The sequence below is a fragment of the Populus trichocarpa genome, chromosome 19 (genome assembly GCF_000002775.5).
Source record: "Populus trichocarpa isolate Nisqually-1 chromosome 19, P.trichocarpa_v4.1, whole genome shotgun sequence".
NCBI classification, from domain to species: Eukaryota; Viridiplantae; Streptophyta; class Magnoliopsida; order Malpighiales; family Salicaceae; genus Populus; species Populus trichocarpa.
The window spans coordinates 14,594,934-14,855,071 of NC_037303.2; the positions used below are offsets into that span (position 1 = coordinate 14,594,934).

A 260,138-nucleotide genomic window follows, 5' to 3' on the forward strand; every position below is an offset into this window, starting at 1 on the left:
TACTTTTCAGATTACTGAATTGTATCCCTCTTTTCCTCAGACACGCCAAAATCTGCAGCCTAATATATAGAACTAGGTTGTTTCTGTGGTCCCTCCAGTTTACTAGCATTAATGTTCTCGGCTAGATATCAGCTTGTACTAACATTACATGCTATCGCACTGAAAATTATACAATAAAAGCATATAGTTCAAAGAGAAAATCTGCTACATTTGCATTTCAGCCATTAGTTCAGACCTGACATTGACACTATGCATCATGAAACTTGCTGTTCAGTCAACTGGTAACGTCACTGTCTAATTGGAAAACACCACCAGGAGACTATTCTAGTGAAAAGGAACAAACATAAAGTGATAAAATCAGCTAAAAACGCGTTGATTAGTTAGTAGTAGACTTATTTGTGGTAACTGAGCTATCTGCTATTGCTTGGACCCCTGAAAGGGGTAGAAAGAAAGAGGACTAGTCAGTTAGCTATGTAATAATGCTGCTGGTAATACAAGGTTGGGCAGTGACATTCTCTGATGATGGATGTGAAAGAAAGAACGAGAATTCAAACAGCCCATATCACGATTTCTGCAACCAACATGGTGTCTAGCATCTTCTCATCATTCACACTCTTTCTTTTTCTTAGTTCTTGGATGTGCTCGGCCAGGGATAACATGACATCATCCACTCCACTCAGGGATGAAATGGGACATACTCTTGTTTCTTCTGGAGAAAGATTTGAACTTGGATTCTTTACTCCATATGGGAGAAATGATGGCAAGAAATACCTAGGCATCCGGTACAGATACAGCCCTCAAACTGTTGTGTGGGTTGCTAACCGTGAAAATCCACTTGATAATTCCAGGGGAGTTTTTTCCCTCGAACAAGATGGAAACCTCCAGGTGATGGATGGAAATAGAACATCTTACTGGTCCGCAAGGATAGAATCAACATCATCTTCATTTTCTTTCACTCGGAGGTTGAAGCTCATGGATTCCGGGAACTTAGTCTTGATCCAAGAAGCTGCAAATGGTTCAGCGATATTGTGGCAAAGCTTTGATTATCCAACTGACACATTTCTTCCTGGAATGAAGATGGACAAGAACTTTATGTTGACTTCTTGGAAGAGTTCCATTGACCCAGCATCAGGAGACTTCAAATTTCAGCTGGATGAAAGAGAAAACCAGTACATCATCATGAAGAACGGATCGATTCCGTACTGGAAAAGTGGAGTTTCAGGAAGTTCTGTAAGATCCGACGAAAGGCTCTGGCTTGTTTCTAACCTGCTCATGAATTCCAGCAGGAAACCAAGCAGACCTCTTGGGAACACAACAACGACAAATGGAAGTCCTTATAATAAAATAAATTCAACAGCTGTGAATTATAACAATGCAAGACTGGTGATGAATTTCGATGGGCAGATAAAGTTTTTCCTCTGGAGAAATGTGACTTGGACTTTGAACTGGTGGGAACCAAGTGATCGATGCAGTTTATTTGATGCTTGTGGGACTTTTAGTAGTTGCAATAGTCTAAATAGGATTCCTTGCAAGTGTTTGCCAGGATTTCAGCCCAAGTCTCCCGATAATTGGAAATTAGGAAACTTTTCAGAGGGGTGTGAAAGAATGTCACCTTTGTGCAGCAAGGATGTGGTTCAGAACTTCTTGGAGTTAAAATCGATGGAAGCAGGAAAGCCTGATGTTGACTATGACTACTCAGATGAAAATGAATGTATGAACGAGTGCCTTAGCAAATGCTACTGCCAAGCATATTCTTATCAGAAGGCTGAAAAGGGGGATAATAATTTTACATGCTGGATTTGGTTTAAGGATCTCATCAACGTTCAGGAGCAGTATGAGGGGGGTCGTGACCTCAATGTCCGTGTGCCACTTTCAGTTATAGGTACTTAATCCTATCAATACGGTGACTTGGTATCTGCATAGCTGATTTATCTCTTAGAATTTTGATACCTGGCTATTTTAGTTTTGAAAAGTAAACACACGTTTGTGACTCTAGTTTATCATCTGATGCGGCGCTTTATTGCAATGGTTCTTGTACAGTAAGTTTAATTGTTTTAGCACTCCAAAAATTTCAACTTATTCCTGCATAATCTTTTGTAAGTTAGCATTTGCAGAATCAGTCTTGCAGATTGAGTTTGCCACAGGTTAACAAAAATGGTTGTGCTGGTGTTGTCTATTGGTCTATTTCAGGACAAAGCTAGAATCTCATCAGGTTCTTACTTGTTCTGCCAGACTAGAATCAGATTTAGCTGTGACAAACTCAAAACTATCTAGCAGATTGCTAAGCTAGTAGCTAGAAATGGTTATAGTTTATAAAAGTTTTGCTCAGTTTTCAAATACAAAGATTCAGAAGTAAGGAAATTCAATTTTAATTGCATGAACTATGACATGTAAACATTCCATTCTTTCAGCATCGGTGAAAAGAAAATGTCAGATTTGCGGCACTACCATAATCCCCTACCCGCTAAGCACTGGACCAAACTGTGGCGATAAAATGTACTTCAGCTTCCACTGTGATGATTCCAGTGGCCAGCTTAGCTTTGAGATACCTGGTGGTGCCTACTATAGTGTAACTGGCATTGATGAAGAGTTGCAAAAGTTTTCAATACATGTTGAAGATGCAGATTGTAAAGCTATCGAGTCGATGGGAAACTATACGCAGCGCAACCAGTCCTGGCCATTTCATGTAATTGGAAGATGCGACGCTAACCGTAGTAATATTTTATTAGGTTCTTCATTTGAAGATACAGGATTTGCTGAAGTTGAAATCCGGTGGGCTAAACCATCTGAACCACTCTGTAACTCACTCGATGAATGCAATGACTGGCCACATTCAACCTGCAGTTCTGCAACAGATGGGACGAAGAGGTGCCTTTGCAATAAATCCTTTTGGTGGGATCCCAAAACGGTCAATTGCATTTCAGGTATATTGACAATAACATTTTAAGTGATCTATATCTAGATTTCCTTGTAAGCAAACAATTCAGACAATGCTGCTAGGACACTAAAATTCGCTACTTCTGACAAGTAATAATGGCTTGTTTGTTAGTCTTTCCATAAATTTGTGCAACTATATAATTGATTAAAGAATATAGTTAACCTGCTGCCTCAATGATAATAGCTTATAGCAGTAATTTCTCTGATTAACATGCAGCATCTACAAAGAAAAGGAGGTCATTATATCTAGTTTTACTTGGAGTTATTGCAGCTTCTGTAATCATCCTATGTGCTTCCTTCTTTCTGTATCATTTGCGAAGATCAACGAAGGTTACTGGTCGAGGTACTCAATATGCCAACAGTTTAATCTTTATTCTTTTGATAAAATAAGAATATTTTTCAATGAAAACTCAGCAAGTGATTAACTCTTGAAATTGCCTTCAACTCAGAAAACAGAGAAAACAATCAGGGGAATGTAGCATTTCACTTGAATGACACAGAGAGACGACCCCGGGATTTGATATATGCTGACCATTTCACTGTAGATGATAAGAAAGGCATAGATGTACCATTTTTTGACATGGAATGCATACTAGCTGCTACAGATAACTTCTCGGGTGCAAACAAGCTAGGACAGGGGGGTTTTGGGCCTGTTTACAAGGTAAATGACCATGCTGTTTCCTACAGTACTGGAGTTTATTCTGACATGCTGTGTATTGATTTTTGTTCAGGGAAAGTTACCTGGAGGCCAAGAAATAGCTATAAAAAGACTTTCTTATGGTTCAGGGCAAGGCTTGGAGGAATTCAAGAATGAAATTACATTGATCGTCAAACTTCAACATCGTAATCTTGTTAGACTTTTGGGATACTGTGCAGAAGGATGTGAGAAAATGTTACTCTATGAATACATGCCAAACAAAAGCTTGGATGTCTTCATATTTGGTTAGCCTCTCTAAACTTAACTACTAAACATTTTTCTATGCTGATGGGAAACAAATAATTTAAGATGATTGCTAACTTTATGCTCTCAATGGAAATTGAAACCATACAAGATCGGACGCTGTGCATGTTATTAAATTGGGAACTGCGCTTTAACATTATCATGGGAATCGCTCGAGGACTGCTTTATCTTCACCGCGATTCAAGGCTGAAGATCATTCACAGAGACTTGAAAACAAGCAATGTCCTCTTAGATGAGGAGATGAACCCCAAAATTTCTGATTTCGGCTTGGCAAGGATCTTAAGAGGCAAACAAACAGAGGCAAATACACAGAGAGTTGTTGGGACTTAGTAAGTTCTATTATGCAGATTGCTTTTCTAACCATGGGATACATCAAATATTGATTATATTGATTACATTTCTGTCTCAGCTAACTTGATACAAACTCACCTGTCATGCAGCGGCTACATGGCACCGGAGTATGCAATGGATGGGGATTTCTCAACGAAGTCTGATGTCTTTAGCTTCGGTGTGGTTGTACTTGAAATTCTCAGTGGAAAAAGAAATGCGGCATTTTACAAGTCTGATCAAAATTTTAGCCTCTCAGCTTATGTAAGCAATGGAAATTTTCAAAGCCACAGCCTCCTTTTCTTTCTCTACCATTTAATAATTTTGATTTTTAAACTTTGTCACAGGCCTGGAGGTTGTGGAAAGAGGAAAAGGTACTGGATTTGATGGACCGAGCATTATGCGAAACTTGTGACGCAAATGAATTTGTGAGGTGTGTGAATGTTGGCCTCTTATGTGTGCAAGAACATCAATGGGATCGTCCCACCATGTCAAACGTAGTTTTCATGCTTGGAAGTGACACTGCATCTCTACCAACTCCTAAGAAACCAGCATTTGCAGCAAGCAGATCCCTCTTCAACACAGCTTCTTCTTCTAGCAATGCAGATTCATACGTCGATTTAACAAATACGTTAGAGCAAGGAAGATAATTGGGGGAAGGGGTTAGAAAATGTTGTTCTACCTCTATGTCAATCTAGCAGGGTTTGCCGCACTTTCCAATATAAATCTGCTGTTTTTGTCTATCTTGTCCCATTAACTCAGAGCCATTCGTTTTAAAAGTTTGTCACTCATTCTGATCAAATAATTTGTATTGAGATTACATAAAAGCCAGAATAATGTTTTGTATGTCTACTTGACAGTAACAGCATGAAAGTGTGACAATGGAAGCAGCTATGTTGTGCAGGACATGCCGTGGAACCAACATTCTGATGCACATACAAGACTTAAGGCGTAGCCATACATGTCAGGCTAGTTCTGCCCTCATTGACATACACATTATGAAAGTGTTTTAACAAGCCCTAATCAAATACAATATAGTGGAAAATAACGAAAAAAAAATCAATAAAAAAAATATATTTTTAAAAAAGTTTTTATAATTTTTTGAACAGGCACAGTGCTGAAGGCTGAGGAAATTAATCCCCCATTTGTTTTTGTGGTGGTAAAGTGTTTTTTTTCTGTTTTTTTTTCGCTTTAAATTTTTTCTTAATGTTTTTAGATTGTTTTGATACGTTGGTGTCAAAAATAATTTTTTTAAAAAAATATTATATCAATATTTTATATAAAAATGTAATTTGTCTAAAAAAATTCAGGATGACATCTTTTTGAAATATTGAGACAACAATATATTGAATCGATCCGAGTCGATCTGGATTAACTTGTCAAATTCACAATCATGGTCATGAGACCATGATAACCTTATAGAAAGCAAACCGAAATAAATTATGAAGTCTAATTCCCCCATCAATCTAATGTTGAAAGATGAGATTGAAAAAAATAAATTAATTAAAAAAGATATAAAAAAAACTTGAGTCAACGCAAGTTAACTTGCTACACTCACAACCTAGGTAATGAGACCGGGATAACTCCACTAAAAGCTAATTAAAACAAATTATGAAACTCAATTTCCAATCAACTCAATGTTGTAAGATGAAATTGAAAAAAAAATCAATTAAAAAATTATATAAATAAACGACTCAATTCAACCCGAGTTAACACACAAACTCGTGACCCGGGTTAACACGCCAAACGCATGACTCAGGTTATGACACTGGGATAACTTCATTAAAAGCAAACAAAAAACCTAAGTCAATCCAAGTTATCATTCCAAACTCACAACCCGGGTTATAAGGCTTGTATAACCATATAAAAAGACAATAAAAATAAATTTTGAATCATAATTCCTAATCAATCTAATAATAAAGGATGAAATTAAAAAAAAAATTTAAAAACTAAAAAAATTATCTGATTCAACCCGGATTAGCTCGTTAAACCCATGACTTAAGTCATGAGATCGAGATAACCTCATAGAAAGCAAACCAAAACAAATCATGAAATCTAATTCTCAATGAATAAAATATTGATTGATGAAATTGAAAAAAAAAATAATCTAAAAAAGAAAGGAAGAAAACCTAAGTCAACCAAATTAATTTACCAAACCTATATCTCATATCATGAGATTGGGATACCCTATAAAAAGTAAATAAAACAAATAATAAAGCTTAATTTGCAACAAAATAAATATTGAATGATCAAATTAAAATTGAAGAAATTAAAAAAAAAGTTAACCAAAAAAAAAAACAATCAACTAGGTTAACTCATGAAATATGCGCTCTACATTATGAAATTGAGATAACATCATAAAAAACAAATCAAAACAAATCAAAAGGTTTAATTTTCAACGAATTAAATATTAAATAATAAAATTTAAATTAAAAAATATAGAAAAAACAAAACACTATTGAAATAAATAGTGTTTTGTTAAGTGGTGCACAATCAAAGCACCACCTCTTCTAGTATTTTGTTAATTTATCTGTATATTAAATCTTGTTAAAAGAGGTAACAATGAGTGAACTACGCAAGATAAAAATCAAAGCATATTGATAATGGTCTTTAGGTCATTGCTAGATTATTCTTCACACTATGCTGTAGATCGGATCAATTTTTTCTAGACATAAAATAATATCTTGTGTTGTTAATGTCATTTAAGCATAATGATGTGACATTGTTAACTTGACAAGTTCAAAGATAACTAGAATAACTTATAAAAAATATAGTTTGACTAAAAACATTAAGACGATATTTTACAAAAATATTAAAATAACAACATATTAAATCAACTCGGGTTAACATGTCAAATGAATTATCGAGGTCATGAGACCCTAATAACCCTATAGAAAGCAAATCAAAAAAATTACTAAACCAGATTCTCAATCAACTCAATGTTGAATGATGAAATTGAAAAAAAATCAACTAAAAAAAATGAGCCAAGTCAACCTGGGTAAACTTGAATCATGAGACTAGGATAACCCTATAGAAAACAAATTATAAAGCTCAATTCTAAATCAACTTAATGTTGAAGGATGAAATTTGTTTTTTTAAAAAAAGATAAAATACCACTCGAGTTAACTGACCAAACCTGTGACCCAGGTTATGAGACTAAGATAACCTTATAGAAATTAAACCGAAACAAATCATGAAACATAAATTCCAATCAACCCCATATTGAAGAATGAAATTGAAAAAGTTTCAACTAAAAAAAAACTAAGTTAATTGGCCTAACCTACAAATCAGGTCATAAAACCATGATAATCCAATAAAAAAAAAAATATAAAGTTTAATTTTCAATCAACATAATGTTGAATGAAGGATTAAATTGATTTAAAAAAACAAAAAAAAATAACTCAAGTCAACCCGGGTTAACCTGTCAAACTCAGGTCAAGAGATCAAAATAGCTTTATAGAAATAAAATAAAAAACAATTATAAAGTTTAATTTTCAATAAACCTAATGTTTAAGGATTAAATTAAAAAACATTAATTTAAAAAAAAAAATTCAAATCAATCTGGCTAACTCACAAAATTAATGACTCAGGTTATGAGACTATAATTATAAAAATATAATGTTTTTATGTCAGGCAAGCTTGTTGTTACAAGAGTGGTATCTAAATTTCCTATTATGAATTGTGATGGTGCCCAGTAACTGTCCCATAATCATTACCATAATTTAAAAAACTTTTAAAATTAAGATATAAAGATATAATTTAAGAAAACAATTTTCTATTTTTTTAAATAAAAAAATATTTTAAAAAATAATAACTACCACACTTTTAAATATTTTTAAATAAATTCTCATGTAAGGACAAATAAAGGGATAATTAAGCAAATCATTGACATCCAAGGACATAATTAACTTTGTGAAAACGAGATTCAATTAAACATTTTGTAAAAATATAAAGACTAACAGAGTCGGAAGCATGAGAAAAAATAGTCATATAAGAACAAACGCAACAAAAACGCGATGATCTCTCCTAAGTTGTTGAAAAGCTTATTTCTTTACATATACCAAACTAATATAAAAGCAATATTAAAACTCCTCTTTAAAACCATATAAAATTATAGTTGTAAAATTCAGATTAATCTAACGGGTTGATTTAAGACCTGATTAACTTGGAATCTGACTAATCTGAATTAAAAAAAAATAGTAAATTTGTTGATATTTTTGGAAAAAAATCCATCAAAACAATTTTGTTTTCATCCTTTTTAAAAGAAAATTGGAGGATGACCCGGATCAATCTTATTGACTTGTAACTTGGATTTTGCCCAAGATAAACTCGGGTCAAGCTTACTGGTATTAGGGGAAAAAACCAACAAGAACAAAAGAAGAAATGCCTGAGGCAAACTAAAAGGTTACATAATAAAGAGAATATCCAATAGGCTGAGCCCAGCCCATGTGATAGAATGCCACATTGTCTCACAAAGAAGGTGTCCATCTTGCAATTATTCATGCCTCTCAGTACAGTCTGAGGCCTTAGGGAATCCAAACTCGAAAATATAAAATAAGGGTTTAGTAGTTCAAAATGTTTACCCCTGTTACATGTGTCTTGCCGAGTTAGGCCATTAATTGGGATGCGAAGTGGTCAGTGTTGAAGAAGTAGGTGGTGGCCTGAGCAGTGGCAGGTGTCTCCATGGGTTTGTTCTGTCACTACAACATTATCCAGTTTTACTGACGGATTAATTCCGTCGGTGACAGCAATGAAATCTGTCGGTGAAAACAATACCGACGGATTCACCGACGGAAGTGATCCGTCGGTAAACCAGTCGTCGGTAAATCCCATTTCCGTCGCTAATTCTGTCGCAAATAAAAAAAACCATCCACCGACGGAAACACCGACGGTAATACAGACGGATACGCGCGCCAAAAAAAATTCCTCGCGGGAACATTACCGACGGCCAATCCGTCGGTAATTGTAAGGGTAATTACCGACGGCATCACCGACAGGTTTTCCGTCGGTAATTATGGCATGGCTTGTAATTTTGTTGCAACTCTCTGTGTAATACTGATGGAGATTATCCGTCGGTGAGGCCGTCGGACGTTAATCACCGACGGATAATATCCGTCGGTGATGCCGTCGGTAAAGATGGCATGGATGGTAATTGTTCGGCAACTCTCTATTAAATACCGACGGATATGATCCGTCGGTAGGTATTTGAAATATATAAAAAAAATAATTTATTAATTGTAAAAAACATTAATAAACAAATAAAAATGCATTAAACATTAAAAATGTAAAAGTAATAATATTCATTACAAATTTAATGTGTTTAAAAAACAAAATTAAACTAGAATAGCGGCGGAGCTGGAGGAGGAGGCGGAGGAGGAGGAGGCTGGTTGTTCCCGGGACCAAACGGCCAAAAAGAAGCTGCACAAGTATCGTCACCCATCTTTGATCTCATCTCCATGACTATTTGACGGAGCTCATCATAATTCGTCGAGAGTTGTTGATATTGTTGTTTCAACGATGAACTCCTCAGACTGGGTGTTCGATATTGATGGAGAGCTTCCAACAGTTGAGACACTACGAGTCGAACGCAAGTTGTCAGCCGTAGTGTTGGAGAGCCCGTAGACCCTGTTTTTATCGGGTCCACCAGACGATCCCGTCTCCATCCACAAATCTGGATCGAAATCTGGATGGGTCGACAGATTGTCCCCATATCTCTCCCTCAACCGGCTATTATAGGTCTCCTGAAAATTCCATCGGTAAAAAAATCATCAAATGCAATTCAAGATGCAATTCAAGAAAATAATAACTTACAAAATAAAATGAATGAACGAACATACCACGAAGTGCTGAGCACGGTTGTCCACGAACTGCTGCACCCCTTTTTGACGGTCTTGACTCCGCACATGCGTCTCTAGAAACAGCTCCATTGGACTCGGTTCACGTCCAAGAGACGCAGCCTGTAAGGAAAAAATAGGTTGAAAGTTAAATATATTATAAGTCTCCATGGGGTTGTTCTGTGAACAATATTGTTCATAGAACAGTTAGAATATTGATAGTATGACAGATTAATAAGAAGAAAAAGAGAATGATTGGATTTTGTAAAAGAATATTTAAAAATTATCTTAATTTAAAAACTTCAACTACTGTATAAGGATTAAAACCTAATTTTATATTAAGTCATAACTAAGTTTGAAACCTACACAACACCATAGTAAAAAGAAAACTCTAAGAGCCATCTCTATGCAGAAATTTAAACCTGTTGATGAGACCCAACTCTTTTGAACTTACTACTGCATCCCCTCAAATGATTTTATATAATAGAATGTACTTAGATAAAGAAATGAGAGCTTTTAGTGCTGCATTATCATCTCCCCGGCGTTCTCAGTGCCCATGTCTATGTGCCACGAGCTGCACAACTGCATCTGCCGTTCAAGTTCCTCTTTTAAGGCATTCAACTCTCTGTCGCGCTCCAGCATTTTCTGTGCATGTTCCTCTTTCAAGGCACGAATCTCTTTTGGATGATGCTCACCTAAGGCAATCAGCTTCTGCAAAAAGTGCGTTGACGAAATTAATGGATATCATAAGAGACAAGATGTAAGCCTTCTATTGAGGAGTGAATATTATTCATCTACATCTGCTTTCAAAGAGATCATGTACGCAAATTTTCTAATTAAAGTTTATATTTGTAAGCATGAGAGTCATAAAGTTTACTCATCAATAATGTATACTAATATAATTTACTATGAAAAGGTTCCCAGATTTAAACCAAATGGAATCGTAACAGCATTTCACGGTGTGGCACAAGAGACATATAAATATTTATATACTCGTCCCAAGTTTTGTGAAAAGATCAGTTTATAGACTATAGTGTATGAAGAGAAAATCCCACCTTCCCTATTTCAAGTATAGAATCACTTTGACTCTTTTCCACGATCTTCAGGTTGATATTTTCTTCTCTAGTTTCCTTCAGATCCATTCTCAGCTGAAATGCTTGTCCATCAAGGTGGAATTTGCTTTTCTTAAGTTCTTCCGTCTCTGCCTTCAGTTTTTCCACCTCTTCCTGCAAATTAGATAGGAAAAGAAATGAATATGAGCTATGTATGAGGGAAAGAAAAGGAAAGAAAATCACCACAAAGGAGTACTAGAGAGGGGTAATATTTGGCTGGCTACTCGCCTTCTTTCTCTCACGGTAATCTTTGTTGATCTCCGGTGTGCTTTTCTTCCGCTTATGACCAGAGCCTGCGTGTTTGAACGTGTACGCATGAGCTGCTTTGGGGCAGACATGAATGAATACTACTACAGTTAACTTTTTTCCTTCCTTTTCAATTGTATTCCTGATTTAATCTCTAACTTAGGTTATCTGTATAAATTGTTTTCCTATAAAAATGGTCCACTAACCTTGTTTTTAGTATCTGTTTGACTTGGAATTAGAATTGAAAAAATAGCTAATACACCAATTACAATGATATTATAATTAGCCTAGGTCACCAATATAAATCAAAACGGTCATACAACAAATACATCATACTAGTACTAAAAACATGTTTTACGAGAGAGAAATATAATATTTTGACAGCACATAATATTGTGGACCATTCATAATTTACAGCAGAAAAAATTGCAATTTAACATTGGATGCACACTAATCATTTATGGTTTTGATTTTTCAAAGAATCAATGAAAGAGGAAGTGAAGTGTTATCATTTTTCAAAAGTCATAATTATTTGTGATAAATAATTATTGAAAAGAGGTTTATAATATTTGATTATGTGTTTTTATATACTAATCTTGATTATACTTTTATGAAATAAATAATTCAAAAAATTATTTCTAACATTATATAATCTGGTTGAAGTTATATTCACCTATTGAGTTTTATTTCATAAGTGTATCTACGCTCCCTACAAATCCAACATCAATCATCCACCCATTGCTGCAAAATCAAACGGGCTTCCTCCCTTTTTCATCCGGACTTGGATCGATGAATTATCTAATTGAATTAAGCGGATTAGGCAATTCAAAGACTTTGTTTGGGTTTGAAGAGCTAGTCAAAAGGCAACAAATGGGTTTCGCATGAAACCCAGGCATAATATAGAACATAGCTTGAGCTGAAACAGTGAGAGAAATCAAAGATTATTCAACAGATCGGATGCTTAAAACATTTCCTTATCATATATTCATCCATCTAACTAGATCTAACCATGCATCTATATATGTATTTAGCGGGAAAAAAAAAAACATGAGAACATATATCATTCAACTCCAAGAGATTTTAAGTAGGTGAAGTCTCAAAATCATGAAAGATGAAATGGTTATTTTTATTTTATTATCTTATAATATAGTCTCGAAATTATGAAAGATTAAATGGTTTATAAAATGAAAACTACTAGATATAACCACAATTATTTGACTTACAGGTGATTCTCGGATCTTGAAGATCCTGAACCGAACTGGAATCCTCCTTCACTAAATTCCCTGCCATCTTCGAACCTCCTGGAGATATACAATTTCAGTGCTTTTTGCTTTTTTTGGAGAGGGAGGGAGAGGCTACAGTTGATAAAGAATCCCATTTGGGCAAGGCCATGAAACAGCCAATCAAGGGATCAATTCTAAAGTAAATCGTTCGATATCGAAGGATTCAATAAATTAGTGCTTCATGAAGTAGCTGCACTCCTAAGTCCTACCCCTATATAGTTTAATAATTCCTAATATTAATTATCCCTATACTTCTTCTAACTTTCTATTCCCACTCGAAAAGGAAAACATTTAGAAAAACGTGCTAAATATAACATGAATTATGTCTTGCACATGATAAATTATTTATGAGTAAATTGAAGTGTTCTCAATCCATTAATTATAACATGCTGATAAATTAACATAGATATATAGTTAATTGACAAATCATAAGTATTTAAAACTTAAAAATTAAAAACAATATATATTAAATAACTCAGGGCCATTTTACTACCAAACTTAAAACAAATCATAAGTATAAATACAATATTTTTAATTGAAAACATAAACATGTCTCCAATAGGACTTAAAAAGTCTCCTTCAAACCGCTCTCTTCTTGTTCCGGTAATAAAAGGTCCTTTTCTTATACCTCTTCCCTGGCCGCATCCGCATCAAATTAATTTTACAGCTGGTTGGCCAAGATTTTGGCTCATGGGAGTCGACCTGTAGACCACATTTGCCCATATTGAACACAAAGCCGTCAATGATGTTGTTTCGTTCAGTCCAGAATAGCCAGTATAACTTGTTTCATTTTAAAAAATAGAATAATCTAGAATAAACTTCATCTAGCTTTAAATTTTGATTCATTCCATAATGAGCCAAACTTGACAAAAAAAAAAAAAATAATAAGCGAATCATGTGTCATTTTGAACAACAAGTACTGTGGTATACTCGGCTCATCATTAATGATTTTTTTTTATATTATTAGATTTATTTTATTAAGATTTTTTTGATGATATTGACAATATTGTAATCAAGGCTTCAATGTGTATCTAGAATTTTATTTTTTTTTCTCTTTTTTCTCATTTTTTTTATTTAATATTTTTTTTAGATGTTGCTATTCTGAATAACAAGTTATAAATATTATATTTTTTTAATTGTAACATGCAAAAGTTATGATATTTTATCAAAATAAAAAAAGTAAATACAACTAAAAAGCCAGATGTGTTTTCTATGGAACCCCGTGTGGGCATACATTCTTAAGTATTTTTAGTGGATAATAGAGAAATTTAAATCTTAAATGGCCATAGGTAAAAAGATGAAATAGACATTAACTAGTTTATATACTCTATTATGATATTGGTAGAATAAAGATTTTGTTAATGTAATAAAAAAAAGTCAAAGTTATAGAAAATTATTTGGTATTATTATTAAAACCAACTCAACAAATTGATTTTGAAATCATTAGACGCAACTCTTTTTCTAGCATGATTTTTAAAAAAAATTAAATTTACCAATAAATTGATCAATTTAAAAATAAATTGATCAATTTAAAAATAACTTGATTAAATAATAATTAAAAAAAAGTGAAATGAATTATATGACAAAAAAATATTACCTTTAGGTAACCAATGGTAAGACTACGGATGGACCATTTTTTTAAATTGTGTGCGGGAGTTTATTAAACGTGATCCATTTTTAAATACATAGAAACATATAGAAGGTGTCTGTAATATTATTTACAGTAGCTCCAAGTATTTTGAAGGAACTTCCCAATAATGATAGCTCATCTCTCGAAACTCCTGTGCCTGCCCGTCTCATCTCAAACTATTTGGCCCAACATCTAGCAAAGTTGTTCTTCAATAACATATACAGACACAATTTTGTAGACCAATATTACTACAGAAGTCTTCGTTTACTAGGATTAAGAAACAAAGATAGAGTCAAACTAACATGCTGCAAGAGTTTATCATTTATATGGATTTTTGTTTCGTCATTTATACTTGATATTTTCTTACAAAAAAGATACGTTTGTAGATGTTTAGAGCTCTAAAGCGATCAGTTGACAATGCCAGAACATCCAAATCAAGAGGTGAATAATCTTCTGCAAACTGATTGTTTTTTTTTTAAATCAAAAAGCAACTGAATTTGACAAACCATCATGTATTTGAACCACAGCTTTACCCGCTTGTTTTTTAAACCTGTTTATTCCCCAAAAAAAAAAAAAAACCCAACCAACAGGTTCATCAATTGGCCCCTCTGAACCGCAATCATCATTAATTCCTAATCCCAGATGCTCACTGTGATCAAAACGGCAAGCACATTCAAACAGAGAGCCCATAATCTAATGGCAAGCTAAAAAATACCAGTAACAAAAACATGGCGGAAGTCCCCTGCAACCACATGTTAACTGTTGAACCCAAAATGGCCTTGAGTTATTTAATATATACTGTTTTTAATTTTTAAGTTTTGATAATGTAATAGTTTTTTTTTCCCTTCTGAATTGCAAGTTATTTTAATTTTAACTATATATCTATGTTAGTTCATAAGCATGTTATAATTAATGGATTGAGAACACTTAAATGTACTCATAAATAATTTCTTATGTTAATTCAAAGCATAATTCATGTTATATTTAGCACACTTTTTCTAAATGTTTTCCTGTTCGAGTGGTAAAATTCAATTTTGTCCTTACAAATTCATCAACATCTTTAATTTGCAAATATTACCCTTCAACTTTTCGAAAGGTTTTCGTGAAACTTCTAACCATTAATTAAATGACAAACTTGTTTTCATATATGAGAAATTGGGGGGGATCAGAGAAAAGTACGAAAAATAAAAAGGAAGTCAAGAGCAAGCTTTTTGTTATTTATTAAGGGGGAAATTAGAAAGTTATAAGAAGTATAGGGATAATATTAGGAATTATTAAACTATGTTGTGGGGGGTGGGAGTACAGCTGTAATTTACCCTCATCTATTGGTCTCGCTACTCTATGAAGCACTATATATGTGTGGACACCATTAATTTTACTTAAAAGTGGGTCCATGCAAATTTGTATTTGAAATCTTCCGATATCGAACGTTTTGAGCTAGTTCAATTACTTTCGAAGTCGATTGATCCCTTGATTAATCGTTTCATGGCCTTGCACAAATGGGATTATTTATCAAGGGGAGCCTCTCCCTCCCTCTCCAAAAAAAGAAAAAAACACGGAAATTATATATCTTCAAAGTTTGAAGATGGCAGGGAATTTGGGGAAGGAGGATTCCAGTTCGGTTCAGGATCTTCAAGATCCAAGTATCACCGGTAAGTCAAATAATTGTGGTTATTGTTAGCAGTTTTCATTTTATAAACCATTTAATATTTCATAATTTCGAGACTATATTATAAAATAATAAAATAAGAATACATTCAATCTTTCATGATTTTGAGACTTCACCTATTTAAAATCGCTTGGAGTTGAATGATATATGTTCTCATGTTTTTTGTTTTTGGCTAAATACATAGATGCATGGTTAGATCTAGTTGTTATGGATGAATATATAATAAGGAAATGTTTTAAGCATCCGATCTGTTGAATAATCTTTGATTTCTCTCACTGTTTCAGCTCAAGCTAAGTTCTTCTGGCCTGGGTTTCATGCGATTCTATTTTGTACTCTTTTAAAGGGTTTTTTTTTTTTTTTTAGATTTTCTTCTTTGTAAAAAAAGAAACAAAAGACTGTAGCATTTTTAATGTTATTTTCTTTTCTATGAAATACTGACTTTTATTGAACAAAAAACTATCGGATCCGACAAGAGAATGACTGAGCGGTGGAGAAGATAAAGTAGTACAAAAAATGTTAGAGCAGTTTTTGAAGTTAAAACTGTAACCCTTGTTAGCCATGAAGAAACCTTTGAATTTGGCACCCAACCTTTAATTAATGAAAAACTTTATTTGTACATCTTTTTTATGATATCTTTGGTTTCCTTTTACATAGTATAAAAGATGATGAAGGAAATAAATACTAGGATAATCATTCAAAAGAATTGAATACAATAATGCACACTTAATAAAGATTAATAAATATTTTAATTATAATTTAAATAAGAAATTCAAGAAGTTCATGGAAAAGCTACATAGGAGCTTTAACAATGACATTTAGCTCATTATAATCAGATTTTAACAAACCAAAATTTCTATAAAATTCATCCTAATATATATATATATAAAATTCATCCTAATATATAAAATTTATGATCTAACTTTATCCTTTTACATAGACTGAAAATGAAATCTATTACCTAATCTTTTTGATTGATACATGATTAACTTGCCCTTCCTCGCCAATACTTATAAATGGACAAGTATCAAACCATTTAAATACCCTTTAAAAGGTTTTCCCAAGTGTTTTATGTATCATTTATACCTTTCACAATATTATTTTCTTAATAAAGTTGAATAAAATACAAATAAAGTATATAGAAGAATTTTGCTAGTAACACTTTAATCTTGTTTTTTGATTAAACAAGAGCAAATCTAAGGTTGTTGGAGGTTGTTTAAGAGTGAGAATAAAATTAAAATCTTATATTGGATGTTCTTGGATATTTTGTTAAAGTGAGGGATATTTATAGAGCTAAAAAATCAAACTAGACATTAGACATATTTTTCAAAATATTTCTACCATTTGAAAAATCAAATAGACCATTGTTGAAATTGGTTAGACCATTTTAAAGTTACTAGAAAAGTTTTGAAAATTTTAGGAATCAACTAAATTGTTTTACAACAATGATCAAACTGTTTTGAGAAATGGCAAGTCATTTCTCTAAACCTTAGACCAATTTACGTGGGGTAATATTTATCTTGTTTTGTGTGTTTTGATCTTTTCTTGGTTTTCTTGTGTACTTTTAGATTTGTTTAGGTTTTGTAGGTGTAGAAACAAATTTATAAATAAATTAAATATTATTTGGCAAACTCTCAATACAAGATCTTGATCATCAAAGTCGAAAACCATTATTGCATAAAGTTTCTTGTTCTTGAACTTCATATGTCCATACCTTGCTTATTTGATGATTTCCTTGAAAGAATTTAATCTTCATAAAGCTTGTACAACATGCAAATGCAAGTAATGTGTGTTTTCATTTTCATTAAGTAAAGCTACTTACTCTAACTCTTATGGATGCCTTGACCTTGTATTTAATCATCATTTAACTCAAGCATTAATGCATGTTTTATATAAGCATATCACATATGCATTCAAATAAACATATGATTATTACATTATTTAAAAACATAATAATCCAAGTACGATATCGTAATCTTTAAACATGTAGGATAAAAGAAAAGTTAACTTTTGGGTTTAAGACAAATGATTTTTTTTTATTATAATACAAGTTATATTTTTAGCTTAAGACAAGTTAATTTTTAAATGTAAAATAAGTTATGTACAACTCCTTAGAAGTACTACTTAACTTAATTGGAAAATGACAAGGAACTTTTAGTGTAATCAAATGAACAAAACCTAAGAAATCATATGATCAAGTTAATGAAAATTCATGCAACTCGTTAATCATATCAATTTACACATGAATTCATATAAGCAAAAAATTCAATTCATGACAACATATTTATCTCCTCTCATTTAATATACTATATGCAATGATGATATAAATATAATGCAATAAAACATATATCAAGTATATTTTATCATTAAAAGACATCTAATGACAAAAGATCAACCAAATCATAATATTTTAAAAAAATTACCCCAAACATCTTATAGTTTGGTCGAAAGTGCACTTGCCTATCAAGTTTTAAAAAATTACACTTTGTAACCCAAACTTTGTTATGTGCTTCACAATTTATATCTTATACCTAGCATGCCTCAACAAAGTCAACAAAAATTATTTGATTATCTACAAGGTTATTTTTATTTTTCATTTAATGATTAAAAAACTCTTATATTAAATATTATAAATTTGTCATTGAATAAAAAACTCTGGTGATCTTCTTTCACCCATCTTTTCCCCGTAAACACCAAACCTAGCCATCACTTCCCTTTTTTTTTTATTCCTCACAACTAAACAAGTCCTTATAAGACCCATGTTATTATTTATCTTCCCCTAAATCCACCAACCACTATTGTTAATAATAATAACTCTGCAATATATAGTCAACAACCACAACCCACACATCCACTGACCACCATGCCGATCAACCATTATCATCAACAACCAATCTGATCTATAAAAGAACCATTTGATTTGTCAGTGATTGTCTCATTAAGAACTTGTCCTTATTATTTGCTTAAAATTATAAACAAAAGTTCAATAGTTATCAAGAACCACTCTCATCAAGAAACAAAAATCAACACCATTTTATCCCTTCTCAGTTCTTTCTTCAAAAACCCCCACTCATCCACTCTGAAAGTTTAAAAGTCATCACCATTTTTATTAATGGTGCTGAAATCTCATTTCCAATCCATAAACTAATAAATTCTTACTTAAAGCATATCTCATAGCCCATCTACCGAGGTTTGCTTCTCTTGATGGAACAACACTAACACTAAGAAATCAAAAACGATATTCGTTGCCATCACTGTTTCACTTTTAAATTATTATTATGACCTTAATAAGGCCATTGAAAAAGAAAATTTTCTTTTAAAATCCACCAGCACACCTTCACCTTCCTCAATAATAAATTCAAGTACTTCTTACCCCTGAAAAAAAAATCCAAATCCAAAACCAAATCCATCTTCTCACAAAAGAATTTGGGATGAAAACCCATTTGTTGCCTTGAATAGCTCTTCAAACCCGAACAAAGGCCTTGAATTGCCTAATCCCCTTGATTCAATTAGATAATACCTAGATCCAGGTCCGAATGAAAAAGGAGGAAGCCCGATTGATTTTGCAACAATTAATGGGTGGATGATGGTAAACTGATTGATATTGGATTTGTAGGGTGTAGATACACTTAGAGAGTATATTAATTTGAGATTAATAAATTCAACTTGGGGTTTATGGAGATTCAAAGAGATGATTGAAAACTTGAGGGTTCTTTCCGAGCTTAATTCAATTTGAGATTTTTTTTAGGGTTTTTGAATAGAAAAATCATGTTTGGTGAAGATTAAATTTTAATTTGTCTTTTGTTTGACTTTTAATGTATTACATATAAGGATAGCTTTGTCTCTTATTCAATTTAAAAATTTGTTTTGATAAAGAATGCAAAGTGTAATTTTTCAAAACTCGGTAGATAAGTGTAACTTCAACCAAACTATAAAATGTTAGGGGTAATTTTTCCAATTATATATTTCACAGAAGTATATTCAAGATTAGCATATGAAAACACATAATCAAATATCATATAGCTATTTTTATTAAGCACATATCACAAATAATTAAGAGGATAAGAATTTGGTACCATGACTCTTTGAAAAATGATACCACCTCATTTGCTCTTTCATTATTTCTCTTTTAATAGAGATCTTTCCAATCATCTTTGATATTTCTTTAAAGAAACCTGATTTGATTGCTTCATTTTAAAAACTTTATGCATATCTTAAATTCCTTGCATAAGATAACATTAGTAACACCAAGCAATATTTTTACGGTCACAAAATTCACTTATTCATGTAAAATAATTAGTCAAGTCAAAATATAACTTATCTATACCATTCTTCCAGCATATCAATACAAACATATAAAGTTATAAACTCAATCTTTTATGCTTGTTTGATAATTAAATCATCTATGTAAAGCATAAGCATAAACATATATTTAGATATTATTAATTATATATTTAGTTATCATTAAAACCATAAATGATTAGTGTGTATCTAGACTAACAAAATTCCGATTCAATTTCCTTATTGCTCCTCTAGCATCCAATGTTAAATTGCAATTTTTTCTTCAGTAAAATATGAAATGGAGTGTGGTCCACAATATTATATGCTGTCACAATATTATATTTCTCTCTAGTGAAACATGTTTTCAGTACTAGTACGATGTATTTGTTGCATGACCGTTTTGATTTATATTGGTGACCTAAGCTAATTATAATATCATTGTAATTGGTTTATTAGCTATTTTTTTTTAATTATAATTCCAAGTCAAACAGATACTAAAAACAAGGTTAGCGGACCATTTTTATATATAGGAAAACAATTTATACAGATAACCTAAGTTAGGGATTAAATCAGGAATACAATTGAAAAAGAAGGAAAGAAGTTGACTGTAATAGTATTCATGTATGCCTGCCCCCAAAGCAGCTCATGCATACACGTTCAAACACGCAGGCTCTGGTCATAAGCGGCGCCGAGGTTCTGTTCAACCATCATCATCTACAGCTGGGAAGAAACCCAAACCGGAGATCGACAGAGATTACCGTGAGAGAAAGAAGGTAAGTAGCCAGCCAAATATTACCCCTCTCTAGTACTCCTTTGTGGTGATTTTCTTTCCTTTACTTTCCCTCATACATAACTCTCATTCATTTCTTTTCCTATCTAATTTGCAGAAAGAGGTGGAAAAACTGAAGGCAGAGACGGAAGAACTTAAGAAAAGCAAATCCCACCTTGATGGACAAGCATTTGAGCTGAGAAGGGATCTGAAGGAAACTAGAGAAGAAAATACCAAACTGAAGATCGAGCTAGAGCGTCAAAGTGATTCTATACATAAACTAGAGAAGGTGGGATTTTCTCTTCATACACTATAAAATGATCTTTCCACAAAACTTAGGACGAGTATATATATGTCTCTTGTGCCACGCCGTGAAATGCTGTTACGATTCCATTTGGTTTAAATCTGGGAACCTTTTCATAGTAAATTATAGTAGTATACATTATTGAGTATACATTATTGATGAGTAAACTTTATGACTCTCATGCTTACAAACATAAACTTTAATTAGAAAATTTGGGTACATGATCTCTTTGAAAGCAGATGTAGATGAACAATACTCACTCCCCAATAGAAGGCCTACATCTTGTCTCTTATGATATCCATTAATTTCGTCAACGCACTTTTTGCAGAAGCTGATTGCCTCAGGTGAAAAGATTCATGCCTTAAAAGAGCAACATGCACAGGAGATTCTTGTCTTGAAAGCGGAACATGCACTGCTTAGGTGCGCGTGCATCTTATTGGACATAGACGTGGGAAAATTGCTTGAGAACGCCAGAGAGATGGTAATGCAGCACTAAAAGCTCTCATTTCTTTATTTAAGTACATTCTATCATATAAAATCACTTGAGGGGATGCAGTAGTAAGTTCAAAAGAGCTGGTTCTCATCAACAGGTTTAAATTTCTGCATAGAGATGGTTATTAGAGTTTTCTTTTTACTACGGTGTTGTGTAGGTTTCAAACTTGGTTATGACTTAATATAAAATTAGTTTTTAAGCCTTACACAGTAGTTGAAGTTTTAAAATTAAGATAAATTTTCAATATTTTGTTAAATAAAATCCTAGTATTCTCTGTCATACTATCAATATTCTAACTGTTCTATGAACAATATTGTTCACAGAACAACCCCATGGAGACACCTGCCACTGCTCAGGCCACCAGCTACTTGGGCAACTCTGACCACTTCGCATCCTAAATGGCCTAACTCGGCAAGACATGTAACAGGGGTAAACATTTTGAACTGCTAAACCCTTATTTTATATTTTCGAGTTTGGATTCCCTAAGGCCTCAAACTGTACTGAGAGGCATGAATAATTGAAAGATTATGTGGTATTTTATCGTATGGGCTGCGCTCAGCCTATTGGATATTCTCTTTATTACGTAACCTTATTTTATAGTGTTTGTTTTAATGGTTGTGGTTATGATTGTGAGTGAGGTTGGGTATTATTTAATTATGTATAAATCTCAATTATAAAAATTAATTTTTCTTGTTTTTTCTTGTTTTTTTTGGTGAGTCTCATACAAGGTAAAATCAAATTTTTTTTCTGAGTTTTGATTAATTGTTTTTTTTTAAATCAACAAATTAAAGATTAGGTTTTTATTGGATTAGGCCCTGGTCAATTTAAATTTTTAACATATTTAATTGAGTTTTTTTTTTTTTTTAACCCGGATAAGTTCAGATTCAAGTTGACCTAGGTTAATTTGGATTTCACAACTATAATTTATATGGTTTTAAAGAGGAGTTTTAATATTGCTTTTATTTTAGTTTGGTATATGTAAAGAAATAAGCTTTTCAACAACTTAGGAGAGATCATCGCGTTTTTATTGCATTTGTTCTTATATGACTATTCTTTCTCATGCTTACGACTCTGTTAGTCCTTATATTTGTACAGAATGCTTAATTGAATCTCGTTTTCAAAAAGTTAATTATGTTATATGCGCAATTATCCCTTCATTTTTCCTTAACATTACTATTTGAAAGTATACTAATGGTTATTTTTTAAAGTTATTTTTTATCTGAAAATATATTAAAATAATTTTTTTATTATTTTTTTTTAATTTATTTTTGATATCACCATGTTAAAATGATTTTAAAACACTAAAAAATTAATTTGAAGAAATGTTTTTAAAATTTTAACAAAAAAACAGGTTAAATTTCATTCCAAAACACCATTTTAATCAAAAGATCAGCAGTTTCAATTCTATTATCATATTTCTATAGTTGGATTAAAGTTTTTTTAATCATAAGTTATGGTTTGACAATCACAATAAAGGATGGCGTATAGAAGAGAATCTAGTAGGTTTTTTCTTCTACTTTTAATTTCTGATAAAAAAAAATGATTAAATTTCCAGTGCGCTTTATATGTTTTTTTTCCCCCTTAAGATTCGCAACTTCGAGTGTTTTCATGGAATGAATCATTTCCCATTTCATTTATATTCCTTCACATATGTTAGGTCTTGTGTTCAAGCCCTGACGTACTGTAAGGTCCCGACCTGTTAGCAAACTTGGACTATTCTCCTCCTCAAAAACTAACTTATAAGGTTCCGCTTGTGAACTCTTCAACAACTCATTTCACATAATAATAAGTTTAGGTAAGATATATATATATATATATGTCAAGTTTAAAATTATTATTAGGGCCAAAGCCGAATTTACTATAGAATAACGAGTTACGGGTCACAAACCGAGTCTTAAATCTTCATGCTCCTATTAAGACAAACCAGTAAAGACCTCCAAATATTTTTATTTTTTATTCTACGGTGAAGGGTATTTAAATATTTTTTCCTGCATATTTTTTGTATTGAATTGGTGTATTTAAAAAATTCAATACATTTCTGTAAATGTTAGTCAAAGTAAAAATAAAAAACTTCCTTGATTATAATAGCTACCGGATCACTTTTAAAAATCCTAAGTACCTGTTATACATAAAAATTAATTAAGAAGAAATGAAGTCTGCCAAAAGGAAAAATGAGCCGAAGTTACTTATATAATAAGTAACAGGTTGTTTTTATATATATATATATATATATATATATATATATATATATATATATATATATATATATATATTATTAATATGATTCTCTGAGTCAAATTTTATAAACTTTAAAATTAGCTATAATATAAATCTTTGATAATCATTATATTAGTAATTATAACGCTTCAATTTCATATCTCAAGAAACAACTTTTAATTTCAAACTCTTACTGCATGATGAGGTTGTTTTCATATTTGCTTGGATGAAAGATGGAAGCAGGCTCCCGTTTTGGGCTTAAGCAATTGAGATGCATTGCACCAAAAAAAAGAAAAAAGAAAAAAGAAAAAAGAAAAAAGAAAAGCAATTGAAAAGCTAACCAAATCAACAACATCAACAAAAACAGCAATTGCTTTGCAATTCGACCAAATTCATAAAATCTTCAAAAAACATTTATCAAGGAGATTGATAACCTTGTAGACTCGTAGATTGAGTGGATTTGTAACCAATAGGATAATAACTAGTGGGCTTTTAATCAATAAATTGATAATCGGTAGACTTGTAACTATAAACTTGTAATCAACAGACAGTAGTTTTCATAACCTAAAAATCCAAAAAGAACAAAAAATATATATGTTCTTCTACCAAGAATCTTCATTGCATGGTTGTACTAACAACTCCATGATTGTAATTCCTGTTTGCAATAAACTTCGTTGTTCTTGAATTTCAATCATCTTTTAATAACAAATGTCCAAGTTATTTGATTTATTCGGTGTTTAACTTTGCAATTCAAATTTTTCTTAGTTAAGACAAGCAAAAAAGAGCCAGCCACAGTACCCAACAACTATTTTTCACACAAAAAAACATATAAATTACTGAGTTTCTTGAATAAGGGTACGTACGGATAATAAAATGTTATTTGTTTAGATATCTTTATGTATATAATTTCTTATAAGTATTTCTATATTATTTTGTAAATATTTGATATTTGGTAATTGAATGCTGATTTATAAGATTTATATACGATCGTTTTTTTTATTTAATAAAATTTTGTATTAAAAGCGAATTCAAGCGTGCGTGCGTGTATATTATTTGTGTGTGTGTGTAAAACTAGTATCAGATTTCAATTTGGATGCCATAAAATTAAAACCTTAATATATATCAGAGATGGAAAAATTATGCAAATTGTCAATCCAATCAATTTACAAATCAATGTTTCTAACCATTGAGCTAGATATAATTAAAACTTGGCCTCTGGTTAGTGTAAGTGTTAAAGGAAAGCCAATCCAAGAAAATCAAACCAGTTCAGTAAACCAAGAAAATCAAGGCGAGGAATCTGCAGAATAAAGTTGCAGCCACTGTCAATTAATGTAGATTGATTTGTTTGTTATTTGTTTTAATACAAAAGCTCTGTTTTCATGCTGGTGGTTAGCGGTGAGAAAAAAATCAAAAAATCAATTAAACTAAGAAAATCAGAAAAAATAACCGAAAAAACTGAACCGTGAAAAAAAACCGATTAAAATTTTAGAAAAATTGACCATTCAGTTTGGTTTTGATTTTATAATCCTAAAACCAAAAAAACCGAACCGAACCGAACCCAAACTGAAAAAACAAAAAAAAAAGCCAAACAGGAAAAAAACCAAGTCAAACTGAAAAAACCGAGTCAAACCGGTTTTTGTCCTAAAAACCGAACTGAAACCGGTCGGTTTGAATCAATTTTTTTTAAAAAAAACCAAAACCAAATAAAAAATAATCACCCCTGTTGATGGTAGTGATGCTTATACTCACCTTTGGTCAAGTTAAGGCTGAATCCAAAGAAAGCATTTACAAATGCCATGCTTGTAGGAAGGAATGTAGGGCCGTTTGTAATTGTATTTTAATTGGATTTTTTAAAAAGAAAATGAATTTTTTATTTAAAATTATATTTTTTTTATGTTTTTAAATCGTTTTCAATATTAAAAAAAAATATTATTTTAATATATTAAAAAAAAATATTTCAAAAACTAATTAATATTACATATTCTCAAGTACCCTCAAATGCATTGCGGGGTGGGTGCGCTGCCTTGGGTTTCCATAATTAATAATATGGAAGACAAAATAGCTCTTTCAATAAGGTCAGCTCATGAAAGGAAGATTGAATGATATGCTTTTATATTATTTGCTCTTCAGCACAACACCATATCATTATGTACTAAAAACATGATGATGTGGTTAGTTTTCGATAATTAGTTTGATACGTCACTAATTTTTTTTTTTTTTTATTATTATTATTATTATACTTTAAAAATTTTATTTTATTTTTATTTTTTCTGATTTTATGAATATTGAGTTTCCCAATAAAGAAAGATGATACACATGTAGCTGGGGTTGGGTATTGTCTTAGCAATTACTAGTTTATAGGCAAAAAAATTTAAAAATAAAATATGGCAAAAAATTGTTCAAGATAATTATTTAATAATATTATTAAATCTTTTCTAATAAATCAACTTCGAAATCTCTAATCTGAGTAGTCAGTTACCTCTATGGACACCTTCTTTGTGAGACAATTTGGTATTTTATCATATGGGCTGGGCTCAGCCCATTGGACCTTCTCTTTATTAAGTAACCGTTTAGTTAGCCTCATGTAATTCTTCTTTTTCTTCTCGGTGGTGATATTTTCTTCTACTATCAGTCAGGTCACGCGTTACCAAAATTAATTATTTTCTTTATATGGTTTCAAAGAGTAGTTTTAATATTGCTCTTATATCAGTTTGGTATATGTAAAGAAACATTTCCCTTTTGATTTATATTCTTAGTTTACTGCACCGCATGGTTGATTTGATCGGGATTGCATTGCCAGTACGTAATTTGCATCCATTTTGTCCTCTTCTATTTGCCTGAAAGCTGGACATGCTATTATTCCATGTCAGGGTATTAAGATGCATGTAAAACGAGCTAGAAGTGCAGACATATGAGGGCCAAAGAAAGATGAAAAAACTGCTTCCACCGTCCATTCATGCATTGCCCCACCGGCCACTAATTCTTCAAATTAAAGTTCATCGTAAACCAATGGCCTACAAAAATTGACATCATTTGGCATTTTCCTCACAAGCCTTTGATATCTAATGATGGCTAGATTTTTATTTGATGTAGGGCTCATAGTCCACCATATCCAACTTCAGATGATATTTTTAGCTGCTGTGGATCATATACGGATGTGAAGCCTTTCTAGTCATTAATTGCAGAAATCTTTCTTTCAGGCTCACAAATAGATAATTGGGTTCTGTGTTTTGCTGCTTTTAATGTCAATCTCAGTTTCTCTATTGCCAATCGGTGCAGGTGAAGGGATTATAGTTCCAGGCAGATATGTCAGTGCAAATCAATCCATAATTTCTGCTAGTGGAACTTTTGCTCTAGGCTTCTTTAGTGCGGGAAATTCAACTCCAAGGTACTATCTTGGCATTTGGTATAACAAAATTCAGAAGAAATCTGTTGTCTGGGTTGCGAATAGAGAATCCCCTACTGATTCTCTAGGAACTTTCTCACTCGGGGTCGATGGAAATCTAGTGGTTTTGGATGCAGCAGGGAAAACTGTTTGGTCATCTAATGTAAAGATTGCTCATTCAGCTATAAATAGCATGATGGGTGTCCTAATGGATAGTGGAAACTTTTTATTGAGAAGTGGGGAAACCATCCTGTGGCAGAGCTTTGATCATCCGTCGGATACGTTCTTGCCTGGCATGAAAGTTGGCAATAATCGCAAAACTGGTCAAAGAAGGCAGCTTACATCTTGGATAGACGCTGAAGATCCACAACCAGGATTATTCTCTTTCGGCTTGGATACGACGGGACCTCTGCAGTTTTTCATATGGAAGGATCATGTTCCTTATAGCCGAACCAATGTCTACAGCAATTCTATGTCATTAACGAAGTTATCCCGATGGCTACCTTTTGCTTATTACATTACTGTGAAGTTAGAGGGTGATGATATTTATCTTTCTTACAGTATCTCAGATATCTCAGCTATATTAAGGATCACACTAGTCCCTAATGGGCGACTTGAGGCTCTGATATGGGAGGAGAAAAACAGTAAATGGTTTTCTATGTGGCAGTGGCCTAAAGTTTACTGTGATTTCTATGGTCATTGCAGTCCATTTAGTAGCTGTGACAAAAAAGGTTCTCCAGTTTATTGCAAATGTTTGACAGGTTTCCAGCCAAAAGTTCAGCAAGAGTGGCATATGACGAATTGGACCAGTGACACTTGGGTGAGGCAAAAGGCACTAACATGTGACAAGGGTGATGGGTTTTTGAAGATTGAAACTATCAAATTACCAGATCATTCGTATCTAGTGGAAAATATGAGTGCCAATGATTGTGAATCAAGGTGCCTACAAAATTGCTCCTGCACAGCTTATGCACTTGTCAATGCAAGTCAAGGAAACTCAGTTAACTGCCTGAGCTGGTATGGGGACTTGATGGATATTGTACATGACATTGAAGGGCAAATTCTTTACGTTCGTGTTCATGACAGAGAACTTGGTATGATCATATAATTTCAACTAGTTGTAACTTTCTCAACATCTGCATTGAGCCTAATGGATTAGGACTAATTGTCCCCTTTAGTGAATTTCAATAACAACTAATCTACCTTTACTTTTATATGCAGTTGAAAATGATGGAAGTAGTGATAACTTTTCCAGTAGACGCAAGCGCTCTATTATAATTCTAGTAGCGGTAATTTCTTTAGGGGTTCTTACTGTTCTATCTGGCTATTTCACCTGGAGAAAAAGATTTGGAAAACAAGGTGTCTTTCCATACCTTTCTTCATCAAAAAGATAATGATTATTGTTGGCTGTCCTGGTTTACTCTGTAGCTTAACATTAGTTGATACCTGACAGAGATAATTGAAGAGAGTTTTACTGGGACCAGCACCACTATTGGAGGAGAAGCTGGTAATGGTGACACGGAGCTGAACATATTTAGCTTGAACAGAATACAGGCTGCCACAAATGACTTCTCTGAAGATAATAAACTGGGAGAGGGTGGTTTTGGCACTGTTTATAAGGTTTTATTCCACTTTTAGGAAATGCTGCTTCCAACTTTTCAAATTTAGTTGATTTCAGTTACTTTCTCTTTTCAGATGATGTGATTGGTTTTATTGAGCATTTGCTCTGTAGGGAGATTTGGCAATTCAAGAAGTTGCAATAAAAAGGCTTTCTAAGAAATCTGGACAAGGACTAGAAGAGTTCATGAATGAGTCAAAACTTATTTCTAAGCTCCAACACACTAATCTTGTGAGACTCTTAGGTTGCTGTGCTGAAGGGGAGGAGAGAATATTGGTGTACGAATACATGCGGAATCGAAGCCTGGATAAGTTTTTGTTTGGTAAACTTCGTTCTCTCCTTTGAACTCCTAAAATATGTAGCCATCCTTGTCTGAACATCGTCAATAGCTTGAACACTTACATTGCATTACATTAGGTTTGTTCTACCATAATCACATTTTCAGCTAATGATTTCTTCTATCAGATCCTTCTGAAAAGGCAAACCTTAATTGGAGCAAACGTTTTCGAATCATCGAGGGCATTGCTCAAGGTCTCCTTTACCTTCACAAGTACTCTAGATTGAAAGTGATCCACAGGGACCTAAAGGCAAGTAACATATTACTGGATGATGTAATGAATCCTAAGATTTCAGATTTTGGATTGGCAAGGATGTTTGGATCTGACCAAACCGAAGCAGATACCAAACGGGTGGTTGGTACTTAGTAAGTTTAAATACTCCACATAAACTTCTATTGGCATCAACCTGATTCTACTGATATTCTAATTTTCTGCCATTACTAATTCATTTGCACTATTACTTCTGCAGTGGCTACATGTCACCCGAATATGCACAATATGGAAAATTCTCAGAAAAATCAGATGTCTTCAGCTTTGGAGTTTTGCTATTAGAGATTGTGACCGGTAAGAGAAATGCTGAATTTTTTCGCAACGATCTTCCTCAAACCCTTCAAGGATGGGTAAGTTGAAAAAATAAAAGAAAAAAGAAACCTTTCCTTCTGTGTTATCTCCATATAATAGTTGATTACTAGTAAAACAAGACATAATGTATTTAAAATGCTTCTCAGGCATGGGAATTGTGGAATGAAGCTAGAGGACTAGACCTTATCGATCCATCGATAAAGGACTCATTTGAAAGTCCTGACAGAATTTTCAGGTGCATCCATGTAGGGCTTTTGTGTGTTCAGGAATCTCCAGCTGATAGACCTACGATGCCATTAGTGGTTCAGATGTTGAGCAATGACAATGCATCACTTCCTTCTCCAAAAGAACCTGCATTCTCTAGTCTTAGTCGTCAGAGATCTAGCAATTTTGTTGCCTTTCACAACACATCAACTATATATTCTAACAACGAATTGACAATTAGCCTGCCTGAGGCTCGATAAGACTTTCCAGGTTCTTCAGTTCACTTGACATGTATATACATGAAATTCATCAATATTTCAATTATCAAAATTTACTGGCTCATAGTGAGCTTCAAACCACTATCAGAAAATTGGAAAACGCTGACAGGATATTCTTTTGATGTCTAGGAAAACATTTTGTTAGTATCTGACCTGTCAATGGAATTGTCGAAGGAAATATGTTGTTGGCAAGTTTCTCGTCAGGGATTTACATTCCATCAGCATTTCTGCCGACAACTTCCAACTCCGATAGAAATGCGGATGAAATATCCACTCCAAAAAAATAAGTTTGTTCTGCCGCAACCCCATGTCCATCAATGATTTTGTCAACGTTTCATAATTTTTTTAAATTGTTTAGTTGTTATAATTCCAAATTCATCCTAAAATCATAATAACAACAACAAAAATGCAATCACAACAAAAATGCATCTCCATAACAGAAATTTTATAATACAAGTTCCTCCATTCATCTAAATATTTCATACACAAATATTTTTTAAACAAAAAAGTAGAAGTTGAGGGAGAGGAAAGTATCGTGAACTAGAAGGTCCAAAGAGAGGGAGTCAAATGTAAAGCCATATATGCATTTAATTTTTCCCAATATCTCTTATTTTCTTGTTCAAGTTGTGCTCTTATTTTTTTTTTCTGTCTAGTGATTGTGCTTCCAATTGTTCCTAAACCATTTTTTGGACCCGCTCGATCAATATTTGGTGATTTCTGACGTGGGTTGAAATGTGGTATGCCTACTATTGAAACACAATGGCCCGCCCTCATTTCTTAGAACGTTGCCATAAACATACTATAAATCCAATTCATATCAGGCTCATTAGTTGCCCTAACCTCCGACCATAATTTAAGATATTAAAGAGGATGGATGGAAGTGTTTTCATAAAATTTTACAATTATGTCAGCATTATTTTTATCCTAAAAAAAAAAGTTAAAATTCTAAATTCATATTAATGATGCAAATAAATATTATTAAGAAAATGATAACTGTAAAAAAAAAAGTTACAATGAACACTTTTGTTCTTTTATTGACAAACTTTTTCTTTCATTTCCCTCTATTTCCCTTTATTATATGAATTTCTTTATATAACTCAATTGGAGTCGGTTCGCATCCAAGCTGTTTTTTTTGCAAATTAAATAGTTTATTTTAACAGTTTCATAAATAAAAAATTAATTAAAACTTAAAAAATAAAAATATATATAATAATGAGTTCTTACTAAGCGCTTTGTATGGTTCACAAATAAAAGCGTTCCTCCAATATGCTAGCTATGCTAGCTGAACAAACCATGAGTTTATTTGTTTTTATTTTGAATCTTAGATCATAAGCATTTTTTAAAACCTTATAATGCCACAAAATCTTGAAACAATGCCCAATTACGCTCCATGAAATACCCCAGTTCACAATTTTTTTACATTGCTACGTCTTTAAAGTCAACTTTATTGCTTGTTTATGGGCATCATATCAAAAATCATGTAACTTGGTACATAAATTTGTTAAACAAAAATAAGGTAAGGAAATAAAAGAATATAAGTTAACAATAATATAATTTTTTTTATTAATAACTACCTAGTAGCACCGTGGTTTTCCTATACTTTCTTGACCAACACCTCATTGCTATTGTCCCAACAAAAAACTTCTTTATATTAAATTCATACATTAATTACTTTTCAAAATTTAAATAATTATTAACTTAAATTTGAAATTATTTATCTAACGTTAAACTTTTTCCCACCAAGCTTATACCTCAGTCATTCATTTAGAATGCTCATGAAGCTGACACCATTGAAATAATAGTTCTTCGAACAATGATTTCATCATAGACGAGATCGAATAAACAACTTCAATATTGGTAAACCTAAAAATCAATTCATTAAAGCCATTTCAATTTAATGTAAATCTTAAAAAAATCTAATACAAATAAATAACTTTAATATTTAGAAAAAGAACATTAATTACATAGGTCACCATTCTATAATAATTATGCCTGATACTAAGTCTCTAGTAGAAGAGATTCCAACTCCGTTGTCTGTATTGATCGAGGCTTGATTATTAACATCTACGGTATGTGTTTTTTCATGATCGACACCTAAATTACTAACATGATTATCAACATTGCTACTTTATGAAGTAGTAATGTTTTTGTTGAACTTGAATCTATTTTTTCTTTGATATATAATACCTGAAAAAAACAATTAACACGATAAGTAGAAAGCTTCCTTCAACCTAAAATTCTCATTATTCAAATCAATGTTGGGTAAAAAAAAAAAATACAGAAAAACAATCACCCTCTAAATAGCCATTCCAACAAGCAATTAAAATTCCTCACTAAGAAGTTTCTAGCTGTATAAACTATGAACCTCAACTTACCAACCAATTTTTTTTATTCAAATTTAACAATTGAACTAAAATGTTCATTGTTTTTAAAAATCTAACATTTTCACAACAAAACCACAATCATTGGTCGGTGCTCATTCATTATTCCAATTCTCTCACATAATGCTTATAACAATATCATGCTATATAATAACAAATTCAATTAATATAATAAATTAAAAATTAATCCTCTCAAGATCATACTTGTAACAAAATCATGTAATATAAATTTCCCACACATCTTTTACAAACTAATAATCAAGATTTTCATTATGATGATAATTCTAAAAATCAACTTCATAACAATCTTTCCGACCAAATTAATAAATGATTCTTATTCACTATTCCAAAGCCATATTTCAATCATTTAATTTTCCTAAAACAATCTCAAGCAATTCAAAAATTAATCCAAAATTCTATGATCAGGTCAAATAAACACCACAATCATATAATTTCCAAATCTAATAATCTTGGTACACATCCAAGTCATGAAGACATTACACAATATCACAGCAGGATCCAAACACAATTATAAATCATCACACAATTCCCATTATTTTAAAATCAAGCTAGAGCATTCTCTGGGATACCAATTAATTTTACCATTTTAAATCAGAACACAATCTTACAAAACCGAGTTCTCATCTCTCTCAATATTATTCCCAACTCTCAAGCTGACAACTCCAATCAAAATAATTCCGTCCAATCCAAATTACATTCAATGTAAAACCAATTTGCATCGTATCTCGCTATACTCCCTAGAAATTCTATCCTCCACTCATAAATTTCACTAACAATCCATCCCAATTAACAAACCTAAATTTTCAATTGCAATCAAGCCATTAAAATCCATATTTTCTACCTTAAAAATTCAGCCTTCTTCCCCATTTAAACACCAACATCATCCCCATTTAACTAGGTTCGACAGCACCTCATATCAATAGTCAATCCCTAAGCATCTCTCATTGCAACCCCTCCACACAAATCAACATAAAAGCTTTGCATTACACATTTTGAGGCTTTCAGCGTCAATTCATCCCTTTCATTTTAGATAAAAGCAACATTATAATTTATGTTCAAAAAATAAAAAGAAACAGTGGGTAGAGGGGTGGGGGCACAATGCTCCATCATGTCTTGATATTGACCTTAAAACACAAGCTTGCTTGGCATCATATATATATATATATATAAACCCTAACCTTATCCCTATGTCTATTGAGGAAAAAATCAAACCTGGGATGAGTAGAAGAAAGGTGGTGCTGGATTTGTGAGTGGGGAGGAGATAAACTTAGGCTACCTGGTACTGTGTCGGATTTAGGTAAATGAAGAAGAAAAGGAAGAAATGGGAGAAAAGAGAGGGACTGTTAGGTTTTATTCAATTTAAAATTATTGATGGAATTTCTGTAGACAATTCTATTTAAAATTTTACAAGTCATCAATGCCGACAGAATTGTCAATATAATTTATTTATTTATTTTTTTCTGTTCAGCATTTTCATAGAAAATCACTGGCATAAATTATCCATTGCAGTTTTCCTTAGAAACAGTGACAAAATATTTTCCATCACGGTTTCCCTCAGGAAACAGCAACGGAATATTTTTCGTCAGCATTTTCATTGGCTTTTTTCAATTTCCTGGTAGTGAACAATGTCCATTTTTATTTCTTGGTCATAATTCCCCACGAACCTATTCTTCTTTTATGCGTCTTCCATTTTTTATCCTCCATTAAAAGAAAGTCTTGAAATAACAATACTGGGGCTCAAAGGGTTCAGAATTAAAGTCTATAATATTGCCTTCCGCAACTACTGCAAGGAACGAAACATAAAATGGTAACTTTATTTCCAATTCATGTTTCAAATTGCTTTGCATTAGCTTTTCCCTACAAATTGTTATGGTCAACCTTAAAAAAAAATATAGTTACGCACAGTTTCATGTTTCTAGTGCCAAAATTGGTTCGATGTAGGTGCTAAGCATGAGTGCTGATGTGACCCATTCACAGCCAGGGGAAGACTCTAGCCCGTCGATTGCATCAGTACATATGTGTGGGCTTTTATTGAAATGTAATGGATATAATCTCGGTCGGAATTTAAGAAATTCAAAATAACCCAAGATCTTTAGCAATATAAAATTTGTTTTAATTTTTTCTGTTTCTAAAAATAATATAAATTGAAAAAATTGACACCTTTAATACATAAAATACCCTCCTTCAATATGGGCCATCCCATGTGTTCGGTCCATCTGGGAGGTGGTTAGCCAGCCGGGCTTTCAGCACTCTAATTGACCTTTGGATCGTGGATTCGTTCTATGCATAGGCCTTTGAGCCAAAATCTTGGCCCATTAGCTGTAAAATTAATTGATGTGGATGTGGCCAGTGAAGTGGTGACTATAGATAGTTATAATCGAACATGAAATAAAATAGAAAACATCTTTTTATTATTTGAACAAGAAGACAGGTGTTTGATGGAGCTTGTTTAAATCCTATAGCAGACATGCTTATGTTTTCAATTAAAAATATTGTATTTATGCTTATGATTTGTTTTCAGATTGGTAGGAAGTGGATGCCAGCAGTGGCCGAAGCCTTGAGTTATTTAATAGTTTTTTTTTTTTAATTTATAATTGCAAGTTAATTTAATTTTAATTATATAGCTTTTAGTTCTTAAGTATGTTATAAATGGATTGAGAACACTTAACACGGACGCTGGAAGTAAGTATGCCCTTATAAATTCATCAACATTCCACTTACATTCTTGTATTTTTAATTTTCAAATATTACCCTTCAACTTTTTTTACCTTACATAGTGGTGGTTAAGAAAGAGAAAGGAGTATAAGCAATAATAATAGTGGATTCACACTGATAATTAGTCTTTCAATTATTTTCAAAGAAGAGGAAGAGTATATAACAACAAATCAGAATGCCAAACTGATTTTGAGTTGAATAGTCAATGGTGAAAAACATAACTTCATAGAAAATGAAGAAGATGAAACATTTGTATTGATGACTTGTTATATGAACTAGAAAAAACATCAAAATTTATGGTACTTAAGACACTTGTTATACTAATTACATGAGTGAAGATAAATCAGTTTTTTTATTATTATTTAGATAAATCTTATCAAAATTTTATAAAGTTTGATGATGAGGAACACTTGCAATATAGGATTGTTCAAGTCAAGGTGAGTATTTATGTATGCTTGCCCCAAAGCTGCTCATGTATACACGTTCAAATTAACTCGCAGGCTCTGGTCACAAGCGGTGAGGTTCTGCTCAACCATCACCTAGTGGTGTGAAGAAAACCAAAAAGGAGATCGACAGAGATTACCGTGAGAGAAGGAAGGTCAGTAGACAGCTAAATGTTACCACTGATCTCTAGCACTACTTTGAGTTACTTTTCTTTCTTTTTCTTTCCCTTATACATAACTCATTCATTTCTATTTCTATCTAATTTGCAGCGAGAGATAAACGAGTTGAAGAAAGAGCTAGGATGGGATACTTAAGGAATCCAATTGGCGTTTTCTAGGACAAATAGATCAGATGAAAATGGAACTGAGGGAACGTGAAGAAGAAATTATCAGCTTGAGGATAAAGCTAGTCTAGCTAGATAGACACGATAATTCTCTACGTGAACTAGAAGAGGTGGGATTTTCTCTTCATCTTCTATGCACTGATCTTTCCACAAAACAACTACACTATATGTGTGTGTTCAGAAATCATAATCAAATTATCCGTCTAGTTAAGGCAGAATCTTGATATACATTCAAAACAAAACATTTATTGGGAAACATGACTCGTATCAATGAAAATGATGAAATTATGCATATTGTTATTATTCTTTTCATGCGGGAAGTAAATATCTCTATTTATTGACTCTCTGATTCAGGTAATATGAACTCAGGACTTGTCCATGTCTCTTGTGTCACACCCTCTGAATTGCTGTCTCGATTCCATTTGGTCTAAATTTGTGAACCTTTCATAGTAAATTATATTATTATACTCTATTGATGAGTAAATTTCATGACTCTCGTACTTGCATTTATAAACTTTAATTAGAAATCTACGTACATGATCTCTTTGAAAGCAGATGTAGATGATTAGTACACACTCCTCAAAAGAAGGCTAATTACATATTGTCTCATATAATATCCATTAATTTCGTCAACACACTTTTTGCATAAGCTGATTGCCTCAGGTGAGGAAAAGATGACTGCTTTAAAAGAGGAACATGCACTGGAGATTCATGCCTTAAATCAGAAACATAAACAGGAGATGCTGGAGTGCAACACATAGATGAATGCGATATTGGAGCAAAACAGAGAGATGAAAGCGATGCTGGAGCGCAACAGAGATATGAATGCCTTGGCCATAAATGTGGAATATGCAAAGGTAATGCAGCACTAAGAGCTCTTTTTTCTATATTTAAAATTAATATAAAATCATTTGAGGGGATGTAGTAGTAAGTGAGTATTTTGTATTGTATTAGTTTTACTGTTGTGGTTTTAAAAAATAAATTTCAAAAATTTATAATTAAAATTTTAAAAGAAATTTTCAAAAAGATCATGCAAAACTATAATATATATTGATAAATTAAACACTTTTTAAATTGTGATTGGAATAAAACACATCTCAACAAACCCAAGTTGAAAAAAAGGTTGTTCTCATGTTCTTGGATATGAAAATAGAGTTTTTATTACATTATAAGTTGTGCAAGTTTCAAACCTAATTAAACAATTATACTATAAAAAGATAATTTAATGACTTAATAAAACAAAATATTTTTAACACTTGAAGATTTTAAATTAAGATAATTTTTAAGCATTTATAAAATCCAATCACTCTCCTTTTCCTTTTATTAATCTGTCATATTATCAATATTCTAAGAAATTTTATGATCAATATTGTTCACATAACAACTCCATAGAGACACCTACCATTGCTCAAGACAACAATTACTCGGACTATATGTACTTCCCATCCTTCATGCCCAAACTCAGCATGACAAATGTAGTTGGACTATTTTTGTGAGACAATTTTATATTTTATCATATGGATCTTTTTTTTATTATGTAGCCGTTTACTTTGCCTCAGGTATTTCTTCTTTTCTTTTTATTGGTGTTTTTTGTTTTTCTAACTGTCAGTCAGGCCACGCTTGACCAAGATTAATTATTCTTTTATATGGTTTTAAAGAGTAGTTTTCGTATTAATTTTATATTATTTTGGGTTTAGTTTAAAGTTTAGAATTTAGGGTTCATGGTATTTTATGGGTTAGAGTTTTTTAGGATTTAAGGTATTTTAGGTTTGGAGTTTCTTAGGGGTTAGGGTTTAGAGATTAAGGCGGGGTATTTTAGGGGTTAGAGTTTTTTAGAATTTAGGTTATTTTATGGTTTGGTGTTTCTTAGGGGTTAGGGTTTAGAGATTAGGGCAGGGTATTTTAAGGGTTAGAGTTTTTTAGGGTTTATGGTATTTTAGGTGTTAGGGTTTAGGTTATTTTAGGTTTAGTGTTTAGGGTATTTTAGAGTTTAGGTTTTTTCGTTTAGGGTTTATGATTTAGAGCTTAGGGTATTTTATGGTTTATGGTCTTTTAGGGTTTATGGTATTTTAGGTGTTAGGGTTTAGGTTATTTTAGGGTTTAGGGTTTTTTAGGGCTTAGTTTTTTTATTTTAGGGTTTAGGTTATTTTAGGGTTTAGAGGTTTAGTTTTTTTTTATATATTTTAGGGTGGTGTTTTAGGGTTTAGGGTGTTTTTATTTTAGGGTTTAGGGTGTTTTAGGGTTTAGGGTGTTTTTCTTTTAGGGTTTAGGTTATTTTCGGGTTTAGGGGTTTTTTTATTCTTTTGGTCGGTTTCCGGGTTTATTTCGTTTTTTTTCGGGTTGTCAGGGTTCGGGTTTCGGGGTTTCTTCGGGTTTCGGTTTCTAGTTTTTTTCCTCTTTCCTCGGTTTAGGGTTTCTTCTTTTCGGGTTTCCTCTTTTTCTAGGGTGTTTTCGGGTTTAGGGTTCGTTTCTTTTCTGGTTTCGGCTTTTCAGGTTTCGGTTTTCGGTTCTTTTCGGGTTTCGTGTTTCTTTTTTTCTCTTTTCGAGGTTTCGGGTGTTTTATCGGGTTTTCGGGTTTTTGGTTCGTTTTTTCGGGTTTCCTGGGTTCTTTTCGGGTTTCGGGTCTCGTTTTTTTTCGCGGTTCTCGGGTTGTTTTTTGGTTTCGGGTTTTTTGGGTTCGAGTTCTTTTCGGGTTACGGTTTCCTTTTTTTTCTTCTTTTTGGGGTTTCGGTTCTTCGGGTTTCGGTTTCGGTTCTTTCGGGTATTCTGGTGTTTTTCGCGGGTTTTTTGGTTTGGTTTTGGTTTCGGGTTTCGGCTTTTTCGGGTTTCGGTCTTTCGGGTTTAGGGTTTAGTGTTATTTTAGGTTTAGGTTTCAGTTTTTTTGATATTAGGGTTGTAAGGTTTGTTACGGTTTAGGGGGTTTAGGTTGGTGGGGCTGGCGTTTTTTACTTTTCCCACCGGTTTTCGGGTGTTTTTCGGGTTTAGGGTTTCGGTTCTTTTCGGGTTTAGTTTTTTATGTAGGGTTGTAGGGTTGGATGTTCTTTTAAGGGTTCAGGGTTTCGGGTTTCGGGGTTTTTCCGGGGTTTAGGGTTATTACGGGTTTCGTTTTTTCGCGTTTCCGGGTTCGGTGTTTTTCGGGTTCGCGGGTTTCGTTTTTTTTCTTTTTTCGGGTTTCGGGTTCGTTTCTTTTTCGTTTTTCGGGGTTTCGGGTTTTTCGGGTTTCTTTTTTCTCTTTTTCGGGTTTCGGTGGTTTTTTCCGGGTTTCGGTTTTTTTCTTGTCCGGGTTTCGGGTTCGTTGTTATTCTCGTTTCGGGGTTTCGGGTTTTTTCGCGTTTCCGCGTTTCCGGTTTCGGGTTTCTGGTTTCAGGTTCTTTTCCGGGTTTCGTTTTTTTCGGGTTCGGCTTTTGTTTTTTTCGGGTTTCGGTTTTTCGGGTTTAGGTTTAGGGTTTAGGGTTTAGAGTTTCAGTTTAGGGTTTTTTAGGGTTTCGGTTCTTTTCGGGTTTCGGGTTTTTGATTTCGGGTTTAGGGTTTAGTTTTTTTATATTTTAGGGTTTAGGGTTTTTTAGGGTTTTGGTTATTTTAGGGTTTAGGGTTTTTTCGCGTTTAGGGTTTAATTTTTTTTACTTTTTAGAGTTTCGGGTTTAGGGTTTTTTAGGGTTTACGGTGTTTTTCGGGTTTACGGTTTAGGGTTTTTTAGGGTTTACGGTGTTTTTAGGGTTTAGGGTATTTTAGGGTTTAGGGTCTTTTAGGATTTACCGTTTAGGGTTTTTATATTTTTGGGTTTCGGTTATTTAGGGTTTAGGTTTCGGGTTTAGAGTTTCAGTTTAGGGTTTAGGGTTTAGGGTTTAGGGTTTTTTAGGGTTTAAGATTTTTGGTTTAGGGTTTAGGGTTTAGTTTTTTTATATTTTCGGGTTTAGGGTTTAAGGTGTTTTTCGGGTTTACGGTGTTTTTTGGGTTTTGGGTTTTTTAGGGTTTTATTTTTTTTATTTTTTAGGGTTTAGGGTTTCGTTTAGGGTTTTTTCGGGTTAAGGTTCGTTTAGGGTTTAGGGTTTTTTAGGGTTAGGGTTTTTTAGGGTTTCAGGTTTAGTTTTTTTTATATTTTACGGTTTAGGGTGTTTTTAGGGTTTAGGGTTTAGGTTCTTTTAGGGTTTAGTTTTTTTTAGGGTTTAGGGTTTATGTTATTTTTAGGGTTTAGAGTTTAGGGTTTTTTTTAGGGTTTAGGGTTTATGTTATTTTTGGGGTTTGGAGTTTAGGGTTTTTATATTTTAGGGTTTAGGGTTTATTGTTTTTTAGGGTTTAGGGTTTTTGGTTTAGGGTTTTTATATTTTAGGGTTTAGGGTTATTTTAAGGTTTAGGGTTTTTTAGGGTTTCGGGTTTATTTTTTTTTTTTTTTTCGGGTTTAGGGTTTAGTTTATTTTTTATTTTTTAGGGTTTAGGGTTTTTAGGGTTTAGGGTTTTTTTTTGTTTTTGGGTTTAGTTTATTTTTTATTTTTTAGGGTTTTGGGTTTTTTGGTTTTAGGTTTTTTTTTTTTTTCGGTTTACGGTTTTTCGGGTTTAGGGTTTCGTTGTTTTTCTATTTTGGGTTTCGGGTTTTTTACGGTTTCGGTTTTTTTTTTTTCGGGTTTCGGGTTTGTTGTTTTTTCTCTTTTCGGGTTTCGGGTTTTTTTTCGTTTCGGTTTAGGTTTCAGGGTTTGGTTTTTTCGGTTTCGGTTCTTTTAGGGTTTGTTTTTTTTAGGGTTTAGGGTTCTTGTTTTTAGGGTTTAGGTATTTTAGGGTTTTGTTTTTTAGGGTAGAGTTTCCTGTTTAGGGTTTTTTTTAGGGTTTAGGTTTTTTAGGGTTTAGGGTTTGTTTTTTTATCTTTTAGGGTTTAGGGTTTAGGTTATTTTAGGGTTTAGGGTTTCGGGTTTTAGGTTTTTTAGGGTTTAGGGTTTGGGTTTAGGGTTTAGGTTTAGGGTTTTTTCGGGTTTCGGGTTTTTTTCGGGTTTACGGGTTTCGGGTTTCGGGTTTTTTCGGGTTTCGGGTTTTTTCGGGTTTTGGTTATTTTCGGGTTTCGGGTTTTTTCGGGTTTCGGGTTTCCTTTTTTTTTTTTTTTCGGGTTTCGGGTTTTTTCGGGTTTCCGGGTTTTTCGGTTTCGGGTTTAGGTTCGTTTCGGGTTTTTTCGGGTTTCGGGGTGTTTTTAGGGTTTAGGGTTTAGGTTAGTTTAGGGTTTTTTAGGGTTTAGGGTTTTTTAGGGTTTAGGGTTTAGGTTAGTTAGGGTTTTTAGGGTTAGGGTTTTTTAGGGTTTAGGGTTTAGGGTTTTTTAGGGTTTAGGGTTTAGGGTTTAGGGTTTAAGGAGTTTTTAGGGTTTAGGGTTTTTTAGGGTTTAGGTTATTTTAGGGTTTAGGGTTTAAGGTTTTTTAGGGTTTTGATTAATTTAGGGTTTAGGGTTTAAGGTGTTTTTAGGATTTAGGGTTTAGTTTTTATATTTTAGGGTTTAGGGTTTAGTTTTTTTTAAGGTTTATGTTATTTTTAGGGTTTAGAGTATTTTATGGTTTAGTGTTTTTACTTTAGGGTTTAGGGTGTTTTAGGGTTTGGGTTAATTTAGGTGTTAGGGTTTAGGTTTTTTCAGGGTTTAGTGTATTTTAGGGGTTAAAATATTTTTAAGCTTTTTTAGGGTTTTATTTTAGGGTTTAGGTTATTTTAGGGTTTAGGGTTTACTTTTTTTTTTGTTTAGGGTTATTTTAGGATTTAAGGTTTAGAGTTTAGGATTTTTTAGGGTTTACGGTGTTTTAAGGTTTAGGGTATTTTAGGTGTTAGGGTTTAGGTTTTTTTAGAGTTTAAGGTTTTTTAGGGGTTAAAATATTTTTAGGGTTTTTTAGGATTTAGTTTTTTTTTGTTTTAGGGTTTTTTAGAGAAGGGTTTAGGGTTTTTTTAGGATTTAGAATTTATGATTTATGGTGTTTTAGGGTTTAGGGTTTTTTAGGGGTTAGAGTTTTTCAGGGTTTACGGTTTGAGGGTTAAAGTTTTTTAGGGTTTAAGGTATTTTAGGGGTTAGGGTTTAAGTTATTTTAGGGTTTAGGGTGTAGAATGTTTCAATGTTTAGGGGTTAGGGTTTAGATTATTTTAGGGTTTAGGGTTTTTTAGTTTATCATTTAAGGTTTATGGTTTTTTAGGGTTAGAGTTTTTTAGGGTTTAGGTTATTTTAAGAGTTATTTTATAGGGTTTAAGGTATTTTTGGGGTTAGGGTAGTTTAGAGCTTAAGGGTTTATGATATTTTATGGTCAAGGGTTTTAGAGTTTAGGATATTTTAGGTGTTAGGGTTTATTAATTTAGGTCCTAATTCATGTATTGAAAAGTGTCTTTCAGCTTTTAGGCTATGTATGTTGAAAATAGATTTAAAATTCATGAAACCAATCTTCATGTCAAATTATGTCACAAATGATCTTTTCAATAATAATATGCAATTTGGAGTAATCAAATCACGACCGCCAAATAATATCTCAAATGTAATTGACCTATGTCGATACATACACCGATACACGCATCAATCTTGCATGAATATACTTGTAAAAATGCCAAGCATTCTTCACGTACATTAACTTCAAATTTACTGCTCAAAAAACGAGCAGGAAATATGTGAGAAGTGGAAAACCAGGTGGTCTGAAGGGAATCAAACTCAAAAGAATATCGTGTCTTAGAAGATGGTAACATGAAACATTAATGTCCTCTTTGAGAAATTTGCCAGAAAGAATATCAGGAAGTACCATCAACCATGTCCACAATACTGCTGAAAATCCTAAGAGAACTATTATACAACATACCAAATTTTAAGAATTTTCAATTTGTCCTCAATAATCCTCCTCTCGACATACCAATTTTTATATTTGCATACACAAAACAACACATTGAAGAGTTGCTCCATCAGCTCTCATTCGCTTGATTCCAGAGCAAGAATTCAGAAATCAAAGGAAGAGACACAACATACATAATTCCCTACAGCCACACCAACAATGTAATCTATAAATAACAACATCAGAAGCATATTATCCATGTGACCTTTCATATTCAAGCAAGTTTGAAAAAATGCAATAAAGTTGAATGAATTTATCTGTCAAAACTTAATCATAAAGCTTTTATATAAATCATAAATGGCATAGACCTTTTCAATACATATTTTCACATGCAATAGAAAGACTATTAAACAGGATGAACAGATGATACACACCTCACACGAGTGATTAATTAGATGAGCAATACTTTCAGCCCTTGTGATTAATCAAATGCTATAAAGTTTGATCTAAACATACAAGTCCCAGCACACCCTACATCAACAAGGAAAAGAAGAGGTAAACTTTGATCTCAACAGCTTTGTAGAGGACTTCAACACAGTAAGCAGTCAAACTTTCACAAATAATCACATTAGTTTTAGGATGATAGTTTGTAGTTGTGCTAGATGACAAATACATGCATACAAAGAGTAAGGAAATGACAACATTCTCAACAGAAGCATACCATCAATGCATTGTATACAAAGCGCTCTCTCTTATCATCTATTAGAGATCTGACAAGTTCACCAATATATTAAATCACCTAAAAAATCATGTATATGTAGAAAATCAATTCCAAATATAAGTCAAAAAGAGAAATATCATATCATATCACATCAGCAAATCAATTTACCATATCCCTGGCCCTATGAGAATGGCAAATTGATGATTGTTAGACTCTTCATTCCTTAGGTTCTACGAATTTCTCAACGATTTTACTATCAAGAAAAGTATTTATTTATATATAAATAAAAAAAATACATGAAAAGAACCCAAAAACACATGAAAAAGAAGATGGGCAGAAGATTCAAAATTGATTTTGGATAAATAGCAGTGATAAAGCATTGTTTAGTTATGAAAAATTAAGGACAACTCTTCAAGAAAATAAGACAAGGCAGAAATCACTCCCAAACCCACCTGCCTATTCCAATCAAATAAGAATCCCACAATTCAAAGAAGCAGCATGAAATTTTTAGCTTAGCTGGGTTTTCTTCAAATAAAATCAGAAGTAAGACTTTAAAGTGAAATCGAAAAGCAAAAGGAAAAGAAACTGACCCCCACATTGAAGTGTTGCTCCATCAGCTCCCATTCCCTTTATTCCCAGAGCAGAAATTCAGAATTCAAAGGAAGAGACAAATGCCAACGAACATAATTTTCTACAGCCACACCAACAACAATACAACAATGCTGGTTTAAGAACAACGGCTATGATTGATAGTTTTACTAGTACGGGCTTGTTACAACAGCATTCAGTGAATACAAAAGAGATAAATCATCTTCATTATTAAAAATCCGATTCTTCTTGCTAAATTAGGACAACAATTGATTAGTTTTTGAAAATTGTATCCTCTAAGACAGGAAAACCAACATGCATGAATAAGACTTTGAAGATTTTGCAATTAATTGTAAAATATTCTAAGGAATCATGATTTTGCAATTAACAAAAACAGCAGCTCAATTTTGCATTTACGCTTAAAAATTCAAACACAAGCATTACAGCAAAAAAAAACCTATCAAGAAACAAAGTGATCTTACCACTTCCATCAAGTTTGAAATTTGATCTCTCTCCTTTGGTTCAATTGACCGTATTTATTGATCTGCTTGCATCTTTTAACGTGCATCAAGAGCACAAGGGAAAACGTTAATGGGGAATTTATTTGCCTGCCATGGATAGAGCTTTAAAACACAACAGAAACAGAAATTCCAGTCAGATTTTTTGAAAGAAAAGGAGAAACCAATTTCACAAATTTAAAACCAATTAAATAGAAAGTGAAATTAAAATCTTGCCAAGAAATAAAATCCAATCAATCAAAAAGTTTAAGAAGTAAATAAAAGAAAAACTCACCGTGAAATCTAAAAGATCCAAACTTTAACTCTGAAAATCCTCCAATCCCTTAATAAATTCAAGAAATCATACGTTACAGTGAACAGAAAATTAAAGAACACATCAAACAGAGAAACGAGACAAAGCTTACACGAAAATGTCTGTAGTATACTTAAAAAAATCAAAAAGTTAAAGACTAACCAAAATAAAAGCAAAATCCAGAAAGAAGAAGAATAAATTATATATTTATAGCGAGAGAGGAAGAGATGGGTACTATAGAGAACTTGAATGACATGAAGATTCTCTCTTTGATCGAAATTGAAATTCCATATGATTACAAGAAGAATCAAACCTTCTTACATAGAATTTGAACGGCTAAAAGTGTATTATTGCTTCTACTTCCTAGAGAGAGAGAGAGAGAGAGAGAGAGAGATTTTCATTTGAGATTGAAAAATGTTGAGATTTAGAGAGAGAGAGATGCTGGATTATTACGGAGAATTCAAAAAAAAAATGACCGTTGCATTAACTAAGAGACAGAGAACTTGGTTTTCTCTTGTGTTGATTGGTTTAGGTTTCTCAAACGACGCCGTCTTACCAGACTTGCTGTGTTTTTCTTCACTAATAAATTGAAGGTTACATCTTGTCGATGGAGGCACGTGGAGATGCTTTTTATGTATTTTTCTACCGAGATGGCTTTGAAACGTGCGGCCTAGATTTAACTTATTTTTATCCATAGTTTTTAAACATGATGCTGGGATACATCTGTAACAAGTTTAAGGTCATGGGTTGATATTATTAATCTAAGTTAATTTAATTTTTTTTATTTTATAAAAATGAAAATATTTTTAAAAAAATAATAGGTTTTTTTTTTAATTTTTTCTAGATTGATTAATTTGGATTCTTAAGTAAATTATATAGGATTAACTTTTTTTTATTTTTTTATTGAAACCCAACCCAATCTAATTAAATCTAAAATTATGGATTAAACTATTTGGTAAAGTGAGTTTCAAAACAGCAATTTTATCCCTATATTTGTTACAATTATTCAAATGGTTTATGTGTTAATAATTTGTTTGATAGCACACTCTATTTGTAAATAAATTTAATTGGGGCTATTGTCCAATTGCTATAATTGGTAAGATATTTACAACCACTTTTTATATGGAATCTTGTTCATGTGCTAATTACATAATTTATTCTCTCTTTTTTATTTATTTAATTGTGAGAAATTGACATATTTATTCTAAAATCTAAACCCTATTTTCTTTTATTAAACAATCGAAAACCCTTTTCAATCTTTATCAACTTGAGACACAAATTAAATCCATTCAATATTAGAAGAATATTTTCACTTTTATAAGTCTCTAAACCACAACTCAATTCACATAACATCATTCATCTCAACAAGTTAATCCAATTATAGTATTTTTTTTAAAAAAAATATTTGTCCAATTTGTACCAAATCACCGAAGCAATTGAATAACAATTAACTATTTATTTCAATTGAGCCAAATTTATAAATATATAATGTTGCTGAATAGATTATTAATGTTGGAATAATTTTGTAATGATTGAAATAGATACAGGAGCAAAGTAAGCTAATAACTTTAAAGAATAATATAAATTATGCCTTCAAGTTTTACCTAACAGTTTAACCTTCTGAATTAAAATGGTTCTTTGATATTATATTACAACCTTGATAATCAAATTATCATGAGTTCTTAATCAATAAAATATTGAATAATAAAATAAAAAAATAAAAAATAGATTTGATTTAACTCGGGTTAACCAACCAAATTTATGACTTAGATCATTAGACCAAGGTAATTTCATAGAAACTAAATTGAAATAAATTATGAAATCTAATTTTCAATCAACCCCATATTGAAAGATGAAATTAAAAAGAAAAAGAGGCCTAAAAAATTAATATGAATCAACTAGGTTAACCCATCAAATTCATGATCTGAGTCATGAAATCAGAATAACCTTATAAAAAAAAACCAAAATAAATTTTGAAGCATAATTCTCAATGAATTAAATTTTAAAAAATCAATTAAGAGAAAAAAAACTTAAGCTAACTAGGTTAACCCAACAAACTCGTGATCTAAATTATAATATTGAAATAACTTGATAAAAATAAAATCGAAATAAATTATGAAACTCAATCCCTATTAAATAAGTTTTAAATGATGAAATTGAAAATTAAAAAAAAAACAAAAGAAAGAAAAAAGATCATTGTTACAATGAACAATGATATGTGTTATATGTGAGGAGTGGAACAATGAATTTCCTCCTCAATTAGCGTTTGATAATTAGTTTACATGTCCACCCTGAGTTACAATTCGAATTAATTATTTTAATTTTTTTTTATAAAGTTATTCTAGTCTTAAAATCTGGATTGTAAGTTTTACAGGTAAGCCATGTTAACTTAGGTAATGTTTTTGTTTATTTTTTAAATATTTTTTTTCTCAACTTTATCCTGCAATATTGAATTAATTGATAATTGTGTTTCATAATTATTTTTTTTATCATGCTTTATATGAGATTATCATTTTGACTCAGGTTACGAGTTTTACAGGTTAACCATGTTGACTCAGATTTTTTTTCTTTTTTTCAATTAATGTTTTTCTTAACTTTATCTTTCAACATTAGATTAATTAAAATTTAGGTTTTAAAATTGTTTTTGTATTTTTTTCTATGGATTTACATTGGTCTCATGACTCAAGTAGCGAGTTTTACGAGTTACCCTTATTAACTCAAGTCTTTTTTGTTATTTTTTAATGAAATATTATTTTTTTAATTTCAGCTTTCAAAATTGAATTGATTGAAAATTAATATTTTATATTTTATATATTTTTATATTAAGTTATTTTGCTTTTCTAATTTTATTTTGATAAGTTAACTTGAGTTAATTGAATCATTTTATTTTTTATTTAATCTAAAATTGAGAAGTGCAATAGGATTTACTAGTATGTTTGTATACACGTAGCAGTTGCGTTTTGAAGAAACCATAAAAAATCGTGTTCGGTTAAAATGTTAATTAGCGTTTTTCAATCAAAAAATAGTATAAAAACATAGTTTCAGGAGAAACATTTGACTGTAACATGGACACTGGACAGGAAAGGCAAGGAAAGAATGGCGCAGGGAACCAAGTCATATTTCTAGCTGTCCAATAGATAATGAAGGTTCCCAAGGATTTACCAACATAGCCATGAGTAGTTTCTTGGAAGTCCAAATCAGAGAAGTTGTCTCGTATAATATCTACTTTAGTTTCTCTAAATATTCCAGAAATTGAAGTTTCCTTTCTGTCAACGTCCCCAAAGCGGTCTGCGAGGGACGGTAGCCGCACACGCCATGGACACAGCCTTTCTTCGTGCTTGGTTCTTTCTTAAAGAATGAATAAAAATTGCCTTGTGCTTCTGGTCTCATATTTTTATCTTTATTCCAATGAGATCATGTGTGAAGGGGGATGCTCCCAGTTTTCCTATTCACACAAGCCCAAGTTCCAAATATTGATTTTCTTGTTTAAAATGTGAGTGTAACCTTGTTTTGTTTAATACGACAATTAATGCGAGGAAACATTGGATTTGGAAAGATTAAGGTTATTTGTTCCATAGTTTTTAAATCCGCCAGTTGAATAAAAAAAACTAGAAAACTCATAATATAATTTTTAATCTAAATCAGGTTTTAAGTTAAATCAGAAAAGATATTAACTCGGTGAAATATAATTTTTTTGGTCAAATCTAAACAATCTAGTTAACCCAAATTTAAACCTAAGTTGGGTCATTAACAAGGAATTTTATAAAAAAAATTAAATGATTTAGTAACCTAAATTATTTTTTAATTAGTCTCCAAACCAAATGTTCTAACTATTTGGTCGTCGCTTTTTACGTAACTGGGTAAAAGCTCTTCTATATATTCAAACACCTCCATTCCTTTATTTTTTAAGAAAGAAGAACATTTCCATAGAATAACGAATAATACTTATGAATGGGTTTGCCTAATTGATCTATGAAAAGTAAAGGTAGAAACTTTTCAGAAAGTGATTTCAAGAAAATTCTTCAACAAGAACAATCAATTAAATTTCAGTCATCTCTCTTAATTTACTAGGAAAATACATAATACGAAGATTTGACATGAAACAACGTTTACGTTCAGTTTCCAGATGGAGACTTATTAGTCGGTCAAGAACGTGTGGACAGGTGTTGCAAATCTTTCCATTTCCTAGCTGTATTTTTTAGTTATTTTTTTTATTAATATAGGTATCCCGATCAGTTTACACGTACCTCGACTAATCCTATAGACCTTGAAGTTAACGATCATATAAATCTTCAGTATTTCTAATATTTGTGAGACTCGAACTAATGACATCTAGAGATCAAAGTTTTTTTTACATTATTAAACTTTACCTATGCTATCAAGTATTAAGTTAAATTAATCCAAAGTAAAAATTACTATCATTAAACTCATTTAACCCTGCAAAAACCTCGTTTAACTCTCTTCTAAAAAATATTTCTCACGTAAACCCACTACAAACCAAAACTAGACTTTTGCAGTGGCAACCCCACACAAACTGTAGAAAATAAACTGGCCGGCAATGTTAAAGAGACAAACTAAAACTGAGACAGGGTGCAAAATTTCCAAGGAAAGAGAAAACCGACTGTAGACTTTCTCTTATACTGTCAACAAAAACCTTAATAAATTCTAAATAGTAGTTTAGGTGGTGAATAAGATATATTTTTCTTCTCTTTTTAATTTTTTTAGAGTTTAAACTTTACGGTTCATGCTCGATAAAATTTATTCTAAAATATACCAAGCTAATGTAGGGATAAACCCGTAAGATTATTTGATAAAAAAAATTTAAGTTTAATTAAATTTGAGGTTAATAATCTGCTTAAATTTGTGTAAAGAAAAGATTTAATTTTAATAAATAAGCATTAATTTGAAAATTATTAATCTTTAAAGTTTAAAAATAAAAAAATACCCTTATGTAACAGTCCCTCCTCCTCCGGCCTAATAGGATCATTGGTCAAAAAACACACACATTGGTTCCACAAATCCATCTCAAATGACAACAATACCCTTCCGCTGACCATTTCTTTGGCTTTCCCTATGCGACAATGAGGAAGTCAAAACCAAAAGAACCACTGATGTGAACAGGCACAAGCTGTCCTAAATGACCAAAACACCCATGACGAACTTCTGCGAAACAGAGGCAGCGGCATCCTCTGTAAGGAATCAAAGCCGACCAATGCAAATAAAAACCTCACTGTCCCCTCGCTGGCACCCATCGTAAGACCATAACCCTTCAGTCCCTTCCTAGAAGATCCTCTACTTTCCTTCCTCCCCTATATAAATCCACCAATTCATGCATTTCAACTCATAAAATCACAAAAAAATCCAATCCTTACACTTATTTTCAAAAGGGTCTTGATCAAGAATGGCAGGAGCTGATAAAAGAGCAGATTTTGAAGACTTGTTGCCTGTAATGGCAAACAAGCTAGGTGGGGAAGGGTTGATAAACGAGCTGTGTAATGGGTTTCAGCTGTTGATGGATAAAGATAGAGGGGTTATTACCATGGAGAGTTTGAAAAAGAATGCAGCTTTCTTGGGTTTGCAAGATTTGAGTGAGGATGAGCTTGTTAGTATGGTTAAAGAAGGTGATCTTGACCGTGATGGGGCTTTAAATCAAATGGAGTTTTGTGTTTTGATGTTTAGACTGAGTCCTGAATTGATGCAAGAATCAAGATTTTGGCTTGAAGAAGCACTTGAAGAGGAGCTCAAGGGTTATGGATTTTGAGCCATGGCTAGCTGGCGATATCTATAATGATTTCTTTGCCATTGCAAAGATTAAGTTGTCTTGAAAATAAAAATAACATTGCCTTGATATGGTCCTGACTGCTTCTGTTTGATTTGTTTTCTTTCTTTTTCCTGAAAGAAATTTGTTTTCTTATTTATCGTTATTGATGTTCAAAATTGAAAAGAAATACACAGGATTATTTATTGTTATTGATGTTCATAGTCTTGTGCATTTATTGCTTGTTTCATTTTTTTTTAAATTTGTTTTACTAATAATGTTTACATTAATCAATATTAAATTAACAAAATCTATTACTCAGATTTGGAACTCTTTTGGGACAATATTATATTAAGTGGTCCCTAATCTAACACTAACAACTAATTGCTTGTATTTATTGACCATTCCACTTGTTCAGAAAATAAATAAAAAATAAAAAAGGGCCGTTACCCATACTCCCAAATACTAATAAAGAAGTAGACCAGGTGAGGGGTAATATTGTAAACGTGTCATCTGAGTCAACCTATATGACAATTCTCAATTGGGCTCTTATGGTATGGTTTTGTCCTCTGAGTTTCCAATTTACAATAAATCATCAATTACGTCTCTTTATCCAAATAAAAAAATGTCGTTCTTTCCTAAAGAATATAGAAGTTATAGAAAGAACTAGTTTATTGACAGTATTTTCATTGGGGGTGGAATCTAATTTTCTAGAATGTAAAAAAAATATCTGGATCTTTAAAAAAATTTCAATATTGTCATGAAACTTAATACAATTATTCAAATTTAAAAATTTTTGACCTTTTTATTTGCTTAGCCCGAGTTTTAAATTAAATTATATAAAAATTAGATTGATGTGAGTTTATTTACTAGACAGGTTCAAAGAGAAAAAATCAACTCAACCAATATTAAAAGATAAAATTAAATAAAAAATTTATATTAAAGAATGAAATTTAAAAAAATTATTATATAATAAAAAACACAAAAACTAATTTACTATTACTCTAATACTAAATGAAAAAATTTAATAAAAACTCAATATTAAAAGATAAAATTAAAAAAAACATAGAGCCAATTAAACAAATTCATACATATATCATTAAAAAAAAATCATGAATGATAAAATTAAATAAAAAAACTCATTTTATTAAAGAATAATAATAATAATAATAAACAAATATCCAATTATAAAAATCCACGATCCTAATACGTGGGCCAGAGTTAGGCCCCGCGCCTCTGCCGTTTTATTTTTTTACAAGTCATCTACCCCTGCTTTTAAAAGAAAAACAATAGATACGACAAGTCGTTTATCGTTTCTTAAATGTGAAGTATTTTGCTTCAACGGAGATTTGAACATGCAACCGCTACTCTCTCACGCGTTAATCACTAAGCTACAACACGCAGCTAGTAACAAAACGATTGAGCAAATATTTCAACCTGTTTCACTGTACCCCAGTTTTTTTATAATTAATTGAACATTTTAGATAGGATGGAGATCTAATTAATCAAAAGATAGAGTTTTAGGGACCCAATTTAGAATTAGCCTTTAGTTTGAGGGCTTATATGAGGTTAATGACCCCATTGATAAATGTTTCACTGCCAAAGATGACTTGAAAATGTAGAACTTTTCACTCAAGGAAACTTTTAGGATTGATCGGCTTATGATGTCTTCTGCAATTCTTAACAAGGGCACGAACAACTTTCAATAAGATTTCAATCATGATACGGGACACTGAATCTACCCAACTTAGATTCCCAGGTTTTATTGGCTGTCGGAACATGCCATATTATGCATGTGATTTTCATTAATCACCCTCCAGCACTCCATGTTCACCGAGCTATATTTTATTTTAAGGTAATAATCTGGGATTGTGATGCATGCAATGATCTATTACTTTGTGAAAAGTAGGGAAGATCTGATCTCTTGGGAAACTCAGAGGAAAGAGAGACCACAAGAGTGGCTGTTGCCATCCTTGAATTGATCATAGAAGCTTTAATACATGATCAATATGTGTTCATAATAAATAAATGATTCATTCCTTTGTCCCTTGTAAATGGCTTGAATCGACACACTGTTTTGTGTATGGCTGTATCTAGACAGACAGACAGACAAGGATTTACAGCATAACCAGGAATGGTCAAGCTGGCAGCAAGTTCTATCCTCCTTCCATCCCTCAATGTTGCTGCTGTTGTTTTTGTTGTTGGTTCTTGAGAAATCAATCAAAATTAAGGGGAACTGTCCTAAGTCTATACTTAGGGGTGGATTTTAATTTTTAATTGAGTGATTCTTCCTCCGATGTATACTTTCCATCTGTTTTTATCTATTCAAACTAATAAAAAAGTCACATGATTTGCTCATAATATATTTTGATATAAAAAATATATACCCCTCGTTATTTTTCTCAGTAAATTCTTATATGTAAAATTGTATCTATTACGTTTTCAATTTTTAGCTAGATCTTAAATATATTTTTTACCATAACATACTATTCAAATTAACAAATTCATGGCATGTTAACTATAAGTTTAATTTTAAAACCAAAAGATTCTCCTCTTAATAACATAGAAATACAAGACAAATACGTACATAATATTTTTTTTGTATGTTTTTTTAGTACATGACAAATAAATATGTTTAAAATAAACCGTAAATCCTACTAAATGCATGTCTCATGTTTTTAAGATATCATAGATGATTTTTTTCTACAAAATAAGATTATGATATGTCATTTAAATTAACTAAAACTTTTCGAGTGAATTGCACATGAATTACAAAGTTTACTTTTTATATGAACTACTATCTTTTGGATATCTTAAAAATGCAATTGATATAATTAAATATATAAAAACGTATTGAAAAAATCCTTAAAATACAAGAACAAATAAATTACTTATTATATTCGGAATAAGAAAAATTTTTACATCAAAATACATCATATGCATTTTATGCTTTTATATTAGTTTCGATGAAAAAACATACACTATCAGAATTTTATAATTTACCGACAGAATATTTCGTCAATAATTAAACACTAATTCTATTAGCATGATTTTTACTGACAGACTTACAAATGGTTACTGTTTGTTGAAAAAAATTTCCTCGGTGATTCATGTTATGTCTATAATTATGTTGGTAATATAATCACTGATAAATTTAAAAAAAAAAAATAGAGGCTAAAAAACATTTATACGCTTTATTTCGTTGGTATATTCCTCGATGAATATGACATATCACCGACAAAAAAGACCGTTTGTAATTTTATTTTTGATTATTTTAATATTACCGATAAAATTAAATCGTTGATGATTAAATAGTAGAAGCGACATTTCTAGTAATTCTTTTTGAACTCTCTAGAATATATTGACGGACTTAATTTGTCAGTAAGACCATCAATAATTTTAGTAAAATAGTTTTTTTTTAAATCTACTAAACAAAGTAGAAAATAATTAAAAGAAATTAAAATAAAATAAGAATCAAATATTTATTACATATTTAAAAATTTATCATTTCAAATACAATTCATCTAGAAGAGAAGAGCTTTATTGCTCCTTATTTGTGCAACTAAGATATTTGCAATATGCCTATTAAGATTCCAACATCACCACATTAGTTTAGATGCACTTCTAAATAAGATCTTTGAATCAAATATTATATAACTCAAATATATCTCAACAAGATGAACCTAAGCTCTAGATTTAGGAGGAAAATCAAAGCATTAAAAAAAAAGAAAAATACTAAAAGAGAGGTGAGGAAAAATATATAAAATCTAAAAGACTCATAGATTAAACTCTTTCTTCACCCCACCCCTTTTTTTATAGTGAATTTTAGAAGTTAAAAGGTTGAAGAATTAATAAGAATTAATTCTCACTATTATCAACCTTTAATTAGCCACAATAAATCAATAATTAAATCTAGAAAAATCAAGGGTTCTTTAAGTACAAAAACCAAGGATTCTTTGAGATTAATTTTTCATTCACCTATAATTTATTTAATTAAAATAAGTTTTCAACCGGTTCTTTAACATGGTATCAATTAGGAGTTCGAATCTTATTATCTATTTTAATTAATAAAAGTAACCGTAAATCTAAACAAGTTTTAAACCCAATAAATTTTCACTAAAAAAAATTATATTAAAAATTAATATAAATCAAATCTTAAAACAAAATAAAAATAATTCCAAATCATCAAACATTTCTTCTCCCTTTCCAAACCATACGATTCAATAATATTGCGGGCTCTCCCTGCTACTGTGTGCAGGCACTACATAGATATTGACAATGTTGACTTCCTGTAATTTGTACACTTATTATGTATTCCGTGGAATTCCTCAAAATGCAATTGTATTAAATACGATGAGAAATCATACCATCACAGTTTTTCTACGAGGTTGACGAGAAAGTTACTAAATTTTCCACTGAATAGATAATGGACGGGCCAGCGTTGTCAGATTCAAGAAATCAAAGATTAAAAAATAATTGTTTCCATTTTATGCATATTTAAATTTAGATACTTTAATTTCAGAGTTCATCTAAAAACTTTAAGAATATCTGAAGGTTTCATTAACATGGTGTTTTTGCACCAACTATGCACAAGACATGGCTACTGCGCGCTGCTGATATGTCTATTCAACATTATTAAGATTGAAATATTGTGATCCTTATTGCAAATTCACTGGTTGGTATAGTCAATTACCCATAGACGGTGACATAGAGTGGTTCTTGTTCTTGTTCTTTTAATTTTTTAAGTGATAATCTAAAAATTAATTTAGATCTTCAATTTGAAGTCAGAATATTCTCAAAGAAAGTCAAATTCTAACGCATAAAACGATGCCAACATAATTTGTAAGGATTAAACAGAAAAGAAATAAAGTTTGATTACAAAAATCAAATTACAAATTTTATTGTTCAAATTGATATATAGTTGAAGAGAAGTAGCTAAACCCGACAAATGACTTATCAGGCGACCGCATTAACTATGTGAGAAGAGATCTCCCATATTTATTGTGCAAAATGTCTTAGGCATTGGAGGCCACTTAGTTGCAAGGTCCAAAGAAATTTTTGCTCTTTCACAACAAACACTAAGAGGAAGCTTCCGAAAAGAGAGAGTACAATCAAAAGCACAAGTTTGTTGCTCGGTTTTGCCGCTTTTTGAAAGATTATTTTGTTTTTTATTTTAAAAATGTTTTTGAAAAATTTTTATTTTTTTATTTATTTCAAATTAATATTATTTTTAATATTTTTAGATTATTTTGATGTACTGTATCAAAAATAAATTTTAAAAAATAAAAAAATTATTTTAATATATTTTAAACTTTTAGATATTCAATCCGAGAAATAATTGTCCGAAAAGAGGGTATGTAATGACTGTCAAATCTATATTTTTAAAATTTGACAAAGAGTTAGGTAAAAATTTATAAATTAATCCATTAAATTATGTTTAAATAACATTATTAAAATATTCTTTTTATTGTTAATATATTTTTACATTTTAAAAAAAATTATATTAAACCGGTGGGAAGCTCGGGTTAATATACTAATTCGTTGGCAAATCAAGAGGCGTCTCGCGGCAAGAAGATGTTAAGAGCATTGGATTTTGTTTTCCTCTTCAACAGTAGGTTTAGCATTGGATTTTGTTTTCAAGCCACTGAAACCCCTCATGATGGATCCGTTTTCTTGCAATTAGAATTATGGACTAGTGTTTATGGGCTTTTAAGGCCAAATAGGCCGGCTGGGTTAGTGTTTGTGGGTCTCAATGCATACTGGGCTGAGCGTAAGTCAACCATTGGTAAATGTCAATACATTTGGGCTATGATTCTTGATACCTTGGGCTAATTTGTTTTGGGTTGTACTCTTGGGTTTAATGGGTTTTGGTCAGGTGTAAACATGTTAAAAAAATTGATGAAAAACATAATAAAAAAAATAATATATAAAATAACATCAAATTTATGTGAGTATATATTGTGGCGAAGTATTTAAAAAAAAAATCAATTTTTTCATATTTAATTATTGTAAAAAAAAAAATTGTCCTTCTGATGCTTTTTTTTACATAAAAAAAGAGAAAAAAAAACTATTTTAGCATTATAAAAAAAAAACTTCTCTTAGCATTAAAAAAAGGAGTTTTTATTTTGCATTGGAATCTAAATAAAATGTTCTTGTATTATTTTTTTTATTTTTTTTATTAAAAAAATATCACTTGCATTTTTATATTTAATAACAAGTTTATTAAATACAATAAGACTTGATCAAAATCAAAAGACCCATCAGAACTACATATCCAATAAACTAAAAAAAAAAAAAACCAACCCTAGTTTTCTAATTTTTTTTATTTACCTTTAATGCAAATGAGAACCTAGAAATAAAATTCATGCAAATGAGAACCTAGAAATAAAATTCGAGAATTCAAAACTAAAAATTAAAACTTTAATTTAGACTTTTTCTATAAGTTTCTTTGTTTAGAATCGATATAGGGAGTTTTGTTTTTATGAAAGACAAACCTCCTTCTTTAAAGGTTCGATATTATATTTTTACAAATGATCAAATTGACGTGTCTTCTATTTTTGGGGATCAATGTCAAATTTTCCTTAAATAATTAGAAATAAATTGGAAATAAACTAAAAAAATAGGGTAATTAAAAAGATAAATTTAGAAAAAAATACATAATAAAAAATTATTTTATAGGTTTAGGAAATATATTTTATTTCTCTTACATTATATTTTTTTAATATGTTTTAAGCTTATTTGAGCTTATTAAAAGTTATTTTATGGGTTTAACATGACTAAGAGACTTTGTGAATTAATTGCTAAAAATTAAAAAAATTCGCATTTTATGTTCCAGACTTTTATTGCTTGTTTCAAGTTTTTCACTAAGTTGGAGTTCTAGAATGGAAATGTTTGCTTCATCAAAGTTAAAGTACACATATCAAGTTTTCTAGAAAATCCATTATGAGCAAAAGTTCGAGTTCCCTCGGGGCTCTAAATGGAATCGTAAAATCAGGCCTGAATTCTATTTGCGGTAGGATTTGATGTTCGCACACTAAACATTTAAATGGACATATCTTGACTTTCAGGTATTAAAATTAGGCGGTTCAAAGATCTAAATTCATCTACACATCTAGAACTACAACATTTATGAAGGGCTCAAGAATATAAAAGATCATTTTCAATACAAAAACCCTGATGCAAGCTGGAGGGAGAGTTTTGTTTCCTAATCTGGTGGGAATTGATTATAATTGGGAATCCTATAATTAAAAAGAAATCTAAAAGGATTGGAGAGATTTTCTCTATAATATTTAATCTCTTAATTTTTATCCTTGATATCTTATCATTAAAGCTACCTTTTTTCATGTTAAATAGAAGGGAAAAAAAAATCAGATAGAGGGATCATTCCACTTCCTTCCTTCTTTCTATTTTCTTTTCGCAATTCCTTGAGGATGAACAACTAATTCTTTTGTTCAGTTCAAAGGGAATAGAATCCATCTCAATTATCGATTGTGAGAAGTAACATGTATCATTGTAATTCTTTCACATTCAAGTACTTATTCATTCTTGTTTTAAATTTATGCTACTGATTTCTGCTCATGCTAATTGAATTGGTTTGAGATGATAATATATATTTTCTAGTTTCTTTCAATTTGTAATTGTTATTAAGGACAAGAATAAGAAACAAATGAATTAATTGTTATTAGTTTAATTTATTAGGGAGGAATAGGTCAAGTAAAATTGTTCAAGCTTTTGAACTGTTGTTTGGAAAAAATTTACAATCTTTGATCCTACGACTATTACCGAGTGAATGAAAATTGTGTTTCAATATTAAACTCGCTTGATGATAAAGAATTGATTAGAAGTTTTATCTGATTAATTTTATTGTTAATTTTCTCGATTCCCCTTAACTTTAAAGGAAATCGAGTTTATTTGCTAGAATTGAAAGGATATTTATTTTACTTATATGATCAATCAATTTATAAGAGTGGATGTATAGTTCTTTGAACTGAGTTAACAAAATATGGATTTATCTTTTTATTTTTAGAATTTATTTTCTTTAATTTTTTATTCAAACCCTCGTCCTTTCTTAATTTGGTATCTTGTAAAAAGATTTAGCAAAGTCCTATTTGGGTTTGACCTAATTTTCATAATCATACTATAAAATCTCTCCTTTTTTTGTGATAATAAAGTTAGAATTAAATTTTAGAGATTTTCACAACATATAACATTAGTTTCTATCAATGCCTTAATTCCTTTTATGTTATAGAATTGTCAAGTGCTGCTTATCTTAATTTTTACTCCATCACAAACTCTAACATTGACGCTGAGTGTCGCACGTGTGCGGCGTCGCGGTGAAAACATCCACCCTCAAAATATCTTATCTTCTATCTCTCTGGCAAATATTAGGAGACAATGAATTCTTGTCTCTTATCAATGAAAAATTAGAATGGGAGTCGCCACCTAGTATTTTGGTCACTAGGAACCCTAATTAGTCTCAGAGATCGGGTACGAGAACTGGTTGCGTAAAGGGAAGGTATTAGCACCCCAAATACACCCTACCTAAGGTAAGCTGTATTGTTTTGTTGTCTGATAAAATCTAAGGTCTTGTCATGCTTTCTAGTTGTTGGTCCCTCTATGGTTTAAGAAAAGTTCTCATCGGTAAGGAGAACCTTATCTCATCGGGTAAAACCTAATTGTTCTGACGTCAACAAAAGAATTTAATATCCAGAATACGTCTTACGTATAAGGTTGTAACCCTAAATATTAAAAGAAAAAAACAAAATAATTTTTTTTGGAATTTTTGAAATATTGGCCTAGTTCTCGTGATTTTAATAAATTGGTTATTAAAGCCAAAATGCATGCTAATACATATTTTTTTGAAATTTTCTTTGTTGTATGAAAATACAATATGATGATTTTTATTATTATTTTTGAGAGACTTGGCCGTATGCATGAAAACAAAAAAAATATATTTTTTTAATGTTTCGATGAAAACCAGGTATTTTAATATTGGATTTGTATCTTTACAGTATAAAAATACAAATCAATATTAAGCAAAATTCAATAAAATTATACGCAGAAAAATCACAAACTTTTGAAAATATTTTTTAATTTTTTTTACTGGGCCGGACCCGACCCACTCATTTTGGGCTGGGCCAGACTTGTCCGGCCTAGTGAACAGTGGAGCACTCTCCACTGTTCATATGCTACGTGAACAGTGGAGACGATGCAGTGGAGAAGAAGAAGACGAAGAAGGAAAAGGGGAAAGCGAGGAAGGCTGACATGCTGACGCTCACAGTGATGCTAGTGGCGGTGGAGAGGAAGCCGACAATGGTTCACAGTGGTTATGACGGTGGCGGGCAGTGTTTGCTGCATCTTTTCTTTTTCTTCCCCGTGCAAAGACACCAACCTCTGTTTTTTTTTTTTGCCTTCCTCGTCTGTTTCTATTTGGTTCTTCTCCTTTTGGTCTCTGGTGGGGGTGGAGCTGCTGGTGGTTTTCAGACGATGTGGTGGAGGTTGATGGACGGTGGAGTTGCTGTGGGGGGCGACAGTGGCTCTTCTCCTCTCTATGCAGAGGTGTGAGCCTCTGTTTTTTTTTTTTTTTTTCTGTTGATTGATACTCCCTTCTCAGTGGCGGCGTTGTGGCAGCGGTGGAGAGGAAAACCAACGGTGGTTCTTCTTTTTCCTTCCTTCTTCCTCTGTAACTTTCTTTCCCCGTCTCTCCATTCTTTTCAAAAGATTTCCCACCTTCTGTTTTCTCCTTCTCCCTTTTTCTCTCTTTTCCTTTCTGTCCCCATCCTGTTTTCTCTTCTTCTCCTCTCTCGTTCCTCCCTGTCTCGTTCTTTTTCTCCCCCTTTTCCTTATGCCCCTGGTGTTCGGTTCTTCCTCTGGCTTTTATAGCCAGAGGACGCAAGTGTTCTTTTGGTAATAGTCGCATGCATCACGACGACGAGAAATATCAGCCGCAAGACGCGCCTCCTGATTGAAAACGGTTCCATTATCACTGCCAATGTCTCCTGCCTTTAATGCCACAGCTGTTATGTTTAAGAAGAGTGAATAGTGCTTTAATGGAACGACGCCGTTTGGATTTCTTCTGATTTATCATTGAAGTTTTTTGCAATTTTGTAATCAAACCCCTGGAAAAACTGTATCTGGATCCCTTAATTTTAGCGCTTTTCCTGGTTTGGTCTTTGGCTTCGGATTGTTTCAATTAAGTCCTTAATTGGCCATCAAACTTCAATACTTATGCAATTAAACCCATGATTTGAACAAATTAACTCTTAAAAGTTATAATTGGACCCAAAACTTTAATTTTTTCCAATAAAAGCCTAAATTGACTTAAAAATCAATTTTTTCTTACAATCCAACCCTCCATAAATTCCTTTAAACCTTAGATAAAATTTCATTTAGTCCATAAACATCTGATTTTGGACTTTTCTTCCTCAACTTGAATTTTCTTTGTCAACAGGGCTCTCATCAGTAAAAAATATAATGTCAAATTTCAATTCTTGTATTTTTGAACCTCCTCAACCAATTCCTAGCCATTTTATAGGCGTTCCAACATCCTTTTCACTCCTATTTTTTTCTTCCGAATATATTATTTGATATGTATTTTTGATATATTTTTATTTATTTATTTTTTTCATTTTTTTGTGGGGAAACCCAAAAATGGGTAACAACACTGAGCTTTGGGCTTTTTGGTAGTGAAAATTTCCTCTCATCTAACGAGGAAAAAAAAGCACGAGTTTTCTGAATCTACCTCTTTTATTTTCATATTTGTTATTTTAAGAGTCTAATTTTTATCTTAAGATATCATATTCATAAGGTTTCACGATTAATATTTCTTAATTGTTTTTCTAGCCACCACATTATTAAAAACTTTTTTTATTCCTTGTGTAGATTGTTTTCTAGTCTATAAAAAGTCATACATTTTGAAGCTTAGAATTCAAAACATATTTTTCGTTAAAAAATACAATGAAATTCAAATAAGAAGTTCCTCCCATATAATAAGAAAAAAAAAACTAATTTGGAGGGAAGATAGAGCTATTATTTTTTTTATTAGAAAAGTAAAATAATCAATTACTCTTGCTTATTTTATACATATAGGTTGTGTCATTTTCTTTTCAACAAATGAACCTAGAAATGTTTATATTTTTATGCATTAGTTAGTTGAATAATCTCCTAACTCCAGGAGTTTGATTCACTTTTCTTGGTTGAAGTTGTAATTTTTCTATAGTTTAGAGTTATAACCTTAGAGCTTGATAGCTATAGTTTCTTTCTTTATAGTTTAGGGCTGTAAAGCTTTAGGGATTAAGGAACCCTATCCATGTTATATGCTATGTCAGTTGATACCAAAATAGGCTAGCTTATTTGATGAACGAAGACAGTAGAAACCTACCCCACAATGTAGGAGTAAGGGTCATATCAGGCACTATGAAAGCTCAGGAAATAGCGTAAAGAACCATACCATAAAATTTTTATCAACAAGAGCATTTCATAGCAAAATTGATTGAGTGGATAGATCACTTACGATGAAGAGAAGAGAAGAGAAGAGAAACATGCTCGGAGATTTACCTCAAGGTAGGCATAACCTTAGACTTATTTTTGAAAATTCACCTAAACAACCACTTGTCTATATGAAGGGTGTTAATGAAGACAAACATGATAGTGGGTCGTAGAGCCTTGACAAACCAAGATAGACCACCACAACCCAAGAGATATAAATTCGTCATCATCATCAACGAGCAATAGAACCAAAAACCTTTTAAAGTTAGGATTTTGAGTTTCTTAAGTAAGAGTACTTACAATAGTTTGGATGAAGAATTATGACAAAAGAATAAATTAGAGAATGATCATACATTTTGAGAAAAATTGAGAATAAGTATTTTTGTAGAGACATAGTAGAGAATTTTATTCTCAAATATATGTAGAAGATGAGTTACTTTCTTATTTTTTTTACTTAAGAGACACCTAGCATCTTAGAGATTGATGAGTTTTCCATGTATAGGTTTTCTTCATCTACTTCTTTGTACGTGGAAAATATCATATTCTTAATGCATACATTTCTTATAACACCAGTATCAACCCATCACTATTCAGGATTGTATAATCAGGTTGACTTTGAAAACAACAAACATGTTTATTTCTAAAACTTTATCAGCCAGGTAATCAACTTTTATTAATATTGGCTTCAACAATCATTTCTTTTCTTGGGTTGCTTTGTTGGACATTATTTTGTTCACCATGATTTGTTTAATCAGCATCATTTCACTTATGAATTATACCATTAAAAATAGTATCGTGTGAATTATTTCTTCACTAAGTAAGTTTTTAGGAAAGATTGAAGAGGTCACAAACGATCCCGCTTAAAACTCAATCTCTTTAGATAGAACTTATTAGCATATTTATTCACCTCACTAACTTTTTGTATATATAAATAGTAACATATAGTTTAATAATGATGTATACATGAGCAAATTTGACCAGATAACTTTGATGTCATTTTTAGATTTAGAAATTTGGTGACTATGAACCTTTACATAACGACAACTTCAATCTTGAACTTTTTGTTAAAAGCATTTCAAAGTATCTTTGCACTCTTGATTGAATTATACACATCATATTGTGTATTTTTTAATATATATTCAAAATACAACTTTTTAAAGCACAAAATCATTGTTACACGTGTGTGGCATTGCAACGATCATCTTTCTGGATCAGGAATAATGTGAGTGGAAAGGATAAAAAATTCCTGTCTCTTATCAGTAGAAAGAGATTATGAGAGTCGCCATCTAGTATTTTAGTCACTAGGAACCCTAACTAGTCTCAGAGTTTGGGTACGAGGACTAGTTGCATAAATAAAAAATATTAGCAACCCTAATACGTCTTACCTGAGGTAAGCTGCATTGTTTATTTGTTTGATATAAACTTAGATATTGTTGTGTTTTCTAATCATTAGTCTATCTATGGTCGAAGAAAAGTCTTTCTCAGTAAGGAGATTCTTATTTTATCAGGTTAAAAATCTAATCATTCTAATGTCAATATAAAAATAAAACAAACTATATTTTCATTTAATATCAGAATATGTCTTACATATAAGTTCATAATTCCAAATACTAACAAAAAATAAAATTCTTTTTTTGGTATTTTTGAAATATAGGCCTAGTTCTTATGGCTTTAATAAACTGGTTATTAAATTTAAAAATGTATGCAAATGCATTTTTTTAATCTTTATATGGAAATATGATATGATATTTATATATATATATATATTTGAGAGACTTGGCCATATGCACACCTATAAAACATATTTTTTGTTTTTTATAAGTGAGAATTTCTAAAGTAATTTTTTGAATTTCTTGAAATTTCAGTGAAAAGCAGGTACTTTGATACCAGATTAGTATTTTACAATATAAGTCCATAACTTCGATATGAAGTACAAAAATTAAGGAAAACATGCGATGGGCCCACAAATAAATTCAAAATGACCCATGAAATTTTGTAGAACTTTCTGAGATTTTTTAAGGGCATGTTTGGCTAGATTTTAAGATAAAAGCAAATTTAAAACCAAAGGAAAGAGATAAGGGTGCGTCTGTCAAACACACCCTTAGCCTAAGGGCTGGGCTGGTTGGGTCTGTTGAAGGCCTAACAAAACCTCTTTTTTTTTTTTGGATATGGCTAGGCTGAAGGTCTAGTCCAATAACCGATTAACTGGCTACCATGCTCAACACAGTAACCAGTTAATTATAATTAGTTTGTTGCAGAACATGAAATTGCTCACATTCTGCATGCAAGCTAAAGGAAGCATAAGGGAGAAACAATACAGGAGGGGGAAAAAGATTACCTGGAATGGGGGCAGCGTGGTCATTGTCACTAACGATGGCTCATGATGGCGTTGCCCTGAGGTGGTGATTGGGATGAGGAAAAGTGGTTCAAACGTTGTTTCAAACTAATGGAGAGAGGAGGCTGCCGCCCGTTGTTCCAGCTTCACAACAAGTAAGCAAAATAATATAAAACTTGAAATAAAATAATTTGATAAACAAAAATATTTAAATTATACAAGATTAAAAATAAAAGTTTTTTGTTTATTTTAGTTCAAATTAAATATGCATTATGTTAAAAAAATTATATTTGAACAAGAAAGACAAAATGCATGATTATACCAATAAGCTTGCAAGTACCATATATAAACTAAACAAATATATAAACATGGTTTAAAAAAGCTTAATTCATAAGAAATATATCATGCAACAACTCAAAGAGATTCAAATAAATTTCATAAATTATAATTTTAGAAGATAAATTATAACTTTAAAACAAAGATAGATAACAACTTTCTAAAGTTAAATAAAAAAAAAAACCAAAAGCAAACTAAAAGGTTATAAATTAAAACATATAGTATTGAAATAAATATATATGTGAGAATATAGAAAATTAAAAAAAAGTTAAATTATAACTTAAATTTTAAAGATGCTAAAAACCCTTTAGCAATAATCTATATAATAATTATTATTTTTATTTTCACATGATAAACTAAACAAAGTCTAATATATAGATTAAAGACTTAAAATTGTAGATCAAAATTTGTAAATATATTTATTAGACTAGTGAGTAAAGATATTTATTTTATCATCACAAAGACATGCTAAATAAAAGATTTCCAACAAAAGCCTAGAATTTATATATGTTTTAAACTATAAGTATGTAAAAGCATAACTAAAGACAAACATGCTTTCAACACAAAAAATAATAATAATAGAACTCTAGCATGCATACTAAACACATATAATCAAACTTGCAATATATATAAGATCAAATTCCTAACATGCATACTAATAATAAAAATAACAATGCTTAAATTAAAATAAATAAGGATACTTACTTACTTGTTGAAGCACTTTAAAAGAATAAAAGTTTTGTTATTGTCAAAAATAAATTATTTATCCTTAACGCTTAATTGCTCCTCACTTGTGCAACTAGGATATTTGCAATATGACTTTTAAGATTCCAACAAAACAACCTTAATTTAAATACACTTCTAAATAAGATCTTTGCACTAAAGATTATGTAACTCAAATATATCTCAACAAGATGAACCTAAATTCTAGATTTGGGAGGAACTTCAAATGATAAAAAGGAGAAGAAAAATACTAAAAAAAAAGGTAAGGAAGAGTGTGTGAAATCTGAAAAATTCTTAAACTCTTATTCCACTCTCCTTTTATAGTGAATTTTAAAAGTTAAGAAATTAAAAAATTAATTCTCATTATTATCAACCTTTAATTAACCACCATAAATTAAGAATTAAATCTATAAAATCAAGGGTTTTTTAAGATTAATTTTTCATTCAACCATAATTTGTTTAATTAAAACAAATTTCCAGTAGGTTCTTTAACATAATATTAGAGACTTAATGACTAAACAATCATTTAAATTTCATCCCTTTTTAATTAATAAAAATAAACACAAAGCAGTATAATCCTATATAAATTTTAAGTTTTAAACCTCAATATTTTTTTGATTGAACAAATATGTTAAATCTTGGTAGGAGATTAAAAATTTCAAATCATCAATAATTTCTTCTCCCTTTCCAAATCATATGATACGACAAAAATGTTTTTAAGGGACTTAAAAACATTCAATAACCTTATATAAAACAATTCATTTAAGGTGAGATCATACATAACTTTTTGTTTAGCGAATTTGATACATATGGAGGCAGGATTCCTAGTGAAAGAGATTGGGATTCACCTGTAGAGAGGAAGTAAATCTTAAGAAGATTTCGTTTTTCATTGGGAATGAGAGCATCTATAATCACAATAAAATAAGAAGATTAATGAATTAAACCATTTGCAATAATTTCTTCTCCCTTTCCAAATCATATGATGCGACAATATTGTGGGCTCTCCTTGCTAGCTAGTGTGCAGGTCCTGTAGATATTGACAATTCAGTGGAAACTTTCTAAATTCAGGTAAAGCTTCATATAAAAAATATCAGCCACCTCATTTCCTTCGCTTCACCGGACACAGAAACTCGGTTTAAGGGACTTGAAAACATTCAATAAACTAATATAAAAAGCTTCACTAAGTTATAAAATTTTAAATTGAAATAGTTGTTTGATATAATAATGATATTATATTAAAGAGCTTTTATTTGAAATAATTTATTGGATAATAATATAAAAATATATATTTTCTTTTACGTCTATACCAAATTTTACTGCAAACATTTTAAGATTAAAAAATCATTATTTTCATTTTATGCTTATTTACCTCAAAATTTTAAGAAAATTTTGTTTTATAATTTTATTTGTATTTTTATTTTTATCACTTTTTTAATAAATAAATATTTTTTTTATACAAAAAGATATTTAAACTCAAGACTTTCTTTTGTAAAAATAGATAAATAGAGAACCTAATCGAAGTTTAACTCACTACTAGAAAATTGACAAATACAAACAAAAATATCAACCGAATTTTTCCATCGGTATATTGTGATGACCTTTACCAACATAATCGGCCCTCTTATCCCCCTTTTATTTCTCCTTTTTCCTTAAGTATTTTTTCTTGCATCAAACAGCAACACCCCCCCCCAATCTCAACACAATTCAACCTCTTACAACAATTCAGCCACCACAATACTCAATTTGTTAATATATGTGTTCTAATTCAATTTTTTTTTTTAGGATTCTCTTCTTTAAGTAAGTAAATCTATCTTTTTTTTATTTGAACTCAATTTTAAAATGTTATTTTTTTTTTTGCATATTTTTGTAATATATGTATTAATTTTTGTTGTGTTTACTTGTTTTATAGGTTTTTCTCATACAAATTTGTTGTATGGATTTATGATTTGTACATGCTAGGATTTGTTTTAGATTTTATAAAATTATATTTGTTTGTAAATTGATGAAATTTATGTCAAATTTTTTACTTTAGTGTTTTGTGATAAAATAAATAATGACTTATTTAACGAGTCCGTTTTATATTTTATCAATTTTATTGCTGAGTTGAATTTTTTGTTAAAGGTGTAGAAATTACCAACGAGAGTTTTTTTGACGGATTGTTTTTGTCCATGAGCCCGTCGATGAAGGACGTATCGACAGACTATGAGTGTAAATACCGATGGAAATGTCTGTCGGTAAAACTCTTAAATTTGATAGTGACTATAACTCATTATAGAATTTCATATTGCTCTTATTGTCCATGCTATTTTTTTATATTTCAAGAAATTTTGCTTTTGAAATCAAATTTTGTACATATATTGTTAAGTTAAATTAAGAAATATTTTTGTTTAGGTAGTCATTAATTGATAAATTCTTATACTTTTAGGAAAAAAAAATTGAAGTTAACAAAATAAGAAGGCATTTTATGTTAGTTTTTGTTTTTTTCACTGATATAACCTGAAGGATTTTATGGGCAAATTAATGAATTAAAGGATTTTTTTAGAAAGAATTTGATAGAGCCCATATATTTTTTAAATGAACGTGCCCATTTAAAACTGATGTCACAAAACGATATTATTGGAGCTTCAATCCTGCTCATCATGGTTCAGTGGTAGCCTTTATCGATAGTCTATGTTCTCCTTGTATTGGGAATGAGGGCAAATATATATCACAATTAGCTGTGAATATTAATGGGTGGAGCAATCAGCTGTCTATGTTTTTCATTAATTTGTATCGATAGTTTCTTTTTTTTTTTTTTTTAATTTTAGTTATTGTTCTTTTAATTTTTTCAGCTATAACTTAGAATTTTATTCCATAGTATTGATTTTCAATTTAAAGTCAGAATATTCTCAAACCCTTCATGTATGTGACATCATGCAAAGAAAAATAAATTCTAATGTATAAAACAGTGCCAACATAATTTGAAAGAAATAAAGTTCGATGATGAAATTCATATTACAAAAATTTATTGTTCCAATTGATAATTGAAAAGAAGTAGCTTAAACACTATGAGAAGAGATCTCCCAAACTTATTGTGCAAAATGCCATAGGCAGTGGAGGCCACTCAGCTGTAAGATCCAAATAAATTTTCTCCATTGTAGGCCGAGATTGGGGATTGGGATGCAAGCATGCAAGTGCAATTTTCATCACGTGGACAACGCCCTCTGCTGCTCCTTTTTTAGGAAGTGAGATGCGTTGGTCTAACACATCCTTCAATAGTGCATGTTGAGCAATCGGTGGCATCGACGATGATGACGAAGATCCTGGTGATAAGAGTGCTGAAATGAGATCGCCTGGGTGCCTTCCTGTCATCACCTCCATTGTTACCACTCCGAAGCTATAGACATCACATTTTTCAGTCACTTTCATTGTGTAAGCTAGCTCTGCCAAAAAAATTTGATTATGCTTAGTTTTTATCAAATAGTTGAACGAAAAGACATTAACTTGATGTTGAAATAAAGCTACGCACCTGGAGCAGTATATCCAAAAGTACCTGCAAATGAGGTCCAATTGGATGAGTCAGGCATCAACATTCTAGCTGTGCCAAAGTCAGAGACATGTGCCTCATATTCCAAATCCAGAAGGACATTATTGCTGGTAATGTCTCGATGAATGATCGGAGGAGAGCAAGAATGGTGTAGATAGGATAAAGCCCCAGCCATCCCTTTCACAACAATTAGCCTTTTCATCCAATCCAGCTCAATTGCTTGTTCCTCACTGGTTATAATCTTTCTCAAGCTTCCTCTTTCAACGAACTCATAAACCAGAAAAGAATGCTTTGCATGTGAGCAAAATCCATACATTTTCACAATATTTCGATGTCGAATATTTGCCAACACGCGAACTTCCTTTTCAAAAGCTTTAAAATCGGACAACTTTTCTGTTTGTGACCGGTGAAGTTTCTTCACAGCAACCACCTGTTCTGTTGGCATCACTGCTTTATAAACAGTTCCATATCCTCCTTCGCCAATGCAGTAGTTGGAGTTGAATTCCTCTGTAGCCTCAACGATATTCTCATACAACTTCTTCCCATCATGGCCCAATATCGTGAATATGTTTCGATCTTGTTCATTTTCTGGCTCAGCTTTTCTCTTCCTAGCTCTTTGGCGGAGAATTATGAATAAAGCTCCAATCACAACAAACACTAAAAGCAAGCTTCCTAAAAGAGGGAGTACAATCAAAATCACAAGTTTGTTGCTCTTTCTCTTAACAGTTGTTCTGCTTTTTGGAAGATTGCACGGCTTTAGACCACTGGCGTTGCCACATATACCCATATTATCCCTTAATGCCTCAAATGAAGCGTTGTGGAAGGCTTTGATATCGGGAATGGGGCCTTGTAGCTTATTGGATGATATATCCACAGCTGTTAAGCTTAACATGTCTTTGAAAGTGCTCGGAATCCGTCCAGAAAGCATGTTGTGAGAGACATTTAGAGTTTCCAACTTTTGCAGTTGCCCAAGTTGCCTCGGTATCTCTCGAGTCAGGAAATTGCAGCTAAGATCAAGATCTTGAAGAGAAAGTAGAAAGCCTATCTCACCTGGAATGCTTTCTCTAAATTTATTACCGCTGAGGTTCAGCAACAATAAATTTGAGCATTCCCCAAGTTGTTTTGGAATCAATCCACTCAGATTATTAGATGCTAAATTAAGGATTTGAAGATTGGAAAGCATCTTAATATCTAAGGGAATGGCACCTGAAAGATGGTTGTTGTTAAGAATAAGCTTGTACAACAAATTCAAACCCCCTAAATCTTTTGGGATGGCTCCTTTTAACTGATTTGATGACAGATCAATCAAGTGTAGTTGAGTAGCCTTCCCAAGCTCTGGTGGTATCTCACCAGAAACATTATTGTTTGAGATTTTAAGGCTTGTCATGCTACGACAATCTCCCCATTTTGAAGAAAGCTCACCATAAAAATTATTGTAACTCAAATCAATATAATCCAGATGTGGATAGACACCAAAAACCTCAGATATATTTCCTGTTAATTGATTCCAATCAAGTCTTACTCGGTGTAAACCAGTACAGTTTTTCAACCTTTTCGGGATTGGACCTGAGAAGTAGTTGTAGGCAGCAGTAAGGGTTTCCAATACTCCTCCATGGCATAACTCTTGTGGCAAATGACCCGTGAATTCGTTGATATCCAAAGACAAAACCTTCAAATGGGTGAGATTGTTCATCTCTAAGGGCAATGGGCCGTGAAGTTTGTTCCCAAGTAATCTCAAGTTCTCAAGCGATTTAAGTTGTCCTATTTCTGAAGGAAGACATCCAGATAAATTATTTTGACTTAGAACAAGTGAAGTGAGCATTGTCATGTTACCAACAGAAGAAGGGATGGGACCAGAGAGTTGGTTCTCCGAAACACTAAGAAAAAATAAATTTTTTAATTTTTCAATGGAATAAGAGATTTCACCGGTTAAAACATTACTTGACAAGTCAAGTTCATTGAGAGACTCTACCAACCCAATTTCTTGAGGAATGGAACCAGAGAGTTTGTTACTCCCAAGATAGAGCTTAGATAAGCTTGTCAAGTTTCCAATAGAAGAAGGGATGTGACCAGAGAGTTGGTTATTAGAAAGAACAAGGAAAAATAAATTTCTTAATTTTCCAATGGAATAAGGAATTCTACTGGTTAAAACATTACTTGACAAGCCAAGTTCATTGAGAGACTCCAGCAATCCAATTTCTTGAGGAATGGAACCAGAGAGTTTGTTATCCAAAAGATAGAGCTTAGATAGGTTTGTCAAGTTTCCAATAGAAGAAGGGATGGGACCAGAGAGGTGGTTCCTAAAAAGACTAAGGAAAGATAAATTTCTTAATTTTCCAATGGAATAAGGGATTTTACCGATTAAAACATTAATTGACAAATCAAGTTGATTGAGAGACTCTAGCAACCCAATTTCTTGAGGAATGGAACCAGAGAGTTTGTTACCCCAAAGATAGAGTATGGATAGGTTTGTTAAGTTTCCAACAGAGAAAGGGATCAAACCAGTGATATTATTTTGTTCTAGTGATACTTCAATGAGCATGGTCAAGTTTCCAATAGAAGAAGGGATAGGACCAGAGAGTTGGTTCTTAGAAAGACCAAGGAAAGATAAATTTCTTAATTTTCCAATGGAATAAGTGATTCTACCGGTTAAAACATTACTTGACAAGTCAAGTTCATTGAGAGACTCTAGCAACCCAATTTCTTGAGGAATGGAACCGGATAGTTTGTTACCCCAAAGATATAGCTTAGATAGGCTTGTCAAGTTTCCAATAGAAGAAGGGATGGGACCAGAGAGTTGGTTACTAGAAAGAACAAGGAAAGATAAATTTCTTAATTTTCCAATGGAATAAGGGATTCTACCGGTTAAAACATTATTTGACAAGTCAAGTTCATTGAGAAACTCTAGCAACTCAATTTCTTGAGGAATAGAACCAAAGAGTTTGTTACCCCAAAGATAGAATATGGATAGGTTTGTCAAGTTTCCAACAGAGAAAGGGATCAAGCCAGTGAGATTATTTTGAGCCAATGAAATAACGAAAAGAGACGTCAACTTTCCAATTTCATGTGGGATGGTTCCAGAAAGAGAATTGTTCGAAAGGTCAAGAACAAAAAGATTACGGAAGGACGAGAAGTTGAAATCATAAAGCGTACCTCTCAAGCCAAAGTCTGCAAGGCTCAAATTGGTGACGCTTCCAGAATTGTCACAAGTGATTCCAATCCAGTTAATGCATGGGCTCATGCCGACCCAGGAAGAAAGGAGAGATTGGCTTTGGTTGTCAAGACTGACTTTCCATTCGAGAAGAGCCTCAGCTTCTGTATTTTTACCAAATAGTGAAGTTGTGGAGGAAGTGTGTTCAGCTAAAGCAAAGAAAGAAGAAAAGTTGACTATGTGAGGGAGAAAAAACAGGATGGGTAGAAAGAACGAGAAGAATGGTTTGTTTAGTAAGGACGTCATGGTGTGTGTTTTCAAGAGATATAGGATATGATTTGCTATGGTAGATTAGGCTCTCCCATGGAGAGGTATTTATAGGTAGGAAAACATGATTATAATTTTTTTTTTTAAAAATCATTGAATATTACATCTCTTCTCTAATTAAATTGAAATTAACTAGGCAAGTGATAGTGCATAAAATTTAAATAAATAAATAAATTTATTACTATTTTCAAACAAGAACTACTTAGATATGTAATCTCTAAAATTTAATTGTATTTTTTTATATACAATATTTTCTCCTCTTGTATTTATCAATTTCTATAATAGAAGATCTTTTCCAATAGAAAGATATTAGGTGAAGTCTCAATATATGATTTAAATTATTCTCTAACACACCTTCTCAAATGAAAGCCCTTTGGGTTTTAAATTTGCACAACCTTGATACTATGTCAAATAATCATCTTAATCTAATAACTTAAGTTATTAGGTAAAGTCTCAAGATATGATTTATATTATTCAAAATAATATGCTTAAATGAATTTTTTTGTTCTAGAAAATATCCTCGTTTTCTAATTAATTTTTCCATCTTATCTTTTTTTCCCTCTAAATAAAATAAATTGAAAAGGACCATGAATGGAGAAAAGGATCAAATTACAAATAGATTTAAAATCGCAGGGATTAATTTAGTTATTTTCAAAGCTATTTGCAATAGGATTTAGAGTCTCTTAAGTAAGAGTATTTACAACAGTTTGGATGAAAAATTAGTCCAAAAAAATAAATTGGAGAATGATCATAAATTTAGAGAAAGATTGAGCACAAGTACAATTGTAGAGACTGAGAATTTTAGTCTTAAATAAATGGAGAAGATGAATAATTTCTCATTTTTTTACTTATTAAATAATTGAGGAACAGTGAATAAATGAAAAATTTTTTTCTGAATAATTATGGACAATTAACATATCCATAATATATATAACGATTCAAAATATTATTCTGATTTAAAAATTTAAAAACTATGATTACTCTCGTGCTTGACACGGTTGTCTAATTTCTGATAAAATTCCAACTCAACTTTCTTTCCCCTTTCCATATCATTGTTTGCGACATTAACTGGAAAGTCCTACGTTCACATGCATGCACACTGCCTTGTGTATACTATGAAGGGATAAAGGTCTCTACAATGTCAAGTCTTCTCACTTTTGCTTTTTCTTTAAATTCTCGTGCTTGACAAGTAGACAGAAAAATGAAATAGAAAAACTATTTCCAGCAGGAGATGAGATTGATAGAGAACGTTAATCACTATGAAAGTATCGAGGGATCATAGAGAAAATAGCTTCTTTATGACCAATTGAATATGAAAGTAAATAAAGGGTAATAAAAAGCAAAGAATTCTATGAAAGAAACTTTAATTTCGAAAGTTTTTTTTAAACAATTTGATCACTTCTAGATCTATATATTCAATGGGAGATATTGTAATTTATGTGAGACAAACTTGTGGGTGTATCACTTTAGTAACGTATTGGTTCGCACCAGCATCCGAGAACCAACTACCTGCAGAAACGAAACCAACTGTAAGATGAGCATAAAGCTGGTGGCTACTGTTGCGAAATTAAGCATATCGGGGTGTGGTATGGTCGAAGGAGAAGCAGAGCTGACACTTGATGATCTACTCAAAAGGCCGGTGAGGAGGCCACTGCCCAGAACCAGCAGACCGTCTAGTCTGCTGCTAGCCTGCAGGGGCAGAAGAATGAACACCACGAAAATCAAACTTGTGCTGGTTGTTATACCTACTGCTGTTGGGGCATTAGTAGCCACGTGAACAACCTCTGTTACGGCTGAAATCAGATCGGTGCCGATGCTGTGCAAGATGAGTAGAGGGTAAAAGAGATGGTGTGGGTAATAAAGGCGGATTTACAATCATGGCTAGAAGAGAAGACTTGTGCATAAACTCATGAGTAAAAAGATGGTTGTGAAGGTCAATATATGACAATGGGTTTGCCTTGGTTACAAGACTAGTGACCAAGTCTTTAAACTCACTGCGAAGACCATGAAATAAATAAAGGTTGAAATCTTCAAGAGAAAGAGGTCGGCTGACAACAACCAATTCATCAAACAATGACTTGGCGTGCTGCATGTATTTAGTAACCGAAGCATCTCCTTGCCGAAGATCTTGAAAAGAACCATGAAGTTGCATAATTCAAGAATTTGGCGAAGAAGCAAGCGTTTTCTCAAGAGTGCGCCAAACACAAAAAGAAGTCTAACAATCTACCACAAGATGCAGGACGTCCATGGAGAGAGAGGAGAGTAACAGACTTAAAATAAGCTGATCATGTTGCTTGCAACGAAGAAAAGAGGGGTTGATTGCCGAAGAAGAACCAATGTCATTAGAACTGTCAGAAACAAGAGAGGGAGGACACGACACTAAGCCATCGACAAAGTGAAAAACACCTTGACCAATAAGATATGGCTTCATTTGCATTCGCCAATAGAGATAGTTGGTAGTCATAAGCTTCAATGAGACCACTTGATGAGTGTTGGACAACATAATGATAGGATTTTTTGTCCCCATGATGTGAAGAGAGACGACAGAAAAATGGGAGAAGGAACCATGGTTCTGCTCTGCAGATTGGGGCTACTGCTGGTGGGAGAAAGAACCATCGGCAACAGCTGCTGAATGGCTGGCCGGCTGGGCTACGCCACCAGTGGTGGGGGAGAAGTCACGGCAGCAGCAGCAGAGTCCATCTAGGAGAGGGAGAGAAGAGTTCTAACGGCAGAAAGCTCTGATACCAAGTTGAGAAAATTGAGAGGCTTAACATATTGGTTAGCCAACCTTACACACACAGATATATATATATATATATATATATATATATATATATATATATATATATATATATATATATATATATCTGTGTGTGTGTGTGTGTGTGTGTGTGAGAGAGAGAGAGAGAGAGAGAGAGAGGCAATATACAATGGTGATAATGAAGATTACAACACAAGAGTATAACTATAATATTTCCTATATAGATTCATTCTATAATAGAACGAGAAGAATGGTTGTTTAGTAAGGACGTCATAGTGTGTTTTCAAGAGACATAGGATATGGTTTGCTCTGGTAGATTAGGCTCTTCCATAAAGAGGTATTTATAGGTAAGAAAACATGATTGAAATTTAAAAAAAAAATCATTGAATATTACATCTCTTCTCTAATTAAGTTGAAATTAACTAGGCTAGTGATAGTGCATAAAATTTAAATAAATAAATTTATTATCTTTTTCAATAAGAACTACTTAGATATGTACTCTCTAAAATTTAATTGTATTTTTTATATATACAATATTTTCTCCTCTTGTATTTACTAATTTCTATAATAGAAGGTCATTTCCAATAGAAAGCTATTAGGTGAAGTTCCAAGATATGATTTGTATTATTCTCTAACACACCCCCTCAAGTGAAAGTTTTTCGGGCTTGAAACTTACATAGACTCACAATACCTTGTGCTTGATTTTTTATCAAATAAATGAGGATGGTGAGATTCGAACTCATGACCGCTTAGTCATCAAGGCTCTGATACCATGTCAAATAACCATCTCAACCTAATAGCTTAAGTTATTAAGTGAAGTCCCAAGATATGATTTATATTATTCAAAATAATATGCTTGATTGAATGTTTTTTGTTCTAGAAAATATCCTCCTTTTCTCATTAATTTTTCCATCTCATCTTTTTTTTTTCCTTTTACTATTTCATATAAGGAAATAAAATAAATTGAAAAGGACCATGAAATGGAGAAAGGATCAAATTACAAATAGATTTAAAATCATAGGGATTGATTATTTATTTTCAAAGCTATTTCCAATACAATTTAGAGTCTCTTAAGTCAAGAGTATTTACAACAGTTTGGATGAAAAATTAGTACAAAAAAATAAATTGGAGAATGATCATAAATTTAGAGAAAGATTGAGAACATGTACAATTGTAGAGACACATTAAAGAATTTTAGTCTTAAATGAATGGAGAAGATGAATAATTTCTCATTTTTTTACTTATTAAATAAATGAGTAACAGTGAATAAATGAACTTTGTTTTTTTTTCTGAATAATTATGGACAATTAACATATCCATAATATATATAACGATTCAAAATATTATTCTGATTTAAAAATTTAAAACTATGATTGCTCTCGTGCTTGACACGGTTGTCTTCTTTCTGATAAAATTCCAACTCAACTTTTTTTCCCCTTTTCATATCATTGTTTGCGACATTAACTTGAAAGTCCTACGTTCACATGCATGCACACTGCCTTGTGTATACTATGGAGGTCTCTACAATGTCAAGTCGTCTCACTTTTGCTTTTTCTTCAAATTCTCGTGCTTGACAAGTATACAGAAAAATGAAATAGATAAACTATTTCCAACGGGAGATGAGGAGATGAGATTGATAAAGAACGTTAATCACTATGAAAGTATTGAGGGATGATAGAGAACATAGCTTCTTTATGACCAATTGAATATGAAAGTAAATAAAGGGTAATAAAAAGCAAAGAATTCTATGAAAGAAACTTTAATTTCAAAAGGTTTTTTTTTACAATTTGATCACTTCTATATTCAATGGGAGTTATTGTAATGTACGTGAGACAAACTTGTGGGTGGGTCACTTTAATAACGTGTTGGTTCGCATCATCATCCGAGAACCAACTATCTGCAAAAAGGAAACCAACTATAAGATGAGTAGAAGGCTGATGATTAATACTGATGTGAAACTGAGCATATTGGGGGTGGTATGACCAAAAAAGAAGCAGAGCTGACACTTGATGATCTGCTTAAAAAGCCGGTGAGGAGGTCATTGCCCAGAACTAGTAGACCGTCTGGTCTGCTGCCAGTCTGTAGGGGCAGAAAAATAAACACCATGTGAAAATCAAATCTATGCTGGTTGTTATACCTACTGTTGTTGGGGCATTAGTAGCCGCGTGAACAACCTAAAAAGCAATTAACAGAGATCTATATATTTCAAAAGTAAAAAAAGGGTAATAAAAAGCAAAGAATTCTATGAATGAAACTTTAATTTCGAAAGTTTTTTTAAACAGTTTGATCACTTCTAGATCTATATATTCAATAGGAGATAATGTAATTGATCGTGAGACACACTCGTGGGTGTATCACTTTGTAATTTCCAGTTCTTCAATAATTTCTTCCCCCTTTCCATATTTTCCACTGAAAAGATAATGGAGGGCACCTTTGACAAAGAATTTGAGAAGACTAGGAGTGTTTCTGATTGAGAATGTTTTTCACTGTAATTTTTATTTAAAAATATATTAAAATAATAGTTTTTAGTTTAAAAAAATTATTTTTGATGTTAGGATGTTAAAATGATACGAAAACACTAAAAAATATTAATTTAAAATTAAAAAATAAATTTTTTAAAAACATTTTTAAAATATAAAAATAATAGAGCTTAAGAATCACCGCACGTGACAACCACAGGATCAAGTCAAACAAGTATGGTACTTCAATGAGCCTGGTCAAGTTCCTATCAGTCCATTTTCTGAAGTTTAGTCGGATCTTGTACAGACTTAGATTGTTGTTCAGACTTCAAAGTGACTCAATGAGGGAAAGCTGGAGTTGATGCGAATATCCTATCTGCTGCGGTGGTAAAATTTAGGCTGCAGAGAACTAAAATTACTACTAAACGTACTTCAACAACGACTAGTTTCCAAGCCATTGGCACGAGGGTTATGTCTCAAATACTATGAGAATGTAGTTGTGATTAATTTTTTTATTAAAATATATTAAAATAATATTTTTTTATTTTTTAAAAATTATTTTTGAAATCAGCACATCAAAACGATCTAAAACATATAAAATATTAATTTTTAACAAAAAAAATTTAAATTTTTTGGAAACACGGGTTGGCCCGCGTTTCCAAACGGGCTTAATAGGATCTTCCCTTAACAATTTACCTAGCTAGTTCTTGCTTGAAGTTCTGTTGTGTGGTGTTTATTAAAAATAATTTTTATTTAAAAATATATTAAAATGAGTCTTGGATTTTTTATAAAAGTTATAGATCTACATCTTAGCTTTCCATAAAAAAAATAACTAGACCTCAATTCAAGGTCTACAACTTCAGATATAACCCAATTACGGAATGGTGTTCCTTTTGAACCAGCATCTCTTAGCCTTTTCTTTGTCTTTTCACTTTCAATAGTTAATCACATTAATTAATTCTTTGAATTGTGAAATATGTCTGTATTTAAAATTAGCATTTATCATAAATTAAAGTTATCTTATATTGTTGTTACCTATTTTTGGATCCCCACGCCAAAAAAAAAAGGAGGAAGAGAAAGGAGAGTGGAACAGAGGAGAAACAAACTAAGAGAGGGGAACAAGGGAGAATAGGAAAAAGAAAGAAAAGCTAAGAGAGAAAGAGAGAGATGAGAGTGAACGAAGAACAGATGAAAAAGACAAAAAGCAGAGAGAAGCACGACAGAAGGCAGGAGGAAGAAGAAGAAAATACAGAGAAACCGAAGCAGCGTCCTCCGCGTACCACCGCCAGTCTTCCTCTTCGCCACCACCAGCAACACCGTTAGCACCAACAACACCTCCACAAAGCCACTGCAAAGAGGCAAGAACACTGTTGACAGGGGAAACAAAAAACAGAGGAAGAAGACAACACACCAAAGCAAAGAAGAGAAGAAAGAGAACCAATGTTTGCCACCACAGTCGGCTGCCGCAACACCAACGCCACCATGAGCCACCAGCACCATGAACGACAACGCCTCCATTCCAGGTAATTCTCTTCCCCTTGTTTTTGTTTCCCATTTCATCTTCTTGCATGCAGAACGTGCACTGTGCACGTTTCTATAAGCAAGGAAAAATAATTACCCTGTTACTATACATAAGCACAGTAACCGGGTCATTGTATTTGGGCTGGTTACTGTGCACGGGCACAGTAACCAGTCCGAGATGGATTATCAGCCTAGTCCATGTGGCTGGGCTGAGTCCAGCCCAATAGGAGATAGTTTGTATTTTTTTTGGTTGATCTTGGCCCAGTTTCTTTTCTGAGCCGGGTCCGGCCAGTTCTAAAAAGAATAAAAATAAAGAATGAAATTTTCTTCCAAAATTATTTCAAAAAAATATCTGTGATTTTCCGCAGATTTTTCTACTGAATCTTGCTTAGTATTGGTTTGTATTTTTATACCGTAAAGATACAAATTCAGTATTAAAATACCTAGTTTCCGTCAAAACATTGAAAAAAAAATGTTTTTGTTTTCAAGCATACGACCAAGTATCTCAAAGAAAAAAAATCATATCATATTTTCATACAACAAAAATTTTAAAATATGTATTAACATGCATTTTGGCTTTAATAACCAGTTTATTAAAGTCACGAGAACTAGGCTAATATTTCAAAAATTCTATAAAAAAAAATTTCTTTTAGTATATGAGGTTACGACATTATACGTAAGACGTATTCTGGATATTAATTTTTTTTGTTGATGTTAGAACGGTTAGGTTTTACCCGATAAGATAAGGATCTCCTTACCGAGAAAGACTTTTCTTAAACCATAGACTGACCAACAACTAGAAAACACGACAAGACCTTAGATTTTATCAGACAATAAAACAATGCAACTTACCTTAGATAGGACGTATTTGGGGTGTTAATACCTTTTTTTTTACGCAACCAGTCTCCGTACCCGATCTCTAAGACCAGTTAGGGTTCCTAGTGACCAAATACTAGGTGACGACTTCCATTCCATTTTTCCACTAATAAAAGACAAGAATCTCTTGTTTCTCCATATTTTCCTAATAGATAGAATACACTATATGAGAGTGGATTTTTTTCGCTGCGATGTCGCACACATGCGACATATATTATCATACTCATTATTATAAAACATGCTTAATTACGTTATGGAATTTAATGATATTAGAAGTGCAATATGATGATATATAGCTTTAGTGAGAATGCACTTTTAAGTATTTATCACACCCCCCAAAACCAACTTAATACTCATCCTTAGTAATTAAAGCGTTAAAGAAGAAAAACAATTTGCAAAATAAAAAAAGCAAGGCATTCATCATTTAACTTGCTATTGATCCATTCAAATAAACAAACTCTCCTTAAATTTATATATCTGCTATATACTTTTTAATCAAGATATTAATAAACCTTCCTTTTGTGCTCAATATATCAAAACATAGCTATGGGGCTTTTCTTGAAAGAAAACAAAATTTTGTTCTAATGTTTTTCTAAGGTTAACTTCATTGGATTGAGATTATTATTATTATTATGAAAATATAACATAATGCATCATTAACCCATCTAACGAGCTTTAGGCTAATGAATCCCAAACCAATTGGTCTTAGGACATCAGGTGTTGAGACCCCCTTCGAGCTTAGTAACTCGGGTTGCAGATATTAATACGTAGATAGTGCAATGCTTGATTCCCTTAAGCTTTTCTCCTCAACACATGTAACAAGATTTGGGTCAATAGCTCCCAAGTCAGTTGACTTTAGGGTATTTGGTGTTAAGACACCCCTTCAGACTTAATTGCTTAGGTTAGGGAGGCTACGAAACCAAGCTTATCTATATTTTTATTTATTTATTTTATTATCATTTTTTTTGCTTTTTTTATTTTTTATTTTTTGAATTATATACTATCCATTTTTCCTTAGTTGTTACATTTAACAAAAGAATATAAATAATGTAATAATCCAATGTGCAACCCATAACGATATGTGTGTGTGAAAATGAGGGTTTATTAATACTTGCTAAAAAATATATGAGCAAAATTAAGTGATAACAGTACGAGAGTTTGTAAATTTGAATATTTCATAATGATGTGATCGAACCTAATATTACAAATAACCATACTTCAACAATGTCTAGTTTCCAAGCCATTGGCATGAGGGTTATGACTCCAATAAGACCTTCCCTTGACAAGGAAGAAATTTTACCTAGCTAGTTATTGCTTGAAGTTTTATTGGTAATGTGATGGGTGGATATTGTTTTTTAAAAGTAATTTTATTTAAAAATATATTAAAATAAAAAAAATTATATTTTTTAATTTTTGACAACACCAAAAAAAAAAAAGAATTAATTTAATTTTTTATGTCAAATATATTTTTAAAATACATCTAAACATAATTTTACAGCATCCAAAATCACTACCCTTCATTAACAAAGATTCTTTCCAATAAAGAAAAATTAATAGGCTCCAGAGGGAGAGAAAGAGCATTGAAAAGGAACTAAAAGATACTACTAAACAAAATTTGGGTGCGCCAGAAAATAGTTATAAAAGATAGAGCATGATCATGGCTCTACCCAGAATGTAAGGTTACCAAGAAAACAGTCACAAAATGGCTTAAACAGAACATCTCTTTTCCTATGATCAACGCCTAATTTTTCAGACAAGTGGATTGAATAACTTGAGAGATTTAAATAGGTTAAGAGTTTTGGTAAACGATTCTCAATGGATTATTATCTCAAATTATCTCTGACATTATCTCATCCCTCAGCTTCCTAAGTTCCCTCAAGACTCTTGCATTCTCCTTTCTTCGCTTTCTCTCTTTCTTCTAACCTTGCTTGCTTCTTTTCTTCAGCTTTCCTGCATGTTTTCTCTCCTCTACTATCATGATATTTTGCCCCGTGCTCACCACTCTTAGCTGACCTCCCCTTTGCTCTCCATCAGAAGAACTATCCTCAGAGGAACTAATCCTAAAAACATCCTCCAGAACCAGCTATGCTCAAGAAACAGATGCTAACATCTTGCAAGCAAAAATTACAACCCTGAACAACTAGATTTCCCAGAAATCCAGCCAACATTTACTAACCAAAAGCTAGGAAAATGGTTAGATGAGAGTAAAAAATGAAATTTACTAAATCAAGATTAATGGGCAGTGATTAGTACCTAATCAAGAAGGTTAATGAATAATTATCCATAATCAAATGGTTTCACATACATAAATTTGTTCCAATTTGACCAAGAAAATAAATAAAAACTCAAATTCAATCTTAATCACAACGTCAAAAATTAAATAATAAAAACTGGATTAAAAATAAATTCATAATTATTCAACAGACTCCATGAATCCAACAAAACAACCTTAATTGCTCCTTACTTATGCAATTAGGGTATTGGCAATATGCCTTTTAAGATTCCAACAAAACAACCTTAATTTAGATACACTTCTAAATAAGATCTTTGCACTAAAGATTATGTAACTCAAATATATCTCAACAAGATGAACTTAAACTCTAGATTTTGGGAGGAACTTCAAATGATAAAAAGGAGAAGAAGAATACTAAAAAAAAAGGTAAGGAAGAGTGTGTGAAATCTGAAAAATTCTTAGATTAAACTCTTCTTCCACTCTCCTTTTATAGTGAATTTTAAAAGTTAAGAAATTGAAGAATTAATTCTCACTATTATCAACCTTTAATTAACCACCATAAATCAAGAATTAAATCTATAAAAATCAAGGGTTTTTTCATATTAATTTTTCATTCAACCATAATTTGTTTAATTAAAACAAATTTCTAGTAGGTTTTTTGACATAATATTAGAGACTTGATGACTAAACAATCATGAGTTTAAATTTCATCCCTTTTTAATTAATACAAATAAACACAAAGAAGTATAAACCTATATAAATTTTAAGTTTTAAACCTTTTTTTTTATTATTGAACAAATATGTTAAATCTTGGTAGGAGATAAAAAATTTCAAATCATGAATAATTTATTCTCCCTTTCCAAATCATATGATACGACAAATATGTTTTTAAGGGACTTAAAAACATTCAATAACCTTATGTAAAACAATTCATGTAAGGTGAGATCATACATAACTTTTTCTTTAGCGAATTTGATACTTATGGAGGCAGCTAGTGAAAGAGATTGGGATTCACCCCTAGAGAGGAAGTAAATCTTAAGAAGATTTCGTTTTTCATTGGGAATGAGAGCATCTGTAATCACAATAAAATAAGAAGATTAATGAATTAAACCATTTGCAATAATTTCTTCTCCCTTTCCAAATCATATGATGCGACAATATTGTGGGCTCTCCTTGCTAGCTAGTGTGCAGGTCCTGTAGATATTGACACTTCAGTGTAAACTGTAATATCTCACATCGACGGGTGAGGACTTAAAGAATTGTCTTATATGAGCATGCTCACTTTGACTAGTCAAACGTGTTTTGAGGCCATGTGTGGCTGTCAAGAACAAATCCGTGAAGCCTGTAGACCAAAACGGACAATATCTTGCTAGTGGGGTGGGGTGTTATATTTGGTATCAAAACCCGGCTCACTGATTGTCCGATGGTGCCGACGGGTCGTCGGGCTCCTTAAGGGAGGTGAATTGTAATATCTTATATCGGCGGGTGAGGACTTGAATGAGAGCCTTATATGAGCAGGTTCACCTTGACTAGTCGGACGCGTTTTGAGACTATGTGTGACTGCCAAGAACAAATTTGTAAGGCTCGTGAGCAAAAACGGATAATATCTTACTAGTGGGGTGGGGTGTTATAGAAACTTTCTAAATTTTCCACTGAATTGATAATGGAGGGCCACGGGAACAGGTAAAGCAAGGTGCCGGAACCATCTTTTCTTTTCATTGTCTTTCAGGCTCTCCCTTGTCATAACAAAAAAAAATTCATATTATCCAAAAAAAAAAAAAAAAAAAATCAAGTTACGTTTTTACAGCCAAGCTAATATAAAATATCAGCCACCTCATTTCCTTCGCTTAAAACACCGGACACAGAAACTCAGTTTAAGGGACTTGAAAACATTCAATAAACTAATAAAAAAAGCTTCACCTAAGTTCTAAAATCTTAAATTGAAACAGTTGTTTGATATACTAGTGATATTATATTAAAGAGCTTTTATTTGAAATAGTGTATTAGATAATAATATAAAAATACATTTTTTCTCCTAACCACTTAAGTTTTTACGTCTATACCAAATTTTACTGCAAACATTTTAAGATTAAAAAATCATTATTTTCATTTTATGCTTATTTACCTCAAAATTTTAAGAAAATTTTGTTTTATACTTTTATTTGTATTTGTATTTTTATCACTTTTTTAATACAAAAAGATATTTGAACTCAAGACTTTCTTTTGTAAAAATAAATAAATAGAGAACCTACTTGAAGTTTAACTCACTACTAGTAAATTGATAAATACAAACAGAAATATCAACCGAATTTTTCTATTGGTATATTGCGATGACCTTTACCGACATAATCGGCCCTTTTATCCCCCTTTTATTTCTCCTTCTTTCTTATGCATTTTTTCTTGCATCGAACAACCACCCCTCCCCTCTAATCTCAACACAATTCAACTTCTCACAATAAATTCAGCCACCACAGTACTCAATTTGCTAATATATGTGTTCTAATTCAATTTGTTTTTAGGATTCTCTTTTTTAAGTAAGTAAATCTATCTTTTTTTTAGAAAGAATTTGATAGAGCCCATATATTTTTTAAATGAACGTGCCCATTTAAAACTGATGTCACAAAACGATATTATTGGAGCTTCAATCCTGCTCATCATGGTTCAGTGGTAGCCTTTATCGATAGTCTATGTTCTCCTTGTATTGGGAATGAGGGCAAATATATATCACAATTAGCTGTGAATATTAATGGGTGGAGCAATCAGCTGTCTATGTTTTTCATTAATTTGTATCGATAGTTTCTTTTTTTTTTTTTTTAATTTTAGTTATTGTTCTTTTAATTTTTTCAGCTATAACTTAGAATTTTATTCCATAGTATTGATTTTCAATTTAAAGTCAGAATATTCTCAAACCCTTCATGTATGTGACATCATGCAAAGAAAAATAAATTCTAATGTATAAAACAGTGCCAACATAATTTGAAAGAAATAAAGTTCGATGATGAAATTCATATTACAAAAATTTATTGTTCCAATTGATAATTGAAAAGAAGTAGCTTAAACACTATGAGAAGAGATCTCCCAAACTTATTGTGCAAAATGCCATAGGCAGTGGAGGCCACTCAGCTGTAAGATCCAAATAAATTTTCTCCATTGTAGGCCGAGATTGGGGATTGGGATGCAAGCATGCAAGTGCAATTTTCATCACGTGGACAACGCCCTCTGCTGCTCCTTTTTTAGGAAGTGAGATGCGTTGGTCTAACACATCCTTCAATAGTGCATGTTGAGCAATCGGTGGCATCGACGATGATGACGAAGATCCTGGTGATAAGAGTGCTGAAATGAGATCGCCTGGGTGCCTTCCTGTCATCACCTCCATTGTTACCACTCCGAAGCTATAGACATCACATTTTTCAGTCACTTTCATTGTGTAAGCTAGCTCTGCCAAAAAAATTTGATTATGCTTAGTTTTTATCAAATAGTTGAACGAAAAGACATTAACTTGATGTTGAAATAAAGCTACGCACCTGGAGCAGTATATCCAAAAGTACCTGCAAATGAGGTCCAATTGGATGAGTCAGGCATCAACATTCTAGCTGTGCCAAAGTCAGAGACATGTGCCTCATATTCCAAATCCAGAAGGACATTATTGCTGGTAATGTCTCGATGAATGATCGGAGGAGAGCAAGAATGGTGTAGATAGGATAAAGCCCCAGCCATCCCTTTCACAACAATTAGCCTTTTCATCCAATCCAGCTCAATTGCTTGTTCCTCACTGGTTATAATCTTTCTCAAGCTTCCTCTTTCAACGAACTCATAAACCAGAAAAGAATGCTTTGCATGTGAGCAAAATCCATACATTTTCACAATATTTCGATGTCGAATATTTGCCAACACGCGAACTTCCTTTTCAAAAGCTTTAAAATCGGACAACTTTTCTGTTTGTGACCGGTGAAGTTTCTTCACAGCAACCACCTGTTCTGTTGGCATCACTGCTTTATAAACAGTTCCATATCCTCCTTCGCCAATGCAGTAGTTGGAGTTGAATTCCTCTGTAGCCTCAACGATATTCTCATACAACTTCTTCCCATCATGGCCCAATATCGTGAATATGTTTCGATCTTGTTCATTTTCTGGCTCAGCTTTTCTCTTCCTAGCTCTTTGGCGGAGAATTATGAATAAAGCTCCAATCACAACAAACACTAAAAGCAAGCTTCCTAAAAGAGGGAGTACAATCAAAATCACAAGTTTGTTGCTCTTTCTCTTAACAGTTGTTCTGCTTTTTGGAAGATTGCACGGCTTTAGACCACTGGCGTTGCCACATATACCCATATTATCCCTTAATGCCTCAAATGAAGCGTTGTGGAAGGCTTTGATATCGGGAATGGGGCCTTGTAGCTTATTGGATGATATATCCACAGCTGTTAAGCTTAACATGTCTTTGAAAGTGCTCGGAATCCGTCCAGAAAGCATGTTGTGAGAGACATTTAGAGTTTCCAACTTTTGCAGTTGCCCAAGTTGCCTCGGTATCTCTCGAGTCAGGAAATTGCAGCTAAGATCAAGATCTTGAAGAGAAAGTAGAAAGCCTATCTCACCTGGAATGCTTTCTCTAAATTTATTACCGCTGAGGTTCAGCAACAATAAATTTGAGCATTCCCCAAGTTGTTTTGGAATCAATCCACTCAGATTATTAGATGCTAAATTAAGGATTTGAAGATTGGAAAGCATCTTAATATCTAAGGGAATGGCACCTGAAAGATGGTTGTTGTTAAGAATAAGCTTGTACAACAAATTCAAACCCCCTAAATCTTTTGGGATGGCTCCTTTTAACTGATTTGATGACAGATCAATCAAGTGTAGTTGAGTAGCCTTCCCAAGCTCTGGTGGTATCTCACCAGAAACATTATTGTTTGAGATTTTAAGGCTTGTCATGCTACGACAATCTCCCCATTTTGAAGAAAGCTCACCATAAAAATTATTGTAACTCAAATCAATATAATCCAGATGTGGATAGACACCAAAAACCTCAGATATATTTCCTGTTAATTGATTCCAATCAAGTCTTACTCGGTGTAAACCAGTACAGTTTTTCAACCTTTTCGGGATTGGACCTGAGAAGTAGTTGTAGGCAGCAGTAAGGGTTTCCAATACTCCTCCATGGCATAACTCTTGTGGCAAATGACCCGTGAATTCGTTGATATCCAAAGACAAAACCTTCAAATGGGTGAGATTGTTCATCTCTAAGGGCAATGGGCCGTGAAGTTTGTTCCCAAGTAATCTCAAGTTCTCAAGCGATTTAAGTTGTCCTATTTCTGAAGGAAGACATCCAGATAAATTATTTTGACTTAGAACAAGTGAAGTGAGCATTGTCATGTTACCAACAGAAGAAGGGATGGGACCAGAGAGTTGGTTCTCCGAAACACTAAGAAAAAATAAATTTTTTAATTTTTCAATGGAATAAGAGATTTCACCGGTTAAAACATTACTTGACAAGTCAAGTTCATTGAGAGACTCTACCAACCCAATTTCTTGAGGAATGGAACCAGAGAGTTTGTTACTCCCAAGATAGAGCTTAGATAAGCTTGTCAAGTTTCCAATAGAAGAAGGGATGTGACCAGAGAGTTGGTTATTAGAAAGAACAAGGAAAAATAAATTTCTTAATTTTCCAATGGAATAAGGAATTCTACTGGTTAAAACATTACTTGACAAGCCAAGTTCATTGAGAGACTCCAGCAATCCAATTTCTTGAGGAATGGAACCAGAGAGTTTGTTATCCAAAAGATAGAGCTTAGATAGGTTTGTCAAGTTTCCAATAGAAGAAGGGATGGGACCAGAGAGGTGGTTCCTAAAAAGACTAAGGAAAGATAAATTTCTTAATTTTCCAATGGAATAAGGGATTTTACCGATTAAAACATTAATTGACAAATCAAGTTGATTGAGAGACTCTAGCAACCCAATTTCTTGAGGAATGGAACCAGAGAGTTTGTTACCCCAAAGATAGAGTATGGATAGGTTTGTTAAGTTTCCAACAGAGAAAGGGATCAAACCAGTGATATTATTTTGTTCTAGTGATACTTCAATGAGCATGGTCAAGTTTCCAATAGAAGAAGGGATAGGACCAGAGAGTTGGTTCTTAGAAAGACCAAGGAAAGATAAATTTCTTAATTTTCCAATGGAATAAGTGATTCTACCGGTTAAAACATTACTTGACAAGTCAAGTTCATTGAGAGACTCTAGCAACCCAATTTCTTGAGGAATGGAACCGGATAGTTTGTTACCCCAAAGATATAGCTTAGATAGGCTTGTCAAGTTTCCAATAGAAGAAGGGATGGGACCAGAGAGTTGGTTACTAGAAAGAACAAGGAAAGATAAATTTCTTAATTTTCCAATGGAATAAGGGATTCTACCGGTTAAAACATTATTTGACAAGTCAAGTTCATTGAGAAACTCTAGCAACTCAATTTCTTGAGGAATAGAACCAAAGAGTTTGTTACCCCAAAGATAGAATATGGATAGGTTTGTCAAGTTTCCAACAGAGAAAGGGATCAAGCCAGTGAGATTATTTTGAGCCAATGAAATAACGAAAAGAGACGTCAACTTTCCAATTTCATGTGGGATGGTTCCAGAAAGAGAATTGTTCGAAAGGTCAAGAACAAAAAGATTACGGAAGGACGAGAAGTTGAAATCATAAAGCGTACCTCTCAAGCCAAAGTCTGCAAGGCTCAAATTGGTGACGCTTCCAGAATTGTCACAAGTGATTCCAATCCAGTTAATGCATGGGCTCATGCCGACCCAGGAAGAAAGGAGAGATTGGCTTTGGTTGTCAAGACTGACTTTCCATTCGAGAAGAGCCTCAGCTTCTGTATTTTTACCAAATAGTGAAGTTGTGGAGGAAGTGTGTTCAGCTAAAGCAAAGAAAGAAGAAAAGTTGACTATGTGAGGGAGAAAAAACAGGATGGGTAGAAAGAACGAGAAGAATGGTTTGTTTAGTAAGGACGTCATGGTGTGTGTTTTCAAGAGATATAGGATATGATTTGCTATGGTAGATTAGGCTCTCCCATGGAGAGGTATTTATAGGTAGGAAAACATGATTATAATTTTTTTTTTAAAAAATCATTGAATATTACATCTCTTCTCTAATTAAATTGAAATTAACTAGGCAAGTGATAGTGCATAAAATTTAAATAAATAAATAAATTTATTACTATTTTCAAACAAGAACTACTTAGATATGTAATCTCTAAAATTTAATTGTATTTTTTTATATACAATATTTTCTCCTCTTGTATTTATCAATTTCTATAATAGAAGATCTTTTCCAATAGAAAGATATTAGGTGAAGTCTCAATATATGATTTAAATTATTCTCTAACACACCTTCTCAAATGAAAGCCCTTTGGGTTTTAAATTTGCACAACCTTGATACTATGTCAAATAATCATCTTAATCTAATAACTTAAGTTATTAGGTAAAGTCTCAAGATATGATTTATATTATTCAAAATAATATGCTTAAATGAATTTTTTTGTTCTAGAAAATATCCTCGTTTTCTCATTAATTTTTCCATCTTATCTTTTTTTCCCTCTAAATAAAATAAATTGAAAAGGACCATGAATGGAGAAAAGGATCAAATTACAAATAGATTTAAAATCGCAGGGATTAATTTAGTTATTTTCAAAGCTATTTGCAATAGGATTTAGAGTCTCTTAAGTAAGAGTATTTACAACAGTTTGGATGAAAAATTAGTCCAAAAAAATAAATTGGAGAATGATCATAAATTTAGAGAAAGATTGAGCACAAGTACAATTGTAGAGACTGAGAATTTTAGTCTTAAATAAATGGAGAAGATGAATAATTTCTCATTTTTTTACTTATTAAATAATTGAGGAACAGTGAATAAATGAAAATTTTTTTTCTGAATAATTATGGACAATTAACATATCCATAATATATATAACGATTCAAAATATTATTCTGATTTAAAAATTTAAAAACTATGATTACTCTCGTGCTTGACACGGTTGTCTAATTTCTGATAAAATTCCAACTCAACTTTCTTTCCCCTTTCCATATCATTGTTTGCGACATTAACTGGAAAGTCCTACGTTCACATGCATGCACACTGCCTTGTGTATACTATGAAGGGATAAAGGTCTCTACAATGTCAAGTCTTCTCACTTTTTGCTTTTTCTTTAAATTCTCGTGCTTGACAAGTAGACAGAAAAATGAAATAGAAAAACTATTTCCAGCAGGAGATGAGATTGATAGAGAACGTTAATCACTATGAAAGTATCGAGGGATCATAGAGAAAATAGCTTCTTTATGACCAATTGAATATGAAAGTAAATAAAGGGTAATAAAAAGCAAAGAATTCTATGAAAGAAACTTTAATTTCGAAAGTTTTTTTAAACAATGTGATCACTTCTAGATCTATATATTCAATGGGAGATATTGTAATTGACGTGAGACACACTTGTGGGTGTATCACATTGTAATTTCCAGTTCTTCAATAATTTCTTCCCCCATTCCATATTTTCCACTGAAAAGATAATGGAAAAGTGTATGTGAGAGACTCACCAAATTTCCCACAAGATAATGGAGGGCGACCTTCGACAAAGAAATTGAGAATATCAGGCTGTGTTTGGAATTGTGGTTTTGACTGCTTTTTAAAGTATATTTTATTTAGAAATATATTAAAATAATATTTTTTTTATTTTTTAAAAATTATTTTTGATATCAACACATCAAAATAATCTGAAATATAAAAAAAATATTAATTTAAAATAAAAAAAATATTTTTAAAATATAAAAATAAACAGAGTTTAAGGATCACCACCATGGAAACGAGTCAAACAAGTATGGTCCTTCAATGAACCTGGTCAAGTTCCTATCAGTCCATTTTCTGAAGTTCTGTCGGATCTTGTACAGACTTAGATTGTTGTTCAGACTTCAGAGTGACTCAATGAGGGAAAGCTGGAGTTGATGCGAATATCCTATCTGCTGCGTTGGTAAAATCTAGGCTGCAGAGAACTAAAAGTAATCATACTTCAACAATGACTAGTTTCCAAGCCATTGGCATGAGGGTTATTACTACAGTAGGACGTTCCCTTAACCAGGGAGAAATTTTACCTAGCTAGTTCTTGCTTGAAGTTTTGTTGGTATTGTGGTAGACGGTGTTTTTTAAAAGTATTTTTTATTTAAAAATTATTATAAAATATACCTATATAGAAAATATTGTAGTCATATTCTTGTGTGGTAACTGTCGCACGTGTGCGGCGTCACGGCGAATATTCCACTTCAATCTAAATGTATCTATCTAGCAAATATGGGGAGATAAGAAATTCTTATCTTTTATCGGTGGAAAATGGAATGGGAGTCGCCACCTAATATTTTGGTCACTAGGAACCCTAACTGGTCTCAGAGATCAGGTACGGGGACTGATTGCGTAAAGGAAAGGTATTAGCACCCTAAATACGCCTTATCTAAGGTAAGCTGCATTGTTTGATTGTCTGATAAAAAGCTAAGGTGTTATTATATTTTTAATTATTGGTCTGTCTATGGTTCAAAAAAAAGTCCTCCTCAGTAAGGAGGTCCTTATCTTATCGGATAAAAACCTAGCCGTTCTAATGTCTATATAAAAACTATATTTTTAATATCAGGAATACGTTTTACGTATAAATTTGTAATCCCAGATACTAAAAGAAGACAAAATTTTTTTTAGAATTTTTGAAATATTGGCCTAGTTCTCATGGCTCTAACAAACTTGTTATTAAAGCCAAAGTGCATGCTAAAATCTTATTGAAATTTTTTTTCTTGTGTTTTATGTATAAAAACAAAATGATTTTTTTTTTTGTTTTGTTGTATAAAAATACGATGTGATGATTTTTCTTATCTTTGAGAGACTTGGCCGTATGCATGAAAAACAAAATATTTTTTTTGGTTTTATAAATTTTTTTGCAATTTTTTTGACAAAAACCAGATATTTTAATACTAGATTTGTATCTTTACGGTATAAAAATACAAACTAGTATTAAGCAATTTTGATAAAAATATGCAGGAAAATCAACCAATTTTTTTTTAAGGATTTTTCAGAATTTTTAACATTATATATATATATATATATATATATATATATATATATATATATATAATTATGTGGGCTGGGCCGGCCCAGCGAACTGAGCCGGACTCAGCCCAAAAGGGTTGGTAGATCTCGGCCCAATAGTTCTTTTTGCTTCTTTGGGTCTGGGCCGGACCTGGCCCAAACATAAAGGTTGGGCCAGAACCGGCCTGGCCTAGGAAAGTCAAAATAGGGAGGGGAATTATTTTCCCCTCCCATCCTCCTACATGTAGAACGAATATCGTTCTGCATGCAGGGGGAGGTGAAGCCAAAAATTAAATAAAAGCGAAAGGGAAAGAAGAGTTACCTGGCGTGGAGGAGGCGGTGCATTGCTGTTCTGGCTGCTTTGCTGGCAGTGCTACGGTGGAGGCCGGTGGAGGTGTCGTGGCTCACGGACGGCAGCTCCAAGCGCAGCGGTGCTGCTGTTTCAAGCGGCGGAGAGGTTACTGCTCTTCCCCTCTCTTTTAGTGTTTTGTTTTTTTCCTTCTTTGTACTCCCTACTCTCCTGTTTGTTTCTCTCTCAAACACTCCCCTGTTTCAAACTCGTCTTCTTTCCCCCCCCCTCTCTCTCTCTCTTTCTCTCTCTCTCTCGTCTGCTTTCCTTTTCTTTTCCTCCCGTTTATTTTCTTTTCTTCCCCCTCCTCCCCCTTTGTAACTGGTGTTGGGTGGTATTTATAGGGCAAAGGGAGCGGGGGCGTCCCTATCGCCACCCTATTGCTGCGCATGAGGAGTAAGGCTTTCCTGCCCTGCCACGACGCCGGGTGAGGTGACCAACGGGCGCGGTTTGCTGGGCACGTCTTTGCTGGTTTCTTATTATGAGGGGGCGTCAAGCTTTGGATGTTTGGCAGAGCACGCGGGGAGAGAGAGGCAGGAAGAAGTAAAGAAGAAAAAAACAAAAATTTATCTTCCCCTGTTGCACGTCCAGGGGAAGAAGGAGGAGGAACAATGTCGTTCAAAACGACACTGTTTTGTTCCTTCTTTCTTTTTTATTTGTGTGGGGACCAAAAAATGGGTTACAACAGTAACCTCCACCATTACTATTGTATATTGCCCTACACACACACACACACACACACATATATATAGAAAGGGTTGGCTAACCACTAGGTTAAGCTTCCTAATTATTCTCAACTTGGTATCAGAGTTTTCTGCCGTCAGAACTCTTCTCTTCCTCTCCTTTTTGCAGCCGACCTTCTCTCTTCCTCTCCTAAATGGACTCTACAGCCGCTGCAGCCGCCTTCTTCCTCACCACCGGTGGTGCAGCCCCGCCGACCAGCCCTCTACAAGCTACTGCCGGTGGTGTTCTTCCTCCACAACAGCAGCCTACCCTTGCTGAACAAGTCAATGACTCCTTATCGCAAGTTTTTTCCATTCCTCTACACATTATGGGCATATAAACTCCAGTTATCGTTCCTCTCTCAAACACCCACCAAGTTGTTTCGTTGAAACTTAAGAACACAAATTATCTTTATTGGCGAATACAGATGAAACCCTATCTCCTTGGTCAAGGTGTTTTTCACTTCGTTGATGGCTCAGTGTCATGTCCTCCATTTCATGTTTCTGACAGTTCTGCTGGTTCTTCCTCTACAATCAGCCCTTCTTTTCTTCGTTGGAAGCAACAGGATCAACTTATTTTGAGTGCATTACTCTCCTCTCTCTCCGTGGATGTGTTGCATCTTGTGGTAGATTGTTCTACCTCGCATTGTGTTTGGCGCACTCTTGAGAAAATGCTTGCATCTCCGTCTAATTCTCGCATCATGCAACTCCATGGCTCCTTTCCAGATCTTCGGCAAGGAGACTCATCGGTTAGTATATACATGCAGCAAGTCAAACGTTATTTGACGAATTCTGTAACAACCCCAATAGTTAGATCAGTTTATCCATTTAACTTCCATATAAAGGGTAAATGGAGCTTAATTTTTTTTTGTTCACCAAAATTTCTAATGAAATTTTGACAGAGTCTCCCCTATATCGGGAGGTCTCAAGTTATCGACAATTTACCCTGCACACATTTATAATCACATCCCACCCATAATCACATCCATAATTGGTACAAATCAACCATTTAATTCATTCGAGAATATATTCAGGACAAATCTTCATACTCAATCTCCATCTCATATCACATGCATAAGTTAGTAATTAAGAGAACCATCCAAGCACTGAAATTTCATATATAAGCATAACACAGTTTAGCATTCTGAACATAAGCTAGTACATTATAATTTCCCAAGCATAGATACATTTAATATTCCAAAAACAAAATGATACAAGGAGTATACTATTCTATTCAGGTTACATGTTTACTGCATTACAAAATTACATGAATAATCCATAAGTTCCAAACTTATACAAAAAGGGATCAAGGAACCTAAATTCTACTCCTGGTGTGAATGGGAGAGACCTGCAAAACATAAATTTTCCATATAATTAAAAATAACTAAAATACAAACAATTCACGAAAGAAAAATTATACAGCATGTTGTAACCCATTTTTGGGTCCCAAAAAATAAATAAAAATAAAAAGCCAAATGAGATTAGAAAAATAATAAGAGGTGGGAGCGCTCAGAAAGAATCAGGAAAAATTGATTGAGGAGGTTCAGAAATGCAAGGAGTGAAATTTTACAGTATATATTTGACTGAGAAGAGCCCTGTTGGAAGAGAAAATTTAATTTGAAGAGAAAAGGGCCAAAATTGGATGTTTATGGACTCAATTGGATTTTATTGAAGGTTTATTTGAATTTATAGAGGTTTTGATTGCAAGGAAAATTGAGTTTTAAGTCAATTTAGGCTTTAATTGGAAGAAATTAAAGTTCTGGGGTCAAATTATAATTTTTGAGAGTTTATTAGGTCCAATCAGGGGCTTAATTGCATACATGTTGAGGTTTAATGACCAATTAGGGACTTATTTGACACGATCCAAAACCAAGGACCAAACCATAAGATGCACTAAAATAAAGGAATCCAATTACAATTCGGCTTGATTACAATATTAATTTTTTTGAAATTTTGAAACGGCGTCAAGCATTATTTGTTGTCTCCTTAAAAGAAAGCCATTTTCAGCATCAAAACAGGGATATGGTTTGCAGTAAATGGCTGAAATTATGGGGCATGTTTTATGGCTTGTCCCGGATACCATTATCACCGCAAGGCTTTCCTTGCCTATAAAAGGAGGACGGAGACGAAAAAAAAGAAGAGGGAGAAAGACAGAGGGGACGAAGGAAAAACACAGGGAGAGAGAGACGACCACAGCACCAACAGTCCCCTTCTCCCCGAGTCCAGCTTTTTTTTTCTTTTCGTTTTCCTTCTTCCCCTCAGCCGACCAAAGAACACACCAGCCCCTCTACCTTTCCATCTCTTTTTATCCCTTCATCTTCAAGTCTAAGCCAGCCACCAGCGGCTTCCCTGGTTTTTTTGAAGATTTCGGTCACAGAACCCCCAAGCCTCCAACAGCCTTTCCCTCTCATCAACAGCCCACCATTTTCCCCCACGCCACCACCCTCCTTCCTCAGCTCATCATCTTTCTCCCACACGCCGCGCTACCATTGAGGGAAACCGTTGTACATTGAGGAGGGCGAACAGCTGACAGAAGGAAACACCCGCGATCAAGAGAAGAAGAACCAAACAGAAGCAAAGGAGGAAGGAAAACAGAGGCGGGTGCATCTGCATAAAGGAGAAGAAATACTGCAGAAAAGCAGTTGCTGACAGTGAGCTTCTCAGCCACTGCCACCGTCAGAACCACCGGGAGACCTCGTCGGCTGCCTCTCCACCGCCACCAGCATCACAGGGAGTGTTCGCCATCGTCTTCAACATCGCTTCTGCCACCAGGTTTGTTTCTCCTTCTCGTCGCTGTGCATGCACCATTTCCTTGCATTTCACTGTTCAAGTGAAATATAATTCACTTGAACAGTGAAATGCTATTTCACTAGTTACTTACTGTGCATATGCACAGTAACCCGGTTACTGTGCTGGTGTACAGTAACCAGTCCATACTTGTTTTGGGCTGGACCCCAGCCCAGCCCATGCTGCTGGGCTGAGTCCAGCCCCTGTAGAAAGTAGGCCCATTTTATTTTGGGGCTGATTTTGGCCCATTTTCCTTTTGGGCCGGGTCTGCCCATTCAAAAAGTTTTCTTCAAAGATGTATTTAAAAAATCTGTGATTTTCTGCAAGTTTGTATTTTTGTACTATAAAGATATAAATCCGGTATGAAAATACCCGATTTTCGTCAAGACATCAGAAAAATAAAAATAAAAAATGTTTTGTTTTCATGCATACGGCCAATACCCTAACATTGTTTTTATGTTGTTTTATCTAAAAAACAAATATTTGAAGTTTCAAAAATGTGTTTTCGCATGGATTTCTTAAACACAACAAAAATCATTTTTCTTGCATTTCTGGATTTTACAACATGTTTGTAAAACTCCAAAGGGTATTGGCCAATATTCCAAAAAATATAAAAATCTTATTTTTGGGGAATTCATCTATTATTCACCACTAATGTTTGGATAAAGAAATCCCTAAAGGACGAATATCCAAAATATTATTGGGGATAATTTGTTATTATTCACCACTAATGTTTGGATAAATAAATCCCTAAAGGACAAATATCCAAAATATTATTGGGGATAATTTGTTATTATTCACCACTAATGTTTGGATAAAGAAATCCTTATAGGACGAATATCCAAAATATTATTGGGGATAATTTGTTATTATTCACTGTTAATATTTGGATAAAGAAACCCGGAGTGGTAAATATCCAAAATAATTTTCTAGGAATAATAAATCTACACACATCCTTGAAAGAAGCCTTGATTATAATCGAGGACATTTCAAATTTTTTTACTCCACGGTTTGCGAGCCGTGAGAGTACAAAACATTAAGACAAAAATAGGTTTTTAAAACACCCTAGATTTCGTTCATCCGAGCAGACTTATCCTAGGAAACAGATGGGATTAGAGAACATCAACACCATGACAGTTATAAGGCAAATCAAACACCAAGCAGCTTACCTTAGGTAGGGCGTACTAGGGGTGCTAAAACCTTCCCTTTACGCAACCAGTCCCTTGCCTTAGAATCTCTGAAAGACCAGTTAGGTTTCCTAGTGACCTTAATACTAGGTGGCGACTCCCTTTTTTTCACAACAGAAAGACCCCAACAATCAATCCCCGCTACGAGGACGGGTCGCCGCGACGTCGAGCTCTCGGGAGGGTGCGACAGGATGGCGACTCCACTGGGGAACCTAGGACTAGGCTTGGTATTTTGTTTGTGTTTTGCCATGTGTTGTTGTTTTCTTATATGAATGATACTTTGTTTAAAAGCTTTAGCATGCATCTTTACATTCTGTCATACATGATATAGTCATTCATCACTTTATGATTATTATCTTTTTTGAGGGCACACACATTAAACTTTAAGTTAGGTGGGGGACTAGCAGCTTGCCTTATGACTTGAGTCAAGGTTTAAGTTTGTGTAAACCCCAACTCTTTGCTGAGTGTTTAGACTGATAGTGATTGGTACATGTGCCATCCCACTATCTACTGAACCCCCATATTGCCTTTACGAGGGCGATCACTGGGACAACAAGAGACCCCTTTTTAGAGACCAAGTAGTAAACCTACCCTATGTCTCACGTAAAGGAACTAGAACCTATCCTTAGGGTGTATGATCCATAATGTCTTTTGCATCAAAACAAGTCTAACCTCCAGCATTTTGAATTGCAGGACTTGTGAACGAAATGGCCACCATTGCTAAATTTTCCATCATAGAATATGGGAAAAATTCTGAACTGTCACAATTGACTGAAGGAGACTGCCTTAGAAGCGATGCTAAGAAACTGTCACCAATCAAGAACTTGAATTGCATTATGAATGAGGTGAACAAGTTGACGACTCATTTTCAGAATGTGGATAAGGATGCATTTTTTAATAAATACGGACGTTTGATGGAAATTGCAAGGGTAGAAGTTTTAAGCCCAGCTGTGCGAGCCATAGTTCATTTTTGGGATCCAGACTACCGTTGTTTTTCTTTTGGAAGCATAGACTTATGTCCCACTATGGAGGAATATGGGATGTTGACTGAGTTTCCAAACAATCTGTATCAGATTTATTTGCCTTTGAGGTCTGACAAGATCATCCCCGAACTGTCAAAACTGCTCAGAATCTCCAACTTGGAAAAGTTTTTGGAAAAGAATGCTACCGGTCTGAAATGGAGGATGCTAGAAATTGAACTGGAAAAGAAGTCAGGATTAGAAAAAGAGAGATTAATTGCCTTGGGCATATTTGGCCTTGTGTTGTTCCCAAGTCAGACGGGCTTAGTGAGTTTGGAGGCCGCTGCTGCTTATGTAGAGTATGAGAATACACAAATCAATCCAGTGGCTGCTATTTTAGCTGAAACCATCTTGACGCTTAATCATTGTAGGAGGACCGGAAAAGGAGCAATGAGATGTTGCACGCAGTTGTTGTATATCTGGATGGTTAGCCATATCGAAACAAAAAAAACCTGTCTTCAATAATTTTTGGTGGTTCACCCAAAAACCCCTGAAGTTAGTAGAAGAAGAAGAATGGGGAGATCTAGACAACCAAGGTTGGGTTGACAAATTAGAAGGTTTGCCTAATAGTGATTTCAAGTGGAGAGCCCCATGGATAACGACGATGAAAGTCCTAATAAGTTGTGGACAAAGACGTTGGGTACCATTGGTAGGGATTACAGGTTATGTGAGTTATGCTCCTGCCCTGGTGGTAAGGCAACTTGGGGGCATGCAGTTTGTTCCAAGGACTATGGGAATTGCTCAATTCTTTGGTTTGTTCAAAGATCCCATTGCACAAGAAGTTTTGGAGATCATCAAACAAGATTGGAAGCATCTGGTTTTGGTTGAGATAGAAGGTTTAAAGGATCCAAGTGCAAGTGAAGGATATACAAGATGGAGAGATTTAGCAGCTTCAGCCATGCCTTGTGTAGGAGTCAAATCTTCCCAAACTGTAGAAGAGCCTATTAAGAGGAAAAGGGTCAATAATGAAGAGGAGTTGAGAAGACAAGTGGAAAAAAAACTTCAAACAGAGTTGAGCAAAAGCAGAAAAGACAAGGCAATGTTGGAAGAAATGATGCTAAACGAAGATAAAAGGAGAACATTTCTAGATGAGCAAATACAATCTAGAGACGCGCGAATAACAAAGCTTGAGTTAAAGCTGGGTGAGGAGAAGATTGCTAGGGAAAGGAGTGAGAAGGAGCTAAGTGGGATGAGTTTGGATTGGATGCAGAGTTGCTCTGAACTTGAAGCAATGGAGATTGACTTTAACGATTGCCAAGGAAGTGCAGAATATTTCCAAGAAAAATTTGCACAAGTCTAGTTCGAATTGATGGATAGGATTGGGAAGTATGAGGATTTGAGCAAGAAATATATGGAGTTGGAAAGCTGTTTAATGGTGACTACAAAAGAAAGTAAAAGGAAAGATTTTGAGGCTGTTGAAGCAGAATTAGCGGTTAAGAAGAATGAGATAAAAGTTATAAGGATAAAACTTGACAAGGAACGTGAAAAGGTGAAGTATTTGGACGAGAAGCTAGCAGCAATGGGAAAACACAAAGATCAAATCGACACCAACAACACTGCTTTGAACAGAACCAATATGTTGCTCATAGAAAAATGACCAAGACAGATGAGCAAATGGACGAAGCTGCTGCACATGCTCGAATTATTAGAATTAATGCGCGGAATGTGGGAGGGGACATCATTCGCTATCGCCGAAGCCTAGCTGAAACCGATGCCTTTCTAGGGAAGATTGAGAATCGTGGTTTTGCCTTCCTACCTTTGGCTAGAGAGTTTGTGGAGGAAAGGGATTAATAAATTTTGTATTTCCTTTTCTATTTATTAGTGTAATAAACTTATCAAGCATTAATGAAAAGGGCGTTGACCCATCTTCTTATGCAAAATCTGTCTCTTGGTGAATATGATTCAAGCAAACGACTTGAAAGGTAGTACTCCTAGCAATGTGACAAAAGAACCTATGTTTATAAGGTGGTGGCTATTATTCGTTCACAAGAAAGTTGCATCCATACCCAATATACAAATGCATTCTTATCACAATCATGCATTATATCATGCATTTTCTTATACATAAATACACGCATATGCAGACTGAGAAACATAGGTCCCCCTTCTAGAATCCACAACACTCGATTAGAAAAAAGGTTGGAAAATGAAGAAAGGTTACACCCAAAAGCTCAGTACCAGAGAAAGCTTGAAGGAGTTTGGAATGATGTTGCGCACCTAATCGGTTTGCTCAAGCAAATGTTTTGAGACAATTTTTCCTTTAATGAGATCATGTATTTTCAAAAGTTCATCTTGATGTTTTTACACATCACTTTCCATTTTCAAATCGGATTTTTTAAAACAAACATCTACACTTTACACTGAGAATGAATGGCCAAACTTAAGAATACAATCCATAGATTCGGGCAATGGAAAAAAATAAAAGAAAAATTGAAGATATGGATGACATGATTGCTAAACCTAGAGAAAGTGAGAATCATGTCCAAATATTGAAGGATTTGTCTTGAAAGAAGTATAAGGAATTAACCACGATATGTATTACATTGCTCGGTTTATATCCCAATTAACCACGACTTGTGACCCGATTTTTTCGTTTGTTAAGGAAGAAGAACCCTGGAATTTGGAATGAAAAGTGCGAAGAGGCTTTTGAGAAAATCAAGCAGTACTTGTTGAGTCCACCCCTGCTTGTTCCTCCTGTACCAGAAAGGCCATTGATATTGTACCTAACAGTAACAGAAACAACAATGGGATGTGTGCTTGGGCAACACGATGAAACCGGAAGGAAGGAAATGGCCATTTATTACCTGAGCAAGAAGTTCACGGAGTGTGAGTCTAGATATACGGTGATTGAGAAGCTGTGTTGCGCACTGACCTGGGCTGCAAAGAGATTACGTCAGTATATGTTGTATCACACTACATGGTTAATTTCCAAATTAGACCCATTGAGGTACATTTGTGAAAAACCCAATTTATCGAGCCGAATTGCAAGATGGCAAGTTCTATTGGCTGAGTATGATATAGTATATATGACAAGAAAAGCCGTAAAAGGGAGTATTATTGCCAATCGCCTGGCTGACCATGCTATGGAAGATTATGAATCATTAGACTTTGAATTTCCCGACGAAGATATGCTTGCAATCGAGGAAGAGAAATCAAATTGGTGGATTATGTACTTTGATGGTGCTGTAAATGTATGTGGTAACGGAGCGGGTGCGGTGATAATCTCTCCTGATAAGAAGCAGTATCCGGTTTCAGTTAAGCTATAGTTCAGGTGCACCAATAACACGGCGGAGTATGAAGCTTGCATTCTCGGTTTAGAGGCTGCATTGGAGCTAAACATCAGAAAGATAGATGTGTATGGAGACTCAATGCTGATCATTTGCCAAGTAAAAGGAGAATGACAAACCAAGGAAGAGAAGTTAAGGCCTTACCAAGAATACCTGTCTAAATTGGCTGGAGAATTTGAGGAAATAGAGTTCACCCATCTAGGAAGGGAAGGAAACCAGTTTGCAGATGCTTTGGCTACACTAGCATCTATGGCCAAAATAGACTTTGGGCACAAGGTACAACCAGTACACATCAATATCAGAAATAACCCAGCTCATTGTTGCTCAGTCGAAAGAGAAGTGGATGGAAACCCTTGGTACTATGATGTCAAGAGTTTCATCCAAAACCAGGCATATCCCATGGGGGCATCCAAAATCGACAAGAAGACCTTGAGGAGGTTGGCAATGGATTTTTATCTTGATGGGGAGATTTTGTATAAGAAATCATCTGACGGGACTTTGTTGAGATGTTTGGATGAATTTGAGGCAAATAGTGCGTTACGAGAAGTCCATGAAGGGATTTGCTCAACCCATGCTAATGGACACGTGATGGCTAGGAAGATACAAAGAGCCGGTTACTTCTGGATGACATTAGAAAAGGATTGCATCGACTATGTCCGAAAATGTCATAAATGCCAAGTATACAGTGACAAAATCAACGCCCCTCCAACTCCTCTATTTAACTTGACATCTCCGTGGCCCTTCGCGATGTGGGGAATTGATGTGATCGGACCTGTAAACCCAAAAGCCAGCAATGGTCACAGGTTTATTCTTGTGGCTATCGACTACTTTACAAAATGGGTAGAAGCCGGATCATTTGCTCATGTGACGCAAAAAGTAGTGAAGAAATTTATTGAGAGAGATTTGATTTGTCGATATGGTCCACCAGAAAAGATTATCACTGATAATGCCCAGAATTTCAATGGCAAGATGATAATAGAACTTTGCGCTAAATGGAAAATCAAGCATTCCAACTCTTCGCCGTATAGACCAAAGATGAATGGTGCGGTAGAAGCTGCTAACAAGAATGTCAAAAAGATTATTCAGAAGATGGTAGTCACCTATAAGGATTGGCATGAGATGTTGCCATTTGCCCTTCATGCGTATCGCACTGTAGTCCGAACCTCAACAGGAGCCACCCCGTACACGTTGGTATATGGAATGGAGGCGGTTATGCCTTTAGAAGTGGAAATCCCCTCATTGAGAGTACTGGTAGACTCTGGGCTGGAAGAGGTAGAATGGGTAAAAGTTAGATATGAACAGCTGAATCTGATCAGTGAAAAGAGGATAGCCGCAATCTGTCATCATCAACTTTACCAAGGAAGGATGGCCAAATCATACGACAAAAAGGTTCGACCTCGAGGATTCCACGAAGGAGATCTTGTACTGAAGAAAATATTGCCGTTACCAGGGGAAGATCAGAGTAAATGGGCGCCGAACTATGAGGGCCCTTACGTGGTGAAGAAAGCATTCTCGGGAGGAGCTTTGCTGTTGTCTAGAATGGACGGAGAAGATCTAGTTAGGCCAGTGAATTCTGACTCTGTAAGGAAATATTACGCTTGATGTATTCCGTAATCTCCCAATCAATAAAATAAAGTTTGGCCATGAATTTTCTCTGTAAAAAACCCTTTCTTCATAAAAAGCATGATCTCATAGCATTTGAAATCTTTTACTTAAACAAACTCTTTTTTTTTTTACGCATAACCAAGGAGTTGACTCCATCAATTGGAGAACCAAATCAAATCTAAACTTGACATTTTTATGCACACCACACTGGGGGCAAGAAGTGTACGAAGTGCACATAGGGCTTCATAGTGAACCAAAGCCCAAAGGGGTATACCATAAAACTTCTAAAAAGCATCTTTTATGAGAATTGCCAATTGCATTGAAAGTTTCAGTTTTCATGAACAAAACCAAATCTTTTGAGTTTTCCTTTTGAGATAATAATAAAGCGCAATACTCAATGGAGCAAGAAAGGGCCCCATAAGAAACCAGAGATCTCTTCATTAAGAGGATATGGTATATTTCGGTTCATGAGAAAAGGTTGAAACAAGAGCTCGAAGAAGTTTACGATGAAAGGGGGACCTATGTTTCCAAGATAGGTAACAAAAACATACATGCATATTGACCATAATGCATTGCTTTCAACATGTGTCAGATCGGTGTTTCATCACCATTTCTCAGGTAGTGCGTTTTCTAACCCTACCTCATTTTGAGCGTGCCTTTGAGCCCTCACTTCTTAGGTAGTGCGTTTTCTAACCCTACCTCATTCCAAGTGTGCCTTTGAGCCACCACCATTCAGGTAGTGTGTTTTCTAACCCTACCTCCTTTTGAGCGCGCCTTAGAGCCCTCACTTCTTAGGTAGTGTGTTTTCTAACCCTACCTCCTTTCAAGTGCGCCTTTGAGCCATTGTCAATATTTTTCTGGGTAGGTCACCCATTACAATGCGACCAATTCTCTATGTTTTTTTTGGGTGGGTCACCCATTACAATGAGACCATTCTTCCACCTGGGTAGGTCACCCATTACAATGAGACCGTTCTTTTCTTTATCTTGGGTAGGTCACCCATTTACAAATGAGACCGCTCTTTCCTTTATCTTGGGTAGGTCACCCATTACAATGAGACCGCTCTTTCCTTTTCCACTTGGGTAGGTCACCCATCATAATGAGACCATCATTTTTTTCTGGGTAGGTCACCCATTAGAATGAGACCATTCTCCATCTTTTTTTACTTGGGTAGGTCACCCATAATAATGAGGCCATTCTTCCCCCTGGGTAGGTCACCCATAAGAATGAGACCACTCTTTCCTTTTCCACTTGGGTAGGTCACCCATCACAATGAGACCATCATTTTTTTTTCTCTGGGTAGGTCACCCATTAGAATGAGACCATTCTCCATTTTTTTTTTACTTGGGTAGGTCACCCATAATAATGAGGCCATTCTTCCCCCTGGGTAGGTCACCCATAAGAATGAGACCACTCTTTCCTTTTCCACTTGGGTAGGTCACCCATCACAATGAGACCATTATTTTGTTTCTGGGTAGGTCACCCATTAGAATGAGACCATTCTCCATCTTTTTTTTACTTGGGTAGGTCACCCATAATAATGAGGCCATTCTTCCCCCTGGGTAGGTCACCCATAAGAATGAGACCACTCTTTCCTTTTCCACTCGGGTAGGTCACCCATCACAATGAGACCATCATTTTGTTTCTGGGTAGGTCACCCATTAGAATGAGACCATTCTCCATATTTTTTTACTTGGGTAGGTCACCCATAATAATGAGGCCATTCTTCCCCTTTGGGTAGGTCACCCATAAGAATGAGACCACTCTTTCCTTTTCCACTCGGGTAGGTCACCCATCACAATGAGACCATCATTTGTTTCTGGGTAGGTCACCCATTAGAATGAGACCATTCTCCATATTTTTTTACTTGGGTAGGTCACCCATAATAAGGAGGCCATTCTTCCCCTTTGGGTAGGTCACCCATAAGAATGAGACCACTCTTTCCTTTTCCACTCGGGTAGGTCACCCATCACAATGAGACCATCATTTTTTTCTGGGTAGGTCACCCATTAGAATGAGACCATTCTCCATTTTTTTTTACTTGGGTAGGTCACCCATAATAATGAGGCCATTCTTCCCCTTTGGGTAGGTCACCCATAAGAATGAGACCACTCTTCCCCTTCTCCACTCGGGTAGGTCACCCATCATAATGAGACCACACACATTTTTTTGTTTTGGTTGTGGTTAAAGGAGATCGCTAGATGGGATCTCAGGTTAACCCAACCCCACAGAGTTTAGTTTTGAATCACTGGATGGGATTCCAAAGTGAGTAAGCTACAAATATAGGTTTTGGCTAAGGAGGTCGCCAGAAGGGATCTCAGGTTAACCCAACCGTAATACCGATTTTAGCTTTGGCTAAGGGAAATCGCCAGATGGGATTTCAGTTTGGACAAACTACAAATATGACTTTTTAGAGACCGCCAGAAGGGATCTCGGATGGAATTCCATGTTGATCAAACTGAAGTGAGAATTCAAAGGAGATGGCCAGAAGGGATCTCAAGATGACTAAATTTTGATCATAGTTTTTGGGGGCTAAGGAGGATTGCTGTAAAAGACAAGTTTCAGATCAATCAAACTTCGACCAGATCAGTTTCGGGAGTTCCGTTTTGGGTTTATCTTTATAAAACTTACTGCGCAAAACCCTTGCTCCGTAAGCATTATAAAGAGGGGGCATCTGTTGTAACCCATTTTTGGGTCCCAAAAAATAAATAAAAATAAAAAGCCAAATGAGATTAGAAAAATAATAAGAGGTGGGAGCGCTCAGAAAGAATCAGGAAAAATTGATTGAGGAGGTTCAGAAATGCAAGGAGTGAAATTTTACAGTATATATTTGACTGAGAAGAGCCCTGTTGGAAGAGAAAATTTAATTTGAAGAGAAAAGGGCCAAAATTGGATGTTTATGGACTCAATTGGATTTTATTGAAGGTTTATTTGAATTTATAGAGGTTTTGATTGCAAGGAAAATTGAGTTTTAAGTCAATTTAGGCTTTAATTGGAAGAAATTAAAGTTCTGGGGTCAAATTATAATTTTTGAGAGTTTATTAGGTCCAATCAGGGGCTTAATTGCATACATGTTGAGGTTTAATGACCAATTAGGGACTTATTTGACACGATCCAAAACCAAGGACCAAACCATAAGATGCACTAAAATAAAGGAATCCAATTACAATTCGGCTTGATTACAATATTAATTTTTTTGAAATTTTGAAACGGCGTCAAGCATTATTTGTTGTCTCCTTAAAAGAAAGCCATTTTCAGCATCAAAACAGGGATATGGTTTGCAGTAAATGGCTGAAATTATGGGGCATGTTTTATGGCTTGTCCCGGATACCATTATCACCGCAAGGCTTTCCTTGCCTATAAAAGGAGGACGGAGACGAAAAAAAAGAAGAGGGAGAAAGACAGAGGGGACGAAGGAAAAACACAGGGAGAGAGAGACGACCACAGCACCAACAGTCCCCTTCTCCCCGAGTCCAGCTTTTTTTTTCTTTTCGTTTTCCTTCTTCCCCTCAGCCGACCAAAGAACACACCAGCCCCTCTACCTTTCCATCTCTTTTTATCCCTTCATCTTCAAGTCTAAGCCAGCCACCAGCGGCTTCCCTGGTTTTTTTGAAGATTTCGGTCACAGAACCCCCAAGCCTCCAACAGCCTTTCCCTCTCATCAACAGCCCACCATTTTCCCCCACGCCACCACCCTCCTTCCTCAGCTCATCATCTTTCTCCCACACGCCGCGCTACCATTGAGGGAAACCGTTGTACATTGAGGAGGGCGAACAGCTGACAGAAGGAAACACCCGCGATCAAGAGAAGAAGAACCAAACAGAAGCAAAGGAGGAAGGAAAACAGAGGCGGGTGCATCTGCATAAAGGAGAAGAAATACTGCAGAAAAGCAGTTGCTGACAGTGAGCTTCTCAGCCACTGCCACCGTCAGAACCACCGGGAGACCTCGTCGGCTGCCTCTCCACCGCCACCAGCATCACAGGGAGTGTTCGCCATCGTCTTCAACATCGCTTCTGCCACCAGGTTTGTTTCTCCTTCTCGTCGCTGTGCATGCACCATTTCCTTGCATTTCACTGTTCAAGTGAAATATAATTCACTTGAACAGTGAAATGCTATTTCACTAGTTACTTACTGTGCATATGCACAGTAACCCGGTTACTGTGCTGGTGTACAGTAACCAGTCCATACTTGTTTTGGGCTGGACCCCAGCCCAGCCCATGCTGCTGGGCTGAGTCCAGCCCCTGTAGAAAGTAGGCCCATTTTATTTTGGGGCTGATTTTGGCCCATTTTCCTTTTGGGCCGGGTCTGCCCATTCAAAAAGTTTTCTTCAAAGATGTATTTAAAAAATCTGTGATTTTCTGCAAGTTTGTATTTTTGTACTATAAAGATATAAATCCGGTATGAAAATACCCGATTTTCGTCAAGACATCAGAAAAATAAAAATAAAAAATGTTTTGTTTTCATGCATACGGCCAATACCCTAACATTGTTTTTATGTTGTTTTATCTAAAAAACAAATATTTGAAGTTTCAAAAATGTGTTTTCGCATGGATTTCTTAAACACAACAAAAATCATTTTTCTTGCATTTCTGGATTTTACAACATGTTTGTAAAACTCCAAAGGGTATTGGCCAATATTCCAAAAAATATAAAAATCTTATTTTTGGGGAATTCATCTATTATTCACCACTAATGTTTGGATAAAGAAATCCCTAAAGGACGAATATCCAAAATATTATTGGGGATAATTTGTTATTATTCACCACTAATGTTTGGATAAATAAATCCCTAAAGGACAAATATCCAAAATATTATTGGGGATAATTTGTTATTATTCACCACTAATGTTTGGATAAAGAAATCCTTATAGGACGAATATCCAAAATATTATTGGGGATAATTTGTTATTATTCACTGTTAATATTTGGATAAAGAAACCCGGAGTGGTAAATATCCAAAATAATTTTCTAGGAATAATAAATCTACACACATCCTTGAAAGAAGCCTTGATTATAATCGAGGACATTTCAAATTTTTTTACTCCACGGTTTGCGAGCCGTGAGAGTACAAAACATTAAGACAAAAATAGGTTTTTAAAACACCCTAGATTTCGTTCATCCGAGCAGACTTATCCTAGGAAACAGATGGGATTAGAGAACATCAACACCATGACAGTTATAAGGCAAATCAAACACCAAGCAGCTTACCTTAGGTAGGGCGTACTAGGGGTGCTAAAACCTTCCCTTTACGCAACCAGTCCCTTGCCTTAGAATCTCTGAAAGACCAGTTAGGTTTCCTAGTGACCTTAATACTAGGTGGCGACTCCCTTTTTTTCACAACAGAAAGACCCCAACAATCAATCCCCGCTACGAGGACGGGTCGCCGCGACGTCGAGCTCTCGGGAGGGTGCGACACAGCACATCTACCTACTTAAGTCATATGCAATTCAATACACCACCACCAACCCCTTTTAAACAATTCAGTAAGTAATCTTTTATGCTTTATGCTTTATGTTTTAGGTGAGTTTCCTTCATTTTTTCTATTTATGCCATTGTCTAATTTTAGTTTTATTCCTTAATAATTAGTTATTAAAAATATTAGAGTTTATGATAATTTATAGATTTGTTAAATTAATATGTATATGGATAATATTATATGCATATGAATATGAATTGAAATGAGTTTTGATGAATTAATATGTATTTTGTTATGAATTTCACATGAAAAATGATGGTGATCAACTTACTAGTGATTAAAAATGAAGTACTGAACAACTCAAAAAATTAGACACAATAAAAAAAATTAAAAAAATATATTAATATTTATATTTAACCCACTTGTATAAAACAACAAGTCAACAAAGAATTGTTGCCAATAATTTCACTAGTCCCTGAAAGATTTAGAAATAGATGAATGAAAGTTTAATTGTATATTGTTGTAACCCATTTTTGGGTCCCCACAAAAAATAAAAATAAAAAGCCAAAGGAGATTAGAAAAATAATAAGAGGTGGGAGCGCTCAGGAAGAATCAGAAAAAAATTAATTGAGGAGGTTCAGAAATGCAAGGAGTGAAATTTTACAGTATATATTTGACTGAGGAGAGCCCTGTTGGAAGAGAAAATTTAATTTGAAGAGAAAAGGGCCAAAATTGGATGTTTATGGACTCAATTGGATTTTATTGAAGGTTTATTTGAATTTATAGAGGTTTTGATTGCAAGGAAAATTGAGTTTTAAGTCAATTTAGGCTTTAATTGGAAGAAATTAAAGTTCTGGGGTCAAATTATAATTTTTGAGAGTTTATTAGGTCCAATCAGGGGCTTAATTGCATACATGTTGAAGTTTAATGACCAATTAGGGACTTATTTGACACGATCCAAAACCAAGGACCAAACCATAAGATGCGCTAAAATCAAGGGATCCAATTACAATTCGGCTTGATTACAATATTAATTTTTTTGAAATTTTGAAACGGCGTCAAGCATTATTTGTTGTCTCCTTAAAAGAAAGCCATTTTCAGCATCAAAACAGGGATATGGTTTGCAGTAAATGGCTGAAATTATGGGGCATGTTTTATGGCTTGTCCCGGATACCATTATCACCGCAAGGCTTTCCTTGCCTATAAAAGGAGGACGGAGACGAAAAAAGGGAGGAGAAAGACACAGGGGACGAAAAAAACACAAGGAGAGAGACCCGACCACAGCACCAACAGTCCCTTCTCCCCGAGTCCAGCTTTTTCCCTTCGTTTTTCTTCTTCCCCTCAGCCGACCAAAGAACACACCAGCCCCTCTGCCTTTCCATCTCTTTTTCATCCCTTCATCTTCAAGTCTAAGCCAGCCACCAGCGGTTTCCCTGTTTTTGGAGATTTCGGTCACAGAACCCCCAAGCCTCCAACAGCCTTTCCCTCTCATCAACAGCCCACCATTTTTCCCTACGCCACCACCCTCCTTCCTCAGCTCATCATCTTTCTCCCACACGCCGCGCCACCATTGAGTGAAACCGTTGTACATTGAGGAGGGCGAACAACTGACAGAAGGCAACACCCGCGATCAAGAGAAGAAGAACCAAACAGAAGCAAAGGAGGAAGGAAAACAGAGGCGGGCGCATCTGCATATAGGAGAAGAAATACTGCAGAAAAGCAGTTGTTGACATTGAGCTTCTCAGCCACTGCCACCGTCAGAACCACCGGGAGACCTCGTCGGCTGCCTCTCCACCGCCACCAGCATCACAGGGATTGTTCGCCATCGTCTTCAACATCGTTGCTGCCACCAGGTTTGTCTCTTTCTCGTCGCTGTGCATGCACCTTTTCCTTGCATTTTCACTGTTCAAGTGAAATATAATTCACTTGAACAGTGAAATGCTATTTCACTGTTCGTAAAATATAATTCACTTGTCACTTACTGTGCATATGCACAGTAACCGGGTAAGGTATTCTAAACATGATCTTAAAAAAAAATCATTTTTAAATTCGATAAAGAACTGATCCCTGGATATTGAATCATAGGTTAGGGTTCTTAGATATAAATTGGGGAAAAAGTACTTATTGTTGAGATTAAGTTAATTCATGTGTGTGGTATGTAGTTTATGAAAGTATTGTGTGAGGGGGGGGAGACAAATCTGGACAGACTTGTCTCCTGACTTTCGATGAGATTTCGGATAGGAGAATGAGGGAATTAAGATTGGATTCCTCATAGAAATTGTAGATTTGAATGTTAGCTAACCAAGAAAACTGGTCTTGCTCAATTTGGAGATGTAGAACTCCAGTTATGGGTTACCAACCGAAACTGAGTCGTGACTGATTATGTAGGGCAGTAGGACTGATTAGTTGATGAGCAATTTTGACTATCTTGGAGGCAGAACTAGGTTCTCCTTCCTTCAGAGAACTGGTAGCCTCGTGTTTTAGCTTTCTAACGAGATCAATCTCACTTAAAATGGAGTTTTAGAACTTTAGATATAGTTAAAAATCTGATGAGTGTTCAGACAGTAATAGTTGGAAATTGGACAGTAACAGTTCAAAGTTAGACAGTAACAGTTGGAAATTGGACAGTAATAGTTCAAAGTCAGACAGTAACGGTTCAAAGTCAGACAGTAACAGTTGGAAATTGGACAGTAATAGTTTAAAATTAGACAGTAACAGTTGGAAATTGGACAGTAACAGTTCAAAGGTAGACAGTAACAGTAGACTTTCACGTGAATACTATAAATAAGAATATAAAAGAATTGAGTCATACGAACATTTACACATTGAGATACTAACTCTGAAAATATACATGATATATGTATGTATGTTATTATGAGGAAATGAACATGCATAGAAAGTAACATATGAGTAATGGATGAATATGAATTCTATATAATATCGGCTTGAAGGAATCATAACCAAAAAACTTCCTTGTGATTCAGGAGGAGCAACCAGGATTGGATCTTCTGTTAGGGGAGGTCGCGAGACAGGCGAAGCAGGTGCGTGATTTTCCTCCTATTTGCACTTATATAATTTAAAATTCTTTTGGTGAATGCAATTACAATAAATGTCGTGTTCAATGTAAATAAAATCTAGCGTAAATACAAGATTAGCTTCGGCTAATGGCATCCGTGATAGGATTCCCGGGAGATGAATTACAAGATTAGCTTCGGCTAATGGCATCCGTGATAGGATTGCTGGGAGATGATTTACAAGATTAGCTTCGGCTAATGGCATCCGTGATAGGATTGCCGGGATATGAACTACAAGATTTGCTTCGGCTAATGGCATCCGTGATAGGATTGCTGGGAAATGGATTACAAGATTAGACCTTGCAAGGTCACCCAGTTCATGCAAGTAAATAAGATTATTTAATTAAGAATATACAAATGAGTGTTAATTGGGTTTAAAAGATTTACAAGCAAAATATAAGTTCTCTGTTAGAATTCTTATGGGTCGATAAAAAGTTAATACTTCATTCGTATTTATTACATGAGCATACATATAATCTTTATCAACATAATAGTATATTTATTTATGTAACAGGTCCATCAAACATCCAGGAAGATCATTAGTTTAGGACTTTACTTTGTGAAGCTTATGTAAATATTTAACTTAAACAAAAGGGAATTAACGTGTTTATGTAGTATACTTTTGTGTAAACCTTGATGTATTTATAAAAGTTCAGCTTAGCATTTAGTATTTTAGTTATCTTGTAACTAACCCTTTTGAAATATTTAGGAACACTTATTATGTTGTAAATACTTTCTTTGCATGTCAATATTCCTTTTCTTTTAAATTTTATGATATGATGTTTGGACTATATTCATATTGATCTTACTCGTAGGATATATATATTATGTGGAATTATAAGGTTTGATATAAGGTCCGGAATTATGGGACCTTGTGATGATGGGTTGATTGAGTAAATTGATAGTAGTCGATAACTTGGAATGTCCTAAATGCAAACAAAACTTTGCCGAATTTTTGGAAAAAAAAAAATTCACCCTCAAATAAAGAGGATATGTTGGGATCTTTTAACATTGATTGAGTCGTACAGTCGGACTGTTACAGTTGGTATCAGAGCCCTGGTATAGGTTCTGGGAAGAAATCAAAAGAGGTTGTTGATGTTCATTAATTTATTGCAGGATGTTACGTACCCGTCAAGAGATTAGAACAGATCTCTCCTCTGCAGGGAGGGGGAATAGAAATATAGACTTTTTCGAGGGGCAAGAAGAGAGCCCTTTGAAAGATACTGCTTCACATGCACCGGTAGTATCGACTTAAGCAGGGCATGAAGAATCGTTGGGGCCTCAAATTAGACAGGCACCAAGGCAAACTGGGGATGTTCGGCCGACCATGTCAGCCCCACGGGAACGAGTAGAGGAGCCCCCTCAGACTACACCTGCAGGGCCATCTGTTTCTAATGTTGATTCGATGCTCTTGGCCCAACTAATCAAAGCAGTAATGGAAGGTATGGCTAATGCTGCCACTCCTATGCTAGCACCCCCACATGCACCCATCATACCAACCGTTTCAGAAGCAGCTACAACTACTAATGACGTGGTACAACTAGTTCGTTTGGTGAAAAGTATGAGAGAAATGAGTTGTGAACCCTACTCGGGTGAACATAATGCTGAAGTGGCGGGAAGGTGGATTAGAAAGGTGGAGAAAACCATGATTCAAATTAAGATACCACATGATCTGCGGGTAGATTGTGCTACTCAATTACTATCAAAAGGTGCTATGACTTGGTGGGAGACAGTTCAGTTGAGGAGGGCTACAGAAACCCTATCCTGGGATGATTTCAAGATAGAGTTTGAGAATCAATATTACTCCAAATATCATCGGACGATGAAATAACAGGAATTCCTAGCCTTGAGACAGGAGGGAATGTCAGTACTTGAGTATGAGAGACGATTTCATGACCTCTCACTATTCGCACCATATTATGTCCCATCAGAACAACACATGATAGAAAAGTTAAGGGATGGCTTCAGACAAGAATTGAAGCAGGGGTTGATTGCTTTGCAATTCAGGACAGTAAGGGAACTGATTGAAGCAGCACAGGCCTTGGAGGCTTGTATGGAAGAAGGCCAACAGAGTCATGGGGGTGCAGGAAAACGAAAGGATATGGAATTTTTAGGTAGGCCACCACTTCCAAAGAAAGGTAGAGGCGAACAGTTCCTTCAATTCAAAAAGAAAGGGGGGACGTCAACTAGCTTCCGACAGGATATCGGTGGGAGGTCGGGAAGTGGTTAGACCCGCTCCAGGGCTATAGCTACAAGGGGGCATAATGACCAGAAGGAAATTGTCTACCCTCGATGTGCTTAGTGTGAACAAAGACACCCCGGGAGTTGTATGGTTTCTCTTGGACGATGCTATATATGTCGAGGAGAAGGTCATAAGTGGAAAATCTGTGAGTACTTGGGAAGAGGATGTCATCACTATGGTGAGAAGGGTTACTTTAAAAGGGAATGCCCCCATTTAAACACTGAATAGCCTCAGAGACATAGGCAGCAAAGCCAGAGTCATCAGCAGTCCATCACAGTAAACAGACCGGGAAGGTCGACTCAGTCAGGAGCTAACTCAAATAGGGGACGACCCAGAGTGCAAAATGAAAGGGATCAAAGAAGGGTTTTTCATAGGACCCAGGAGGATGTCAGAGCAGCATCAGATGTGGTGGCAGGTATGCTGCAAATGAATGACTATCAAATGTATGTTCTGTTTGATTCTGGTGCCACTCACTCCTTTATAGCAAATAAAAGTGTAACCAAATTGAGTAAAGAAACAAAAAGGATAGAAAAAGGATTTACTATTGGGACACCTTTGGGTGAAACTGTGGAAACAAATGTTGTATTTGAAGGGGTGGGAATTAACATTAATGGGCGTGAACTAGAAGCAGATTTAATACCTCTAGAATTAAGTGATTTTGATATAATTCTAGGTATGAATTGGTTGGGCAAAAATAAGGCTCGTCTAGACTGCTTTACAAAAATGGTAACCTTCCAAGGGGCTAAGGGTGAAACAATGGTCTTTAAGGGGGAGAGAATTTCTAACTTTACAAATATAATCTCGGGTATGGTTGCGAGAAAATTACTAAAGAAAGGTTGTACAACATACCTTGCCTATGTGATAAATTCAGAAAAGGGTAAAATAGGACTATTTGACATTCCAATTGTGAGGGAATTTCCGGACGTATTTCCGGAAGAATTGCCAGGACTACCCCCAGAAAGAGAAGTTGAAGTCACCATAGATATATTGCTTGGGGTGTCTCCTATAGCCCAACCACCATATAGAATGGCCCCAAAAGAATTGGATGAGTTGAAAAGTCAATTGCAGGAGCTTTTAGACAAAGGGTTCATACGACCAAGCAACTCACCTTGGGGGCACCTGTATTATTTGTGAAGAAGAAAGATGGAACGTTAAGGCTTTGCATAGATTACTGTCAGCTGAATAAAGTGACGGTAAAGAACAGATATCCACTTCCACGGATAGATGATTTGTTCGATCAGTTGAAGGGTGCCAAAGTATTCTCAAAGATTGATTTAAGATCAGGATACTACCAAATGCAAATCAAGGGGCAAGATGTGCCGAAAATTGCCTTCAGAACTCGCTAAGGACACTTTGAGTTCTTAGTGCTACCCTTTGGATTAACTAATGCTCCAGCACTTTTTATGGATTTAATGAACCGAGTATTCCAACCATACCTTGATAAGTTTGTTGTCGTATTCATCGATGACATCTTGGTTTACTCTAAATCCTATAAGGAGCATGAACAACACCTGAGACAGACACTACAAACTCTGAGTCGCCAGTTGTATGCCAAGTTGGATAAATGTGACTTCTGGTTAAAAGAAGTTACCTTTTTGGGGCATGTGGTGTCTTCAAAAGGCATTTTTGTGGACCTTCAGAAGGTGGAAGCAGTTTTTTGAGATGGGAAAGGCCTACTACGGTAACTGAAATTCATAGTTTTCTCGGATTGACAGGGTATTATAGAAGATTTATCGAAGGGTTTTCAATGATAGCAACTCCATTGACACGACTCACCAGGAAGAACATAAGATGGGAGTGGTCAAAGGAGTGCGATGAGAGCTTTCAAGAATTGAAGAGAAGACTTACTACTGCCCCCGTACTAATCCTTCCATCCGGAATAGAAGGCTTTGTAGTCTACAGTGATGCTTCAAGAAAAGGACTAGGTTGTGTTTTAATGCAGCATGGAAAAGTAGTTGCCTATGCATCGAGACAACTAAAGACTCATGAAGTCAACTACCCAGTTCATGACTTAGAATTGGCAGCAGTAGTTTTTGCTTTACGAGTATGGAGGCACTACTTATACGGATCCCGAGTTCAAATTTTCACAGATCATAAGAGCCTTAAATATCTAATGTCACAGAAGGAGTTGAATATGCGACAATGGAGATGGGTAGAATTAATTAAAGACTACGACTGTATTATAGATTATCATCCAGGAAAAGTGAATGTAGTCGCAGATGCTCTCAGCCGTAAAGACAAGGCAATTAGGGGTGGACCAGCGACTTGGAATGAGGAAACCATGATTGGACTAAATAGATTGGAGGCAGTATTAAGTGTTAGTCTGGAAGGATCCTTAATGGCTCAACCAAGGGTGAAGTCAGGATATCGAGAGCAAATATTAGAGGCACAACAACTTGATGATGAGGTGTTAAAAGTAAGAATCAAACTGGAATTGGGGGGGGTGAAACTCTTTTTCGAATCGGTGATGATGGCATAGTGATGTTGGGGCGACGTATGTATGTGCCTGACAACAAAGCCCTTAAACAAAAGTTATCACGAGAGGCTCACGAGTCTAAGTTCACTGTACATCCAAGTAGTACTAAGATGTACCAGGATCTGAAACAGTACTACTGGTGGCCAAATATAAGAAAAGAAGTGGTTGGTTAAGTGGCAAAATATAGTATTTGCCAACAAGTAAAAGTAGAACACCGAAAACTGGCAGGGCTGTTACAACCATTACCAGTCCCTAAGTGGAAGTGGGAGATGATCACAGTGAACTTTGTGTCGGGACTACCCAGAGGAAAGAGGGGAAATGATGCAATCTGGGTCATTGTGGATCGACTAACTAAGTTTGCCCTTTTCCTACCAGTAAAGATGACAGATCCAGTTGACAAGTTGGCTAAGATTTATGTGAACGAAGTTGTAAGGCTTCATGGAGTCCCAACATCAATTGTTTCAGACCGAGACCCAAGATTTACTTCACGTCTCTGGCCGAGCATACAACATGCCTTGGGAACAAATTTGAGTATCAGTACTGCCTTTCATCCGCAGACTGATGGTCAATCTGAGAGAGTTATTCAGATCTTAGAAGATTTACTAAGGGCATGTGCTTTGGAATTTGGTGGAAACTGGGAGGAGCACATGTCACTAGTAGAATTCACATATAACAACAGTTATCAGACAACAATTAGAATGGCCCCATTTGAAGCTCTTTATGGCAAAAAGTGTAGGACACCCTTGTGTTGGGAAGAAGTTGGGGACATAAAGCTGTATGGGGCAGAATTAGTACAAGTCACTACTGAAAAAGTGAGGATTATTAAGGATCGAATGAAAGCGGCTCAGGATAGACAGAAGAAGTATGCAGATATTCGAAGAAGACCACTTGAATTTTGTCCTGGAGATAAAGTATTTCTGAAGGTAGCTCCATGGAAGCACATGCTGAGATTCGGCATAAAGGGAAAGTTAGCCCCGAGGTTCATTGGACCATTTGAAATCTGAAAACGTATCGGACCTGTAGCATATGAAATAAACTTGCCCTCACAGTTGGCCAAGGTTCACAATGTATTCCATGTTTCTTTGCTGCGAAAAGCTGATGTAGACCCTTCGAGAGTGTTACCTCAAGTGCCAGTGGAGGTAAAAAAAGACTTAACACTTGAGGTAAGACCGATAAAGATACTCGATTGGGACGAGAAAGAACTTTGTCATAAGAAAGTTCCCATCATTAGAGTCTTATGGCGAAGCTCACAAATCGAGGAAGAAACATGGGAGAGAGAATCAGAAATGAGATAAAAATTCCCCGACTTGTTTATAAATTCAGGTACATCACTCAAATTTCGAGGAATAAATTTCTATTAGGAGGGGAGAATGTAAACCCCAAGAAAAATAAATAAATAAAAGTGAAGAAATTCATGCATATGGTTAAATAAAAAACAGGAATTCAGAAATTTTTGAATATGATTTTCCGGGTTAAATAATTTGAGATATTATAATAAACCCGATATTGTTGAGGGTTGGATTTAATTGAAGAGAAAAATACACTTAAAGGAAAAAAGGGGCCTAAATGCAAATAAGGGAAAATATAGAGTATAAATACTCTCTCCTCACCAAAAACAATCTGTAGGAACCATAAAGAGAGAAGATAGGGAGTTTTATACCCATTCTTGAGAAATCAAGAGAGAAACACTAACATTTCAAGTACCCATCCAAGATTTAGAGCTTATAGATAGGATAAACACTTGAGAGCAAAGGATTACCAAGAAATTGAACAAGAAGAAAAGAAAGGAGGGAGTTGAAAATCTTCAACTGGTTGAAGATCAAGATCTTAATTTGTACCGGGTAAGGTATTCTAAACATGATCTTAAAAAAAAATCATTTTTAAATTCGATAAAGAATTGATGCCTTGATATTGAATCATAGGTTAGGGTTCTTAGACATAAATTAGGGAAAAAGTACTTATTGTTGAGATTAAGTTAATTCATGTGTGTGGTATGTAGTTTATGAAAGTATTGTGTGAGGGGGGGGGAGACAAATCTGGACAGACTTGTCTCCTGACTTTTGGTGAGATTTCGGATAGGAGGATGAGGGAATTAAGATTGGATTCCTCATAAAAATTGTAGATTTGAATGTTAGTTAACCAAGAAAACTGGTCTTGCTCAATTTGGAGATGTAGAACTCCAGTTATGGGTTACCAACTGAAACTGAGTCGTGACTGATTATGTAAGGCAGTAGGACTGATTAGTTGATGAGCAATTTTGACTATCTTGGAGGTAGAACTGGGTTCTCCTTCCTTCAGAGAACTGGTAGCCTCGTGTCTTAGCTTTATAACGAGATCAATCTCACTTAAAATGGAGTTTTAGAACTTTAGATATAGTTAAAAATCTGACGAGTGTTCAGACAGTAACAGTTGGAAATTGGACAGTAACAGTTCAAAGTCAGACAGTAACAGTTGGAAATTGGACAGTAACAGTTCAAAGTCAGACAGTAACGGTTCAAAGTCAGACAGTAACAGTTGGAAATTGGACAGTAATAGTTCAAAATTAGACAGTAACAGTTGGAAATTGTACAGTAACAGTTGGAAATTGGACAGTAACAGTAGACTTTCATGTGAATACTATAAATAAGAATATAAAAGAATTGAGTCATACGAACACTTACATATTGAGATACTAACTCTGAAAATATACATGATATATGTATGTATGTTATTATGAGGAAATGAACATGCATAGAAAGTAACATATGAGTAATGGATGAATATGAATTCTATATAATATTGGCTTGAAGGAATCATAACCAAAAAACTTCCTTGTGATTCAGGAGGAGCAACTAGGATTGGATCTTTTGTTAGGGGAGGTCGCGAGACAGGCGAAGCAGGTGCGTGATTTTCCTCCTATTTGCACTTATATAATTTAAAATTCTTCTGGTGAATGCAATTACAATAAATGTCGTGTTCAATGTAAATAAAATCTAGCGTAAATACAAGATTAGCTTCGGCTAATGGCATCCGCGATAGGATTACCGGGAGATGATTTACAAGATTAGCTTCGGCTAATGGCATCTGTGATAGGATTGTCGGGATATGAACTACAAGATTTGCTTCGGCTAATGGCATCTGTGATAGGATTGCCGGGAAATGGATTACAAGATTAGACCTTGCAAGGTCACCCAGTTCATGCAAGTAAATAAGATTATTCAATTAAGAATATACAAATGAGTGTTAATTGGGTTTAAAAGATTTACAAGAAAAATATAAGTTCTCTGTTAGAATTCTTATGGTTCGATAGAAAGTTAATACTTCATTCGTATTTATTACATGATCATACATATAATCTTTATCAACATAATAGTATATTTATTTATGTAACAGGTCCATCAAACATCCAGGAAGATCATTAGTTTAGGACTCTACTTTGTGAAGTTTATGTAAATATTTAACTTAAACAAAAGGGAATTAACGTGTTTATGTAGTATACTTTTGTGTAAACCTTGATGTATTTATAAAAGTTCAGCTTAGCATTTAGTATTTTAGTTATCTTGTAACTAACCCTTTTGAAATATTTAGGAACACTTATTATGTTGCAAATACTTTCTTTGCATGTTAGTATTCCTTTTCTTTTAAATTTTATGATATGATGTTTGGACTATGTTCATATTGATCTTACTCGTAGGATATATATATTGTGTGGAATTATGAGGTTTGATATAAGGTCCGGAATTATGGGACCTTGTGATGATGGGTTGATTGAGTAAATTGATAGTAGTCGATAACTTGGGATGTCCTAAATGCAAACGAAACTCTGCCGAATTTTTGGAAATAAAAAAAAATTCACCCTCAAATAAAGAGGATATGTTGGGATCTTTTAACATTGATTGAGTCGTACAGTCGGACTGTTACAATCTCCCTCCTGTGTTTTCCCCATCCTCCTTTCTGTTTTTTTGTTCTTCACCTTCTTTGTATCTCAAACAATTCTTCACCCTCTCTCACATTTGTTTCCCCTGTTTTTTTCTTTTTTTCCCCTCCTTTGACGTTCGGTTCCTCCTCTGGCTTTTATAGCCAGAGGATGCAGGCATTTTTTGGTAACGGCTAGCGTGCATCACGGTGGCGAGGGATGTCAGCCGCGAGACGTGCCTCCTGATTGAAGCGGCTCCACTGTCGCTGCTAAATGTCTCCCCTGCCTTTACTGCTCAACCGTTTGCTTTTAAGAAAACAATGAATAGTGCTCCAAGAAACGGTGCCGTTTCAAAATTCAAATGGATACTTCTGATTTGGTCATTGAATTTTTTGCAATTTTGTAATCAAGCCCCCGAAAAAATTATAACTGGATCCCTTGATTTTAGCGCCTTTTCCAATTTAGTTCTTGGTTTCGGATTGTTTCAATTAAGTTCCTAATTGGCCATCAAACTTCAATAATTATGTAATTAAGCCACTGATTTGACCAATCAACTCTTCAAAATTATAATTGGACCCCAGAACTTTAATTTCTTCCAATAAAAGTCTAAATTGACTTTAAAATCAATTTTTCTTGCAATCAAACCCTCCATCAATTCAATTAAACCTTAGATAAAATTTAATTGAGTCCATAAACATCTGATTTTGGACTTTTCTTCCTCAAATTGAATTTTCCTTGTCAACAGTGCTCTCACCAGTTAAAAATATACTGTCGAATTTCAATTTTTATATTTTTAAATCTCCTCTACGAATTTCTAGCCATTTTATGGGCATTTCAGCATCCTTTTCTCGCTCCTATTATTTTTTGGATTTCTTCCGAATATTTTATATATTTTTTTTTGTATTTTTTCATTTTTTGTGTGGGAACCAAAAAATGGGTAACAACAGGTTTGATGAAGGAAAAATCTGAAATCCCCCTTCTTCTTGATGTCATCCAGCCGGCCATGAGAGAGAGAATGAATGGGGTATTTATAGTCTCATTTCTTCTTAATTCCATTTTGGCCCCATCTTTCTCCCTTTTTCTTAATTAAGCCATTTTTTTTCCAAAACTAATAAATTCTATCATCATCATCATTATTTTTTGTAGTTACATTATTTTTGTATTATAACAAAATTTAAATTATTATAAACCCCCCCTCTTTTTTTTGTATAATTTGTTCTCGGGTTTCACAAATTGGCTGCTGTTGGTTGCCCCATGTCTCTTGAAGACTTCAATCTCTATGTGTTTCGTGGTGAGTTCAAAGACTTGGTAATGAGTCTTATAACCAAGGCAGAACCGCTGTCATATGTTAATCTTCACAACCACCTTCTTACCTATGAATTTCTGCACAAGAACTCATTTCATTCCATGGATGCCGCTCCCTCTCTATTGTCTTCTTCTCTGCCGCAGCAGCCACCACTGCTGCCAACACCACAGCCCTCTACTCACCTTGCTATGTCTCATCATAGCCCAAATTTCAGCCGTAATAGGGGTCATTCTCATGGCAACTGGCACCCCCACAACAACCGCCATAACAACTAGCCCAGGGGTCACTCTGCTGCCGACTAGAGACTAACCAATTGGCAGCAAAACAGGAGCAACACAGGGGTTGCCCAGTGGTCTGGACAGCAGCATGTCCGCTGCCAATTGTGCTCCACCTTCGGTCATACAGCTCCACATTGTCCCCAGTTTCGTAGCAGTTCACAGCAGCCTTCTACTCACCTTGTTGTTGGGAATGTTTCTGCTGCGACTTGGTTCCCTGACACCGGCGCGAATCAACATGGCACACCTGATCTTGCAACTCTGACCGATTCTGCAACCTATCTTGGTAATGATCATTTGCATGTTAGTGACGGTAAGGGCCTTGACATATCACATATTGGACATACTACGTTGCATTCCCCAAAACGCATCTTTACATTATCTAATGTTCTTCATGTGCCATATATTACCAAACCGTTGTTATCTGTTCAGAAATTATATCGTGATAATCATGTTTATTTTGAATTTTACGCTTCTATGTTTTATGTCAAGGATCTCATCACCAAGGAATTTCTCCTTTCCGGTCAGAGCATTGATGGTCTTTATGTCCTCTCTGTGTCTTCTGTCATGTCAGTTCCTCAAGCTTTTTGGTCTCCTTACATCTCCGCGACTGCCGACCTGTGGCATCGTCGTTTGGGTCATCCAACCCCTCGTATTTTATATCTGTTAGTTTCCAATAATAAAGTTATATGTACCTCTAGACGTTCTCTTGCTCAGTGTCAAGCTTGTCCTTTAGGCAAGTCGTCGCGTCTGTCGTTGCGACCTATGGGTCACAAAACTACTGCCCCACTTGATTTAATATTTAGTGATGTTTGGGGTCCTGCCCCTATGTTTTCTTCTGATGGCTTCCATTATTTTGTTATATTTGTTGATGTGCATATAAAACATATATGGTATTATCCGCTAGTGGCCAAATCTGATGTGTTTTCCACCTTTTAATGTTTTCAAACACTTGTTGAACGTCAGTTTTCACTTAAAATTAAATATGTTCAAACTGATTGGGGCGATGAATATCGTAAGTTAAATAAATTCTTTCAGACCATTGGTATTCATCATCGGTTAATCTTTCCTCATACTCATGAACAAAATGGCACCGTTGAGCGTCGTCATCGACATATTGTTGAAACTGGCCTCACTCTTTTAGGCCAATGTAGTGCACCATTGTGATTTTAGAACTATGCTTTTGAATCATCGGTTTATCTTGTTAATCACATGCCTACTCTTGTTCTTCAAAATAAATCTCTATTTGAGTGTCTGTTTCGTCATACTCCTGATTATAATTTTCTACGTACTTTTAGGTGTCTTTGTTTTCCTTTCTTGCGTCCATACCATGCTCACAAATTGGATTTCCATTCTTCACCATGTGTGTTCTTAGGATATAGCTCATCTCATCTTGGTTATCGTTGTCTTGATTTAGCTTCTTATCGAATTTATGTCTCTCGTCATGTTTGTTTTCATAAAAATGTCTTTCCTTTTGCGAATTCTGACCAGATAACCCATACCCTAGTACCCTCCACATAATATACATACCTTCCACCTTTGCATCCTCCCCAATTCTTTCAGCCTACCACTGTACCAACTGGCCCAAATAGCACCCCTGTTATGCCCTCTGCTGCACCCCAACAGACCCCCACCTTGCCCACAGCCTCTACCTCAGCTTCACCCTCATCCAGCCCTGCTATACTGTCACCAGATGCTTGTTGTTCAAATGATCATTATGCAGGAACAGGTTCCCCATCGCCACCTGCTCTTGCCTTCAGGTCTGCCGCTACAGAACAACCCAATTTTGCAGCAGCTTCGCCGGTGTCTACTGCCTAGTCCAGTCCCTCCATCGCCTCTCCAGCCTGCCTGTAGCTCTGTGTAGACCTATCCTCATATCCTCTCTAGAAACTTTGAGGTGCTGGCTCTCCGTCTCCGCGCCCAGCTGCTCATCAACATCCCATGGTCTCCGTCCTTGACAACCCAAGACAGCAACTGCCACCGCCTCTGCTGCCTCCTCCAGCCGGGTAGTTTCTCTTCCTACTCATGAGCCTCTTGTTTTTAATGATGCTAACAGGTATGAGGCGTGGCATCGTGCTATGTGCGAGGAAATTCAGGCCTTACATGCCAATAGAACTTGGACCTTAGTATCGTTTCACCCTTCGATGAATGTTGTTGGTAGTCGGTTGGTGTACAAGATTAAACGCAGATCTAATGGCAGCATTGAGAGGTATAAGGCGCATCTTGTTACTAGAGATTTCACTCAGCAAGAAGGTATTGATTACTCTGAAACCTTTAGTCCTATTATCAAACAGGCGACCGTCAGATTATTATTCTCCATTGTCGTGTCATGTGATTGGAAAATTCATCAGCTTGATATCCACAATGCCTTCCTCAATGGTGTTCTTGATGAGGAGGTCTATATGAAACAACCTCCAGGTTGTGTTGACTCTGCTCTCCCCTCTCATGTGTGTCGATTGCATAAGTCTCTATTTGGTTTAAAACAGGCTCCGCGGGCTTGGTACACTCGTTTGAATGACTTCCTGCTATCTATTGGTTTCCATGCCTCTAAGGTGGATACCTCATTATTTATCTTCTCTATTGGTGTTGATATTTTTTATCTTCTGGTCTATGTTGATGATATTCTGCTTACGGGTAGCAACTCTCTTCTGCTTCAACGCCTCGTCCAGCTATTGAGCTCAGAATTTAAGCTTCGCAACTTGGGTTCTGTTCATTATTTTTTGGGTATTGAGGTTACGCCTACTGGTATAGGTCTTATGCTCCGACAACATAAATATACACTTGACATCCTCACTCGGGCTGGTATGTTATCTTACAAACCTGTTGATACTCCTATCTCTACATCCAAAGCTACCGTACTGCCAGATCCCTTGTTTTCTAATGCTACATGCTTTCGTCAAATTATAGGTGCTCTTCAATATCTCACTTTTACACGCCCAGATATTTGCTTTGCTGTTAACAGAGTCTGTCAGTTTATGCATGCTCCTACAGATTCTCATTGTGCTGCTGTTAAACACATATTGCGTTATCTTAAGGGTACAACATCCCATGGCCTACATATTACTCGTAGTTCTTCCTTTGCCTTACATGGCTTTACAAATGCAGATTGGGCAGACAGTGTTGATGATCGAAAATCTACTAGTGGTTATCTTGTGTTCTTTGATCAGACGCCGATTTCTTGGAAATTAGGTAAGCAACGTACGCCGACTTCTATTGAAGTTGAGTACAAAGCCTTAGTCGATGGCACTACTGAGGTTATCTGGTTTCAATATTTATTAACAGATCGTCGGATTCCATCTATTTCTGCTCCTATCATCTGGTGTGATAACCTTGGTGCCACTTATTTGTCTACGAATCCTGTTTTTCATGCTCGCACAGAACATGTTGAGGTTGATTATCATTTTGTCCGAGATAGAGTTGTAAATAAGGAGATTCAGATTCGTTTTATTTCCTCTCAGGATCAACTTGCAGTTGTTTTCACTAAGCCACTTCCTACTGCTTTGTTTACTGCTTTTCGTTTCAAGCTTCAGGTTGATCCCCTACCCTCAGCTTGAGGGGGCATATTATAGAATGTATTTATATATGAAATATTGTATATAGAAAATATTGTAGTCATATTCTTGTGTGGTAACCTCCGCCATTACTATTGTATATTGCCCTACATATATATATAGAAAGGGTTGGCTAACCACTAGGTTAAGCCTCCTAATTATTCTCAACTAAAATATATAAAAATAAAAATATATTTTTTTATTATTTTTAACAACACTAAAAAAAAGCACTAATTTAATTTTTTTTTGTCAAATATATTTTTAAAATATATTTAAACACAGTTTTACGGCATCCGAATGACTACCCTTCATTAACAAAGATTCTTTCCAATAAAGAAAAATTAAGAGGCTCCAGAGGGAGAGAAATAGCATTGAAAAGGTACTAAAGATGCTACTAAAACAAATTTGGGTGCGCCAGAAAATAGTTATAAAAGATAGAGCATGATAATGGCTCTACCTAGAATGTAAGGGTACCAAGAAAACAGTCACAAATTGGCTTAAACAGAACATCTGTTTTCATATGATCAACGCCTAATTTTTCAGACAGGTGGATTGAATAACTTAAGAGCTTTAAATAGGTTAAGAGTTTTGGTAAACGATTCTCAATGGATTATTATCTGAAATTATCTCTGACATTATCTCATCCCTCAGCTTCCCACGTTCCCCAAAGACACTTGCATTCTCCTATCTTTGCTTTCTCTCTTTCTTCTAACCTTGCTTGCTTCTTTTCTTCAGCTTTCCTGCATCTTTTCTCTCCTCTACTATCATGATAGTTTGCCCCATGCTCACCCCTCTTAGCTGACCTCCCCTTTGCTCTCCATCAGATGAACTATCCTCAGAGGAACTAATCCTAAAAACATCCTCCAGAACCAGCTATGCTCAAGAAACAGATGCTAACACCTTGCAAGCAAAAATTACAGCCCTGAACAACAAGATTTCCCAGAAACCCAGCCAGCATTTTCTAACCAAAAGCTAGGAAACCAATTAGATGAGAGTTAAAAATGAAATTTACTAAATCAAGATTAATGGGCAGTGATTAGTACCTAATCAAGAAGATTAATGAATAATTATCCATAATCAAATGCTTCCACATACATAAATTTGTTCCAATTTGACCAAGAAAATAAATAAAAACTCAAATTCAATGCTAATCACAACGTCAAAAATTAAATAATAAAAACTGGATTAAAAATAAATTCATAATTATTCAACAGACTCCATCATGAGTCCAACCCAACTCAGAAAAACAATAAAGAGGAGACACAGGACTCTCTACATTACAAAGCAAACACTGTAGCAGCAACTATACCACGTGCTCTGTTAAAGCTAAAACCGGACGCTACCTGCCTCATGATGAGGTGCCAGAGCAGTCGTGCCCCGCAAGCGACGCCTCCATTGGCACCTCTGCCGGCGTCGTGCCAGAGCAGGAGACGTGCGCCCCATGCATGGGCAGCGATTGGACGGGGCAGGGTCAACCCCGCTCCCCCTGCCCCTATAAATAGTGACCCGAGGAAAAAAAACTGCAGAAAACAGGAAGGGGGACCGAGAGAGAGAGAGAGACCGATAGTGTTAAGAGAGAAGGGACCGAAACAGTAGGGATATTGACAGGGAGACCGAGAGAGACAGACGGGGAGAAGAAAGAAAAGGGGACAGAAGAAGCAAACCGGTAGAGGGGAGAAGACACAGACTGGTGTCTCTACGTCGCGGAGAGGAAGCACCGCCGCTGTCATCAGGCTTCCCAGTCACCGCCACCGAAGCGCCACCGAGAACAGTCACCAGCATCACCGTCAGCTCAGCCATCCGAGATCATCGCCTCAGGTAATCCTTCTCCCCCTCATAGTCGTCGGTCGTTATTCACCTTCTTGCCTGCAGAACGTGCACTATGCACGTTCTGCATGCAAGAAGAAATAATTAGCCGGTTACTGTGCATGCGCACAGTAACCGGCTAATTAATTAACTGGTTACTGTGCGTCATGGTTGCTGTGGGCTGGAACATCAGCCCAGCCCACGCGGCTGGGCTGAGTCAAGCCCTTTTTTTTGCTATGGGCTGGAACATCAGCCCAGCCCACGCGGCTGGGCTGAGTCCAGCCTAGTTCATTTTATTTTTATTTTTTTTTATGTGTGTTTATATATATATAGACACACACATTTTTTTGAAATTGTGATTTTCCCACGGATTTTTCTACGCCATTTTCATTAAGATCAGTCTGTATTTTTATATCATACAGATACGAATCCGATATTAAAATACCCGGTTTTCAAAAAAAATATTTTTGTTTTCATGCATACGGCCAAGTCTCTGAAAACTAAAAGTCATAATGTATTTTTTATACAACAAACAAAACTAAAAAAAACAAATATTATTTTAGCATGCATTTTGGCTTTAATAACCAGTTTATTAAAGTCATGAGAACTTGGCCAATATTTCAAAAAAATCAAAAAAAATATTTTGTTTTGTTTTAATATCCGGGATTACAAATTTAAACGTAAAACGTATTCCTGATATTAAAAATGTATTTCTTTTATAGACATTAGACCGGTTAGGTTTTTACCCCATAATATAAGAACCTCCTTACTGAGGAGAGCTTTTTCTTGAACAATAGACGGACCAACATGACAAGACCTTAGATTTTTTTTATCAAACAATAAAACAATGCAGCTTACCTTAGGTAGGACGTATTTGGTGTGCTAATACCTTCCCTTTACGCAACCAGTTTTCGTACCCGATCTCCGAGACTAGTTAGGGTTCCTGGTGACCAGAATACTAGGTGGCGACTCCCATTCCATTTTTTTCCACTGATAAAAGACAAGAATTCCTTGTCTTCCCATATTTGCCAAGATAGACATACCACACCTGATGATTGAGGGTGGTTGGGCGATCGCCGCGACGCCGCACACGTGCGACACTCACAATACCTTGTGCTTGATTTTTTATCAAATAAATGAGGATGGTGAGATTCGAACTCATGACCGCTTGGTTATCAAGGCTCTGATACCATGTCAAATAACCATATTAACCTAATAGCTCAAGTTATTAAGTGAAGTCCCAAGATATGATTTATATTATTCAAAATAATATGCTTGATTGAATTTTTTTTGTTCTAGAAAATATCCTCCTTTTCTCATTAATTTTTCCATCTTATCTTTTTTTTTTCCTTTTACTATTTCATATAAGGAAATAAAATAAATTGAAAAGGACCATGAAATGGAGAAAGGATCAAATTACAAATAGATTTAAAATCATAGGGAATGATTATTTATTTTCAAAGCTATTTCCAATACAATTTAGAGTCTCTTAAGTCAGAGTATTTACAATAGTTTGGATGAAAAATTAGTACAAAAAAATAAATTGGAGAATGATCATAAACTTAGAGAAAGATTGAGAACAAGTACAATTGTAGAGACACATTAGAGAATTTTAGTCTTAAATGAATGGAGAAGATGAATAATTTCTCATTTTTTTACTTATTAAATAAATGAGTAACAGTGAATAAATGAACTTTATTTTTTTCTGAATAATTATGGGACACATTAGAGAATTTTAGTCTTAAATGAATGGAGAAGATGAATAATTTCTCATTTTTTTACTTATTAAATAAATGAGTAACAGTGAATAAATGAACTTTATTTTTTTCTGAATAATTATGGACAATTAACATATCCATAATATACATAACGATTCAAAATATTATTCTGATTTAAAAATTTAAAACTATGATTGCTCTCGTGCTTGACGTCACGGTTGTCTACTTTCTGATAAAATTCCAACTCAACTTTTTTTCCCCTTTCCATATCATTGTTTGCGACATTAACTTGAAAGTCCTACGTTCACATGCATGCACACTGCCTTGTGTATACTATGGAGGTCTCTACAATTTCAAGTCGTCTCACTTTTGCTTTTTCTTCAAATTCTCGTGCTTGACAAGTATACAGAAAAATGAAATAGATAAACTATTTCCAACGGGAGATGAGGAGATGAGATTGATAGAGAACGTTAATCACTATGAAAGTATTGAGGGATCATAGAGAACATAGCTTCTTTATGACCAATTGAATATGAAAGTAAATAAAGGGTAATAAAAAGCAAAGAATTCTATGAAAGAAACTTTAATTTCGAAAGTTTTTTTAAACAATTTGATCACTTCTAGATCTATATATTCAATGGGAGATATTGTAATTTACGTGAGACTAACTTGTGGGTGTATCACTTTAATAACGTGCTGGTTCGCACCAGCATCCGAGAATCAACTATATGCAGAAACGGAACCAACTGTAAGATAAGCAGAAGGCTGATGGCTACTACTGTGAAACTGAGCATATTGGGGGTGGTATGGCCAAAAAAGAAGCAAAGTTGACACTTGATGATCTGCTTAAAAGACCGATAAGGAGGTCATTGCCCAGAACCAGCAGACCATCTGGTCTGCTGACAGTCTGTAGGGGCAGAAAAATAAACACCATGAAAATCAAATCTATGCTGGTTGTTATACCTATTGCTGTTGGGGCATTAGTAGCCTCGTGAACAACCTAAAAAGCAATTAACATAGATCTATATATTTCAAAAGTAAAAAAAGGGTAATAAAAAGCAAAGAATTCTATGAATGAAACTTTAATTTCGAAAGTTTTTTTAAACAGTTTGATCACTTCTAGATCTATATATTCAATAGGAGATAATGTAATTGATCGTGAGACACACTCGTGGGTGTATCACTTTGTAATTTCCAGTTCTTCAATAATTTCTTCCCCCTTTCCATATTTTCCACTGAAAAATAATGGAAAAGTGTATGTGAAAGACTCACCAAATTTCCCACTGAAAAGATAGTGGAGGGCCACCTTTGACAAAGAATTTGAGAAACTGTTTGAGAAAGAATTTGAGAAACTGTTTGTGATTGAGAATGTATTTTATACTAGTTTTTGTTTAGAAATATATTAAAATAATATTTTTTATTTTAAAAAATTATTTTTGATGTTAGCATATTAAAATATCTGTAAACACTAAAAAATATTAATTTAAAACAAATAAATAAAATAAATAAATTTTTTAAAATATTTTTAAAATATAAAAATAATAGAGCTTAAGAATCACCGCACGTGACAACCACAGGATCAAGTCAAACAAGTATGGTACTTCAATGAGCCTGGTCAAGTTCCTATCATTCCATTTTCTGAAGTTTAGTCGGATCTTGTACAGACTTAGATTGTTGTTCAGACTTCAAAGTGACTCAACGAGGGAAAGCTGGAGTTGATGCTAATATTCTATCTTTGTTTAGAAATATATTAAAATAATATTTTTTATTTTAAAAAATTATTTTTGATGTTAGCATATTAAAACATCTATAAACACTAAAAAATATTAATTTAAAATAAATAAATAAATAAAATAAATAAATTTTTTAAAAATATTTTTAAAATATAAAAATAATAGAGGTTAAGAATCACCGCACGTGACAACCACAGGATCAAGTCAAACAAGTATGGTACTTCAATGAGCCTGGTCAAGTTCCTATCATTCCATTTTCTGAAGTTTAGTCGGATCTTGTACAGACTTAGATTGTTGTTCAGACTTCAAAGTGACTCAATGAGGGAAAGCTGGAGTTGATGCGAATATCCTATCTGCTGCGGTGGTAAAATCTAGGCTGCAGAGAACTAAAAGTACTATGGCACGGGGGTTATGTCTTGAAGACTTGAATGAGAGTGTAGTTGTGATTATTTTTTAAGATGTTTTTTATATTGAAATATATTAAAATAAATTTTTTTTATTTTTAAAATTTTTTTTTTGAAATCAGCACATCAAAACGATCCAAAACATATAAAAAAATTAATTTTTTTTTAAAAATATTTTTTTAAAAACACGGGTTGGCCCGCGTTTTCAAATGGGCTTAACGGGACCTTCCCTTAACAAGGGAGACATTTTACCTAGCTAGTTCTTGCTTGAAGTTTTGTTGTGTGGTGTTTATTAAAAATAATTTTTATCTAAAAATATATTAAAATGAGTCTTGGATTTTTTATAAAAGTTGTAGGTCTATATCTTAGCTTTCCATAAAAAAAAAAACTAGACCTCAATTCAAGGTCTACAACTTCAGATATGACCCAATTACGGAATGATGTTCCTATTTAAACCAGCATCTCTTAGCTTTTTCTTTGTCTTTTCACTTTCAATAGTTAATCACATTAATCAATTCTTTGAATTGTGAGATATGTCTGTATTTAAAATGAACATTTATCATAAATTAAAGTTATCTTATATTGTTGTTATCCATTTTTGGATCCCCACACCAAAAAAAAAGGAAGAGAAAGGAGAGTGGAACAGAGGAGAAACAAACTAAGAGAGGGGAACAAGGGAGAATAGGTAAAAGAAAGAAAAGCTAAGAGAGAAAGAGAAAGAGGAAAGTGAACAAAGAACAGATGAAAAAAACAAAAAGCAGAGAGAAGCACGAGTAGAAGGCAGGAGGAAGAAAAAGAAAATACAGAGAAACCGAAGCAGCGTCCTCCACGTACCATCGCCAGTCTTCCTCTTAACCGCCACCAGCAACACCTTCACAAAGCCACTGCAAAGAGGCAAGAACACTGTTGACAGGGGAAACAAAAAACAGAGGAAGAAGACAACACACCGAAGCAAAGGAGAGAAGAAAGAGAACCAACGTCTGCCACCATAGCCGGCTACCGCAACACCAACGCCATCGTGAGCTACCAGCACCGTGAACGACAAAGCCTCCATTCCAGGTAATTCTCCTCCCCTTGTTTTTGTTTCCCATTTCATCTTCTGCATTCAGAACGTGCACTGTGCACGTTTCTACAAGCAAGGAAAAATAATTACCCTGTTACCAAGGGCGGAGCCAGGAATTTTTCCTATCCTGGGCTATGATATAAGTGCATATAAATTATTTTTTAAGATCAATCATTCACTCGGATATATAAATTTGCTAGGTTAACAGTAAAGTTTTAATTCAAATACATAACACAAAATATATAAAAAATAAAATTTAAAGTACTTAAAATTCAAAATAAAAATAAATCATACTGTCAAAGTTGCACCCTTCGATGTTTTGTAGAATATAATTCATCTATGATCGAATCCGAATCAATATCTTCAACAAGCTCTCGTTCAATGTAAATCATCAAAGAATCTACTAAGAACTCCTCTTTCATTTTATTGCGAAGCACAATTTTAACATGTTCCACTATCCCATTACTGAATCTAAAATTTAATTCTTCCAACTGAAAATCTATTGTTGAGTTAAATATATCATAATGATAACGCTGGTAAATTGTCACTGAACCTTGTTGTTGATATGAATGACCTGTAGCCTTTTTATACGAAGCATTCATATGTGGTATGTCAATCTTATATTTTGTGCAAACAGATTGCACATTTGCAAGAAGAAGATCAAATCCGACATCTCTCAAAGTTCGAAGCAATGCTTTAGTAGTTGATACAAGATCCATTGCATTTAAGATGTTAAGAGATTTTTGCTGCAAAACTCGACAAAGTAAATCAGTAATCTCTATTATTTTATGTATCAAATATAAGATGAATATAAATTCAAAAGATTTCATCACAATCAAACAACCACCAGCTTCTCCACATATAGAGTTAGAAGATCCTTCTTGAACCATACTTTCAAGCACAGTAATAGTTGCACCATACATATCTATTAAGCTGCAAATAGAATCAAAATGAGAGCTCCAGTGAGTAGTTCCACTTCAATGTAAATTACCGATTTGATTAGCCACTCTACCAGTCTCACGTTCTTCGGTAACTACCATATGTGCAATTTCTATAGCCTGAGCATAATGTAACTTGGTATAACGTTTGGGAGAAACACTAATAAGATTGATAATGGTTGTTAATTTTGAGAAAAATAACTTGGGACGATTAATTAATATAAATGTGTATGCCCTACAAAACATAATTGATCGCAATTATTATTTTTTTAACCCAAATTTTTCATGTTTCGACACTCTTTAGTGATATATAGTTAGTTTATTTTTGGGTTTCAAAAATATTTTTTAAAAAAAAATTTGCTTCAAATTAATTTTTTTGGCGTTTTCAGATCGTTTTGATGTGCTGATATCAAAACTGATTTTTAAAAATAAAAAAAAATATTATTTTGATATATTTTCAAGTAAAAAGTACTTTAAAAACAACCGCTACCACAACCACAAACACAAACACAAACACCCCTAATAAAACAAAACATATTTTACAATTAATTACGTACAAAAACAATTATTTTCCACCGGTTGCAATTATATTACTGTGTCTGTACTTTTGTCTGTACTCCTCTCCTTTGTATAATTTTGTGTTTAGAAAGCCTCACAAATCATTATTTTTACTGGGCAAAACATTATTTGTTACCTAGGCTACAGCCCACTTGAGCCTTGTACAAGGCTCCGCCCTTGCCTTTTACTATGTGTCGCACGTCGGAAAAACCCCGCGCGGCGTCGGCTGGCGATTTTATCTTTGTTGCGTTTTGCTAGAATTGGTTCGTTGGAGTCGCCACCTAGTAATTTATTGAAGGCTACTAGGAAACCCGGGTACTGGTCTTATCAGAGATTCAAGGGTAAGGGACAGGTTGTGGTTAGGGAAGGTATTAGCACCCCTAACGCACCCTACCTGAGGTAAGCTGCTTCGTGTCTTTGATGTGCTAAAGAAGTTTTAACAATTCTGTTCTTTCATCGAATTTAGAAATACAACTTACATGTAAGTTCATAATTCTTTATCCGTGAGCAAATCAAAATATTAAATTCTTCTTTAATCTTTGCAATTTTATCCTAAATAAAAAAACATCCATAACAAAAAACTACAAACTCACACATACACCTTCACTGTATTTTTTTCTTTACTGTATTTTTTTTCTTTTCTCTTTCTTTTCTTTTTTTGCTTCCATGTTTACAAAATGCAAATTCCAAAAAAACTTAAAACTAAACAAATATTACATTAAACAAAAATTACATTAAACAATTCTAAAATTACAAAACAGCCCCTAAAACATCCAAAGGCTTCTGGAATATGCAGGAACAGTGCACGGGAACAGTGGCGGCGCGTCTTCTCCACGCGCCACCGTCACTGGCGGCGCGTGGGTTCACGCGCCGCCGCAAGAAAAAAAAGCAACAGGAGGGGTCTGGATCGACTTCTTCCCCTCTTCTTTTCCTCGCCGGCGGTGAAGATCACCGTCACCTGCAAAACACCCAAAAACGCAACAAGCAAGTCTGTTTTAGTTTGTTCTGTTTTAGATCTGTTTCCTCCGGTCAGTGCTCCTCAACTTTGGATCGTAATCGGCTTCCTCCTGGTGGCTGCTCCTTCTGCCGATGGCAGATCTGGTGGTGGAGCTGAGGAACGGCTGGGTCGGCCGAGAGAGGGAAGAAGGACGGCGCTGCTGCTGGTGTTCGTTTGTCGCGGTGGAGGAGAAGAGGCTGGATCTGCAGGCGCCACCGGAGGGAGAAGGCGGACTGCTCCGCGCCTGTGGGCGATGCTGCTGTTGCTGCCACCGCTGGGGGGAGGAGCTGGAGACGGCGCCGCTGTGATGAGGAGACGCTGCTGCTGTTGGGGTGCTTGCTGGAGGCCGGCGTTGATGGTCTTCCTTCAAGACTGTTGTTCGTGGGTCTCGCTGCTGGAGCTGGGTCGGCCGAGAGAGGGAAGAACGGTGGTCGGCCGAGAGAAGGGAAGGTTCCAGCGGCGGTTCTGGCTGGAGAAGAGTGAGCGGCCGAGAGGGAGAGAGGGGATCAGTGTGGAGGCAGTGAAGGGAGACGGCTGCTTTGTGTTGATGAATGGAGGGGAAGTGGCCGGCTATGGGAGATGACCGGCGGTGTGGGAGAAGGAAGGAAAAGGAGAGCTGCGGTGGCTTGGTTTGTGGGGGGAGAGGAAGTCTTTGGCCGGCCAGGAGAAAAAGATGGGGAACCGGCTGAAGAGGAAAACCAAAAACGTGGGGGGCGGCTCCTCTTGAAAAAAAAAAGATGGGTTTAGGGTTAGGTTTTTTTGTATTTTTTTATGATGTTGTCAAAATTGCCCCCCCTTCCTTTGTTTGAGTTGTGGACCAGTATTTATAGGTAAAATGTTGCATGGATCTCAAAATTGGTCCCTCAACTTTCTTTCTTTTTTGTAAATTTGATTTTTCTTAATTTTTTTGTATTTTTTGGAAACGAGCAATATCAACGTCGACTCAATGAAGAAAATCAATGATTTTAAAAATAACGCGTTAAAAGTTGAACGCGTTCCAAATGTCTTTGAAAATTTAAATTCTTTTGAGACGATGCTAAAAATGCTAAAAACGATGCAAATGTATTAAAAATGTATTTTTTTGGATTTTCAATGTTTTTCGCTATTTTTGGATTTTTTCTGAAAATTTATCAAAACATGGGTCAAAAATTGGGTAGCAACACTATGCATGAGCACAGAAACCGGGTCATTGTATTTGGGCTGGTTACTGTGCATGGGCACAGTAACCAGTCCGGGATGGATTATCAGCCTAGTCCATGTGGTTGGGCTGAGTCCAGCCCAATAGGAGATAGTTTGTATTTTTTTGGGTAGATCTCGGCCCAGTTTCTTTTCTGAGTCGGGTCCGGCCCGTTCTAAAAAAAATAAAAATAAAGAACGAAATTTTCTTCCAAAATTATTTCAAAAAAATATCTGTGATTTTCCGCAGATTTTTCTACTGAATCTTGCTTAGTATTGGTTTGTATTTTTATACCGTAAAGATACAAATCCAGTATTAAAATACCCAGTTTCTGTCAAAACATTGAAAAAAATGTTTTTTTTTCAAGCATACGACCAAGTATCTCAAAGAAAAAAAATCATATCATATTTCCATTCAACAAAAATTCAAAAATATGTATTAACATGCATTTTGGCCAGTTTATTAAAGTCACAAGAACTAGGCCAATATTTCAAAAATTCCAAAAAAAAAAATTTCTTTTAGTATCTTGGGTTACGACATTATACGTAAGATGTATTCTGGATATTAAATTCTTTTGTTGACGTTAGAACGATTTGGTTTTACCCGATAAGATAAGGATCTCCTTACCGAGAAAGACTTTTCTTAAACCATAGACGGACCAACAACTAGAAAACACGACAAGACCTTAGATTTTATTAGACAATAAAATAATGCAACTTACCTTAGATAGAATGTATTTGGGGTGTTAATACCTTCCTTTTTCGCAACCAGTCTCCGTACCCGATCTCTAAGACCAGTTAGGGTTCCTAGTGACCAAATACTAGGTGGCGACTTCCATTCCATTTTTCCACTAATAAAAGACAAGAATTTCTTGTCTCTCCATATTTGCCAAATAGATAGAATACACTATATGAGAGTGGATTTTTTTCGCCGCGATGTCGCACACGTGCGACATATATTATCATACTCGTTATTATAAAACATGCTTAATTACGTTATGGAATTTAATGATATTAGAAGTGCAGTATGATGATATAAAGTCTTAGTGAGAATGCACTTTTAAGTATTTATCACTCCCCCAAACCAACTTATTACTCATCCCTGGTAATTAAAGCGTTAAAGAAGAAAAACAATTTGCAAAATCAAAAAAGCAAAGCATTCATCATTTAACTTGCTATTGATCTATTCAAATAAACAAACTCTCATTAAATTTATATATCTGCTATATACTTCTTAATCAAGATATTAATAAACCTTTCTTTTGTGCTCAATATATCAAAACATAGCTAGAGGGCTTTTCTTGAAAGAAAACAAAATTTTGTTCTAATGTTTTTCTTAGGTTAACTTCATTGGGTTGTGATTATTATTATTATTATTATTATTATGAAAATATAACATAATGCATCCTTAACCCATGTAACGAGTTTTAGGCTAATGACTCCCAGACCAGTTGGTCTTAGGACATTAGGTGTTGAGACCCCCTTCGAGCTTAGTAACTCGGGTTGCAGATATTAATACGTAGATAGTGCAATGCTTGATTCCCTTAAGCTTTTCTCCTCAACTCATGTAATAAAATTTGGGTCAATAGCTCTCAAGTCAGTTGACTTTAGGGTATTTGGTATTAAGACACCCTTTCGGACTTAATTGCTTAGGTTAGGGAGGCTACGAAACCAAACTTATCTATATTTTTATTTATTTATTTTATTATCATTTTTTTGCTTTTTTTATTTTTAATTTTTTGAATTATATACTATTCATTTTTCCTTAGTTGTTACATTTAACAAAAGAATATAAATAATGTAATAATCCAATGTGCAACCCATAATCGTATATGTGTGTGTGAAAATAAGGGTTTATTAATACTTGCTAAAAAATATATGAGCAGAATTGAGTGATAAGAGCGTGAAAGTTTGTAAACTTAAATATATATTTTATAATAAAATATGTAATCGAACCTTGTTATAAATATTGTAAATAACCGTACTTTAACAATGACTAGTTTCCAAGCCATTGGCACGAGGGTTATGACTCCAATAAGACCTTCCCTTGACAAGGGAGAAATTTTACCTAAACGTTATGGGTGGATACTGTTTTTTAAAAGTAATTTTATTTAAAAATATATTAAAATAAAAAAAGTTATATCTTTTAATTTTTAACAGCACCAAAAAAAAAGCATTAATTTAATTTTTTATGTCAAACATATTTTTAAAATGCATCTAAACATAATTTTACAGCATCCAAATCATTACCCTTCATTAACAAAGATTCTTTCCAATAAAGAAAAATTAATAGGCTCCAGAGGGAGAGAAAGAGCATTGAAAAGGAACTAAAAGATGCTACTAAACAAAATTTGGGTGCGCCAGAAAATAGTTATAAAAGATAGAGCATGATCATGGCTCTACCCAGAATGTAAGGTTACCAAGAAAACAGTCACAAAATGGCTTAAACAGAACATCTCTTTTCCTATGATCAACGCCTAATTTTTCAGACAAGAGTTTTGGTAAACGATTCTCAATGGATTATTATCTCAAATTATCTCTGACATTATCTCATCCCTCAGCTTCCTACGTTGCCTCAAGACTCTTGCATTCTCCTTTCTTCGCTTTCTCTCTTTCTTCTAACCTTGCTTGCTTCTTTTCTTCAGCTTTCCTGCATCTTTTCTCTCCTCTACTATCATGATATTTTGCCCCGTGCTCACCCCTCTTAGCTCACCTCCCCTTTGCTCTCCATCAGATGAACTATCCTCAGAGGAACTAATCCTAAAAACATCCTCCAGAACCAGCTATGCTCAAGAAACAGATGCTAACATCTTGCAAGCAAAAATTACATCCTGAACAACTAGATTTCCCAGAAATCCAGCCAACATTTACTAACCAAAAGCTAGGAAATGATTAGATGAGAGTAAAAAATGAAATTTACTAAATCAAGATTAATGGGCAGTGATTAGTACCTAATCAAGAAGATTAATGAATAATTATCCATAATCAAATGCTTTCACATACATAAATTTGTTCCAATTTGACCAAGAAAATAAATAAAAACTCAAATTCAATCTTAATCACAATGTCAAAAATTAAATAATAAAAACTGGAAATAAATTCATAATTATTCAACAGACTCCATGAATCCCACCACATTATTATGCATAAACCAAACTGCACTGGATATATCCACAGGAGCCACAGGACTCTCAACATTAGCCGCAGGAACCGCCTTTGCAGGTTTTTCTGGTGCAGGTGCCACTGGTGCTGGAGCTGGAGCATGAGAAGCAAAAATGTCCTTAGGGAGAAGAACCTTTTCAATCTTATAAATGGCAAGCTGGTTGTCTGTGTATACGGTGCCAGATAAACTTGTATTGGTAAGTCCTGTGGTTATGTTCACTGAGTTTGGATAACTTGTCACATTAAGTGGTAACCTACTGCCTGTTCTAGCCCATGTACCTAGAGGGTTACTTACAGTCTGCAACTGGGAAGTAGAGAGGAATGTTGGAATTACGTGGAACTTCACTAACTCAGACTTGTCTCCATCACTTAGAGTGTTGAGAGTTCCTGATTTGAGTTCCGAAAATGCGCTATCCGTTGGTGCAAAGATGGTTAAACCAGTGCTTGAATCATTTAGCGCGGAGAACAAGTGGTTTCCTCTTGGGTGGATCTCAAAAGGCGGATAAAGATCGTGAAGTGGCCAGCCTTCTCAAGGATTTTGGTTACGTTGGTGATGCCATGCGGTGCAGCTGCCTGTGCTGGGGTTGCTGCTGGAGGTTGTGTCACAACCACTGCTGGTGCGTGCGCTGGGGCTGCAGCTGGTGACTGGGCAAAGGTATAGGTGCATTGGAGGAAAAGAAGGAAAATAAAAAAATGAGATTGACTGTTGCTTCATGTTTATGTTTTTGGGCTATATGCTAGAAATGATACAAAAATGTTAATGTAAATTGAGCTTGATCTTAGTTAGAAAAGTGTTTGATGTGTAAAGAAGGGACAGAGTCAGGTTTTATAGTTGTTGGCAGAGGATCAAGCTAGGTGCAATGTACAATTTTAGTTATACAATTAGGTAGCTAGTATCTCATCTTTTTCCGAAAGGTGGAGGGTATCAATGGAGAGGCAAGTTCAACAATGCTGCAACAACTAATTTTCTTGGAAATGCAGGGAAAAAAAATAGATTATAAAAAGTGGATTTCAAGTGGGTGTGCCAGCAAATGAAGATATCTATGATTGTCAAAATTATAATTCTGAATCATCTCTGGCAGAACATTTGAGCATAGACTTCTGAACATCAAAACAAATCATCTGTAATGGCAGAGGAGTTTGACATGAAATCTCAACTGATTCATCTTTAATAGCTTTGATCTAGCTCCTTGAGCTTAAAAGAGTCGCATCCTTGAATCCATGACAGATTTCGATAGACTACTTTCCAAATTCACACGTCCAGAAATCAAATCTCACCCATACCACCACTTGACATGACATGATCAAGATACACTTACCTTATTATGTACTTTATTTGATGTTTGTGGCAAGCCGTCTTTCAAGGTTTATGCAATCTTCGAGTAAGCTGACTTTTTAGGGAAACAAAGAGAGTCCTAAGATATCGACGCAGACATAAACAACAAAAGAAAGACAGCAACTGCATAGGATCAACACGCAAATTTCAAATTTTGTTACCTTTCTAAACTAGAAAACCTGAAAATAAAAAAAAAATGCAATAAAAATATTTAAAAAACTAGAAAATTTAAAAATAAAAAGGAAAAATTACAAATCTAACCTGAATAGCACCTTTTGGGTCTAGATGTCTTCCAGACCTGCTGACCATTACATATATAGGCCTATATAGCAAAATTTGAGCATGATTCAGCTGTGAAATTGAAAGCTGTAATTATGGGTCTTTTTGTCAAGTCAATCACTCTGCCCATCCCAAATATTGTTTTGGGCTTTGTTCTTTACCATCAGTCCATAGACATTCCTTCAAGACTATCCATGCGGCCCAGTGAGGGGAATGACTGATTTTGGAGTGTTGTTTGAAGCTACTGGCTATAGAAAATTGACTACTCTGATAGTGATTGGGCTGGTTCAGTCGATGATATGAAGAGCACAACAGGTTGTGTTCGATATCGGTTCAGGTGCACTTTCTTCGGTGACCAAGAAGCAAGAACCGTGGCACAATCCACTGGAGAAGCAGAGTGCATAACTTCAGCAGCAACTATGAATCCAGCCATACGGTTAAGGAAACTTGTCCAAGATATGGGGCAGCAACAGCATGTAGCAACTAGAATTCAAGTTGACAACAAGTCGGCCATTGCAATTGCAATAGCAAAATATTCAGTTAGTCAAGGAAAAACCAAGCATATCAAAATGAAGTTTCAGAGCTCATGATGTAGAGAAAGCTAATGCGGTGACCTTTAGCTGTTGTTACGCAGAAAAGCAACTTGCAGATATATTGCAGCGAGAGCTTCCACAAATATACATCCTTACCTTCACTGCAAGCATCTGCATGTAATAACAAACTTTTATGAAAAGTTGTCATTAAGAAGAATAGAAGAAGCCTATCCAGAAAATACATGAAGCAAGTTGAAACTAGAATTATTATCCATCACTTGCACACGGAACCATCTGCATATACCAATACAAGAGCTTACCTGTTATATTTGTTTCATGAGTCCTGACAGGTAATATAGCAAGGAAATTCTTTTTGCACCAGAAGTTTGCCAGCCCAAAGTAGGAGATAATATAGCAGTCTAGTAAAGGTTGTTCTGTATCAGAAGCCTTGTTTTTTGACAATTAGCATTTTCTTCTCTTTTGAATAATTGAATTGTCAATTGTCTTCTAACCTTATAGCTTAAAGAAAACTACATTTCGGTTCGAAACATACTTTTGTGAATTCCAAAATCACAATGAAACATACTTGTATAAATTAATGTGTAGCTCTAACTTATCACTAGCTTCAAAACGTCAATACTACAAGATGAAGGAAAAACACAGATGGGTTGCATTAATCCTGCTGTGCAGCACACAAAGGCGCTGCGAATGAGCAAGTGACCTCACACGCCAGTCCCCAATGCTCTTTTATGTCCAAGAATGGAATGTTTGCTTAAATCAAACCGGATAAGTCCTTGAAGCAGTGTTGACAGTAAAGTAACTAAGCTTTAGCTCCTTTAGCTTTAAAGAACCAAACTCTTTACTTTCTTATTCATTCCCTACAAATTTCAACAGATAAGCTTTCCAAATACGTACCCAGAAATCATCTACAAAGTCATCCTATTGAAGAAAAAAGCAAAGGAAACAATGACCTCAGAGACTGGAGCCTCATGGAGGAATGGTCTTATTTAAACAAAAGCTAGGGAATAAGTAGATGGCACCAAGGTGATAGGAAATGAAATGAAATGAAAAAACAAGATTGACTATATATATATATGTATGTACGTACGTATGTATTCCAATTTGACCAAGAAATTAATCAACAGCTCAGAATTCAACCTTAATCACAAACCCAAATCATACAAACTGGATTCAAGGTAAAATCAGAATTATTCAACACACAATCGGCCGGCGCAGCAAAATAAAGCACCAAACCGGACACAACCCTACATATATCATATCAAGATTCGAAATACTTCTACATTACAGAGAAAACATTGCAGAAGCAAGTAACCCAACTGATCCCACCACAAGATTATGAGTAAAGATAAGTGCACTAGATATATCCACAGAAGCTGCAGGACTCTCTACAGTAACTGCAGGAACTGCCTTTGTTGGCTTTTCTGGTGCAGGTGCCACTGGTGCTGGAGCTGGAGCATTAGAAGCAAAAATGTCCTTAGGGAGGAGCACCTTTTCAATTTTATAAATGGCTAGCTGGTTGTCTGTGTATACGGTGCCAGATAAACTTGTATTGGTAAGTCATGTGGTTACGTTCACGGAGTTTGTATAACTTCTGACGTTAAGTGGTAACCTACTACCTGTTCCGGCCCATGTTCCGAGAGGATTGCTTACGGTCTGGAACTGGGAAGTAGATAGGAATTTGGAACTACGTGAAACTTCACTAACTCGGACTTGTCTCCATCACTTAGCGTGTTGAGAGTTCCTGATTTAAGTTCCGAAAATGCGCTATCCGTTGGTGCAAAGATGGTTAAACCAGTGCTTGAGTCATTTAGCGCGGAGAATAAGCGGTTTTCGTCTTGGGTGGATCTCAAAAGGCGGATAAAGATCGTGAAGTGTCCAGCCTTCTCAAGGATTTTGGTGACGTTGGTGATGCCATGTGGTGCAGCTGCCTGTGTTGGGGTTGCAGCTGGAGGTGATGCAACCACTGCTGGTGCCTGAGCCGGGGCTGCAGCTGGTGACTGGGCAAAGGTATTGGGACAATGGAGGAAAAGAAGAAAAATTGAAAATGAAGAGAGTAAGTACTGTGGCTTCATCTTTATGTTGTTAAGATATAATGCTAGAAACAATGCAAAAATGCTAATGTAAACTGAGCTTGATTTTTGTTAGAAGTGCTCGATGTGCATAGAGGGGACAGTTTGAGGTTATATAGTTGTGAGCAGAGGATCAAGTTAGGTGCAATATTATACAATTTTAGTTACACAACTAGGTTGCAAGTACCTTATCTTACTCCAAAAGGTGGAGGGTCATCAATGGAGATGGAAATTTGACAATGCTGCAGCAGCTACTTTGCATGGAAAGTAGGAGGAAAACGAAACAAGAATCTCAGAAGTAGATTTCAAGTGGCAGAACATTTGAGCATACTTCTTAACATTATAACAAAATCATGTCTCAACTGCCTTCATCATGTATATATACAAGCTTTTATTCTTCTACCGACTCTAACCACTTAACTCTACTGCTTTTCTAACTAATTAACTATTAACAGTAAAGACCAATCGTTATTCTTTCAGTGCTGTTATTGCTTCTTGTTGTTCTTCTTCCAGCCTTCATCATGTCTCCTAGTTCGTAACATTGAGTAACATATAACTTTTTTTTTCAGTTTTATTTAAAATATTTTTTATACTCTTAATATATTTTTTATATTTTAAAAAAATAATATTGAACCGCTGGCCAATATAATAGTTGGTTAGCAAATCACGAGGCATCTCGCGGCAAGAAGATGTCACGAGCATTGGATTTTGTTTTCAAGCCACTAAAACCCTTCATTGTGGATCCGTTTTCTTGCAATAAGAATTATGGACTAGTGTTTATGGGCTTTTAAGGCCTAATAGGCCGGCTGGGTTAGTGCTTATGGGTCTCAATGCATTCTGGTCCGGGCTTAAATCATCCTTGGGTAAATGTTAATAAATTGGGCTATGATTCTTTATAACGTGGGCTAATTTGTTTTGGGTTGTACTCTTGGGTTAAATGGGTTTTGATTAAGTGTAAACATGTAAAACAAATGATGAAAAAAACAATATAAAAAATAACATCAAATTTATGTGAGTATATATTGTGCATTATGGCCAAGTCTTTCAAAATAAAATATTTTTTTTCATGTTTCATAACTGTAAATAAAATATTGTGTTATTTTTTTTAAATAAAAGGCATTTGTTTACATAAAAAAAGAAGAGGAAAAAAAAATATATATTTTAGCATTCTAAAAAAAATACGTGTTTTAGCACAAAAAAAGGGAGTTTTTATTTTGCATTGGCATCTAAATAAAATGTTCTTGTGTTATTTTTTATTTATTTTATTAAAAAAATATATATTGCATGTTTGGATTTAATAACAAGTTTATTAAGTCTATTAAGACTTGATCAAAATCAAAAGATACATTGGATCTACATATCCAATAAACTAAATAAAAAACAACTCTGGTTTTCTAAAAAAATAATAATATGTTATTTACCTTTAATGCAAAAGGAAACCTAGAAATAAAATTTGAGAACCCTAGGCGTTAACTTGGAAACTAAAAATTTTAACTTTAATTTAGATTTTTCCGATAAGTCTCTTTATTTAGGATAAAGAGGTTTTTTCTTCTTCTTCTTCTTCTTTTTTTTTTTTTGTGAACGACAAACCTCCTTCTTTAAAGGATTGATAAGAGATTTTTACAAATGATCAAATTGATGCATCTTTTATTTTTGAGGACCAACATCAAATTTTCCTCAAATAATTAGAAATAAATTGGAAATAAACTAAAAAAAAATAGAACAATCAAAAAGATAAAATTAAAAGAAAACACAAAGTAAAGATAACCTTTCATAGAAAAAAAAAATCAATGTGACATCATTCTTTCTTTAAATATAAATAATTTTTTAATTGAATTTTTAGAACTAATAGATCTCGTAACCATGTAAAAATCCATGGTTGATCATAAAATCGATGTAGATTAGTAAAAAGAATTAGTTTATGGCACATTATCATATGTGGTTTGTTGTTTCTCTTTTTTTAATTTGTTTTTTTACTTGAAAATATATTAAAATAAGTTTTTTTTACATCAATATATCAAAACAATTTAAAAATATTAAAAAAATATTAATTTAATGTAGAAAAAGAAAAAAAACTCATTTTTTAAAAAATATTTTTAAAACGGAAAAAATATAGTTTTTGGTATCTTTGTAACCATTTGTTTAAAAATAATAATAATAAAAAAAGAGGGGTTCCAGCCAAGCTAAATTTGCATCCCTTCTGTCTAATCTTTGTTTTAAAGACTAGACACGCGAGTAGGAAAACACGCGAGTAGGAAACTCGGTTTATGTGACTTGAAAACATTAATAGCATAATATAAATTGAAAATTTTGAATTGAGATAGTTCACAAATATGATTTCACAATATAGTAGTGATATTGTACAAGTCTCAATAATTTCAAAAAAGTTTAATTTGAAATAATATATTAGATAGTAATATAAAATTATCTATTCAGCTTCACCAATTATTGCTCCTTTAATTTCACTATATCATGAGTTAATCTAAAAACTTTAAAGGCTTCATTAAAATCATGTTTTTGCACAGGACGTGGCTAGTACTGCTGATATGTCTGTTCAACATTATTAAGATTGAAATATTAATTGTGATCTCTGTTGAAAGCTAGCTAAATGGTTCAATGGAGCTTAACTTGCTATTCGTTTTCGTTCTCCACGTAAAGAACAAATCTAAACTTGTTCTCGTGTATGGTACGTTTGAATTGTCTATAGCAGCAAGCTCCTCCAATATTATTACTCATCCAAATTAATATTTGAGGTCTTCCTTTATGCGTGTGTGGTAGGAGTGAATTGTCGAGTGCATTTAATTCCTTTTATGTCTTCTTGCACTGAATTGTCAAGTGCAGCTTATCTTAATTTGTCCTCCATCACGCACTCTAACATCGAAGCTGGGCTCCAGCCTTTTTGGCTGTGAAAAATCAGTAACATATATATTTTATTTCTTTTACATTATATTTTTTTTAATGTGTTTTAAGCTTATTAAAAGTTATTTTATGAGTTTAGCATGCTTAAAAGACTATGAATTAATTACCAAAAAAATAAAAAAATTTATATTTTATGTTTCAGACTTTTGTTGTTCGTTTCAAGTTTTTCACTAAGTTGGAGTTCTAGAATGGAAATTTATGCTTCATCAAAGTTGAATTACACATATCAACTTTTCTAAAAAAATTATTATGGATAAAAGTCCGAGTTCGCTTGGGCCTCTAAATGGAGTCGCAAAATCATACCTGAATCTTATTTGCGGTATGATTTGTTGTTCACATAAAGCATATCTTGACCTTCAAGTAACGAAATCAGGCGGTTTAAAAGCCTGAATTTATCTACATATCCAAAGCTACAATATTTATAAAGGGCTTAAGGATAGAAAATATTATTTTCAATACAAAAACCTTGATGCAAGTTGGAGGGGGGGCTTATTTCCTGATCTGATGGGAAATTGATAGAATTGGGAATCTTATCATTAAGAAGAAATTTGATGGGATTGGAGAGATTTTATGTAACAACCCTAATAGTTAGATCAGTTTATTCGTTTAACTTCCATGTAAAGGGTAAACGGAGCATTTTTGTTTTTACATTGAGTTCATCGAAATTTCTAACGAAATTTTGGCAAAGTCTCCCCTATACCGAGAGATCCCAAATTATCGACAATTTACCCTTCATGCATTTATAATCACATCCCACCCATAAACACATTCACAATTGGTCTAATTCAACCATTTAATTCATTCCAGAACATACTCAGGACAAAACTTCAGACTCAATCTCCATCTCATATCATATACATAAATTAGTAATTAAGAGAACCATCCAAACACTGAAATTTCATATATAAACACAACACAGTTTAGCATTCTAAACATAAACTAGTACATTATAATACCCCAAGCATATGTTGATACATTTAATATTCCAAACACAAAATAATACAAGGTGTATACTATTATATTCAGGTTACATGTTTACTACATAACAAAATTACATGAATAATCCCTAAGTTCCTAACTTATACTAAAAGGGATCAAAGAACCTAAATTCTATTTCTGACGTGAATGGGAGGGACCTGCAAACCATAAATTTTCCATGTAATTAAAAAAAAATACAAACAATTTCACGGAAGAAAAATTATACAACACATCTACCTATTTAAGTCATATGCAATTCTATACACCACAACTAGCCCCTTTTAAGGATTAGCAAATTTGTTTCCTTTAACTATGTCTTTTTTTTTGTAATCCAAGCTCTGATCGAGGGTATCCACCCTGCCACTTCTCCCCACATTGGAAAGACTACTGTCAACACTAATGACCCTCCATTTGAAACAGCTCGGCCCAACCTGTCGTTTATTATCCGCTTTGCGCCTTACCGCCCTCACGGTTTTGTTCCTAGTGACGTGAATTGTCAAGTGCATTTAATTCCTTTTATGTCTTCTTGCACTGAATTGTCAAGTGCAGCTTATCTTAATTTGTCCTCCATCACGCACTCTAACATCGAAGCTGGGCTCCAGCCTTTTTTGCTGTGAAAAATCAGTAACATATATATTTTATTTCTTTTACATTATATTTTTTTTAATGTGTTTTAAGCTTATTAAAAGTTATTTTATGAGTTTAGCATGCTTAAAAGACTATGAATTAATTACCAAAAAAATAAAAAAATTTATATTTTATGTTTCAGACTTTTGTTGTTCGTTTCAAGTTTTTCACTAAGTTGGAGTTCTAGAATGGAAATTTATGCTTCATCAAAGTTGAATTACACATATCAACTTTTCTAAAAAAATTATTATGGATAAAAGTCCGAGTTCGCTTGGGCCTCTAAATGGAGTCGCAAAATCATACCTGAATCTTATTTGCGGTATGATTTGTTGTTCACATAAAGCATATCTTGACCTTCAAGTAACGAAATCAGGCGGTTTAAAAGCCTGAATTTATCTACATATCCAAAGCTACAATATTTATAAAGGGCTTAAGGATAGAAAATATTATTTTCAATACAAAAACCTTGATGCAAGTTGGAGGGGGGGCTTATTTCCTGATCTGATGGGAAATTGATAGAATTGGGAATCTTATCATTAAGAAGAAATTTGATGGGATTGGAGAGATTTTATGTAACAACCCTAATAGTTAGATCAGTTTATTCGTTTAACTTCCATGTAAAGGGTAAACGGAGCATTTTTGTTTTTACATTGAGTTCATCGAAATTTCTAACGAAATTTTGGCAAAGTCTCCCCTATACCGAGAGATCCCAAATTATCGACAATTTACCCTTCATGCATTTATAATCACATCCCACCCATAAACACATTCACAATTGGTCTAATTCAACCATTTAATTCATTCCAGAACATACTCAGGACAAAACTTCAGACTCAATCTCCATCTCATATCATATACATAAATTAGTAATTAAGAGAACCATCCAAACACTGAAATTTCATATATAAACACAACACAGTTTAGCATTCTAAACATAAACTAGTACATTATAATACCCCAAGCATATGTTGATACATTTAATATTCCAAACACAAAATAATACAAGGTGTATACTATTATATTCAGGTTACATGTTTACTACATAACAAAATTACATGAATAATCCCTAAGTTCCTAACTTATACTAAAAGGGATCAAAGAACCTAAATTCTATTTCTGACGTGAATGGGAGGGACCTGCAAACCATAAATTTTCCATGTAATTAAAAAAAAATACAAACAATTTCACGGAAGAAAAATTATACAACACATCTACCTATTTAAGTCATATGCAATTCTATACACCACAACTAGCCCCTTTTAAGGATTAGCAAATTTGTTTCCTTTAACTATGTCTTTTTTTTTGTAATCCAAGCTCTGATCGAGGGTATCCACCCTGCCACTTCTCCCCACATTGGAAAGACTACTGTCAACACTAATGACCCTCCATTTGAAACAGCTCGGCCCAACCTGTCGTTTATTATCCGCTTTGCGCCTTACCGCCCTCACGGTTTTGTTCCTAGTGACGTGAATTGTCAAGTGCATTTAATTCCTTTTATGTCTTCTTGCACTGAATTGTCAAGTGCAGCTTATCTTAATTTGTCCTCCATCACGCACTCTAACATCGAAGCTGGGCTCCAGCCTTTTTTGCTGTGAAAAATCAGTAACATATATATTTTATTTCTTTTACATTATATTTTTTTTAATGTGTTTTAAGCTTATTAAAAGTTATTTTATGAGTTTAGCATGCTTAAAAGACTATGAATTAATTACCAAAAAAATAAAAAAATTTATATTTTATGTTTCAGACTTTTGTTGTTCGTTTCAAGTTTTTCACTAAGTTGGAGTTCTAGAATGGAAATTTATGCTTCATCAAAGTTGAATTACACATATCAACTTTTCTAAAAAAATTATTATGGATAAAAGTCCGAGTTCGCTTGGGCCTCTAAATGGAGTCGCAAAATCATACCTGAATCTTATTTGCGGTATGATTTGTTGTTCACATAAAGCATATCTTGACCTTCAAGTAACGAAATCAGGCGGTTTAAAAGCCTGAATTTATCTACATATCCAAAGCTACAATATTTATAAAGGGCTTAAGGATAGAAAATATTATTTTCAATACAAAAACCTTGATGCAAGTTGGAGGGGGGGCTTATTTCCTGATCTGATGGGAAATTGATAGAATTGGGAATCTTATCATTAAGAAGAAATTTGATGGGATTGGAGAGATTTTATGTAACAACCCTAATAGTTAGATCAGTTTATTCGTTTAACTTCCATGTAAAGGGTAAACGGAGCATTTTTGTTTTTACATTGAGTTCATCGAAATTTCTAACGAAATTTTGGCAAAGTCTCCCCTATACCGAGAGATCCCAAATTATCGACAATTTACCCTTCATGCATTTATAATCACATCCCACCCATAAACACATTCACAATTGGTCTAATTCAACCATTTAATTCATTCCAGAACATACTCAGGACAAAACTTCAGACTCAATCTCCATCTCATATCATATACATAAATTAGTAATTAAGAGAACCATCCAAACACTGAAATTTCATATATAAACACAACACAGTTTAGCATTCTAAACATAAACTAGTACATTATAATACCCCAAGCATATGTTGATACATTTAATATTCCAAACACAAAATAATACAAGGTGTATACTATTATATTCAGGTTACATGTTTACTACATAACAAAATTACATGAATAATCCCTAAGTTCCTAACTTATACTAAAAGGGATCAAAGAACCTAAATTCTATTTCTGACGTGAATGGGAGGGACCTGCAAACCATAAATTTTCCATGTAATTAAAAAAAATACAAACAATTTCACGGAAGAAAAATTATACAACACATCTACCTATTTAAGTCATATGCAATTCTATACACCACAACTAGCCCCTTTTAAGGATTAGCAAATTTGTTTCCTTTAACTATGTCTTTTTTTTTGTAATCCAAGCTCTGATCGAGGGTATCCACCCTGCCACTTCTCCCCACATTGGAAAGACTACTGTCAACACTAATGACCCTCCATTTGAAACAGCTCGGCCCAACCTGTCGTTTATTATCCGCTTTGCGCCTTACCGCCCTCACGGTTTTGTTCCTAGTGACGTGAATTGTCAAGTGCATTTAATTCCTTTTATGTCTTCTTGCACTGAATTGTCAAGTGCAGCTTATCTTAATTTGTCCTCCATCACGCACTCTAACATCGAAGCTGGGCTCCAGCCTTTTTTGCTGTGAAAAATCAGTAACATATATATTTTATTTCTTTTACATTATATTTTTTTTAATGTGTTTTAAGCTTATTAAAAGTTATTTTATGAGTTTAGCATGCTTAAAAGACTATGAATTAATTACCAAAAAAATAAAAAAATTTATATTTTATGTTTCAGACTTTTGTTGTTCGTTTCAAGTTTTTCACTAAGTTGGAGTTCTAGAATGGAAATTTATGCTTCATCAAAGTTGAATTACACATATCAACTTTTCTAAAAAAATTATTATGGATAAAAGTCCGAGTTCGCTTGGGCCTCTAAATGGAGTCGCAAAATCATACCTGAATCTTATTTGCGGTATGATTTGTTGTTCACATAAAGCATATCTTGACCTTCAAGTAACGAAATCAGGCGGTTTAAAAGCCTGAATTTATCTACATATCCAAAGCTACAATATTTATAAAGGGCTTAAGGATAGAAAATATTATTTTCAATACAAAAACCTTGATGCAAGTTGGAGGGGGGGCTTATTTCCTGATCTGATGGGAAATTGATAGAATTGGGAATCTTATCATTAAGAAGAAATTTGATGGGATTGGAGAGATTTTATGTAACAACCCTAATAGTTAGATCAGTTTATTCGTTTAACTTCCATGTAAAGGGTAAACGGAGCATTTTTGTTTTTACATTGAGTTCATCGAAATTTCTAACGAAATTTTGGCAAAGTCTCCCCTATACCGAGAGATCCCAAATTATCGACAATTTACCCTTCATGCATTTATAATCACATCCCACCCATAAACACATTCACAATTGGTCTAATTCAACCATTTAATTCATTCCAGAACATACTCAGGACAAAACTTCAGACTCAATCTCCATCTCATATCATATACATAAATTAGTAATTAAGAGAACCATCCAAACACTGAAATTTCATATATAAACACAACACAGTTTAGCATTCTAAACATAAACTAGTACATTATAATACCCCAAGCATATGTTGATACATTTAATATTCCAAACACAAAATAATACAAGGTGTATACTATTATATTCAGGTTACATGTTTACTACATAACAAAATTACATGAATAATCCCTAAGTTCCTAACTTATACTAAAAGGGATCAAAGAACCTAAATTCTATTTCTGACGTGAATGGGAGGGACCTGCAAACCATAAATTTTCCATGTAATTAAAAAAAAATACAAACAATTTCACGGAAGAAAAATTATACAACACATCTACCTATTTAAGTCATATGCAATTCTATACACCACAACTAGCCCCTTTTAAGGATTAGCAAATTTGTTTCCTTTAACTATGTCTTTTTTTTTGTAATCCAAGCTCTGATCGAGGGTATCCACCCTGCCACTTCTCCCCACATTGGAAAGACTACTGTCAACACTAATGACCCTCCATTTGAAACAGCTCGGCCCAACCTGTCGTTTATTATCCGCTTTGCGCCTTACCGCCCTCACGGTTTTGTTCCTAGTGACGTGAATTGTCAAGTGCATTTAATTCCTTTTATGTCTTCTTGCACTGAATTGTCAAGTGCAGCTTATCTTAATTTGTCCTCCATCACGCACTCTAACATCGAAGCTGGGCTCCAGCCTTTTTTGCTGTGAAAAATCAGTAACATATATATTTTATTTCTTTTACATTATATTTTTTTTAATGTGTTTTAAGCTTATTAAAAGTTATTTTATGAGTTTAGCATGCTTAAAAGACTATGAATTAATTACCAAAAAAATAAAAAAATTTATATTTTATGTTTCAGACTTTTGTTGTTCGTTTCAAGTTTTTCACTAAATTGGAGTTCTAGAATGGAAATTTATGCTTCATCAAAGTTGAATTACACATATCAACTTTTCTAAAAAAATTATTATGGATAAAAGTCCGAGTTCGCTTGGGCCTCTAAATGGAGTCGCAAAATCATACCTGAATCTTATTTGCGGTATGATTTGTTGTTCACATAAAGCATATCTTGACCTTCAAGTAACGAAATCAGGCGGTTTAAAAGCCTGAATTTATCTACATATCCAAAGCTACAATATTTATAAAGGGCTTAAGGATAGAAAATATTATTTTCAATACAAAAACCTTGATGCAAGTTGGAGGGGGGGCTTATTTCCTGATCTGATGGGAAATTGATAGAATTGGGAATCTTATCATTAAGAAGAAATTTGATGGGATTGGAGAGATTTTATGTAACAACCCTAATAGTTAGATCAGTTTATTCGTTTAACTTCCATGTAAAGGGTAAACGGAGCATTTTTGTTTTTACATTGAGTTCATCGAAATTTCTAACGAAATTTTGGCAAAGTCTCCCCTATACCGAGAGATCCCAAATTATCGACAATTTACCCTTCATGCATTTATAATCACATCCCACCCATAAACACATTCACAATTGGTCTAATTCAACCATTTAATTCATTCCAGAACATACTCAGGACAAAACTTCAGACTCAATCTCCATCTCATATCATATACATAAATTAGTAATTAAGAGAACCATCCAAACACTGAAATTTCATATATAAACACAACACAGTTTAGCATTCTAAACATAAACTAGTACATTATAATACCCCAAGCATATGTTGATACATTTAATATTCCAAACACAAAATAATACAAGGTGTATACTATTATATTCAGGTTACATGTTTACTACATAACAAAATTACATGAATAATCCCTAAGTTCCTAACTTATACTAAAAGGGATCAAAGAACCTAAATTCTATTTCTGACGTGAATGGGAGGGACCTGCAAACCATAAATTTTCCATGTAATTAAAAAAAAATACAAACAATTTCACGGAAGAAAAATTATACAACACATCTACCTATTTAAGTCATATGCAATTCTATACACCACAACTAGCCCCTTTTAAGGATTAGCAAATTTGTTTCCTTTAACTATGTCTTTTTTTTTGTAATCCAAGCTCTGATCGAGGGTATCCACCCTGCCACTTCTCCCCACATTGGAAAGACTACTGTCAACACTAATGACCCTCCATTTGAAATAGCTCGGCCCAACCTGTCGTTTATTATCCGCTTTGCGCCTTACCGCCCTCACGGTTTTGTTCCTAGTGACGTGAATTGTCAAGTGCATTTAATTCCTTTTATGTCTTCTTGCACTGAATTGTCAAGTGCAGCTTATCTTAATTTGTCCTCCATCACGCACTCTAACATCGAAGCTGGGCTCCAGCCTTTTTTGCTGTGAAAAATCAGTAACATATATATTTTACTTATTTTACATTACATTTGATTTCAGAGCCAATTACTGTCTGTCTTAATATGGGAAATTGTGATATCCCAAATAAAAAACGAGCGTTTAAAACCAAGGCTTCATGAGTAGTGTCGGTCGCTGACTTGTTGTATGTTTTTTGGGACGTTAGGCTCTGAAGTGGGCTCGCGTAACCAGGAAAAAAATCATGAGGACAGTAAGGCCCAAAGCGGACAATATATTGCAGGTTGGGTCGGACTATTACAATTATCAACCTTTAATTAGCCACTATAAATCAAGAATTAAATCTAGAAAAATCAAGGGTTTTTTAGATTAATTTTTCATTCAACAATAATTTGTTTAATTAATATAAATTTCCATCAGATTCTTTGATATTATATTATAAACATGATGGCTAAATAATTATGAGTTTGAATTTTATTTATTTTTAATTAATAAAAATAAACATAAAATAGTATGAGTTTGTGTAAATTTTACCTAAAACATTTTTATTTAAAGAAATATATTAAAAAATAATATAAATTTTTTTTTGAAAAGAGATTAAAAAAAATTCCAAATCATGAATAATTTATTCTGCCTTTCCAAATCATATGATACGACAATATTGTGGGCTCTCCCTGCTAGTGTGCTGGCCCTGTAGATACTGACAATGTTGACTTTCTGTTGTACACTTATTATGTATTCCGTGGAATTCTTGAACAAGAATACGATGAGAAATCATACAATTACAGCTTTTCTACGAGGTTGACGAGAAAGTTACCAAATTTTCCACTGAATAGATAATGGAGGGCCCACGTTGTCAAATTCAAGCAATTGAGAAGACTATCGATCACCCTTAACGACAAGGGAAGATAATGGAGGGCCAAAGTTGGATAATAATATAAAATTATCTATTGAGTTTCTCCTGACCATTTAAAATTTTAATTATATACCAAATTTTAGCTGCAACTATTTAAAGATTAAAATCATTATTTTCATTTTATGCTTATTCACCTCTAAATAGGAAGAAAATTTTGTTTTATACTTTTATTTTATTTTTATTTTTATCACTTTTTTAATACAAAAGGATATTTGAACTCAAGACTTTCTTTTGTAAGAAAAGAAATTGAGAACCTAATGGCAATTGAACTCAATACCAGAAAAGTGATAAATACAAATAAAAATACCGATAAAATTTTTCCATCAATATATTGCGATGTCTTTACCAACAAAATTTTACATCTCTATAACTATCGGTAAACAACGACAAAAATATTTCCTCAGTATATACTGAAAAAATTGCAATGGAAAAATAAGAAATGAAGAAAAAAACAAAACAGTAAAATGACATGTAACTTTTACAAATGACATTACCGACAGAATTAACTCGATGGTAAAGCATGTCCATAAATATGCTGAAGAAAAAACTTCCTCGATATATGCCAAGGGAATTATGGAGGGTATTACAGTGGGATTCAAAAAAGACAAATCATATGGTGACATGATATTTGTACCGATAAAATTATTCTATTGGTCATTTCATCAATAATATTTAATTTATGACTTGACAATCGACCCATCCCCCTTCCATGTATCCTTCTTTGTTATCCATTTTTTTCGGCATCAAACAGCCACCCCCTCCCCCCAATATCAACACAATTCAATCTCCCACAATAAATTCGACCACCACAACACTCAGTTTGTCAATATTCGTGTTCTAATTCAATTTTTTTAGGATTCTCCACTTTAGTTAAGTAAATCTATCCTTTTTTTACTTGTTTTCTAGTTTTTTTTCTCATACAAATTTGTTGTATGGATTTAGGATTTGTACATGTTAGGATTTGTTTTAGATTTTATAAAATTATATTTGTTTGTAAATTGATGAAACTTATGTCGAATTGTTTTCTTAGGTGTTTTATGATGAAATAAATAATAACTTATTTAACGAGTTTATTTTATATTTTGTCAATTTTAATGCTGAGTTGAAATTTTCGTTAAATGTGTAGAAATTTGAAGCTATATAGATAACTTATAATGAATTAAGAGTACTATTAAAATAGATTGAAAGTTTGAGCTAAACTAATATTTTTATAAATTTATTTAGTTAACGTAATTAATTAATTAATACATCTTGTCATTATTATTTTATATAGGTTTGATATAAGTACCAGATGATCATTCATGGATGTATCGAGATTCACCCCAAGGATTGCGGAGGATGGGTTATTGTAATAAGGTTCAAGGTTTTATTAATTATGCACTATCTAATCCGAGAAATATTAGTGGAGGCGGTATTAGATGTCTATGCAAGTGGTGTAAAAAAAAAAGTTTCTCGATTCAACTATTGTAATGATGCATCTTCTACAAAAATAGCTCATGGAGAAATACTTGTGTTGGTATACATATAAAGAACTATATGTTCATCATGATACCATGGTATAAAGGATGGTTGGGTCAACTTCTAATTCTAGCAATATGCATGGATTTGTAGATGACAACAGTAATCATAATAGGAATATGGTTATAGATATGATGAGAATAAATCAGGGTCATGTTGGTCAATATCTAATTCTAGATGAAGAACCATTGTAGAGTTATAGTTAAGGATGTGATGAGAATGTTATACTACCTTGAAAATACAGAGTTGACTGACTGCAGAACATGTGGGCATTCTTGTTATAAACCCAGAACTGGTAGGGGAAGGACTCTTGTCCCACATAAAAAAAATTAGATACTTTTCAATCACACCTAGACTACAAAAGTTATTCATGTCACTAAAAACTATTGAACATATGACATGGCACCATTCATATGATACGATGGATAAAGTGATTGTGCACTCTTCCAATGGTGAAACCTGTAAACACTTTAACAATGTGCACCTTCAGTTGTCAGTGGAATCAAGGAACATGCGTCATGGGTTATGTATATTAGACTCAATCCATTTGGGTCATTTGCTGCTACCTATTCTTGTGGATCGATTATACTCACGGTTTACAACTTGTTATTGGGGATGTATATGAGGTTATAGTTCATGTTTTTATCTATGGTCATACCTGGTCCTAATAGTCTAGGTTGGAATATAGATGTTTGATTTTTACCGTTGATTGATGAGTTGAAACAGTTGTGGTCATCCAGGGCTTGGACTTATGATGAATCGATGAAATAGAATTTTATGATGAATGTAGCTTTTAAGTAGACTATCAATAATTTTCCAGCTTATGGAATGGTTTATGATTGGAGCACGCATGGAAAACTAGCATGTCAATATTGTATGAAAAATAATAAGGCATTCATGCTGACAAACGACGGTAAAACATCTTTTTTTACTGCCACTAACAATTCTTACCAACAAATCATAAGTACAGAAAGAATAGAAATGACTTTTTTTTTTAGTAGAGTTAAAAGGGAGGTTGCACCATTGCTTCTTTCTGGTGAAGAATTATATGACGTGGTGTCAAAGTATAGTGATATTGTGTTTGGTTTTCAATCTAATAAGCAGAAGTTTTCTGGATTTGGTTTGACTCATAATTGGGTAAAACGAAATATTTTTTAAGAGCTTCCTTATTGGAAGATCAATCTCTTCCGTCATAACCTTGATGTCATGCACATAGAAAATAACATGTTTGAGAACATTTTCAACATGGTTATTGATATAAAGGGGAAGATAAAAGACAACATCAAGGCTAGAATGGATATAACTTTGTTTTATGAAAGAATGAAGTTAGTTTATGTTGGGTCACAAGTCGCAAAGCATAAAGCCATCTTCGCTTTAGATAAGAATGCATAGTTACTTGTCTACCAATGGCTTAAAAGTCTATGTTTTCCTGATGGATATACTTTGAACATATCAAGGTTAGTGAATTTGAAGGATTACAAATTGTATGGAATGAACAACCATGACTACCATGTGTTTATGCAAACACTCATTCCATTAGCTTACCGAGATTTATTGCCAAATAGAATATGGGATGCACTCACGGAGATCAATTATTTTTTTAGAGATATATGCTCCAACAAGTTGCAAATATAACATATGGAAAGGCTTGAAACAAATATTGTTCAGACAATATACAAACTTAAGATGATATTTCCTTTATTGTTTTTCGACTCGATAGAGCATCTACCCATACATTTACCATTTGAGGCAAAAGTTGGAGGCCAAGTCCAATATAGATGGATGTCTTCATTCGAGAGGTTAGGGATTATACATGCATCATAATTAAAATTTTATTCTCTTTTCTTGCATAATTCAAAAATTCATTTAATTCAATATAGGTGCTTGTTCCACCTTAAAAGAAGAGTTCAAAACAAGGCACATGTTGAGGCTTCATATGCAAGGCCTATATTGTTGAAGAGATCTCAATATTTTTCTTGTACTATTTCGAGCCTCAATTGAGAACAAGAATCAACCGCGTTTCAAGGCATAACGATGGTGAGGAAATGACTTCGAGTGAGAACTTGTCAATAATCTCTCATCTTGGACGACCCGTTCCAAAAAATGTTGTGAAGGAAGATATTTGTCAGAAATTAAATTCATACAAACACATAATTATGTGATATTTAACTGCGATGAATTGAAACTTTTTATTCAGTAAGTATACTACTTAACATGTCATTATTTTCAAACAATTTATCTCTTATAATATCATAAACTGATACATTGTTGAATTCTTTGTGGGCAACATCGTCAATTTTTACTATTCCATCATAATTAACTGAATCCTAAATCTTTCAATTACTCATTAACTATTCATAGTTGTACTTCATGTACCAAGTTTATCAATTGGGAGAGAATGCTAGTATTATTTTGTCTTTACTAAGTTCGGGTCCTGAAAGAAAGGTGAAGTGTTACAACGGGCATTTCATCATTAGACAAGTATTTTATACTGAGGAATATGGGCAGATTAGAAAGACATATAACAATGAGTTTGAAATTGACTACTATAAAAAGTTAGAAGAGGCCATTGAATTGCAATATTATAACAAGCAAAATAAAATATTTTTATTCAAGTGTTATTAGTATGACACCACTAACAGAGGAGTCATAGTAGATGCTCATCATGGTTTGGTTGAAATTAATTGAAATGCTAGACTCCGCAATGTTAACGATGTTTTTGTTTTCGCCAAGCAATGTCAACAAGTTTATACACATATATCCCTTTCCTTTAGAAAGAATCGTTCAAGAGCTGATTGGTTATCTATAGTGAAAATCAAACCCAATGGTCATTTCGAGGTTGTTTAGGATGACAGCGATGAATTAATTGTGGGAGATTATGTCTTTCAACTTAGTGAGTTAGTTGATTCATATTGAGTTGCTCCATCTAATGACTTGGAAGAAAACTCAAATTTTCGCATCACCGATAATATTTTTGTTGATGTTGACGTTGATCTTGAGAAATTCAATGATGTTTTGAGCTCCAGATGACATACACAAGTCAATGAAGATGATGACGATGAAATCAATGTAGAAGATTGCGATGGAGATGAGGACAAGTCAATTGACGAAGAAGAAGACAATTTCGATTAATTTGCACAACACGAATGTGTAGTGCCATAAACTATAATGTAATTTTCATGGATGAAATTCACTTTAATATAATGACAATGATGTTAATTTATTACTAAATGACAAGGAAATATTTATTTTATTATGGTGATGTGAAATGATTTTATTGTGTTGTGTGTGCAGTTGTGAATTTAAGTACTTGCAGGATGAAGAGATAGGAAATACAAATACAATTTGGCATCATATAATGTTTTACATCGATGGAATGTACATTACACACGGGTATACCGATGGAATGTTTTTGTCAAAAATTTTCCGAGAGCTATGAGACTGTTCACTTCTCAATGCATTGATAATTATTGTTCATTACGCATGGGTATACCAACACAACGTGTATACCGACATAGTATGTCTGTCGGTATTTTCCCGAGAGCTATGAGACTGTTCACTTCTCAATGCTCTGATAATTATTGTTCTTTTAATTGTTCACTTTTGTTTCCCGATGAAATCACCGATGAAATGAAAAGTTGTCGATAATATTTGGAGAGTTTTCTAAAGATTTTCCTACAAGTTGAAAATTTTCATTTGACCATACTAACAGAATCACCGATGAAAATATTAAAAATATTAATATATAATGTTACGTTTGTGATTCCAATGGTAAAAAGCATCCAGATACCAAGACCATTAAATTTCAATTTAACTTTACAAACGACATCACCGATGAAAATATTAAAAATATTAATATTTAATGTTTTGTCGGTAATTCGTTGGTAACACTAAATTATAAGACAAGAATCAGAACAAACAAAGCTTGATCTTCTTCTCTCTTCTCTTCTCTCTCTCCTTCTGAGCCGAAATCAAGCATCATCTTCTCTTCTTATCCTTAGGTATGTTGTCTTTTTTCATTTTTCATTTTTTTTTTGGGTTTATTAACAATCTCTTTTTTTGTTTTTATTTTTTAAAATTATCAGTCGAAATTAAGCACGTCATTAAGGTAATATTTTTTCATTCATTTTCTTCTTTTTGTGTTTTTTTTTTTTTTTGCATTATTTTTGTTTTTTGTTATTATTTATGTTAAATTTTGTGTTCTTAATAATTTTATGAATTAATAGTTATGTTGAATTTTGCAGAGTAAAAATATTTAAGAAAAAAATGATTATTTTTACTTTAAATTATTTTTTACTTTAAATTTCAACAGAGCATCATGCGTTTCCAAACAACAACGAACAAAGGAAGGTTCAATCCTGCTCATCATGTAAATGGTTTTTTGTTAAATGAACCAGATGTCACAAAACGATATTATTGAAGCTTCAATCATGGTTGAATGGTAGCCTTCATCGATAGTATTGGGAATGAGGACAAATATATATCACAATTACCTGTGAATATTAATGGGTGGAGCAATGAGCTGTCTCTATGTTTTTCATTTGTTGATTCTACTTTCCGTCCAGAAAAAGTCACAGACAGGCACATTGAAGGAGTACATGGATCTACAAGATTCCACAATGAAAGTTTCACCAACCAATAGACTGTTATCGTGTTCTTTGGGTTGGAAATTCTTTGGGTGGGCCTTGTTGCTAGCTTCTTACGGTTGATTATTTTGCCTACGGAAGCTCTTGTTTCTTGAATTTGATAGCGAGTGTTTGATAAGACTTCGGCAAAATCTATCATCAATTCTCAAAAAGAAAAAAAAAAAAAAAAAAACTTTTCTATACCTTTTTCACAATGAATATTTTTTTCTTTTAATTTTAGTTATTGTTCTTTTAATTTTTTCAGCGATAACTTAGAATTTTATTCCATGGTATTGATTTTCAATTTAAAGTCAGAATATTCTCAAACCCTTCATATATGTGACATCATGCAAAGAAAAATAAATTCTAATGTATAAAACAGTGCCAACATAATTTGAAAGAAATAAAGTTTGATGATGAAATTCATATTACAAAAATTTATTGTTCCAGTTGATAATTGAAAAGAAGTAGCTAAACACTAGGAGAAGAGATCTCCCAAACTTATTGTGCAAAATGCCTCAGGCAGTGGAGGCCACTTAGCTGTAAGATCCAAATAAATTTTTTCCATCGTAGGCCGAGATTGGGGATTGGGATGCAAGCATGCAAGTGCAATTTTCATCATGTGGACAACGCCCTCTGCTGCTCCTTTTTTAGGAAGCGAGATGCGTTGGTCTAACACATCCTTCAATAGTGCATGTTGAGCAATCGGTGGCATCGATGATGACGACGAAGATCCTGGTGATAAGAGTGCTGAAATGAGGTCGCCTGGGTGCCTTCCTGTCATCACCTCCATTGTTACCACTCCGAAGCTATAGACATCACATTTTTCAGTCACTTTCATTGTGTAAGCTAGCTCTGCCAAATTAAAAAAATTGATTATGGTTAGTTTTAATCAAATAGTTGAAAGAAAAGACTTTATAATATATAAAAGCTAAAAAAGCACTATTATTTTCACTATAACACATTAGTAACTTGATGTTGAAATAAAGCTACGCACCTGGAGCAGTATATCCAAAAGTACCTGCAAATGAGGTCCAATTGGATGAGTCAGGCATCAACAGTCTAGCTGTGCCAAAGTCGGAGACGTGTGCTTCATATTCCAAGTCCAGAAGGATATTATTGCTGGTAATGTCTCGATGAATGATTGGAGGACAGCAAGAATGGTGCAGGTAGGATAAAGCTCCAACCACCCCTTTCACAAAATTTAGCCTTTTCATCCAATCGAACTCAATTGCTTGTTCCTCACTGGTTATAATCTTTCTCAAGCTTCCTCTTTCAATGAACTCATAAACCAAAAAAGAATGCTTTGCATGTGAGCAAAATCCATACATTTTCACAATATTTCGATGTCGAATATTTGCCAACACGCAAACTTCCTTTTCAAAAGCTTTAAAATCGGACAACTTTTCTGTTTGTGACCGGTGAAGTTTCTTCACAGCAACCACCTCTTCTGTTGGCATCACGGCTTTATAAACAGTTCCATATCCTCCTTCGCCAACGCAGTAGTTGGAGTTGAATTCCTCTGTAGCTTCAACGATATTCTCATACAACTTCTTCCCATCATGGCCCAATATCGTGAATATGTTTCGATCTTGCTCATTTTCCGGCTCAGGTTTTCTCTTCCTAGCTCTTTTGCAGAGAATGAATAAAGCTCCAATCACAACAAACACTAAAAGCAAGCTTCCTAAAAGAGGGAGTACAATCAAAATCACAAGTTTGTTGCTCTTTCTCTTAACAGTTGTGCTGCTTTTTGGAAGATTGCACGGCTTTAGACCACTGGCGTTGCCACATATACCCATATTATCCCTTAATGCCTCAAATGAAGCGTTGTGGAAGGCTTTGATATCGGGAATGGGGCCTTGTAGCTTATTGGATGATATATCCACAGTTGTTAAGCTTAACATGTCTCTGAAAGTGCTCGGAATCCGTCCAGAAAGCATGTTGTGAGAGACATTCAGAGTTTCCAACTTTTGCAGTTGCCCAAGTTGCCTCGGTATCTCTCGAGTCAGGAAATTGCAGCTAAGATCAAGATCTTGAAGAGAAAGTAGAAAGCCTATCTCACCTGGAATGCTTTCACTAAATTTATTACCGCTGAGGTTCAGCAACAATAAATTTGAGCATTCCCCAAGTTGTTTTGGAATCAATCCAGTCAGATTATTAGATGCTAAATTAAGGGTTTGAAGATTGGAAAGCATCTTAATATCTAAGGGAATGGCACCTGAAAGATGGTTGTTGTTAAGAATAAGCTTGTACAATAACTTCAACCCCCCTAAATCTTTTGGGATGGTTCCTTTTAACTGATTTGATGACAGATCAATCAAGCGTAATTGAGTAGCCTTCCCAAGCTCTGGTGGTATCTCACCAGAAACATTATTGTTTGAGATTTTAAGACTTGTCATGCTACGACAATCTCCCCATTTTGAAGAAAGCTCACCATAAAAATTATTGTAACTCAAATCAATATAATCCAGATGTGGATAGACACCAAAAACCTCAGAAACATTTCCTGTTAATTGATTCGATTCAAGTCTTACTCGGTGTAAACTAGTACAGTTTTTCAAACTTTTCGGGATTGGACCTGAGAAATAGTTGTAGGCAACAGAAAAGTTTTCCAATACTCCTCCATGGAATAACTCTTGTGGCAAATGACCTGTGAATTCGTTGATAGCCAAAGACAAAGTATTCAAATGGGTGAGATTGTTCATCTCTAAGGGCAATGGGCCATGAAGTTTGTTCTCAAGTAATCTCAAGTCCACAAGGGATCTAAGTTGTCCTATTTCTGAAGGAACACGTCCAGATAAATTATTTTGACTTAGAAGAAGTTCAGTGAGCATTGTCATGTTCCCAATTGAATTAGGGATTCCACCGGTTAAAACATTACTTTGCAGGGTAAGTTCACTAAGAAACTCTAGCAATCCAATTTCATGAGGAATAGAACCAGAAAGTTTGTTACAACAAAGATAGAGTTTGGATAGATTTCTCAAGTTTCCAATGGAGGAGGGGATGAATCCAGTGAGATTATTTTGATCTAGTGCTAAAACAATGAGCGTGGTCATGTTTCCAATAGAAGAAGGGACTGGACCAGAGAGTTGGTTAAGGGAAAGCTCAAGGGAATATAAGTTTCTCAAGTTTCCAATGGAATAAGGGATTTTACCGGTTAAAAGATTACTGGACAAGCTAAGTTCATTAAGAGACTCTAACAACCCAATTTCTTGAGGAATGGGACCGGAGAGTTTATTGCCCCAAAGATAGAGTATGAATAGGTTTCTCAAGTTTCCAATAGAGGATGGTATCAAGCCAGTGAGATTATTTTGATATAGTGATACATCAATGAGCATGGTCATATTCCCAATAGAAGAAGGGATGGGACCAGAGAGTTGGTTGTCAAGAAGGTGAAGGTAAGATAAGTTTCTCAAGTTTCCAATGGAATAAGGGATTCTACCGGTTAAAACATTACTTGATAAGTCAAGTTGATTGAGAGACTCTAGCAATCCAATTTCCTGAGGAATGGAACCGGAGAGTTTGTTACCCCAAAAATAGAGTATGGATAGATTTGTCAAGTTTCCAACTGAGAATGGGATCAAACCAGTGAGATTATTTTCAGCTAATGAAATAGCGAAAAGAGACGTCAACTTTCCAATTTCATGTGGGATAGTTCCAGAAAGAGAATTGTTCTGAAGGTCAAGAACAAAAAGATTAAGGAAGGAGGAGAAGTTGAAATCATAAAGCGTACCTCTCAAGCCAAAGTCTGCAAGGCTCAAATTGGTGACGCTTCCAGAATTGTCACAAGTGATTCCAATCCAGTTAATGCATGGACTAATGCCGACCCAGGAAGAAAGGAGAGATTGACTTTGGTTGTCAAGACTGGCTTTCCATTCGAGAAGAGCCTCAGCTTCTGTATTATTACCAAACAGTGAAGTTGTGGAGGGAGTGTGTTCAGCTAAAGTAAAGTAAGAGGAAAAGTTGAATATGTGAAGGAGCAAAAACAGGATGTGGAGAAAGAACGAGAAGAATGGTTTGTTTAGTAAGGACGTCGTCATGGTGTGTTTTCAAGAGATATCGGATATGGTTTGCTATGGTAGATTAGGCTCTTCCATGGAGAGGTATTTATAGGAAGGAAAACATGATTTGAATTTTTTTATATAAAAAATATTCATTGAATATTACATCTCTTCTCTAATTAAGTTGAAATTAACTAGACTATGATTGCTCTCGTGCTTGACACGGTTGACTAATTTCTGATAAAATTCCAATTGAACTTTCTTTCCCCTTTCCATATCATAGTTTGGGACATTAACTGGAAAGTCCTACGTTCACATGCTCACTGCCTTGTGTACACTTTTGCTTTTTCTATAAATTCTCGTGCTTGACAAGTAGACAGAAAAATGAAATAGATAAACTATTTCCAACAGGAGATGAGATTGACAGAGAACGTTAATCGCTATGAAAGTACTGAGGGATCATAGAGAATATAGCTTCTTTATGACCAATTGACTATGAAACTAAATAAAGGGCAATAAAAAGCAAAGAGTTTTATGAAATAAACTTTAATCTCGAAAGTTTTTTTTAATAATTTGATCACCACAATAAATTCAATGGGAGATATTGTAAGTGACGTGGAACACACTTGTGGGTGTATCGCTTTGTAATTTCCAGTTCATCAATAATTTCTTCTCCCTTGCCATATTTTCCACTGAAAAGACAACGGAAAAGCGTATGTGAGAGACTCACCAAGTTTCCATAATGGAGGGCCAACTTTGACGAAGAGATGAGAAGACTATGGATCAGTACCCGTAACAACCACGGGAACAAGTCAAACAAGTATGGTCCTTCAATGAGCCTGGTCAAGTTCCTATCAATCCCATTTTTCTGAAGTTCTGTTGGATCTGAGACATACTTAGTTTGTTGTTAAGAGTAATTCAATCTGATTTTTTTTTTTTTTGACAGCACTAAAAAGCATTAATTTAATGTTTTTTCATACCAAATATATTTTTAAAACTCACCTAAACACACAGTTTTGACCACAAAAATTAACGTACTCAAAATGACTACCCAGAATGCTACTAGGCTCCAGAGGGAGAGAAATAGCATTGACAAGGTACTAAAAGTCGCTACTAAACAAAATTTGGGTGCGCCAGAAAATAGTTATAAAAGATAGAGCATGATCATGCCTCTACCCAGAATGTAAGGTTACCAAGAAAACTGTCACAAAATGGCTTAAACAGAACATCTCTTTTCCTATGATCAACGCCTAATATTTCAGACAAGTGGATTGAATAACTTAAGAGCTTTAAATAGGTTGAGAGTTTTTGGTAAACAATTCTCAATGGATTATTATCTGAAATTATCTCTGACATTATCTCATCCCTCAACTTCCTACGTTCCCTCTATTAGAGAAGTCTCCCGATTCCCTATCATGCATTTTTGTAACAGCTTCAGTTTGTTTAAATTTTGAATTTGTATTTTAAGCTGCACACTTATCCTCAGGGATAAGCTTCTAGTCTGTTACAATCCCTTGTATTTATATCAGTTAATCTAATGAGAAGAAGTGTGGCATATTTCCTCTTCTCTGTTTCTCTGCTCCTCTCATTGCTTTTACCCTCAAGACTCTTGCATTCTCCTTTCTTTGCTTTCTCTCTTTCTTCTAACCTTGCTTGCTTCTTTTCTTCAGCTTTCCTGCATGTTTTCTCTCCTCTACTATCATGATATTTTGCCCCGTGCTCACCCCTCTTAGCTGACCTCCCCTTTGCTCTCCATCAGAAGAACTATCCTCAGAGGAACTAATCCTAAAAACATCCTCCAGAACCAGCTATGCTCAAGAAACAGATGCTAACATCTTGCAAGCAAAAATTACAACCCTGAACAACTAGATTTCCCAGAAATCCAGCCAACATTTACTAACCAAAAGCTAGGAAAATGATTAGCTGAGAGTAAAAAATTAAATTTACTAAATCAAGATTAATGGGCAGTGATTAGTACCTAATCAAGAAGATTAATGAATAATTATCCATAATCAAATGCTTTCACATACATAAATTTGTTCCAATTTGACCAAGAAAATAAATAAAAACTCAAATTCAATCTTAATCACAATGTCAAAAATTAAATAATAAAAACTGGATTAAAAATAAATTCATAATTATTCAACAGACTCCATGAATCCAACCCAACTCAGAAAAACCATAAAGAGGAGACACAGGACTCTCTACATTACAAAGCAAACACTGCAGCAGCAACTATACCAACTGACCCCGCCACATTATTATGCATAAACCAAACTGCACTGGATATATCCACAGGAGCCACAGGACTCTCAACATTAGCCGCAGGAACCGCCTTTGCAGGTTTTTCTGGTGCAGGTGCCACTGGTGCTGGAGCTGGAGCATTAGAAGCAAAAATGTCCTTAGGGAGGAGAACCTTTTCAATCTTATAAATGGCAAGCTGGTTGTCTGTGTATACGGTGCCAGATAAACTTGTATTGGTAAGTCCTGTGGTTATGTTCACTGAGTTTGGATAACTTGTCACATTAAGTGGTAACCTACTGCCTGTTCCAGCCCATGTGCCTAGAGGGTTACTTACAGTCTGAAACTGGGAAGTAGAGAGGAATGTTGGAATTACGTGGAACTTCACTAACTCGGACTTGTCTCCATCACTTAGAGTGTTGAGAGTTCCTGATTTGAGTTCCGAAAATGCGCTATCCGTTGGTGCAAAGATGGTTAAACCAGTGCTTGAATCATTTAACGCGGAGAACAAGTGGTTTTCCTCTTGGGTGGATCTCAAAAGGCGGATAAAGATCGTGAAGTGGCCAGCCTTCTCAAGGATTTTGGTTACGTTGGTGATGCCATGTGGTGCAGCTGCCTGTGTTGGGGTTGCTGCTGGAGGTTGTGCCACAACCACTGCTGGTGCCTGCGCTGGGGCTGCAGCTGGTGACTGGGCAAAGGTATAGGTGCATTGGAGGAAAAGGAGGAAAATAAAAAATGAGATTGACTGTTGCTTCATGTTTATGTTTTTGGGCTATATGCTAGAAGTGATACAAAAATGTTAATGTAAATTGAGCTTGATCTTAGTTAGAAAAGTGTTTGATGTGTAAAGAAGGGACAGAGTCAGGTTTTATAGTTGTTGGCAGAGGATCAAGCTAGGTGCAATGTACAATTTTAGTTATACAATTAGGTAGCTAGTATCTTATCTTTTTCCGAAAGGTGGAGGGTATCAATGGAGAGGCAAGTTCAACAATGCTGCAACAACTAATTTTCTTGGAAATGCAGGGGGAAAAATAGATTATAAAAAGTGGATTTCAAGTGGGTGTGACAGCAAATGAAGATATCTATGATTGTCAAAATTATAATTCTGAATCATCACTGGCAGAACATTTGAGCATAGACTTCTGAACATCAAAACAAATCATCTGTAATGACAGAGGAGTTTGACATGAAATCTCAACTGATTCATCTTTAATAGCTTTGATCTAGCTCCTTGAGCTTAAAAGAGTCGCATCCTTGAATCCAAGACAGATTTCGATAGACTAACTTTCCAAATTCACACGTCCAGAAATCAAATCTCACCCTTACCACCACTTGACATGACATGATCAAGATATACTTACCTTATTATGTACTTGATATGATGATTGTGGCAAGCCTTCTTTCAAGGTTTATGCAATCTTCGAGTAAGCTGACTTTTTAGGGAAACAAAGAGAGTCCTAAGATATCGACGCAGACATAAACAACAAAAGAAAGACAGCAATTGCATAGGATCACCGCGCAAATTTCAAATTTTGTTACCTTCCTAAACTAGAAAACCTGAAAATAAAAAAAAATGCAATAAAAATATTAAACAAACTAGAAAATTTAAAAATAAAAATGAGAAATTACAAATCTAACCTGAATAGCACGTTTTGGGTCTAGATGTCTTCCAGACCTGCTGACCATTACATATATAGGCCTATATAGCAAAATTTGAGCATGATTCAGCTGTGAAATTGAAGGCTGTAATTATGGGTCTTTTTTGTTGAGAAGTTTCAATAACTGTCAGTCTTTCTGTTAGCTAAACCTGTTAGAGCAGTTAGTTAGTTAATCCAGCTGGCAGTTAGTTAAGTTAGGTAAAGGTTGTTAGTATTCAATTGTTAGCAAATAAACTGATTCCTTGAATCACGGGGCAGCAGTTATTAGTTACCCTGCAGTGTTGTAAAGGCTATATAAAGCCAAATGATTGTTCATTCTAAGCATGATATACAATTCAGTATTCATCAAGTATTCTTGCATATCTGTTTCTATCAAATTGGTATCAGAGCAAAACAAAGGATGAGAAAGAGAAAGCTGCAGGGAGCGAAAAGAAAGCTGCAGTTGGTTTTGTTCTTTCTTCTTAAACTTTACAAAACAAAGGAGAGCCAAACTGAGAGATGGCGAATGACAGCACCAACAATTTTATTCAACCATCCATACCGCGGTTTGATGGTCATTTCGATCACTGGAGCATGCTAATGGAGAATTTCTTGAGATCCAAGGAATTCTGGATCTTGGTTGAAACTGGCTACACAGAGCCAGAGGAAGGAGCAAGTGTGATTGAAACACAACGAAAGAAATTAGAGGAGTTAAAACTCAAAGATCTGAAAGTAAAGAACTACCTATTTCAGGCCATTGACAGAACTATACTTGAAACTATTCTGGAGAAGAACACCTCTAAACAAATTTGGGACTCAATGAAGAGGAAATATGAAGGAAATGCAAGAGTGAAGCGTTCAATCCTTCAAACACTAAGGAAGGAGTTTGAAACACTGGAGATGAAAACAGGTGAGCATATCACTGACTACTTTGCAAAGGTTATGACTGTAGCTAGCAAAATGAGAACCTATGGGGAGCAAATGCGAGATGTAACGATTGTGGAAAAGATTCTTCGATCTTTGACTGACAGATTCAATTGCATAGTATGTTCAATTGAAGAATCTAAGGACATTGATGTTCTCTCAATTGATGAGTTACAAAGCTCATTGATTGTACATGAACAAAAATTTCAGAAACACAGCATGGAAGAACAAGCTTTGAAGGTGACATCTGAAGAAAGGTTATATGGCAGAGGACAAGGCAGACGACCTTTTAGAGGAGGAGGAAGAGGTAGAGGACGATATACCTTTGACAAAACCACTGTGGAATATTATAGATGTCACAAACTTGGCCATTTTCAGTATGAATGTCCCACAGTGAACAAGGAGGCAAATTATGCAGAACTGAGCAATGAAGAAGAAATCCTATTGATGTCTCATGTGGAATTGTATGACAACAATCGAGAGGGTGCATGGTTTTTGGACTCTGGCTGCTCAAACCATATGTGTGGAGACAAGAATATGTTCTGTGAGTTGAATGAAGAATTTAGACAACTGGTAAAGCTTGGAAATAATACACGAATGACAGTCCTTGGGAAGGGAAAAGTCAAGTTGTTCTTGGATGGTTTGCAGCACATGGTCACTGATGTATTCTATGTACCTGAACTGAAGAACAATCTCCTAAGCATAGGCCAGCTACAAGAAAAGGGTCTGGCAATCCTTATCAAATCAGGAACATGCAGAATTTATCATCCTGTGAGAGGCCTGATCATCCAAACTAGAATGACAATCAACAGGATGTTTGTGCTAATAGCAAAGGCTCAAGTCAAAGATGTTTCTTGTTTCCATACACATGCACAAGATTTGTCACATTTATGGCATTGCAGATATGGCCATCTCAGCCACAAAGGACTAAGAACCTTGCAATATAAGAAGATGGTGAGAGGACTACCACAGCTCCCTGCATCAACTACAGAATGCACGGCCTGTATTACTGGCAAGCAGCACAGAGAATCATTCCCAAAAAGGAGTCAATGGCGTGCATCACAAAGATTATAGCTCATCCATGCAGACATATGTGCTCCAATCACACCAACCTCAAACAGCAAGAAAAGGTATTTCTTATGCCTCATTGATGACTATAGCAGGAAGACTTGGGTTTATTTCCTAGCAGAAAAATCAGAAGCTCTTCAGCATTTCCAGTACTTTAAGAAGCTTGTTGAAAAAGAAACTGGACAATACATCAAGAGTATAAGAACAGATAGAGGTGGTGAATTCAACTCACTGGAATTCAATGAGTTCCGTAAGCAGAATGGCATCAAAAGACAGCTGACTACAGCCTACACTCCTCAGCAGAATGGAGTGGCTGAGAGGAAGAATAGGACAGTGATGAACTTGGTAAGATCCATGCTTTCAGAAAAGAAGATTCCCAAAAGCTTCTGGGCTGAGGCAGTAAACTGGAGCATATATGTCTTGAACAGATGCCCTACTAATGCTGTAAAAGACATGACTCCAGAAGAAGTGTGGACTGGAATGAAGCCCTCAGTTGAACACTTTAGAGTGTTTGGATGTGTAGCTCATGTGCATATACCAAATGCAAGACGAACCAAACTGGAAAACAAGAGTGTGTGCTGTGTACTGTGTACTGTTGGGAGTAAGTGAAGAATCAAAGGGCTACAGACTGTATGACCCTGCAACAAAGAAAATTGTAACTAGCAGGGACATAATATTTGAAGAAGAGAAACACTGGGACTGGGATATCTATTACAAAGAGGAGTTACAAATGAACTTAGAATGGGGAGAAGAAGGTGAAACTGATGGAGATGAAGCAAACATCAGTGAAGATGCAGAGGCAATTGAGCATAATATTGCAGACTCAGGTGCAGAGTCAAATTAGGATGGCATTGAAGGATCCAACAATACTCCTGCCAACACAATATATGAAGAAGGTGTCAATCTGCACACAAGGAGGGATACAATTATGCCTAGCTGGATGAGAGACTATGTCTCTGGTGAAGGACTGTCAGAAGAAGAAACAGAATTGAATATGGAAATTGTAACTTCTGATGACCCCGTGAGCTATGAAGAGGCAGTAAAAAGTTACAAGTGGAGGGAAGCCATGGATGCTGAAATGGAGTCAATTCAGAAGAATGAGACATGGAGTCTAACTGAATTACCAGCTGGAACTAAGAAGATTGGGGTGAAATGGATATACAAAACCAAGCTAAATGAGTCTGGCAAAGTGGATAAGCTCAAAGCCAGGTTAGTTGCCAAAGGCTATGCTCAACAACATGGTGTGGATTACACAGAGGTATTTGCTTCGGTGGCAAGAATGGACACTGTTAGGATGATCATTGCACTAGCTGCTAAGAAAGGTTAGCTCATCTATCAATTAGATGTTAAGTCGGCTTTCCTGCATAGGGAATTAAGTGAGGATTTATTTGTAGAACAACCAAAAGGATATGAGCAGAAAGGAAATGAGCAAAAGGTCTACAAATTACACAAAGCTTTGTATGGACTAAAACAAGCCCCTCGAGCTTGGTTTAGTCGCATTGAAGCCTACTTCACTCATGAAGGGTTTCAGAAGTGCATCAGTGAACAAACTCTGTTTGTTAAACAGACTAGTGGAGGCAGAATCCTTATCGTGAGTGTTTATGTAGATGATTTGATTTACACTGGAGATGATGAGCAGATGATGCTGGAATTCAAACAGTCTATGATGAAGGTATTTGACATGACTGATCTAGGAAGAATGAGGTTCTTCTTAGGTATAGAAGTACTGCAACAGACCAATGGAATCTATATCTGTCAACGAAAGTATATACTAGAGGTTCTGAAACGGTTTGGAATGGAAGAATGTAATGCAGTAATGAATCCCATAGTCCCTGGCTTCAAAACTGACAAAATTGGAGAAGGAAACAAAATCGATGAGACTTACTATAAACAAATAGTTGGAAGTCTTATGTATATCACTGCTACAAGGCCAGATATCATGTTTGGGGTGAGTTTTATAAGCAGGTTTATGGCTAGTCCAACAGAAGTGCATCTACAAGCTGCAAAAAGATTATTAAGATACTTGAAGGGGACCATCAATTATGGTATATTCTACAAGAAGAATGAGAACAAGCAGCTGATTGCATACACTGATAGTGACTATGCAGGAGACATTACAGACAGAAAGAGCACATCCGGCTATGTCTTCATGCTGAGTGGAGGAGCAGTTTCATGGGCATCAAATAAGCAGCCTATAGTCACTCAGTCAACAACTGAAGCAGAATTCGTGGCAGCAGCAGCTTGTGCTTGCCAGGCAGTATGGATGAGAAGGATTCTGGAGAAGTTAAATCATGAACAAAAAGATTGCACCATCTTAATGTGTGATAACAGTTCAACCATCAAGCTCTCAAGAAATCCCATTATGCATGGACGCAGCAAGCACATTGATGTGAGATTCCATTTCTTACGTGATTTAACTCGAGACAAGATCATTGAACTTGTGCATTGTGGCTCACAAGATCAAGTAGCCGACCTACTGACAAAACCAGTCTGTGTGATGCTTGATGTAAACTAATTGTTACACAGAATTAGTTTAAAGGAGAGAATGTTGAGAAGTTTCAATAACTGTCAGTTTTTCTGTTAGCTAAACCTGTTAGAGCAGTTAGTTAGTTAATCCAGCTGGCAGTTAGTTAAGTCAGGTAAAGGTTGTTAGTATTCAATTGTTAGCAAATAAACTGATTCCTTGAATCACGGGGCAGCAGTTATTAGTTACCCTACAGTGTTGTAAAGGTTATATAAAGCCAAATGATTGTTCATTCTAAGCATGATATACAATTCAGTATTCATCAAGTATTCTTGCATATCTGTTTCTATCATTTTTGTCAAGTCGATCACTCTGCCCATCCCAAATATTGTTTTGGGCTTTGTTCTTTACCATCAGTCCATAGACATTCCTTCAAGACTATCCACGCGGCCCAGTTGTGGTAGGCCCAACTGATCAGAACCACCTGCTTTAAATCTGTGAGGGGAATGGCTGATTTTGGAGTGTTGTTTGAAGCTACTGGCTATAGAAAATTGACTACTCAGATAGTGATTGGGCTGTTTCAGTCGATGATATGAAGAGCACAACAGGTTGTGTTCGATATCGGTTCAGGTGCACTTTCTTCGGTGACCAAGAAGCAAGAACCGTGGCACAATCCACTGGAGAAGCAGAGTGTATAAATTCAGCAGCAACTTTGAATCTAGCCATATGGTTAAGGAAACTTCTCCAAGATATGGGGCAGCAACAGCATGTAGCAACTAGAATTCAAGTTGATAACAAGTCGGCCATTGCAATTGCAATAGCAAAATATTCAGTTAGTCAAGGAAAAACCAAGCATATCAAAATGAAGTTCCAGAGCTCATGAAGTAGAGAAAGCTAATGCGGTGACCTTTAGCTGTTGTTACGCAGAAAAGCAACTTGCAGATATATTGCAGCGAGAGCTTCCACAAATATACATCCTTACCTTCACTGCAAGCATCTGCATGTAATAACAAACTTTTATGAAAAGTTGTAATTAGGAAGAATAGAAGAAGCCTATCCAGAAAATACAAGTCGCGAAAGACACTAACATGAAGCAAGTTGAAACTAGAATTATTATCCAACACTTGCACAAGGAACCATCTGCATATACTAATAAGACGAGCTTACCAGTTATATTTGTTTCCTGAGTCCTGACAGGTAATATAGCAAGGAAATTCTTTTTGCACCAGAAGTTTGCAAGCCCAAAGTAGGAGATAATATAGCAGTCTAGTAAAGGTTCTGTTTCAGAAGCCTTGTTTTTTGACAGTTAGCATTTTCTTCTCTTTTGAATAATTGAATTGTCAATTGTCTTCTAACCTTATAGCTTAAAGAAAACTACATTTCGGTTCGAAACATACTTGTGTGAATTCCAAAATCACAATGAAACATACTTGTATAAATTAATGTGTAGCTCTAACTTATCACTAGCTTCAAAACGTCAATACTGCAAGATGAAGGAAAAACACAGATGGGTTGCATTAATCCTGCTGTGCAGCACACTAAGGCGCTGCGAATGAGCAAGTGACCTCACACACCAGCCCCCAATGCTCTTTTATGTCCAGGAATGGAATGTTTGCTTAAATCAAACCCGATAAGTCCTTGAAATGCTACCTACCTACCTTAAATGGAATCATCTCTTGCAACCCAAGATCTGGTCAAGTAACCCCACGTGAAGCAGTGCTGACAGTAAAGGAACTAAGCTTTAGCCCCTTTAGCTTTACAGAACCAAACTCTTACTTTCTTCATTCCCTACAAATTTCAACAGATAAGCTCTCAAAAGACGTACCCAGAAATCATCTACAAAGTCATCCTATTGATGAAGAAAGCAAAGGAAACAATGACCTCAGAGACTGGAGCCTCATGGAGGCAATGGTCTTATTTAACCAAAAGCTAGGGAATAAGCACATGGCGCCAAGGTGATAGGAAATGAAATGAAAAAAACAAGATTGACTACTTATATGTATGTATGTGTGTGTGTGTGTGTGTGTATTCCAATTTGACCAAGAAATTAATCAACAGCTCAGAATTCAACCTTGATCACAAACTCAAATCATACAAACTGGATTCAAGGTAAAATCAGAATTATTCAACACACAATCAGCCGGCGCAGCAAATTAAATAAAGCACCAAACCGGACACAACCCCCTACATATCATATCAAGATTCGAAATCCTTCTACATTACAGAGAAAACATTGCAGAAGCAAGTAACCCAACTGATCCCACCAAAAGATTATGAGTAAAGATAAGTGCACTAGATATATCCACAGAAGCTGCAGGACTCTCTACAGTTACTGCAGGAACTGCCTTCGTTGGCTTCTCTGGTGCAGCTGCCACTGGTGCTGGAGCTGGAGCATTAGAAGCAAAAATGTCCTTAGGGAGGAGTACCTTTTCAATCTTATAAATGGCTAGCTGGTTGTCTGTGTATACGGTGCCAGATAAACTTGTATTGGTAAGTCCTGTGGTTATGTTCACCGAGTTTGGATAACTTGTCACGTTAAGTGGTAACCTACTACCTGTTCCGGCCCATGTTCCGAGAGGATTGCTTACGGTCTGGAACTGGGAAGTAGATAGGAATGTTGGAACTACGTGAAACTTCACTAACTCGGACTTGTCTCCATCACTTAGCGTGTTGAGAGTTCCTGATTTGAGTTCCGAAAATGCGCTATCCGTTGGTGCAAAGATGGTTAAACCAGTGCTTGAGTCATTTAGCGCGGAGAATAAGTGGTTTTCCTCTTGGGTGGATCTCAAAAGGCGGATAAAGATCGTGAAGTGTCCAGCCTTCTCAAGGATTATGGTGACGTTGGTGATGCCATGCGGTGCAGCTGCCTGTGTTGGGGTTGCAGCTGGAGGTGATGCAACCACTGCTGGCGCCTGAGCCGGGGCTGCAGCTGGTGACTGGGCAAAGGTATTGGTACAATGGAGGAAAAGAAGTAAAATTGAAAATGAAGAGAGTAAGTACTGTGGCTTCATCTTTATGTTGTTAAGATAAAATGCTAGGAACAATGCAAAAATGCTAATGTAAACTGAGCTTGATTTTTGTTAGAAGTGCTCGATGTGTATAGAGGGGACAGTTTGAGGTTATATAGTTGTGGGCAGAGAGGATCAAGTTAGGTGCAATATACAATTTTAGTTACACAACTAGGTTGCAAGTACCTTATCTTACTCCAAAAGGTGGTGGGCCATCAATGGAGATGGAAAATTGGCAATGCTGCAGCAGCTACTTTGCATGGAAAGTAGGAAGAAAAAGAAACAAGAATCTAAGAAGTAGATTTCAAGTGGGTGTGACAGCAAATGAAGATGTGCATTTCCCACTCATCAATGGCAGAACATTTGAGCATACTTCCACACATTATAACAAAATCATCTTTAATGATAGAAGATTTGGACAAGGAATCTCAGCTGACCCCATCTTTGTATCCAAAACAGCTAAAGACTTTGCTCCTTGAGCTAAAAAGAAAGAAGCTTTGGATGTGTTGAGTAACATTATAAAACTTTTTTTTTCAGTTTTATTTTCCTTTTCTAGTTTTAGTTTTTCAATAAAAAATCAGAAAACGTGTTTTATTTGTCATAAAATCATGAAGATAAATTTTTCCATCTAAAAAATACTTTAAGATTATAACTATTTTTTTATAAAATATAAACCATAATTTATAATAAGCATCTTAACATTTTGTATTCGTGATAATTTAATGATGAAATTATAATTTTATTTCTTTAAAAAAAACTATCATGTAAAACTATATTGCTAACCTTTAAAAAATATTTATATTAAATTTATAATAAAAGGTAAATTTATGATACATTGATACTAACTAAATATAAAAAAAAAATTAAGTTTTTACATTGCTTAAAATGGCTTGGATATAAAATAAAAAAATATTATTCATATTTGTTTCATTTGAAAAATAATGAAAAACTTATATTAGAAAATTACAGAGAATTTTTAAAATATGTTTTTCAATCTCAATACAAATTTAAAAAACTAAAAAATTTAGTTTTCCATAGGAAGTTACAGTTTTCATTTTTCTTACTCCAATTTTTTTATTAAAAAAATATTATTTTGTTTCTAAACAATTTTTTACATCCTTTTAATCCTCAAGAGAAATTGATAGGCTAACTTTCCAAATTTAGAAACATAAATTAGATCTCACACCAGGCCATCACTTAACATAATCAAGAAACACTTTCTAACGTACGTGAGCCAAGTACAGGCCATGTTGCTGCTTACAATGATTTTTTCCTTATGCAAACACCAGCCTAGAAATTTTATATGACCATTTTGAAGTAAAACGAAAGAAGATGCCTGCTCTCTCTCACACTTTTTTCCGCTAATTATCAACACGAACAGTTTTGAAACTAGAGAAGAAACCTGAGTCTGATTTGGGCTTGAACTCGAGAAAGATTCGTATAGCAAAGAAATTACTTAGCAAGATTAAGGAGGAAAAGAGAATCAAATTAATCCCATAAAATAGTATAGCAAGACGCTTGGCATGAGCAGGTGACCTAAGAACTGGTCTGCAATGCTTAATATAGTTTTCTTGTCCAAGACTGAAATATTTGCTCCAATGAAACCTGACAAGTCCTTGAAGTTGGAAATAATACCTCCTCACCTTAAATTGAATAATTAATCTCTAGTGAGTCAAGATTTGGAGAAGTAATATCAGCAGGCAATGCATTCTTGTGAGTGAAGGAAATTAGATTTAGCACTCGTTAAGCTTTAACGAACAATATTTTATGGTTTTCATTCCCTACAACCTTCAAGAGATATGATCTCCAAATTCACATCCAGAAATCAAGTCACCCTCAAAGTCATCTGGTAGAAGGCAATGTTCAACGAACACTGACCTCGGACTTAAGCCCCAAGAAGGCATTGCTCATGCTATATTTTATACCAAAAATAACAGTTAAGCCTCAAAAATTTAACACGTCCAATTCTGAGCATAAAGAAAGACAGGTCGCCCAGGAACCGGAGAGAAATCGAAGTGAATTTCTTGTACATTAATGTACTTAATGGCATTAGCAATCCACTCGAGATGTTCGAAGATGGAGATAAAATTTGCTAGGAGAAGAGGAAGGTGAGCGATGGAGGAGGGTTCGGAAGGTGCAGCAAGAGAAGCAGGAGTGGTCATCTTAGCATTAATAGAGACTTATAGACAGGAATTCGGGTTCACCAGTAGCTAGTTAGAAAAGATCAAGCATGGTCATGTCTCTAAATAAAATGTAAAGATACCAAAATCACACCTAATAATTTCGAAAGTGGAAGGCTTAAGAGCATCAAGGTTGATCTTCTAAGAAATCAATTTTAAGTGAATTATAATGTAGAAACTGCAAGTTCTCAAACAAGTGTAGCATGAAATACTAGGGGGATTTTTTAGATATGGAAAATTTTTCCAGCAAGTATGAATGTATGCTTAATAGAGAAATCAAAGATAATCATTGTTCAAGGGTAGGAATTGATGCTTCCTCCAATGCTCATAATCAAAGAATTCTTGATCCGCCAATCAAACCACCATTATCTAGCCAAAAGCTAGGAAATGATAGATGACACCAGGATGATAGTGAAAAAAAAATGAAATTTGATGAATAATCAAGTTAATTAGATAGAATCTCAAAACTCAACTCAATCATGAACTCAAATCATACAAACTGGATTCAAGGTAAAAGCAGAATTATTCAACACACAATCGGCCGGCGCAGTTAAATAAAGCACCAAACCGGACACAACCCTACGTACATATATCATATCAAGATTGAAATCCTTCTACATTACAGAGAAAACATTGCAGAAGCAAGTAAACCAAATGATCCCACCAGAATATTATTAGTAAAGATAAGTGCACTAGATATATCCACAGAAGCTGCAGGACTCTCTACAGTTACTGCAGGAACTGCCTTTGATGGCTTTTCTGGTGCAGGTGCCACTGGTGCTGGAGCTGGAGCATTAGAAGCAAAAATGTCCTTAGGGAGGAGTACCTTTTCAATCTTATAAATGGCTAGCTGGTTGTCTGTGTATACGGTTCCAGATAAACTTGTATTGGTAAGTCCTGTGGTTATGTTCACCGAGTTTGGATAACTTGTGACATTAAGCGGTAACCTACTACCTGTTCCGGCCCATGTTCCGAGAGGATTGCTTACGGTCTGGAACTGGGAAGTAGATAGGAATGTTGGAACTACGTGAAACTTCACTAACTCAGACTTGTCTCCATCCCTTAGAGTGTTGAGAGTTCCTGATTTGAGTTCCGAAAATGCGCTATCCGTTGGTGCAAAGATGGTTAAACCAGTGCTTGAATCATTTAGTGCGGAGAACAAGTGGCTTTCCTCTTGAGTGGATCTCAAAAGACGGATAAAGATCGTGAAGTGGCCAGCCTTCTCGAGGATTTTCGTGACGTTGGTGATGCCATGCGGTGCAGCTGCCTGAGTTGGGGTTGCAGCTGGAGGTGGTGCTACGACTACTGCCGGTGCCTGCGCTGGGGCTGCAGCTGGTATCTGGGCAAAGGTACTGGCACAATGGAGGAATAAAAGGAATATTGAAAATGAGGAGATTAACTGCTGCTTCATCTTTATGTTTTTGGGATTAATTATAATGCTAGAAACAATAGATCAGAAATGCCAATGCAAGTTGAGCTAGAATTGTGCATGGAAGTATTTGATGTGTAAAGAAGAGATAGAGTGAGGTTTTTATAGTGGTGGGAAGAGGATGAACTTAGGTGTAATGTCCAGTTTTAGTTACAAACTAGGTTTATATCAAGTACCTTATCTTACTTCAAAAAGGTGGAGGGTATCAAAGGAGAGGGAACTTTGACAAATGCTGCAGCAACTAGTTTGCTTGGAAAAGAAGGGAAAAAGTTCCTGAAACTTAAGTAGATTTCAAGTGGGTGTGACAGCAAATAAGGATGTCAATGATTGTCAGAATTATAATTGTCTGAATCAAAAAGGAAGAATAGCTTCATCAATGATAGAGCCTTCAGTGACTTGTTAGCTGAAGAGAGGGCAACATTCACTATTCACTTGCATTTCAGTAAATAATTCTGATGAATAGATCTTTCCACCCTTCAATCCATGACAACCTTTCCAAATTCCCATAGAATTCAAATCACTCACCATTACTTGACACGACCTTGTGTTCCATTCACAACAATTTTACAGTATACAAGGCACCTCAGATTAAGAGAGTCTGAATTTTTTGGATTAGTTAAAATATATTTAAATTGACTCGAACACCCTACATGAATTAATAAAAAAAAAACTTGAGTTTTTGACATGGAATGTGTTGTTGATATATTTATAAATGACAAAAATAATTATAATTTTATATTAAATTATTAAATCGCCATAGATAATTCTACAAGCTCAATTTTGTAAGTAATGTAAGTGAAAATGTTTTTTTTTTTTATTTTTCTAATTAATATTGAATTTTAATAACTTTTCTCGCTAAGATTTGAATTCTTTTGATTAGATTGATTTTAATCTCTATATAAACGGATGGTATTTTTTTATGAATAATAAACTTTACAGAAAATATGAAGTTCGTCTCTCTGCCTATATATCTCCATATTATAACCTTAGAATTTGCGAACCATAATTATGACGTTATTTTGTAGTGTCAATTTTTGTCATCGTCAAACCAATACGTGGAAACATGAGTTCAAGTTCTTTCACATGGTGCTCAATAGCATTAAGCATTCGTGATGGTTGCTCGAACCAAGATGGAAGTAAAACTTTTACAGAGGAGAAGATGAATGGAGAACAGTGGAGGATACGTTTTGTTGATGAATTAGTATAGATGCAAATGGTGATCCAATTGGCCTGCCTTGAGAAAGGTCGAACAATTTGCTTAGACAAACAAATCAAATGTCAAAAATCATTCCATCAAGAATACAAAAATATACTTTTCAAAAACAAATAAGCAAAAATGTTTTTTTTTTTTTTCATTATAAAAACATCAATATTATCCTTATAACTCATTAAAAGGTTTGAATTTTGCCCTTCATCGTTAACTAATAAGAAAATAATAAAAAGTTAATTTTGAAGGGTGTAGCTTAATTAATCAGGCATTAGGTTTGCTCCCTAGAGATTACCAGTTCGAGTCTCACAAATCTCAGAGCCACTGGACGCTTACATAATCGTTAACTTTAGGGTCCGTGTGATTAGTCGAAGTACACACAAACTATTTCTAACATCTACGTTAATAAAAAAAAATAACAAAATGGCACAATATTGTTGTTATATTATCTCATAGAAAACTTGAAACTAAAAAAGACTCAAAATCAAATTCAAAATGTTGGCTATTCAAGACTTCAAGTATGTTATCCCTCGGAAGAATGCTTGACTAAAATGCTTCTCCTTTCCCTTCTGTTTAAGAACCTGGAGGACCTATCCATATTTCACAAGACAAAAACTTGTACCATTGCCCATTTTTCATCGTAATGTACTTTTTCCATATATAGGTGGACTAACTGTTATCATCTTTGTTTCTTGATGAACAATTTTCCTATCGTCTTCAGGTATCAGGGAATAGATTCCCACCGGAGCTTGTTCCGATCTATCCAAGATAGGCCGTAGAAGCTATTGGGCTAGACTGATCATTCTAAGTCCATGATTCTTGGCAAAACATGGAAGGTATTTTGTGGGCTCTTTTCCTTTAACACTATTTAAATGGCGGATAAAGCAGGACTCTAGATAAATTCATGATCTTGCTTAATTTTTTTTTACGGTAAAGGATGTTTTTTAATTACTAAGATTAACTCTTCTTTGCTAATAATTTTAAAGTGCACTTCTCATAATTTAATACATTCAAAAAAATTTAATAATTTTTTTTTTTAGATGTTGGCCTAAGAACTTAAACTTAAATATAGATTAATCACTTATAGTTAATTTTTTTAATTTCAGCCCAGATAACAGCAACCACTCTAAGAGGCCCAAATATATAGCTAGGGCTCAGTCTGTCCTAAAACGGACTCCCTCTCCTCAGCCCCTCCCCTCTCCCTCTTCTCTCTCTCAAAAACCCCCCAAAATCTGTCTCAGATTCTCTCTTGGGTTTTCAGCGAAGATGCTAACAGGGGACATACCACCGAACCAAACAATTTACATTAAGAACCTCAACGAGAAGGTCAAGAAAGAAGGTATGTTGTTGCTTACTTCCATCTAACGTTCTTCCTGTTTTTCTTGCCCAGAAAAATAAGCTAAGTTTGAGCGACTAAAACCCTAAAAAGAATCTGAACCTTACGATTGTTTTTGCTTCTTAAGCAATATAGAAGCTAAAAGCACTCTTGGTTGATCTTTCGAGGAGATTTCTTCTTAGGGTTACTGCTAGTGAAATCAAGCTTAGAATTTTAGTGTGGAAGTAGCTTAAATTAGTTGTTAAAGAAAGTTATTTGATCAATGAGAAGTGAAACTAATGTGATTTGTAGTGATATTTATGTATTTTAACTTAATTATGTGAGATTTTTTATGGGGTGTCTTTTTTTTTGGTGTGTGGGTAGAGTTGAAGAGGTCACTTTATTGTCTGTTCTCTCAATATGGGAGGATTTTGGATGTTGTTGCTTTGAAGACGGCGAGGCTTCGAGGGCAAGCATGGGTAGTGTTTAGTGAAGTTACGGCTGCGAGTAATGCTGTGCGACAGATGCAGGGTTTTCCGTTTTATGATAAACCTATGGTACGTCTTGCGATGCTTGGTCAGTAAGTCTTCGCTCTTTGTATTTGTTAATGCATCAATTAGGGTATGTTTCTTTGATGTCTTTTTCTTAAGTTTCCTGAGTGTAAAGAACTTTTAATTTTATTATCTGTCAGCTTTCAAAGCCACAATTTTGATGGGTTTCAATTTGTCTATACTATTAATGGATTATCAACTAGTTTTGGGTGTGATTTTGTGACCATTAACTATAGCCTTTGTGGTTTGTCCTGTTCAGTTTTTCTTTTGGTTTTATCCTTGAGCCTTTGTTTGCTTGTTATGGACAAGCATAACAGTGGGATGGTATTTTTTCACCAGCTCCTCTAAAACTACAGTTGCGAAATGGATAGTTCTTGTTGAGAATGATGTCAACAAGAAGTCATAGATTTTCATGGTTAATAATGGGCTCAGTGTGACTCTTAAATTAATAATTCACTTTGTGATTGACATAAGAAGAAAAAGGGAAAGATTCTCAATGTCTTACATGAAGTTTCAATTATGCCAATCATGGAGTTATATTGTGTTTTGACCTGATAGAAAGGTCATAGTTGTGTGGTATAATTTATGTTAGTGTACTAAAGAAGGGAGAAATGTGTGCCTAATTAACTACAATTCTGTCAAAAACATTGACTGGTGGACTCTTTAAAGCATGCATTCCCTGAGGACAGTTATTATTTGTGTATTTGTTTGTTTATTTAGAATCTTAAGAACATTCATATTTATGTAGAATATCTTTGTGCCGAGTAAATTTTCATTGTGCAATGTATCTCATTACTGTGGTGCAGCGGATTCAATATGCAAAAACAAAGTCTGATTGCATTGCAGAAGCAGAAGGAGTCTATGATCCAAATGCAAAGAAGAAGAAGAAGCAAGAGGAAAAAGGTGAGTGCAATTGAGTAGCAATTTCTACTTTATTGAGCTTTACAACTGGTATGTTTATCCCATACTTAAAAATTTGAGTGCTCAAATGGAACTCATTCATTGAATTAAAGAAAATTGCATTAGGAAGTTATAGCAGAGAAATATGCTTGAATTCTTCTTTGTAAGTGCTGTATTGACCAGGAAGTAAAAACTCTTCTTGGTCTTTTCTTTAAACTGCTCAAAAGGTTTGAGGAACCATTTCTTGAGCAAATGCTGTGTAAGAGGCTCCACTATTCGCCATGTTAGCAGGAACTACACCATTTAATATGGTTGATTTAGTTATCTACTTCCTGATTCAAGCATATGACTTTTCATAAGGAAATATTTACTGTTGACCTATGATTTGTACATGATTGTATTATTGTAAAAGTGAAACCAAATACCATTTAGAAGCAAGTGCTGCCCTTACAAATTTGATGCTGATACCTGATTTATGTTTCAGTCGATGCTCCTGTGTAACTTAAGGTGATTTTGCCCATGTAACTTAGGTGATTTTGCCTTCCAGGTTTATAGTTTAAATGTACTGAAATCAGATGGGAAACAAGTTGTGTGTGTGGAAAATGTTCTCAATATGTATTGTTTTCTAATAACTTTTGACAACTTATGAAAGAAAAAAAATAGAGCAATTTTGGGGCAGTGCCATGTCTTAACTGGGATGGGATTTAAATTCTTACACTAGACTAATGTTTTGTTTTAACTTACTATGAAGTGGAAAAACATCTTAATTTTTGTTCATTGATGCTCCTGATGTTCTGTTATGCACTAATAATTGGATACATGTGTTCCTCTTCAGCTGAGAGAAAGAAACGTGCTGAAGAAGCTCAGCAATCAGCTCCAGCTAATGGGAAACCTGCTGAAAGTAATGGGGGCCCAGTAAGTCACATTTTATGCTTCTGTCCTCCAATGTGCCTTGAACCCTTGCATGCATGTTTTGATGTTCTTACGAGTTGAGCAAATAAGCTTAGGCTCATATGCAGTTTCATGTGTTTCATTTTTATAAAGATGAAGAGTGTTGAAGATGGTTGCATGATAATTTTTGAATCATTCAATGTGCCATTGATGTATGTATTGATTTTATTGCTGGCATTAATGCATCACATTTCACACTCAAACCTTTTCTGTGTATTTCATCTGTGCACTTCAACTACTTCTTTTGAATTCCTATATTTTATCTAATCAATGCTTGCTTATTATATCCTGTCTGTGTCTGTGATGTGTAGACTTCTTTCCGCCAAGGAAACCAGAGTGCACAGGAAACCGTTCCACCAAATAATATATTGTTTATTCAAAACTTGCCCCATGAAACCACTAGCATGATGTTGCAAGTGCTCTTCCAGCAATACCCAGGATTTAGGGAAGTCCGTATGATTGAGGCAAAGCCAGGTATCGCATTTGTGGAATTTGAAGATGATGTGCAATCCTCCATGGCCATGCAGGCCCTTCAAGGTTTCAAAATTACTCCCCAGAACCCTATGGCTATTACTTACGCCAAGAAGTAACCAACCCTTGTTTTAAAGCTAGTTCCTTTTTCACTTCTTGCCTCAAATGTTTCCCTTGGATTTGATGATTGAAGAGTTCTATGCATACGGTAACCATGTAGATTCTCGATAACTAATTGTAGAATTTCATTTCCAATTTGTTTGATGTTCAATTTCACAATTTGAAGTAATGAAATGAGAAGATCTGAATATGCTTTTCCAAGCGAATCTCCTTGAAGTATTTTGAATTAGATGATCTCATATAATTGGCAAGTTCAGTTTTCCTTTATTTTCTACAATCTATTTAGTTGTTCATTGCTGGCCGGTTTGCACCAGCTGCGCAACTGTCACGGATTTTCTGTTTCTGGTGATGTTTCACAACTCATTGTTTAGACCATATCCAGTGATGTTGCCAAGTGGCGAGGGCTGCTGTCTGGTATATTTTTATCCGCTCCATTCATTGTTTATGTCGATGTTTCCAATCGGTGAGGCTTCAAAGCCATTCAACTCTCTTTGTTTTTTTTTTTATTATTATTAAAACAAGGATGTATGGCTTTATGTGCTGACAAAAGGCAACCTCCTCTGCATGGTTAAAAGCTGTTGTGCCTTTGGATTCTGTTCAAACTTTCAAAATAGGAAACGAAATGGGAGCCCTATGAACTTTTTGTAGTTGAAATTGATCTGGAATGAACAATTTTGGTTTCACTAATCCTTCATCCATGTCTCATTAATCATTCTATGCATTTTATATTTTTTATGTGTGGCCCTAGCAGAAAAGAGACGAATGGCCTCGTGTAACAAGTCCATGATTTAGTTGGGGGGATTCATTGCACATGTAAGATGTGGCCTCTAATTCTAGGAAGATTGTATTGAGTTGGATTTGGAGTACAGTAGATAGGTCATGTTTGCTCCTCTATCTTAGCTAACTTAGGATATGGAATTGAATCCAGTCATCTACAGTTCCTCTTTAGGGTTTTTAACTACAGGGGAAGGAAGAAATTTGCACAGAGCCATGCTACATGGCTGAGACAGGCTTGATTTGCTCCTCATTTGCAGCCGTTTCTGATGGAGGAGAGTTTTGTCTTTTACCCTTTTCCAACCCCTTTTGACTAAGCATGTTCCATGCTAGGTGTCCTTCTCTAATTTTTTGGCCTTGTGTAAAGTTAATCATCATAGGCTGGTGATGCCTACAAGAAGTAGGAGAAAAAAGAACTCATACTTGTCTCTAGACGCGTGAAATCCCCAAAGTTAGTTTCATGATTTATATATATTGAATTAGAAGAAAATTTTGTCTCATGAGAACAACTCAACGGCTAAGATTTGATATTTGTTGTTAATGACTCAAAGAATTCTATCTTTCGTCAAATATTAAAAAAAAATACATTTTTTGGTTGATTGCTATTGCTTATCATTGTTCTTTTTCTATAAAAAAAATAACTTACTTTACAAATATATATTTTGGCTATACATTTAATATAATTAAATTAAACTAAAATATTCATTTGACGAATCAAATCATACAAGTATAATACATAGTTTTAAACATGTAGTGCAAGGTTTGAGTCACATATTAGAAGGGTTAATTAAAATTAATTTATTTTCTAAAATAATTAAAATAATATTGTTTTGATAAAAAAAATCAATAAAAATTAACAAATTAAGAATTTGATATTGATCAGGTCATGAGTTGATATAAGTTTTTGACCTTATTAGACCGAGTCAATACCTTAATTTATTTTTATAAACTAAACCAGTCTAGATCACAGGATATATAGGGTCCTGATCGACCTGTTAAATGAATTTGAGTTTTATAATTAAATTTTAAATATTTAACAAGAAATTTGTAGTAATATTTTTTATTGTAAAATTTAAAATACAACCTCAAATATCTTTATAAAAAAAAGAGTGAAAGAAAGAGAAAAAAAAAAAAAAGAGTGAGAGAAGACTTCATATATCTAAAATACTAAAACAAATTACAAATTATAGAACTTGAACTGCATTCATCCTATTTGGAAAGTCATGCCCACGCTCTAGAATAGCGCGCAGGGAAGAAGAACATTCATCCTATTTGGAAAGTCATGCCCACGCCCTAGAATAGCGCGCAGGGAAGAAGAAGGTACAAATAAAATGGTACGTCGATTGATGAGGTGGAGGGCAGGGATTAAAAAAGGCCGTACCATGTGAGGAGGCTGAAAATGTCCTTGTCGTGGCTTGCCTTCCTCAGATGCAAACTTCCCAAGGTAGAAAAAAAACATGAATAAAAAATAGATTGTTTATTAGAATTTAAATCGCCATCTTTCTTATCAATATCTATTTTAAAATTCCCTCGTATAAGTTATGAATATGTATGCACATGAAATTTATTTTCTATTAGCGATTTTGATTTGTTTATTTGGTAGAGAGTTCTTTTTATCAATGGCTTTTTTCTCTCTCTCTCTTCTCTCTTCTTAAATATCTTATTGCAATTTTTTTTTCATTGGTTTCAAGGTGAATCAATTGTATTCCAACCGGGTTTCTGATGTGATTGTTTTTATATGATTTTTATAATATTTTTACTTTTAATTTTATACGAGTCAATCTCTTTATTCTATATAGTTTTTCTTTATTTATTCTGTTTATATATAAAAAAAATAAATCCATGGAATCTTAAGCTTTTCTCAAGCTTTCTCAGCCTTGATCTTGTTGTTCTCCATCACCTCGGTGCAATTACATTGTTGCTGGGCAACAAGTGTGTTACGGGATAGGATAGCCACATTTATTGGTTTCCACACATATAATTAGAATTTACTAGGAAAAACCATCTAGGTAGTGGCCTAGTAGTAAGAGTTTGGGATCAAGAAGTTTGCTCCCTCTGTAGTCTCAGGTTCGAACCATGTGGTTGCTCATATGATGACCACTGGAGGCTTACATGGTCGTTAACTTCAGGGCCCGTGGGATTAGTCGAGGTGCGCGCAAGCTGGCCCGGACACCCACGTTAAACTAAAAAAAAAGAATTTACTAGGAAAGATCAAATTAAGTAGATCTATTTCTAGAAATATCTTGGATTAAAATCATTATCCAGCAAGTTATGTGAAATCCTCAAAGTTGTTTCATGATTAATATATATTGAATTAGAAGAAAAAATTATCTCACGAGAACAACTCAATGGCTAAGATTTGATATTTGGTGTTCATGACTTAAAGAATTCTATCTTTCATCGTGTGTGTGTGTGTGTATTTAGGTTGATTGCTATTTATACTTTACAAATATATATTATGGATATATATTTGATATAATTAAACTAAATTAAAATATTTATCGAACAAATTAGATTATACAAGTATAATATATCGTTATAAAACTTAATATGAAAATTGACTCGAAGCAAGCCTTGAGTTAAATGTTAGTGTGATTAACTCAAAGTTAATTTTTTAAAAATAATCAAAATAATATTATTTTAACAAAAAAAAATCAATAAGTTAAGAATTTGGTATTAATCTATATCATAAGTTGATTTTTGTTTTTTATCATATTAGACTGAATCAATTTCTTAAGTTATTTTTATAATTCAGAATGATCAAGTTCCAGATTAATCTGTTAAATATATATTTGTTATTAAAAAAAATACAACAGCAAATCTCTTTTATTAAAAACATAATAAGAGAAAAGATTTCATATATCTAAAATACTGAAAAAAAAATACAATTTATAAAACTTTAACGACATTCATGCTATTTGGGAGGTAATGCCCACGCTCGAGAATAGCGAGTAGGGAAGAAGAACGTACAAATAAAATGGTACGTTGATTGATGAGGTGGAGGGCAGGGATTTAAAAAGGCCGTACCATGTGAGGAGGTTGAAAATGTCCTTGGCTGGCTGGCTTGCTTGCTTGCCTTCCTCACATGCAAACTTCCCCGAGTCCGTCCTCTTTTATATCTTTTCTATCCCTTCCATAATTAGAAAGTACATGACCCACCCACTTAACCATAGCATTTATTTTTTCTCATTTCCCATTTTGCCACTTTACTTTGCCCTCTTTTTTTTTTTTTTTTTTTCTTTTGAAGGATATGTTTTAGAGTATAATGTATTGTAAGTTAAAACGTTTTGAAAGTTTTTGATTAATCATTTTATAATATAGTTTTATATGAATTTTACTAATTTTTTTTCCCTTGAAATCTTGTTAAAAAAATTATAATTTATAATTTTTTAAAATTTATATTTTCAAACTATAAACATAAAATTTACCACAATATCAAAGCATTTTTTGCTATTCTCTTTACAACCATATTGCTATGGTTGTAGCAGGAAGGGTAAAAGTACCCGTATATCATAATTCATCAAATAAAAAATAAAAAATTTAGTTTATGGGTTTTAGATGAATTTTGATTTAATCATGAATTATTAAAATGATAGTTTATATGATGATGATATTAGAAATGATGATGTAATTTATATTATTAGATTAAAATTTTATTAACTTGTTTTATTATTTCATTCAATTTAATGATTTAACATTAACATTAATATTTTATTTTAGACACATTCTAAAATTGATGTATAATTTTGATACGATGATACAAGTCATATTATAAATTCTGACTTTTTTAAAAGGTAATTTTAAAAGCATTGTTAAACATGATTTCAGATATTATTTGGAAGTGTGATAATTTTTTTTGGATGTTTTTTAAAAGTATGTTTATCTTAGAAAAAAGTATAAATTTGATTTTTTTTTGTATTTTTAATTGATTTTGATGTGTTGATGTTAAAAATAAAATATTTTTTTTAAAAATACTATATATATATATATATATATATATAATAAAAAAATGGATTGAAGGAAAACGGGTTGAATAGTAAATTCAACAATAAAAGGAATTTAATTTAATCGCATAAAAATCAAAGATCAAAATAACACCATAAAACCTAATGTAGTCATTTCACCTTCGCAAGTCTTCTTCTCCAAGCCCAAGTACAACAGAAACTCCCCCAGCTCAACCACTGTTTTCTGTTAACCGTTACCCATCATAGAATCTTTCCTTAAACTCCACCAAAAAAACCCATTCCTCTCAAAATCTTCTCACATTCCTTTCCACCAATTTTCCACTCTCAAATCCATGAGAACCAACAAGAAAACCACTTGCAATTGCAACCCTTTTGATTTTCTCACTGAAGAGATCATTTTTACAATCCTTGACTATCTTAACGATGACCCTTTTGCTAAAAAGTCGTTTTCTTTAACCTGCAAAGCCTTTTACTCCATTGAATCTCACCATAGAAAGACCCTTAAGCCACTTAGAGCTGAGCTTTTATTAAGAACCCTTCATAGGTACCCTCATATTGAACATCTTGATCTAACTGTTTGCCCTCGCATTGAAGACAGGATGTTGAATGTTGTTTCATTGGCATGTAAGGATGCTTTGTGTTCCATAAACCTGTCAAGATCAAGGTTTTTTACTAATATTGGGTTGTCAAGTTTGGTTTCAAGTTGTTTCAATTTGGTTGAGATTGATTTGTCAAATGGGGTAGAGTTGAATGACTTGGCTGCTGCTGCAATTGCTGAGGCTAAGAATTTGGAGAAGTTGTGGCTGGCCAGGTGTAAGTTGATTACTGATCTGGGGATTGGGTGTGTTGCTGTTGGCTGTAGAAAGTTGAGGTTGATTTGCTTGAAATGGTGTTTGAAGATTAGTGATCTTGGTGTGCAGTTGCTTGCTTTGAAATGTAAGGAGATTAGGAGTTTGGATCTCTCTTACCTACAGGTAATTCATGTTTTTTATTTGTCTATTTTAGTTTCTGTTCTCTGTTTGTTTTCTAAGAAACATTAAGGAAAGAGAAATTTATCGATAGCTTCTTGGTGAATTGTTGTTTGTTTCTAATTTCTTGAATAATTTAGCTTTATTGAAGTTATTATTAGGACATGACATGCTTTGATGTTGTTCTGTTGTGTAATTGTGGTTGTTTTATTTCTAATATGATGTCACCATGTTTAATTTTTCTTGGATTTAGGTGTTGAATTAGAATTCAACTTTAGCTATGTGCTTTATTGCTACTTGAGATTGAAATTTGAAGTTTGGCTTTTTTATTTTTTTGTACCCTGCTGCTGCATCTAGATGCGTTGTTTCTGTTTAGAGCACTAATCAACTCCATTATTGGGCAAATTCCAATGTCAGTGCGATTAGGATTTCACTTTATTGTCCTAGATTCTTTGTTAAGAACTACGTTGAACAGGCCGTGTTCCTGAAAAGTTGACTCAAGTGATTCATGGATTTTAAGATTGGTTAAGGTTTGATTTATGTACTTTTTTCAGGATTAGTTTATGCCCCATGATAGTTTGTCTGAAGTCTTCCATTTGTTTCTTCAGCTATGCTATGTGGTGGATAATTACTTGTAGAGAGGCTTAATGGTTGATGGCCAAAACTTAGTTAATAAAGTTGCATGAGATATAAAATCCAAGAAAATGTAGCAAGAAAGTGAGTATTTCTTGGTAAAATTTGCCCCTCCACTGTACAGTTGATTGTACAGTGTTATATGTTGGATTAATGCCTTATTAATTCCTATGTTCTAATTAATTAGCTTACAATGGTTTTCTTTCTGATAGTAAATAAAATGTAATGCAGGAAATTCTAAGAACTCTAAGAAATTTTGACTTTTGTTGCAGATTACAGAGAAATGTCTTCCATCTATCTTGCAGTTGCAGCATCTTGAAGATCTAGTTCTTGAGGGATGCCTTGGTATTAATGATGATGGCCTCTCTACTCTCCAACAGAGTTGCAAGTCACTCAAGGTACCCTTACATAATAAATTATTGCTACACTGTTGGCAGAGTTGCAAACTTTGATGTTGTTTGTTGGCTTCTTTACATAGATTTTGTTTTGAATTCATATGAGAGCATAACGTGTGAATTCCAGATTGAATGAATAATTGGAATTCTTTTGTTTACGCAACTGATGCACAAAATTCTTACTATACTGCATTTTGCTGCACATAACGTGTATGGTGTTTCATATTCAATTGACAATTTCTCTAATTTTGCAGACATTTAATATGTCCAACTGTCATAATCACAGTCATGTGGGTTTGTTGTCTCTGATAAATGGTGCTGAAAATCTACGAGAACTTACTTTAGCTTATGGCCCTTCTGTAAGTCTTGATATCTTTAAGCACAAAAAATTCCTGGAAACTCTGATACATATAGATTGATCATTAATACTTGATGATGGTTCAGGTAACTGCAGATCTGGCAAAATGTTTGCATAACTTTTCAGGGTTGCATTCGGTTAAGTTTGATGGCTGTTTGGTTAAATGTTCCGGTATTAGAGCCATTGGAAATTGGCCTAACTCACTCAAGGAATTGAGCTTCAGTAAGTGCTCAGGGGTCGCAGACGACAGTCTATCCTTCTTAGTGCAAGGACACAAAGAATTGAGGAAGTTAGATATCACATGCTGTCGCATGATAATGTACGACTCTGTAGACAGCATAACAAGCTCATGCTGTTCTCTCACTTCCCTCAGAATGGAGTCCTGTAGCCTGGTTCCCAAAGAAGCATTTGTCTTGTTTGGACAGCGTTGTCAACTTATGGAGGAATTAGATGTCACAGATACCAAAATCGATGACGAAGGTTTCAGCTTTGTTCTCCTTATGCCCTTTGAACAAATTTTATATTGGAGTAATTGATTATGCTACTATTGTGCAGGTTTGAAGTCCATCTCAAGATGTTCCAAACTTTCAAGTTTAAAGTTAGGCATTTGCATGAACATAACCGACAATGGACTAAAACATATTGGAAGCAGATGTTCAAAGCTCAAAGAGCTTGATTTGTATAGGTTCGTGACTTTCAATGTCTGCATTATTCTACCATGTTTAAACCATAAGAATGTCTTGAGAACCTTGTCGATACTCAGAACAGAATCCATGACGATCAAATTCCACCATATCTTTAACCTGAGTTCATTGTATTTTAGATTTCAGCTTACCTTATACCTTTGACTCTCTTCAGTTTTATTGATTGTGTTTTGATTTTTTTTTCCCGTAGGTCATTGGGAATAACTGATGAGGGCATTGCAGCAGTTACTTTTGGATGTCCTGATCTGGAGGTCATTAACATAGCTTACAATGATAAAGTTACAGATGCTTCATTAATATCATTATCAAGATGTTCAAGGTTAAGAGTGCTTGAGATCAGAGGATGTCCTCATGTCTCATCAAAAGGTCTATCAGCTATTGCTGTCGGATGTAGGCAACTTATGGTGCTGGACATTAAGAAGTGCTTCAATATCAATGATACTGCAATGCTCTCACTTGCTCAGTTTTCCCAAAACCTCAAACAGGTAATACACTTGTCCGGTCTCCAAAAACTTTAAAATCAATCTTAGTCTAATGATAGCTGTTCATTCCATATGTTGCAGATAAACTTGTCGTATTGTTCGGTAACAGATGTTGGCCTTTTGGCACTAGCCAGCGTGAATCGCCTTCAGAACATAACTGTGTTACACTTGGGAGGATTAACTCCAAATGGCTTGGCAGCTGCTCTATTAGCTTGTAGAGGAATAACTAAAGTGAAGCTACATGCTTCCTTCAAACCATTAATTCCTAAATCCCTTCTCGGTTACATCGAAGCCCATGGCTGTGTATTTCATTGGAGAGATAAAGCATTCCAGGTCTGAGTACCCTCCTTTCTTGCTAGTCATCATTGCATACACAATATGAAATTCAAGAAATAATTTATACCTTTCCAAATGATTTATATAACTCCACTAACATGCTTGCTAAGACTTGGTCCTACTTGGTCCTGGAATCTCATTGCCATTAATCTTATGTTGATTGCTGACTTCCTGCTAGCTTCTAGAGAAAATGACCCCCACATCGATAATGATCAGTTGGCCTATGAATTTTTTACCCTGGGCAATCCTTTTACAACAAAGCTGACAAAATGTCAACCCCAATATGCTGAATCATAGTGCTCATGACTCCTTTTTTTTTTTCTTTTTTAATCCCATTTTTTAATATGGTTGACACCTGGCAGGTGGAGATGGATACAAAGGGATGGAAGTTACATTTTGGGAAAAGTGCTGAAGCTCCATAGACTGTGGACGAGAATATACTGTTCTTTTTGTGAATGGAAAAGGTATATTCATCAACTCGTGTCTCTTTGCTTTTATAGAAGAATGGAGTCTTTAGCAGAAAGGGTTCACATGTTTTTCCTTTTCTGATGGGGACACCGGACCCAATATGTTCACACTTGTGTCTATTTTTTTTTTTTTTTGTGAAATATTGTTCAACCATGCCGGGTTTAATAAATATGCTAGAAATTATTCAATTTTGCTTCCTAAGTATCTCAATGTATTTATGACTTCTTCATTTAGGCTAATTTCGTGACATTTTTGGCCAGGCAATGCTCTCCTCCCTAGCCACCTTGACAAGAAGATACAATCAAGCTTGGCTCCTTTTGGTTTGTGAAGGAAGTCATTGCTGGCTTCAAGCTTAGTCAAATGATATCATTTCAAACACCCAGCAGTCTTTTCAAGGAGTTGTAAATTTTGGATAAGAATTTTATTGCATAGTTCAAGCTATATAAGTCATGTCATATGACACTCCACAACTCCCTACAGCCATTTAATGCTGGGGAAGTAACGAATATAGAGAATTATCTCGAGAATTTTATTGCATTGTTTGCAAATGATATTCCTGTTTTGGCGTCAGCATAAACCTCCACTGTATAGTCATTAAGCTTACATATGCCCAATGATTGGCCTTTTAGAGGTCCCTCAATTTCTTACTTTGACCAAAATACATCCAATACAGAGGGCATGACACAAAGATAACTCTCATTTTTATAAAATTTGACTATGACCAAAATACATCCAATTCATAGTAGTGCTTTTAATTTCGGTTCAGATGGGGCCGAGTCTCCAATTAAACTATATGGAAGTTAATATAGTTTAACGTGATCCATCCATTTAAAACCTTGTTTTTAAAAAAATTTAAAATAATATTATTTCAATTTTATTTTGAAAATATTTTAAAATAATATCATTTTAAATTAATTCATGTCAACATAGTTATACCAAGTAAAAGTGGAAAGTTAATCCATTTAATCTGTAATTCAACCCGAGTTATTTACCGAACCAAATTTAAAAACTTTGATTTAGAAGGCATGGCACAAAGATAACTCTATTTTCATTAAATTTGATTATTTAGTAAATTATTGTACGTATAATAACAATACAAATGTTTGGTGTCCTACTTGAATAGAATGAGAATGGTGCGTTGCATCCAATGCTTGTGAAATAATAAATTTTAGTTGCCCTAGAAGACCAACCAGGTTGACAAAATAATAATTGTGCGAATGGGATTTTAAATCAAATCAAATCAAATCATAGGTAGAATGGGATTTAATAACTTTGATTTGAACAATTTCTTCCCCTTCGTACCTTTTATTCCTTTGGTGAATCTCTATATTTTAGTGAAGGTGACTAAAAATATTTTGAGAATTCAAAGTCCACTGTTCTTGTTGGTTTCAGAGCTGAAATCATTAACATACCAGATTATTATATTATTAAAAAAAAATTAGCTCATTCTTTTAATGTGATTGTAGATATAAAAAACTATATATTGAAACAGTGTAAATATAATTTTGTTATTGCCAAAAAAAACTAATTAAACATGTAATTGGGGGTATAATTTTTTTTTCTATGGAATACATTTGTCATTATAAAATTAATTGGGGACAAAATAGTCCAGACATGTTTTTTTTTACAGTGTAATGACTATTTTGCTCTAAAAAAAATCTTTGGGTAAGGGATTCTTTTGTCTTTTTTAATGAACAATAAAGTTACCGTCATGCCCTTGGAAGAGGAAAAAAAATATACATGAATAGAGGGGTTTCTCCGTCTTTTCCTTTTAAAAAAAAGTAAAATGGTGGAATTAACCTTGCGATTCGAAAAAACAAAGGTAATGACTATTTTGCAAAATTGATTGGGAACAAAATGGTCCAAACATTTTATGATGTAATGACTATTTTGCCCTCAAAAGCATAAAAAAATAAACAATAAAGTTACGGTCATGCCTTTGAAAGAGAAGAAAAATATACATGCATAAAGGGGTTTCTTTGTCTTTTCCTTTTTTAAAATAGCAAAATGACGGAATTAACTCAAGTTAACTCGAATTTTTTTTCCCTGATTTTTTATGATTTTTTTTTTCAATTTATCATTTTGCATAAAATTATTTTCTCTTGTGCTTTGTCAATTTTCACTTTTTTTACTGTTTGGTTATTCCGAGAGCAAGTTGGTAAAGTTAATCCAGATTTGCTTGAAAGTTTTTTTGACATTTTTTTTATTGAACTCTGGTTTTCTTTTTTACTAGGTCATCATTTTTAATTTTTTTTTATCCCAATTTAATATCACCGATTGTTGGTTCGTCAAGTTACCCCAAACTAACTCAAGTTTTCTGCTTCGATGTTGTATTTTCTGAAGTTTTTTTGTTCATCTTTGATATTAGATTATTAGACCTTAAACTTTACAATTTCCTTTCGTTTTTCTTTTTGCGGGTTTTTTTGATCTCATATCAAAGGTCGCATTTTAGTTAATTTAACCTGGGTTATATCGGATTATCGTCACTTGAATATCCTGTTTTAGCATTGGAAAATGTTTGGCTCGACCCGCGACGTAGTGCAAGCCACTTATCTAGTAATATACTAAAACCCCTTAGCATTTCACTATATCAATGAATAGTGAAATGCCAAGGCATTGTATACTTTTGTCCTTAAAAATAAAAAAAATTAAGAGCTGTTTTTTTTTTAGTGCTCAACTTTTTTTATTCAATTTCATCCTCCAACGATAGGTTTACTGGGTATTAAACTTCATAATTTGTTTCTATTTGCTTTCTATGGAGTTATCCCGGTCTCCTCACCCGGATTTGATAGGTTGACTTGGGTAATTGTTTTTGTTATTTTTTATTTGATTTTATTTTTAATTTAATTTTTCAAAATTAGGTTGATTGATAATGCAGCTTCATAATTTTTTTTTTATTTTCTTTTAATGGAGTTATCATAATCTTATAACTCGAGTCACGGATTAAGTCGGTTGATTTGCTTCTTCTTTTTTCTCTTTTTAGTTGATTTTTTTTCCAATCTCATCCTTCAACATTCACTACCACAATCTTTAGATTTACCGCGGAATTTTCTATCGGTATTTGTACTATCATTCTGTTGATAATTAATTTACCAACGAAATCATCAACCGAAATGCTTCATCGGTGAATCTTTCATCGATGATTTTGTTTCCGTCGGTAAGTCCGCTGGTAATAAAAAAAAATATTATTACCGATGGATTTACTGACGGAAAAGGCGCACAAAAAAATTATCCACTTCATTCCATCGGTATTTCCCTCGGAAAAATACCATATGTAATTCCGTCGGTAATTATTTAAAAATATTTTTTAAAAAAGCCATTTTACAAAAAAATAAAATAATTAAATTAATATAAATCAACACTCTATAATACTCAAAATGCTTGGAAAAAAGAAGAAGAAAATCATATGAAAAACAAATTCTACAACAATATTCATACAATTATTAAGAACAAAAACAATTAAAAATAAAATAAGAAAACAAATATAGTGAAAAAAACATGAAAAAAGAAAAATATTACCTTAATATGGTTGCAAGTGAAGCTAAGAAGAGAAAAAAAATTCGTAAAGTATATTAATTAAAAAAACATTAAGAAGAAAAAAGAAGAAATGAGAAGAATACATACCTAAGCATGAAGAAGAAGAGAAGGAGTTGAGGAGAGATGAGAAGAGAAAAAAATGGATATTAATGTTTTTTACATATGGGGAAGAAAAAGAAGAAGAAGAAGAAGAAGAAAAGAGTCTCGTCTGTTGTGAAATTATGGATTCTAGGTTTTTTATTGGGGAGTTTTACCAATAGTTTTACCGACAGATAATTAAATATTAATATTTTTAATCATTTTGTTGGTGATTCTGTCTGTAATATTTAATTTAATAATTTTTTTAAAAAAACCGCCTAATATCACCGACGACTTTTCAATCCGTCGGTGATTCCATTTATAATATTTAATTTAAAATTTTAATTTAATCAAAATTTTTTAGAAAACCACCAAATAACACCGACGACTTTTCAATCCGTCAGTGATTTTGTCTATAAAAAACAGTAATTAACAATGCAATTGAGAAGTGAACAGTTTCAGAGTTCTCTGGAAAATACCGACGGAATTTTTCGTTGGTGATTTTCTTTGTAACTGACGTGATAAACAATGTTCACAGTTTACCAATGAATTTACCGACGGATTATACCGACAGAATTTATTCCGTCGGTAATTCCGTTGGTAAAAATGACACATCATCGTTTTTTTTGCTTTGTTTTAATTATTATTTTTTTCCACTGTAATTCCCTCAGTAAATACCAACAAAAATATTCCCTCGGTATTTCCGTTTGTATTTATCGATTTTCTGGTAGTGATTAGATTAATTAAAAATTAGGTTTTATAATATATTTCAGTGTGCGTTTTATGAGATTTTCTTGGTCTTATCACTCGGGTCATGAGTTTGTTTTGTTGACTTGGGTTGTTTTTTGTGTCTTTTTTTGTAATCCATCATTTAACATTAGAATGATTGTGAATTGAGTTTTATAATTTGTATCAATTTGTTTTTTATGGGGTTATCCTAGTATCATGACACATGTTTGAAAGGTTAATTTAGGTCAACTCAACTTATTTTTTAATTTAATTTAGTTTCTAATTTTATTTTTTAATATTGGGTTGATTGAGAATTGAGTTTAATAATTTTATTTTATTTTCTTTTTATAAGGTTATCAAAATCTCATGATTTAGATAGCAAATTTGACAGGTTATTCCAAGTTGATCTAATATGCTGTTATTTTAATACTTAAAAAAGATGTAGTCGTGGTTTTTTTTTTTAGTTAAACTATATTTTTCTCGGTCATTCAGATTATCTTTGAATTTACCAAGTCAACTAGGTCACATCAAATCAATCCATGTATATTTTTAATTTTTTTCTATTAAAACACACATTAACAATACCTCAATATTTTTTATACCAGGAAAAAATTTAATCTAACTCACAAGGTAATGAAGATAATTATGTTATCTAGTGAGGACTAAACTTTGATGATTTCCTTGCCATGCCCCAGCAAAATGCTACCAAGTACAATCACTATAAAGGATTATCATACTGTTTTACCGTTCCATATTTTAGATAGATTATTCATATTTAAATTAAACATTCCCGATAATTTTTTTTTATTTCTCTGATGTTAAAGAGGATGGTTTTAAAAATATATAAAAATAATTAAGTACCAAAGATATATAATTGGTAAAGATATTTTTATCAGATCTTTCAAACTTTTGCATGGTTTATAGTACAAGGCATGGGTATTAGCACAACAAAACTATGTAAACAATATTTTTTTTGCGCTGGTTTCATTAACACAACAAAATTTCTCCTAATTTTGCATATTTATTATAACACCCAAGAAAGATTATTGTAATTTACTATTTTTTCGTAAATTGAATCCAAGATAATCAATTTGGATTTTTTGTACCAATTATAATTATAATGTATGTTTGATATTGTAATGTATGATGATTTTCAAAAGTAATTTTTACTTACAAATACATTAAAATATATATATTTTTTTATTTTGATATTAGCATATAAAAAATATAAATTTAATATTTTTAAATGATAAATATATTTTTAAAATACATTTAAACGCAGATATAGAAATGCTCTCCCAATCCAAACCAAGAGAACCAAGAGTAGTAGAGGAAGAATGGGTGATACGAGGCATGCTGAAAAATGCATTCAAAATTCCAAGTCTTGCATATTCCCTTGGCTCATTGGGAGACCTCGAAAGGACCCCACCACAAGGGTTCACTTTTCTCCTATAAATTGGAGGATAAATACAAAATACATGAAATATATGGAGAGGCCTGTAATCTGCCTGTAGAGAAGAACGAAGCTGTAGCTGCCGCAAAGAACACGTTATGTAGAGAAGAGTAAAACACACATCTTCTAGAAATGCCCTTAATTGACTCCACCAAAACACAACAAACAGGAGTTAATAATGGCTTGCATTAGATCGTGATAGATCCCTTCCTATCACAATGCACACCCGTGAATCCCCAAGAGTTTACCTTGATTAGCGTTTGAGAAAACATACTTTTCTATTTTATATATATATATATATATATATATATATCTGTGTGTGTGTGTGTTATATCTTGAAATTACAACATTTATCAAAAGTGTTATTATGTGTATTGAAACAGATCCTTGTCAAAAAACTTGCTATGCATGTTATTGGGGGTAAAATTATTTTTTTTCATGGGATACATTTGACATTAAAAAAATAATTGGGGACAAAATGATTCGTTTGAATTTTTTGAGCTATAGTATAGATATTGATTGCCCTTCAGGAAACACAATTTTAACCTTCAGGTTAGAGGCTTTTTTTGTATTAAAAAAAAATATTTATAGTGAAGATACAACCATGCCTCTAAAAGGGGAAATTAATGCATGTGCTGAGGAGTCTCACCGTCCCTTTTCTTTTATTGAAATAGTTCAAATATGAAATTACCCTTGGGTTTCAATAAAACCATCATTTTTCTTTTATTAAAATAGTTCAAATATGAAATTACCCTTGGGTTTCAATAAAAATAAGGCTGCATGTAGGAGTGTTTTTGTTGTTTCTATATGGTCGTCAGACTCAGGCGCGCGAGTCTAAAGTGGTTGCCAGACCAAGACGCATGGGTCTGACAACCACGTCAGATACAAGCTACTTGAGTTTACTAAATATGTAAGATGCACGTTACTTGAGTTTGAAAACCATTTCAGACCCGCAAGCTTTGGGTTTGACAACAATACTCAACCCAGGCGCCTTTGGTCTAATGTGAATATACCTTTAAAAAATACAATTGAAAATAAATAAAGTGACGTGATCAATTAAAAAACTAAAAACCAAAAAAATAGACAAAACTTCATCTCTTTTATTTTGTTTAGAGTGTCTCTTTTAAATAATATTGATTTTTTTTGTTATGCGTTTAATTTTCGGAGAAGTTTTTCTGATTCATTTAAGGTTTTGTTTTATCTTTTATATAAATAAATTATGTTTTTAAAAATAAAAAATATTTATTTTCAGATGATATTTTTAATATATGTAGCTTTACATGTTATTTTTTTTTATTCAATCAATTTAATATCCTATTTTCAAGGTTAAATATCTTGATCTATATCTGTCTCTTGATTTTTCAAGTTTTATTTTTAGATGTTATTAAAGATTTTTTATTTATTTATTAGCCCATAAAATTCTTAATTTATTTAATTACATAACTTTTTGATTTATTATATTTTTTGAACTATAAAAATACATTGAAAAAACTTATTTATATAATTTTTTATAAAAAATAAAAATATTTAACCCGTGACGGAGTGACATAGCTATTACTAACTAAACACAATTTAAATATTTATTTCTTTATTTTTGGATTTAAAATTTAGATAACATTAACAGAAATTTATTAGATTGAAATTATAGGTGCATTCTCCATATCCAGTGGGCCTGTCCCTTGCTTGTTAATATATATATATATATATCCAAACGTGGGCAAACATTAGAGCGATATATCTTTCAGGGGCCCACTAAAGTTTTTAAGTTCCATATGGGAGGGGAAAATCCCATAAAGAAACAAGGCAAGCCAGATATGGAGTCGTCCATACAATGAACTTGGAAAGGATGATCGGGACTGTATGATTCTAGTAGTAAATTATTTTTTTCTAGAAAAATATTAAATTAATTATTTTAGATGTTTTTAAAATAGTTTGGATATGAGGATATAAAAAAATAAAAATAATATTATTATTTCAATATATTTTAATTAAAAAATAATTTTAAAAGTATAATGTACTTCGTTATTTTTTTTTATTAACGTAGATATTCGAGCAAGTTTGCGCGCATCTCGACTAATTTCAAAGGCTTTAAAGTTAACGATTATATAAGTCTCCAGTGACCCTAGAAAGTAAACTCAAAACCTGACCAGTTGAGTTACCCATCAGGGTTCAATGTATTTCATTATCAAACACACAATTAATGTTTATTTGGGACAAAGATTCAACTGAGTTTTCAAAAATTTTGAATTATTTTTTTTAATATTTTTGAATTGTTTTAATTTTCAAAAATAAATTTTAAAAATAAAAAAAATTATTTTGATGTTTTTTTAAGCAAAAAACATTTTAAAAAATAGCTGCTTTCACTGTTCAAATGCCTTTTTAATCTATAATTATGAAGATTAAATTGTTGCATTAGTTAATATATGGAACATTTATTGCTGAGAAAACAACTTTAATGTTTGGATTTTCTCCTAATCAAAGCATAAAAAAGGGTTGCTGCTGCTTGTGTTAATTTGAGACTATTTGATGGCTTCTCTTTTCTTAGGCTACACAATATTCTTCTTGTATCAATCTCCATAGACTAACTGGTTTATCACATGTATTTGTGCGTGTGTGCTTGCGTGTTGTAAGTATATTATATTGATTTTAATAATAAAATAACTTTGAATATCAAGATTAAATTATTTCAATCTCAATGAAGAAGGAAAAATTTTCTTGTCGAAGGAATATTCAAAACTAGATTCAATTTCTTGTTGCAATGGCATCAACAATTCTGATATCCATTGATTCTCTTGCAACTTCAGTAATTATTAATTATCAAAGCAAATTTCAGTTCTCAAGAAAGGAATAAATCAGCACTGTTTGCTAGTAAAGGGGAGGTAATGATGGGTTTATGATTATTAGTTGGATGCAAAGTTTTTTTTAATATTTTTTTATTTGTAATTTAGCTAAAATAATTTTTTATATTTTTTTATAAAATATCTAAATAATTAGAAAATATTAGAAAATATTAATTTAATAGTTTTTTTTGTATAGAATATACTTTTAAATTATACTCAAATACAGTTTCAAACGCATTTTTAAATTATTTGTTTGAGAATGTAGTGTAAAAAATATTAAAATATATTTTTTTAAAAAATTATTTTATTTTTGGTAACGTACACAAAAATCATAAAAATTCTTAAAAAACAAAATTAATCTAATATCTTTTAAAGTTAAGAACAACTAAAAAAAAGCATTAAAAAACATAAAAAAACTCTCAACACACTATGTTAATGAGATAAGGTCACATGGAGGATTGAAAAATTAAATTGGATTAGTCAAAGAACAAGCCTAATGCTACCAGAAACAGCAGCAGAAAAGGTTCGTACCCATTAACACAAGATAAATTCACAAATATCTCTGTGTCAGCCGCCATCCAGTCAAACCCACGATTTTTTTTTTTTTACCAAAAGCCCCCTTTACTCACAAGGACATGGCTAAAAGTCATGTTTGATCCTTTTACTTTTCTCATTTGGTCCAATCAAAATTCTTAACTTTAATTTCTGTCATGTTTACCCTTCTACTCCCTATTAGAGGTTATCCAAACCCTTTTAACGAGCCCCCTTAGAATATTTATAGATAATAGATATTAAACCCGGTCTAGTTCGGTAGGTCAACTTCATGAACAAATTTAAACCAAATGAAAGCTGACCCAATTGACTTAATTAAAATATTGTTTAATTTTTTTAAGAAAACGATATCGTTTTATATTTTTTTTTATAAAAACAAATCCATTTTAAATTTACTCGGATTAACACATTCAATTCGTAATCTTAGCGGCCGGATTATGTTTCATAACTTTGATATATATAAAATTTATTTTGATTTTAAGAGTGTTTTTCAAATCATGTTTGGACTAAAAAAATAAAATTAATATTTTTGAATGAGTTTATTAGAATATATCATAACTATATATATAAAAAAAAAACTAAAATTAATGTCTTTTCAACTGAAACTTTATTTTTACAAAAATTAAAATAAAAACTAGAATGCATCATAAAAACACACAATTACTAACAAAATGTCAAGATGAATGCAATGTGCTGTTAATTAGATGGAATTGAAAACTCAAACCAACTTTCATATATATATATATATATATATAATTGAAAATTTTTTATTTTATTTCTTTATTTTAAATTGATTTTTTTTTTGTATTTTCATATTGTTTTGTTGTGTTGATGTCAAAAATAAATTTTAAAAAATAAAAAATATTATTTTAATATATTTTCAAGTAAAAGACATTTTAAAAACCAATCGCTACGGAATTCAAAAGCAATCACCAAATATCAATTAAAGAGACTAAACTTACCAAATGTAAAAATTATAGGGACCGAATAAATCATTTTTATACATCTTTCTACTAAAATCCTCCCTGTATCTTCTTAGTTCCAAGAAACTCACCTCACAACAGAGTTCCTCTTCTTGTTCAAGACGCTACCATTTTCTCCTCTTCAACACCACAAGCTCCCTTATATCATCACCAACCTCCTTCTCTATCCCCCAAAATCTTGAGCCCACCCTCCTGCTTTTCATTTTTTTTTCATGGCCTCTTCTCCAGGGAGCTTAGACACTTCTGCAAATTCACACTCAGAAGGCAGTAGCAACTATTTTTCTTTCAATACTAACAGTTCTTCTCACTACCCTTTCATGACTTCTTCTTCTCTCACTGATCTTCTTGCTTCAAGTGATGAAGAACCCAATAATCATATCACAAATAATAGTAAGTTGTCTGATAGGATAGCTGAGAGAACTGGCTCTGGTGTGCCTAAGTTTAAGTCAATTCCTCCTCCTTCTTTGCCTTTATCTCCTCCTCCTGTTTCTCCTTCTTCTTACTTTGCTATTCCTGCTGGTTTAAGCCCTGCGGAGCTCTTGGACTCTCCTGTCTTGTTAAACCCTTCTAATGTAAGGTTTTGTGATACTTTTGATGTTTTGGTCTGATGATTGCATGTAAAGATAATTGCTTGGTGCTAAAGTTGCGGGCTTTCTTGTTTTTCTTTTTTGTGTGACTGAAGCTAAATATTGGTTTTGGTAACTTCGATGGGATTTTTGAATGATGATTTTTGTTTGTTTTTTATCGTGTAGATTTTGCCATCTCCAACAACTGGAACGTTTCCAGCTCAGGCTTTTAATTGGAAGAGTAGTTATGGTAATAGCCTGCAAAATGTCAAGAAAGAAGACAAGACTTTCTCTGATTTCTCTTTCCAGCAACCAGCAAGGCCACCCACAACTTCAACAGCCATGTTTCAGTCTTCGAACGCCACAATTCAGCCTGTAAGAATCAATTTTTTTGGTGAGATTCTCTGTTTTAGATATTTGATTGTGTTGTTTTAACTTTTCTTGAATTTGGTTGATTGGTAATTTTCAGGAACAGCAACAAACATGGGGGTTTCAAGAATCTGCGAAGCAAGGTGCGTTTGTTTCAGGGAAGAGTAGTATGGTAAAAATGGAATACAACTCTAATTCTATGCAGAGTTTCTCCCCTGAGATTGCTGCAATTCAAACAAACCCTCAAAGCAACAATGGGTTCCAATCTGATTATGGTAATCAACAACAGCAGTATCAATCTGTTAGGGAGCAGAGAAGATCAGAGGATGGGTATAATTGGAGAAAGTATGGTCAAAAACAAGTTAAAGGAAGTGAAAATCCAAGGAGTTATTACAAGTGCACATACCCCAATTGTCCAACAAAAAAGATACTTGAGAGGTCTTTGGAGGGACAAGTAACCGAGATAGTTTATAAGGGTAGTCATAACCATCCTAAACCTCAGTCCACTAGGAGATCATCATCATCAACAACAGCTTCTAATCTTGGAATGATACCGGCGCCTAATAGTAACCCTAATGAGATTCAAGAACAGTCATATGTTACTCATGGTAGTGGACAAATGGACTCCTCAGTTGCTACACCTGAGAATTCTTCAATTTCAATCGGGGATGATGATTTTGATTCTCAAAGGAGTAGATCAGGAGGTGGTGATGACTTTGATGAGGATGAACCTGAGGCCAAAAGATGGTAGGTTCTTGATTAACTAAGGATATAGACTTTAAAGCATATTATTCCGTGGTTTCTTTATCAGAGATTAGGTCCTGGAATGTTTGGTCGCAGTACTAATCTTATCGTGCTTGCTTATTTCAGGAAAAGAGAGGGTGACAATGAAGGGATTTCAGCACCTGGCAGCAAAGCAGTGAGAGAGCCAAGAGTTGTGGTTCAAACCACTAGTGACATAGACATCCTAGATGATGGGTACAGGTGGAGGAAATATGGGCAGAAAGTGGTCAAGGGAAACCCAAATCCAAGGTAAAAGCTCACTTTAACTCGAAGGATACACTCTGTTAGGCACTAAGTTTCTTTATATGGGAAAAAGAAACTAATCTTGGTGTTAATTAATGTATCTTGTTTCAATTTCAAGCTTCAAAGGCTAAGCTTTTTGGTCTCAAAATCATGAGCCGTATTTCTTTCTGTATATTGTGGTACTTTGTAATGTTGATATTGAACTTGTTTTTCTAATTGGGTTCTGATCGTTGGTTTATAGGAGCTACTACAAGTGCACATATCAAGGATGCCCTGTAAGAAAGCATGTTGAGAGAGCATCCCATGACCTTAGGGCAGTGATCACAACCTATGAAGGGAAGCACAACCATGATGTTCCTGCTGCTCGCGGCACCGGCAGCAGGTCATTGCCGGGCCACAACAACAATGGTAACAACAATGGTAACAACAATAGCAACCATGCGGTAATGGCAATTAGGCCATCAGCTGTAAACCATGTGTTTAACAATTCCATCAACAACCCTGTAAGGGATCAAAGGGTACCAACAACAACATCCGAAGGTAACATGCCTTTTACCCTAGAGATGTTGCAAAGTCCAGGAAGTTTTGGATTCTCAGGATTTGGAAACCTCATGGGGCCTTACATGAATCAATCATCAACAGATGAAGTTTTTTCAAGGGCCAAAAGGGAATTGGAAGTGGAAAATTTTTGGTAGGAAACAGCAGCTACTACTAAAAAAAAAAATTTCTCTCAAAAGAATAAGAAAGTCATCAAAGTTCATCTCATTAATTGCATTCAAGTTTGGTTATTTTCTTTGTTGTATATTTTTTCCACTACTACAAAAGGGATTTGGTCGTGTATATTCCAATTTGTATTTGTCATAGTTTATAGGAGTTCTTGTTGCCTATCTATGTCCTTAACATAAAATATATATATATTTTTTATTGTTTCGAGGCTTTTAGCTACACACACTACAATGCAAGCCTCAAATCAATTTTTGTATCCCATCAAATACATGATAGCATTTTTTTTTTCTTAATTTAATTTACTGGGTTTGGAAAATTGAACTCAAAAATTTGGATTTCATTTCTTCTAGGGCAAACTGAAAATACCCAAAAAGGTCCCCGCCCTAAAGAAGTAAAAAATGCTACTTCCCTCCCTAGTTTTTGCCACATTCCTTCTTGCTAGTGCTTTTTTGAACCAAATCTTGCAGTGGAAGGGGAACCTTTTCTGGCGGGTCCCGAAATCCAGGCATACATACACCACTGGTCACGTTGGCTATGGAGGGTTGAATGGGTCAAAGATGGAGGCTGGCTAGAGCCTGGAGATTGCTTGGTGAGCACGTCAGTCAAAGTCAGCTCTTACGTACATTATGTAACACTTGGATCCTTCCTGGCTGCTCCATAGTGGGACCCATTCTACCTCCACTGATCTGCGGTGGTGCCACTTGCCACCTATCCACCCTCCACCTTTATTTGAATTCGTTTTATTTGAAAACCTCAATTTAGCCCTTAACTTATAATATACTCATACTCGGTTAAATCCTGTACTTAATATAAGTTTTAAATCCTGTACTTAATACTCAATTTAGCCCTTAAACTCTCATCTACAACTATTTCGAAAAGGAATTTAGGAAGGAATTGAAAATCACAAGGGTTTAAGGTCATCACTAGATAGTCTCATAAAATGATAGAAAGTCTGAATTATTATTGAATTTCCGAATTAGCCCACAAGTTGGGTTAAGGTAATTAGTAAAATTATAAAAATAATAAATCCTGATTATTCAATAAAATAAAAATGTTTTTCAATTCCTAAGAATTTATAAAATTGTTTAAGGATAAAAAAAAACAGAAAACAAAGACCTAAAACAACAGGAATTTGAGGCTCAAACAACCCAACAAGCATAGATTAATCTCTTTTTTTAGTAATATATCTAGTTTTTATTAACCCTATTTCAAACACAAGTATATTTTAAATAACAAAGTCTTAACCATTGACCATGAATTTCTTTTTAGTTTTTTTTTTCGCTCAAAGAAAGGAAAAAATAAAAATTACTCGAATTATGAAAGATCACCAGCAACACGCACCCTAAAGTGATAACTTGTGTCGTTCTAACATCCAGAGCTAAAGTTATGATCAAACTACTTTAAGAATATGAAAAATATCATCTACACTGCTGTCATCCTATCATTTGCGGTGGTTTGTCTTATCGAGATCAACATCTGACATCTCAACTCCTCCGATATCTTCTTCATCAAATATTATATGGTTTTGAGAGCTCGGGAGGGAGAGAGACGTTTAGCTTTGATGGAAAAGGTGCATTTAAAACAAAATGGATGGCCTATAGGCAATGGTCTACTCTGCCTATTCCTCGACCGACACAACAAGGCCTAAATCTATCTTGTGCTCCCATCTCCTAGCCGTCCTCTTCGGTTTTTTAATTTCTTTATTAAAGTTTGCCTATGTTTTGTACTTTTGTATATTTTGTTTGATAGCCCGAGTCTTATTCAATTGTCACATTTGAAATTGTAAGGAAATTGGCTTAGATAAGATCGCCAACAATATTATATGTAGAGGTAGCTGCCAATAGGAAGACACATGGGTACACTTGTTTGTGTTAGGGGTGCTAGTTTAAGAAAACAATAAACAAATGTTACTAGTTTGCTTCTTGAAAAAGAATTGCTAATTTATTGAGTTTTTTTTTTTTTATTATTTTTATGGGAAAGTTGATAGAAACTCGAACACAAAGGGCTTTGGATTTGGTTTCTCGCTCAAGTTTTTGTAGCAATTGAATTGAAATAAAACCATTCAGAGTTACTCTTTTTTCTTCTTCTTTTTAATATAAGGATTTGGAAATTTATTTTAGCTATTATATAAATCCGGATTGATCATATATCTAGTTAGAACCGGTTGATCTAAATAGTCAATTAAAGATAAAGAAACTCAAAATTATCCCGCGACCTGATAAAAATTTATTGATTTTTTTATCTTAAAATGATATCCTTTTTACTTTAAAAAAAATTGAATAATATTTGGTTATTTTTCCTAGTTATCTTTTCATGGTGTTTTTATTTTCTTTTCTATTTAGTCTAGGAAATCAAATATTAAAACTGGTAATTTTATTTGTTTCAAACTTACTTATTATGTTTTCAGGGTTTCTATTTATTCTATAGGTTGGTTTTTGAATCTATTCGACCTTAATTCTATTTTTTAAAAAAACTTGGTAGCTTCCTTTCTCCCCCATTGACGAGAAGGAAAAGAGGAGGAAAGGGAAGAAGAACATGGAGAGTCCTGGATCAGCTGGCATGCATGACCAACTTGTACAGAGTAAAATCCATTACATAATTTCACAATGGAGGTTGACCCAAGACTCTCTTTCTCAATCCATTTCCTTCTTCTGGTCAATTTATAATAACATGTATCACGGCACCCTGCCTGTTATGCACGATCACTTATCGTACGCCACAAGTCTCGAGTATTTTCAAGTCCTTTTCCGTGCATGGTAAGAACAACTTTCTAATTAATCCATGATGCACGCTTGGTTTACGTGTGAAAAGACTCGTATATGCTACCGACCTCTAACATGCATTTACACGGCAATCATTGCTCACTTGAGGAAAATTTATTATTATATATAAAAAAATCTATTCAATATAAAAATATAATATGAATTTCATCAAAAAACGCCATTATGGACCCAATGTACATTTTATTTATGTAATTAATTTGAATTAGACCGAACTAGTTAATAATTGGTTGAACCATTAATTCAGACCAATTGAATTGGTTCAAGATCAACCTGTCATGATGTGTTAATTGATAAAAAAATCTAAAAAATTTATTTTTCTAGTTACTGAACCGTGGAACTCATGTATTAAAATAAAATTATTTACTAACAAACAACATATCTATTACATAATTAAAAATCGATAAATTATATATAAGAATATAATACCAATATTGTATATCACTTAGGCTTAAAAACCTTCAAACAAGAGCCCGATATAAACAGATCCAGGTCCACTAACTATTACCAAACCAAGTCCTATGAGGCCCATCAAAAATCAAAATCTCCACGTTTCCCACTAACCACCTTAACGGTCACACCACGTCATCATCCACTTTATCACTCACACACTGCCACCCGTCCCTCTATACCCCCACCAAAACACCCTTTGTCCCCAGTTTACCCTTCAAACCCTCTCATATCTTCAAATCTCACCATGCCTCCATTTTAATCTTCTTCCCCGTCTGTTTCGCTTGCTTTTTCGCAGTCAAAGGCCCATCGTGCATCTCTAATGACTTTTGATTCTGCCCTCCACAAAACCCGGACTTCACCATCCACCGCCACCGCTGCTGCCACCTCCTGTTGTACCGTCTTTCAACACCTCATCGCCGACGTCTACTTCTCGCCTTTCTCAACATCTTTCTACATCAAAACCGTAACTGGAGAAGAAATCATCATTTGAAACAAAATAAAAAAAATGAATAAATCATCTCCATCGTTTATTTTATCGAATTATTCTCTAGCGTTTGATGATGATACTTTTGATTTCCAGCTCCGTAACAATCTGGATGGGCCGGGTCAACCCGATGAATTTGTTGGTGGGAGAAACCACTAGTGGTGGCTCTGATACCAATTGTTGGGGATTTCTGCTCCCCCTGCGGAACGGTGGTGTTCATGATCATTGCTCAAAGGAGGCTAAGCACACTGACACAATATTTAACGTGGTTCGGCAAATCGCCTACATCCACGGGAGAGATCAATATTATTAGAGATAGAGAAAGAATACAACACACGGAGGAGGATCACATCCACTCAACTCCCATCTCTCATTGCTACATAGGGCAGCAGCTGCATAAGGCAGCAGGGCTGTGGCAGCCCTTCTCTTTCTTTCTCTCTTCTTCTCTCTTTTGTTCTTGCTCTCTCTCTCAACTTTGCTCTCTAAAATCATGCCTCTTTTATAGGCATCCATGGTGCTGCTCCACTTGTTCTTTTGTCAACAAAGGTGGCTGCCAACTCCAGCTCTTCTTCAACAATGGTGGCTGCCAACCTTTGACATCTTGGATGGGTGCACATGGTTGGTGCAACTCCAGCTGCAGCTGCTGCAATTGTCAATGGTTGTTGCACATTAATGGCAACCAACCCAACAATCACCCCCTTTGCCATTCATGTAGGGCAACTGTCCTCTTGCTTCTTCAGCACAGGCTTGCATCCTGCAGCTCTTCCAAGCTTACCATTCCGAGAGCGTCTGTGGCCAAGTTTACAGGTACTCGCCAAACCTTTCAATCACCAGAGTCACCAAAGCACACCTTTTCTCACATAAAAGGATCACTACAACTAGATGGTCTGCCACTTCACATCTGAAGAGTGTTAACGCTTGTCTCTGGGACACACTGCATTCCCCTTCGAGCGTATCAACCATGCTCGGTCCGGAATGATTCATCAAGCCTCACACCAAGGTTTACAACACCCCCTCAAACGGAAATTTTTATTTCCAAGTGCGACAGTCATTATCTGAGTATCTCAATATGATCACGAGCTCACCACTCTTCCAAGAGTCTACTCATCCAGGAGTTGCGCCTGCCCTCTGTTCCACCCTAGGAACCACGCCTTACTTCTCCGTGAGTCTCTCGCTCTTAGTCTCAAGAGTCTAGGTAGCTCTCCACCTTCACCTATGGGGGCAGCCCATTAAAGGTTGATTCATATATGTCTTGATACTGAGTATTACAATGCCTTCACTGAGCTCACCACCTTGACAAGAGTCAACTTGTTCCGGGAACCTGCGCATGCCCTCTGCTCATTCCTAGCAGTCGCGTCTTAATGCTCCACAAGTCATCCACTTATTGTCCAAGACAAATGTTATCTAACTCATTGATCTTTAGCCTAGGGGCATGAAAGTCAATCCTGCATTTGTATTCATACTCATCATAGCCACTTCATTGGCTATCCACACACCTGTCCACTCATATCTAGCCATTACATCGGCTTTGGGGCATTCTGAACTGGGCTCCTTTCATGGCCCTCACACCTTCTCTAAGGTGTCTTCGCCCGTTGTTATAGGGCGGTCTGAACTTGGGCTCATATTGTGGCCCTCACACCTTCTCTAAGGTGTCTTCGGCTTTCATAGGCGGTCACATCCTCCTTCAGTTGGGATGTATCAAAGTGGCTCCAAAAGTCTCTACCACCATGTGGACTATGGGAGAGATAACTGCCACTAATTACATAGAAAGAGAAACTTGCGGTATACTCCTCGCAATCCTCCACCTCGATTTCTATGTTTGGAGCTTCTGTGCCTTTCTGCTTGACAGCTCCACCTACATCAACTCTCTTTGGTGTCTTCGCCTTTCATCATAGGCGGTCGCCTTTTATCACAGGCGTTTGCACCCCCTCAATTAGGTGTCTCTGCAACAGCTCTCTTTCCATCCTTGTATGTATTGGAAAGGTCTTCGCCTGTTGTCTTCATCAAGAGCATAAGAGACTTCCTGTTGTACAACCTTCACACATAGTCTCTGCTCTGAGCTTCATCTGGGAACACTTCTTCTCCTTGCACCTGTTGTCTCATTACAGTACCTCGTTGGATCACGGGTACTCTTGCACAATCTCCGTGTGCCCTCGTGCAATTTCTGTTCTCCAGATTTCTCCTTATTCCTTGCTTATGTTTGACAGCAGCTCATCCTGTCACAACACCTGTTCAAGTCAAAATAGGGTGCCAATCTTTATCTCCTTGCTGTATTTCTCTTCCATTATCAGGGTCTTCATCAATTCTACCCTCGAGAAATCACAGTCACTGAATCTAACTTCTTTGGAGAAATCACCACTCCATCATATCTTTAAACATACGGAACTCAACTGTTCCCTTGTGCCGTCGTCTTGCTAGTCTTCAACCGTTTCATTTCAAACTGCTATATATACGAAAATAGTATCGTATGGATAATCCTTCAACTAAGCAAGTTCCCAGGAAAGATTGGAGGGGTCACACTGGTCCCGCTTAAAACCCAATCTCCTAGACAGAACTTCTTACGCCATATTTATCAATCGTACTGTCTTTCCGTATATACAACCATTTGCTAGCTTTGTTGCGGCTTTCCTTTACAAGTGATCTGGGTATCCTGGTTTTATACCTGATTTCTCAACATCTGGCGAGACTACCAGTGCTTAGATTCGTCAAGATTGGTCTTCATCAATTTCAACTCTTCACCTCAAATCGTCCACTTGATCGGGTGTCCAGAGTATCCCAATTTTGCCTTCATTCGGCAAATAAAAAATCTCCCCATTTAGCAGTTCAACACATGTAATTGGGTAAACATGTGCACCTTCTTCTTCATCATCACCATCGACCACCATGATGACCTTCAGATGCCTCCTGATCGGGCAATCTCCTTTTGTTAATTCACCACCACCATTTCTGGTCACAATCTCAATGATCGGACCGTACCATTGCATCCGGAACGATCAAATTAGCTAGAAACAAGTCTGAAATCATCCAAATCGCATTTCAGACGGCTAAGATTTGATCAAAACAATTCTGGCTTGATGAGCGGCTCAGATTCAATCTCAAATTCGGTTGCACGTAGGATCAGCTACACTGGATCCTATCCCTCGGCTCGCGGCTCGGCTCCAACTCAGCTCGGCTTGTGTATGATGACGTGGCTGGTGGGTCCCACTATGCTGACGTGTCAGCTGACTGGTCGCTTACATGGCATGCCAACTGGGCATGCTGACGTCACAATTATGTCATGCTGATGTCATCCTTATCCGGGTCAGTCTTGTGGGTCGGGTTATCTGGTATTCGGGTCGGGTCTGCCATTCGGGTGAAGAAGACGCATGGCTCGCGTGTGGCGCGTTGGTGCGCGTGGGCATCCTCCTCTCCGGCGCGTGTTGGCGCGTGCGGGCATGTCCCACGTCAGAATTTTGCGCCGTTTTCACCAGTGGCTTCATCTCTTCCTCCTCTACACAGTGGTATGGTCAAAACACAATTTTGACAACATTCATTTTTGAGCAAAAATCAAACACCACTTTAAACCATAAGCTCTGATACCAATTTGTTGGTGGGAGAAACCACTAGTGGTGGCTCTGATACCAATGTGTAGAAAAGGCAAGAGGACAATTACCCACATAAATGGCAAAGGGGGTGATTGTTGGAATATTGCCAATTATGTGGCTGCCATTGTCAAAGAAGATGGCTGCCATGTGAGAGTCAAAGAGAGCTACTGGTGCAGCATTTGCAGCCCCTTGACATTGTCAAAGAAGGAGGCTACAATGGTGGGTTGTTGGTGGCAGCCAACAACCATTGTCCAATGTCAAAGTTTGGTAAGTTTGGCAGCCACCATTGTTGACAAAGGAGCAAGAGGAGCTGTCATTGAAGCCTATAAATAGACACCAAGAGTGCAGCATAAAGAGAGAGAGAGCAAGAACAAAAGAGAGAAGAAGAGAGAAAGAAAGAGAAGGGCTGCCACCAGCAGCCCTGCTGCCTTATGCAGCTGCTGCCCTATGTAGCAATGAGAGATGGGAGTTGAGTGGATGTGATCCTCCTCCGTGTGTTGTATTCTTTCTCTATCTCTAATAATATTGATCTCTCCCGTGGATGTAGGCGATTTGCCGAACCACGTTAAATATTGTGTCAGTGTGCTTAGCCTCCTTTGAGCAATGATCATGAACACCACCGTTCCGCAGGGGGAGCAGAAATCCCCAACAATTGGTATCAGAGCCACCACTAGTGGTTTCTCCCACCAACAGAATTCGGGTTGGAGCTTTGTCGGACTTTGAATCCGGGTGATTTTCAGTGATCCATAGAAAATCAAGAGACTTGTATAGCTTGCAATATCTGTTTGATTTGCTTAAAATCTGTAAGTTAATCAAATCACGCAAAATCAACGGTGTAGATTCAATGTTGTTCTTGATGACGATGATTAGAGAGGTTGTGTTAATGAAAGTAAGGGATTTTCATGGAGTGGCAATATAGGTAGTAAATGCTCGATTTTTAGGCTAAAACGGGAACTATCAAAAAATGCGGAGGCTTTGGTCTGTAAACGATCTATGGTTAATCGAATCATGCAAAATCAATGGTGTAAATTTAATGTTGATGATGATGATTGGAGAGGCTGTGTTAATGAAAGTAAAGAACTTTTCATGGAGTGGCAATGAAGGTAGTAAATACTTGGTTTCGGGGCTAAAACCAGAACTGTCAAAAAATACGGAGGCTTTTGTCGGTGAAGGACTGATGATTAATCGAATCATGCAAAATCAACAGTGTAGATTCAATGTTGCTGATGATGATGATTAGAGAGGTTGTGTTAATGAAAGTAAGGAATTTCTCATGGAAAGGGAATATAGGTAGCAAATGCTCGGATTCTAGGCTAGAACCTGAACTGTAAAAAAAACGCAGATGCTTTGGTCGGTCAAGGACCGATGGAGCCATGGGTTACGTTGAAGAGAAATATGAAGAATGTTAAGTGAGAATGTTGATATTAGTTTTAAGAGAACATGTTTATGTTGACGTTGGTGTTAGGAGTAATGGTTCGAGTGTAAATAGTTGGTTCCGAGGAAGTTATCCAAAACAAAATAAGAGTTTCAAAATCTATATGATTGAAGCTGATAAGGTGTTTTTCGATGAATATGGATCGAAAAAGGGTATCACACTATGGCCTTGTGCAGTGCAGATGAGGAAAGAGACAATGATTTTGGGGATTATTAGGGATGCTGATTGAAAATTAGTAGAGAAAGGTCGGGGAACGGTGAGGATTCAACCGGTGTGGTCATCGGAGTTATATGGCAGAATTGGATAGGACAAGGCCGGAGGGTTTGATTTCGCGGAGTGGTTGAAAATGTGGTGGAGGAGAGGGATTCTATTAAAGGGACTGGATTTCATTTGATTTCGAATTGTTGGTTGAGACATGTGCGATTTGTTTTATTGACGAGTTTCATTATAATCAATGGCAGAGATGTTGTCCGGGGAAACGTATCCGAAAATTTAAGATCGATGCTTGCAGCTAGCTTTTTTAGATCTCTCAGAGAAAGTGGAGTTCTTGTCCATCAGTAGTGGTAACTGGTAGGAACTAGTCTGCATTGTGTTCTCTGTTCTGATAGTTTATTCGTAGTTTCTGTGTTCTTGAATTGTTATACTTGTGAATACAACATTCAATGAAAAGTTGTGTCAATTTTGAAATGTTATTGTGATATGTTCTTAGCATAAATAGATTTCAATAATGTTTTTGCCATAAACCTAGAATTTTGTTTGAATGAAGCATAACCCTAGAATTGAAATGCTTGGAAATTGAGCTTCGGATATAGTGTAATTGAATATTTTTGCTTCTTCTTATTAGCATTCAATTTATTAAAAAGTTAAAAGAAAGAAAGAAGCGTGTTTAGTTCAAGAGAATATATAAAACATATCCCCTAGTTTCTCATTATATTAATCTCCTTTTGTCTCAAGATAATAAATAAACACTTTTGATCTAAACATGAATATAAAAATCTAGAAACCCACAATCAAATCAATATTTTCTAAAAAAAATAAATTCAAGCATGTGATTAAGTTTAACACAACAATAACCTGTACCAAGATACTAAAACTATAATAATTGAATCCCCACCCAATACCAATACAAAGACGTGAAGAAGAAGTATAGAAAGACACCACGAAAATTGATTAATTCTTTGATAAGTCAAGAAAAGTTCTTTTAAGAACCAAAGTAAGAGAAATCTCTTATAACACACAATAATAATTGCTGAAATCAAAGTCTCTTACAAGCTAAATACCCTATTTATACTAAGTAAAAATATCATAACTAAATAAAATAGGAAAAAAAAATCCTAAATTAACTAGGAAACTAATATAATTTCTGCATAGCAGCTTCTAGATCTTATCACGAGGCCTTATCGATGTTTGATTGTCCTGAAATTTTAATCTAATATAAACAAGGTTTTTAGAATCTTCTGGTAAAATTTTAGCTCGATCCAATGATCGAATTAGAAATTATATTTGTTAGAGTAAAAATATGTATTAGAAAAAATAAATCTTTAACTACCAAAATTAATTAGCTCATAAAATAGATGAATCAGACTCCTCTTATATATAAGATTAAATTGACTAAGATCTAATCATTACTTATTAAAAATATAATCTTATTGAAATTCATCTTGATTAAAATACTTTGAATATACTTATTAAATGCATCTTTTAGCTTCTTTATTCTTGATGTTATAATTGATCCAATTGAAACCTACATAAGTTTTTAGGTGTAGCCGTATCAATGTTATTTACCTTGTGCTAGTTACATGTATAGAAACTTTGTTTAATAGCTATCAAGGGTTTCTACAATTTCTGCACCAAAGAAAACCACCAGATCTTCAGCAGAAACTTTGTTGATGATCAACAATATGAAAGAAGCAAAGTTTTCATGATCTCAGATCAGGTTGTTAAATTCTTCTTCACCAAATATCCACATTGATCTCTTTAGCTCCCATTTGGCATTGAACCAATGAGCCATGGAGAGACCAAGTGGCAACTGCCCATTTACTTTTGTTGGAGGTTAATAAAGTAAGAAATCTGAACCACCAAAGCTAAATTCTTGATTTCTTCTTTCTTTATGCTAAGACTCCCTCTCAACCATCCATTTCTCGTTTCTGTCAAATGGGTTCTCAGATCTCCCATGTCCTCTATTCATTCTGCTTCCTCTTCACATTTTCTTTGCCTAACAGCCTCTTAGGCATCTTCTCTGTCCATTAAAACAATGTCACAGATAAATAATTCATCTACGCAGTTTCAGAACCCTTCAAGACTTCGTTTCGATGAGGAAGTTAGAGTTGGGATTCATGTTGTCTGTCAGCATGTTGATATGATTAACTCTAGAGGCCTCTGGTTTCATGATGACCCTTTAGAGTACACTTTGCCTCTCTTGCTGTTACAACTCTCTCTTATTTCTATCATCACACGTTCCATTTACATCTTTCTCAAGCCCCTTGGCCAGCCTTCCATTGTTTCTCATATTCTTGTAAGTTCCTCTCTCTACATGTTCTCCTCTCATGCAAATTAATGATTTCTTGATATATCACTCTGATTTGAGAGGTTGTCTCTGATCATATGTTTTTGATGTTTTGAATTCATCAGGGAGGGGTAATTCTAGGTCCTTCTATTCTCGGGCACAACTTGGCATTTATGAACAAAATCTTCCCACGAGAAGGAAGAATTACACTCGAGACCTTGTCAGTGTTTGGCATCATGCTGTTTATCTTCCAGGTTGGGGTGAAGATAGATCCTTCCATCGTTTGGAAATCAGGTAAACGAGCGCTGATCGTAGGAATTCTAGGCTTCTTCATTCCATTTGCTTTGGCTTCATCTATCAGATTACTCCTATGCCATTCTATCTCACTGGATGACACTGTGTGCCATGTGCTCCAGCTAGTGGTATTAATGCAGTCTGTTACAGCCTTCCCAGTTATTGCTATCTTTCTTGCTGAGTTCAAGATACTTAATTCTGATATTGGAAGACTTGCTAGTTCTTCATCAATGATATGTGACATGTGCTTTTGGTCCTTTATGTCGATATTCTATGTGGCACATGTAGCTAAAGAAAAATCAATGCAATCAGCAATTGGCTCTATTCTATCAGTTGGATTCCTTGTTTATCTTTTGTTATTTGGAATCCGTCCTGCAGCTTTGTGGGCAATTCGAAATACTCCAGAAGGTAAACCTGTGAAAGATGCTTATATCTATGTGGTTTTTGTTGCATTAATGGGCTTCGGATTTCTTGGTGAAGTCATCGGAATAAATTCGCTTATAACAAGTTTCCTTCTGGGCTTGGTCATACCAGATGGACCACCATTGGGAGCAGCAATAGTGGACAGGCTTGATTGTTTTGTATCAGCATTGCTTATGCCCATCTTTTTCACCCTATGTGGATTAAAGACCAATGTTTTTTCCGTTCAGAAATGGAAGACCGTGGTCGTAATTCTATTGGTTGTTTTCATTGGTTTCTTGGGAAAAATTATAGGCACAATGCTACCTCCTCTATTCTGCAGAATGCCATTTCGAGATGCCCTTGCTCTAGGTCTTCTCATGAACTCCAAAGGCATTGTTGAACTTGTCCTGTTGAATGACTGGAAGACAAACAGTGTAAGCCACCTGTGACATGTTTCCTTTCGACTTGGTCTTAATGCTTTAAAACTCCTAATTAACTGCATATCTCCCCTTTCCGATGGCAGAACTTTTCTGAGATATAGTTAAAACATAAATGATATGATAAACTAGTTTGACAGAACTTCTAAGCATATTGTTGCTGGAGACCTAGAAGAGGGTTACTTCTATTTGCTTAATCAATAGAGATAGTTGCCTTAATGTGCAGGACAGCATGACCGATGAATGCTTCGCCATTATGATTCTCTCTGTGGTGGTTTTAATAGGAGTAATCTCACCACTTGTGAAAGCTCTTTATGATCCTTCGAGGAGGTTTCTGGCTTACAGGAGGAGGACTATACGCCATCATCAAAGGAACGAAGAACTACGGATTCTCGCTTGTGTTCTTAGCCAAGATAATGTCCAGACAATTATCAACCTTCTTGATGTCTCGAACCACACCAACGATAACCCTATTGGTATATATGTCCTCCACCTCATCAAGCTAGTTGGACGTGCTTCCTCTCTACTGATCACACACCTTCCACGCGAAAAACCTTCTCAAAACCCTACTGAGTCAGAAAGAATCTTCAACGCATTTAAAAAATTCGAACATGAAAATTGCAGTCATGCTGCTCTGCATTGCTGTAAAAGCATTTCGCCTTATGAAACTATGCACAATGATGTGTGCTCCGTAGCCTTAGAGCACAGAATATCTTTCATAATTATTCCTTTTTACAAGCAGAGCATAAATGGGAAAATGGTGAACTCATTTCATGTATTCAGGCACCTGAACAAGAATGTGCTTGACAAGGCTCCTTGTTCAGTTGGGGTACTCGTCGATCGTGGGAATTTTAGGAAATCTCTCGCGGAGCTTTTATCTTGTCGAATTGTTGTGCTATTCTTCGGTGGTGCAGATGACAGAGAAGCACTAGCTTATGCTGTGCGCATGTCAGGGAATCCTCATGTATCAGTCACACTTTTACATTTCACTACGACATCAACTTCTGAGGGTGCCGAAATTGCTGGTGGTACAGAAAGGAGCAAGAGGCTCGACTCTGAAATATTAGATGAATACAAGTTAAACGCCGAAGAGAATGAACGTGTTTCTTACCTAGAGGAGGTAGTTATGGACAGTGAAGGTGTTCTTGCTGTGATTGAATCAATCGAGAATTCTTATGACCTTGTCATGGTTGGGAAGCGACATGGAGAGTCAGAGTTGATGTCTAACCTTGGGAAGTGCAATGAACATATAGAGTTAGGGGCAATAGGAGAGATGCTAGCCGTCACAGATTCTAAGCTAAGAGCTTCTGTTTTGGTGGTTCAACAACAGACTAGAGTTTGGGGTTTGCGCGACGCAGAGGACTCATCACTACTAAGAAGAGAAGAAAAAGATGTTGCAGGAGTTCCTAATAGCAATGTCTATAGGATTTGATTATTTTTTAGCAATATATCCTCCTTTTTTTCCTTTTTTTTATGCTTTAAATCCCTCTGATTTAGAGTACAGATGAATGTATCTAGTTAGAAAAACAGAAATTATTATAAAATAAAAGACTAAAAAACATTGTGTTTTGACTGTGCATGGTTCGTTTCCCAAAGAGCCGACTTTTGATGGCACGAGCTTGTGAAGTCCCATAGCGGATATTCCTCCACCAGCTGATCCAATATGTCTCATCATTCGTGGATTGCCCTGTCCGATCATTCGTTTATAAGAACGGAATAACATCAACTAATTTTTAAATTTAAGTGATTAGATAAAGTTTTAAAATATAATTTATATTATTTTTTAATATTTTTATAAGTAAAATTTCTTTGGACTTGAAACTTGTATAAGTTCATACTAATTTATGTTTAATTTTTATTAAATAAATAAGGATGATGATGAGATTCGAACTCGTAACTGCTTGGTTATCAAGGCTCTGATACCATATAAAATAACTAATTCAATTCAAAAATTTAAACGATTGAATAAAATTTTAATATATGATTTATATTATTTTCTATACCTAATAAAATATAGATTGGGATACAATACCTGATTCCGAGGAGTTGTAGGATGTTAATCATAACGGTACTGGACAACAAGATTTTGAAGATGGATCCCAGGCAGCATCGATAGTAACTTCAGTGTTGAGTGAATATGACCTTATTTAGTTGGCAGACGCCACGGCATATCTTCTCCACAGACTTCAGGGCAAGCAGAGTGGATTGAGTTCCCAGAACTAGGGCCACTTGGTGACTTTCTTGCATCAGGTGACATAAACATTAAAGCTTCAATCTTAGCAGTACAGCAACAACAACTGAGTTAGCAATTAGCATGAACTAAGAAATGTGACAGCACACCTTTTGTCGAACGAAAGCTCGGCTAACCTCTTCAGGATTCTGTTTTAAATTGATAAGATGCAAGAAATTAGCAGCTTCCACCAATCTTTCATTTAACAAAGTGAAGATTTTACTTAAGCGAATCAAGGAAACAAGAAATGAACTTCAATCGTGAAAATACAGTTATAACAAAATGTCATCAGAATCGTAACATTCTTTCCTTTTCTTTTATCCTAATCTTGGTTGCAGTTTGACATATTTGTTGATAAATCCCCATTGATCCTTGAACACCTTTACAGTGTTTTCCGAAACCTGGACCATTTTATCTGATACAAGTTCTGCTTGGAATTAAATTTATTAAACTTGTGATGCAACTCATGAACTATAATCCTTCTCCTATATTAGAACAAAATGCAGATAGATTACTGTAGTATTTATTATGGGAAAAGTATTGTAGGTACGCCTTGGATTATTGTGGATTTTAATAGTAATTTATTGTGGATTTTAATAGTAAAATTATTATTTTATCCTTGACTGAAAAATCAAATGAATTAGCATTGAGGGGTAAAATGATCTTTTCATGAATTTAATTTCTTATTTTTTATTTGTTTGGTGGCAACAATATTTTTTTATTTTATTTTTTAATAACATTAAAATTATTGTATTAACCTTAAAAAGTTAAAAATAAAAACCTTTGGTCAGGAGCTTTATAGGAATTTTATTTCCAAATGAACAGTGTAATGACTCCATTGGCCTTACCATCCAAATTTTTTAGTCTCGACTTCGCGGGCTTGGTTATAATTTCATAATGATTTTTTTTGTTATTATTGTTTAGTCCTAAGGGCATTTTAGTTTTTTTACAAATAAAATAAAAAGAAAAAAGAAAAAGTTGTTGACGCATGCCAAGCACGTATCAGTCATTTCGCCGCCTTCAGGCAGTGTGTACGGTTGACTATGGTGGTTTTAGTTGTGCTTCCACCACATCATTTTATTTGTCTCGGCGTCCTCTTCCTCCCTAGATGATGCGTGTATGTTGATTCAAACTAGTTTGGCGTAGATTTGTTGTTCTTTTTCCTCTTATTTTTTCTCTCATTCACCTCGATTTGTGTGTTTTCCCTTGTAAAAATCACAACAATCCTTCAATTTCTTTCCCCTTTAGATTTAGTCCCTCTTATCTTGATTGCAATTTTTGAACTTGAAAACATTATTTCAATTTGAAAATTATTTTCAATTTCATTCTTTTTTAATGTTTTCATCTTTGATATATATTTGGTCCCCATTATTTTTATTGCTATTTTTTTTAATTTTAGATGATTTATAAATTTTTTTTTTTGTGATTTCATCCTCTTTTTTTTTCCATCGAGTTTGATTATTATTCTTTTAATTGCGAATTTTATGCTTTGACAAGTTTTTTAGATTGATTTTGTTTTCAATTTTATCTTTTAACATTAAATTAGTTAGGGACTTCGTAGGTTGCAATATTTTTTTTACAATTTTATCCTTCAATATTAAATGTAGTTTTACTAGAGTCATTTTTTTTTATCATTTTTTTAATTCTATGTTTTTATAATTTTCTTTTGGCCTTCAGTACTTGATTCATTATAATTTGGCTTTCTAATATGTTTCGGTATAGATTCCATGGTTTTATCACTTTCAATATCGCGGGTTTCGCAGGTTAGCCATGGTTGACCCAAGTCAATTCGATGTGTCAACATCTCAATATTTTTTTTAGAAAAATATTTCTTCCAACATGTCACCAATTAAGTATTTTAAAAGTGTTTCGGCTAGCATGCATCGAGTTTTTTACTTTCTAATATTTTTACAATTTTTTTAATGTCAAAAACTGACTCGTTGCGTAGCGCGAGTTAAAAAAACTAGTCAATTCCTGTTGAGATAAGTTCAAATTTTATGAACTCATGGTTTGAACTTGTGATTCACATCAAGAATTTATGATAAACTATGCAAGTTGTTCTTTAACTTGATGAATTGAGAGAGGAAGATGAGGATGAATGCTCTTTGCCAAAAATTCATTTCCTTTCCTTTACTTACCATAACTTTGAGCCTATCTTGCTAGAAATTTGCCAAGCAATGTAATGAAAGAAATTCAAGATGGGACTCAGCCAAACAGCATGTCCTATAAGCACAGCTTTTCTAGTTTCTTTTCTTATCTTAAATTCTTGCGTGCCATTGTAGCAGGGATAGTAATCTCCTGCTTTGTTTTCCTTTGAAAAACAAACCATTACTCTTTTGCAATAATCCAACTAGTACCAAGTATATATAGGCTTCAATATTGCTAGCTTTACCGTACTCTTCTTTTCACTTCCAGTTCTGTTTTCACTTACCTACCACTCAACAAGATCTCCATCTTGTTACCCATTGAATAGAAGAGAAAGGAGGGATAGTTTTGGGACTAGACAACCAACTTCTTTTCACTTCTGCCACCAATGTTACTAATTTGAAAAGCTTAAAGAATAAAAGGTAGATTAATAATAGGAATGATAATTTAATTTGAATATAATGGATACCAATCTAAACTACCTGAATGAGTGGTTTCTTTTGGATAGTTATTTTACCTAATGGATAATGAATAATATATAGATAATCTCAAACTCGACCCGAAACTCAAAACCCGACCTAAACCTAACCCACCCGATCCAAACCTAACATGGGATACATATTTGTATTATATAAATATACATGTAGAATTTATTTTTTCTTGAATCCAATACAAACACACTCACACTTCAAATATATATTTTCTATTTTATTTTTGATTGAATAATAAATGATAGTTGGACAATGAATACTCATATGGATAATTGAAACTTAATGGATATGGTGCGAAAATTTAAATTTCTTACTCGATGAGTAATGAGTAGGGTATTAATATAGAAAACCTGACCCGTAAATGCCCACCATCATCCATAATTTTAATTGTAGCATGTGAGTAAAAACATTGTTCATTGGAACAATGTTTTAATGATTCAACCCCTCACACCATAAACATTAACACCAGTTATGGGGGCATTAAATTCTTTTCAAAAGATCCATTAATCACTACTAAATTGAATAGGGACAAACAAGTTTTTTTTCTCTCATTTTAATTGTATAGTGAAAAGATCAAAATACCCTTAGAAGTAAAAAAAAATTAAAACTAACGTCAGAGGGCATTTTTATATTTTTCATAATGGTTTTGTAGTTATTATCATGTTAACTGAGGGGAAATTCAATATTTGACCACATATAGAAAATTAAACAAAAACAAAAAGCATTGTGAAATGACCAAAATGTCATTAGAAGCCAAACAATTAAAAATGGCTTTAAGGGCTTTTTCATCTTTTTACAATAGTTTTTTTTTTGTTATTATCATGTCAGTTGAGGGAAAACTTGATATTTAACCAAATATAAAAAAATAAATAGAGAAAAAAAAAGGTTGAGGCGTATGTGGCACACTCTTCGGCGCGTGAAAAGTGTTCATGCTCTATGGGCGGTACGTGCAACGCCTCCTGACATTCAAAAATATCTTTCCACCATGTCATTGGAAATGCCACTGTTTTTATTTTCTGATACAGGGTGTGTTGGTGGTAGTGATCGGTTTCTCGTTGGTGCACCTTTTTCCCCTTTATTTTCTTTCTCCTCCCATAAAATTACAACTTAGCTCTCTTTATTGTTGGCATTTCAACTCCAATACTTAGTCTTTTGATTCATAATTATTGTTTTTGGTCTTTATGTAGAAGTTTTATTTGTTTCCAATTCCATCTTTAAATCTCAATTTACCATATTTTTTTTTTCAATTTGGTCATCATTCTTTTGATTTTTGTTTTTTGCCTTTTGTTGAATTGATTTATCTTTTCAATTTCACCCTTCAATTATTTTTTATTTATTTCTATTTTGATCCTCATTCTTTTGATTATTTTTTTTATCTTTTTATTCAATTATTTTTTCTTTTCAATCTCATTCTTCAATAAAAAATAAAATTTATTTTGTATTTTAATTTTGATTCTCATTCTTTTAATTGATTTTTTTTATCCTTTTGTGTAATTGATATTCTTTTTTCAAGTTAATCCTTCAACAGTTAATTGGTTGGGATTTGGGCTTCATAATGTTTCTAGATCCGGTCTAATACCCCGAGCCATAAATTTCAAAAGTTAACTCGGGTTAACATTGTGTTTTTTTTTTTTTTACTTATTTTCTTTTTAGCTTTGTGATATTTTTATGTTTTTTTTTCATTAAGAATCATGATCTCATGACTTAAATCGTGAATTTAACGGGTTAACTCGGGTTAGCTCGTCTCTTATTCCACGAGTTAAATGCGAGAAGTGATCAACCTATTAAATGCGATATATAATTTAATCTGAACAATATCTATTTTAATGATGGAAATAATCGTTTGATTGCTCTAATCCACCAATAGGTATGCATGCAATTTGACGTATTTGTTGATAAATTCCCATTGATCCTTAGACACCTTCATAGTGTTTTATATACGAGGAACCTTATGGCCTAACTTTAGAAACCTATACAATTTTATCAGATATAAGCCCTGCTAAAAATCAAATTTATTGAACTTGTGATATACATACTCCCCTATATTAAACCAAAAATGCAGATAAGTTAATCAACACGAATTTAATCAACAAGAAATCTTTTTGTGCCACGTTTTTGTCACTAGCACGTAGGCCATATAATGGAGGGTAATTGTTTTTCCTCCTCTAGTTGTAAATTCATTTTGACCAAGAAGCATATAGAAGAATCCGCACAATCCTCCTGTCCATGTAGTTCTTCAAGCCCTTCACACCCCTGTGGACCATGTATGCTTGCCTATCTTCCTCGCTCTTTACAATCCTTTCACACCCTCTTATCTTCTTTACCGGCAAGGCTATCTGGACAAAACAAGAGCTTGTTTTTATTGTATGAATAACAATGAATGTATCAGAAACTGATCTCAAGTTAGTGTGCCAAGGAATTATTAGTGAGAGATCAAGAGGGATTTTTTATGGTGACAATCCACTTGACCATTCAACTCCAACGGTTTTGGCACAACTCAGCTTATCTTCTTTACTCAGTGCCTTGACACAATACATTCTCACCCCACTTGGTGAAAGTGCTTTCATTTCAATGCTGCTGGTAAAGTCTCTTTTTTTTTCCTACAAAAAAGAGTCTAAAACCCTTCCTCTAGTAATGTGGTTTCTTCAGGTATATAACTCACTTTATGTCTTTGATATGATCAGGTAGGATTCGCCCTGGGACCAACTCTCTGGGGTGATAATAATCCCTTCTTGTCAAAAGTGTATTCAGCGAAAAGTATCAATGTCAGTTCAACATTTGCCTTCTTTGGATGCATTCTTTATCTATTTTTGCTTGGAATAAAATTGGACCTGGGAATGGTAAAGAGAGCAGGAAGGAAAACCGTGGTTATAGGCTTCTTTACTTTCATTTTTCCGATAACATTGAACTTAATCGTGGCTGAAATTTTAACCACAAATATGGAAATGGAACCATATCTACATGATTGTGTTCCTTACATTGCAGTTTTTCAATCTGTTACCACCTTTCATGTCATTGTCTGCCTCGTCGCTGATTTGAAGCTCATAAATTCGGAGCTTGGCCAGTTAGCAATATCTTCATCAATGATCAGTGGCACTTGTAGTTGGTCCCTGACTTTTTTTTTCTTACTCATAGATCGAGATGAAACTCATGATTTGATTGCATTGATTTTAATCTTTGCAATATTGCTGGTGATAATCATATTCTTTCTATTAAGGCCCTTAATGACTTGGATGACTGGGAAAACATCAGAAGGAAAACAGGTCAAAGAGACGTATGTTATCTCTATCTTTATCATGCTGTTAGGATGTGCATTCCTGAGTGAAGTTTTTGGGCACCATGTGTTATTTGGGGCTGTTGCTTTGGGCATGGCAGTGCCACATGGTCCACCATTAGGATCAGCACTAGTCAACAAGATTGAATCATTTGTTTCTTCCATTCTCCTGCCGAGCTATTTTGTGTTCAGTGTCGCTGGTGTTAACATACTTTCTATACATTCGAAAACAGTTACTGTTGTCAGTATATTTGGTGTAAGCAGCTTCATTGGGAAACTTTTAGGTGGCATGTTGCCTGCACTCTACTTCAACATACCTCCAGTTGAAGCATTTTCATTAGGCCTTGTAATGAGTTGTCAAGGCGTTTCGGATGTCCTGCTCATGCAGCACGGCAAATTCCTCTCCGTAATGACCTTATTCTCATCTTACCCTATTCTACTACTGAATTTTATGCATATGCGCGCATTCCCTTACTTCTTATCAATGTCTGCCTCATATTGTGCATAAAATAACATGTTTCTGCTTTACTTGTTGCAGCTTCTTGACACTCAAATATATAGTATCATGGTCATCAACATGCTTTTTTTGTCAGGGACCTTCACACCGATAATCAAATTACTCTACGATCCATCCAAAAAGTATGCATCCTGCAAAAAAAGAACGATCCAACATACTAGTCTCCACATGGAGTTCCGCATTCTGGCCTGCATATATCACCAAGATTCCACCCCTTGTATCATTGGACTTCTTGAATTAACCAATCCAACAGCCAAGACTCCCATGTGCTGTTATGTAGTCCACCTGCTCCAGCTCACGGGCAGTTTAATCCCACTCCTTGTGCATCATGAGCCTGGGAAAAGTGCGAAATTCCATGCTAAGTATTCTAGTCATATCATCAATGCCTTCAGATTATACGAGCAAGAGTGCAATGGTAATGTTGTTGTCAACTTATTCACATCCATATCGCCTTTTTCCACCATACACGAAGAAGTTTGTAGGCTTGCTGCAGAGAAGAGCACATCCTTGGTGATCATCCCATTTCACAAGCAATGGAGACTTCACGGGATAGAAAACATTGCAGAAGCCAGGTCTGTTAATCGTCACATTCTGGAGAAGGCTCCATGCTCCGTAGGGATCTTGGTCAATCGAGGCACCTCAAGTGGCTCCAAAAACAATAACTTATACGACATCGGAATCTTTTTTGCTCATGGAAGTGATGATAGAGAAGCATTAGCATACGGTTTGCGAATGGCTAAACACTCTAAAGTTGCTCTCACCGTGATCCATTTGATCGATCTAGCCAGAACAAGCCAGGATTTTCATGAGATGGAGCTTGACAGTGACATTATCACCGAATACAAGATCCAATCCGCAGGAAAAAGGCAACATTCGTACAGACAGGAATCCGTAAACGATTGCGTAGAATTGATTAGGCTGATTACCTCTGTCGAAAATTCATTTGATCTAATTTTGGTGGGCAGATCCTATGGCAGCTGCTCACCATTGTTTGAGGGACTTACCGAATGGAGTGAGTTCCCAGAGCTGGGATTCATGGGAGACATGCTAACATCATCAGATTCCCAGTGTCAGGTTTCTGTGCTTGTGGTGCAACAACAAATTTCTAGAGCTTAAGACAGGATTAATAGTGTAAAAAACCTGTTGGAAGGTTCAGCAGAAACTGTAAAACTAATTGGTGATTCTAACAAATGGAGGAATGCCATAGCTAGAAAATATAGATAAAGAGGGAACATGAGTTCATATTTCAAGCTAAAGGAACATTTTGTTTTGGAAAGAAATTTAATTGTTGTTGTATATTTGCTAAATATGAACTAGGAATTAATATTCAGTATCAAATTTGATATTAGGTTCTTTCATTTTCCTTTCAATGTGAGTTGTTCTTTCAGGAGTTATGTTGCTACTTGCTAGCAATCAGGAATACCCGATTTATGCTCCAACCTCGTGTACTTTTAAATAAAATTATTAAACCCAGCTTCACATATGACCCACCTCTAGGTTGAGGTCCGGATTGTATAGAATAATTATAGTTGAAATTTTATTCAACATGATGTTATTTTGAGAAAAATAAAGTAAAATTCCAGATTAGGTTACACAGATCATAGATTGACCCATCATATAACTTGAGTTTAATTAGATTAACTCTTTTTTTTTTTTTTAAGTAAACTTGAATCAGGTTTTAGATTCACTTGTCAGAATAGATTGGGTTTAATTAATAATGTTTTTTTTTTAAATATATTTAAATATCACGAAATAAATTGGATGTCATTGCTTAACTCTGGTTTATTGTTGATTTCACTGAAAAGATTGGAGTTGCACTAAGCAATTAAATTCAAACTCAAGAAATAACTTTGGATAATAAAATATTCATGAAAATGGGAGTGGAATAATTCAGTGTATGATATATCGAACAAAAGTCAATTAAGGCTAGTAGGCCTAAACATATATAATATATTGTTTTGTCTTATGTTTATGGAGAGTGGGAATAGGGAATCCATGTGAGGATTGAGTTATTCGATGTAACATCTTAGGGGATTTGCCAGCTTTTTTTTCCCTTTATTTTTATGTGGCTTGGAGTTGTCACTGTTTGAGTTCTTCTGGATTCATATGCAATGACTATTATTAATACTAGGAGTTGGAGTTTATGTTCTTCCATCTAACGAACTTAATATTGTTTCTCTTTCTTACAATATTTGAAAAAAAAAGAATTCATGGAAATTTACAATTTAAGTATTTATTATAAAACTCATTATAAGTAATGACTTAAGTTACAAGTTGAGTAAATTAACTTAATCAATTCAAAATAATATTGTTTTAAGATATTTTAAAAAAAATTAAAATGATTTTTTTAATTCTTTTTTAAAATCAAATTAGATTTTATTTAAATTTTAATTGGATCAATGTAATGACATGTCAACCTGCTGAACTAAGCCGGGTTTAATAGTTAATCATTTAAATATTATAAGTGAATATATATAATTAAGTTATCTCTTAATTTGTAGAATTAAGTAGAAGAAAGGCACCACAAATAGAAAGCATCTTATTCTTAAGTTGATCAAAATTAAAACTTTAATATATTCAAACATGAATTTTCTAATAGATGTCCCAAGAAAAATTGCTGCTTATACAATCTCATAGCATCTTAACGATGGAATCTTTATTATATTCCATCCCATCAATAAATTGATTCTCTATTAACTTGTTTGAAAATAATGGAATTAATTACTCTGTAAATTAATTATCGACTTGAAATATAAATATTAAATTCATATATAGTAAACTTGTCTTCTCCTTTACAAATGGATGCCCGATTGTACAGTAACTTAGAAACAAGTGTACGTAAGAGCTGGAGCTGGTAATTAATCATTATGCTTGAGATGCAATCTACTGGCTTCTTAGAAATTGTTGTCTAATATTCCCTCTATTGGCTGGCTTAAATGCCTTACATTAGCCAACACATTTTGACTCCAGCAAAATCATAGTTTATTCATAGATATGGTGATGGTCTCCACTACAGCGTGCATCAATGCAATTAAGGCCCTTGAATCTTCCTTGATAAATGCTATATTAGCTGTAAGATTATTGAAGTCAATTGTATGACACGTACAATAGGACAAAAACTAAGTTGAAACTAAACATCTAGCTATATGTTAATCATTGAAGTGGCCGTGACATTTCATGTTAATCTTTGAGGAAGTGCCCATAACCTTAAACATGTTGACATTGAGCCATACCAAAGCTGTTAAACAAGATTAATGCATAATTAAAGGTGTTTTGGATGGATAAGTTATAAGAAAAGAATCATGACAAGCATATATAGTAGTTGATTATAACATGATCGATGGAGTATATCTAAATTATAGTAATTCCTTGAGAAATTGAATAAATGTTGTGTGTGTAGATCATCTATAACTTGCTTAGATTTGTCATTTGTGATCTATAAGAAATCAATTTGAGCAATGGATTTTAACTCCTCCAAAATTGTCTTGCTCTCCATCAATGGATTTGAATCATTTCCCTTGTGTTTAGTTTCTTGTTTTGGAACTCAAATCGATGAAAGACTATGGAACAATCTCTTCTAGCTACGAATCATCGAAGAGTAATTAATCAATCTAGCTCTTTGTCAGGATAATAAATCCCACCAAGTTATTTCAGATCATATATTAAAAAAAAAAGTTGAGAAATTTAAGAAACATGTATTTTTTGTGAATAAAAAGATGTATTTACTTGGGAATTGTGGATGTAAATGCGAAATATTTCATCATCACAAACATTTTTTTCTTTCTTCATCAAATAATTTACTTGAAGATTAAAACAAACGGATCGTGATCCGATGAATATTGAAATCCTCAATCTGCCATTATTATACGCAGATCGAAGAAGGAAAACTAAAATCAAAATATAAAATTTATACACAAAAAAGAGGAAAAAGAAAAAACCATTAACCCCACCACGTTCATCAAAAAACGTCCCCGTTGCAAATAATTGCACCCTCTTGCCTCCTCTGGGGAACGTCAAATCCCAGAACCGGACAAAACTTGATAGTCCTCGGAGATGCTTTGTAAATGAGGCCGCCATACTCTGACACGACTGGTCCGGCGATCACGACGAGAGGGTTTCTTTTCCGAGACTAAGTCGTTTAGGTGACGATCACAATCTTGTACATCCTTATTAATGTTGCAATATTTTTTGCTTTTCTTTGATGAAGACTTGCTCTTGTGGCTACAATTATTACCACCTTTTTTCTTCTCGCCAGGCAATGAAGAAGATGGAATCAAGAAATATATGCTGCCTCTTTTGAGCTCGGATTCCGGGGAGAGAATCAAGATTTTTCGAACAACACTTTGAGAAGAAGGTTTGCTTAGAACATGATTTGGGTTTGCCTTAAGGACCTCAGCAGCTGTGATTGGACCTGTAATTTCTTCTACGTGGCCATTCAAATGAACTACACGGATCAAGTCTAGGGCTCCACAAGGAAGAACACAAGCCAAACAACACCTTAAGCTATTGCCCATTTCTATAGAAATGAACTCTCTTTTGTGGCGTGTGGAGTTTGGAACTCTTTTTTGTGCCTATTCTTCTTCTTCTTTCTTTGTCAAGAATGTGATCAAGGGAGGACAAGGTTTTATAGGAACAACCGTACGTACTACTCATAAAAAACAAAGTAGAATGTGCATTATTTTATTTTGGATTGACAATGAAGAAAGTGACCTAAAATGAGTGATCTTTTAGTTAATATATATTGCTAATTAAGTAGTTGAGAGTTCCAATGATCATAGCCCTTTCTTCTATATGGGTTTAGTTAAGTTTTCATTAATTACTTGTTTTAATTATATCTTTAAACTCACTTTCACGTAAGAACATTGCATCATTTCTCTTGTTTTTACGAGATTGATTCAAGTGATAAGGAAAATAATTATTCAATTTGAATGTCATTCAAAGTTATAATCTCGTAGAGTGATCTTTTTGTCCTTTAAATTCCAAACGAAAATGAGTCCATAAGTTAAATTATTATTAAATAATAATATAAATTATATTTTAAAATCTTACCTAATTTTTTTTATGTTATTATACCTAATTTAATACACATCAAAATCAAAATTTTTATTTTCTATATTCCTGACTTTTTTTTCTTTTTTTTTTATTTCCCTGCTCTCATAGATCCAAACTAATTGGGTCATCGATAAAAGGGAGTAAATTATTAAATGCTGGTTGACACCCTTACCATGCATGAAACTGTGGTTATTCCTCGATTTATATAGTTAAATCCGACACAGAGAACACTATAAATTGTGATAACTTGGGCTGAATTTTTTTTGTTTAAAATATATTTTTTAAGTAAGTTAATGGCAATTAGGATTCACCCTTTTTTATTATCATTAACGTGGATGTCCAGGTCAGTTTGTGCATATCTCGACTAATCTACTGGCTCTAAAATTAACAACCATGTAAACCTCCAGTTACTTTAAGGGAACTCAAACTCATGACCATTAGAGAGCAAGCCCAAAACCTGATCAGTTGAACTACCCCTCAGGATTTTATATGTATAGTTGTATTCAGTAAAAATTATATTTTAATTAACTTTAAATTTTTCAATAATATTTTGACCTTTCTCTAGGTTTTTTTTCACTAAAGAATGATTTTATTGTTAATTTTCGAGATAAATGGATTCATAAGTATCATATATTTTTTTTAATAGTTGTTTTCTTATATAATAGACATATGGTAAAATATGGATACAAATTAGGTTTCTTATTCAATTAAGTTTGGGTTAAGCTTATATAAATTAAAATAATATTTAAAAAAAACAAGATAGATTTTGCTGGATTAAAACAGCTGGTGTTTCAAATGAGTGATTTAGAACATGTTTGGGAATGCGGTGCAAACCGCGTTTCCAAAAAGTTTTTAATTTTTTTTACTAAAATTTAATATGATTTGTATATTTTGATATACTGGTGTTAAAAATAATTTTTAAAAAATAAAAAAACATTATTAACATGTATTTTAACACAAAAAATTATTTAAAAAACAACCGTTACACTGTCAGGCATCCTCTTAAAAGGAGCACAATAGATTGGAAAGGAGGGCATTTTTGGCAAAGGCATATATATAGCCTTTTATCGTTCATTGATTTAACAACTATAGGTCAAGTACAAATACAGTATTTATGAAATAATTGGTCCCGCAGCATGAGCCAATAACGAGCTAATTATCACGAATATAGGAAGGAATGAAACTTAGGCACATCAATGGAAATTAAAATAATGGCTTAACACTGAAAATCAATTATTATTAGGTACGGAATGACAATGCAAGAGTACATGTTACATTCTTGGGAGTGTGTTTTCTAAGCTAACCTTTTGTGAAATAAAATAAGATAAAACTATATGTTTTCATCCCCGTAGATTTAACAATAATCCATGTTGTTCTTTGTAGTTTAAGATTTCTTAATTACCAATCGTAACGTTTCAAAAATATTTAAATATTTGACCCTCTTTGTTAATTTGCTAACATGGCCCGGCCTTTTCAATCATTTTTTTAATATATTTTTAAGTATTTTATTGGATACATCTACATACATGGGGATTTAAATGAAACTTAAAAATAAAAAATAATATGAAAATGTGAGAAAAATGGATAAGTACATAGTTTTGTTAAGTTGTGTTTGGTTGGTGTTCTAAGATAGAAAAATATAAACGTGTTTAGTTGGAGAGGTATAGACAGAAACATAAAACAAATCGATTTCTATAATATTTTTAGAGTGAATTTTTATCATTTTAAAACAATAAGTATTATTGTTACTCATTTTTGGACCCTTATATAAACAAAATAAAAAAAAAGGAAAAAGGGAAAATACAAGAAAATAAAAAATGTTGGAAGAATATATATATATATATATATATATATATATAGTGAGAAGAGTATACCAAAACGTCCTGGAAATTGCCAAAGACTGGTTGAGAAAGATCAAATATATAAGATTGGAAAATTTAACAGTGTATTTTTAACTAATGAAGGTTCTACTGGTAAAGAAAATTCAATTTGATGAGGAAAATTCAAAATTAAATGTTGAAGGACTTAAGTGGAAGTTTTCAAGGTTTAATTGAATATATTAATAGCTTAATTGTAAAAAAAATTGATTTTTGAAGTCAATTTAGGCTTTAATTAGAAGAAATTGAAGTCTGAGGATTGAATTATAATTTTTAAGAGTTAATTTGATCAATCAAAGGCTTAATTGCATAAATATTGCAGTTTTATGGGCAATTAGGAACTTAATTGAAGAAATTCAAAATCAAAGATCAAATTGAAAAAGGCAGGTGAATATAGGAGTTGAAATTGACCAAATCATGGGTCAAATTGAAAAAAATTAAAAGTTTATTGATCAATTAAGGGTCTAAATGCACAAATTCAGAACCAAGGACTAAAATGAAAATAAGGTCAACTTAAGGGTTAACAGTTGAGTTTGACAAGGGTGACATTGCGTAAAATTAAAAGATTTGAGGCAATTATAAGTGCAATTAAAAGCAATTGAAAGAACAAGGATTCAATTGACATTTGCTAATCTCAAATTAAGAACCTTAAACGACGTGTCGTTCGAACTTAATGAAGAGAAGGTGAGTGACACGTTGTTCCTCAGTTGGGCATCTCTATTTTGACAGTTTTGGTTGATCAAGTTAACAACTTCAAACAAATGGATGTGGAGTTACAGACCGTCAAATTGAGCAAGGTTGGATCCAAATAAAAGGTATGCATCTTTTCTACCAATTTCAAGTGGTCTCAAAGGACGATGATGTTAGAATTTCTCTGACGTGGCCTCGAAAGTGGACAACTCAGTCAGCTCTGACAGTGAAACCACTATGCAAAAATTGGCGTACTTTTTGAGTGTTCACACTCAAAGGCTTCTTAATGGATTATAGGGGTGCTAATATCTTTCCTTTACACAACTAATTTTTTGCCTAGAATCTCTGAAAAAAACTAGTTAGGGTTCATAGTAACTATAATACTAGGTGGCGACTCCCCAATCAACCTAAAAACCTCCAAGAACTTCTTGAGAAGAGTCACCCCAACGTCCCAACGTCGCGCTCTCGCAATGAGGATACAACAAGTATAAAAGACATATCTTATTTGTATTTATTGTTTCAATTTTTTATATCTCAAGACAATAATTAAAGAATATCTTTGATATTAATTTGAAGCTAGTGGTTATATTGAAATCTTTTTAAAATATTATGATTGATATTAAGACATCTTAAACTATAACGGCTGAAATGGATCATCACTAAATTATAGGAGATAAGAAATAGTTTTCCAAATAAAATATCCTAGCACACGGTGATGTGACTTCTAGCTAGGGTGTGTATATCATTGAAGCAATGCTGGCACACGGTGATGTTTAGTCTTGACATCTATAAACTAATCACAACAGCCTAGCTGTCTTTAATACAATTTTTTTTATCAATTAAAAAAATAGAGAACAAATTTTCTCTCTGCAGGGATTAAACTTTGTTTAAGAAAAAAATTGGGGCCAGCTAAATATCTCTATAAGATTAATTAAAAATGATTAATTCATCTCCTTATAGTAGAAATAATAAAATTACAATTTCTTAATTATTTCTTTTGTTTTGGCACCCTGGATTGCAGGTCTGCCTTTATTAGAATCTTTCAGTGTATGTACTATGCCCTTTGACAACTTGTCAGTCCTACCAAATTAGCTATAATTAAGTTAGTTCTTAATCAGATCTTATTAATTTGAAATGCAATGAGAAATTAAAACAAACTCCTAAAATCTCTAATCCTAAATTAATTCTAACATAATTATTGGTAAAGGATATCTTTGAATTAATTGTGTATCGATGAATACTAATATATATATTTAGAAATGTGGTGCATGTATTTTTCAAAAATATTTTTTGCTTGAAAATATACTAAAATATTTTTTTCTAGATTTTTATTTTTTTATATTAACACATCAAAATTATCAAAAAAATACTAATAAAAACATCAATTTAATATTTTTTTCCTGATTGAATATTAAATTTGAGATTTGGTTCAAATCATGTAATAAGTTGATGAAGTTTTGAAAACAAACACTATCGTCCCATAAAACCAAATATCCATTGTATATCTCAAATTATAAAGAAAATGTTAATCATCAAAGTCAAATTCAATCAACCTAAATAATTTAGATATGAATAAAAACATTGATAGAATGTTTATTACTAGTCGTTAATCTGAAAACGGATTACAACCCGCCCACCTAAACAAGTTAATTTCACTAAATTAAGTGGTGATTAACTCTTAATTAAGGATTTTGTCTGCTTGTGTGGACAATTCATCCGAAGAGGTGGCCTTGTTTCGTACATTAGCTAAGGAAGCTTCCTGCCATGCATGGAGGTTTCAGGCACCGACCATAAAACCCAATTAGGGTTCGCTATTTACAGATAATAATGGTATTTAAGAGAATGCACGAGGCCTGCCTTACTACAAGATTCTTAATGTAAGATTTAATCCATTTTAAACAGAAGCAAAGGAGACTCATATGTATCCCATTATTGAACAACGTGAGTCAAGCCTGTCTTTACACTAAAACCAAGGTGGAAACCCTAATTAATTAGTCTAATAAGTTGTTGGATAATCATCATGGGTACAAGAGTGTGATTTGAGCTCTATTTTTTGTAATCGAATTACATTAGGTAAATGTGTACACTACGCAAATTTATTCATGAGTTTTTTATTATTATTTTATACCAACTTTAAGTTATCAAAATTAAATTCATTATTATAGTTCGTTTAAAAAAAAAGATATATTGATAACGAAATATAATTACTAGAACAAGAATTTGAACCATACTGTTTGAGAAACGAAGAATATATTTTACCAGCTAAGTAGTTTTTTTATTACAAAAGGATGTTCACAAGGTTTCATGTCCTAAATAAAAATAACAATAGCTTTAATTTTTACAAACTTAAATCTAAAATCTCTCTTACCAAAAAGAAGAGCATCATTTTGTTTCTTTTATAAAATGTATAGTAGGTTAAAAAATCTTATTTGTAGTTATAAAATCTAGTCTAATTCAGCAAGTTAATTTGGTAACATGCCAACCTGGAGCCTTGTTTTATATATATATATAACAGGTCCAAAAAATCTTATTCATAATTATAAAACTCAACGTGACTCATCCCGTCATTTTGGTAGCCTACCAACCTGGAGCCTTGCTTGGATCGGTTTTACTTTGAACCAGTTTTTTCTATCAAAACAACACTGTTAAAAAATCAATTCAACCAAAAAACTTAAGTTGTTAGGTGAGGTTCCAAGATATGATTTATATGATCTCTAACACACCCCTTCAAGTGAAAGTCCTTTAGACTTGAAACTTACATAGGCCTATACTATATTATGTTTAATTTTTATCAAATAAATAGGGATTGTGAGATTTAAACTTGTGACTGCTTGGTCATCAAGGTTCTGATATCATGTCAAAGAACCAATTCAACCCAAAAGCTTAAACTGTTAGGTGAGGTCTCAAGATATGATTTATATTATTCTTTAACAAACATCAATTTTTATTTTTATTTTTATTTTTATAAAATAAAATTATATTTTTTGAAGTTATTTAAAAAAAAATCATAATTTAAATTAATTTATGAGCTAACATTTTCAACTCATAATCTGAAACTTTAACTAAGTAAATCTCATATGAGGTATTATATCTATAATGTTATTAAACTACAAAATTACAATAACGCTTCTCCAATTTCTTAAATCTTCATTCAATAATCTCTTCCAAACCCCAAATTTGAAACGAGCGTATCCTCTAAAAATAGAAGCATCTCTCTTTTGTTTTTCTTTCAAGAGAAAGCAACAAAGCAGTCCATATATATTTATGGTGAATAGTAAGAACAAAGAAGCATCACTTTGCTAAAAGATTAGTCGTACGTACCATACCTTACTGAAATATTTGCTACCCACCAGCCAATCCCACGAGGCATGCTCTCATACTTAAAACTGTTTTTGTACTCTTATGTGGTGGTTATCTCTAGGTACATTGGGCAATATATAATAATACCGATCATGCAAGTTATCTTGAGCCTTTGATTTGTCTGGTAAAGGTAGCTGGCATTATAATATTGTAGGGTTTTGTTTGCTGCTCGAGCTAGGTTAAATTATGTACACGAGTCTCATGGCTTTAATTGAATCTGATTCAGTGTATATATCCAATTGTTTTATGGGATTTTAATGTTCGTAGAATCTGTAGCTAGTAAGCTCATTTTCTTATCAATTTTGTTGTATCATGAGAAAGATTTATGTGGGAATTGTAAATTAGAAAGAAGACAAGTTATGAAATTTGAATTGAGATTTGATTCAATGAAAAATCAAATATTTTGTTGAACAAAATGACAAAAGGGCGGTGATTATGACTAGTTGCTTGCATCATACGTTGTTAATATTTTAGTTTATTTTTTTTTATTTTTTTTTGTTGTGATTGCCAAAATTAATGAGAGGGTTTGATGAGAGTGATGGTCATATGTGATGAAAGAATAATTAACGAGAGGTCTGAAATAGTGTGATAGAGAAGTGGAATTAATTAACTTTAAATAGTTCATTAGCACTTTCTCACTTCTTTTCTTTTCTTTTCTTCAACAATGAGGTGTGGAGTTCATGCATTATAATTATATTTTAATCAGTAATGTTAGAGAATAATATAAATTATATCTTGAAACTTCACTTAATAATTTAAGTTATTGGGTTGAATTGGTTTTTTGACATGATATATCAGAGCTTAATGACCAAACAGTCACGAGTTTGAATCTTATCATCTCTATTTATTTGATAAAAATCAAGCACAAGGCAATGAAGGTCTGTGTAAATTTCAAGTCTAAAAAGCTTTCACTTGAGGGGGTGTGTTAAAAATTAACATAAATCATATCTTGGGACCTCACCTCACAGCTTAAGTTATTGGGTTGAATTGGTTATTTGAGAGCCAATATCTAATCTCGTTTTCATTGAGTTTAAGTCTAGAGAATTTCATACCATCATTTTATAAAATCCTAATATATATTTCGATTGCTACATTTAATTTGCTACATATATAAGTATTTCATTTGTTTATTTATTGATTATTTTTAGTTCATGTGAAACATTTCATGTCACACGATAATTAGTTCGAGAAATCTTATAGTGGAAGGTCACTGAAATGTTTATCATGGACCCTAAACAACATCCGGCGAAACATGTGATCAACAATTATTTTCTGCACAATCCACTGCAGCTAGGATTTTTTGGTGCAGCAAGAAACTGGGGTGCCTTCATCAACTTGATTATTACAAGGTAGCTAAATATATACATTTTGTTCAATTGTCCTTGTTTTTGCAAGTGATTGTGGCTGCTAAAGATTGAAAACTATCTTCCCAATCTTTTAAAAAAAATGCATCAACACTATTGATTAATATTTGGTATTAGAAATAAAAGGGGTTAAGGAGGAGAGTGGAGACGGGAAAAAACACCCACATAAGTCTAATCAGAAGCATAACTTAACAATAATGCAGTGATCATATATATATGGCAGGATATATAATAAAGACATGGACCTAAGAACAATATAAAAAAGGAGGAGCAAAAAGAACCAGGACTATATATATATATATATATATTTCAATTAATATGTAAAGTGGTTACTCAAGCTCCACGCAGTCCTGTCAAAAAGCCATGTGAATTGCAATTATCCATGGAGATCATGATCGAATTTAAAGTGTATAGTATCAAACTTGAGCTGACATTTCATGCCAAAATCTTTGTTTTCAGAAACAAAATCCATGGAACTTCGAGAAAAATCAAGCTTTTTTGTCTCTTATTGCACGATGGTAGGAGATTCAATCTTGTAAAAGTTCGCAGATTTTGCTGCAAGTCATCATGTAATTATTATAAAATTTTGCTTATGAGGAATCGGTAGTTGGCAAGATTACACTATCATGCTCAAATATTATATACATGGCCTTGCGTGTTTCATGCTCAAACTTGGTTTGGAAATGTGCATGGGTCAATTCATATTTTAAAAAAAAATTATTAAAAATTAATTTTTTTTATATTTTGATACGCTATTTTAAAAATAATTTTTTAAAAATAAAAAAAATCATTTTAATACATTTTAAAATAAAAAACATTTTGAAAAGCAACCGCAATTATACTTCCAAACAGTCTTCATGATTTTAGCATGTTATTGTAATTAACCACCTTATAAAGAAATATATTTTTATATGTTTTGTTTCATGTTTCCTGACAGGAGGAGAGGTTTGTTAGAGTATTTTAATTTATCAAATCACTTATTACAGATATTTATTACTATTTTATCATATTTGGACCACAGAATTTCTAAGTCCAAGATTGATTCATAAAAGAGAAATGAGCTCCTTTGATTCTCAATCTTGTTACACTATCTTCTATTTCGTCCTTTCTCAAACAAAAAAACAAAACAAACAAGTACTTGTGAACTTGGATATAGGCTGTTTTTTAAATTAAATCTAGAAAAAATTAATCAAATTAGATGGACATGATAGGTTAATTTGTGAACTTGAGTCTAGGCTAATTTTTAAATTAAATCAGTAAAAATTAATTTAATCAAATTAGATCGACATGATAGATAAATTTATAACCTGATTAACCCAGTTAAAACAATTGTATTTTAAATTAATTTATATTAACTTATCTAATATGTAACCCGAGTGATCATGTACCAGGAAAAAAACGTAATAATTTTGCATCTTAGAGAATATAAATGACATAATGGCAGGTTTAAATTAATACATAGTGACCTAGTTGTACTTCATAATTGAAGTTAATTTCTGGCCCAACTAGTTCATAATTGAATTCATCAGTTTTTCATTTGCATGGGTGTTTAATTATGTGTTTGTTGATAATAAAAAAAAATTGCATAATTTTTCCAACATCGATAAAATATATATAATGATTTATATTAGCTCCAAATGAATTGTATTTATTGGATTGGAATAAATTATTGGAATCAATATTGGTCCTCGGTCCAAGCCTAACAGTTGATGATATTCGCACGAGTGTGTGTCTTGCTTCGTCAGGATCTACGTAAGAGATCTTAGGTTCGAGTCTTGTCCTTGTTTATAGGGTAGCTTTCTGACATTCTTGTGGAAACACATAGAGGGTGCTGCGGAACAGGGCTTGTCGAAGCAGCAGCATCCTCCTGTAAAATGATGTGAATATGATTCCCAGTTCCTAGTTAATCATCCTACAGGTTCCTAACTTCTTAAGACTTCATACTCCACAAGAAAAGGACTTCTTATAAAGAAAAACAAGTGATCATCATATTCTATGTTCTTTCTACTATCAATCATACTTCATTGTAATGTTTTGACATCTCTGCTGTGGTATTAAAAAAAAAAACCATAACTTTCGAAAAGGGACTGGAAACAAACTAATTTATCTTTGGATTAGCAATATGAAACTAGTTTCCATGTATAACTATGGTAAAATGTATGATAGCCATGATCATAGAAAGTGCGAGTGGAAAATACAATTCATAAGGGAAGCAGAACACCATCTTGATTGATGGCACAGCATCTATAATTTTCATTCACAAAGAGAAAGACGAAGCAAAAGGTGTCAAAACATTCACGTATCTAGTTAAGAGCTAAAAATCATTGATTGCATTCATACACAATAGTATAGCATGCAGTGGCTTGCCTTCATTTCCTGCCACCAGCTGATCCATTCCCGCCCTGGAACAACTCATTTATCCGGGTGTCAATGTCCTCCAGATTGTACTTAATATACCTATCCGCATGCCTTCCCACATCCGGAGCATTTTGAAGCATCGCAATAAAGTTTCTATAAGCAGGCAGCACTAGATTGGACAAAGAGATCCGCAACTCATTTCTTAGCTGCTCATCAAATATGATCCATCGAGATTGAGATTTATAAATTTCCTCAAACTGCGAGTTAAATGCCCTAATCCTGTCTTTCATAGACATGGACTTTCCCCCGACGTTAGCACCCACAGGGCTGCAGTCTGCTCTCAACACCCCCAGGAGTTTGTTCCACGTGCTTCTCTGATAACTCGAAATGTATTGCTTGATTTTTGCAGTATGTTTCCTTATCCAATCATCCCCAAGCAGCGAACCCAATTCGCTATCCTTCACTTTTTGCACAATGTACCTCCCATTATTCATCAAGAAAACAGAGCACAACGCAGCGTCCCCGTAAATCTTCGCCTTCACTTCCAAATTACTCTCCAACAACTCCATAATCCACTCCATTTGAACCGACAAGGAAGATGAAGTAGAATCCTTTGACGGAACAACACTCACACTCTCCTCAAAAACCAGCTCTAGCGACTCTCTAGACCCACACGCAGCACGTAAATAATTCATCACATATCTCGTGATTGGATGAAGCCCTCCATGAGGCACTGGAGCTTTGGCAGGATCCCGCCTAATCAAATTCTCCAATTCCATAAAAATCCCCCTTATTGCCTCCCTTAACCTCTTCCATAACCCCAATGCATCATTCCTAAGAACCAAACAATACTGATCACTAAAATTATACTCGAACTCGGGCATCAAATCCCTCATTGTCTCAAACAAATCCAAAACCATAAACAACCTCTCCGGAGACCTACTCCCAATCGCAACTGCATCTGCGAAATTCAATATCTGCACCACCGCCCCCCTACAAACCTCCATAAACGACGAGTCATTCACCGAACCAAACCCATAAAACACACGATCACACAACCTCCTCTCGCTCGGAAACAAAATCCGAAGCGAAACATTCGCCGCTTTAATCCACTTATCAATTTCAACCTCCAATTCATTCCATTGCATCCTTTGCACTTCTTCATTGCTCAGTTTCCCTAACCCTAACCTCGACATGCTTTCCTCCAAAAACTCCCTACGGCAACTACCATACACGTGTAAACACTCCTTACGATACCCCGAAACCACCATTCTCTTCGCTATTTCATGCAAATCATTAACAATCCCCGACGGCAATGCATCAATTATGACGTCATAATTACTTATTGGCTGCGCGACCGGAATCTCACTATCACTATCATCGTGGTCATCTTCGTCAGAATCATCATACAATAAATTATTACTATTGTTTTCCGTTAACACTCCGTTACCGTTTTTGTAAGATCTGGGAAGTTCAAAGGACTCACCTCCGCGTTCCATTAACAGACGGAACTCTTCTTCCAGCCGAAACATAGCCTGCTGAAGAAGATCCTCCGCGCTTGACAGATACGCTTCGGCATAAATGGAGCCGGAGAGTTCACGGACAGTAGAGATTAGCTCGTCGAGACAGTCGAGGAAGGCGGATGAGTCGGCGGAGTCAGACCAGATCGAGTGTTCGGCGGCGACGTAATGGGAGATCTGACGTTGTAAGGACTTGATAGTATGGTCAAGAGCTCTCAAATCTTCTTCCTGTCCTGCCGTTGTCAATTTATCGACAAATTTTTCGCGAGAAAAACGGCCGTCGAAGTTGGAGAAGATTTGCAAGATATCTTCTGCCATTGACTCGTTGTGGCCAAGCGTTTTCGCTATGTGGCGTGCTACGGCGATCAGCTTCTCCTCTCCGTTCTCTGCCGCCATTTTTTTGCTGTGTTTGGCTGTTTCGGTTCTGCAAGAGTTGCGTCAAACGGCTGCGTTTTGGAGTAAGTGGTGGTTGGAATTTTGAGAGTGCGAGTGGAGGAGGGAATAAAATAAAGAGGCGGGTGGTATGGGGAGATGACGAGAATGCCCTTGTGAAACGCGGTTTGGACTTCAGAGAGAGAGGGACGGGACGGGACGGCAGACGTGGACGAAAGATGGACAAGAGAGGTTTCTGAGTGGCAATTTTGATAATTAATTTGGGTTTTTTTTGGATTTTTTTCCTTCTATTTTTTTGCAAGATTTTATTTTGATACGTCAATTGTCTTATGGATTTCTATTTGGTCACTCATCCTTTGAAAGTTTAATCAGAGGCGGAATCAATAATCTTTGAAATGCTGGTTAAGAATTTAGTGGTGTTCAAAAAAACCGATCAACCGAGAAAACTAAAGAAAAAATAACCAAAAAAATCAAACAAAGATGAAAAACCGATTAAATCGATTTTCAAAACTATAAATTCTAATAGGTCCGGTTCGGTTTCGATTTTAAAACTGAAATCGATAAATCAAACCGGACCAACCAAAAAACCTAAAAGCTATATAAATTAAGAGGGGTATAAATAGTTAAATACTGAAACCTAACTCTAAAAGCCGCCACCTTGACCCCTGAGAATATTTATCTCAATCTTCCTTTTTCTTTCAAATTTCAATTGCTCTCCCTTTGCGTTTGTCTCCATCTCAAAAGTCTCACATTATCTAGATTCTAGCCGAACACAAACTCACCTCTTCATCTCCCTAACTTCTCATCTCTTTACTTTTGCACAAGCCTTCTTTACTTCTGTACAAACTGTCGCGATCATTCTCTATTCTTGCAAGTTGCAGCAGAAGAAGACGACTCCTTCATTAAAGAAAAGACAACAAGGTAATTTTTGACCTAGTACATGGTGTTTACCCAGGGATCCAACACATATCAACAGGAAAACAATGATTAATAACAAAAGATGAATTTATAGCTTTTGTTGTTTACTACAACAAAGATGGATCTATTACAAAATCCTCTGATTGATTAGCTAAACTGCATTGTTCCTCGCTTGTCAACTCAAGATTGTAGTAGCAGGAAATATAAAATTCCAAACAAGAAAAAATTAGTGTTCGATTTGTGAAGGGATTCGATTTCCTGGTTTTTTTTTTCAAAAAAACCAGATTTAACCAAACTAAACCAGTTCAGTTTGAACCGGATTTCAGTCCGGTTGGTTAATATTTCATAAAACTAATATAACTCGGTTTGGTTGGTTTTTTAGTCTAAACCGAACTAAACCTTGAACACCCCTAGTTAAGATAATAAGAGTTTAATATCCATGGTGGTTTATGTTTAAGTCTTACTAAAATTCAAGAACGATTATTAATAATTTAGTTAAGATTTGAATGAGATTTATCTACAAAAATTTCTTATTTCTATTGAAACGTATATAATATTCATGTGCAAAATGATTGATTCATAAAATTAAATAAAGTTATTAAGACAAAGTTATTAAAGAGACTTACTCATATTTAAGTGGATATGTTAAGTTTTTTTTATAAATAAAAAAAAACAATGGGTTAAGAATATTTTTAGTAAACTATGATGCAAATGACATGCACATTTAATCTAATGGGAAGGAATAATGAAAGCTAGATTGAATTTGGCATTGCATTAGTTATGAAACATGGGTGATGTATTTGAGATTTCTAATAGATGGAGGACTTTCTTAAAGCTTATATGATACTTGGAATGGAACTTTTCATGTAATTTTCTTCTTCTTCTTCTTCTTCTTCTTTACTTTTCTTTCTAGGTTTTCTTGATTTAAATGGGTTTTCTCTTTCTTTTTCTTCTTACAATTTTTGTTTTACCAAGTCATTTATAGTGACTAATGGGGATGGGACAAGAGAAGTACTAAAAAAAGAGGAAAGGAAGAGGATAGGTGGATGGAGAGTGGTTTACACTTGAAGAATGTATCTCCCTCTATGGACCGGGTCAATTGGGCTAGAAAGAACAAATTATATTCCAACTAAAGTACTTTGACCATTTATTTATTTATTCATCACTTTTTTATTTTATTTTTTTTGTTAGTTTCATATTTTGAATTTATTTTTATAACTATAATTTCTTCATTAATGTTGAAAATGTTGGAATTGATTTATATAACAATTAATAGATCTTTTAAAGTTCAAATTATATGTGAAATTCACTCGAGATAAAACCATTTGGATTTTGCAATCTAACATGGGAAGTATTAAAATATTTAAAAACTCATTTAAAAATAAATGAGAAATTATTCTAAAAAAAACTTTACATAACAAAAATTCTAAACTTAAAATAAATTTGTGGATTGAATAGTAGAGTTGTAAGCTCATGAGTTTGAGTTTGGATTTGTTTAAAAAAATTATTTTCTTTTAAGTTTTTATTTGATTAATAATTTTTTTTAGTCGGTATAACTTTATTCATGGATAATAAACATTGATGATAATTAATATGATTTATTATTAATTTCAATATAGCAAAATGGACTGTAAATTTTTGGTCGTAAGTCTTAATTAATTGTTGGGCATGGTTTTTGCAAATTATTTTTCCTTTAAAACAACACAATCAGATGACTACAAAGGCAAAGAACATTCAATATGTAGTGATGGGAATCATTTGACAATATTTTCTTGTATTTCCAACAATAACTTCGATTGCTCAAGACATTTCATCCAACTATTTCATATGGATCATGTAAGAATATATTTTTCAATATTTGAACCAAATCCAACAATTTTCTGAATTCTCAACCCGAAATTCCATCTCGAATTCAATGTTGACTCGGTCTATCTAATCCTGTCTAGCACGTCTTGGATGTATATTTTCAAGTTCCCACATGAGCCAACACACAAACTTTTTCTACACTCATACAATTTTTTTTTTTGCTAAGCAGATATTACAATTTATTTTTTGCACTAATAACATTATTTATTACAAATATCTTTATCAATAACAATAGCATGGCATACCTTTTTTTTTTTATTCGAAAAAACCTCACCCCTTGAAAAGCGTATTTTATTGGTTCAAGTGAGTGAGTAAAACTCCGGCTGTACCCACTATCAAACAACCATGGCTAGCCAGTGAGTTTTTCCTGTACAATAGCAATGACAAAACATCAATTTCCAATGAATTAGCAGCTCAACAACAGTGACTAGCACTAATGTTTCCACCAATATATGTCTCCTTGACCATAAAGAAATTTCAAGGCATCAGTGCATAAATATACTCGGTCACCAGTCAAAGCCATAGCACAATCACGCAGGCAAGCAGAGGACATTCCTAGCCAAGAAAAAAACTTTTTGAAGTTTTTGGAAACGGTGTAAATTATATTTTTTATTTAAAATAAATATTTTTATATATTTTCATATTATTTTGATGTGTTGATATCAAAAATAACTTTTTAAAAATAAAATATTTTATTTTAATATATTTTTAAATTAAAAATACTTTAAACCATCATTACTATCACAATCACAAACACCTTTAATCTCAAACAAACTTTTATGCTATTACCATACAAAGCTAGGGACCTAGCAAAAAAAAGAAAGAAAAAAACTTTGCACACAATAGATATACATTTCCTATAATTTCTTTTTATTTTTTCCATACATTATTTTTTCCTTATATTTTTACTAATTTAAACATTAAAAAATTAGTACATAAAAAAACATATTTTTATATAAAGTTTTTCGACGACTTCATTATATACTATTATATTTTCTTACGTAAAAATCAGTGATATTGTTCGTATCTTTCACACAATATATAAATTTATTATTATTTCCACAACTTAGGATTCATGAAAAATTAATTTAATCAAATAATATATATTTAACTATACAAATAAATGCTAGTATGAGACAATAACATGGTTGATCATATCCCGATATCCGACTGGATTTTCCACTACGCAGAGACGAGACATATGATCATCACTGACATGACTTCATCTGACCACAGACCACTAAGCATCGGTTTATTCACTGAATCAAATTCATTGGTGGCTGTAACTTCGCAATGGAAAAGTGAACCAGACGAGGATACAAAAATTAGATGGAATTTTCTGGGATGAATTATTTTTAGAAATTCTTGTATTTTATGTACAGTATGTTTTATGATTGTTAGATCAAGACCACACCGGCTTCTTTTTTGATAGATTTTCGTAGAGGGTGTTAAACTCTTTTAAAATAAATATTTACACAAAGTTTTCTAGGGGTATTGATAAGGGATCCTTCAAAGATTAAGTCAATTCTAGAAATATTTATATAACAAACGATATTAATAAAGATACTAATAAGTTATTATGAAGATAAAAAAAAATAGGAGAAGAAGATGTAGATGTAGAATTAAAAAGCAAGAGGCAGATAATGTGTTTATGTCTCTGAGTATATGGTTTCCAATTCATTTCTGTATATTCTTGTTCTCTTTTATATTATCTGATTTGAACTGTTTCATGCAACGTGAAAGGGGTAGAAAAGTAATCTCGTATAACTAAAATAATATTATCTTGTAGCTCGTACTATCACATCTAATTAATATAAGCATGGACTGCTTGTTCGTATTTAACAAGATTATGATGAGTATCATAATTATTAACCCAGATTCGGGGTATAGGTCCTATGGGAGGCTTAGTGTGGAGTGACCTTTCAGTTGCGCACTCAACCTGAGGGACGTGAGATTCAACTCTATATATAGTTAGGTGCGGGAACGTTTCTGGCCCAACGTGAGGTTGGGCACGGACGTGCCCCTACCCAACTTAGAATTGAGCATTGAGAAAGATATAATTTCATTTTGGATTGTGACTTTCATGTGTTGGATTTTAAATGGGGTTAGTTTACCAAAAAAATGACCCATCAGAACCACATATCATGGGAGCGACTGGTTAATTTATCTAGCAACACATGATCCAACTGGCGAACCATAGATTCCATCATCTGCAAAGTGTGATTATATATCCCGTCTTTACCTTCAATGGAGAATCCTAAAGGAAAACCGAGTCTTTTGATGAAGCGAGCACCGGAAATGTATAGTTCTATTGTATTAGCCAACACGAGTCTCTGTGACTAGTCACGTCTACCATTTATCGAAAGTAAATTACCTGATCGCGAACTCCCACTTCCTTGTATGTTTCGTGGTATTAATCGGAATGAGAGCCTCAGGTTGTGGAATTGATGAGAGGAGATTTAACGCGTGCATGCTATATAAGCTGCTGCTTGCCTGGGATTCTTTCCCTTTTGACATGGCACTGCACTGACTAAAAAAGAAGCTAAAGGCTAGGGTCATGAAGCCAGAATGCCTAGATATATATGATTGTAACAAAAAATCCAGCCCGCCCAGTAAGCTTCTCGAGCAGCATTACTAAAGATTTGCGCTGAGTTTTGATTCTTTTCAGTACCCTGAACTGCTCTATTCTACAGTGTATCTATCGCTATAAAGCTAGGCCTGTAGACCTGTGTGAAGAGCTATCATTTAACCAGATGGAGGTTCAGCTTGCGATTTCCTTCGTGTTGAACCTGTTCGGGGATTCCATGTTCTAGGAACCAAAAGCCCGCTAAGTTGTTGAAAAATCAAAGAAAGGCCCTTCTACCAAACCCGGCGGCCAAACAGGCCTTAGGGCTCCACAATCTATTGTCAATGGTACGAGCATCCAAGAAGAAAATAAAAAAATCCTTTATCATTCATTTTAGATTAATTTATTTTTATATTTTAAAAGCATTCTAAAAAAATTTAAATTTTCTTTATTTTAAATTAATATTTTTTAATGTTTTTAAATTATTTTAAATTAATATTTTTTAATATTTTTAAATTATTTTAATGTGTTAATATCAAAAATTATTTTTTAAAAATAAAAAAATATTATTTTAATATATTTTTAAACGAAAAACAACATTTATCATACTTCCAAATACATTTTTAGTATTTCTGTTCAATCACGCGGATTTTAACTGAAAAAATTTTGGAATTGCAAATAAATTTTAATTAATTTTATTAAAAGTGACTTGAGTCATTATTATTTTTATGATTAAATGGTTTAAAATGCATTGTTTTTATCCCATTATTTTTATGGTATTTACACACACACACGTGGTTCTCTTTAAAAATTAATAGAGGGACATAAGACACGTAATTAATTCTAATTTTTATATATCATGTTATGTGAAACTCTGTATATATAGTTAATGTTTTATTATATTTTCTTATTTTGCATTTCCATGTATTTGTATGAAAAGAAAAAGGCAAAGGTTTCCAAAAAGAGTACCAAAAACAATAAATGAAAAAATTATTGTGGTACAAAGTACAAACTGTGTTTTTGTATTCATAAATTAATTTAAGATCCAGGTCTTAAGCTAATTATCTTAAATAATTTAAAATATTATTATTTAAAATATTATTTTTTAAAAATAATTAAAAGGAGTCTTATTTAGGTTTTGATTATGTTCTAAATCATTATTATTAATTCTCTTTCTAGTTTATTTTAAAATACAATCCAAAATAGATTATTAACAACGCTAGAAAGTGCTTTGGCCACTCCACAAGGCTTCTTTTTGCCTTTTCCTTCTGATACTATACAACTAACCTATACCACACAAAGCAAACATCAACCTGTACACCATTCTAATCCACTCAATCAAGACCGTCCAGCTGAAATCAGCGGCTGGAAACACTCCAATAATGGTACCTAAGAGTACAGCATAACTCCCCCCACCTCCCCTACATATTTACTCCGCCTTCACTCAAATAGATCTGCATTCAGCCCTTCTAAAGCAATCAACAATTTTACCCTCAAGATCTCTGAAAATCCCCAAAATGACCTCCCAAGCTCTCCCGATCTCTACCACCGAAACCACCTCCTCCACCACCACAACCCCAACCCTCACCACCCTCCGCACCTTCCTCACGCGCCTCTTCTCTTCCCTCCGCACTACCCTCTCCCACCGCCGTCCCTGGCTCGAACTCGTCGACCGCACCGCCTTCTCCCGCCCCCTCTCCCTCTCCGACGCCACCACGCGAGTACGCAAAAACTTCTCCTACTTCAAAATAAATTACCTGACCATCCTCGCAATCGTACTCGCTTTCTCCCTCCTTTCACACCCATTCTCCCTCCTCACCCTCCTCTCCCTCGTCGCCGCCTGGCTCGGTCTCTACACCTTCCGGCCGTCAGATCAGCCCCTGGTAGTCCTCGGCCGTACGATGTCGAACAGGGAGGTTTTGGGAATACTGGTTCTGGTGACGGTTATCGTTGTGTTCTTGACTAGCGTTGGGTCGTTGATTATAACGGCTGTTTTGGTTGGGGTAGGGATTGTGTGTGTGCACGGAGCATTTAGGGATCCTGAGGATTTGTTCATGGATGATCAAGATACTGCTGGGTCCACTGGTTTGTTCTCTTTTATTGGTGGACCATCTGTGGGATCCAATGTGATACCTCTAGTTTGATTGATTGATGGGTTTATGACTTTTGAAGGAATGAATGATAGGAGATTAGGGTTTTAATTTCTCGGATGTGACTAATCACTAATCTAATGAATGTTAGATTGGAGGGTTTTTCTTTCTTTATAGCTTTATGTTTTTTTATTTTACATGTTGAAATGGAAATTGTAAAAATTTTACATGGAATTGAATTAATATTGATATTGAAGTTGATGTTGATGTTGATGTTGATGTTGTTTTAATTTTGCATTCATATTATTCACTCAATGAGTTTAGAGATTGTATTTAGAATTGGAGTTTGATTCGTGTGGAATGGTGTAAAAAGATCATATATTTTATATCCGACCCCAAGTAGTTTGGGGTCGGGGTCTAGGGAGGTTATTGTTCTTGTTGTATTTAGAATTGGAGTTTGATTCGTGTGGAATGGTGTAAAAAGATCATATATTTTATATCCGACCCGAGGTAGTCTGGGGTCGAGGGAGGTTATTGTTCTTTTTGTATTTAGAATTGGAGTTTGATTCGTGTGGAATGGTGTAAAGGACCGATTTCTGACCCCAAGTAATTTGGGATTGAGGGGGGTTATTGTTGTATTTAGAATTGGAGTTTGATTCATGTAGAATGGTGTAAAGGATCTATCCGATTGCCAGCCCCAGCTAGTTTGTGGTCAGCGGAGGTTATTGTTCTTGTTGTGGTTAGGACTAGAGTTTCTTCTAATTTGAGACCTAAAGAGAAGCTAGGTATGCAAGTATTTTGGGTTTTCTGCATTAGGTGTTGTTATGAAGGATTGAATTAGTTGAATGTTCAGGAGTCTAAGACTCAGATTTTACTCTCTTTTCACAATTTATTGTCAATTTGATCAAAGTGTTGATTTGCATTTTGTTTGGAACCTACGATTTTAACACTTGCAGGACTTTTTGCGGGAGGGGGAGGGTTGTTGTGGGGTTGATAGCTAGTGTAGAATTATATCATTTCTATTGTGTGGATCCTTTATAGCTCTCCATTGAGAGATGCATTTGGTATATGATCGTGTGAAATGATGCATGATGCTCAAGAATGGAACTATATAGCCGATCCCAACCACTTTGGATATTTGATTTTGTGTGAGCAGAGATTGTAAGCGTGCAATTGCTGTGTATTAATCCTTTTCACCTTGATATATTGCAACATGATCATGGTGATCTTGCCTAGCCATGAATAAACTTCTTGTCCATGAGCCTTCATGAAAACATGCTAAGGGTCTATTCATTGTGAGAAGATCTCCATTATCTTCTAGGAAGACGCTTTTTGGGCAGGTTAACCACTGTATATTTATTGTTTTAACCAAAGCAGAGTGTGACTTAGGCTTGTGATGTTGGCTTTCTCCATTGTAAAATTTTTGTTCAGCTTCCATGCATGCATTATGTACATCAGGAGAAGCACCTGCTATTGGATAGACAAGTTCTCTCTGCAGTGGTACTAGCAAAGTATTGATGCATTGGTGAAATCACTAATTCTTTGCCATGGCAACTATCCCAAGCAGTTATTCCTTTCCTGGGAATTGACTGCAGATTAGTGTTTAGTTATTATAGCAATGGACGAAGCATCTACCCTCCTTTCATTTATATCATTCCCTCACTACCTCATATTTTGTACATTTGCTAAAAAAACGTTGTAATGATTTGGTCGAGCCATTCTATGGGAGGAGGAATAGCTGCCGAGGATAATCTCAATGGTCGAGGCATTCTATGTGGTAGCTTATTGAGGAGGATTTGGTGTCTGATAGCGTGGAATGGCACAAAAGATCCATATAGGGGACCCCAACTAATCTGGAATTGAAGCCAGGTTGTCTCTTTTAGGAGGGAGCATCAGGTGTGTATTTGCTGCATAATTATGATCTTCACTCTATCGAATTGTCTCCAGCTGGTAATCCCTCATAGTCTACGAACTAGTTTATTTACTTGGGCTGCCTGCTGATTATATCAAAAAAAAAAAAAAACAAAACATAACAAAAAATATTTAAATTATAAAGAATTATTTGATATTATTAATTTGACCTAACAAATTTACCTTGAAACCTCTTTACTTGACTCCTTGCATAGTTTGAATTTAAAAATAAACTGTATAGAAGTTTTTTCTTGATGTAATTTAATTAAATTATTGATCTAAAAACAACTTCATCAACAAGTAAAAAACAATCCATGGATGAAATTGAAAAAAAATTAAAATTAATAGGAAAAAAAACATTTCAACTCAACTCCTTGTCTAGTCATTGTTTAAAATTAAATCTTGTAAAAGTTACCTTGACATGATTTAGATAACTTTGTTAATTTAAAGACAATTAAACTTCTACTAAGAAATCTAAGGATAACTTTGAAAAAAAAAACAAAAAAAAAAGGATTGTATTAGAACAAAAAAAAAAATTATATGAATAGTGAAGTTCGACGAAGAAACCCAGATTTTTTTTAGATACGTAGGTTAATAAGCTTGTTGTCCATGAGCTCAAGGAAACATGCTAAAGATCTAGTAATTGATTCTTTATAAGAAAAATCCCCTGATAAACAAACTATGATGAATTCAATAGAGAAGATATCTTCTGTGATTACTCTTTATAAGCAGGATAGCGTATTAGTATTTTTATAGTTTATGTGATGATGCTCTAAAATCTAGAATGTTAGGGAAATTACTTTTCATCATATTTAAATGATGAATGATCATATTTTTATGTTAATAACTGAGGATTTTAGGGGTTGGTAACAAATGTTGAATTTCCTGCAAAACAGTTTTTTTTTTTTTTTTTGGGATTTTAGGAATCCTCTGATGATTAAGACAGTAATTTTATTATGAAGAGTTGCAGTAAATAAGCATTAAATTTTAAAAATAAAAATGTTTGTTCTTAGTTTATGAATGATAAATATTGATAATAAATTATAAGACACTCATACACATCTGGGTCAGCCAAGTACTGAGCCCAGATGTGAAGGTGTGACGAGCTGCTAGACCCACCGTCTGCCAACGTTTGTGAGTCTGGCAATCTGCGAGACCCACCGACTTTAGGTCTATGCTCTAACTGCAAAGGAATCTCAAGCTGCCCGATGAGACCGTGATTCATATATATTTTATCCTAACAAGTTAGAGATATATTTACCGTGATGAGTGTGAGATATTTTTATCCTGACGAGTCAAAGTTATTTAACCTTGACGAGTCAAAGATATTTTATCCTAACGATTCAAAGATATTTCTATCTTGGTAGGACATGGATATCTTATCCTGATACGTAAGAAATTTTTCTCTTAACATGACATAGATATTTTACTAATATGTCAACCTTTCCCCCCTGAATAAAAAGAGAGACCTTAGGAGTTATAAAAAAGAAAAAAAGATAACCTTTCAGAGGGGTTAATTTTTTTCTATATTGACAATGACAAATCTATCTTAAAAGCTTTTTTTAAAGTATAATTGATCTCTCATTGAACCAACATTAATTTAATTGTTGGAGAGTCCCTAAATATATATAAAAATGGATCTTTTACAGGCAACAAGTATGATCTGCTAGTCACTCTACTAAGAAAAAATATATCAGATTGTTAGAACTATAAGATTAATAATTTTTTTCCAAAACTCAACTTGGCCTTCAAGTCCGTGAGATAGAAACGGATTTCATTAAGTAGGATCAAGACTGCTATATGTTAGTGAAACTTTTTAACATTATGAAAATGGAAGAAATAAGATACTTCTTCCTCAAATTAATTTTAATTTTAAATAAAAATGAAACTCTCTTTCTTTCTTTCTTTCTTTTTTGAAAAAAAAGAGAGGATATGGAACCTTTTTATAATATTAACCAAAACTAATAACTAGAAGGGAAATTATTGTGCAACAAGATACAAAACACTATTTATTATAATAGTATAATGCCAAAATTGCCTTTGAGCCATAAAATCTTTGAACTAGGTATTTAGGGTAAGGTGATCTTTTTGCCATAATATAAGTATCTTTTACAAATTATATATGGCTATATTAGTTATTTTATTTTTTTGCACAATAAAATTACTAATTTAATCATATAATAAACAAAACATATTATCTTCCAAACAAGAGCATTTTAGTCTTTCTCATATTTTTCAAATAGTAAAATTATTTTATTACCTTTAAAGATAAAATTAACAAAGCTCTCTTAGAGGGGTTTTTTGGTCATTTTACCATGATTTTTTTTTTAATGTCAATATTACTTGGGGCACTCGAGCAGCATGTGTGGGGCCTTTCAGTCGCTCAACACCACCTTCCACATCAACATTTGAATCATCTTGGCATCCCCTCCATGATGAGACAACGTATGTTCTAAATAGCCTCTGATTTGGCACCGACGATCTTTTCTCTCTTTTTGCCTTGATTTTCGTGTTGCCACATAAAAATTTCAAAGCAACTCTTTCAATTTGTTTTCTCTTCAAATTTAGTCTCTTTTCTTTTTTATTACTATTTGTTTTATTTTGAATAATTTATAAAAATATAATTCTTTTTCAATTTCATTCCCCTTCAACTTTTTAACCTTTTAAATTTGATCCTTATTCTTTTGATTTTTATTTATTTTATCTAGGATAAATTTTTAAATTGAGTGTTTTTTTTTTTTACAATTTCATTCTTCTTAAGTTTTTTTTTTCTTATCAAATTTAATTCTCGTTCTTTTGCTTGCCATTTTTTTATATTTGGGAAAAAAAATTAAATTTATTTCTTTTTCATTTTAAATCTTGAATATTAAATTAGTTGAGAATTGAGCTTCTTGATTGAGCCCGTGTTTAGAATTTCATGAATTGCGAGTTTTTGATGTTTGTTTAGGTTTAGGAGGTTCGTCCTGATTTGCTTGGTTTTTTTTTCCTTTTATTTGGGCTTATTTTGTTTTCAGTTTTATCCTTTAGCATTTATTCAATTTGAGATTATGCTTTGTTATTTTTATTTATTTGCTTTATGTAGAATTTTACTCTAATTTTAAAAATAACATGTATTAACCTAGGTCTTTTTATTTGTCATTCTTTGTTGAACCTTGTTTTTGCTAATTTTTGAAATTGATGTTTTCTTTCTGATTTCATCCTTCAATATTTGAAATATGTTTTAATAATTTACAAATTAGAAATCTTTTTCAATCTCATCCCCCTTGAATTTCTTAATCATTCAAATTTGTTCCTTATTTTTTTAATTGTTATTTGTTTTATTAAAGATAATTTTTTAAATTGAATGATTTCTTACAATTCCATCTTCATTGGGTTTTTTTTTCCTTATTAAATTTGATCCTTGTTATTTTAATTGCTTTTTTTTTTTACTTTAGAAATTTTTTAAAATTGATATTTTTTTATGATTTCATCATTCAATATTAAATTAATTGAGAATTAAGTTTTTTAATTGAGTCATGGTCTAGGATTTTGACAGTTGTGAGTTTTAGAGATTAGCTAAGGTTTAGGATGTTGACTCGGGTTTAGTTGTTTTTTCTCTCTCTTTATAAGCTTATGTTTTTTTAGTTTAGTCCTTATGCATTTATTCAATTAGATACTAGGCTCCGTCATTTTTATTTATTTTCTTTCTGTAGAATTTCTCAATGATTTTGAAAATACCCCGAGCTATCTCGTGTCTTTTTATTTTTTGTTCCTTGTTTAATTTTATTTTTCTTATTTTTAAATTAATTTTTTTTTCGATTTCATCATTCAATATTCAAGTGGTTAATAATTGAGTTTCTTGGTTCAACCCAAGTCTAGGATTTTATTGATTATATGAGTTTGAGACATTAGCCAAGGTCTACAAGGTTTGCCTAACTTTGCTCTTTTTTTTTTTATTATTATTTTAAGCTTATGTTTTTTCAATTTTATTATTTATCATTTATATTATTAGCGATTAAGCTTCCTTCTTTCTTTATATGTTTTCTAGAAGTATTTTTTTTATGAAATTTCAAACTGACTTGGCATATCTCGAGTCTTTTTATTTATTTATTTTTATTTACTTTAGCAAATTTTTAAAATTAATATTTTTTTTTCTAATTTCACCATTTTAACATTATATTATTTAAGGTTTAGGGTTTGATTGACTTGCTTGGTTTGCTGGATATTGTTTTTGTCTATATATATATATATTCTTTTAGATTTTACAAGTTGGATATCCGCGCTATGCGGCGGGCTCACTTTTTATTTTCATAAAAACTACTGTAAAAATTTATAATAAAAAATATTTTTTTAATATTAATATTTTTTCAAATTTATTAATTATTTTATTAATAATATTAATTATAATAAAAAAAAATTAATATTTATAACACAAATAATACTATTTTGTATATGAATATTTAAAATTATAATAAAAATAATAATATTTATAACATAAATAACTATACAAAGAATTTCAAGGATGATTACAACACATAATAATAATATTTTGAGTTATAATAAAAATAATAATATTTATAACACAAATAATACTATTTTTTATCTGAACACTTTTAACTATAAAAAATATATATATATTTATAATAAACAAATGTGGATGGACCCAACTTGAGGTTGGGCTTAGACGCCTCCTCACCCACCTTGGGGTTGGGTGGTGCAACTCGGGTGTGGCGAGCACGTGTCCAAACTCAACTTGCTATTTTTTTCTTTAATGGTTTTTTTAAGGTTAATGTGATTTTTTTTTTTAAACGGATCCATTTTTTATTAACATTTATTTTTTTTATTATCTAAATATTGCTCTTTTTTTAATTTTAAAAAAACATATTTGTGTCAGCCTGACATTTTTAGCACAAGCCCACAAATCTAGTTAGTGTAAAGAATATTACCCTAATTTTTAA

At 34.1% G+C, this 260,138-nt stretch overlaps 16 protein-coding genes, 1 long non-coding RNA gene and 2 pseudogenes across 43 annotated transcripts; 10 read left to right on the plus strand and 9 right to left on the minus strand.

The window, feature by feature from the left end:
* The first annotated feature begins 355 nt into the window (after nt 1-355).
* Nucleotides 356-5,071, plus strand: LOC7498154 (G-type lectin S-receptor-like serine/threonine-protein kinase At4g03230). Its single transcript, XM_002326063.4, has 8 exons — nt 356-1,882; nt 2,412-2,924; nt 3,155-3,280; nt 3,387-3,598; nt 3,669-3,879; nt 3,990-4,227; nt 4,339-4,489; nt 4,573-5,071. Exons 1-8 carry the CDS (start codon nt 520-522, stop codon nt 4,873-4,875), a joined length of 3,117 nt encoding a protein of 1,038 aa, XP_002326099.2. The 5' UTR covers nt 356-519; the 3' UTR covers nt 4,876-5,071.
* A 4,401-nt stretch (nt 5,072-9,472) lies between these two features.
* Nucleotides 9,473-12,986, minus strand: LOC18108640 (uncharacterized). Of its 5 annotated transcripts, none has more exons than XM_052449407.1 (6): nt 12,641-12,986; nt 11,400-11,494; nt 11,115-11,285; nt 10,514-10,770; nt 10,063-10,182; nt 9,473-9,966 (listed from the first exon to the last, which is right to left on the minus strand). In XM_052449407.1, exons 1-4 carry the CDS (start codon nt 12,705-12,707, stop codon nt 10,576-10,578), a joined length of 528 nt encoding a protein of 175 aa, XP_052305367.1. In that variant the 5' UTR covers nt 12,708-12,986; the 3' UTR covers nt 9,473-9,966; nt 10,063-10,182; nt 10,514-10,575. The 5 variants fall into 5 exon arrangements, with proteins under 5 accessions (XP_052305367.1, XP_052305366.1, XP_024447094.1 ...); XM_052449406.1 differs by having other exon boundaries at nt 10,482-10,770; XM_024591326.2 differs by having other exon boundaries at nt 10,063-10,770.
* Nucleotides 12,987-15,735: 2,749 nt separating this feature from the next.
* Nucleotides 15,736-22,455, plus strand: LOC7498152 (uncharacterized). 3 transcript variants are annotated; one of them, XM_024591324.2, is made up of 5 exons: nt 15,736-15,982; nt 20,920-21,050; nt 21,165-21,335; nt 21,679-21,831; nt 22,167-22,455. In XM_024591324.2, the coding sequence occupies exons 1-5, from the start codon at nt 15,916-15,918 to the stop codon at nt 22,239-22,241; spliced, it is 597 nt and encodes a 198-aa protein (XP_024447092.1). In that variant the 5' UTR covers nt 15,736-15,915; the 3' UTR covers nt 22,242-22,455. The 3 variants fall into 3 exon arrangements, with proteins under 3 accessions (XP_024447092.1, XP_002326097.3, XP_024447093.1); XM_002326061.4 differs by having other exon boundaries at nt 15,745-15,982; nt 20,917-21,050; XM_024591325.2 differs by having other exon boundaries at nt 15,749-15,982; nt 20,947-21,050.
* A 4,705-nt stretch (nt 22,456-27,160) lies between these two features.
* LOC18108641 (receptor-like serine/threonine-protein kinase SD1-8) lies at nt 27,161-30,529 on the plus strand. The gene is made up of 7 exons (XM_006371589.3): nt 27,161-28,539; nt 28,667-28,804; nt 28,899-29,065; nt 29,178-29,385; nt 29,529-29,766; nt 29,871-30,021; nt 30,130-30,529. Exons 1-7 carry the CDS (start codon nt 27,303-27,305, stop codon nt 30,445-30,447), a joined length of 2,457 nt encoding a protein of 818 aa, XP_006371651.1. The 5' UTR covers nt 27,161-27,302; the 3' UTR covers nt 30,448-30,529.
* Nucleotides 30,530-42,579: 12,050 nt separating this feature from the next.
* Nucleotides 42,580-45,800, minus strand: LOC18108642 (uncharacterized). 12 transcript variants are annotated; one of them, XR_002979269.2, is made up of 5 exons: nt 45,241-45,800; nt 44,931-45,071; nt 43,861-44,551; nt 43,574-43,670; nt 43,010-43,341 (listed from the first exon to the last, which is right to left on the minus strand). It is a non-coding gene; the product is annotated as an uncharacterized LOC18108642 (long non-coding RNA). The 12 variants fall into 12 exon arrangements; XR_002979267.2 differs by having other exon boundaries at nt 43,010-43,670; nt 43,861-43,938; nt 44,451-44,551; nt 45,241-45,787; XR_002979268.2 differs by having other exon boundaries at nt 43,010-43,670; nt 43,861-43,909; nt 44,451-44,551; nt 45,241-45,784.
* Nucleotides 45,801-50,498: 4,698 nt separating this feature from the next.
* On the plus strand, nt 50,499-51,238 carry LOC7458849 (calcium-binding protein PBP1). The gene has a single exon (XM_002326060.4). The coding sequence runs from the start codon at nt 50,660-50,662 to the stop codon at nt 51,017-51,019; it is 360 nt and encodes a 119-aa protein (XP_002326096.1). The 5' UTR covers nt 50,499-50,659; the 3' UTR covers nt 51,020-51,238.
* Nucleotides 51,239-68,942: 17,704 nt separating this feature from the next.
* Nucleotides 68,943-72,906, minus strand: LOC7458848 (probable leucine-rich repeat receptor-like protein kinase At1g35710). Its single transcript, XM_002325642.4, has 2 exons — nt 69,406-72,906; nt 68,943-69,319 (listed from the first exon to the last, which is right to left on the minus strand). Exons 1-2 carry the CDS (start codon nt 72,878-72,880, stop codon nt 68,943-68,945), a joined length of 3,852 nt encoding a protein of 1,283 aa, XP_002325678.3. The 5' UTR covers nt 72,881-72,906.
* Nucleotides 72,907-85,726: 12,820 nt separating this feature from the next.
* On the minus strand, nt 85,727-165,922 carry LOC18108650 (probable leucine-rich repeat receptor-like protein kinase At1g35710). 5 transcript variants are annotated; one of them, XM_052449477.1, is made up of 4 exons: nt 165,529-165,909; nt 164,014-164,445; nt 86,276-87,499; nt 85,727-86,189 (listed from the first exon to the last, which is right to left on the minus strand). In XM_052449477.1, the coding sequence occupies exons 1-4, from the start codon at nt 165,833-165,835 to the stop codon at nt 85,813-85,815; spliced, it is 2,340 nt and encodes a 779-aa protein (XP_052305437.1). In that variant the 5' UTR covers nt 165,836-165,909; the 3' UTR covers nt 85,727-85,812. The 5 variants fall into 5 exon arrangements, with proteins under 5 accessions (XP_052305437.1, XP_052305435.1, XP_052305434.1 ...); XM_052449475.1 differs by having other exon boundaries at nt 86,276-87,773; nt 164,288-165,922; XM_052449474.1 differs by having other exon boundaries at nt 164,014-165,918.
* On the minus strand, nt 139,381-140,563 carry LOC7458847 (fasciclin-like arabinogalactan protein 12; annotated as a pseudogene).
* Nucleotides 142,881-143,839, minus strand: LOC18108649 (fasciclin-like arabinogalactan protein 12; annotated as a pseudogene).
* Nucleotides 142,881-180,828, minus strand: LOC7458844 (fasciclin-like arabinogalactan protein 12). Of its 6 annotated transcripts, XM_052449480.1 has the most exons (3): nt 180,609-180,828; nt 176,685-177,020; nt 167,898-168,340 (listed from the first exon to the last, which is right to left on the minus strand). In XM_052449480.1, exons 1-3 carry the CDS (start codon nt 180,727-180,729, stop codon nt 168,006-168,008), a joined length of 792 nt encoding a protein of 263 aa, XP_052305440.1. In that variant the 5' UTR covers nt 180,730-180,828; the 3' UTR covers nt 167,898-168,005. The 6 variants fall into 6 exon arrangements, with proteins under 6 accessions (XP_052305438.1, XP_052305440.1, XP_052305439.1 ...); XM_052449478.1 differs by lacking the exons at nt 167,898-168,340; nt 176,685-177,020 and adding an exon at nt 142,881-143,011 and having other exon boundaries at nt 179,897-180,827; XM_052449479.1 differs by lacking the exon at nt 176,685-177,020 and having other exon boundaries at nt 180,273-180,828.
* Nucleotides 180,829-183,066: 2,238 nt separating this feature from the next.
* LOC112325212 (U2 small nuclear ribonucleoprotein B'' 2) lies at nt 183,067-186,463 on the plus strand. Its single transcript, XM_024591089.2, has 5 exons — nt 183,067-183,293; nt 183,654-183,826; nt 184,627-184,723; nt 185,556-185,635; nt 185,983-186,463. The coding sequence occupies exons 1-5, from the start codon at nt 183,221-183,223 to the stop codon at nt 186,259-186,261; spliced, it is 702 nt and encodes a 233-aa protein (XP_024446857.1). The 5' UTR covers nt 183,067-183,220; the 3' UTR covers nt 186,262-186,463.
* A 4,676-nt stretch (nt 186,464-191,139) lies between these two features.
* LOC7498149 (F-box/LRR-repeat protein 3) lies at nt 191,140-195,879 on the plus strand. The gene is made up of 9 exons (XM_002326058.4): nt 191,140-191,975; nt 192,875-193,000; nt 193,252-193,356; nt 193,442-193,835; nt 193,911-194,040; nt 194,250-194,544; nt 194,623-194,874; nt 195,240-195,341; nt 195,606-195,879. The coding sequence occupies exons 1-8, from the start codon at nt 191,334-191,336 to the stop codon at nt 195,297-195,299; spliced, it is 2,004 nt and encodes a 667-aa protein (XP_002326094.2). The 5' UTR covers nt 191,140-191,333; the 3' UTR covers nt 195,300-195,341; nt 195,606-195,879.
* Nucleotides 195,880-205,565: 9,686 nt separating this feature from the next.
* Nucleotides 205,566-208,452, plus strand: LOC7498148 (WRKY transcription factor WRKY24-like). Its single transcript, XM_002326057.4, has 5 exons — nt 205,566-206,089; nt 206,270-206,458; nt 206,553-207,199; nt 207,323-207,484; nt 207,720-208,452. Exons 1-5 carry the CDS (start codon nt 205,730-205,732, stop codon nt 208,171-208,173), a joined length of 1,812 nt encoding a protein of 603 aa, XP_002326093.4. The 5' UTR covers nt 205,566-205,729; the 3' UTR covers nt 208,174-208,452.
* Nucleotides 208,453-219,016: 10,564 nt separating this feature from the next.
* Nucleotides 219,017-222,048, plus strand: LOC7498146 (cation/H(+) antiporter 15). The gene is made up of 3 exons (XM_002326056.4): nt 219,017-219,455; nt 219,572-220,576; nt 220,806-222,048. The coding sequence occupies exons 1-3, from the start codon at nt 219,195-219,197 to the stop codon at nt 222,009-222,011; spliced, it is 2,472 nt and encodes an 823-aa protein (XP_002326092.3). The 5' UTR covers nt 219,017-219,194; the 3' UTR covers nt 222,012-222,048.
* A 5,652-nt stretch (nt 222,049-227,700) lies between these two features.
* On the plus strand, nt 227,701-230,574 carry LOC7458843 (cation/H(+) antiporter 15). Its single transcript, XM_002326055.4, has 3 exons — nt 227,701-228,025; nt 228,130-229,125; nt 229,258-230,574. Exons 1-3 carry the CDS (start codon nt 227,822-227,824, stop codon nt 230,350-230,352), a joined length of 2,295 nt encoding a protein of 764 aa, XP_002326091.3. The 5' UTR covers nt 227,701-227,821; the 3' UTR covers nt 230,353-230,574.
* A 2,417-nt stretch (nt 230,575-232,991) lies between these two features.
* On the minus strand, nt 232,992-233,829 carry LOC7458842 (uncharacterized). The gene has a single exon (XM_002325637.4). It carries the CDS (start codon nt 233,748-233,750, stop codon nt 233,250-233,252), a length of 501 nt encoding a protein of 166 aa, XP_002325673.3. The 5' UTR covers nt 233,751-233,829; the 3' UTR covers nt 232,992-233,249.
* A 9,954-nt stretch (nt 233,830-243,783) lies between these two features.
* On the minus strand, nt 243,784-245,943 carry LOC7498145 (exocyst complex component EXO70B1). The gene has a single exon (XM_024591668.2). It carries the CDS (start codon nt 245,851-245,853, stop codon nt 243,949-243,951), a length of 1,905 nt encoding a protein of 634 aa, XP_024447436.2. The 5' UTR covers nt 245,854-245,943; the 3' UTR covers nt 243,784-243,948.
* A 6,697-nt stretch (nt 245,944-252,640) lies between these two features.
* On the plus strand, nt 252,641-253,561 carry LOC112325190 (PRA1 family protein B3). Its single transcript, XM_024591009.2, has one exon. It carries the CDS (start codon nt 252,718-252,720, stop codon nt 253,342-253,344), a length of 627 nt encoding a protein of 208 aa, XP_024446777.1. The 5' UTR covers nt 252,641-252,717; the 3' UTR covers nt 253,345-253,561.
* Nucleotides 253,562-260,138: the final 6,577 nt, after the last annotated feature.

Excerpts from the sequence above, each read along its gene's own strand:
- LOC7498154 (XM_002326063.4), top strand. The coding sequence starts at position 520 with ATGATGGATGTGAAAGAAAGAACGAGAATTCAAACAGCCCATATCACG. Across the intron at positions 2,925-3,154 it reads AACGGTCAATTGCATTTCAG|CATCTACAAAGAAAAGGAGG; the intron begins GTATATTGACAA and ends ATTAACATGCAG. Across the intron at positions 4,228-4,338 it reads CAGAGAGTTGTTGGGACTTA|CGGCTACATGGCACCGGAGT; the intron begins GTAAGTTCTATT and ends CCTGTCATGCAG.
- LOC18108640 (XM_052449407.1), bottom strand. The coding sequence starts at position 12,707 with ATGGCAGGGAATTTAGTGAAGGAGGATTCCAGTTCGGTTCAGGATCTT. Across the intron at positions 11,286-11,399 it reads ATTACCGTGAGAGAAAGAAG|GAAGAGGTGGAAAAACTGAA; the intron begins GCGAGTAGCCAG and ends TCTAATTTGCAG. Across the intron at positions 10,771-11,114 it reads CTATACTTGAAATAGGGAAG|AAGCTGATTGCCTTAGGTGA; the intron begins GTGGGATTTTCT and ends CACTTTTTGCAG.
- LOC7498152 (XM_002326061.4), top strand. The coding sequence starts at position 15,916 with ATGGCAGGGAATTTGGGGAAGGAGGATTCCAGTTCGGTTCAGGATCTT. Across the intron at positions 21,051-21,164 it reads ATTACCGTGAGAGAAAGAAG|AAAGAGGTGGAAAAACTGAA; the intron begins GTAAGTAGCCAG and ends TCTAATTTGCAG. Across the intron at positions 21,832-22,166 it reads TTGAGAACGCCAGAGAGATG|AACAACCCCATGGAGACACC; the intron begins GTAATGCAGCAC and ends TATTGTTCACAG.
- LOC18108641 (XM_006371589.3), top strand. The coding sequence starts at position 27,303 with ATGTCAATCTCAGTTTCTCTATTGCCAATCGGTGCAGGTGAAGGGATT. Across the intron at positions 28,805-28,898 it reads AAAAAGATTTGGAAAACAAG|AGATAATTGAAGAGAGTTTT; the intron begins GTGTCTTTCCAT and ends GATACCTGACAG. Across the intron at positions 29,767-29,870 it reads AAACGGGTGGTTGGTACTTA|TGGCTACATGTCACCCGAAT; the intron begins GTAAGTTTAAAT and ends TTACTTCTGCAG.
- LOC7458849 (XM_002326060.4), top strand. The coding sequence starts at position 50,660 with ATGGCAGGAGCTGATAAAAGAGCAGATTTTGAAGACTTGTTGCCTGTA.
- LOC7458848 (XM_002325642.4), bottom strand. The coding sequence starts at position 72,880 with ATGACGTCCTTACTAAACAAACCATTCTTCTCGTTCTTTCTACCCATC. Across the intron at positions 69,320-69,405 it reads TTTTGGATATACTGCTCCAG|AGCTAGCTTACACAATGAAA; the intron begins GTGCGTAGCTTT and ends TTTTTTTGGCAG.
- LOC18108650 (XM_052449475.1), bottom strand. The coding sequence starts at position 165,835 with ATGACGACGTCCTTACTAAACAAACCATTCTTCTCGTTCTTTCTCCAC. Across the intron at positions 87,774-164,287 it reads TAACAGGAAATGTTTCTGAG|GTTTTTGGTGTCTATCCACA; the intron begins GTTTTTGGTGTC and ends AATATATCTGAG. Across the intron at positions 86,190-86,275 it reads TTTTGGATATACTGCTCCAG|AGCTAGCTTACACAATGAAA; the intron begins GTGCGTAGCTTT and ends TTTTTTTGGCAG.
- LOC7458844 (XM_052449478.1), bottom strand. The coding sequence starts at position 180,729 with ATGAAGCAGCAGTTAATCTCCTCATTTTCAATATTCCTTTTATTCCTC.
- LOC112325212 (XM_024591089.2), top strand. The coding sequence starts at position 183,221 with ATGCTAACAGGGGACATACCACCGAACCAAACAATTTACATTAAGAAC. Across the intron at positions 183,294-183,653 it reads CGAGAAGGTCAAGAAAGAAG|AGTTGAAGAGGTCACTTTAT; the intron begins GTATGTTGTTGC and ends GTGTGTGGGTAG. Across the intron at positions 185,636-185,982 it reads CTGAAAGTAATGGGGGCCCA|ACTTCTTTCCGCCAAGGAAA; the intron begins GTAAGTCACATT and ends TGTGATGTGTAG.
- LOC7498149 (XM_002326058.4), top strand. The coding sequence starts at position 191,334 with ATGAGAACCAACAAGAAAACCACTTGCAATTGCAACCCTTTTGATTTT. Across the intron at positions 191,976-192,874 it reads TGGATCTCTCTTACCTACAG|ATTACAGAGAAATGTCTTCC; the intron begins GTAATTCATGTT and ends CTTTTGTTGCAG. Across the intron at positions 193,836-193,910 it reads TACCAAAATCGATGACGAAG|GTTTGAAGTCCATCTCAAGA; the intron begins GTTTCAGCTTTG and ends ACTATTGTGCAG.
- LOC7498148 (XM_002326057.4), top strand. The coding sequence starts at position 205,730 with ATGGCCTCTTCTCCAGGGAGCTTAGACACTTCTGCAAATTCACACTCA. Across the intron at positions 206,459-206,552 it reads CGAACGCCACAATTCAGCCT|GAACAGCAACAAACATGGGG; the intron begins GTAAGAATCAAT and ends GGTAATTTTCAG. Across the intron at positions 207,485-207,719 it reads AAGGGAAACCCAAATCCAAG|GAGCTACTACAAGTGCACAT; the intron begins GTAAAAGCTCAC and ends GTTGGTTTATAG.
- LOC7498146 (XM_002326056.4), top strand. The coding sequence starts at position 219,195 with ATGTCACAGATAAATAATTCATCTACGCAGTTTCAGAACCCTTCAAGA. Across the intron at positions 219,456-219,571 it reads CCATTGTTTCTCATATTCTT|GGAGGGGTAATTCTAGGTCC; the intron begins GTAAGTTCCTCT and ends TGAATTCATCAG. Across the intron at positions 220,577-220,805 it reads ATGACTGGAAGACAAACAGT|GACAGCATGACCGATGAATG; the intron begins GTAAGCCACCTG and ends CTTAATGTGCAG.
- LOC7458843 (XM_002326055.4), top strand. The coding sequence starts at position 227,822 with ATGAATGTATCAGAAACTGATCTCAAGTTAGTGTGCCAAGGAATTATT. Across the intron at positions 228,026-228,129 it reads CTTTCATTTCAATGCTGCTG|GTAGGATTCGCCCTGGGACC; the intron begins GTAAAGTCTCTT and ends TGATATGATCAG. Across the intron at positions 229,126-229,257 it reads AGCACGGCAAATTCCTCTCC|CTTCTTGACACTCAAATATA; the intron begins GTAATGACCTTA and ends TACTTGTTGCAG.
- LOC7458842 (XM_002325637.4), bottom strand. The coding sequence starts at position 233,750 with ATGGGCAATAGCTTAAGGTGTTGTTTGGCTTGTGTTCTTCCTTGTGGA.
- LOC7498145 (XM_024591668.2), bottom strand. The coding sequence starts at position 245,853 with ATGGCGGCAGAGAACGGAGAGGAGAAGCTGATCGCCGTAGCACGCCAC.
- LOC112325190 (XM_024591009.2), top strand. The coding sequence starts at position 252,718 with ATGACCTCCCAAGCTCTCCCGATCTCTACCACCGAAACCACCTCCTCC.